The sequence below is a fragment of the Oncorhynchus nerka genome, linkage group LG27 (genome assembly GCF_034236695.1).
Source record: "Oncorhynchus nerka isolate Pitt River linkage group LG27, Oner_Uvic_2.0, whole genome shotgun sequence".
NCBI classification, from domain to species: domain Eukaryota; kingdom Metazoa; phylum Chordata; class Actinopteri; order Salmoniformes; family Salmonidae; genus Oncorhynchus; species Oncorhynchus nerka.
Window position 1 is genome coordinate 72,277,325 of NC_088422.1, and position 288,358 is coordinate 72,565,682.

At 44.2% G+C, this 288,358-nt stretch overlaps 14 protein-coding genes and 1 non-coding gene across 25 annotated transcripts in view; 12 read left to right on the plus strand and 3 right to left on the minus strand.

Annotated features, from left to right (window-relative positions):
* The first annotated feature begins 16,523 nt into the window (after positions 1 to 16,523).
* On the plus strand, positions 16,524 to 109,911 carry LOC115112375 (RNA-binding Raly-like protein). 2 transcript variants are annotated; one of them, XM_029639397.2, is made up of 7 exons: positions 16,527 to 16,807; positions 29,842 to 29,917; positions 97,070 to 97,120; positions 104,379 to 104,548; positions 104,852 to 104,965; positions 105,613 to 105,764; positions 106,362 to 109,910. In XM_029639397.2, exons 1-7 carry the CDS (start codon positions 16,768 to 16,770, stop codon positions 106,398 to 106,400), a joined length of 642 nt encoding a protein of 213 aa, XP_029495257.1. In that variant the 5' UTR covers positions 16,527 to 16,767; the 3' UTR covers positions 106,401 to 109,910. The 2 variants fall into 2 exon arrangements, with proteins under 2 accessions (XP_029495258.1, XP_029495257.1); XM_029639398.2 differs by lacking the exon at positions 97,070 to 97,120 and having other exon boundaries at positions 16,524 to 16,807; positions 106,362 to 109,911.
* A 217-nt stretch (positions 109,912 to 110,128) lies between these two features.
* On the plus strand, positions 110,129 to 111,735 carry LOC115112377 (5-hydroxyisourate hydrolase-like; the record flags this gene model as incomplete). The annotated part of the gene is made up of 3 exons (XM_065011160.1): positions 110,129 to 110,235; positions 110,523 to 110,658; positions 110,890 to 111,735. Coding segments are annotated over 3 exons (333 nt in total), but the record flags the coding sequence as incomplete, so codon positions are not given.
* A 186-nt stretch (positions 111,736 to 111,921) lies between these two features.
* Positions 111,922 to 120,897, plus strand: LOC115112378 (programmed cell death protein 5-like). 2 transcript variants are annotated; one of them, XM_029639399.2, is made up of 7 exons: positions 111,922 to 112,106; positions 118,143 to 118,172; positions 118,934 to 118,977; positions 119,221 to 119,282; positions 119,411 to 119,502; positions 120,259 to 120,330; positions 120,406 to 120,897. In XM_029639399.2, exons 1-7 carry the CDS (start codon positions 112,041 to 112,043, stop codon positions 120,454 to 120,456), a joined length of 417 nt encoding a protein of 138 aa, XP_029495259.1. In that variant the 5' UTR covers positions 111,922 to 112,040; the 3' UTR covers positions 120,457 to 120,897. The 2 variants fall into 2 exon arrangements, with proteins under 2 accessions (XP_029495259.1, XP_029495260.1); XM_029639400.2 differs by lacking the exon at positions 118,143 to 118,172 and having other exon boundaries at positions 111,925 to 112,106.
* LOC135565368 (uncharacterized) lies at positions 120,847 to 133,119 on the minus strand. 4 transcript variants are annotated; one of them, XM_065011976.1, is made up of 3 exons: positions 133,037 to 133,119; positions 127,046 to 131,585; positions 120,847 to 122,382 (listed from the first exon to the last, which is right to left on the minus strand). In XM_065011976.1, the coding sequence occupies exon 2, from the start codon at positions 131,123 to 131,125 to the stop codon at positions 130,217 to 130,219; it is 909 nt and encodes a 302-aa protein (XP_064868048.1). In that variant the 5' UTR covers positions 131,126 to 131,585; positions 133,037 to 133,119; the 3' UTR covers positions 120,847 to 122,382; positions 127,046 to 130,216. The 4 variants fall into 4 exon arrangements, with proteins under 4 accessions (XP_064868048.1, XP_064868047.1, XP_064868045.1 ...); XM_065011975.1 differs by having other exon boundaries at positions 132,145 to 133,089; XM_065011973.1 differs by having other exon boundaries at positions 120,847 to 122,102; positions 122,186 to 122,382; positions 127,046 to 133,089.
* Positions 125,402 to 129,453, plus strand: LOC115112379 (diphosphomevalonate decarboxylase-like). Its single transcript, XM_029639402.2, has 10 exons — positions 125,402 to 125,591; positions 125,888 to 125,958; positions 126,068 to 126,182; positions 126,284 to 126,430; positions 126,585 to 126,784; positions 126,904 to 126,978; positions 127,073 to 127,291; positions 128,145 to 128,260; positions 128,335 to 128,443; positions 128,679 to 129,453. Exons 1-10 carry the CDS (start codon positions 125,516 to 125,518, stop codon positions 128,757 to 128,759), a joined length of 1,209 nt encoding a protein of 402 aa, XP_029495262.1. The 5' UTR covers positions 125,402 to 125,515; the 3' UTR covers positions 128,760 to 129,453.
* On the plus strand, positions 132,230 to 136,297 carry LOC115112380 (cytochrome b-245 light chain-like). Of its 2 annotated transcripts, none has more exons than XM_029639404.2 (6): positions 132,230 to 132,376; positions 133,799 to 133,868; positions 134,125 to 134,199; positions 134,561 to 134,644; positions 134,852 to 134,933; positions 135,328 to 136,297. In XM_029639404.2, exons 1-6 carry the CDS (start codon positions 132,355 to 132,357, stop codon positions 135,523 to 135,525), a joined length of 531 nt encoding a protein of 176 aa, XP_029495264.1. In that variant the 5' UTR covers positions 132,230 to 132,354; the 3' UTR covers positions 135,526 to 136,297. The 2 variants fall into 2 exon arrangements, with proteins under 2 accessions (XP_029495264.1, XP_029495263.1); XM_029639403.2 differs by lacking the exon at positions 132,230 to 132,376 and adding an exon at positions 133,145 to 133,365.
* A 1,266-nt stretch (positions 136,298 to 137,563) lies between these two features.
* Positions 137,564 to 172,497, plus strand: LOC115112381 (ribosome quality control complex subunit TCF25-like). Its single transcript, XM_029639405.1, has 18 exons — positions 137,564 to 137,921; positions 138,330 to 138,479; positions 138,642 to 138,710; positions 140,522 to 140,643; positions 140,786 to 140,851; positions 140,931 to 141,013; positions 146,719 to 146,849; positions 151,000 to 151,099; positions 152,522 to 152,615; positions 152,760 to 152,852; positions 155,810 to 155,915; positions 156,057 to 156,216; positions 156,437 to 156,524; positions 159,245 to 159,403; positions 160,421 to 160,511; positions 161,171 to 161,250; positions 166,696 to 166,771; positions 171,260 to 172,497. The coding sequence occupies exons 1-18, from the start codon at positions 137,700 to 137,702 to the stop codon at positions 171,425 to 171,427; spliced, it is 2,058 nt and encodes a 685-aa protein (XP_029495265.1). The 5' UTR covers positions 137,564 to 137,699; the 3' UTR covers positions 171,428 to 172,497.
* A 9,226-nt stretch (positions 172,498 to 181,723) lies between these two features.
* Positions 181,724 to 182,926, plus strand: LOC135565369 (melanocyte-stimulating hormone receptor-like). Its single transcript, XM_065011979.1, has one exon. It carries the CDS (start codon positions 181,811 to 181,813, stop codon positions 182,825 to 182,827), a length of 1,017 nt encoding a protein of 338 aa, XP_064868051.1. The 5' UTR covers positions 181,724 to 181,810; the 3' UTR covers positions 182,828 to 182,926.
* Positions 182,927 to 191,590: 8,664 nt separating this feature from the next.
* Positions 191,591 to 196,991, plus strand: LOC115112550 (tubulin beta-3 chain-like). Its single transcript, XM_029639634.2, has 4 exons — positions 191,591 to 191,741; positions 194,928 to 195,036; positions 195,252 to 195,362; positions 195,653 to 196,991. The coding sequence occupies exons 1-4, from the start codon at positions 191,685 to 191,687 to the stop codon at positions 196,723 to 196,725; spliced, it is 1,350 nt and encodes a 449-aa protein (XP_029495494.2). The 5' UTR covers positions 191,591 to 191,684; the 3' UTR covers positions 196,726 to 196,991.
* A 5,640-nt stretch (positions 196,992 to 202,631) lies between these two features.
* On the plus strand, positions 202,632 to 221,320 carry LOC115112382 (differentially expressed in FDCP 8 homolog). 5 transcript variants are annotated; one of them, XM_029639406.2, is made up of 12 exons: positions 202,632 to 202,789; positions 205,517 to 205,639; positions 207,616 to 207,713; positions 207,923 to 208,084; positions 210,158 to 210,299; positions 210,646 to 210,810; positions 211,491 to 211,618; positions 212,508 to 212,621; positions 213,128 to 213,208; positions 219,334 to 219,474; positions 219,621 to 219,730; positions 220,022 to 221,320. In XM_029639406.2, the coding sequence occupies exons 2-12, from the start codon at positions 205,531 to 205,533 to the stop codon at positions 220,113 to 220,115; spliced, it is 1,344 nt and encodes a 447-aa protein (XP_029495266.1). In that variant the 5' UTR covers positions 202,632 to 202,789; positions 205,517 to 205,530; the 3' UTR covers positions 220,116 to 221,320. The 5 variants fall into 5 exon arrangements, with proteins under 5 accessions (XP_029495266.1, XP_029495268.1, XP_029495267.1 ...); XM_029639408.2 differs by having other exon boundaries at positions 202,633 to 202,789; positions 207,935 to 208,084; XM_029639407.2 differs by lacking the exon at positions 202,632 to 202,789 and adding an exon at positions 203,621 to 203,755.
* Positions 221,321 to 222,364: 1,044 nt separating this feature from the next.
* LOC115112384 (AFG3-like protein 1) lies at positions 222,365 to 234,459 on the plus strand. The gene is made up of 17 exons (XM_029639412.2): positions 222,365 to 222,627; positions 223,496 to 223,583; positions 223,738 to 223,806; positions 223,925 to 224,046; positions 224,508 to 224,657; positions 224,845 to 224,919; positions 225,155 to 225,279; positions 225,486 to 225,756; positions 226,038 to 226,175; positions 226,433 to 226,586; positions 226,776 to 226,883; positions 228,716 to 228,841; positions 229,213 to 229,323; positions 229,591 to 229,706; positions 230,440 to 230,640; positions 230,734 to 230,928; positions 231,141 to 234,459. The coding sequence occupies exons 1-17, from the start codon at positions 222,499 to 222,501 to the stop codon at positions 231,366 to 231,368; spliced, it is 2,406 nt and encodes an 801-aa protein (XP_029495272.1). The 5' UTR covers positions 222,365 to 222,498; the 3' UTR covers positions 231,369 to 234,459.
* Positions 234,460 to 236,939: 2,480 nt separating this feature from the next.
* On the minus strand, positions 236,940 to 266,615 carry LOC115112385 (dysbindin domain-containing protein 1-like). The gene is made up of 3 exons (XM_065011161.1): positions 266,546 to 266,615; positions 258,028 to 258,165; positions 236,940 to 238,610 (listed from the first exon to the last, which is right to left on the minus strand). Exons 1-3 carry the CDS (start codon positions 266,613 to 266,615, stop codon positions 238,453 to 238,455), a joined length of 366 nt encoding a protein of 121 aa, XP_064867233.1. The 3' UTR covers positions 236,940 to 238,452.
* A 19,087-nt stretch (positions 266,616 to 285,702) lies between these two features.
* Positions 285,703 to 286,337, minus strand: LOC115112387 (calmodulin-1). Its single transcript, XM_029639418.2, has one exon. It carries the CDS (start codon positions 286,238 to 286,240, stop codon positions 285,791 to 285,793), a length of 450 nt encoding a protein of 149 aa, XP_029495278.1. The 5' UTR covers positions 286,241 to 286,337; the 3' UTR covers positions 285,703 to 285,790.
* Positions 286,338 to 287,094: 757 nt separating this feature from the next.
* On the plus strand, positions 287,095 to 287,167 carry trnav-cac (transfer RNA valine (anticodon CAC)). Its single transcript has one exon. It is a non-coding gene; the product is annotated as a tRNA-Val (tRNA).
* Positions 287,168 to 287,378: 211 nt separating this feature from the next.
* Positions 287,379 to 288,358, plus strand: part of LOC115112386 (growth arrest-specific 8) — a 9,861-nt gene continuing 8,881 nt past the window's right edge. The window contains exons 1-2 of the mRNA XM_029639417.2: positions 287,379 to 287,478; positions 287,933 to 288,025. Of these exons, the coding sequence (XP_029495277.1) occupies positions 287,476 to 287,478; positions 287,933 to 288,025 (96 nt within the window). The 5' untranslated portion in view covers positions 287,379 to 287,475. The remainder of the gene's footprint in view (positions 287,479 to 287,932; positions 288,026 to 288,358) is intronic.

Consider the following 288,358-nt stretch of genomic DNA (forward strand, 5'->3'; position numbering starts at 1 on the left):
ACAATGCGGTTTTGGACTTCTGAAGAGGTCCTTAGAACATTGTCGTGTCTTTGGCTATGCCGGATTAAGTGATATGACATGCTATTCTATAAAATAATTTATCTGTAATTAATAGTACCTGATAAAGCTAATCAGGTAAATGTAATTAACTAGAACGTTGGGGCACCACGAAATAATGTTTATAGAGCTGTTATCTTCCGAATAAACTCTTAAAGACCTGGTAATCTTTTACCTCAATAGCAGTCAATATTTAATCATCACCTTATTTAGTCTCATCTGAAAGTTGTAAAGTATTGGTTATCTTCACAAACCCTGGCTAACAAGTTCAATCAGCAATACAACATTTGGTTTAATTATTTATTTACTAAATACCTAAATAATCACACAGAATTACATCTACACAGAATGGATCATACATTGATTACAAATTATGTCATAAAGGGAAACGTCCCTAACGGATGGAACAGTTATGACGGCTGGTTACACAAAGAAAGGGGGTTGGGTTTTGAATGAAAGAGCGGGAAGACTGAGGAACAAAAAAGATTGTGTGTACAGTATCTTATGCATTCTAAATTACCGCCCATTTGAAAAAGGAAAATGCAATAAATATTTACTCTGAGCTGCGCTTCGGTAGCTTGGTCGTAGATAGTAGGCCGGGTTGCTCAGCAGGGATCTCTTGTCCTTTGAAGAATGTCTCTGGTGGTAAACTGGATACTTGGTAGTACCGTCGTCGTGTGGTAGAATAGATACTCTGTCCGTCCTCTCCTAGCCCACTTCTACAGTTGCTGCGCTAACGCAACGGCTAGGAGGTATCACTTCTTTAGTGAATAAGGGTTCAAAGTACATACCAAGTTACCATGCTATATGCTCATGCTATATTCTGGCTGGTATAGTCGAAATTCATCCTTCCAGCGTGTAGGTCGTCACCTTCACGTCGAAATTCGATGCTAATTCAGTTAGGTTCTTGCTGAGGTTGGCTTAGTTCTGTAGGTGGTCTTTGTCCTTTCAACGTGGGGACCACAAGTCCTACGTCCTTGGAACAGGAAGTTACATTTTCGTAACAGGGCTTATATAGTGGTGAAAGATGGGCGTGTTTCATAGTTTACAACCCATGTCTGTTCACTTGGGCGGGGCCTCTGATTGAGCAGAGTGGTGATCTTCTGACAAACCGTTCTCTCATTAAGAAGCTAAAAATTACATTTAATCTTTTCACAAATAGTTTCATATTTAAACATTTAAATTGCACAACAATTCCATGTGAATCTGATAACTAGAATGTGTCAACTTTCCAAGATACACTTTATGTCGTCCTATTATCAGTACGCCAACTGATCTGACATCATATTCATTAAGTACCAACGCATATTTTCAACTGGTTGGAATACCGAAATATGGTTCCGTTTCCCACCTTTTGATGTTCCCAGAATCTCTGTTAACAAAGGGCTTTTCAAAGGTCAACTCTATAGAGTAGTGAGAGAGAGAAACGGTGGAAGGTATTTATGGGGTCATAAACCTCCCCCAACAGGCCAACGTCATGACAACGTCAATATATGCCTTCCTCGCCGCTCACCCCCAAAAATGTAAGCGATTGCCCAGCACTGGGAGCCAACTGGTGATGCTCGGCGCCAGAACACACTGTTTAGACCACCGCGCTATGGCAGTTCACAATGCTCTAGCAAGCCGCAAGAATACTGTGAATACTGATGATACCTGATGGTAATAGTGCATTGTTTTGAATTATTTTGTTTTAAGCCTTCACCAAACCATAGCCCTAACCTTCACCAAACCATAGCCCTAACCTTAACCAAACCATAGCCCTAACCTTAACCAAACCATAGCCCTAACCTTAACCAAACCATAGTCCTAACCGTAACCACTCAGAATGAGAACCTAAACGAAACCCTTTGAGTTGTTTCTGTTTCCATGTAACCACATGGAAATAATGTGTCAAAAATAATACGTCAAATATTGAAGGGAAACTATGAGATATTTTTGCTATATTCACCGTCCTTTACAGTGAGTTCTGGTAAAGGCTCCTCATGCGTAGTGTAGACACACTGCAGCTGACCTTGACAGTGCTGAGATCACTTACAGCAGGGAGAGAAGGAGTGGATCGTTAGGTTGTGGCGAGAGTAGAGACGCGTCAGAGAGGATGACAGTGTAAAACTATTAAACCAGGCAGGTGGAAAAGCTTCGACAGTGGGCAGCTGTAACTGAGCAACCTTCAACTTGATGATCAGACTAAAAGGGAGAGAGAGAGAGAACGAGAAAATGAATGTTATTTTGTGAAAGGTTATCCATCAATGAAAAAGAGTGACACTGGTTTGAGATGATTTCACCTTGTGTGTGTGTGTGTGTGTGTGTGTGTGTGTGGTAAAGGACCATGTGTGTTTTATTGCCGTAGTTGCACTGTCAGGTCAACATAGACCTGGATCTCATTCACATTACATTCCTGTTCAGTTACTCTGCAGGCATTCTTATCCAGAGCAACTAACCGTATGAGTCATGCACAGAACAAGCAGCCAACACAAGCAGAAACACTTGGGACAAACTTGATTAAATAATGGCAAAAATAATGACCAAAAATGTGCAATTCAAACACAAATATATGTAGTTTCCATGTCCTTTCTGTGTGCTTTTACAAGTATGCTCTTCAGAACACACAAAACCCTCCATCCATAAGCATGTTCATTTCCAACATTGTTCGGAGACCGAGAGCCTCTTCCACATAATCAGTGCTTTGATTTCTTTTGCATAGAGAGAGATAATCATTCGTTTGTGATGGTGGCAGCAAATTGGACTTACAAGACACCTAATATCTTCCTCCCACTTAGAAAAAACATTTTCCTGCTTATTATATTAGTGGGCCGCACTTCTCCCCAGCTAATCATCCTTCTCTTCTTCTGCACAGAGAGAGTGAAAAAGAGAGAGAAAAGTGGGAAAGGAGAGATGAGCCGGCAGAATCAGAAAATCACTTCTGCTACGAGGATTAGAGAGATTCTTCTCTTTCAGAGCTGCTGTCTCAGTGGATCAGTGTGTGTGTGTGTGTGTACGTGTGTATGTGTGCCTCTGTGTATGTGTGCATCTGTGTGTGAGTTCCTCAGTGTGTGATTCCCTCTGAGCCACTGTGTAGGGACATATCCCTTACACTGAAAAACAACTCACTAATTGCATTTGGCCTCTAGTTTTCTGTGTGTGCAGATGAAACCCATTAAATATATATTCAATTTGGCTGTATATTGTTTTCCCTTTCTCCCATATAGTGTCTCTTTCTCTCTGTTCCTCTCCTCCTCTCTCCCTCCGTTCTGATTTTCATCAGGCTCTGTGGCCGTGGCGCTGGTTGTTAGAGACGTCTGGTTAGAGTGTTATCGTCCCGGCCGGGAGGGAGAGCCTACCAGGCTCTGGCGTGACAGAGAGAGAGACAGGGCTGCGGAGGATGATAAATGGAGGTGTCAGTGAACGCTACTCTGTTCTAAAGCGTTCTCTGCTGCACTCTCCACTGCCTCTGTCTCATTAGACCCAGCCAGCCCTCTGTCGCGACCAAGAAGGTGCTAATGCAAAGTTAACTGCCTCTCCTTCTCTCAAATCAAGTCAAATCAAATTGTATTGGTCGCATACACATATTTGTAGATGTGTGTTTTTAATACCTAGCAATACAAAATAATACACACAAATCCCATTTTTTTTATTAAGAAATCTCTCCATCTCTCCACCCCAAAACATAGTTTCATCTGCCTGCCTCCCCCTAGCTAACTTGTCATCACATGAAACACTTTTCTTTAAATTATTCTCCACTGAGGAGCCTAGCCGGGCCTGGCTCGGCTGGAGCTTGGCTGGGCCTGTTCTCTATGTTCAGCACATCACAAGTTCGGAAAGTGTTGTTGGACAGTCTGACATATCCCAGGGTGCATCTCCACAATGCCTGCAGGACTCTGATCAATATCACCTTGAACATTCACATGCATCCATCTATTCAGTATACAACCATATATACATCTCATGTGTTTGTAGCATAACTTCAGATGTCAGTCCCGCTGTGCTGCAGTGGGGTTTGTCCATATGCTATACTCTGTAACTCTGTTTATCTTCCTTGAAGTAATCACTGATCTAACACAATTGGATGGGTGAAAGGCATAGTTCCATTACAGGTTTTACAGACCCAGTCTTGTCAGATCAGTGATCAGTCAAAGGAAGGGGGAAGGAATGATGCACTTAGGATGTATTCAAGAAGGGCCATTGTCTTATTAATGACAGTGTAGTAAGTGCTGCAGTATGGAGGGTGAAACTCCATCATAAACAGCCCTACAGGACATCAGTTGATATGCAGTGCAGGTTTGAGTGTACAGTGTAGTGGGCTGTACTGGAGGTACTGTAGTGTGGACTGCAGAGTGAATGGGAGGTTGGGTTGGATCACTTGGTTAGAGCTTTCTAGTGGAATGAAAGCTTGGCAGCAGTCCTTCTCCCATTAGCCCTTCCAACACTCACTGCTGCCACGGTTACACCCCCCCCCCCCATATCTGGGCACTGGCTCTTTGATCAAGTGGCATCAATCTCAAACACGCACAGTCAAACACACATACTCCCTTCTCGCCCAGGCAAGTTTTAACAGATGGCTGGTCATGGCTTAGAGACCCAGAGACCCACTTGAGATGGCACCTCTACACCGGACATAACGAGGCTCTCGCACACAGAACACTCCAGCCAGAGAGGTGATGGAGGGAGACAGACAGAAAGTGGGGGGTTGAGGGAGGGAGAGAGAGAGAGAAAAAGCAGGAGACACAGGCAGACAGAGCAAGATATGTGAGAGAGGGAAAAGTTAGAGGGTGAGGGAGAGAGAGAGAGAGAAGAGAAGGGGGAGTGAAAGAGAGTGAAAGGGGAGGGAAAAGAAAGAGAAAGGCAGTCAATGATAATGTATGAGCTGCCTTTTCTGATCTGTAGCGTCTGGGAGGGGAGTAGTGGTGCATTTAAAGAGAAGATTATTATGTCAAGACTCAGTAATACATCTGTGAACACTCGACATCAGTTGTGTGTGTGTGTGTGTGGGGGGGTGCATATGATTACTTTTTTACTTCTGTGTGCATGTGAGTGTGCGCATGTGAGTGTGTGTGTGTGACTGGCTCTGATTTCCCCTCTGATGAGAATAGATGTGTCCAGACATAGCAAGTACCACTTCCCTCCCTGGCCATATCTCCCTCTCCCCCCTCCCTCTCCTCCCTTCCCCCTCTCTTTGGCCTTGTTCCTCAGTGCTCGCTCTCCTTCCCCCTCACTCCTCTATATTTTTCTCTTTCCCTTGTGCCTCTCTCTTTCTCTCCAATTTCTTTCTCCTCCACACTACCTCTGAGTTATCATGCCAATTATCCTCCTCTCTCCCTATCCTTCACCTTCCTCTTCCTCTATCCCTTAACTCTGTCTCACTGCCTCTCTCCCTCACTAACACTGTCTCACCTTCTCCCAATGCCTGTTCCTTTTTGCCTCTGTTCCTTTGTCTCCTACCCCTCTCTCTTTCTTCTCCCACCATGCCCACCTCTCTCCCCCCTCCCACCTTCTGGATCAGTTTTCTGGGCCGTGTCAGAGAGTTCTACTCCATTGGTTCTCTCTCTCATCCTCCGCCTATCCCACTCTCTCTAATCCTCCCCCTATCCCACTCTCTCTAATCCTCCCCTATCCCACTCTCTCTAATCCTCCCCTATCCCACTCTCTCTAATCCTCCCCTCACCCCACTCTCTCTAATCCTCCCCTATCCCACTCTCTCTAATCCTCCCCTATCCTACTCTCTCTAGTCCTCCCCTATCCCACTCTTTCGAATCCTCCCCCTATCCCATTCTCGCTAATCCTCCCCCTATCCCACTCTCTCTAATCCTCCCCCTATCCCACTCTCTCTAATCCTCCCCTATCCCACTCTCTCTAATCTTCCCCTAATCCTCCCCCTATCCCACTCTCTCTAATCTTCCCCTATCCCACTCTCTCTAATCCTCCCCTATCCCACTCTCTAATCCTCCCCTATCCCACTCTCTCTAATCCTCCCCTATCCCACTCTCTCTAATCCTCCCCTATCCCACTCTCTCTAATCCTCCCCTATCCCCTCTCTCTAATCCTCCCCTATCCCACTCTTTCAAATCCTCCCCTATCCCACTCTCTCTAATCCTCCCCTATCCCACTCTCTCTAATCCTCCCCTATCCCACTCTCTCTAATCCTCCCCTATCCCATTCTCGCTAATCCTCCCTATCCCACTCCTCTAATCCTCCCCCCTATCCCACTCTCTCTAATCCTCCCCTCCCACTCCTCTAATCCTCCCCTATCCCACTCTTTCGAATCCTCCCCTATCCCACTCTCTCTAATCCTCCCCTATCCTACTCTCTCTAGTCCTCCCCCTATCCCACTCTCTCTAATCCTCCCCTATCCCACTCTCTCTAATCCTCCCCTATCCCACTCTCTCTAATCCTCCCCCTATCCTACTCTCTCTAGTCCTCCCCTATCCCACTCTTTCGAATCCTCCCCTATCCTACTCTCTCTAGTCCTCCCCTATCCCACTCTCTCTAATCCTCCCCTATCCCACTCTCTCTAATCCACCCCCTATCCTACTCTCTCTAGTCCTCCCCTATCCCACTCTCTCTAATCCTCCCCTATCCCACTCTCTCTAATCCTCCCCCTATCCCACTCTCTCTAATCCTCCCCCTATCTCACTCTCTCTAATCCTCCCCTATCCCACTCTTTCGAATCCTCCCCTATCCCACTCTCTCTAATCCTCCCCTATCCCACTCTCTCTAATCCTCCCCTATCCCACTCTGTCTAATCCTCCCCCTATCCCACTCTGTCTAATCCTCCCCCTATCCCACTCTCTCTAATCCTCCCCTATCCCACTCTCTCTAATCCTCCCCTATCCCACTCTCTCTAATCCTCCCCCTATCCTACTCTCTCTAGTCCTCCCCCTATCCCACTCTTTCGAATCCTCCCCTATCCTACTCTCTCTAGTCCTCCCCTATCCCACTCTCTCTAATCCTCCCCTATCCCCTCTCTCTAGTCCACCCCTATCCCACTCTCTCTAATCCTCCCCCTATCCCACTCTCTCTAATCCTCCCCTATCCCACTCTTTCGAATCCTCCCCTATCCCACTCTCTCTAATCCTCCCCTATCCTACTCTCTCTAGTCCTCCCCCCTATCCCACTCTCTCTAATCCTCCCCTATCCCACTCTCTCTAATCCTCCCCCTATCCCACTCTCTCTAAACCTCCCCCCTATCCTACTCTCTCTAGTCCTCCCCCTATCCCACTCTTTCGAATCCTCCCCTATCTCACTCTCTCTAATCCTCCCCCTATCCCACTCTTTCGAATCCTCCCCTATCCCACTCTCTCTAATCCTCCCCCTATCCTACTCTCTCTAGTCCTCCCCCTATCCCACTCTCTCTAATCCCCCCCTATCACACTCTCTCTAATCCTCCCCCTATCCCACTCTCTCTAATCCTCCCCCTATCCCACTCTCTCTTAGCCTCCCCTATCCCACTCTCTCTAATCCTCCCCTATCCCACTCTTTCGAATCCACCCCTATCCTACTCTCTCTAGTCCTCCCCTATCCTACTCTCTCTAGTCCTCCCCTATCCCACTCTCTCTAGTCCTCCCCTATCCCACTCTCTCTAATCCTCCCCTATCCCACTCTCTCTAATCCTCCCCTATCCCACTCTCTCTAATCCTCCCCTATCCCACTCTCTCTAATCCTCCCCCTATCCCACTCTCTCTAATCCTCTCCCTATCCCACTCTCTCTAATCCTCCCCTATCCCCTCTCTCTAATCCTCCCCTATCCCACTCTCTCTAATCCTCCCCTATCCTACTCTCTCTAGTCCTCCCCTATCCCACTCTTTCGAATCCTCCCCTATCCTACTCTCTCTAGTCCTCCCCCTATCCCACTCTCTCTAATCCTCCCCTATCCCACTCTCTCTAATCCACCCCCTATCCCACTCTCTCTAATCCTCCCCTATCCCACTCTCTCTAATCCTCCCCTATCCCAGTCTTTCGAATCCTCCCCTATCCCACTCTCTCTAATCCTCCCCTATCCTACTCTCTCTAGTCCTCCCCTATCCCACTCTCTCTAATCCTCCCTCTATCCCACTCTCTCTAATCCTCCCCCTATCCCTCTCTCTAATCCTCCCCCTATCCTACTCTCTCTAGTCCTCCCCTATCCCACTCTTTCGAATCCTCCCCTATCTCACTCTCTCTAATCCTCCCCTATCCCACTCTTTCGAATCCTCCCCCTATCCCACTCTCTCTAATCCTCCCCTATCCTACTCTCTCTAGTCCTCCCGCTATCCCACTCTCTAATCCTCCCCCTATCCCACTCTCTCTAATCCTCCCCCTATCCCACTCTCTCTAATCCTGGCAGGTGCATTACCTTCGTTTAAAAAGTTTGGGAGAAAGTCTGGAGCGATGATCCAAGTCAATGTCACGAACTAGAATGTGTGTAACTGACCAGTGAGGTTCTGAACAATAATTCCTCTAGCTACCCTCACTGAGTCAGTTGTTGGGCTTGTAGGGCCTTGGATTTCACTGTTTGACTGACCCAACTTTGGTCCAGCCCTGTTCACGCTACCGGCCAACTGTCCCCTGCCCGCTTCGCTTTCATTCTTTGAAAATCAATGGAGCTCCGTTGTTTCATCTCCCCCAATGTTCTAGATGGATTTCTGCTGTAACTATTTTAACGTGCCAATGCACACATTTAACTTTGACTGATGCCGAACATTTAACACTGAGGACACAGCAAACAAACGCATTTGATGAAAAAATGTATATCGTGAATGTTCATGTGCACTATAAACATTGAGCCCACTCAGAGGTGAGGAAATTATAAATGAAATGCAACAACATATTGTAGGCCTACCAAACATGAAACAAAAATGTCTACAGTTTTGCAGTAAACGGTATATTAATGTGATGGTGTAACGCTGGCGATTATTGTAATATTATATGGAATATTTAACAAACAGCATAAAACATTTTCAATACGGAAACAAAGCACTTTCAATTGGCGGGAGATCGGAGAGCGCACTAGTGGAGAGACAGGTCTAGTGAAACTTCACCACACTCCAGTGATGCAGTAGGCTATGGTTGTGCCTGTGTATGTGAAGAGAGAGTTTATTGAAGTGTGTGTGTGTGTGTGTGTGTGTGTGTGTGTGTGTGTGTGTGTGTGTGTGTGTGTGATTAGTGATTAGTGTGTCTTTTTTGTTGAAGAGCATTATTTAGTCACCCATGTAAATCCTGATGGGTAATTACATGGATTAGAATGGCTCTTTCAGAGTGCTGGTGGAGATGGGCCTTAAAGGTAAGGTAGCATAAACGTAACCACATGTAGCATATGAATTTGCATCAGAATACTCATCAAAAGTCCCAATGCAAAGTTACACCTCACTTTTCTATTTGTCGAGTTATCTTAGCCAGCAAGCCAACCAGCTAAAGTTAGTTAATTTAGCCTGCTAGCTAGCCCAGCCCGCTAACTAGCCTAGCTAGCCAACCACCACGGTTGGCATTGCTAAGTAGTAAGCCAGAGAACAACCACAGATGGGGTTAGTTATAAATATCTTTGGAACAACTAGTCTAGCACAGGCAGGAACACACAGAACACAACAAAAAATCCAGCAGATATAAAGTACAGTGAGCGGAGACTTACCTATTGTCAAATCAAATCAGATTTGTCACATACACATGGTTAGCAGATGTTATTGCGAGTGTAGCGAAATGCTTGTGCTTCTAGTTCTGACAATGCAGTAATAACCAACGAGTGATCTAACCTAACAATTCCACAACTACTACGTTAAACACACAAGTGTAAAGGGATAAAGAATATGTACATAAAGATATATGAATGAGTGATGGTACAGAACGGCATAGGTAGGATGCAGTAGATGGTATCGAGTACAGTATATACATATGAGATGAGTAATGTAGGGTATATAAACATAAAAGTGGCATAGTTTAAAATGGCTAGTGATACATGTATAACATAAAGATGGCAAGATGCAGTAGATGATATAGAGTACAGTATATACATATACATATGAGATGAGTAATGTAGGGTATGTAAACATTATATTAAGTGGCATTGTTTAAAGTGGCTAGTGATACATTTTTTACATCAATTTCCTATATTAAAGTGGCTGGAGTTGAGTCAGTATGTTGGCAACAGCCACTCAATGGTAGTGGTGGCTGTTTAACAGTCTGATGGCCTTGAGATAGAAGCTGTTTTTCAGTCTCTCGGTCCCTGCTTTGATGCACCTGTACTGACCTCGCCTGGAGGGCAGGTAGTTTGCCCCCGGTGATGCGTTGTGCAGACCTCAGTACCCTCTGGAGAGCCTTACGGTTGTGGGCGGAGCAGTTGCCGTACCAGGCGGTGATACAGCCCGACAGGATGCTCTCGATTGTGCATCTATAGAAGTTTGTGAGTGCTTTTGGTGACAAGCCAAATTTCTTCAGCCTCCTGAGGTGGAAGAGGCGCAGCTTCACAACGCTGTCTGTGTGGGTGGACCAATTCAGTTTGTCCGTGATGTGTACGCCGAGGAACTTAAAACTTACTACCCTCTCCACTACTCTCCTGTCGATGTGGATAGGGGGGTGCTCCCTCTGCTGTTTCCTGAAGTCCACAATCATCTCCTTTGTTTTTTTGACGTTGAGTGTGAGGTTATTTTCCTGACACCACACTCCGAGGGCCCTCACCTCCTCCCTGTAGGACGTCTCGTCGTTGTTGGTAATCAAGCCTACCACTGTAGTGTCGTCCGCAAACTTGATGATTGAGTTGGAGGCGTGCATGGCCACGCAGTCGTGGATGAACAGGGAGTACAGGAGAGGGCTCAGAACGCACCCTTGTGGGGTACCGGTGTTGAGGATCAGCGGGGTGGAGATGTTACCTACCCTCACCACCTGGGGGCGGCCCGTCAGGAAGTCCAGTACCCAGTTGCACAGGGCGGGGTCGAGACCCAGGGTCTCGAGCTTAATGACAACTTTGGATGGTACGATGGTTTTAAATGCTGAGCTGTAGTCGATGAACAGCATTCTCACATAGGTATTCCTCTTGTTCAGATGGGTTAGGGCAGTGTGCAGTGTGGTTGCGATTCCGTCGTCTGTGGCCCTATTGGGGCGGTAAGCAAATTTGAGTGGGTCTAGGGTGTCAGGTAGGGTGGAGGTGATATGGTCCTTGACTAGTCTCTCAAAGCACTTCATAATGACGGAAGTGAGTGCTACGGGGCGGTAGTCGTTTAGCTCAGTTACCTTAGCTTTCTTGGGAACAGGAACAATGGTGTCCCTCTTGAAGCATGTGGGAACAGCAGACTGGGATAGGGATTGATTGAATATGTCCGTAAACACACCAGGCAGCTGGTCTGCGCATGCTCTGAGGACGCGGCTAGGGATGCCGTCTTGGCCTGCAGCCTTGCGAGGGTTAACACGTTTAAATGTTTTACTCACGTCGGCTGCAGTGAAGGAGAGTCTGCAGGTTTTGGTAGCGGGCCGTGTCAGTGGCACTGTATTGTCCTCAATGCGAGCAAAGAAGTTATTTAGTCTGTCTGGGAGCAAGACATCCTGGCCCGCGACGGGGCTGGTTTTCTTTTTGTAATCCGTGATTGACTGTATACCCTGCCACATACCTCTTGTGTCTGAGCCGTTGAATTGCGACTCTACTTTGTGTCTATACTGATGCTTAGCTTGTTTGATTGCCTTGCGGAGGGAATAGCTACACTGTTTGTTAGCTACCAAAATCATAGAAGAGCCAAGGACAGGCCTTCAGAGGGAGCATCAGCTAGCTAATCCAATAGTGATATACTGACATATTGAATTTACCCTGTTTATCGCCATCACTGCTGACACTCGCAATGTACCAGTAGCTCAGTAGGAAATAGAGGTTGCAGGCTTCACATTCATGCTCGGCACAGCACCTGGTTTCAGTCAGAGTCTCATTTCTAAACCTGCCTTTCACTGGTTATACTAAGCCATCGAAAGTCCTCCAGGGTGAAATGAGCATCGCATACAGTAGATGTGTGCATGGTTCCCATACTCCAATCTGCTCGCTTCAACCGGAAAATCCATTCCGACTTCAAAGCTACTCGTTTTTGGGTCACAAATGAGTGGGCCACAAATAAGTTGTAACCCCTTCCTTGTGGGTATTATTGCACTATGTGGGTATTACTGCACTAGTTACAAACAACAGAAAACTACTACAACACTCACTCGCTCAACTTCCACTACCAAACACACAGGAGTTGCAGTTTTCCCGCATGAATTTACGTATATGTTTTCTTCTTTGTGGATGTACATTGTAGCTCACCAGTGTCAACACTTGGTTTGGAATGCAATTACATGCTAGCATGGCAAGTAGTGAACATTAGCCAGCTTGAATTAGCTAGGTAGCAACGGTTCTCCATATGACTTTGAGAATTAGTGCATTGTGGGTAGTTCCAACAATATCCAGAAAAAAGCTAAGAAATATTTAAAAACACTCAAATATAACTATGTTTGTAGTTATAGGTAACTATATAGATTGTGACTAAAACTAAGTTACTAAGTCTTTGACCAAACTGTGTTACTTTGGTGTGTAGAAACTCATGCTTCATACCCTTTAATACCTGTGTGTGTGTGTGTGTGTGTGCGCGCGCGTGTGTGCGCGTGTGTGTGCGTGCGCGCGCGTGTGTGTGCGCGCGTGCGTGTGTGTGTGCGCGTGCGTGTGTGTTTACCACTTCCCTCCCAAACCACAACCCCAAGTCATGAGCAAACAAACCCAACTGTTATCATACGGATCAGTAGAAATCAGAGGTTTTCTTACGGCTTTACAAAGTGTTTATTTAGTGTTGACAACAACAGCCTCTCTGCCTAAAGCCAGTCTACTCTGTGTTGACTTTTTAATAGACTAATTAAATACCTAGATGAAAGCCTCTACCCTGGGACCATCAGCGCTACATTCTACAGGCCTGTATACACAACAGTACACTAAACAAAGGAACAACTATTAACGATGCTGATGGTTACAGATGGATTCAGTTGATTTTGGTGTTAATGGTTATGATGATTGTAAACACAGGCCTAAGTGATATTAATGGTGCAGGGAGCTACAGCAGAAGTATTTATCCTAGGCTCAGCCTTCATGGATTGATTTATACAGTATATGTATGTGCGTGTGTGTGCGTGTGTTTGTGCACGTGTGCAAGATTGCTTGCCTATATCTGCATGGATGCATGTACATACAGTGCCTTCGGAAGGTATTTACACCCCTTGACTATTTCCACATATTGTTGTGTTCCAAATTGGGATTAAAATGGATTTAATTGTTGTTGTTTTTTCAACAATTTACACAAAATACTCTGTAAAGTCAAAGCGGAAGAAATGTTATATATATATATATATTTGAAGATGAATGAAAAAGAAAACACTAATATATCTTGATTAGATAAGTATTCAACCCCCTGAGTCAATATATAAAAAAACTTCCTAGTCCTTGCTGATGACGATGAGATCCATAACATGATGCAGCCACCACCATGCTTGAAATATGAAGAGTGGTACTCAGTGATGTGTTGTGTTAGATTTGCCCTGAACATAATGCTTGCATTCAGGATAAAAGTGTATTTCTTCGACACAGTTTTTGCAGTATTGCTTTACTGCCTTATTGCAAACAGGATGCATGTTTTGTAATATTTTTATTCTGTGGAGTAACTACAATGTTATTGATCCATCCTCAGTTTTCTCCTATCACAGCCATTAAACTCTGTTTTAAAACTGTTTTAAAATCACCATTGGCCTCATGGTGAAATCCCTGAGTGGTTTCCTTCCTCTCCGGAAACTGAGTTAGGAAGGTCACCTGTATGCTCCTTTGTACCCCAGTATTTCTACTTGCACATTCATCTTCTGCACATCTATCACTCCAGTGTTTATTTACTAAATCGTAATTATTTCGCCACTACGGCCTATTTATTGCCTCACCTCCCTAATCTTACTTCATTTGCACACACTGTATATATACTTTTATATTGTGTTATTGACTGTACGTTTGTTTATTCCATGTGCAACTCTGTGTTGTTGTTTGTGTCGCACTGCTTTGCTTTATCTTGGCCAGGTCACAGTTGTAAATGAGAACTTGTTCTCAACTGGCCTACCTGGTTAAATAAAGGTGAAATAAATAAATACAAAATCTTTGTTGTAACTGGATGTATTGATACACCAAGTCTAATTGATAACTTCACCATAGTCAAAGGGATATTCAATGTCTGCTTTTTTATTTTTACCCATCTACCTATAGGTGCCCTTCTTTGTGAGGCATGGGAAGCCTCCCTGGTCTTTGTGCTTGAATATGTGCTTGAAATTCACTACTCAACTGAGGGACCTTGCAGATGTGTGGGGTACAGTGATGGGGTAATCATTCAAAAATCATGTTGCACACAGAGCAGTAGCAGTGTGTGGGTAAAATCACTGGGGAAGCCAAGCCAAGCCAGTAAAAAGCCATATTACACCCTCTGTTGTGATAACTGTGTTGTTTGCTCTATAACCCATTCGTTCATACGCCACTGTGATACACCATAAGGCCGAGACAACAAAAAGACAGTCACACAGAGGAGGAATAAATGTGTTTCTTCACAAAACCGGAGAGCAACATCTGTCTGGGGATGTCCACAAAGCAAATATTGCCTGTAACAAACAGTTACATGACCTACAGCATGGTCAAGCAAGTCAATGTTTTATACAGTTTACTAAACAATTACTACTATGGAACCACTGAGTTACCGCAAGTCAGCACAAAGACAACAGGAGCACTGCCTCCGCTATTCAAGCACCACTTCAACATCATCAAACAACTAGGCTGTGTATGCTTCGTTTAATACAGTGAAGACAAACTTAAAGATAACAAAAACAATGTAGTCCAATCAATGCTCCTAAATATCATGTGGCTGTCCATGGTACTGATTTCTATGTGTGTGTGTGTGTGTGTGTGTGTACGTGCGCAAGTTTAAAAAAAAGAAAGTTAACTCACCCTACTTGTAGACTAGTTAAAAGCCAATGCCATCCTCCTCTCTTTCATTTTGGCAAAACGGTCTATGGCTCTGTCATACAGTACACTTTTAGTTTGTGTTGTCATAGGCTACAGAGCTAACTCCCTTGCATGGGCAACAATGAAACAGCTAAGTTAGGTAGCTAGTTAACTTGAACCTACAAGGCTACATATAGAAATTCAATCGTCTCATAATCTTCGACATCATAATCATTGGCCTGTACAGAGAATTAAGTCAAAACCGCAAGTCCAAATCCCCATCTCCATCCATGGCTTAGGAAAGGGTCTGATTTAGCGAGCTGGCTACTGCCGGACAACAACACAGCCAGACCAGAAACAAATGTTTACTCCTGAATGTACAGTATTTAGGCTTCCTATAACAAAGGGGTTGAATACTTATTGACTCAAAGCATTTCAGATTTACATTGTTATTAACTTGTAATCATTTCAAAAAACAATATTCCACTTTGAAATTGTGGGGTACTGTGTATAGATCAGTGGCACAAAAATCTAAATATAATACATTTTCAATTTGGGCTGTGGAAAATGTGTAAAAAGTCAAGGGGTGTGAATACTTTCTGAAGGCATTGTATGAGTGTTTGAAGGTAGGTGTCCACACTGTGGATTTGTCTGATGGGGTCCACTATGCATTGACGTGTTTCTGTTGTTGAGTAAATGACTGGTTAATCAAGTGCAGGGGAACAAACACCAGAGGTCTGCTATACCTGTCTGTAATATCTATCTCCTCACCCTAATCACATTGCACTCGAGGGACACTGCCTGTGTTTATACTGTATGTGTGTGAGCGTGTGTTCAGCGTTTGATTGCGTGCATGTGTGTGTGTGTCTTAGCCTCAGTAGAATGACTCTGTCTTAGATAAGGCTTAATTAATGTTGCTCTCTCCACAACAGGGAGGTGAGTCTCTCCCCCTCCTCTCTCTTTCTCTCCCACCCCATTCCTCTCTCTCTCTATCGCTCCCCCCACTCTCTCTATCGCTTGCTCTCCCTGCCCACCATCTCTGTCTCCCTCCCCCTTTCCCCTCATCCTCAAGTATCTCCACTGTTAACTCATCCAGTTGTCACCCACAACACCCACATTCTCTGTATGACGTGTGTGTGTTTGGTGCATGTGAGTGCCTGTGTATAATGCCATCCTTGTGTGATATGAGGTCAGTGGTGAGCTCCTCTCGTGTTCTCTGTATGTGGCTCTGCGTTGTCCTCAGATTCATGCTCCTCTCTTAGACCCCTGCCCTCCCCTGCCCCCTTCACTCCCTCAGCCCCCGGCTGTGGTTAGAGTTACACTCACTTCACCACACCCACACACACACACACACACACACACACTTCTTGGCCGCTCTCTCTTTGCCTGGGCAGGCTCTATAAACCCTGAGCCCCAGCCAGGCTCCTCTTGCTGTGAAAAAACAATTTACACACTCACACTAACCCCCCCCTGCCTGCTGGAGCTAATGGGCTAACCCAGTGCTTCCTCTGTCCACCCCCGCTGCAGAGGGACAGATGGTACATACTGTTGGTGCTGCTCTAACTGCTCTGTCATTGATTCAGTAGTAACACAGTCCTCAGTCCACAGCCTGCCTGCCTTCAGAGAGAGAGCCAAAGCAGGAAGAAAGAAAGAGAGGACATAAGGAGAGAAGAAAAGAGAGTGATTGTGAGAGAGAGAAGCAGGGAAAGCATCCAGCCATCTGTCTGTCTCCAGTCTGAAAGCCACAGCCGCCCTCTTTGTTTGGCGTCCCTGATATGACCCTGTTTAAAAGTGAGCACCACCGCAGCCCACGATGTGAGTATGCCAGGCAAAAGATACCACTCTATGTGTCTGTGTCTCTATATTTTAGTGTGTATGTACACATCTCCTACTCTCTCTCTCTGCTTATACCTCCCTTCTACCTTATACCTCCTTCCCTATTTTTGTCTCTCCCTGTCTATCCCTTTTTTCACCCCCCTTTTTCTACTTTTCACTCCCCTTTTTTCACATCTCTTTTCTCCTTCCTCCCTACTTTCTCTTGGTTTCTCTCCCACTGCCTCTCTATTCCCTTCCCTATTTCCCCTCTCCTTACTCTATCCCCCTTTCTCTCTCCCTCTGGTATTTCCTCATGCCGACCCTTACGCCTGGCCAGGGATAACCCTGTCTAATGGAACGAGAGACAGAACGAGAGAAGGAGAGAGAGGAGTGAGTGAGGTAGTGAAAGGATCCCGAGTTGAGGTGACAGGAACTCGACTGTTTACTCTCCGAACACAGCTGTGCTTAACCAAGAACTGGAGAGGTGTGTTTGAGAGGACGTGGGCGTGCTATGTATCTGTCATTCATCTGTGTGTGTGTGTGTACGCGGATGCTTGCGAGAGACAGAGATAGCCAGACAGAGACAGCCAGCCAGAGAGGAAGAAAGAGATCACTTATGCATGTCTACATACATGCTACAGTATGTGTGAGCATGGGTGCATGAGATTGAGCTACGACAGAAGTCTGTAACTGTGATAGTGTGCTGGCCAACAGAATGGTGCTGGTTTTGGACTCTCTGAGGCGTCAGGCTGTGTGCTTGACAGGCTCTCCTGCACTGCTACTGTGTGAATCGATCGTAGACCAAAGCAGCTCAGGAGGAAGAATAAGGGCACAGTGTCAGCTCTCTCTCACTGGAGCAGAGAGGACAGAGAGAGAGTCTTCAGGACCGAGGGCTAGAGCTGAAACTTCTACCCAGCTGAGCCTTCACTGGAGTTGTCAATAACTGTGGAGACTGGGATTACATCGGTTCACAGGGAAGATGCTATTTCTATTGCACATCTTAGCCACTGCATGCGTGTATGTGTGTGCATGTGTATGATTCTGGGCCTTGGGGGATGCCACTGTTTCTGGTTAGTGAGCCAACACAGAATGAGGTTAATTTTCACCTTTGACAGAGTAGTTATTAGATCCTGGTATGTCTGTCTGTCTGTATTGCTGTCTTTAACTAGAGTATCGGACTGTCCTGAAAATAACTAGAATATCAGACGGTCCAGAAAAAGAGAGAAAGGGCGAGAAGACATTTATTAAAGGCCCACTGCAGTCAAAAACATGATTTGACTAAGTTTTATATATATTACCACACTATGAGGTTGGAATAATACTGTGAAATTGTCAAATATTATGATAATGCCCTTTAAAAAAAAAATACTGCATGTGATGACAGTCCACATTAAAGCACTTTTGTACTTAAGGCCTAGATTCAATCAAATCAAGCACTAACCTGCGATAGCAGATGACCGTATAGCGATGTTTTGGCGGTGTTGGCTGTCAAATCAGTGAGCAGCTGCTCTTGCGATCATTGTCACAAAGCCACACCCGCCCCACTCGAATAAGAAGTTCAGAACAAGAAAGCGTAGGCTATATAGAAATAATTACTCTTAAATTGAAAAATCATAAAACTAGATAATAATGACTTTAAACACAGAATTTGAAATGCACTACTCGACTGAGGGACCTTACTGATAATTGTATATGTGCGGTACAGAGATGTCATTCAAAGATCATGTTAAACACTATTATTGCACAAAGTGAGAGTCCATGCAACTTATTATGTGCCTTGTTAAGCACATTTTTACTCCTGAACTTTATTTAGGCTTGCCATAACCAGTGGTATAAAGTACTTAAGTAAAAATACTTTAAAGTACCAATTAAGCAGTTTTTGGGTCGTATCTGTCTGTACTTTACTATTAATATTTTTGACAACTTTTACTTTTATTGCACCACATTCCTAAAGATTTTTAAAAACTTTTTACTCCATACATTTTCCCTGGCAATACTAGTTACAATTTGAATGCTTAGCAGGACAGGATGGTCCAATTCACACACTTATCAAGAGAACATCCCTGGCCATCTCTGCTGCCTCTGATCTGACGGACTCACTAAACACAAATCATGTTTGAGTGTTGGAGTATGCCCCTGGCTATCTGTAAATAAAAATTCATAAAAAATCATGTCATCTGTTTTGCTTAATATAAGGAATTTGATACTTAATGATGTTTTAGCAATTACATTTACTATTGATATTTAAGTATATTTAAAACCAAATACTTTTTACTTTTACTCACGTAGTATTTTACTGGATGACTTTCACTTTTACTTGATTTCATTTTCAATTAAGGTACGGTATCTTTACTTTACTTATGACAATTGGGTACTTTTTACACAATTGGCTATAACAAAGGGGTGGAATGCTTATTGACACAAGACATTTCAGCTTTTAATTTTTAATGAATTAGTAAGAACATGTAAAAACATAATTCGACTGACATTATGGGGTATTGTGTGAAGGCCAGTGACAAAAACAAACCTCAATTGAATCCATTTTAAATTCAGGCTGCAACACAACAAGATGTGGAAAAAGTCAAGGAGTGTGAATACTTTCTGAGGGCTCTATATACTCCTATATTCTTCAAGAATCAATGGGTACATATCATTCATTTATACGTCCAAAAATGTATGTTGCAACTACGGATTGCCCCTTTAACAGGCAGTGACCTTTATATAGCAGAACCATGTCGTCCATTTCAATGTGATCCGTTAACCTGTCCCCAGAAATGTTTTCTGTCCACTGTTCCACAAATGTCAAGCAAAATCTTTCCCTTGTCCCGCATTTGGGTTTTTAAGATTTCGTCACCCTAATTCCAACCGGTGGAAACATTGCTACTGCAAGAATTTAAGTAGAATTTGCAGTTTTATATGTGAAAAACAATCAGGCAGCTTGTATCAGTAACAAAGAGCAGAACTACTGGAGTGGCTGAGTTTCACGTATCTGACTCGTGAAAATTTCACACGTGTCCAAAAATAATGTTTTTTTCCCCACATGATTTTTTCATGTGTTGTTTTGTAAGGGCAATAATGCAACTGTCAGGAATGCTGTGATGTACCTCCTCTACTGTCTTTCTAACCTATTCTCTCTCCCTCCCCGTCATGCTGCTTTGTTAGGCCTATTGTTATGACAGTGATGTTGGTGGTTGCTCAGCTTGTGATATCGTCAGTAAGAACCCTGTCAGCAGACTCTGATCTGAGATCAAATGGACCAGGACTGCTGTCAGAGAAAGCAGATGGGAGTGATCCAGGAAGTCAGATCTGAGAACAGCACGATGGTAGAGACTTTGCATTGTGTGTCAGCATGATGTGAACAGGCAGGTGGGCTGTGCTTTAACAGTCTCGTTTGACAAACTACCCACTCTGCCACTGCAGAATGCCAGCCTCGTGTATGTGTGATAGGCGATGCCACTTGCCAAAAACACACAGGGCTCCACGCTGTGCAGGATCCCCCACAATTCATCTGTTCCTGGAGCGCACAAAACTGCCAAAATGTCACTCCACTCTCTACACAGTTCAGGGCTCTCATTACATCATCTTTTCCACATTGGGGCTTGACTCCCAGTTTAAGAGGTCACAGCATTTGCCTGAGTAAAAAACGAATAAAAAACCAATCCTAATTCCAAGTAGGATGTTTTTGCTTATGCATAGCCTCCCTCTTCCAGGTAATGTGATTAAGCTGGCTTTAGATATGAGCATTTACCATAGCTGGTGGTGAGGCAGAGTAGAGGTCGGTGGGAGAGGCAGGAACCAACAGTCAGTCAGAACACGGCAGTAGGGATTATGGATTTATAATCCTGTGGTTATGATTACAACTCATTTCATGTGACCTTGGTTTTGGTCACACTGACAGACAGTCACTGGCTGCAGCCACTTGTTTGATGACGCATCTCTGTTTCAATTTACTGGTTTCGTGGTTGATGAGATTCTATACCGAGTCCTCCACCCTTTCTGGCCTCTTTGTCATCATGTTCACAGACTTAAACACAGAGATTGTGGAGATAAACTCATGAACAAGGGATAATCAGAATCGAGGTCCATGCATTGTTCATTTTGTCAGATTAGGAACTGAATTAGGATTTGTGTGATTTCCATGTTACATCAATAGTGGGGTTGAAAGAGTGGAGTTAGTGTTTCTTACAATAGTTCATTCCTACCCCTGCTGTTGTACTGTGATCAGAATTAAATAGAAAAATATGCATAGAACATCTTGTCGATGACTGTTTGTTTTTTACTGTAGGCCCGTGTTCATGTTATAAAGTACAATCTGTGTAGGCTTGAAAAATCTCAGGAACTTTCCCCAAATTCCCAGGTTTTTTAGAAATCCTGGGTGGAAGTTTCCGAAATTTCTGCTCATTCTCTCCTGATTTCAGAAATCTTTCAAATGGAATTTCTGAAAACCCCCGGAATTTTGGGAAAGTTAGCGTAATTTTGCAACCCTACACGTGTTTGTGTGTCCATCCCACATCCTGACTCTGGGTTGACTAATCTGCTCAGGGTGCCTGGCCAACTAATGTGTGCACTGGCTGCACTGTGGTGACTGTCCAATAGCCTCATCCATGTACTGTATGTGTATGTGACCACTTTGAGTCTGTTAGTATCCTCCCTGGTTTTTCCTTAATAGACTCTCAATCTGTGTCCGCTGTGCAGGTGGGTTCTCTGTTAACAAACCCCTCAACACAAAATGCTCTTCCACCCCCATAGTGCTAATGCCCCCTCTGGAAGCCTGCCATTTAGACAACAACAACAGAACACGTACCAAAAATGGTCACTCTTGTCACTCTAGTCCTGTTCTATCCCCAGCAGACATTAAAAGCTTTGTGGTAGTGTTTTTAGATGTTGTTAGTGTTGAGAGGCATCCTGGAATGTGTTTGGATTGAGATCACAGTGGGAAAGCTAATTGCATTGTGTTGCTTTTGTTTCCTTTCATCTCTCCGTGATTATTGTTGTTCCTTGAAACCAATTGAGTTTTATTGTCACATTGCATTTGACTCTGTTACAGGCCATTTGTATATAGTACATGTTCTCATCGTAGCATTGGTGAGGGCAAAATTACTCACATTTGACAAGCACACTTTGCATAACACCATCGTAGGTTGCCATCAGCTGAAAACATTGCAATGTCCGTTCTTACAAAATCAATAAAGATACAAAATATCTGAATAGCTAAATGCAGAGCAGGAAGTGAGAAGGCGGTCAGGGGCAACTTTTACCTTCAACAGGAAAAGTAAAAAAATCATTGTAGAATGTATTTTAAGAGATCTGTTTTTTCTACAGTGAAAATATTACAACAGCCACAAGGCTATTGAGAACCAAAGCAGCCATGACCGCAGTTGTTTAACATAGCAGTCAATCTATTTCCTGTAGTCTCAAAATTATGAAACATTTTGTTTTATGTAATACATTTTTACGTAAAAAAAGATTTCTACTTCAAATGGAGCATACTTTGTTAAACTGCAGTGGGTAGTCTTAAACAAATCTACGTTGAAACAAAAGTATACACCTCACACAGATGGTAACACACCTGTACCATGTCAGATAAAACGTTTAAATGAACTACATTTTGAGTTTGCATCCCAATATTAGACTTTATATGCATCACAGAAACCTTTTTGATATAGAAACACAGGATTTTTGGTGTTCTTTTTTATCATGTTTATTAATGATGGATTTATGAAAAATATGAATAATATTCCACCCATGAAGCCGCTAGAGGGCCATTTGGACATTTGACTGCAGGAATGGGAAATAATGTCATTCAAATAAGTTGACTCACCCACATAAGTACACCTGGATGCACATACATTTTAAAGACATCCTCCAGAAATGTAGGAACATTTACTGTTGAAAAGTGATATCCCTAGAATAAAAATAAAGTAAAGTGCAGACACAAAAGGGTAAAACATTATGTTTTGAGTAAAATTGTGTTTTTATAGACACAACTGTAAACTTCAAGTAGAACATTCAATGAGTTGGTCTGATGGGAACCTGTGATGTCATCGGCTTCCCCCTTGCTTGAGCATCTCCAATCCAAAGTTAAATCTAGAATTTACTTCCTATTTTGCATCAAAGCCTCCTTCACTCAGGCTGCCAAACATACCCTCGTAAAACTGACTATCCTACCGATCCTTGACTTCGGCGATGTCACTTACAAAATAGCCTCCAACACTCTACTCAGCAAATTGGATGAATTCTATTTTTGTCTCATCAGACCACATGACCTTCTCCCATTCCTCCTCTGGATCATTCAGATGGTCATTGGCAAACTTCAGACGGGCCTGGACATGCGCTGGCTTGAGCAGGGGGACCTTGCGTGCGCTGCAGGATTTTAATCCATGACGGCGTAGTGTGTTACTAATGATTTTCTTTGAGACTGTGGTCCCAGCTCTCTTCAGGTCATTGACCAGGTTCTGCTGTGTAGTTCTGGGCTAATCCCTCACCTTCCTCATGATCATGATGCCCCACGAGGTGAGATCTTGCATGGAGCCCCAGACCGAGGGTGATTGACCGTCATCTTGAACTTCTTCCATTTTCTAATAATTGCGCCAACAGTTGTTGCCTTCTCACCAAGCTGCTTGCCTATTGTCCTGTAGCCCATCCCAGCCTTGTGCAGGTCTACAATTTTAGCCCGGATGTCCTTACACAGCTCTCTGGTCTTGGCCATTGTGGAGAGGTTGGAGTCTGTTTGATTGAGTGTGTGGGCAGGTGTCTTTTATACAGGTAACGAGTGCAAACAGGTGCAGTTAATACAGGTAATGAGTGGAGAACAGGAGGGCTTCTTAAAGAAAAACTAACAGGTCTGTGAGAGCCGGAATTCTAATTCTAACTGGTTGGTAGGTGATCAAATACTTATGTCATGCAATAAAATGCAAATTAATTACTTAAAAATCATACAATGTGATTTTCTGAATTTTTGTTTTAGATTCCATCTCTCACAGTTGAAGTGCACCTATGATAAAAATTACAGACCTCTACATGCTTTGTAAGTAGGAAAACCTGCAAAATCAGCAGTGTATCAAATACTTGTTCTCCCCACTGTAGAACACTCCAGTGTAAATTGCTAAATTGTAATTACTTCTCCACTATTGGCCTATTTATTGCCTATTGTGTTATTGACTGTACGTTTGTTTATCCCATGTGTAACTCTGTGTTGTTGTTTTTGTCGTTTTTGCTTTGATTTATCTTGACCAGGTCACAGTTGATAATGAGAACTTGTTCTTAACTGGCCAACCTAGTTAAATAAAGGTGAAATAAAATAAATTAAAATAGGAAAAATAGAGGAGCAGAAGAGAACAAAAGAGGAAAGGCCTACCCCACCACTGAAATGTCAATACTTACCTGGACCACCTATTGAGATGTGCCTTTTGTTTTGTAAACAGTGGCGTGTATAAAAAATTACCAAGAAAAAATAAATAAATAATGTATCTTTCATCTCTCTGTGTTTCATCATTTCGTGTAGGCTATCTATCTGATGCTGTCTGGTCCAAACAAATATGACATTGTTTCCCCCCGTAGCATTGAAGGCAGGCATCTGGCCTCCCTTGACAAAAATAGTATACAAGATTTGCCAATCCGCATTGAGCTGTACTGAGTGAGCTTAACTGTGAATGGTCCTGGCGCACCAAAAAAAAAGTGTCAAGGAAAGCCATCCCTCCTATCAAATCCCATTGAAATTAATTGACAGAAAAACTTGAATTGTTGCATCTTGTTGTGTTGTTGTCTTCCGGTGGCTAGCCAGCTAGCTAAAATTGGCCCTTTCCTAAATTAGCCATGGATAGAGATCGGGATTTGGACTTGTGGTTTTAATTAATTCTCCATATTGGGCTAATGATTATAACAGTGATTCTGATCCAACCATTAATTCATACATAGTTGTGCCCCTGGCCTGAGAGAATGGAAGTTCAATATGTAGCTAGATGTAGAAGGCTAAAGTTAACTTTTTTTAAATTTTATTTTACTAGGCAAATCAGTTAAGAACAAATTCTTATTTTCAAATTCTTATTTTCAATGACAGCCTAGGAACAGTGGGTTAACTGCCTGTTCAGGGGAAGAATAACAGATTTGTACCTTGTCAGCTCAGGGGTTTGAACTTGCAACCTTCTGGTTACTAGTCCAACACTCTAACCACTAGGCTACCGCCGCCCCATTGCCCATAAATGGAAGTTAGGCTAGCGAGCAAGCATTGTAGCCAGGTAGCCTAGGACAACAACAAATAAAAGCATGTACTGTATGACAGTCATAGACCGTTTCGTCAACATGAAAGAGAGGAGGATGGCATTGGCGTTTCTCTAGAAGTAGGGTGAGTCAACATGTTTCTCTACTTGCACAAACGCACACACACACGCACAGAAATCAGAACCATGGACAGCCACATCATATTTAGCTTATGCTGATTGGACATAATTATTTTTGGTATCTTTTTGTTGTCACTGTATTAGACTAAGCAGAGGTGATTTGATGATGTTGAAATGTTGAAGTTGAAATGGTGCTGGAATAGTGGAGGCAGTTCCTGTTTTTCTTGCGACCTGCGATAGCTCTCGATTGTTCTAAATCAGTAGTTGTTTAGTGGTCCGAAAACGTCAGAAACATTGACTTGCTTGACCATGCTGTAGCTCTGTTACTGTACATGCAATATGCTTTGTGGACTTCACTGGACAGAGGTTGCTATCCGGTTTTGTGAAAAAAGAAAGGTGTGGTTGAATTTATTCTGCCACTGTGTCTTCTTATTGTCTCGGCCTTTAGGCCTATATATCACAGTCGCAAGGCATATTAATTAACAGGTTATGGGGGTAGGGAGGGGCTTGGCTTCCCTAGTTATTTTACTCAGGCACCGCTACGGGTTGTAATCAGGTGATAAATGAGGTGAAAAGCAGACTGGAGTGCCACTTTAAAACATGGTTTTCATTGTTTAGGCTAATAGCTATGGCTTCTATCTGAGCACATGGCATGTGGTAATTGTCTGTAATTCACACCTCCCGTGTCGATGGCGATTATTAGCACAACACTCCCCCAAACATCCCTTTGTTCAATGAGCAATTTGAAGCCTTTTGCACTTAAGTCGGCAATGTCATTTTTGGTGGACAACTGTAACACCTTTTTTAACCCAGCGTGAACTGGCAGGAATTCACCATTTGTTGATGCAATTTTCCGACTTGGCAGCGGAACGCACCCAGATAGTGCTCCCACTGATTAGCAGCTCTTGATGAGTGACAGTTGGTCTCGCTTGGACGGGGGCGCATGCAGTGTGGTCTGCTGTAGATGGGTCAGGAGTGGGGAAGACTTTTGCTGCATTTACACAGGTAGCCCAATTCTGATCCCCCCCCCCCCTAATTGCTCTCTGGACAAATCAGATCAGCTCTGAAAAAGATCTGATATGAGAATATCTGATGTGACCAATTAGCAGAAAAAAATATCAGAACTGCCTGTGTAAGCACAGCCTTTTTGGTATTTTTGAGATGGCTGAGGAGTGGGTAAGATGGTTTTGTTGTCTGTAGATTGGTCAGGGGTGGGGAATATGGTTTGGTAATCTGTTAATGGTTCAGGAGCTGGGAATATAATAATATATGCCATTTTAACATACACTTTTTTTCAAAGCAACTTACACTTACAGTAAGTCTAGTTATGCGTGCATTCACCCATCTCAGAGCCTGTCTCATTCTCCCAGCTCAGAGCCTGTCTCATTCCCCCAGCTCAGAGTCTGCCTTGTTCACCCATCTTCCCCATTTCGACTACTCTAGGTTTGACTATATGGAACCATGTGGCTTGGGAGCAGTCTTGCCCACTCAAAATGAGAACTTTGAAATGATCAAAAACTATACAGGAGTTTTCTGTAGTGCAGAGTTATGGCGAGATGAGACATTGAGTTGCAACATGTGAAATTGAATGAAAATGTAGCAACATACTGGTGGCTATTTGAACTTATACAACCAGGTTCATGAGGATGATAGGTTTCCTCTTGTCTCCATGTTGGTCTACTGTACTTCAAACCATCTACTCACCAATGGTCAGGTTGCTAATGAGTCGAAAAGTCTCTCAAACAGCCAAACAAAAGAACACATCAACATAAAAGTCAAAATTATTGGCACGCTAATCATGTTGTCCCCTGCAGACATTGAAAGCTTTCTAGTTATGTTTTTTTAGCATTGAGGCATCCTGCTTTGTGTTGAAATGGAGAAGGCAGTAGGGAAATGTAATTGCCTTGAGTTGTAGTGTGTTTACCAAACAGCACATCCCTCCCTCCTGAGGCTGGTCCCCTGTAGAGCAGGATGCATGGGGGGGGGGGGGGGTCTCTCTCTCTCTCTCTCAGCTCAGCTCAGTAAACATAACAAGAGGGACAGTATTCCCCCAACCGTGTTGTAGTCACTACTGAAGCCTGTAGGTTTAACGTTATAGTGATGCAGCTAACCTGCGATATCATCTCAATGCTACTAATGGCTTATTCTAAATTCATTTTGATAGGGTATACAGTGCCTTGCAAAAGTATTCATCCCTCTTGGCATTTTTCCTATTTTGTTGTATTACAACCTGTAATTTAAATGTATTTTTATTTGGATTTCATGTAATGGACATACACAAAATAGTCTAAATTGGTTAAGTGAAATTAATATTTTTTTTCAAACAATTTTTAAAAATAAAACAGAAAAGGGGTGTGTGCATATGTATTCACCCCCTTTGCTATGAAGCCCCTAAATAAGATCTGGTGCAAAGCTCCAAAGCGGAAATTGGAATGTCTGTCCACAGGACCACTTTAAGCTGTAAATTCCACAGAGCTGGGCTTTACGGAACAGTGGCCAGAAAAAAAGCCATTGCTTAAAGAAAAAAATAAGCAAACACATTTGGTGTTCGCCAAAAGGCATGTGGGAGACACCCCAAACATATGGAAGAAGGTACTTTGGTCAGATGAGACTACAATTTAGCTTTTCGGCCATCAAGGAAAACACTATGTCTGGCGCAAACCCAACAATTTGCATCACCCCGAGAACATCATCCACAGTGAAGCATAGTGGTGGCAGCATCATGCTGTGGGGATGTTTTTCATCGGCAGTGACTGGGAAACTTGTCAGAATTGAAGGGATGATGGATGGCGCTAAATACAGGGAAATTCTTGAAGGAAACCTGTTTGTCTTCCAGAGATTTGAGACTGGGACGGAGGTTCACCTTCCAGCAGGACAATGACCCTAAACATACTGCTAAAGCAACACTCAAGTGGTTTAAGGGGAAACATTTAAATGTCTTGGAATGGCTTAGTCAATTCCCAGACCTCAATCCAATTGAGAATCTGTGGTATGACTTAAAGATTGCTGTACACCAGCGGAACCCATCCAACTTGAAGGAGCTGGCTAGATGTGGCTAGATGTGCTGGCTAGATGTGGCTAGATGTGCCAAGCTTATAGAGACATACCCCAAGAGACTTGCTGCTGCAATTTCTGAAAAATGTGGCTCTACAAAGTATTGGCTTTGGGGGGGTGAATAGTTATGCATGCTCAAGTTTTCATTTTCTTGTCTTATTTCCTGGTTGTTTCACAATAAAAAACTTTGAGCATCTTCAAAGTGGTAGGCATGTTGTGTAAATCAATTGATACAACCCCCCCCCAAATCCATTTTAATTCCAGTTTGAAAGGCAATAAAATATGAAAAATGACAAGGGGGTGAATACTTTCGCAAGCCACTGTAGCTGTGGGCTTGGGGGGTGGTTTCAAATGCTCTTCTAAATGTCTCTTCAGAAAACATGAAATTGTTAGAAATTACATTCACTAAGGCATATTCCTACCAGCAGTGTGTATACTTTGCTTGTTTGTGCATACTGTATCTGTCTGTAGGTGGTTGTTGACCCATGTGTGCCACTGGATGTGGACAGGAGGCAGCGGACGGCGGGGTGCGTTGTCAAAACACTGCAGACTGAGAGCCCATACATTTCCCTGTGACAGACGGAGGGCAATTAGGCAGCACAGCTCCGCTTATCAGGCATGCTGTCACTGTGGGAGGCTAGGCTGGCCATGGGCCTGAGCTCCAGAGTACTGCCACTCTGCCAGCCTGACCCACCCTGCCAACCCCAGCAGGGAGAGCCCGAGCCGGGCCATGCTGTGGAGACCTAGGTCACACCCAGACCCTGGAGGACAGGCAAATTAGCTTGGTCAGGATTTAAAAAGGGGAGGGCAAACCTACACAAAGGCACACACATACAGCATATGTTTTACTATCCTTGTGGGGACCTAAAATGTACTTTCATTTAAAATCCTTACCCCAAACCTAACCCTAACTCCTAACCCTAAACCTAACCCCTACCCGTAATTCTAACCCTAATTGTAATCCTAACCCTAAATCTAAAATAGCCTGTGTCCTCATGGGGACCTGAGAATTTTCCTTGTTTTGCTATAATAATACAAGCCCACCACACACACAAAGATGCACACTCCCCCATTACATCTCTCTCTCTGCAGCCGGCTCAGTCACGCTCTAGTCCCCTCTCCCATCTGTCCATGTTAGAATGGCCTCTCTTCTCTGAACCACCATCCCCTCTCACACGCCATGAAGGGAGAGGTGCTCTGGCATGTGCAATAATCAAGATGGCTCCAGTATAATTGAGCCGTGGGGACGGTGTGTGAATGTTGTGTGTGTGTGTGTGTGCGCAAATATGTGTGCAAGTCGGAATGACCAGTGCCATGTGTCTCAACGCCAGTGAGCTAATGTGCTGTGACAAGAGTCTCTTGATGTACAGACATGTGTGTTTCTGATGCTGGTTGGCGCCAACAGAGACACAGTTAGTGTCAGTGTGTAGCTAAACAGCCTGGGTGACAGTATGTTTCTGCCAACCACTGTCGTTTTCATGCCACATGACGACAACAACAAAAGTCAATTGCTAGAGTAGAAACAGAAAATATATGGTTGGTTAAAGCAGAAACAGCCTGGTATTCGTAGTGCTGGAGCGAGTTATGCCATACTGTGCCATGCCTTTTCACACCTGACTATGGTTGTGTTGTTCTTTACAGACATTAGCATGAGTGGAGAGCTGAAGTCCAGCCGTTCCAGGACCAGCAGCAAGAGACCCAGCAGCAATCCATACGGGTGAGTCTCATATCAGTTTATACACGTTCACATCACTTTAAACTGCTAACCTGCGTGTCACACACACACACACTCTTCTCTCTGTTATGTGTGCCCTACAGCAGCACCCCTGTTGCCGTGGCAAATATCCCACCTCGTGATGGGTTGTGGGTATTGAAATAAGGTTGTTGCTGGGTGTGTTTCCCCCTGCTGAGAAATGGGGATAAACCAGAGAAACACACACACACACACACACACATTTTTTATACTATATAATCATTTATACCATGGCATTGTTGAATACTCGTTTCTGATTGGCTTGAAGGACATTCTAGAGCGTGCATTATTTCCATATAAAGCACAGTATATTTGCACGGTAGAATTCAATGGCTTTAGTTCAATCTTATATGTTCTATGTTTGAAAGCAAAAGTCGCATTGAAAACATTATTGGCATTGTTAATTTTGATTTTCCCAATAGCAAGCTAGAACTGATGGTTTTGTTGTAGCAGAATTTGGGGTGAGCTGTTGTAACTTCTCAAGGAACATTTTCTGTTTTGAACTGTGATGTTATGCCTTGCGTAGACTCCCGTTATGTCGACACCCTAACACAAGGCCATTGTGTTCTGGAACAGTTGCTCTTAGAAAAGATCTGTTGCGTAAACAGTATGATTGTATTATGACCTCTCACTATATAAGGGGCATGAAACCATTTATTCTTTGAGTTGTTCCCTGTGGAATCAGAGATAGATCTCCCATGCAGCTACTTGATTGAAGATATTTCTGTTATACAATTAAATGGTCTCTGCCTTAATCTTTGGATCAAATTTTCTACAACAGTTGAGTTAGCTAAACTAGCAAGTCTGTTTGGTTGGTTACCAAGGCAACTACTGTAGCTATCTAGTAAACTTGCTACCTACTGCAGTGGAGGTTGAACACATTTCTACCTGCAAATTAACACATCTTTAGCAGCACATGTGTTAAACTATAGTCATGGTATAAAAGGGATCATCAATGTGGGGCAAGGTGACCAGATTTCTGAAATTAAAACCGGGGACATTTCCAGTTCGGCGGTCAATATATAATTAAAATATCCAATGTTATTATCTATGAAATAAAAAAGGGGGACAATTCCGGTTTCATGTATTTAGTCTAACAGGCACACTGTGATAGAGAAAACAACTGCTACAGAAACACTACAGACAAGACAGAACAGTCAGATCTGAACAGCCATTCAGTGGTCCTGTAGTCTGGGTAGAATAAGTGCAGAAGAGAACATGAGCAAAATTGAAAAAACAGACAATAGTATATGTGAAATACTTAACAACATAATAAAGAAATAAGATGATGATGAGGTTGGTACCTACATTGTATACTTATTCCAACCTAATCTGTATATTTCTCAGAAGAATGTATCTTCTTCAGGATTGCTCTGTCATTGGCCAGCTTCTCCATGAACTCCTGGCAGGGGAGGTTGAAGTTTGTCTTCACAATAAGCATGGCCTTGATGGTAAGAACAGTGAACCTATTTCTTGCTGCTGTCCAGAGATCATTCATTTGGGAGAACACTCTCTCGACTGGTGCATTACTTCCAGGTAAGCACATGACAACAGACGCTAATCTAGCCAGGTTAGTGTGTGGGATGTCGTTCTCTTTGAAGTGGGTAACCACCGTGCTCCATCTCTGACTAAGCGGTGTCTCAGATGTTTTCCATTCTTCAAGCGATCCCCCTTTAGGAACTCTTGCAGGCCAGTAACCTCGTCAAACAATGCATCCTCATTGATGGTCACATTGGGGCATTTTTCCTGCAGTGTGCCTGCTGCCTTCTGGATCTCTTCACGCTGAGGTTGCCTTTTTAAAAGGAGACCATGTAAATATTTTAGATTATCTGTGTGCTTTCCCCATGCTTGCAAGTAGTTCACAGCCGCAGTGAATAATTATTGGGATGTTTTGAGAAAGCTCTCTATAGACATTGCTCCATTTCCCTCTAGCTCTCTCAGAGTCCTCTGACCAAAACTGGAATGAAGTTGCCATCACGTCTTGCAGTCAATTTTGCCTCAATGTTTCTCAGAATTGCAGCTGACTCCACAGCACACAGCGGTCCTGGCCTTCAAGCATCTTCATCGTGTCACTGAATACAGTCAAGTTTCCATGGACAAAGGCCAGCCAAAGTTCAGTCAGTGGGATCTTCGAACATTGTTCGCAGGACAACAGGACATTTGTCTTCAGAAAGAAAAAAGGATTTCAATGGCACATACCTTTTCAGCACTCTTTCTAGAGCAGGGAGCCTGGACAGCCAGCCAACATTGCTGTGTCCTAAAATGTTATGGTACTCCTGGCCAACAAACTCACAAAAGCTCTTCAGTCTTTCTAGAGCAGGGAGCATGACAGCCAGCCAACATTGCTGTGTCCTAAAATGTTATGGTACACCTGGCCAACAAACTCACAAAAGCTCTTCAGTCTTTCTACTCTGACGGTGAAAATATGAAATATCCAAATATCTTTGTGAGCAGGTACTCAACATCAAGGGGAATCATATCCAAAGCTGTTCTGGCTGTGTTATGAATGATGTGGGCAGGACAACCTAAGCCAATCACCTCCCGCTGCAGAGCATTTTTAACTTTGGTATGGACATTAACCCTCCCCAGCCTATTCAGTCCTCCAAAGTTGGTATTTGTGTTGTTGGCAAAGAATGCCACGACTTTGTTTTCCAGGTTACATTTTTGGATGACCGCCAGAACCTCAGCTGCAATTTCCTCTGCTGTTTCTCCTTTCAATTTAACAAAATCAAGCAGTTTTGTTTCCACAGATGTGCTGCCACCATATATCTTACAATATCTGACTACTACTGGCAGCAGCTTTACATGTCCATGATTGGACGCATCAATGGACAGGGACACAAATTCAACCTGGGCTAGGTCCTGTTACCAAAGTAGTTGCCCATGGTGGTAACACGTTACTCACCATGGCGTCACATTTTGTCCTAACACATGGTGCTAACACGTTACTCACTATGGCTTCACATTTTGTCCTAGCACATGGTGCTAACACGTTACTCACTATGGCTTCACATTGTGTCCTAGCACATGGTGCTAACACGTTACTCACTATGGCTTCACATTTTGTCCTAGCACATGGTGCTAACACGTTACTCACTATGGCTTCACATTTTGTCCTAGCACATGGTGCTAACACGTTACTCACTATGGCTTCACATTGTGTCCTAACACATGGTGCTAACACGTTACTCACTATGGCTTCACCCTAGCACATGGTGCTAACACGTTACTCACTATGGCTTCACATTTTGTCCTAGCACATGGTGCTAACACGTTACTCACTATGGCTTCACATTTTGTCCTAGCACATGGTGCTAACACGTTACTCACTATGGCTTCACATTTTGTCCTAGCACATGGTGCTAACACGTTACTCACTATGACTTCACATTTTGTCCTAGCACATGGTGCTAACACGTTACTCACTAGGGCTTCACATTGTGTCCTAGCACATGGTGCTAACACGTTACTCACTATGGCTTCACATTGTGTCCTAGCACATGGTGCTAACACGTTACTCACTATGGCTTCACATTGTGTCCTAGCACATGGTGCTAACACGTTACTCACTATGGCTTCACATTTTGTCCTAGCACATGGTGCTAACACGTTACTCACTAGGGCTTCACATTGTGAGCACATGGTGCTAACACGTTACTCACTATGGCTTCACATTTTGTCCTAGCACATGGTGCTAACACGTTACTCACTATGGCTTCACATTTTGTCCTAGCACATGGTGCTTCACTATGGCTTCACATTGTGTCCTGGCACATGGTGCTAACACGTTACTCACTATGGCTTCACATTTTGTCCTAGCACATGGTGCTAACACGTTACTCACTATGGCTTCACATTGTGTCCTAGCACATGGTGCTAACACGTTACTCACTATGGCTTCACATTTTGTCCTAGCACATGGTGCTAACACGTTACTCACTAGGGCTTCACATTGTGTCCTAGCACATGGTGCTAACACGTTACTCACTATGGCTTCACATTTTGTCCTAACACATGTAAACTTTGGCTCATAAAGCTTCCGTGTCAGTTGTGCTGTGCAGTCCATAGATCTGTAACTATGATTGGGTCACATAGTGTGGTATGCAAAGACACCCTCCTGCACACCCAAATCATATTCTTCTTGGGAAGGCTCTACCTTCTTGAAGAATGTGGTGACAGAGGGCATACCAACATGGGCAATCAGAGAGGCTTTATGCTTTTTGGTCTGTTGATGTTCTACCACTGCCATTCTTCCCCCTCTGCCAATTGAAAAAGAGGAATTACAAAGGGTGCAGCTAACCATTCTATCATCTTGACCTGAGCCTATAAATGGAAATTCTCTCATCATGTTGTCATTAAAATGGCATTTCCGTTTCTTGGAAAGCGCCATTGTACCTCCTCTGTCTGCTCTTCTTCACTCTCCTTGTGTCACTCTTCTTACTCTCTTTTTCTTCTCCTCCAATCTTTCTCCTCTTTTCTTCACTCGTCTTCCTGCTCTTTCTTCCTTTCCTTCTCTTTACCTTTCCACCACACTCTTCCACACTCTCCTCGCTTCACTCTTTTTACTCCCTTAAATGTTCCTTCTCATTCCTCTCCAATCTTGAATAATAAATAGTACACTATTAGATAAAATACTTTGGATTCCCATTGCTTGTCTCATTTTTGTATTTTAACTCAAAAACATTGTTTGGAATAATAAATGGGCAGGCTCTGTAATCATATATGTACCTTCCCTCTATCTCTTTCACTCTTCTTTCTATCCAGTCTTCCTCCTCTACACTCTAACAGAAAACATTATGCTAATGTTATCCATGAACATTTCTACATATATTTTCACACTACTTATAATACCAAACCATTAAAATTGTAATCTACAAATAAATATGATCAGAATTATGCATTAATTTAATATAATCATATTTTCAAAATAGCCCGTCCACTGCATGTTTACATGTGAACGTTTTTTAACCTAGCTACCATGAAAGTAGCTGGCTAACCTAGCTAGATAACGTTAACTTAGTCGACATAGCTAATGTTAGCTAGCATAACCTATGCCTTATAAAGCAGATCTATATAATAAATTGTGATATTATAACATCATTAGCTGGTATCTCAAACAATTGTAACTTACCTGGCTTGAAAAGAGGTGTGTGGTGATGTTATAGATTCACTTGACACTTGCTAGCTTCTGGCAAAGTTTTCCACAGCAGTTTTCTCTAAAACTATCGCGAGCATGTAGTTAGTAGAAGAAGAGTGAATGAAGCTGCTATAGGGAGCAGCCCCCTCTGCTGGACAAAACAAGCACAACGCGATTGAGACGTCAACCGGTAGGCTCTGCTGCCCGGTCTTTCTTGCCATGTAAAATATTATTTCACTTTACAGTCTGTTTTTAACGCACAGTTAACGCACAGTTGGCTGGGACAGCTCCAGCCGGGGACAGGCCACCCTAACCCTAGATTCAAGTCCACATCTCAGGTCAATCCTAGCCTCAACCACCACTCTAACCGTAACCCTAGCTTCATGTCCACATCCTGGTACAACCCTAACCCTCAACCCGCTGTTCCCTCATACCAATGGAACCCCTTTTCTTTCCACACCCACCCCCTCCCACACTACCCCAGTCCCCTCCCTCTGCACCTGTCACCCTCACCTCTCTCCAACAGAGTGGTCTCCACTGATGTAGGACATGTAACACACACCTGAGATAACAGACATAGACATGGCTTTGAACACAGCAAAGGCACACTTCAGTGATGGAATGTAGAAGAGAGTAAGATAACAGAGAGACACCTGACATGCAAGCAGGCAGCATTCCCACCATGACACAGCTCATACATGTAGTCCAGTGTGACTATAAATAGACATCAAACACCTAGCAGAAATATATACACCTGGCAGTTCAGATAAGTAGCAATGGACTTCAAACACCTAGCAACACACCTGACCACACACATCACGTCATATTATAGCTTCTCTCTTCTCTCTCTCTCTCTCTCTCTTCTCTCTCCGGCTCTCTCTGGCTCTCTCTCTCTCCTCTCTCTCCTCTCTCCTCTCTCTGGCTCTCGCTCTTGTCTCTCTCTTCTCTCTCTGGCTCTCTCTCTCTTCTCTCTCTGGCGCTCTCTCTCTCTCTCTCTCTCTCTTATCTCTCTGTCTCTCTCTCTCTCTCTTATCTCTCTGTCTCTCTCTCTCTTCTCTCTCTGGCTCTCTCTGGCTCTCATCTGTCTCACTGAAGACGGTGCTCTTGGATGACCCTGACAGTGGATGGGTTTTGTCATCATTTGTTTCCTCCAGGGCTGCAGGCGGTGACAGGGGCTGTGTGGCTCTGCGTGGCCCAGCTGTGGGATGAGGAATGGGGGCACAGTTTCACACTGTTTGGGGCAGAGATACAGCTGCCATTGCACGTTCGCTCCAGTGCACCGCTACAAAAGCTCACATTACTGTTTGTCCTGTACACAGAGACTCAGGTGCTGTGAAAAGCCAACCGTCTCTCTCACGCTCTACACACATATGCTTGTACACACACACACACTCACACACACACACACACACACACACACACACACACACACACACACACACACACACACACACACACACACACACACACACACACACACACACACACACACACACACACACACGCCACACATGCACGCACATTCCCATGGCACACAAAGCCGGAAGTTTGAGGCAGCGCAGGGAGCATATAAGCAGTAAATTATTGTATGAGCAAACAGCTCTTCTCTCTAATTGTGCTTTTATGGAACAGCAGATGATTTAGTTAGTGAGTTTATAAAGGCTGAGGAATGTGGGGAGTATAATAAGACATCTCTGTAGTTCAGAGCCCTGAATCACTAGGATGAAACAACTGCCCAGGGGAGTGAAGACTAACTACACTCCTTCCGTTTTGCATAAAGCCACAAATGTTGCGTATTACCTCTCCCTACTGGAAATTCACAAAATGAGCACATTGCATTTGCCATTCTAACATGTTCCATGGCATGTAAAATGACTTGATAATCTGTTTCCAATACATTTGTAACATATTTAGGAAACAAAAATGCTCCAAACTATAGCTTTTCATGTGTTTGGGAAAGCAAAGATGAGTGGAATCAGTTTCTATTACAATCACATTTGTTATTGTGTAATTATTGTATATGCTACACGTTTTAACATGGACATTTACAGTAATAATTCCCTGCCTTTTCATCTGAGGGAGTCACTGCAACTCTAAACCCTCAACACTCATCAGCACTGTTCTGTGGCCATGTAAGCATTCACTTGTAAATATAAAGGTCCAGCTTGGACCCTGGAATTACACCGGCCATTACTGTCTGCTCCATTTTCCCTCAGTGGTGAGAATGAGATGAGGCAGGAGAGGAGGGTCTGACTGAACACAGGGCAGTGTGTGCTAGGCATCTGGTCTTGTGTATTTTCACTCTGCTCTCCCTCCATGCACTCCATTCCTCTAATGTGGCATCATCTGTTTTCATTACTGGGGGGCTGGCGATTGGATGGGGAGTAATAATAGATCAGATCCATCTGTCACAGGATCAGAAATGGAAAGGGGGTCAGGGGGGTGGGCGCAAGGATGGAATAGGGGCATGAACTATCTGCAGCTGCTGGGGCCGATGGCACGCACCACACTTCACTTCCCTATTAGACTGGCTGGTTAGGGCCAGAGCCAGAGCCCTAACCAGCCACCAGGGCACGGGGTGGGAGGATACCATGGAGGATTAGCGAGTGTGTTATTTGGGGATGAGGGTGGTCACTCTTGGCAAAAAAGTGCTGTAGAGGGGGCAGAGGAGGGTAGGGGTGTGGTGGGTATAATATAATATCTAGTGTGGTATTTGGGAGGTGAGGGTGGTCACTCCCAGAATGAGAGAGAATAAAACCTTTAGTGTAATGAGGTGTCACATAGCGTTGGGTCCTGTTACTGTTCAGCCCAGGCCGGGCGTCCAGGTGACAGTCTGATTAATAAAGTGGTGACAGGCTCTTATAGAGGCACCCAGGTGTGGAGGCTCCATCTCCCTGCAGGGACTCTGGCTACATGGGCAACCCAGCCAAGGGCACCGCACTGGGCTACGGCTCATGACCTCAGCCCCCTTTCCTGGTGGTCCACAAGCCAGGGGTATAAGGTTAGTCTCTGGGATTTGTTGGCTCACTTCTTCTCTCCCTGTGCTTGTCTAGATAAAGTATGGTCCTGACTGCTAACAGGGTCAGGTCAATAGGTAAATGAGGCCTCTGTGAGGTCAGACAAGTAAACCATAAAAGGTCACCCAAACATTGTACACTCCTCTTCTCAAACACTCGTCTTCCTCCTCCTCTGTTCCATAAATGCAGCCTTCCTGCTGTACAGTGTTCCACATCCTTAGGCTGAGTGTAAAGGTCAGTGCTATCTACAGTAACAGTCCCAGTCAGTGTTGTGGGCTCTAGAGCTGGTGTGGACATAAGGTCAGGGTCCAGATAGAGATAAGGTCAGGGTCTAGTTAGAGATAAGGTCAGGGTCTAGATAGAGATAAGGTCAGGGTCTAGTTGGAGATAAGGGCAGGGTCTAGATAGAGATAAGGTCAGGGTCTAAATAGAGATAAGGTCAGGGTCTAGTTAGAGATAAGGTCAGGGTCTAGTTAGAGATAAGGTCAGGGTCTACATAGAGATAAGGTCAGGGTCTAGTTGGAGATAAGGTCAGGGTCTAGATAGAGATAAGGTCAGGGTCTAAATAGAGATAAGGTCAGGGTCTAGTTAGAGATAAGGTCAGGGTCTAGTTAGAGATAAGGTCAGGGTCTAGTTAGAGATAAGGTCAGGGTCTAGATAGAGATAAGGTCAGGGTCTAAATAGAGATAAGGTCAGGGTCTAGTTAGAGATAAGGTCTAGTTAGAGATAAGGTCAGGGTCCAGATAGAGATATGGTCAGGGTCTAGTTGGAGATAAGGTCAGGGTCTAGATAGAGATAAGGTCAGGGTCTAAATAGAGATAAGGTCAGGGTCTAGTTAGAGATAAGGTCAGGGTCTAGTTAGAGATAAGGTCAGGGTCTAGTTGGAGATAAGGTCAGGGTCTAGATAGAGATAAGGTCAGGGTCTAAATAGAGATAAGGTCAGGGTCTAGTTAGAGATAAGGTCAGGGTCTAGTTAGAGATAAGGTCAGGGTCTAGTTAGAGATAAGGTCAGGGTCTAGATAGAGATAAGTTCAGGGTCTAAATAGAGATAAGGTCAGGGTCTAGTTAGAGATAAGGTCAGGGTCTAGTTAGAGATAAGGTCAGGGTCTAGTTAGAGATAAGGTCTAGTTAGAGATAAGGTCAGGGTCCAGATAGAGATAAGGTCAGGGTCTAGTTAGAGATAAGGTCAGGTCTAGATAGAGATAAGGTCAGGGTCTAGATAGAGATAAGGTCAGGGTCTAGATAGAGATAAGGTCAGGGTCTAGATAGAGATAAGGTCAGGGTCTAGTTAGAGATAAGGTCTAGTTATAGACAATGTCAGTGTATAGTTGGAGATAAGGTCTAGTTAGACATAAGGTCAGGGTCAAGTTAGAGATAAGGTCAGGGTCTAGTTAGAGATAAGGTCTAGTTAGAGATAAGGTCAGCGTCAAGTTAGAGATAAGGTCAGGGTCTAGTTGGAGATAAGGTCATGGTCTATTTAGAGATAAGGCCAGGGTCTAGTTGGAGAAAAGTCAGGGTCTAGTTGGAGATAAGGTCAGGGTCTAGTTGGAGATAAGGTCAGGGTCTAGTTGGAGATAAGGTCAGGGTCTAGTTGGAGATAAGGCCAGGGTCTAGTTGGAGATAAGGCCAGGGTCTAGTTGGAGATAAGGTCAGGGTGTAGTTGGAGATAATGTCAGGGTCTAGTTGGAGATAAGGTCAGGGTCTAGTTGGAGATAAGGTCATGGCCTATTTAGAGATAAGGCCAGGGTCTAGTTGGAGAAAAGTCAGGGTCTAGTTCGAGATAAGGTCAGGGTCTAGTTAGAGATAAGGTCTAGTTATAGACAATGTCAGGGTATAGTTGGAGATAAGGTCTAGTTAGACATAAGGTCAGGGTCAAGTTAGAGATAAGGTCAGGGTCTAGTTAGAGATAAGGTCAGTGTCAAGTTAGAGATAAGGTCAGGGTCTAGTTGGAGATAAGGTCATGGTCTATTTAGAGATAAGGTCAGGGTCTAGTTGGAGAAAAGTCAGGGTCTAGTTGGAGATAAGGTCAGGGTCTAGTTGGAGATAAGGTCAGGGTCTAGTTGGAGATAAGGTCAGGGTCTAGTTGAAGATAAGGTCAGGGTCTAGTTGGAGATAAGGCCAGGGTCTAGTTGGAGACAAATCAGGGTCTAGTTGGAGATAAGGTCAGGGTGTAGTTGGAGATAAGGTCAGGGTCTAGTTGGAGATAGTTGGAGATAAGGTCAGGGTCTAGTTGGAGATAAGGTCAGGGTCTAGTTGGAGATAAGGTCAGGGTAGAGATAGATAGAGGAAGTAGGTTTCCATATGGTAATAACACTGGCCACTGGGCCAGAGAGGAGAGACAAAAGTAAAGGGATGGATGGGGTGAATGGATGGTGGGGTTGTAGGATGCAGAGATGGATGGGATGTATTGGTGGAGGGATGGAGGAGTGCATATGGGGTGGAAGGATAAAGAGATGGAGATGGGTCTGCCCTGGGCCTGATGACTAGAATCGGCTTCCTATTTCGCAACAAAGCCTCCTTCACTCATGCTGCCAAACATACCCTCGTAAAACTGACTATGCTACCGATCCTTGACTTCGGCGATGTCATTTACAAAATAGCCTCCAACACTCTACTCAGCAAATTGGATGCAGTCTATCACAGTGCCCTCCGTTTTGTCATATACTACCCACCACTGAGACCTGTATGCTCTCATTGGCTGGTCCTCGCTACATATTCGCTACCAAACCCACTGGCTCCAGGTCATCTATAAGTCTTTGCTATGTAAAGCTCCGCCTTATCTCAGCTCACTGGTCACCATAGCAGCACCCACCCGTAGCACTTGCTCCAGCAGGTATATTTCACTGGTCACCCCCAAAGACAACATTCCCTTTGTCTGCCTTTCCTTCCAGTTCTCTGCTGCCAATGGCTGGAACGGATTGCAAAAATCACTGAAGCTGGAGACTTATATCTCGCTCACTAACTTTAAGCGTCAGCTGTCAGAGCAGCTTAACGATCGTTGCAGCTGTACACAGCCCATCTGTAAATAGCCCATCCAACCAACTACCTACCTCATCCCATATTTGTTTTTGTTTTTCTGCTCTTTTGCACACCAGTATCTCCACTTGCACATCCTCATCTGCACATCTATCACTCGTGTTAATTGCTAAATTGTAATTACTTCGCCACTATGGCCGATTTATCGTCTTACTTTCTTACTTAATTTTCACACTGTATACAGATTTTTCTATTATGTTATCGACTGTACATTTGTTTATCCCATGTGTAACTCTGTGTTGTGGTTCTGACGCACTACTTTGCTTTATCTTGGCCAGGTCGCAGTTGTAAATGAGAACTTGTTCACATTTGCCATTGTGCATGATGATCTTAGGCTGCTCGGCCATGGCAACCCATTTCAAGAAGCTTCTGACTAAAAGTTATTGTGCTGATGTTGCTTCCAGAGGCAGTTTGGAACTCTGTAGTGAGTGATGCAACCGATGACAGACAATTTTTTTCACTCTTTAGCACTCAGCGGTCCCAGTCTGTGAGCTTGTGTGCGTTGTTGCTCCTAGACATTTCCACTTCACAATAACAGCACATACAGTGGACCAGGGCAGAAATTTGAGGAACATCTGGCCTACCTGGTTCAATCAAAAAATGTCAAAAATAATATGTGGAGATACGTTCAGAATCCATTGGGGGTGACAGGCTAGGAGGTTGGCTGACCATGGTCACTTGGCTGGGGATAATGGAACTGGCCTATGCTATATGTGTGTGTGTGTTTCCTTGTGTGTGTGTGGTTGTGTGTTTGTGAGGCCAGGGGGGTATCCATTCGTATTCTCTGTGGTCTGTGTGTGTGTACATTACCAAGCCAGATGAGTTATCTGTGGTGGCCTAAGGCTTATCACTCCACAGGAGCTGGCCCTGAGCTAATGGAGTCATTCCTACCCCTACTGCTCCTCAGTCTGCCTGACACACACATACACACCCCGGGAGAGGGGGGAGAGGAGAGAAAGGGGAGAGGTAGAGAGTTACAGAGTATGGGAAGTGGAGATGGAAATGAGAGATTCTACTGTCACGAGAGAGAGCGAGAGAGAGAGAGAGAGATGAGAGGGAAGAGCAATGTAGGAAAGGACCTAGAGTGATGGAGGATGAGAAAAAGATAGAGCAGAAGGGAGGGAGAGATGGATGAGGAGAAAGGCGGGAGTGTGACGGGAGGTAAAGAAAGCCAGTAAGGGAGAGGGAGAGAGAGAGCTGTGTGCCGTTTGCCCCCTGGCGTGAACAATCCATCTCAAATTGATCTCCCAGCTCGGCCCAGCAGGGCATTCCGAATCAATCTCAAATTGATCTCTGTGCCAGAGGTCTGGAAAACTAGCAGCGGAGCTTATCAGAAATATAGTGGTGCTGGGAGGATCTGACAGAGAAACTTATCACACTGCACAACGGGAAATGGGCTCTGAAGCCCCAGGGCGGCAAGGGGACCCAACCAGCTCCCTGCTACACACACACACACTTAATTCAACGAGAGCGCACACACACATGATACACGTTGCCAAATGTTTCTTTTTACATACAGATGTATATCTTGCCCTCAAATACAAATGCAAACACACCGACACAGTATAACCCAAAAACACACACCCCAGGTGAAACAGAATCTCTCTCACGCACATTCCCTTTCCAACTACACAAATAAACAGGCACATACACAACCCGGTCATCTGTACACAACCAAAGACTATGTCCTGAAATGTTAGCAGGAGCGCTACATATGGATGCATGATGAGTCAGGCAGGTGTGATTTGAGACCTGCGGGTCTTAGTGTTGCTCTGAGAGAGGCCCGGGTGGAAGATCAATACAGCCATGCATTTAAACAGAGAATCAGCTCCCAGGGAAAATAAATCTCTCTCTCTCTCTTTCTCTCTCAAGGAGAGGAGGACCAAAATGCAGCATGGTTAGAGTTCATGGTTTTTAATATGAGAAACTCAACATGAACACAATTACAAAAACAACAAACATGGCAAAACCCGAAACAGACCTATCTGGTGCAGAGAACACAAAGACAGGAAACAATCACCCACAAAATACCCACATAATATGACTGCCTAAATATGGTTCCCAATCAGAGACAACGATAGACAGCTGCCTCTAATTGAGAACCAATCTAGGCAACCATAGACATGCAATATACCTAGAAAGGAGACAGCCCCATAAACATACAAAACCCCTAGACAAGACAAAAACACATACATCATCCATGTCACACCCTGACCTAACCAAAATAACAAGGAAAACAAAGAATACTAAAGACAAAGACACCGGATAAGACAGGAGAAGTACTCCAGATATAACAGACTGACCCTAGCCCCCCGACACATAAACTACTGCAGCATAAATACTGGAGGCTGAGACAGGAGGGGTCTGGAGACACTGTGGCCCCATCCGATGATACCCCCGGACAGGGCCAAACAGGCAGGATATAACCCCACCCACTTTGCCAAAGCACAGCCCCCACACCACTTGAGGGATATCTTCAACCACCAACACTGTGGCTACAGCACCAGAGGAGGCTGCTGGGAGGAGCTAGAGCTTGTTTTGTATTTGTTGTCCGATGTGCTTAGGTCACCAGAGTGGAGCTGACATGCTTTTTAAGGGTGCATGATCAGAAACAATAACACACTGAAAATAATGTCCAATTCAATCCAGTGACGGATGGACAGAGGGAGAGAGTGATGGAGGAATTGAGTAAAGGGCAATAGAGGGAGAGAGAGAGTGAGACAGAGGGAGTTTGAGTGTCAGCGTTTGAGTGTCCTGTAACAGCTCCCAGTCAGCACTGTGGGGTAATGGGGGAGAATGTATGTATGTGCGTGTGTGTTGTTGTGTGGTGCCGGTGACCCCATCAGAGATGCTTGTACCCAGGACTACAGTACTGACACCAGGGAAAAATCTAACCCTACACGCTCACACACACACACACACACACACACACACACACACACACACACACACACACACACACACACACACACACACACACACACACACACACACACACACACACACACACACACACCTTGCTGAGCTAAAACTCTTAGAGGGAATTCTTAGAGACAGTGGAGAGGTTTGTGTGCATCTGGAAATTAATTCTGCAGGAAAATTAGGTTTGACCCCAGTTGATCTTTGGCCGCCACAAAGGCCACATACACCCACACACACACACACACACACACACACACACACACACACACACACACACACACACACACACACACACACACACACACACACACACACACACCTTGCTGAGCTAAAACTCTTAGAGGGAATTCTTAGAGACAGTGGAGAGGTTTGTGTGCATCTGGAAATTAATTCTGCAGGAAAATTAGGTTTGACCCCAGTTGATCTTTGGCCGCCACAAAGGCCACATACACACACACACACACACACACACACACACACACACACACACACACACACACACACACACACACACACACACACACACACCGTGTCTTCTCAAAGCCCCCCCATCCCCCCGCTCCCCTGCTTCACACTCCATTTATTCCCACTCACAGACCTGAGGTGCCTACCAATGAACACATAGATGTCCTTCAGACAACACACACACACTATGCACGCTATCTGTATACCACTTGTACCCCCGCAAAAATCCAAACAAACACTCATATTTCTTCACAGTACATTTCCATATATAAAGGAAGAGCTGCAGTAGGGGTGGGCCATATCTGTGCCTTTAGTTCTGCTGCATTAGCCCTGAGACACTGTGCAGCTCTCTGTTAATGGCTGTTATTTGTTATCTGGCTCTGATAGCAGCAGGCCTCCTTGCTCATCTCTGTATTCACAGCAGCTCTGTCTTTAAACCCACCCACCCCTTCTCTCTGTTGCTTTTCTCAGTGAAGGTGTGTTAGGACATTTTGGCATTCAGTGGGTTTCCCTTAGCTCTAGGACAGCTTTTTCTCTTAGTTCTAGGACAGACTTGTATGTGTGTGTGTGTGTGTGTGTGTGTGTGTGTGTGTGTGTGTGTGTGTGTGTGTGTGTGTGTGTGTGTGCTGTGAGAAAGTGTGTGTATATGAGAGAGACAGACTTAGAGACATAGAGACACACAGACATAGAGAGAGAGCAAGAGAGAGAGAGAGAGAGGGGATGCAGGTTAAGCCCCACCCTCTTCAACATATATATCAACGAATTGTCGCGGGCACTAGAACAGTCTGCAGCACCCGGCCTCACCCTAATAGAATCTGAAGTCAAATGTCTACTGTTTGCTGATGATCTGGTGCTTCTGTCCCAAGCCAAGGAGGGCCTACAGCAGCACCTAGATCTTCTGCACAGATTTTGTCAGACCTGGGCCCTGACAGTAAATCTCAGTAAGACAAAAATAATGGTGTTCCAAAAAAGGCTCAGTTCCCAGAACGACGAATACAAATTCCATCTAGACACCGTTGCCCTAGAGCACACAAAATAACTATACATACCTCGGCCTGTGAACAATCTGAGAGACAAGGTAAAAAGGGCCTTCTATGCCATCAAAAGGAACATCAAATTCGACATACCAATTAGGATCTGGCTAAAAATACTTGAATCAGTTATAGAACCCATTTCCCTTTATGGTTGTGAGATCTGGAGTCCGCTAACCGGAATTCTGAAAAATGATCGTCCGTGTACAATGTAAAGCACCAAATAATGCATACAGAGCAGAATTAGGCCGATACCCGCTAATTATCAAAATCTAGAAAAGAGACGTTAAATTCTACAACCACCTAAAAGGAAGCGATTCCCAAACCTTCCATAACAAAGCCATCACCTACAGAGAAATAAATAAGGAGAATGGTCCCCAAAGCAAGCTGGTCCTGGGGCTCTGTTCACAAACACAAACAGACCCCACAGAGCCCCAGGACAGCAACACAATTAGACTCAACCAAATCATGAGAAAATACCAAATATCAATGTAAAACGCTAAATATCAACATAAAACACAAAATAATGCATGCAGACCAGAATTAGGCCGATACCCGCTAATTATCCAAATCTAGAAAAGAGACATTAAATTCTTGACACATTGGAAAGAATTTACAAAATAAACAGAGACAACTAGAATGCTATTTGGCCCTACACAGAGAGTATACAGTGGCAGAATACCTGACCACTGTGACTGACCCAAAATGAAGGAAACCTTTGACTCTGTACAGACTCAGTGAGCATAGCCTTGCTATTGAGAAAGGCCAACAAATGCAGACCTGGCTCTCAAGAGAAGACAGGCCATGTGCACACTGCCCACAAAATGAGGTGGAAACTGAGCTGCACTTCCTGACCTCCTGTCCAATGTATGACCATATTAGAGACACATATTTCCCTCGGATTACACAGATCCACAAAGATTTCAAACACAAATCCAATTTTGATAAACTCCTTTATCTATTGGGTGAAATACCACAGTGTGCCATCACAACAGCAAGATGTATGACCTGTTGCCACAAGAAAAGGGCAACCAGGGAAAAGGGCAACCAGTTTATTTATTTTCCCTTTTGTACTTTAACTATTTGCACATAATTCCAACACTATATACATATACATATTATTACATTTGAAATGTCTTTATTCTTTTAGAACTATTGTAAGTGTAATGTTTACTGTTAATCTTTTATTGTTTATTTCACTTATGTTTATTATCTATTTCACTTGCTTTGGCAATGTAAACATATGTTTCCCATGCCAATAAATCCCCTGAAATTAAATTGAATTGAGAGAGAGAGGTGAATTATCGAGAGAATATAGAGGTGAAGTAGAGAGAGAGAGAGAGAGAGAGAGAGAGAGAGAGAGAGAGAGAGAGAGAGAGAGAGAGAGAGAGAGAGAGAGAGAGGTGAAGTAGACAGAGAGAGAGAGAGGTGAAGTAGACAGAGAGAGAGAGGTGAAGTAGACAGAGAGAGAGAGAGAGACTCAGTGAGCATAGCCTTGCTATTGAGAAAGGCCGCCATAGGCAGACATGGCTCTCAAGAGAAGACATGCTATGTGCTCACTGCCCACAAAATGAGGTGGAAACTGAGCTGCACTTCCTAACCTCCTGCCCAATGTATGACCATATTAGAGAGACATATTTCCCTCAGATTACACAGATCCACAAAGAATTCGAAAACAAATCCAATTTTGAAAAACTCCCATATCTACTGGGTGAAATTCCACAGTGTGCCATCACAGCAGCAAGATTTGTGACCTGTTGCCACGAGAAAAGGGCAACCAGTGAAGAACATGCACCATTGTAAATACAACCCATATTTATGCTTATTTGTTTTATCTTGTGTCCTTTATCTTGTTAAAACACTGTATATATATAATATGACATTTGTAATGTCTTTATTGTTTTGAAACTTCTGTATGTGTAATGTTTACTGTAAATTTTTATTGTTTATTTCACTTTATATATTCACTTTATATATTATCTACCTCACTTGCTTTGGCAATGTTAACACATGTTACCCATGCCAATAAAGCCCTTGAATTGAATTGAATTGAGAGTGAGAGAGGTGAAGTAGACAGAGAGAGAAGTGAAGTAGAGAGAGAGAGTGAGAGAGAGAGAGAGAGAGAGAGAGAGAGTTGAAGTAGACAGAGAGAGAGAGAGAGAGAGAGAGAGAGAGAGTTGAAGTAGAGAGAGAGAGAGAGAGAGAGAGAGAGAGAGATGAAGTAGACAGAGAGAGGGGTGAAGTAGAGAGAGAGAGAGAGAGAGAGAAGAGACAGAGAGGGTTGAAGTAGACAGAGAGAAGAGAGAGATGAAGTAGACAAGAGAGAGAGAGAGAAGTGGAGAGAGAGAGAGAGAGGGGGGTGAAGTAGAGAGAGAGAGAGAGTGAGAGAGGTGAAGTAGACAGAGGGGAAGTGAGAGAGGTGAAGTAGAGAGAAAGAGAGAGACAGAGAGAGAGAGAGAGAGAGAGAGAGAGTGAAGTATTGAGAGAGAGGTGAAGTAGACAGAGAGAGAGAGAGAGAGAGTGAGAAGAGAGTGAAGTAGAGAGAGAGAGGTGAAGTAGAGAGAGAGAGAGAGAGAGAGTTAGACAGAGAGAGAGAAGGAGAGAGAGAGAGAGAGAGAGAGAGAGAGAGAGAGAGAGAGAGAGAGAGAGAGAGAGAGAGACAGAGAGAGAGAGAGAGAGAGAGAGAGAGTTGAAGTAGACAGGAGAGAGAAGAGAGAGAAAGAGAGAGAGAGAGAGAGAGAGAGAGAGAGAGAGTTGAAGTAGACAGGGAGAGGTGAAGTAGAGAGAGAGAGAGAGTTGAAGTAGACAGAGAGAGAGAGAGAGAGAGAGAGAGAGAGAGAGAGAGAGAGAGAGAGATGAAGTAGAGAGAGAAAGAGAGAGGTGAGAGAGAGAGAGAGAGAGAGAGAGAGAGAGAGGGTGAAGTAGAGAGAGAGAGAGAGAGTGAGAGAGGTGAAGTAGAGAGAAAGAGAGAGACAGAGAGAGAGAGAGAGAGAGAGAGAGAGAGAGAGAGTGAAGTATAGAGAGAGGTGAAGTAGACAGAGAGAGAGAGAGTGAAAGAGGTGAAGTAGACAGAGAGAGGTGAAGTGGAGAGAGAGAGAGAGAGAGAGAGAGAGAGAGAGGGGTGAAGAGAGAGAGAGAGACAGAGAGAGGTGAAGTAGAGAGAGAGAGAAAGAGAGAGACAGAGAGAGAGAGAGAGAGAGAGAGAGAGAGAGAGAGGGTGAAGTAGAGAGAGAGAGAGAGAGAGAGAGAGAGGTGAAGTAGAAGAGAAAGAGAGAGAGAGAGAGAGAGAGAGAGAGAGAGAGAGAGAGAGTGAAGAGACAAAAAGAGAGAGAGAGGTGAAGTAGACAGAGAGAGAGAGAGAGAGAGAGTTGAAGTAGACAGAGAGAGATGCAGTAGAGAGAAAGAGAGGTGAAGAGACAGAGAGAGAGAGAGAGAGAGAGAGAGAGAGAGTTGAAGTAGACAGAGAGAGAGAGAGTAGAGAGAGAGAGAAGAGAGAGAGAGAGAGAGAGAGAGAGAGAGAGAGAGAGAGAGAGAGTGAAGTGAAGACAAAGAGAGAGAGAGAGAGAGAGAGAGAGAGAGAGAGAGGTAGAGAGAGGTGAAGTAGACAGAGAGAGTGAGAGAGGTGAAGTAGAGAGAAAGAGAGAGACAGAGAGAGAGGGGTGAAGTAGAGAGAGAGGTGAAGTAGACAGAGAGAGAGGTGAAGTAGAGAGAGAGAGAGGTGAAGTAGAGAGAGAGAGAGATGAAGTAGAGAGAGAGAGTGAGAGAGAGAGAGAGAGGTGATGTAGAGAGAGAGGTGAAGTAGAGAGAGAGAGTGAGAGAGAAAGAGAGAGAGAGAGAGAGAGAGAGAGGTGAAGTAGAGAGAAAGAGAGCGACAGAGAGAGAGAGAGAGAGGTGAAGTAGAGAGAGAGGTGAAATAGAGAGGGAGAGAGAGAGAGAGTTGAAGTAGACAGAGAGAGGTGAAGTAGAGAGAGAGAGAGAGAGAGAGAGAGAGAGAGAGAGAGAGAGAGAGAGAGGTGAAGTAGACAGAGAGAGAGAGAGGTGAAGTAGAGAGAGAGACAGACAGACAGAGAGGGAGTGAGGGGGGCAGTAAGTTTTGGGGAGCTCTTGGCCCAGGTGGAAGTCTCCTCCTGTGAGGATCTCAGACTGCAGTGTGGGGTCGACTCAGCAAATGTCCCACCTGTCAATCACAGCTAAACCCCTGACAGCTCCTTGCTCTGATTGACAGCTTATTATTTTCCCTAGATGTTTTTTCCCCCCAGTTTTCTCCTCTACTGATGAGCTGATGCTTTACTGTCCTTCTTAAAGGGTCAGGAACTGAAGGAGCCGGGCTGGTTTCTGTCTTAAATAGGATGTGTCCTGTGTAGAGGGTTCACAGATGGGCTCTCACAGTTTTCATTCTGTGAGTGGTTAGTAAGTCAAGTTAGGAAGAGTTTTTCACTTTTCAAGTAGTGTTTTCATATTTTTGACTTGTAGTTCACTGTGACAGATTTGGACATGGTCATAGACTAGGGTTGCTAGATCATTTCAGAACAACTTACAGGGACATGAAAGAGCTAAACTCTCCTTTATCTGGGTATGGCATATTAAAGGATGCCAGTTTCTGACCAGTTTCTAACCTTTTAATTTAGTGTTTTTACTTTTACAGTGACATTTTAAGGTATCTCTAACAGAGAACATCCTGATCTCCCTGAACAGTATCCTCTCCTAGAGACAGAGATGTGGTGGGGGGAAGGACACACACACACACACACACACACACACACACACACACACACACACACACACACACACACACACACACACACACACACACACACACACACACACACACACACACACACTACATACACCCTCCACTGTTACTCGTCACCTTACTACTGTCCAATGCTCCTAATTAACACTAACCATCCTAATGAATGCTTTTCATATTTGAAATGTCCAATTACTGTTCTGTCCCTTGTTCCTGGGCTCAGACAGACCATAAAGGGACAAAGCTGTGACTGGAACTGGAGAGGAGACTCACACACACGCACTCATAATCTTCGCTGAACATTATGAGGGTCATGTGTCACCATGGTTACAGCGAGGTCATACTGTACCTGATTATTAAACGTCTGAGAAAGTGGGGGTTTGGAGAGAGAGGTGGGTGGGGGGGGGGGGTCTCTCGGGAACAAAGACCTTTAGGATGCCATCTGAGGTACATTGTTTAGGACAGACAAGCAGACAGAGATGTTGTAGACTGTGCTCCTCTTCCAGACATAGGGGGTGTTTTAGTGAGATGAATCTGGGGCTTTATCATTGTCAAATACAGTAATCATTCCACTTTCTCTCTCAGTGTAAGAGGGTACCGAAGCTCTGAGTGGCCTTTTTTGAATAAAGATGTCAACAATGAGACAATAACTGGTCCTTCATTCTCTCTCTAGATAGAACTGTCCCTCTTCTGTGGCAATAAGCAAAACATATCGGATTCTTTGCCAAAGTTAGATGAAAGTTAGCTCAAAGCTAGCCTGAGGACGTTGTGGGATCTGTCCAGATGGTCTCTAGCCATGCAGGCCCATCCCACACCAAACGGCCCTCTGCCTCCAGAAAGATGAATCTAGTCTGTGAAAAACCAAAAGTGGAATGTCTCTGATACAAACAAACACACACACACACACACACACACACACACACACACACACACACACACACACACACACACACACACACACACACACACACACACACACACACACACACCTTAAGATGTACTTCCTTTGTTGCGAGTGTTTAGAGTAAAGCACCCTCTTGTTTGCAGCCTCCTGTCGTTCTCTCCTGTTTCACAAAGAGATCCGTTCAATCTATCATTGAATCTGATTACCTGTAGGTGTTTCCACCAGGAAAAGGCAGGATGGTATATACCCCCCCCCCCTCTCTTTCTCTCTCTCCCCCTCTGTCTCGCTCTCTCTCTCTGCCAGGAGCCTAAGTGAGTAATTATAATAACAGCGTTTGGTTGGTAATCACAGTAAACACCTGTAACCTGGGCTGATTTGAAAGGCAAATGAATGCTAATCTGTTGTTTAACCAGCCAGAGCTTTTGTTGCCCAGAATTTGTTCTCTCTCTCTCTCGCTTTAAAATATACTTTAATACACTGGACCACACTACTGCTTTGATACACACACTATGGAGGGAGTCATTTGGACCTCTTGTTCCCTCTTCTTCTCTCCTTTTTGATTGAATTGTTTCTCTCTTATCTTCTCTTATGTCCTCCTCTCTTCCTCATCTCCTGTTTTCTTTTTCTATTCCCTCCTTCTCTTAATATTTTACCTCTGTAAAAAGCATTTGTTACAATGTTATCTCACAAATCATATTTTATTCTAACACGATTGCTCAGAGAAATAGATTTTGTTTAGCAAGTAATATGTTTTCAAAATGATTGGCACCCCTGTCTCCAATACCTGTCAATACCTCACCTTGCGGGGATAACGATACTGTTGTATGAGATTGGAGAACACATTGGGAGGGATCTTAGACCACCATTCCTCCATACAGAATCTTTCCAAATCCTTGATATCCTTCGTCTGCACTTATGGACTGCCAGTTCAAACCACAAGTTTTCAATGGTGTTCATGTCCGGAGACTGAGATGGCCATTGCAAAATGTTGATTTTACTTGGTAAAGTTCATGATGCCATTTAATTTAAGAAGGGCCCCAGGACCAGTGGAAGCAAAATAGCCCCATAACATCAAAGATCCACCACCCTATTTTACAGTAGGTACTGGTGTACATGGCCAAAGAGATTTATTTTCATGTCATCTGACCATAGCACCGGTTCCAAGTGCCAATCTCGTTTAGCAAACTCCAGGCATTTACATTTGTTTGATTACATGAAAATAAAGCTCTTTGGCCGCGCACACCAGTGGTGGGTTTTACGTGGAAATAAGGATGCAGAAGCAGTAATAGTCCTGCTCCCTCACAACACAGTAGAGCACAGCAGTGAACGGGGAGTGACTGATGAGATAATAGCAGGTGAATGTCAGAGGAGCAGGGGGCAGGGGCTCCCACTGTGGGAAAAGGACAGGGCCCCCCACTGTTGACCATCAATACTCAGACAGAGAGTGGACAGTCTGACTCTCTGCACAAACACAAACCCACACCACACTGGCTGGTCCCTCCCAGTTGGTTTGTCAGCTCATTCTCAGGAAACAGCAATAACCCCCCAGGGAGAGGTGTGTGTGTCGTGCGTGTGTGCGTGTGTGCTTGTTTGCGCATGTGCGCGTGTGTGTGTGCGTGCGCGCGCGTGTGTGTAGGTGCGTCATGTGCCCATGTGTTTGTGCTTGCATACCTGCATTCTATGTTCAAGACCCAAACCCTCCAGACAAACTCCAACTCCTCACAACCTCCTATCCTAAACAATTTCCTGTGTTCCTCTGTGTTCTGTCTGTCCCAGTCTCCTGTGTTCCAGTGCACAGCTGTCTGCTCTATCTGTGCTGCTCCAGGCCCAGCGTTTACTCTAGCTCCAATGCCTTATCAATGCAGCACACTCCAATTCATCTCTATCAACCTCTTTAACTTCTCTTTTAGTTGTGCTCTTCTAGTCAAACTGTGAAGGGGCATCAGTCAGGCCTACTCAGTACAGAGCAGCAGACACAGGGTGCCTTGAGGTTTCATTTCATTCACTCAGTCTGACTCTGAGTAGCTAATGATGAATACAGCATTTATCCTGACTTAATACATCACTTGCCTCTTGTGGTGCACTCGCTTACTCTCTCAGGGACAAATCATCTCGCCAGATCCATATTCGTGTTTCAGACTTTTGCATCAATCATGCACTGATGTAACAGGGAGATTTGCACCATGTACTTGAAGATGCTGCTGTGATCGTCCAGAGCCGATGTTCAGCAGCCAGACCACCCTGTGTCCCTCTGCTTCTGACCAGTGGGTCGGTCAGTAATGGATGTTGGGCACTAGATTACATGGCTCCCAAGTGGCGCAGTGGTCTAAGGCACCGCATCTCAGTGCTAGAGGCATCATTACAGACCCTGGTTCGATTCCAGGCTGTATCACAACCAGCCATGATTGGCAGACCCATAGGGAGGTGCACAATTGGCCCAGTGTCGTCCGGGTTAGGGTTAGACCGGGGTAGACCATCATTGTAAATACGAATTTGTTCTTAACTGACTTGCCTGGTTAAATTAATCAAAATAAAAACATTGTTCTGTGTTATTCATTGTAGAAGGTAACATTTTATTGTATTTAACCTTTATTTAACTAGGCAAGTCTGTTATGAACAAATTCATATTTACAATGACGGCCTACCAAAAGACACATCACAACAAGAGAGACAACACAACACTACATAAAGAGAAACCTAAGACAACAACATAGCAAGGCAGCAACACATGACAACACAGCATGGTAGCAACACAACATAACAACAACATGGTAGCAACACAACATGGTAGCAGCACAAAACATGGTACAAACATTATTGGGCACAGACAACGGCACAAAGGGCAAGAAGGTAGAGACAACAATACATCACACAAAGCAGCCACAGTAAGAGTGTTCATGATTGAGTCTTTGAATGAAGAGATTGAGATAAAACTGTCCAGTTTGAGTGTTTGTTGCAGCTCGTTCCAGTCGCTAGCTGCAGCGAACTGAAAAGAGGAGCGACCCAGGGATGTGTGTGCTTTGAGGACCTTTAACGGAATGTGACTGGCAGAACGTGTGTTGTATGTGGAGGATGAGGGCTGCAGTAGACATCTCCGATAGGGGGAAGTGAGGCCTAAGAGGGTTTTATAAATAAGCATAAACCAGTGGGTCTTGCGACGGGTATACAGAGATGACCAGTTTACAGAGGAGTATAGAGTGCAGTGATGTGTCCTATAAGGAGCATTGGTGGAAAATCTGATGGCCGAATGGTAATGAACATCTAGCCGCTCGAGAGCACCCTAACCTGCCGATCTATAAATTATGTCTCCGTAATCTAGCATGGGTAGGATTGTTATCTGAATCAGGGTTAGTTTGGCAGCTGGGGTGAAAGAGTAGCGATTAAGATAGAGGAAACCAAGTCTAGATTTAACTTTAGCCTGCAGCTTTGATATGTGCTGAGAGAAGGACAGTGTACCGTCTAGCCAAGTACTTGTATGAGGTGACTACCTCAAGCTCTAAACCCTCAGAGGTAGTAATAACACCTTTGGGAAGAGGGGCATTCTTCTTACCAAACCACATGACCTTTGTTTTGGAGGTGTTCAGAACAAGGTTAAGGGTAGAGAGATTGTTGGACACTAAGAAAGCTTTGTTGTGGAGCATTTAACACAAAATCCAGGGAGGGGCCAGCTCAGTATAAGACTGTATCATCTGCATATAAATGGATGAGAGAACTTCCCACTGCCTGAGCTATGTTGTTGATGTAAATTGAGAAGATTGTGGGGCCTAGGATTGAGCCTTGGGGTACTCCCTTGGTGACAGGCAGTGGCTGAGATAGAAGATTTTCTGACTTTATACTCTGTACTCTTTGAAAGAGGTAGTTAGCAAACCAGACCAAAGACCCCTCAGAGACACCTATACTCCTTAGCTGGAGCACAAGAATGGAATTGTCTTCTGTATCAAAAGCTTTGGACAAGTCAATAAAAATAGCAGCACAATATTGCTTAGAATCAAGGGCAATGGTAACATCATTGAGGACCTTTAAGGTTGCAGTGACACATCCATAACCTGAGCGGAAACCAGATTGCATACCCGAGAGAATACTATAGACAATAAGAAAGCCAGTCAGTTGATTATTGACAAGTTTTTCCAACCCATTTTTTATAAACAGGGCAAATAGAAATAGGCCTAACAGTTAGGATCTCCCCCTTTAAATTAAGGACAAACTGTGGCTGCCTTCCAAGCAATGGGAACCACCCCAGAAAGGAGAGACAGGTTAAAAGGTTGGAGATAGGCTTGGCGATGATAGGGGGAGCAACCTTAAAGAAGAAAGGGTCTAAACTATCTGACCCAGATGGTTCTTTCGGGTCAAGTTTAAGGAGCTCCTTTAGCACCTTGAATTCAGTGACTATCTACAGTTAGAAACTTTGTAGCAGGGCAGGGGGAAAAGATGGAGAAGCGTAGAGGATAGTCACATTAGATGGGGTGGGAGATGAGGAAATGTTGGACAGGCAATGACGCATGGCTACGTCAAATGGGAATCCTGACTTAATGAAGTGATGATTAAAGAGCTCAGACATGTGCTTCTTGTCAGTAACAACCACATCATCACATTAAGGGACATGGGCAGCTGTGAGGAGGAGGAGGGTTTATTCTCCAGGTCTTTAACCGTTTTCCAGAACTTCTTGGGGTTAAACCCACAGAGAGAGAACTGCTCCTAAAGTAACTAACTTTGGCCTTCCAGATATCCTGAGTGCACTTATTTCTCATTTGCCTGAACGAGAGCCAGTCAGCCTGAGTATGCATGTGCTGAGCCTTTCACCAAGTGCAATTCTTGAGTGGAGTAACTCTGCAAGATCACGGTCTAACAAGGGGCTGAACCTGTTATTAATTCTAATTTTCTTTATGGGGGCGTGTTTGTTAACAATACCACTGACATTTTTTTTTAAAGAAGGTCCAAGCGTCTTCGACAGAGGGGATCAAGCTGATTCTATACCATTTTACAGAGGCCAGTTCATGAAGGAAGGCTTGCTCATTATTTATTTTTTAGCAAGCATCTATGACAAATCAAGACAGGTCGTTTCACTGAGCAGCCATTACGAACACAGGCTGTAAAACAGTGATCACTAAGGTCATTACAGAAAACACCAGACGGATACCTATCAGGATTATTTGTGAGGATAACATAGAGGAGAGTAGCCTTTTCTGGGTGTTTGGAGTCATACCTTGTGTGATTGGTAATAATCTGAGAAAGATTTAGCTCCCATTGCTTTAGGACTTGGTCAGGTGGTTTAAGCATGTTCCAGTTTAGGTCACCTAGCAGGACAAATTCAGATTTAGTGTAAGGGGCCATTGATGATGCATGATGCTGATAACTGTTTGTTTAAGTATTGCCTCTCACTGGTAGTGGCTCAGACGAGAGATTGAAAGATTTAAGGTTATGTCTCTCTCAGAACCTAATGTCTAGAATTGTAGACGTGCTGTGTCTCTGACTGTTCTTCTCAACATGGGGGGAAATGTGTGTGTGTGTGTGTGTGTCTGTGTTGTGTGTGTGTGTGTGTGTGTGTGTGTGTGTGTGTGTGTGTGTGTGTGTGTGTGTGTGTGTGTGTGTGTGTGTGTGTGTGTGTGTGTGTGTGTGTGTGTGTGGTGTCTGGAGGGGGAGGGGTGAGAGAGAGTAAAGGAGAGAAGACCAGGGAAGATGAGTGCGGATGAGGGAGGGTGATTGAATGAGGGAGAGAGAAGATTAGCCTTGTCCGGAGGATCTCCCTAGGGTGTGTGCTGTTTGAGGAGAACAGGCTGGTCTGAAATCCCATGCCTCACTGCCCTCTCACTCCTCCATTCTCCCTCCTACACCCACGCCTCTCTCCACCTATATCTGGGTCATACTGACCTGTAGCTACCAGTATTTATTTTTCAGTATTTCGTTCTTCTTTCTTTCTTTCTGCATAATGTGGCCTGCTCTGACGTTTAGTTCACGTAATGTACCAGCCTTTCTCCAGCAGCATGTTTAGTTCCATCTCCTTTTACCCATTTCATCCTTAATTCTATTTCATCCTTCATTCTATTTCATCCTTCATTGAAATAAATATCTCATTATTTCCTAAAGAGGGGACATGTATGTTCACTTTGAGCTGGAACATCTCTTGGGTCGTGTCCAAATATCCGTACTTGCATTCTAAATAGTAGGCTGATTCATTGTTTGAAAATATGTTTTATCGTGTCACATTTTTATTGAGTATGCTTTAAATACCAGGATGCCATACTCCTTTCAGGTTTTTATCTAGGATGAATTGCCTGCATGTTATTTAGGAAGAGATCCGTCTTTTCAGACCCACGTGTGTTTTTATGTTGTTTTTTTTTTATTTAATTTTGGAAACATAGAATATACTTGCAGTGAAGCCACTTAACAACTACATCATACCAGTCATCCAACAGACTCCCATTCAGAACAACACACAGAAGCATCCTGGGTCAATGCCCTGCTCAAGGGCATGTTGACAGATCTACCACCAGGCCAAAAAAACGTGAACCTGAACCCTCCAAGACCCCCCCCACAGTTCCCCAATAGCTGTCCCTCAACCACTAGAGACCCCTCCCACCCCTCCCAGGAAGAAGAAAAAATACAATGAATTCCATTGCCCACTCCCAAGAACCCCCCAATGCACCAACAACCAAGAGAATGAACCCCACTCCCAAGAACCCCCAATGCACCAACAACCAAGAGAATGAACCCCACTCCCAAGAACCACCCAATGCACCAACAACCAAGAGAATGAACCCCACTCCCAAGAACCCCCAATGCACCAACAACCAAGAGAATGAACCCCACTTCCAAGAACCCCCAATGCACCAACAACCAAGAGAATGAACCCCACTCCCAAGAACCCCCAATGCACCAACAACCAAGAGAATGAACCCCACTCCCAAGAACCCCCAATGCACCAACAACCTAGAGAATGAACCCCACTCCCAAGAACCCCCAATGCGCCAACAACCTAGAGAGTGAACCCCACTTCCAAGAACCCCCAATGCACCAACAACCTAGAGAATGAACCCCACCCCCAAGAACCCCCAATGCACCAACAACCAAGAGAATGAACCCCACCCCCAGAACCCCCAATGCACCAACAACCTAGAGAATGAACATCCACCCCCAGAACCCCCAATGCACCAACAACCTAGAGAATGAACCCCCACCCCCAAGAACCCCCAATGCACCAACAACCAAGAGAATGAACCCCCACCCCCAGAACCCCCAATGCACCAACAACCTAGAGAATGAACCCCACCCCCAGAACCCCCAATGCACCAACAACCTAGAGAATGAACCCCCACCCCCAAGAACCCCCAATGCACCAACAACCTAGAGAATGAACCCCCACCCCCAGAACCCCCAATGCACCAACAACCTAGAGAATGAACCCCCACCCCCAAGAACCCCCAATGCACCAACAACCAAGAGAATGAACCCCCACCCCCAGAACCCCCAATGCACCAACAACCTAGAGAATGAACCCCACCCTCCAGAACCCCCAATGCACCAACAACCTAGAGAATGAACCCCCACCCCCAGAACCCCCAATGCACCAACAACCTAGAGAATGAACCCCACCCCCAAGAACCCCCAATGCACCAACAACCAAGAGAATGAACCCCACCCCCAGAACCCCCAATGCACCAACAACCTAGAGAATGAACCCCACCCCCAGAACCCCCAATGCACCAACAACCTAGAGAATGAACCCCACCCCCAGAACCCCCAATGCACCAACAACCTAGAGAATGAACCCCACTCCCAAGAACCCCCAATGCGCCAACAACCTAGAGAATGAACCCCACCCCCAAGAACCCCCAATGCACCAACAACCAAGAGAATGAACCCCACTCCCAAGAACCCCCAATGCACCAACAACCTAGAGAATGAACCCCACTCCCAAGAACCCCCAATGCACCAACAACCTAGAGAATGAACCCCACTCCCAAGAACCCCCAATGCACCAACAACCAAGAGAATGAACCCCCACCCCCAGAACCCCCAATGCACCAACAACCTAGAGAATGAACCCCCACCCTCCAGAACCCCTCAATGCACCAACAACCTAGAGAATGAACCCCCACCCCCAGAACCCCCAATGCACCAACAACCTAGAGAATGAACCCCCACCCCCAAGAACCCCCAATGCACCAACAACCAAGAGAATTAACCCCATCCCCCAGAACCCCCAATGCACCAACAACCTAGAGAATGAACCCCCACCCCAAGAACCCCCAATGCACCAACAACCTAGAGAATGAACCCCCACCCCCAAGAACCCCCAATGCACCAACAACCTAGAGAATGAACCCCACTCCCAAGAACCCCCAATGCACCAACAACCTAGAGAATGAACCCCACTCCCAAGAACCCCCAATGCACCAACAACCTAGAGAATGAACCCCACTCCCAAGAACCCCCAATGCACCAACAACCTAGAGAATGAACCCCCACACCCCCAGAACCCCCAATGCACCAACAACCAAGAGAATGAACCCCCACCCCAAGAACCCCCAATGCGCCAACAACCTAGAGAATGAACCCCACCCCCAAGAACCCCCAATGCACCAACAACCAAGAGAATGAACCCCACTCCCAAGAACCCCCAATGCACCAACAACCTAGAGAATGAACCCCACTCCCAAGAACCCCCAATGCACCAACAACCTAGAGAATGAACCCCACCCCCAGAACCCCCAATGCACCAACAACCTAGAGAATGAACCCCCACCCCCAAGAACCCCCAATGCACCAACAACCAAGAGAATGAACCCCCACCCCCAGAACCTCCCAATGCACCAACAACCTAGAGAATGAACCCCCACCCTCCAGAACCCCCAATGCACCAACAACCTAGAGAATGAACCCCACTCCCAAGAACCCCCAATGCACCAACAACCTAGAGAATGAACCCCACCCCCAAGAACCCCCAATGCACCAACAACCAAGAGAATGAACCCCCCCCCCAGAACCCCCAATGCACCAACAACCTAGAGAATGAACCCCCACCCCCAGAACCCCCAATGCACCAACAACCTAGAGAATGAACCCCACTCCCAAGAACCCCCAATGCGCCAACAACCTAGAGAATGAACCCCACCCCCCAGAACCCCCAATGCACCAACAACCTAGAGAATGAACCCCACTCCCAAGAACCCCCAATGCACCAACAACCTAGAGAATGAACCCCCACCCCCAGAACCCCCAATGCACCAACAACCTAGAGAATGAACCCCACTCCCAAGAACCCCCAATGCGCCAACAACCTAGAGAATGAACCCCACCCCCAAGAACCCCCAATGCACCAACAACCAAGAGAATGAACCCCACTCCCAAGAACCCCCAATGCACCAACAACCTAGAGAATGAACCCCACTCCCAAGAACCCCCAATGCACCAACAACCTAGAGAATGAACCCCACTCCCAAGAACCCCCAATGCACCAACAACCTAGAGAATGAACCCCACTCCCAAGAACCCCCAATGCACCAACAACCTAGAGAATGAACCCCACCCTCCAGAACCCCTCAATGCACCAACAACCTAGAGAATGAACCCCACCCCCAGAACCCCCAATGCACCAACAACCTAGAGAATGAACCCCCACCCCCAAGAACCCCCAATGCACCAACAACCAAGAGAATGAACCCCCACCCCCAGAACCCCTAATACACCAACAACCTAGAGAATTAACCCCCACCCCCAGAACCCCCAATGCACCAACAACCTAGAGAATGAACCCCCACCCCCAGAACCCCCAATGCACCAACAACCTAGAGAATGAACCCCACTCCCAAGAACCCCCAATGCGCCAACAACCTAGAGAATGAACCCCACCCCAAGAACCCCCAATGCACCAACAACCAAGAGAATGAACCCCACTCCCAAGAACCCCCAATGCACCAACAACCTAGAGAATGAACCCCACTCCCAAGAACCCCCAATGCACCAACAACCTAGAGAATGAACCCCACTCCCAAGAACCCCCAATGCACCAACAACCTAGAGAATGAACCCCCACCCCCAAGAACCCCCAATGCACCAACAACCAAGAGAATGAACCCCCACCCCCAGAACCCCCAATGCACCAACAACCTAGAGAATGAACCCCCACCCCCAGAACCCCCAATGCACCAACAACCTAGAGAATGAACCCCCACCCCCAGAACCCCCAATGCACCAACAACCTAGAGAATGAACCCCACTCCCAAGAACCCCCAATGCGCCAACAACCTAGAGAATGAACCCCACCCCCAAGAACCCCCAATGCACCAACAACCAAGAGAATGAACCCCACTCCCAAGAACCCCCAATGCACCAACAACCTAGAGAATGAACCCCACTCCCAAGAACCCCCAATGCACCAACAACCTAGAGAATGAACCCCCACCCTCCAGAACCCCTCAATGCACCAACAACCTAGAGAATGAACCCCCACCCCCAAGAACCCCCAATGCACCAACAACCAAGAGAATGAACCCCCACCCCCAGAACCCCCAATGCACCAACAACCTAGAGAATGAACCCCCACCCCCAGAACCCCCAATGCACCAACAACCTAGAGAATGAACCCCACCCCCAGAACCCCCAATGCACCAACAACCTAGAGAATGAACCCCACTCCCAAGAACCCCCAATGCGCCAACAACCTAGAGAATGAACCCCACCCCCAAGAACCCCCAATGCACCAACAACCAAGAGAATGAACCCCACTCCCAAGAACCCCCAATGCACCAACAACCTAGAGAATGAACCCCACTCCCAAGAACCCCCAATGCACCAACAACCTAGAGAATGAACCCCACTCCCAAGAACCCCCAATGCACCAACAACCTAGAGAATGAACCCCCACCCCCAGAACCCCCAATGCACCAACAACCAAGAGAATGAACCCCCACCCCCAAGAACCCCCAATGCACCAACAACCAAGAGAATGAACCCCACCCTCCAGAACCCTCAATGCACCAACAACCTAGAGAATGAACCCCACTCCCAAGAACCCCCAATGCACCAACAACCTAGAGAATGAACCCCACTCCCAAGAACCCCCAATGCACCAACAACCTAGAGAATGAACCCCCACCCTCCAGAACCCCTCAATGCACCAACAACCTAGAGAATGAACCCCACCCCCAGAACCCCCAATGCACCAACAACCTAGAGAATGAACCCCCACCCCCAAGAACCCCCAATGCACCAACAACCAAGAGAATGAACCCCCACCCCCAGAACCCCTAATACACCAACAACCTAGAGAATTAACCCCACCCCCAGAACCCCCAATGCACCAACAACCTAGAGAATGAACCCCCACCCCCAGAACCCCCAATGCACCAACAACCTAGAGAATGAACCCCACTCCCAAGAACCCCCAATGCGCCAACAACCTAGAGAATGAACCCCACCCCCAAGAACCCCCAATGCACCAACAACCAAGAGAATGAACCCCACTCCCAAGAACCCCCAATGCACCAACAACCTAGAGAATGAACCCCACTCCCAAGAACCCCCAATGCACCAACAACCTAGAGAATGAACCCCACTCCCAAGAACCCCCAATGCACCAACAACCTAGAGAATGAACCCCCACCCCCAAGAACCCCCAATGCACCAACAACCAAGAGAATGAACCCCCACCCCCCAGAACCCCCAATGCACCAACAACCTAGAGAATGAACCCCCACCCCCAGAACCCCCAATGCACCAACAACCTAGAGAATGAACCCCCACCCCCAGAACCCCCAATGCACCAACAACCTAGAGAATGAACCCCACTCCCAAGAACCCCCAATGCGCCAACAACCTAGAGAATGAACCCCACCCCCAAGAACCCCCAATGCACCAACAACCAAGAGAATGAACCCCACTCCCAAGAACCCCCAATGCACCAACAACCTAGAGAATGAACCCCACTCCCAAGAACCCCCAATGCACCAACAACCTAGAGAATGAACCCCACCCTCCAGAACCCTCAATGCACCAACAACCTAGAGAATGAACCCCCACCCCCAAGAACCCCCAATGCACCAACAACCAAGAGAATGAACCCCCACCCCCAGAACCCCCAATGCACCAACAACCTAGAGAATGAACCCCCACCCCCAGAACCCCCAATGCACCAACAACCTAGAGAATGAACCCCACCCCCAGAACCCCCAATGCACCAACAACCTAGAGAATGAACCCCACTCCCAAGAACCCCCAATGCGCCAACAACCTAGAGAATGAACCCCACCCCCAAGAACCCCCAATGCACCAACAACCAAGAGAATGAACCCCACTCCCAAGAACCCCCAATGCACCAACAACCTAGAGAATGAACCCCACTCCCAAGAACCCCCAATGCACCAACAACCTAGAGAATGAACCCCACTCCCAAGAACCCCCAATGCACCAACAACCTAGAGAATGAACCCCACCCCCAAGAACCCCCAATGCACCAACAACCAAGAGAATGAACCCCCACCCCCAGAACCCCCAATGCACCAACAACCTAGAGAATGAACCCCCACCCCCAGAACCCCCAATGCACCAACAACCTAGAGAATGAACCCCCACCCCCAGAACCCCCAATGCACCAACAACCTAGAGAATGAACCCCACTCCCAAGAACCCCCAATGCGCCAACAACCTAGAGAATGAACCCCACCCCCAAGAACCCCCAATGCACCAACAACCAAGAGAATGAACCCCACTCCCAAGAACCCCCAATGCACCAACAACCTAGAGAATGAACCCCACTCCCAAGAACCCCCAATGCACCAACAACCTAGAGAATGAACCCCCACCCTCCAGAACCCCTCAATGCACCAACAACCTAGAGAATGAACCCCCACCCCCAAGAACCCCCAATGCACCAACAACCAAGAGAATGAACCCCCACCCCCAGAACCCCCAATGCACCAACAACCTAGAGAATGAACCCCCACCCCCAGAACCCCCAATGCACCAACAACCTAGAGAATGAACCCCCACCCCCAGAACCCCCAATGCACCAACAACCTAGAGAATGAACCCCACTCCCAAGAACCCCCAATGCGCCAACAACCTAGAGAATGAACCCCACCCCCAAGAACCCCCAATGCACCAACAACCAAGAGAATGAACCCCACTCCCAAGAACCCCCAATGCACCAACAACCTAGAGAATGAACCCCACTCCCAAGAACCCCCAATGCACCAACAACCTAGAGAATGAACCCCACTCCCAAGAACCCCCAATGCACCAACAACCTAGAGAATGAACCCCCACCCCCAGAACCCCCAATGCACCAACAACCTAGAGAATGAACCCCACTCCCAAGAACCCCCAATGCACCAACAACCTAGAGAATGAACCCCCACCCCCAGAACCCCCAATGCACCAACAACCTAGAGAATGAACCCCACTCCCAAGAACCCCCAATGCGCCAACAACCTAGAGAATGAACCCCACCCCAAGAACCCCCAATGCACCAACAACCAAGAGAATGAACCCCACTCCCAAGAACCCCCAATGCACCAACAACCTAGAGAATGAACCCCACTCCCAAGAACCCCCAATGCACCAACAACCTAGAGAATGAACCCCACTCCCAAGAACCCCCAATGCACCAACAACCTAGAGAATGAACCCCCACCCCCAAGAACCCCCAATGCACCAACAACCAAGAGAATGAACCCCCACCCCCAGAACCCCCAATGCACCAACAACCTAGAGAATGAACCCCACCCCCCAGAACCCCCAATGCACCAACAACCTAGAGAATGAACCCCCACCCCCAGAACCCCCAATGCACCAACAACCTAGAGAATGAACCCCACTCCCAAGAACCCCCAATGCGCCAACAACCTAGAGAATGAACCCCACCCCCAAGAACCCCCAATGCACCAACAACCAAGAGAATGAACCCCACTCCCAAGAACCCCCAATGCACCAACAACCTAGAGAATGAACCCCACTCCCAAGAACCCCCAATGCACCAACAACCTAGAGAATGAACCCCCACCCTCCAGAACCCCTCAATGCACCAACAACCTAGAGAATGAACCCCCACCCCCAAGAACCCCCAATGCACCAACAACCAAGAGAATGAACCCCCACCCCCAGAACCCCCAATGCACCAACAACCTAGAGAATGAACCCCCACCCCCAGAACCCCCAATGCACCAACAACCTAGAGAATGAACCCCCCCCCAGAACCCCCAATGCACCAACAACCTAGAGAATGAACCCCACTCCCAAGAACCCCCAATGCGCCAACAACCTAGAGAATGAACCCCACCCCCAAGAACCCCCAATGCACCAACAACCAAGAGAATGAACCCCACTCCCAAGAACCCCCAATGCACCAACAACCTAGAGAATGAACCCCACTCCCAAGAACCCCCAATGCACCAACAACCTAGAGAATGAACCCCACTCCCAAGAACCCCCAATGCACCAACAACCTAGAGAATGAACCCCCACCCCCAGAACCCCCAATGCACCAACAACCAAGAGAATGAACCCCCACCCCCAAGAACCCCCAATGCACCAACAACCAAGAGAATGAACCCCCACCCTCCAGAACCCCTCAATGCACCAACAACCTAGAGAATGAACCCCACTCCCAAGAACCCCCAATGCACCAACAACCTAGAGAATGAACCCCACTCCCAAGAACCCCCAATGCACCAACAACCTAGAGAATGAACCCCCACCCCCAGAACCCCCAATGCACCAACAACCTAGAGAATGAACCCCACCCCCAAGAACCCCCAATGCACTAACAACCAAGAGAATGAACCCCCACCCCCAAGAACCCCCAATGCACCAACAACCAAGAGAATGAACCCCCACCCCCAGAACCCCCAATGCACCAACAACCTAGAGAATGAACCCCCACCCTCCAGAACCCCCAATGCACCAACAACCTAGAGAATGAACCCCCACCCCCAGAACCCCCAATGCACCAACAACCTAGAGAATGAACCCCCACCTCCCAAGAACCCCCAATGCACCAACAACCAAGAGAATGAACCCCCACCCTCCAGAACCCCCAATGCACCAACAACCTAGAGAATGAACCCCCACCCCCCAGAACCCCCAATGCACCAACAACCTAGAGAATGAACCCCCACCCCCAGAACCCCCAATGCACCAACAACCTAGAGAATGAACCCCACTCCCAAGAACCCCCAATGCGCCAACAACCTAGAGAATGAACCCCACCCCCAAGAACCCCCAATGCACCAACAACCAAGAGAATGAACCCCACTCCCAAGAACCCCCAATGCACCAACAACCTAGAGAATGAACCCCACTCCCAAGAACCCCCAATGCACCAACAACCTAGAGAATGAACCCCCACCCTCCAGAACCCCTCAATGCACCAACAACCTAGAGAATGAACCCCACCCCCAGAACCCCCAATGCACCAACAACCTAGAGAATGAACCCCCACCCCCAAGAACCCCCAATGCACCAACAACCAAGAGAATGAACCCCCACCCCCAGAACCCCTAATGCACCAACAACCTAGAGAATTAACCCCCACCCCCAGAACCCCCAATGCACCAACAACCTAGAGAATGAACCCCACCCCCAGAACCCCCAATGCACCAACAACCTAGAGAATGAACCCCACTCCCAAGAACCCCCAATGCGCCAACAACCTAGAGAATGAACCCCACCCCCAAGAACCCCCAATGCACCAACAACCAAGAGAATGAACCCCACTCCCAAGAACCCCCAATGCACCAACAACCTAGAGAATGAACCCCACTCCCAAGAACCCCCAATGCACCAACAACCTAGAGAATGAACCCCACTCCCAAGAACCCCCAATGCACCAACAACCTAGAGAATGAACCCCACCCCCAAGAACCCCCAATGCACCAACAACCAAGAGAATGAACCCCCACCCCCAGAACCCCCAATGCACCAACAACCTAGAGAATGAACCCCACCCCCAGAACCCCCAATGCACCAACAACCTAGAGAATGAACCCCCACCCCCAGAACCCCCAATGCACCAACAACCTAGAGAATGAACCCCACTCCCAAGAACCCCCAATGCGCCAACAACCTAGAGAATGAACCCCACCCCCAAGAACCCCCAATGCACCAACAACCAAGAGAATGAACCCCACTCCCAAGAACCCCCAATGCACCAACAACCTAGAGAATGAACCCCACTCCCAAGAACCCCCAATGCACCAACAACCTAGAGAATGAACCCCCACCCTCCAGAACCCCTCAATGCACCAACAACCTAGAGAATGAACCCCCACCCCCAATAACCCCCAATGCACCAACAACCAAGAGAATGAACCCCCACCCCCAGAACCCCCAATGCACCAACAACCTAGAGAATGAACCCCACCCCCAGAACCCCCAATGCACCAACAACCTAGAGAATGAACCCCCACCCCCAGAACCCCCAATGCACCAACAACCTAGAGAATGAACCCCACTCCCAAGAACCCCCAATGCGCCAACAACCTAGAGAATGAACCCCACCCCCAAGAACCCCCAATGCACCAACAACCAAGAGAATGAACCCCACTCCCAAGAACCCCCAATGCACCAACAACCTAGAGAATGAACCCCACTCCCAAGAACCCCCAATGCACCAACAACCTAGAGAATGAACCCCACTCCCAAGAACCCCCAATGCACCAACAACCTAGAGAATGAACCCCACCCCCAAGAACCCCCAATGCACCAACAACCAAGAGAATGAACCCCACCCCCAGAACCCCCAATGCACCAACAACCTAGAGAATGAACCCCACCCCCAGAACCCCCAATGCACCAACAACCTAGAGAATGAACCCCCACCCCCAGAACCCCCAATGCACCAACAACCTAGAGAATGAACCCCACTCCCAAGAACCCCCAATGCGCCAACAACCTAGAGAATGAACCCCACCCCCAAGAACCCCCAATGCACCAACAACCAAGAGAATGAACCCCACTCCCAAGAACCCCCAATGCACCAACAACCTAGAGAATGAACCCCACTCCCAAGAACCCCCAATGCACCAACAACCTAGAGAATGAACCCCCACCCTCCAGAACCCCTCAATGCACCAACAACCTAGAGAATGAACCCCCACCCCCAGAACCCCCAATGCACCAACAACCTAGAGAATGAACCCCCACCCCCAAGAACCCCCAATGCACCAACAACCAAGAGAATGAACCCCCACCCCCAGAACCCCCAATGCACCAACAATCTAGAGAATGAACCCCCACCCCCCAGAACCCCCAATGCACCAACAACCTAGAGAATGAACCCCCACCCCCAGAACCCCCAATGCACCAACAACCTAGAGAATGAACCCCACTCCCAAGAACCCCCAATGCGCCAACAACCTAGAGAATGAACCCCACCCCAAGAACCCCCAATGCACCAACAACCTAGAGAATGAACCCCACTCCCAAGAACCCCCAATGCACCAACAACCTAGAGAATGAACCCCCACCCCCAGAACCCCCAATGCACCAACAACCAAGAGAATGAACCCCCACCCCCAAGAACCCCCAATGCACCAACAACCAAGAGAATGAACCCCCACCCTCCAGAACCCCTCAATGCACCAACAACCTAGAGAATGAACCCCACTCCCAAGAACCCCCCAATGCATTACATTTACATTTACATTTAAGTCATTTAGCAGACGCTCTTATCCAGAGCGACTTACAAATTGGTGCATTCACCTTATGACCTCCAGTGGAACAGTAGTGCATCTTAATCTTTTCAGGGGGGGGGGTGAGAGGGATTACTTTATCCTATCCTAGGTATTCCTTAAAGAGGTGGGGTTTCAGGTGTCTCCGGAAGGTGGTGATTGACTCCGCTGTCCTGGCGTCGTGAGGGAGTTTGTTCCACCATTGGGGGGCCAGAGCAGCGAACAGTTTTGACTGGGCTGAGCGGGAACTGTACTTCCTCAGTGGTAGGGAGGCGAGCAGGCCAGAGGTGGATGAACGCAGTGCCCTTGTTTGGGTGTAGGGCCTGATCAGAGCCTGGAGGTACTGAGGTGCCGTTCCCCTCACAGCTCCGTAGGCAAGCACCATGGTCTTGTAGCGGATGCGAGCTTCAACTGGAAGCCAGTGGAGGGAGCGGAGGAGCGGGGTGACGTGAGAGAACTTGGGAAGGTTGAACACCAGACGGGCTGCGGCGTTCTGGATGAGTTGTAGGGGTTTAATGGCACAGGCAGGGAGCCCAGCCAACAGCGAGTTGCAGTAATCCAGACGGGAGATGACAAGTGCCTGGATTAGGACCTGCGCCGCTTCCTGTGTGAGGCAGGGTCGTACTCTGCGGATGTTGTAGAGCATGAACCTACAGGAACGGGCCACCGCCTTGATGTTAGTTGAGAACGACAGGGTGTTGTCCAGGATCACGCCAAGGTTCTTAGCGCTCTGGGAGGAGGACACAATGGAGTTGTCAACCGTGATGGCGAGATCATGGAACGGGCAGTCCTTCCCGGGAGGAAGAGCAGCTCCGTCTTGCCGAGGTTCAGCTTGAGGTGGTGATCCGTCATCCACACGGATATGTCTGCCAGACATGCAGAGATGCGATTCGCCACCTGGTCATCAGAAGGGGGAAAGGAGAAGATTAATTGTGTGTCGTCTGCATAGCAATGATAGGAGAGACCATGTGAGGTTATGACAGAGCCAAGTGACTTGGTGTATAGCGAGAATAGGAGAGGGCCTAGAACAGAGCCCTGGGGGACACCAGTGGTGAGAGCACGTGGTGTGGAGACGGATTCTCGCCACGCCACCTGGTAGGAGCGACCTGTCAGGTAGGACGCAATCCAAGCGTGGGCCGCGCCGGAGATGCCCAACTCGGAGAGGGTGGAGAGGAGGATCTGATGGTTCACAGTATCGAAGGCAGCCGATAGGTCTAGAAGGATGAGAGCAGAGGAGAGAGAGTTAGCTTTAGCAGTGCGGAGCGCCTCCGTGATACAGAGAAGAGCAGTCTCAGTTGAATGACTAGTCTTGAAACCTGACTGATTTGGATCAAGAAGGTCATTCTGAGAGAGATAGCGGGAGAGCTGGCCAAGGACGGCACGTTCAAGAGTTTTGGAGAGAAAAGAAAGAAGGGATACTGGTCTGTAGTTGTTGACATCGGAGGGATCGAGTGTAGGTTTTTCAGAAGGGGTGCAACTCTCGCTCTCTTGAAGACGGAAGGGACGTAGCCAGCGGTCAGGGATGAGTTGATGAGCGAGGTGAGGTAAGGGAGGAGGTCTCCGGAAATGGTCTGGAGAAGAGAGGAGGGGATAGGGTCAAGCGGGCAGGTTGTAGGGCGGCCGGCCGTCACAAGACGCGAGATTTCATCTGGAGAGAGAGGGGAGAAAGAGGTCAGAGCACAGGGTAGGGCAGTGTGAGCAGAACCAGCGGTGTCGTTTGACTTAGCAAACGAGGATCGGATGTCGTCGACCTTCTTTTCAAAATGGTTGACGAAGTCATCTGCAGAGAGGGAGGAGGGGGAGGGGGAGGAGGATTCAGGAGGGAGGAGAAGGTTGCAAAGAGCTTCCTAGGGTTAGAGGCAGATGCTTGGAATTTAGAGTGGTAGAAAGTGGCTTTAGCAGCAGAGAGAGAAGAGGAAAATGTAGAGAGGAGGGAGTGAAAGATGTCAGGTCCGCAGGGGAGGCGAGTTTTCCTCCATTTCCGCTCGGCTGCCCGGAGCCCTGTTCTGTGAGCTCGCAATGAATCGTCGAGCCACGGAGCGGGAGGGGAGGACCGAGCCGGCCTGGAGGATAGGGGACATAGAGAGTCAAAGGATGCAGAAAGGGAGGAGAGGAGGGTTGAGGAGGCAGAATCAGGAGATAGGTTGGAGAAGGTTTGAGCAGAGGGAAGAGATGATAGGATGGAAGAGGAGAGAGTAGCGGGGGAGAGAGAGCGAAGGTTGGGACGGCGCGATACCATCCGAGTAGGGGCAGTGTGGGAAGTGTTGGATGAGAGCGAGAGGGAAAAGGATACAAGGTAGTGGTCGGAGACTTGGAGGGAGTTGCAACGAGGTTAGTGGAAGAACAGCATCTAGTAAAGATGAGGTCGAGCGTATTTCCTGCCTTGTGAGTAGGGGGAAGGTGAGAGGGTGAGGTCAAAAGAGGAGAGGAGTGGGAAGAAGGAGGCAGAGAGGAATGAGTCAAAGGTAGGCGTGGGGAGGTTAAAGTCGCCCAGAACTGTGAGAGGTGAGCCGTCCTCAGGAAAGGAGCTTATCAAGGCATCAAGCTCATTGATGAACTCTCCGAGGGAACCTGGAGGGCGATAAATGATAAGGATGTTAAGCTTGAAAGGGCTGGTAACTGTGACAGCATGGAATTCAAAGGAGGCGATAGACAGATGGGTAAGGGGAGAAAGAGAGAATGACCACTTGGGAGAGATGAGGATCCCGGTGCCACCACCCCGCTGACCAGAAGCTCTCGGGGTGTGCGAGAACACGTGGGCAGACGAAGAGAGAGCAGTAGGAGTAGCAGTGTTGTCTGTGGTGATCCATGTTTCCGTCAGTGCCAAGAAGTCGAGGGACTGGAGGGAGACGAGGCGGAGATGAACTCTGCCTTGTTGGCCGCAGATCGGCAGTTCCAGAGGCTACCGGAGACCTGGAACTCCACGTGGGTCGTGCGCGCTGGGACCACCAGATTAGGGTGGCGCGGCCACGCGGTGTGGAGCGTTTGTATGGTCTGTGCAGAGAGGAGAGAACAGGGATAGACAGACACATAGTTGACAGGCTACACAAGAGGCTACGCTAATGCAAAGGAGATTGGAATGACAAGTGGACTACACGTCACGAGTGTTCAGAGAGTTAAGCTTACGTAGCAAGAATCTTATTGACTAAAATGATTAAAATGATACAGTACTGCTGAAGTAGGCTAGCTGGCAGAGGCTGCGTTGTTGACTAAGTAGGCTAGTTGGCATTGGCTGCGTTGTTGACACTACACTAATCAAGTCGTTCCGTTGAGTGTAATAGTTTCTACTGTGCTGCTATTCGGGGCTAGCTGGCTAGCTAGCAGTGTTGATTACGTTACGTTGCGTTAAAAGAACGACAATAGCTGGCTAGCTAACCTAGGAAATCGCTCTAGACTACACAATTATCTTTGATACAAAGACGGCTATGTAGCTAGCTATGTAGCTAGCTACGATCAAACAAATCAAGCCGTTGTACTGTAATGAAATGAAATGAAAAATGTGATACTACCTGTGGAGCGAAGCGAAATGCGACCGGATTGTTGAGTGCAGAAGTTCTGTTCGGTAGACGTTGGCTAGCTGTTGGCTAGCTAGCAGAGTCTCCTATGTTAAGGACGACATAAAACTACACACTCTAAACTACACAATTATCTTGGGTACGAAGACAGCAAAGACAACTATGTAGCTAGCTAACACTACACTAATGCACCAACAACCTAGAGAATGAACCCCACTCCCAAGAACCCCCCAATGCACCAACAACCTAGAGAATGAACCCCCACCCTCCAGAACCCCGCAATGCACCAACAACCTAGAGAATGAACCCCCACCCTCCAGAACCCCCCAATGCACCAACAACCTAGAGAATGAACCCCACTCCCAAGAACCCCCCAATGCACCAACAACCTAGAGAATGAACCCCCACCCTCCAGAACCCCCCAATGCACCAACAACCTAGAGAATGAACCCCCACCCTCCAGAACCCCGCAATGCACCAACAACCTAGAGAATGAACCCCCACCCCAAGAACCCCCAATGCACCAACAACCTAGAGAATGAACCCCCACCCTCCAGAACCCCGCAATGCACCAACAACCTAGAGAATGAACCCCCACCCCCAAGAACCCCCAATGCACCAACAACCTAGAGAATGAACCCCACCCTCCAGAACCCCCAATGCACCAACAACCTAGAGGATGAACCCCCACCCTCCAGAACCCCCAATGCACCAACAACCTAGAGAATGAACCCCCACCCTCCAGAACCCCCAATGCACCAACAACCTAGAGAATGAACCCCCACCCTCCAGAACCCCCAATGCACCAACAACCTAGAGAATGAACCCCCACCCTCCAGAACCCCGCAATGCACCAACAACCTAGAGAATGAACTAAAGAGAAAAAAGGAAAAGACAGAAGAAAACAGCAAACAACAATGCAAAAAAATATATACAAATTAAACAAAATAATACATTTTAAACAAAGGACATCAAGGACAACTAAAATGATAACAGCAATGCAACTGTATATGTTTGTGTGCATGTCTGGCACTATTACATGTATGTGTGTGTGTTCTTGTCTGTGTTTATTTGAATGAGAGTGTGTGTATATATGCATATGTACAAACACCTGCATGGCATCAGCCTCAGGCAAACCGGCATTAGTTGTAAAAACACTGCCACTTAGTGTCATTCAAATGTACTTTTTATTATGTTTTATTTGGACTTTTTTAATATATATATTTTTTTACTTTTATCTTCGACCATCATTCTATCTCCCACACAGCAACTCCACTCCCACATGTCTCCAATTACAAATACCTGGGTGTCTGGTTAGACTGTAAACTCTCCTTCCAGACTCACATTAAGCATCTCCAATCCAAAATTAAATCTAGAATTGGCTTCCTATATCTCAACAAAGCATCCTTCACTCATGCTGCCAAACATACCCTCGTAAAACTGACCATCCTACCGATCCTTGACTTGGGTGATGTCATCTATAAAATAGCCTCCAACACTCTACTCAACAAACTGGATGCAGTCTATCACAGTGCCATCCGTTTTGTCACCAAAGCCCCATACACTACCCACCATTGCGACCTGTACGCTCTCGTTGGTTGGCCCTCGCTTCATACTCGTCGCCAAACCCACTGGCTACAGGTTATCTACAAGTCTCTGCTAGGTAAAGCCCCGCCTTATCTCAGCTCACTGGTCAACATAGCAGCACCCACTCGTAGTACGCGCTCCAGTAGGTATATCTCACTGGTCACCCCCAAAGCCAATTCCTCCTTTAGTCGTCTTTCCTTCCAGTTCTCTGCTGCCCATGATTGGAACGAATTGCAAAAATCTCTGAAGCTGGAGACTCACATCTCCCTCACTAGCTTTAAGCACCAGCTGTCAGAGCAGCTTACAGATCACTGCACCTGTACATAGCCCATCTGTAAACAGCTCATCTATCTACCTACCTCATCCCCATACTGGTATTTATTTATTTATTTTGCTCCTTTGCACCCCAGTATCTCTACCTGCACATTTATCTTCTGCCGATCTACCATTCCAGTGTTTAATTGCTATATTGTAATTACTTCGCCACCATGGCCTATTTATTTCCTTAACTACCTCATTTGCACTCACTGTATACAGACTTTTTGTTTTCTTTTGTTCTACTGTATTATTGACTGTATGTTTTGTTTATTCCATGTGTAACTCTGTGTTGTTGTATGTGTCGATGTGCTACGCTTTATCTTGGCCAGGTCGCAGTTGCAAATGAGAACTTGTTCTCAACTAGCCTACCTGGGTAAATAAAGGTGAAATCAAATAAAAGAAATAAAATTACACATACCAACCCTCAGCTTCCCTCAGGCCATCCCATCTACTGTTGAAGTCGGAAGTTTACATACACCTTAGCCAAATACATTTAAACTCAGTTTTTCACAATTCCTGACATTTAATCCTAGTAAAAAATTCACTGTCTTAGGTCAGTTAGGATCACCACTTTATTTTATGAATGTGAAATGTCAGAATAATAGTAGAGAGAATGATTTATTTCAGCTTTTATTTCTTTCATCACATTCCAAGTGGGTCAGAAGTTTACATACGCTCAATAGGTAATTGGTAGCATTGCCTTTAAATTGTTTAACTTGAGACTACCGAGTGGCACAGTGATCTAAGGCCCTGCATTGCAGTGCTAGCGGTGCAACCAGAGATTCTGGGTTCGCGACCGGGAGGCCCATGGGGCGGCGCACAATTGGCACAGCGTTGTCCGGTTTAGGGAGGGTTTGGCCAGCAGGGATATCCTTTTCTCATCGCACACTAGTGACTCCTGTGGCGGGCCAGGCGCTGTGCATGCTGACCAGGTCGCCAGGTGTACGGTGTTTCCTCTGACACATTGGTGGGGCTGGCTTCCGGGTTGGATGTGCATTGTGTCAAGAAGCAGTGTGGCATGGTTGGGATGTGTTTTCTGAGGACTCATGGCTCTCGACCTTTGCCTCTCCTGAGTCCGTATGGGAGTTGCAGCAATGAGACAAGACTGTAACTACTACCAATTTGATACCACAGAATTGGTTGTAAAAAAAATATATATAATTGTTTAACTTGGGTCAAATGTGTCGGGTAGCTACCAAATACTAATTGAGTGTATGTAAACTTCTGACCCACTGGGACTTGATGGCATACAGGTAGAGGTATATCAAGTATTTTTTGATATACTAAAAGCTCCATTGTTATATTGTTTTAATTACTCCTATAGAAATGGTAGTCTGTCAGGTACTAAGTAGGAAGGTCTGATTTCTCTATTATTAAAACAAGACCCAGGTGGATAATATAAAGACCCAGTCTATCTAAAAAAATGGAGGCCCCTTACACTTCAATGTTGTGATGCAAATACACTAGCAAAATTCATAGCGCTCAGAATTAAAAGGGTTTTACCAGGTATTGTTCATCCTGATCAGACAGGTTGTTTACATGGACGATACATTGGAGATAATATACGACAACTACTAGAAATAATAGAACATCATGAAACATTTAAGAAGCCAGGAATGGTATTTAGGATTTTGAAAAAGGCATTTGATAAAGTAAGACTGGATTTTATTTATAAATGCCGGGATTTAATAAATTTAGGTAATTCTCTTATAAAATGGGTACTTCTCAGAGAGTTTTGGATTTTCAAGAGGAGTTAAACAAGGGTGTCCGCTGTCACCATATCTATTCGTTACGGCCATTGAAATGCTAGCTATTAAAATCAGATCCAACAACATTAGAGGATTAGATATCCTATGCTTAAAAACAAAGGTGTCCATGTATGCCGATGACTCAAGTTTTATATTAAGTCCGCGAGCTAGATCCCTGCAATGTCTCATTGAAGATCTAGATAACTTGTCTGTATTCTCTGGACTAAACACTAATTATGATAAGTGTACAATATTATGTATTGGATCCTTAGAAAATACAACTTTTACATTACCCTGCAGTTTACCAATAAAATGGGCTTATGGTGAAGTAGACATACTCGGTATTTATATCACAAAAGACATAAATAACCTCTCCACAATTAATTTAAATAGAAACTTGTAGAAATAGACAAGATCCTGCAACTATTGAGAGGTAAATACCTGTCTATTTATGGAAAAATTGCCCTGACTAACTCCTTAGTCATATCTCAGTTTACTCACTTACTTATGGCGCTGCCTACTCCTGATGATTCATTATTCAAATCATATGAGCAAAAAATATTTAGCTTTATCTGGGACGCTAAACCAGACAAAATAAAACGTGCCTATCTATATAATGAATATGAATTGGGTGGGTTGAGATTAATAAATATAAAAGCACTAACTAAACCTTTCTAAAAGCTTCACTCATTCAAAAGTTTTATTTGAAACCTAAATTGTTCTCAAGTAGATTACTAAAAAAGCTCATCCATTGTTTAAAAATGGCCTTTTTGCCTTCATGCAGATTGCCATGTCTCATTTTCAATTAATTGAAAATTATACATTTTTCGAAGTATCTCTCTTTTTCAAACAAGCATTGCAGAGCTGGCTACAATTTCAATTTCATCCCCTGAAAAGATAAAACAAATATTACAACAAATATTATGGCTGAACTCAAATGTGCTGGTTGATAAAATACCTGTATTTATGGGAAAGATATTTGAAAAGGGTATTTTGTTCTTAAATGATGTTGTAAATTGGAATGGTAGAGTTATGTCCTTCGTGGAGTTATCAGAATTGTATGGAAAGGTTTGCTCAATCCAAGGGTACAAACAATTGTTTACAGCATTACCCCAAAAATGGAGGAGGCAGGTGGCAGCAGGAGGAGGTAGGGAACTGGTCTGTCTGCCCAATATAAAGGATCAAAACTTGCGGAGGAATAAAATAGCATAAATAGGAAAGTATACCAGTTTCATTTGAGGACCAGGATGTTGACAACTGTGCCATACAGATTGCCAAATCATTGGGAAGAGATTTTTGATGTACAGATTCCATGTTGAGTTGATATATAAAACAACACAAGATTCAAAACCTCGTGCTATTCAGCTAAAATTATTATATAGAATTCTTGCCACCAACAAAATGTTGAATATTGAGGGCATAAAATCATCGAAACACTGCAGATTTTGTTGTGAGGATACAGAATCAATAGACCATTTATTTTGATATTGCCCTCGGGTAGCCTGTTTCTGGTCTCAGTGTCACGTCCTGACCTTAGAACTTTGTCCCCCCCCATATTTTATCTAACGGGTGGCATCCCTAAGTCTAAATATTGCTGTTACATTGCACAACCTTCAATGTTATGTCCTAATTATGTACAATTCTGGCAAATTAATTATGGTCTTTGTTTGGAAGAAATGGTCTTCACACAGTTTGCAACGAGCCAGGCGGCCCAAACGGCTGCATATACCCTGACTCTGCTTACACAGAACACAAGAGAGTGACACAATTTTTCTAGTTAAAAGAAATTCATGTTAGCAGGCAATATGAACTAAATATGCAGGTTTAAAAATATACACTTGTGTATTGATTTTAAGAAAGGCGTTGATGTTTATGGTTAGGTACACATTAGTGCAACGACAGTGCTTTTTCACGAATGTGCTTGTTAAATCACCAGTTTGATGAAGTAGGCTGTGATTCAATGATAAATTAACCGCATTGATTATATGCAACGCAGGACAAGCTAGATCAACTACTAATATCATCAACCATGTGTAGTTAACTAGTGATTATGTTAGGATTGATTGTTTTTTATAAGATAAGTTTAATGCTAACTAGCACCTTACCTTGGCTCCTTGCTGCAATCGCATTACAGGTAGTCAGCCTGCCACGCAGTCTCCTCGTGGAGTGCAATGTAATTGGCCATAATCGGTGTCCAAAAATGCAGATTACTGATTGTTATGAATACTTGAAATCGGCCCTAATTAATCGGCCATTCCGATTAATTGGTCGACCTCTAGTCCTAAACGACTTGACATAACTATAGTTTGTTAACAAGAAATTTGTGGAGTGGTTAAAAAACGAGTTTGAAATCAAATTTTATTTGTCACATACACATGGTTAGCAAAGGTTAATGCGAGTGTAGCGAAATGCTTGTGCTTCTAGCTCCGACCATGCAGTAATATCTAACAAGTAATCTAACCTAACAATTTCACAACATCTACCTTATACACACAAGTGTAAAGGAATGAATAAGAATATGTACATAAAAATATATGAATGAGTGATGGCCGAACGGCATAGGCAAGATGCAGTAGATGGTATAGAGTACAGTCTATACATATAAGATGAGTAATGTAGGGTATGTAAACATTTTACAAAGTGGCATTGTTTAAAGTGGCTAGTGATACATTTATAACATCAATTTTTACATTATTAAAGTGGATGGAGTTGAGTCAGTATGTTGGCAGCAGCCTCTCAATGTTAGTGATGGCTGTTTAACAGTCTGATGGCCTTGAGATAGAAGCTGTTTTTCAGTCTCTCGGTCCCGGCTTTGATGCACCTGTACTGACCTCACCTTCTGGATGATAGCGGGGTGAACAGGCAGTGGCTCTGGTGGTTGTTGTCCTTGATGATCTTTTTGGCATTCCTGTGACATCGGGTGGTTTAGGTGTCCTGGAGGGCAGGTAGTTTGCCCCCTGTGATGCGTTGTGCAGACCTCACTACCCTCTGGAGAGCCTTGCGGTTGTGGGTGGAGCAGTTGCCGTACCAGGCAGTGATACAGCCCGACAAGATGCTCTTGATTGTGCATCTGTAAACGTTTGTGAGTGTTTTTGGTGACAAGCCGAATTTCTTCAGCCTCCTGAGGTTGAAGAGGCGCTGCTGCGCCTTCTTCACCACGCTGTCTGTGTGGGTGGACCATTTTAGTTTGTCTGTGATGTGTACGCAGAGGAACTTAAAAATTCCCACCTTCTCCGCTACTGTCCCGTCGATGTGGATAGGGGGCTGCTCTCTCTGCTGTTTCCTGAAGTCCACGATCATCTCCTTTGTTTTGTCGACATTGAGTGTGAGGTTATATTTTCCTGACACCACACTCCGAGGGCCTTCACATTTATTTTATTTATTTTTATTTCACCTTTATTTAACCAGGTAGGCAAGTTGAGAACAAGTTCTCATTTACAATTGCGACCTGGCCAAGATAAAGCAAAACAGTTCGACACATACGACACAGAGTTACCCATGGAGTAAAACAAACATACAGTCAATAATACAGTATAAACAAGTCTATATACGATGTGAGCAAATGAGGTGATATAATGGAGGTAAAGGCAAAAAAAGGCCATGGTGGCAAAGTAAATACAATATAGCAAGTAAAACACCACATTTGCAATGGAAGAATGTGCAAAGTAGAAATAAAAATAATGGGGTGCAAAGGAGCAAAATAAATTAACTATTTAAATACAGTAGGGAAAGAGGGTAGTTGTTTGGGCTAAATTATAGGTGGGCTATGTACAGGTGCAGTAATCTGTGAGCTGAGGGAGATAAGAGGAGAGGCGGACAAAGAAAGAATTGGTTTTGGGGGTGACTAGAGAGATATACCTGCTGGAGCATGTGCTACAGGTGGGAGATGCTATGGTGACCAGCGAGCTGAGATAAGGGGGGACTTTACCTAGCAGGGTCTTGTAGATGACATGGAGCCAGTGGGTTTGGCGACGAGTATGAAGCGAGGGCCAGCCAACGAGAGTGTACAGGTCGCAATGGTGGGTAGTATATGGGGCTTTGGTGACAAAACGGATTGCACCCTCCCTGTAGGCCGTCTCGTCGTTGTTGGTAATCAAGCCTACCACTGTAGTGTCGTCTGCAAACTTGATGATTGAGTTGGAGGCGTGCATGGCCACGCAGTCATGGGTGAACAGGGAGTACAGGAGATGGCTGAGAACACACCATTGTGGGGCCCCAGTGTTGAGGATCAGCAGGGTGGAGATGTTGTTACCTACCCTCACCACCTGGGGCCTGGCCCGTCAGGAAGTCCAGGACCCAGTTGCATAGGGTGGGGTCGAGACCCAGAGTTTGGAGGGTACTATGGTGTTAAATGCTGAGCTGTAGTCGATGAACAGCATTCTCACATAGGTATTCCTCTTGTCCAGATGGGTTAGGGCAGTGTGCAGTGTGGTTGCGATTGCGTCGTCTGTGGACCTATTGGGGCGGTAAGCAAATTGGAGTGGGTCCAGGGTGTCAGGTAGGGTGGAGGTGATATGGTCCTTGACTAGTCTCTCAAAGCACTTCATGATGACGGAAGTGAGTGCTACGGGGCAGTAGTCGTTTAGCTCAGTTACCTTAGCTTTCTTGGGAACAGGAACAATGGTGGCCCTCTTGAAGCATGTGGGAACAGCAGACTGGGATCAGGTTTGATTGAATATGTCCGTAAACACACCAGCCAGCTGGTCTGCGCATGCCCTGAGGACGCGGCTGGGGATGCCGTCTGGGCCTGCAGCCTTGCGAGGGTTAACACGTTTAAATGTTTTACTCGCGTCGGCTGCAGTGAAGGAGAGTCCGCAGGTTTTGGTAGTGGGCCGTATCAGTGGCACTGTATTGTCCTCAAAGCGAGCAAAGAAGTTATTTAGTCTGTCTGGGAGCAAGACATCCTGGTCCGCGACGGGGCTGGTTTTCCTTTTGTTATCCATGATTGACTGTAGACCCTGCCACATACCTCTTGTGTCTGAGCCGTTGAATTATACTGACGCTTAGCTTGTTTGATTGCCTTGCGGAGGGAACCATATCACCTTCACCCTACCTGACATCCTAGACCCACTCCAATTTGCTTACCGCCCCAATAGGTCCACAGACGACGCAATCGCAATCACACTGCACACTGCCCTAACCCATCTTGACGAGTTGTAATGACTCCAACCTAAGCATATGTAAACCTCCGACTTCAACTGTATATTATACTGGAAAAATTCAGTTATAAATGATTTTGTCTTAGTTAAAAATAAGTTGTCCTCCAGTAAACTTTGATTAAATTTCCAATATCCCCGTCCACGTGGAAAATCTATTAGAGTTATGTGAATGCCAATTAGATGATGATCCGGTCTCCTATTAAAACTTTTTTAACCTTTGATGCAAGAGAGAAAGAGACAAGAAAGTAGTCAAGACGACTAGCTTGATTAAGTCTCCTCCATGTATATCTGACTAGGTCAGGGTTATTTAGTCTCCAAATATCCACTATTTATAATGTGTCCATAATATTTGTGATTTCCTTAAGGGTGATGATAGTTTGTAGAGTGATTACCTTTACACTCCATTGAGGTACTTAACACTGTGTTATAGTCTCCTACCATAATGATTAGATCATGTGTTGCCTGTAAGTTCCATAAATTGGTATAAATGTTTTCGAAGAAGTGTGGATCATCCTGATTTGGACCATAAAGATTAATGAGCCAAATCTCTTTTTCATCCCCTTTCATATTTAAAAGGATCCACCTTCCTTGCAAATCATTCCTGACTATTTGCACATTCAGATACATTTTTTCTTAATTAATATCATCACACCCTTTGAGTTCCTTTGTCCATGACAGAAAATAATTTCACCATCCCATTCCTTTTTCCACACAACTTCATCTAAGGATGTAGAGTGAGTTTCCTGTAAACAGTATATGTTACATTCCTTTTCTTTTAGCCATGTAAAGACTGATCTTCTTTTTTATAATCTGCTAAACCGCTACAATTATAACTGGCTATACTTATTTCACCCCTTACCATAACTAGATACTATTCTCTGTCTAAATTGACAGAGGTAACTGAGCTAAAGATCAAAACTAGTGCTTTCAAATGTCTGATATTTAGAATTCAAGAAATAGGTTCTAGCAATATTTGTTTTATTCCCTTGCCTGTTTTCCTGTGAGCCAATGCCACCGATGTTAGAACATTGAGACAAGATATTATATGTGTAGCAAATCTGAGTAGGTTGATGCGTATGATATTGGATGTGATATAGTGAGAGTGTGTACGATGTCTGTATAAGAGTAAGACTATAATGGGTGATGTCCAAATAAATAATAACTCTGCCAATTTGCATGTTTGAGTGTTTGTGTGTAACATGTAGTGCGTGTATTCATGATGATAATTGTAATCCATATCGTATCACCATCATAGTTGCATCATAATTACCTTTAACATAATTGAAAACACATCCCAGCATTTCCATAGTAATTGACGTTTCCCATGATCATGAAAGAGACCTTGCATTACTCTAGAGACGGCTTCACTACAGTACAAATGTATTCCGTACAATATGTTATTATTCCCCAATGCCCCATTCTGATATCTTCCCCTTGATTGTTGTAAATGTATATAAACTTGTAGACAAATACATAAAAAATAGACAAAAAATAAACACATTCAGTTATAAAACAGTTCTCGACAATAGAGAGAGAGGGAGAGAAGAGAAGAGAAAAGAGAGAGAGAGTGAGAGATGAGAGCGAGATCAGGTGTGTGTGTGTGTGTGTGTGTGTAAGTATAAGTCTGTATGTGTAAGCAAGCATGTAATTGAGTACGTGTGTGTTCATATCCACTTCATAATGTTCAGATATTGTTACAGTTCCCATACCTTCTTTTTTTCCCGTAACCTGAAGACCCTGTAGAGTTTAGTACAGCCATGGTGTTATGGAGCTGTCTTGGAATAGCTGTCCATCTATAAAGAGTTTGTCCACAATGATAAAGGCACACTTACCATTCTCCCTTTGCTGTCTTTGTACCGGATACAGTCTCTTAATTAAGACGTTCGTTTATCGCCCTTGGAAACTGGTCATTGAGACCGAATTTGGTCCCTTTAAGCTCCCTTCCCCTGCTTTTGATGAGCTCCTTTTGTTGGTAGTGTTTCAATTTTGCGATGATTGGTCGGGGACCCTTGGTCTTGTCGCTCTGAGCTCCAAGTCTGTGTACTCGGTGGAAAGCCACCTTGTTTACAGTCTCTATAGAAAGTTTCAAGGTGGATTGTATGAATTCTCTGATCGCGCCCTCTGGATTATTGGATGCGTCCTCAGGAATCCCAGAAAAAAAATAGATTTTCACGCATGCTACGACTTTGTATGTCTAGCGACTCCTTCATTAGCCTGTTTTCCCTGAGTAAACAATCCATGTTGGAATCGTGTATTTTTACCTTGACTGTGAGTGTCTTGTTTTCTCTTTGGATTGTGAGAATGTCACTCTGGCTGAACTCCAAACTCCCCCTCAGCCCTGCTTCCTCCTGACACAACTGTTCCAGTGTTGCATGGATTCCAGCCAGAGCACTAGCCTCTACCTCAATGGTAAGTAAATCGTCCATGTCTGTAGATTAATCTGTTTTTCTTTTTTTTGTCAGGTTAAAGTTATTTTGTGAGGTGGTCGGATCTTTCCATGATGGAGTATGTTGTTCCTCCATAGCGTAAAGCTGTTGGTACTGGTCGATTTCCCTCAGGATCTCCTTAGTATCCAGATTGGCTCTTTACTGCAACCAGTTGTTTTACGAAAAAATAGCAATGAGTCTTTCCCACGACGACGACAGGTATCTGTAGTACAGCCAGCTAGCATTCGCGGAATCCACGCAAAAAAAGGAACATAAACTTGCAGTCCCAGCCGACACACGTGTGTTGACAACAGCTGATAATCAGGTAAGGGGACTGGCTGTACCAAAATGAACATGTGGCGATAAAACAATGTAACTGTACATTAGATGACACATTCTCAGTATAGATGAAGCTAGTATGTTGTTGTTGCTTACTACGTACATTTTTACATAACAGTACATTCTAAATACTATTTAGTACGATTAGTACAGTTTTAGTAAGTAGTAGGTAAGACAGAATTTGGACACGGCCTTAGTTGCTCATGCACATCTAAAAACTGAAGTCACCATATGTCACTCTGCAACTCAGACACAGTCAGACAGAAGTGTTGAGGTTAGTGTAATATTTAAGGGGGAATTCTTTATCCCTTAGCATGCACAGTGCACACTGATGTTCCAAAGAGGAACTGTCTGTCTATGTTAGAGAAAGACTCCGTGAGAGAGACTCTGTGAGAGAGACCACAGTGAGAGAGACCTCAGTGAGAGAGACTCAGTGAGAGAGACCTCAGTGAGAGAGACCTCAGTGAGAGAGACTCAGTGAGAGAGACTCAGTGAGAGAGACTCAGTGCATGTTCCTATGATGACAATATGAGATACAAAGCCTCTCTGGGAGGTTTTTCTCTCTTTCCATTATCAGTCTGTCTATGTTAGAGAAAGACTCCGTGAGAGAGACTCTGTGAGAGAGACCTCAGTGAGAGAGACCTCAGTGAGAGAGACTCAGTGAGAGAGACCTCAGTGAGAGAGACTCAGTGAGAGAGACTCAGTGAGACTCAGTGAGAGAGACCTCAGTGAGAGAGACTCAGTGAGAGAGACCTCAGTGAGAGAGACCTCAGTGAGAGAGACTCAGTGAGAGAGACTCAGTGAGAGAGACTCAGTGCATGTTCCTATGATGACAATATGAGATACAAAGCCTCTCTGGGAGGTTTTTCTCTCTTTCCATTATCAGTCCATTTCCCTCGTGGTTTGATGTATGGTGTTGGACGAGATGATGGAGATGGATAGAGGCTGAGGATATGACTGATAGAGAGAGAGAGCCAGGGGCAGATATACCATCTGATAGAAGGCAGGATAAATTGTAAGCTGCGCATGGATTCCTCTATGCTTTATCTCTGAAATGGCAAAATAAGAGAGATATAGAGATAGAACGATGGAAACAGAGATTGGAGGAAAGCCGAGAGAAAGGGGCATATGAGGTGGGGTGGGGGAGAAAGTGGTGGAGTTTAGAGAAAAACATTGAGTTGTAAAGAGGGAGAAAAATGGAGAGCATGACAAAAAAAATTGAGATTTACACAGAGAGCCTAGACACAGAGAGCCTACACCTTGCCTTGTATAGCTCTGCAGCTGCATGCTTAGTTTAGTTGCAGCATGGTACTGGTAATAATAGTGCTGGGCAGGGTGCACAGCCAGCACCACACAGAGCACTACCAGCCTGAGCCGGTCTCTTACCCAGGGCTCACAGTGGGGGATCAGGGGCTTACGAGGGAACATTATTGGGCACATGGTGGAAAGTTGGAAAGGCCACAGCAACAAAACAATAACTATTCCTCTGGCTGTGGCTGATGATGCGGAAATGCCCTCTCCTCCAGGTTTGCTGTATCTCTGCAGCTGTCTGTCTCTTTGTGTAGCTGTCTGTCTGCCTGGAGTCTCTGGCTAGGATCAACAGATTATCAGATGAGTCAGTGTGAAATAGTTTGACTCTATTCAATGTTCTGCTAATCCAACTAGAGTCCAATAGGCCAGTCCCACAGATAGACACACTGCAGGGACCATACTGAGGGAGAGGACAGGAGCAGAGAGGAGAGGGGAGAATGAATGAAAGGGGGATAGGAAAGGGAAAAGTTGGGAGAGAATAGGAAAGGGGAGGAGGGAGAGGAGATCATAGAGAAAGAATAAGAGAGGGAGATTCATGGAGGGGGGGTGGGGGGTTGAAGAGAGGATGGTAGGGAGAAACAAGCAGAGTGGAGAGCTCTTATCTCTGAGCCCAACTCCCTATAGCTCCCACTGTGGTGAATTTGACCTTTATCATACACAGAAAATGTGAGGGTGTTAGAAAATCTTGGTGTTAAAAAAGTGTTAAAAGTGTTACGAATGTTATATATGAGGTTGTTGATTCTAGTGGGGTTAACACACGTGGGATTGAAATTGACACCACCTGCAGTGAATAAATTAAGTGTTATTTGAATCAAGTGGAATCAACACCACGTGGTGTTGTTGTTACTTGAATGTGTTTACTTAATTTCCGTTAACTCTCTCAGAGTGAAAAAGACATTGGAAGGGCCTCATTATCTTAATTCCCAGCATGCTTTGTTGCAGATAGATTTTTGGAATATTTTGTTTTAATATCAATGTTTCTGCATGCACATTGATTGATTCGTTGATATATTACTACACAAACATAAATAATATACATTTTTCTCAACTTTTCCAATCTGTAAGTGGTTGGACTTATTTCACCCGTTATTGAGATGGTTCGTCCAGTTTAGATGGTTTAGGTAGTCTAATTTCAGAATCTTCCCTACCTTGGCAGTCATTCTAATGGGAGATTGTGGGTGATTAAAAGTTCCAATTGTTGGATATCTGAACTGGCTGGATTTCAATAGGAATTACAGTGCCTTCAGAAAGTGTTCATACCCCTTGACATATTCCACATTTTGTTGTGTTACAGTCTTTTTTTATTATCCATCTACACACAATACCCCATAATGACAAAGAGAGAGCAAGTTTTAACTAAATCAAATACAGAAATATCTCATTTACATAAGTATTCACACCCCTGAGTCAATACTTTGTAGAAGCACTTTCTGAAGGCGCTGTATATTACACCTTGCAAGAGAGCATAATATGACTTGCCGATGTGGCCTGCAAACCAGGAGTTTCAGACCACTGTGTTAGGGTAAAACTAGGCTGTCAAAGTATAAAAAAGGTAATTTATTGTAATGAATAATGACATTTCTATGATTTAATATTAACTTCGGCATTCACCTGGTGAAGGCTACAGGACTGAAAGAATAATGTCTCTGTCACTAGCAAACACTGTTATGGTTGGTACAGGTACCTAGAAAATTCATTCAAAAGGCAGCCTGGGAATAAGGTGTAACCACAGGTGTTAGCATCAGCTCTTATAAAGTGTTAATTTAAGTTGGAATTTGCAAGACCCATGGTGTTAGGGACCCTACACCCTAGGGGTGCTAGTTTATCAACACTTTGAAAGGTGTTCATGTAATACTCTTTTGGTGGGTCACATATACACACTAAGAAAGTGTTAAATGGAACACTGTGGGTGTTTAAAATTCTGATCTCAAATGTTCTGTGTAGGAGCCTATAGAATGCACCCACTTGGATTGTGTTCAGTACTAAACTATATACAGTGCAAAAATGTCAGTGTACTGTGCTTCACTGTATGTATACATGTACGTGTTTAACACTGCATGATACTCTGCCCCCCTGCTGTGCACAGAGTGTTCAGCACAGATAGTTGTGCCCCAGCTTGAGAGCAGAGGAGCCCTGCTAAATCCCGCGTTTACCAACGCAGGAGCAGTCAGCACTTTTCTCTAATAGCCCTCTAAACACAGCCCCAGTGGAGAGAGAGAGCATTTCCCCCAACTCTATAACCTAGCCTGCCCGTACAGCACTCGACAAGTCACGGCAGTGAGATTGATGTCTCTTACCTCCACTACGTCCACGTTAGTAGCAATAAGCGGAGATGTCCTGCACGGCCAGCAGGAAAGGCTCAGTTCATCAAAGAGAAGTGTGGAGCTGGCAGAGAGCAGTGAGGAGCTACAAGCTCAGTAAAACACACCTGAGTTAAGGCTTTAGAGTGTTCCATTCCTCTATCACACTCTCCTTTCTGTGTCAGACTAGAGACTTGGACTGGGCTCTCTGGACATTCTCTTGTAAGAGTTGAGTGTGAGCATGCTTGTACGACTCTCTGACCGTTGGCACTCATAACTCAGGGCTGATGCTCCTCCCCTGTGTTTAAGAGGCTAGTTCCATTCCCCTTGCATTAGACTGATATGATTTACACCAGCACAGCACGGCTCAGGTCGGAGTGGGAACTTTATCTGAACATAAATCACCTGCTACCTGCCTACAAGGGCCTCCGGGAGGAGAGGGACGGAGACAGCACTTCACAACTAATACACCAGGGAGGGAGGGAAGATGGAATGAGAGAGGGGGGGGGGATTCGAAGGAGAGAGGTAGGGAGGAGGAGGAGGAAGGTGGGGGGAGGGAGGAGAGATTGAAGGAGGGGGAGGGGGAGGATGTTGAAGGAGAGAGGGAGGTGGAAGGCGGGAGGAAGAGAGCAAACAGTGGAAGGGTTGTTCCACAAAATTAGTCCCTTTTGGGTAGTGTCACTTGGTAGTGTCACTTGGTATTGTCACTTGGTATTGTCACATGGTACTGTCACATGGTGAGGGTAAATTTGTGTCACTTGGTGGGGGGACATTTTTGTTTTTATTTTTTACATTCTGTCATGAAGAGCACATGTTCAACTTAATAAAAAACAGGTTTTCCCATCTCAAGTTCAATTTAAAAAATACTATAGTAAGTGCTTATTAAGTGCCAAATAAAGTAACAGGGTTGATCTTAACAGGGTTAATGATTTCATCTTAAATCAGTCATAAATGGAAGCTTGTGTGCAACAGGGATGGGCAATTGAATGCATGGTTCAAAATATAAATTGTTAAAACATTTCTAGCCTGTCTATAGGTAACAGGGTTGACGTGTTGTGCTCGACCCACTCGGTTTCCCACCACAAAACACCAGACAATGGCCAAAAAGAGTAGAACCACCTGCTTTTACATTAGGATGTGGCTATTAGATGTTCAAGGTTTCTTTAGATAGTTTTTCTAAGGAATAGTTTCACCATATTAAAACAATAAATCATTTCATGCAACGGTAAGGACCAACGCTAGAGATGAGAAGCAGGTACAGGGAGTCAACATTTAACATAGCACAGACATTAAACAGGCCAGGAACAGCGTCAGCCCCGGGTAACATAACGACATACTAACATTAATCCTGAAGCAGGGAACAGAGCTTGGGAACAGACAGATATAGGGGAGGTAGTGACACAGGTGATTGAGTCCAGGTAAGTCCAATAATTGCTGATGCGCGTGATGGGGGAAGGAAGGTGAGCCTAATGATGGTGGCAGGAGTGAGTAACGCTGGGGAGCCTGGTGCCTTCGAGAGCCAGGGAGGGGGAGCGGGGGCATGTGTGACAGCAACAGGGTTGACGTAATTTTTTTTTACCTTAATATGAATCACTAATCACATGAAATGAATAATACTCTTCAGAAATAACTTTGTCAAAGCAACAAAATAACTACGGGTTCTTCCCCACCCCTGTTTCGGTCAGAGGAATAGGGCTGGAGAAATTGAACCCCTCTCAAATTCATAGACAGAGCTATGGAAGTAAGGACTGACCATGATATCAAAATGATAAACTCAGCAAAAAAAGAAACTGCCCTTTTTCAGATCCCTGTCTTTCAAAGATAATTCGTAAAAATCCAAATAACTTCACAGATCTTCATTGTAAAACTTCACAGATCTTCATTGAAACACTGTTTCCCACGCTTGTTCAATGAACCATAAACAGTGAATGAACATGCTCCTGTGGAACGGTCGTTAAGACACTAACAGAGTACAGACGGTAGGCAATTAAGGTCACAGTTATGTAACCATAGAACACTAAAGAGGCCTTTCTACTGACTCTGAAAAACACCAAAAGAAAGATGCCCAGGATCCTTGCTCATCTGTGTGAACGTGACATAGACATGCTGAAAGGAGGCATGAGGACTGCAGATGTGGCCAGGGCAATAAATTGCAATGTCCGTACTGTGAGACGCCCAAGACAGCGCTACAGGGAGACAGGACGGACAGCTAGCTGATTGTCCTCGCAGTGGCAGACCACGTGTAACAACACCTGCACAGGATCATCCGAACATCACACCTGCAGGACAGGTACAGGATGGCAAAAACAACTGCCCGAGTTACACCAGGAACGCACAATCCCTCCAGTGCTCAGACTGTCCGCAATAGGCTGAGAGAAGCTGGACTGAGGGCTTGTAGGCCTGTTGTAAGGAAGGTCCTCACCAGACATCACCGGCAACAACGTCGCCTATGGGCACAAACCCACCGTCGCTGGACCAGACAGGACTGGCAAAAAGTGCTCTTCACTGACGAGTCGCGGTTTTGTCTCACCAGGGGTGATAGTCGGATTTGTGTTTATCGTCGAAGGAATGAGCGTTACACTGAGGCCTGTACTCTGGAGCAGGATCGATTTGGAGGTGGAGGGTCCATCATGGTCTGGGGTGATGTGTCACAGCATCATCGGACTGAGCTTGTTGTCATTGCAGGTAATCTCAACGCTGTGCGATACAGGGAAGTCATCCTCCTCCCTCATGTGGTACCCTTCCTGCAGGCTCATCCTGACATGACCCTCCAGCATCAAATCAAATGACAATGTCACCAGTCATACTGCTCGTTCGGTGCGTGATTTCCTGCTAGACAGGAATGTCAGTGCTCTGCCATGGCCAGCCAAGAGCCCGGATCTCAATCCCATTGAGCACGTCTGGGATCTGTTGGATCGGAGGGTGAGGGCTAGGGCCATTCACCCCAGAAATGTCCGTGAACTTGCAGGTGCCTTGGTGGAAGAGTGGGGTAACATCTCACAGCAAGAACTGTCAAATGTGGTGCAGTCCATGATGAGGAGATGCACTGCAGTACTTAATGCAGCTGGTGGCCACACCAGATACTGACTGTTACTTTATATTTTGACCCCCTTTTGTTCTTGGACACATTATTCCATTTCTGTTAGTCACATGTCTGTGGAACTTGTTCTGTTTATGTCTCAGTTCTTGAATCTTGTTATGTTCATATACATTCTTACACATGTTAAGTTTGCTGAAAATAAACGCAGTTGACAGTGAAAGGACATTTCTTTTTTTGCTGAGTTTAGTTTTAACTATGTTTGAGGCTTCATAGTGTGTGTTTACCTTAATTTGTTTACAACCATTGGAGTGAAAATGCTTATTTTGGGTTCTGATGGGGTATGACATTTGAACTAAGCTCATGAGGCATTTATAAATTATATTCATCAATATGGGAACATTTCATTAATCCAGAAGTCCCAAAATGGATGAAGCAACTACAGATTGCCCCTAAGAGTCTTAAATCTTCCTAGATGTCACAGAGGGTGCACAAAGTGAAATGTCAAATGCTGAATTTTGGCATTTTAGCAATTCTTTATTCATATAAAAAAATCATATTTATTGAATTATCCATGTGGTCTATATTTAAGGGGACTTTATTTAATAACAGTATTTTACAATTCAATATTGGGGCACAATTAGTACTTAAAATATCAAAGTGACGCAAAAGGGTCTCATTTCATGGAACAACCCGGACCAGCAGAACAATTATTACGCTGAAATCACTTCTGTGGCTTCTGACCCATCCCCCCTGCCGTGTGATTGGGCAAAATGCCCTCTGACCCTTCCCCCTGTCGTGTGATTGGGCAGAGGGGGCAGATTGGGCTTGGCGGCTCTCTGGAATAGATAAATATGTGCTCTGTCTGGCCCATTGCCCCACTCCCCAGCCAGATGAGCAATTAACCATCACAGTGAAAACCAGAGAGAGAGAGAATAAGAGGTATGTAACGGCCGTTGTTGGTGGAAGAAGAGGAGGACCAATGCGCAGCGTGGTAGGTGTCCATCTTGATAATTTATTATCACGAGAACGCTAAACAAAATAACAAAGGAGAATGAACGAAACTAAACAGTCCTGTCTGGTGCAGACACAAAACAGAAAACAATCACCCACAACTCAAAAGTGAAACCAGGCTACCTAAGTATGGTTCTCAATCAGGGACAACGATTGACAGCTGCCTCTGATTGAGAACCATACCAGGCCAAACACAGAAATACTAAATCATAGAAAAACGAACATAGACAACCCACCCAACTCACGCCCTGACCATACTAAAACTAAAACAAAGACAATAACAAAACAACTGAGGTCAGAATGTGACAAGGAAAAGGAAAAGGAAGGGGAAAGGGGGAAGAACGTGAGAAAGCATGCATGCATTCGTGTGTGCATTTGTTTTGTGAGCTGCAATCCATCCTGTGGATGACGTGGGACTGTGCTCACTCTTCTCCGGGGCTCGTCAAACACAGATCTATATGAACACTTGACACACACCATTACACTGATGACGACAAACTACTGGGACAGAATGAGAGGGGGGAGGAGGGGAGGATATTTATGAGAGTGTTTGTTTCTGGGGGAGTTTGAGTGAGAGTAAGTAAGGTTGTGTCCTTATGCCATGGGATGACTTGGCTGTTAGTGTGGAGAGAGTAGATGAGGGCGCATGTTCCTCCCTAGGCTAATCCCCTAAGAGCAATGAGCACATACTCATGAGGCCAGTTTCCTGATCAAAGGGATTGATGATCATGGCATCCTGTTTATATCAACATATAGTGTATGTAGGGATGTGTGAGTATACGCTGTGTGTTGACAGGGGGAAGTATCAATGCTTACCACAGACAGCACCTCCACATCTGCGCTCGCACACACACATGCACACACACACGCTATGCGACCAGCAAGGTGAGATGATTTGTAGCCAGCCATGTCTAATGGATTGCCGGGGCACTCGAGAAATTATGAAAATAAATAAATTAGCCTTTAGCGACCCCGCTGTCCATTTGGCTGTCCCTGCACACACACACACACACACACACACACACACACTACCCTTCACTAAGCTACCCCTCTCTCTCTCTCAAATACATGTTTCCACTCACAAACTCAGAGACCATTATGTAATTAAAGAGAACCAGTGTGTGATTGGTTTACTTATTAAGGTGGTTCTGTTGCTGGTTGAGTATTGCTGAGCGATTAACAGAAATGTCAGTTATTTTTTGTTTTATAAACAACTTATTGACCAATGTTGATTCAGTTATTATAAATCCATTTTGTTAGTTTTTTTTCTGTGAGCTCAAAGCTCATTTTCTCTAGAAATAAATCAGATCGAACTGTGCAATGTAGTAGGGAGTTGGAGTTTCCAACAGGCCAATATTCTACTAGTTTGGTGCTGAAAACGTGATAATTAACTACAATGACCACAATCCCTTGCTCGCCTACTTGTCCGATCTATGCGTGAGCGCACAGACACAGAGAGAAGAGACAGAAGAATGCATGGTCGAGAGAGATAGAGAGCAGTTGCTTCACGAGGTATCTCTGAAAATACATGATCTAAGTGATTGATATTTAGTATTCAGCAGTCATAAAATTATGCCTTATTAACTTTGAAGAACTACTAAAATAGTGATTTTGTCGGACAGCATAGGCAGCAGCTCTATAGAGTTATAAATACCTTGCGACAGGGGGAATGGAAGCTTCTTGTGTGCAGGGGCACCTTGCTTTGTATATGCAACAAAGCTTCCATTCCAGAGACCATTATGTCATTAAAGAGACAATCCAGAGTGTGATTGGTTTACTCCAGGTGGTTGTGTTGCTGTATGAGTAGTGCTGAGTAATAAACCAACATTTTACTAGGTATCTCTTTCTGAAAATACATGATATAAGGAATTGATAGTTGGTATTCAGCAGTCGTAAAAGTATGCCTTATTTACTTTGGGAAAAAAATCAAATCCAAAATAGTGATTTTGTCAGACAGCATAGGCAACAGCTCTATAGAGATGAGAGGATGACTTGGAATTAAATAATAAAGTCATCATATAAAACAAATGTAATATACACAACCAAAATATTTTATGAAAGTAAAGTGAATAAATGATAAGTAGTAATTGTCATGTACTACCATCATGGGACTTGTTTTATTATCTGTTGTTACAGCATTCAACCCACATAACGCAGTGTAATTAATTTTAAAATGTCATTTGAAACCGAAATGAAAAAAATGTGATTTTTTTTTAGAATCGAACTGAAACTCAAAAAAGCACTAATCTCTCAACATTATGGTCGAGAGATGTGCTGTGGTTCTAATAGATACTGTTTATGTCTAGTGGTATTCAAACTTTTTCAGAGGTGACCCAATTTTTCCGCCAGAATTTCTGGGGACCCCATTTCTTTCCCCCAAAAAATTATAGTGATCCCACGCCAAATCTAACCTTAAACCTTAAGACCTTAAAATTGGTACATTTCGAATTTTACATCAATAAATAACCTTCAATTCATTGCATTAAAAATATATAAAAAAATTGGCTACCCCATTGAAGTTCCCCCACGACCCCACTAGGGGAATAGCACTGATTTATTGTCTCCCAGCAGTCATTTTGGTCATGGTAACCATTCTGGAGCCGGGAATCAGTCTTTTCACCAGGCAGGTGGTGTTACAATACCCAATGCCTCTCCGAAGTGCTCGGCTAAAAGGATGATGATACTGTAATGCACAGTATGGTCTCCTATGTTTTCAAACTGCAGGAAGGCACTAATACCTGACATGTCTGTCTGCTTGTCTCAGACTTGGTTGAAGAGTTTAGCCACTCTAATAACAGAAGATGGGTTGGATAATAGAAGAGGAAATGGAAATTGTTTTCTGTCTTGACTCTCTCTCTCTTCTCCCAGTGCTAAATGACACAGATTACCAACTAGAACATTGCTGCAGGGAGAGAAAATGATAGAGGAAAAGAGGGAGAAAGAGAGTTAGAGTGAGTCAGTCTGTCTTAGTTTTCCTGCTGTGAGAGTTTGGCAAATAGTTGTTATTTTCTCTGTCTTTCGCTCGAGTTCCCCATTAGGACACAGAGCCCCTCATCTGTGCCGGGGACCGTGGTGCTGTTCTCTCTCTCTCCCGATTGCTCACTTTGTCTTTCCTCCCTGCCTGATCATAGAACTTCTGTTGGCCGCCAGATCTGTTAGCTCATGGTGTTCTGCTGAGCGCAGGGGATCTGTGGGTAGAGGTTGAGAGGTTGTGTTCAGTTGGGTCATATTAGCAGACTGAGTGGAGAGGTTCTGCTTAAGTTCAGTTTCAATGGTGGCTAAGGAGAACGGTTTTGTCAGGGTCTTCAAACTGGCTAAGTAGGGTGGTTTTGTTTTGGTTCAGTAGTACAACGCACATACTGTAAACCCTAATCCACACAGCCAACCCTGCACTGTGCAGACACACATACACATATGGACATGGAAAGAAACCTTCAACCAGAGTGTGCTCCCCTACAGAGGACTAAGTTTCCATCGTGTTAAATAGGGATAGCTGGAAACATAGATGTCTACCATTTCACATGAAAGGCCTACCGTTATTTAGAATAACAGAAGGCTTTCTGCAAATTGATCAGACCTCAAGCTAAATCATAAAACAAAGTTGGGGAAGATCGTGATGAGGCGTAAATGTTTACACTTATTACAGATTATTTGAAGCTGTCAGAATCTGGAGCTCAGAAAAACCAACTGTCTTCTGTGTGTGTGTTCAGACGAGGGGAGAAAACCAGAAACAGTTTGGCTGCGGGTAGCTGGAGGAGAATTCATTAGGAATTTACACACACACCTCAGGTACACAAACACACACTTTTATACCAACACTGCTAGTTATCTCAACACTTCAGAGACAGGGTTGCTACATTCTGAATCACATTTACATACAGAGTGAGCGAGAGAAAGTGTGTGTGTGTGCAGCACATCTGTCTGTGTGTCTGCACTCATGCATGTGTGTACTGTATGTTTTTAGCTGTGAAACAGTGTTACGTTTAGTCTCCTGCTGTACTTCCTGACATGTTTACTGATACATTACTTTCCTCCAGTCAACAGCATGATTACAGCACTGAAACTCAGCCCCCTGCTGAGACAGATAGGACAGAGGGGCTTTAGGTGTGTGTGTGTGTGTGTGTGTGTGTGTGTGTGTGTGTGTGTGTGTGTGTGTGGACGTGATGAGAGTGTGTTATGTGTCTGTCATTCATGTGTGTGGGTGGGTGTGATTTTGTGTGTGTGTGTCATCTGTATGTCGTGTGTGTCTGGTTTGATCCATCTGTTTGAGAGCCTCTGATGAACCCATGTAATGTATGCTACTCACTTTGAGGTGATCATGTATTAGATTCAGTAGAGGCCATCGTGATGGCTCTATTTATACAATGAATAAACATATGTGTAATAAATAGGAATTAGTATGGGTACATGAGTCACCTTTCAGGCACCTATAAATACACTGCTTCTCTATGGTTGAAAGTTTTACAGAAAGCAAAAGTGGAGGGTGTTTGCTGATAATGTCTATGTGTGTATACTTGCGTGTGCGTGCATGTGTGTGTGTGTGCGCGCATGTGTGTGTATGCTTGTGCATGCGTACTTACATGCGTGTGTGTGTAGACTTTAGGGCTGGGGTATCAGTGGCCAGGCAGGGATTAAACACACAGAGAAATGCTGAGCTCTATTTAACTACACACCAGGGTATGAGCTACTTACCATCAGGCTTAGTGTCACTCCTCTCCCTGCCCTGGTCTGCTCTACACACCAAACCGTATAGGGTAATCTATAAACTACAACCTACAGCAAACTCTGCCCATATATTATAGGGAAAGGTGTGAGCAAGTTGAGTCTAATCAAACACACACAGAGATGCACAAACACACACACAGGCACATACACAGATGGGTGCATACACTCCAACACACATACACACACACCTGACAGTCCAACTTCACAGTAAATGAGCTGGAATATGTAGAAGCACATAGTGCGCAGCCTGTGGTCATTGGTGCATAACGCAGGACAATTTCTATGGATTTTTCACCTTGGGTGCTGTGGCACAACAAATCCAATGTCTTTTTCCAGCTGGCTAGAAATCATGAATAGCATATTCCTTCCACTTGCCAGAGCCCTGCTCTAACTATGTACACACTATTCCAGCAGCCTGCTTACAGAGTGAAATATCTCTGATGGCATATTTAGCTCACCTAATGAGGAACAGATCTGAAAGGCTGCTTGTATCCGAGATAGATGTTGTTTGATCTTTCAGTTTTTCATCAGCCTCTGCTTTCACATAGGATGACTTGTTGTGTGTGTGTGTGTGTGTGTGTGTCAGTAACACCTCTGTCAGTCAGCTGTGAAGACAGTTGTGAGCCTTTGTGTCAGGCCACTGTCAACTCACTCTCCCCCCCCCTCTCTCTCTCCCTCTCCCCTCCCCCCTCCTCCTCTCTCTTTGCAGATCTGACTATGACCTGGACTATGAGTGCTATCAGGAGGACCTCTATGACAGGTACTGTCAGCCCGCTCTGCACCGCACCACTCACACAAACCCTGAATGTTCAGAGTCGGACAAAGGAAAAGTCTAAAACACACACTTAACCCTTCTTGTCTCCCCTGTCTCCTGTTGGCCCTCTCCCTCCCTCCCTCCCTGCCTGTCACTGAGCTGTCAGTCATGTGTCTCTGCTAACAGAGCTGCCTGTCACTGCCCACTAATCGTACCTTGGTAAATCTTCACTCCACTCGGCCTGGCAGGTGCTTGAGGCACACACATATGAATGAACAAACACACACACATACTGTACACGAACCCACATCCTGTGCAAGCGTACACACACACACACACACACACACACACATCAACACACAGGGAGCTGATATGTGCTGTGTGGCCTCTATAAGGAATCCAGTCAGGTTGTAAGCCACTCTAACCCTCGCTGAGTCTCTAATAATTATGAGTCAGCTTAAACTGTTCTAAGTGCAGCAGCTTATATTACAAGTTCCATTAAAGCTCAGGTTAGTTTTCTGTGGCTCACAGCAGAGGTTGGGCCATGGGTCAGGGTGGCTACATTACAGTAACTGAAGCATATAGAGAATTAACTGTAGGCTGGAAAACTGCCATAAAGTACCTGTTCACTTTCCAGCGGTACTGTACTGTAGATGGTACTGTGTTTTGACATGGAGCTGTGGAGTGTTTTCGCTACAGCTCCAGCCAAGAGATCATGACCTCAGTTCAGATTCCAAGCCAGAATTTGACAGTCAGTCCGGTTCAACACAATTAATTCAAGTTTAGTACGGCCCTACCCAGGTCACAGTTCAATCCCGTTCAGTCCACTCCAGTCTTGCTCAATGCCTTTCAGTCTGATGATCTCTGATCCCGTTGGATTCCGTCCATATCAGTCCAGTTTAGTCCAGTTCAGCATGGCTTAACCCAGGTCAGTCCTGTTCAGTCTGACTCAGTTGTGCCAAGTCCAGTTAAGTCTGATTCTTTCTCGTTCAGCATGGCTTAACCCAGGTCAGTCCTGTTCAGTCTGATTCAGTTATGCCAAGTCCAGTTGAGTCCGGTTCTGTCTGGTTCGTCACCCAGGTCAGTCACTCAGGTAATTGCTATGGGAGCTCTCCACCTCCATCAGGCACTGAAGGTGACACGGCTCATTCATAAACACAGCACTCAGCACATTTGAATAAAGAGTGCTCTCTCTCTCACACACAACACACAAACATTGAACAACCTTGTTGTCCTCTGTGTGAATGCACTCAGGCAGTCAGATGCTGTAGATGTAGTTATGCACAGAAGAGTTGAGGACGTCCTCTATGTTTATGTTTCTATCTTCAGTTTAAACAAACATGCAGAAAGAAAATAAGAGAGTGTAAGGAGGGTGGTTAAAGAAACAGGCTGTCCAACAGAGATTACAACTCCACCTCCCTTTATCTCTCTCTCTCTCACTCACTCACACACACATACAGTATGGTACAGCTAACCTTGTGGGGACACACAATTCTGTCCCATTCAAAATCCTATTTTCCCTAACCTAACCCGTACTCTTACCCTAACCCGAACCTTAACCCAAAAACCTAACCTTAGTCCTAACCCTAAACCTTAGCTCCTAACCCTAAAACTAACCATAGCTCCTAACCCTTAACATAATTCTAACCCCCTAGAAATAGCATTTGACCTCGCGGGGACTAACAAAATGTCCCCAGTTGGTCAAATTTTTGTTTGTTTACTATTCTTGTGGGGACTAGTTAAACATGTCCATACACGAGTTCCGCACACACACACACACACACACACAGTACTGTAGCTGTGAGTTGACGCTGTCATCTTTTCTTTGCATTTTGTTGTTTTGCCACGCTCTGCATTTTTCTGTCTTCACACAGGAAAAACCCTCACCACTGATTTTCAACTTGCTTCAAACACGGTACATGATTTTGCCCTACGTGGCTGGCTAGCTCCATCGCCAGCTTGTGTGTGTTAGTGTCTGTGTGTGCGTGTGTGTCTGTACATCTGTTTGTGTGCATATGAGAAAATGTCTGCCTCTACACACAGATAACAGCTCTGGCAGAGACAAAGCCTCTTTTATAATCTCTCTTCTAATCCACACACACACACACACACACACACACACACACACACACACGCTCTGTTTTCTCTAATCCTCACACATCTACACTCTCTCGTTGTCTGTTTCGCGAGCTCCTATTCTCTGAAACTACACTTCAAAGTCGTTGTAGCTGTTAAGGTTTTCTTCTTCCTCTGAAGAGGAGGTGTAGCAGGGATCGGACCAAAACGCAGCGTGGTTATCTTGATACATCTTTAATAAAGATAATACCGAACAATACAAAAACGTACCGTGAAAAACCGAAACATCCCTCTCTGGTGCACACAAACACAGAGACCGGAACAATCACCCACGAAACACTCAAAGAATATGGCTGCCTAAATATGGTTCCCAATCAGAGACAACGATAAACACCTGCCTCTGATTGAGAACCACTCTAGGCAACCATAGACTTACCTAGACAACTCTACTATACCACAATCCCAAAACCTACAAAAACCCCAAGACAAAACACACCACATAAATAACCCATGTCACACCCTGGCCTGACCAAAATAATAAAGAAAACACAAAATACTAAGACCAGGGCGTGACAGTAGCAGCACACTGCAAACTCCACTAAAGGACTTTAAACTCCCATAAGTCTTTAGTCTCCCAGCGTCTCTGCTGAAAGGCAACGGTCCCAGCCCTCTCACTACATTGGTGGCCGGTTGATATACATTATGCACAGTGAGGTGGCTGTATCTGATTATATACTGGTAATACATTCTCCTGAGACAAGGGAACTCAAGTGTGAGATATATTTCAATAAAAGGGTAACACACGTTCCTCAACTGAACGCTAAAGTATTGTCTCTCTCTGCGATTTACAGCTCAATCACTGAACCCAAACTGACATCACACCTCAAGGCTTCCCGACTGGCATCCTGTTTGCAGCTGGTTTAAAGTGTGTTTCTCTCTCCTCAGCACTCTGCCTGGAGCCTTACTGCAGAGAGGGTGGCTACCTCCACACAGCCCTGCCTGTGTAAAGGCCACTCAGGCTTACATAGGACATTTAAATAAACAATAACCAATCTGTCCATGAGTCTCTGAGCCCTGCTTTGCTGTAGGCTACACTCAGGGCACTGGATAACAGGGCTATGGTTCCTGGGGTGGGTTTCTGGTGGTGCAGGATCTTCTTGGTGTGTATGGTGGGTGGTGTGTCCTTCTCGCTCTTGCTTTCTGTTTTGCTCCAACCCTCCTTTTCCCCCTCCTCCTCCCTCCTCTCTCTCAGTTTTTAAGAACTAGAGCCAGTGCCCAGGTCTCTGTCTGTCTGGCTCTCAGCCCTAATGGCTCTCTGATGCTGTAAGCAGATACCATATGAAAGGCATTCAGGTTGGAATGTGACTCAGTCTGACTCGCAGGATTTAATTAGGTGGCAGAGCTTAAGTTAGGATGAAAGCCAGCCCTTAGATAATGTAGACTGGAGCCAGGTAGGCAGTCCTGTACTTCATTTTAGAGTGGAAGACTTTCATTAAAGCTGTGGTTATAGGGCCTACAGGTTAACATAGGTCCCAGTCAAGCTGAGACTAAATTGACTTACAGCCTATGGTTGTTATCTGATTGGAGTGCTGACTCCTGTAAAGTGTGTGGTGTGTGTGATTGGCTAGCTCTGACCCCTCGGAGGAATCTGATTGGCTCGCTGTGCTCCTGTGACCCCTTTCTGGGGTTTTATTGGTTCATTTTTAGCCTTTAACAGTAGGTTGACATGTGTCCTTCCCCCTGGCTGAACGCCACCTCTCTCTGTCACAGCCTCTGGCCTCTCCAATCCCACACACACACACACACGCACATGCACACGCACATACAACATACACTCTCTCATGTTTCTGTAACTGCTATATAGTGAGTGTGTGGTACCCTCTCTCCTGTCACCTGCTTCGCTGCACTGCCAGAGAGCATTTGATTGGCTATTGACAGAACCAATTAGATTTAGCTATAGATGGGCATACGGAGCTAGGGGATAGGGGAACGAGTGAGGAAGGGGGACTGACAGTGGAGACTGATCCAAATCTAACTTCTGTCACATAGTAGATCTCTCCCCTTCTCCTCAACTCATCTCCATTCCCATTTTCTCCTTCAATCCCTCCATACCTCGCCTCTCCTTCAGTCCTTCAGTATGTTCAGTCATTAGTAGTCATTACACTCATTAGTCATGTGTAGTTTGTTTGTATTTTGTCACATGATGTGGTGAGACTTCCAAATCCAGTGGCACTGTTTTCCTGTAGAGTAATACTATAATGGTTGTGTGAGGAGTACCAGGGGTATTCAACCTGTAGGGTAATACTATAATGGTTGTGTGAGGAGTACCAGGGGTCTTCAATCTGTAGGGTAATACTATAATGGTTGTGTGAGGAGTACCAGGGATCTTCAACCTGTAGGGTAATACTATAATGGTTGTGTGAGGAGTACCATGGGTCTTCAATCTGTAGGGTAATACTATAATGGTTGTGTGAGGAGTACCAGGGGTCTTCAATCTGTAGGGTAATACTATAATGGTTGTGTGAGGAGTACCAGGGGTATTCAACCTGTAGGGTAATACTATAATGGTTGTGTGAGGAGTACCAGGGGTCTTCAATCTGTAGGATAATACTATAATGGTTGTGTGAGGAGTACCAGGGGTCTTCAACCTGTAGGGTAATCCTATAATGGTTGTGTGAGGAGTACCAGGGGTCTTCAATCTGTAGGGTAATACTATAATGGTTGTGTGAGGAGTACCAGGGTTCTTCAACCTGTAGGGTAATACTATAATGGTTGTGTGAGGAGTACCAGGGGTCTTCAATCTGTAGGGTAATACTATAATGGTTGTGTGAGGAGTACCAGAGGTCTTCAACCTGTAGGGTAATCCTATAATGGTTGTGTGAGGAGTACCAGGGGTCTTCAATCTGTAGGGTAATACTATAATGGTTGTGTGAGGAGTACCAGGGGTCTTCAATCTGTAGGGTAATCCTATAATGGTTGTGTGAGGAGTACCAGGGGTCTTCAACCTGTAGAGTAATACTATAATGGTTGTGTGAGGAGTACCAGGGGTCTTCAACCTGTAGGGTAATACTATAATGGTTGTGTGAGGAGTACCTGGGGTCTTCAATCTGTAGGGTAATACTATAATGGTTGTGTGAGGAGTACCAAGGGTATTCAACCTGTAGGGTAATCCTATAATGGTTCTGTGAGGAGTACCAGGGGTCTTCAACTTGTAGGGTAATACTATACTGGTTGTGTGAGGAGTACCAGGGGTCTTAAACCTGTAGGGTAATACTATAATGGTTGTGTGAGGAGTACCAGGGGTCTTCAACCTGTAGGGTAATACTATAATGGTTGTGTGAGGAGTACCAGGGGTCTTCAACCTGTAGGGTAATACTATAATGGTTGTGTGAGGAGTACCAGGGGTCTTCAACCTGTAGAGTAATACTATAATGGTTGTGTGAGGAGTACCAGGGGTCTTCAACTTGTAGGGTAATACTATAATGGTTGTGTGAGGAGTACCAGGGGTCTTCAATCTGTAGGGTAATACTATAATGGTTGTGTGAGGAGTACCAGGGGTTGTCAATCTGTAGGGTAATACTATAATGGTTGTGTGAGGACTACCATGGGTCTTCAACCTGTAGAGTAATACTATAATGGTTGTGTGAGGAGTACCAGGGGTCTTCAACCTGTAGGGTAATACTATAATGGTTGTGTGAGGAGTACCAGGGGTCTTCAATCTGTAGGGTAATACTATAATGGTTGTGTGAGGAGTACCAGGGGTTGTCAATCTGTAGGGTAATACTATAATGGTTGTGTGAGGAGTACCAGGGGTTGTCAATCTGTAGGGTAATACTATAATGGTTGTGTGAGGACTACCATGGGTCTTCAACCTGTAGAGTAATACTATAATGGTTGTGTGAGGAGTACCAGGGGTCTTCAACCTGTAGTGTAATACTATAATGGTTGTGTGAGGAGTACCAGGGGTCTTCAATCTGTAGGGTAATACTATAATGGTTGTGTGAGGAGTACCAGGGGTTGTCAATCTGTAGGGTAATACTATAATGGTTGTGTGAGGAGTACCAGGGGTATTCAATCTGTAGGGTAATACTATAATGGTTGTGCGAGGAGTACCAGGGGTCTTCAACCTGCCTGTAGGGTAATACTATAATGGCTGTGTGAGGAGTACCAGGGGTCTTCAATCTGTAGGGTAATACTATAATGGTTGTGTGAGGAGTACCAGGGGTATTCAACCTGTAGGGTAATACTATAATGGTTGCGTGAGGAGTACCAGGGGTCTTCAACCTGTAGAGTAATACTATAATGGTTGTGTGAGGAGTACCAGGGGTCTTCAACCTGTAGGGTAATACTATAATGGTTGTGTGAGGAGTACCAGGGGTCTTCAACCTGTAGGGTAATACTATAATGGTTGTGTGAGGAGTACCAGGGGTCTTCAACCTGTAGAGTAATACTATAATGGTTGTGTGAGGAGTACCAGGGGTCTTCAACCTGTAGGGTAATACTATAATGGTTGTGTGAGGAGTACCAGGGGTCTTCAACCTGTAGAGTAATACTATAATGGTTGTGTGAGGAGTACCAGGGGTCTTCAACCTGTAGGGTAATACTATAATGGTTGTGTGAGGAGTACCAGGGGTCTTCAACCTGTAGAGTAATACTATAATGGTTGTGTGAGGAGTACCTGGGGTCTTCAATCTGTAGGGTAATACTATAATGGTTGTGTGAGGAGTACCAGGGGTCTTCAATCTGTAGGGTAATACTATAATGGTTGTGTGAGGAGTATCAAGGGTCTACAACCTGCTCAACTTCATTTCCTCATTCCCTATCTTGGATATCCTCTGCCTCACCTTATCAGATACTATTTCTTATTATTTTCTCACTTGTGTACACATTCTGTATGTGTGTGTATATTCCCTCTGCTTGTCAGATCGTATTACACCATCCTGTCAACCCTCTCCCTCTGTGTCCTTCATCATAGGAGACATACATTCACAAATACACACACATCCATCCAACCACTGTCCATACACGCAAACACACACACATGCTTGCTTGCTCACACACTCACTCACAAACATCCTGTCACTGTACTTTTCTGACATGCGTACACATACACATCTAGTCACACTGACAATACTACACAAAGTACTTGTAGTTGGATGACAGTGTGTATGGATGTTTCCCTCTTCAGGATGTATGACTACCAGCGCGTGCCAGCTTCCCTACCTCCCCTGTCCCAGGGACCTAGCCTGGCCAAACGACCCCGCTCCTCCTCCACTTCCTCTGGGCACAGACGTAGCCGAGACAGGCCCCCCTCCAAGAGCTCCAGAGCCCACTCCACCAGCTCCAACAGGGCCAAGTGTGAGTAATACACACACACACTCACACACACACAGTCACACACTACACTCAAGCTGGTTCTCTCATTACAACACTTCCATAGCAGCCTCTAATGGATCCTAGCCAATCAGGTCGCATTATTAGGCCAAATCAACAGAGCAGAACCAATAGGCAGTGTAAATGTTGTTCTAATACCCACCCTCATCACCTTGATAGTCCATATTACCAACACCCACAGACACTTGCTTTGGATCCTTTTCTTCCTTCTCCCCCTTTCTCATTCTCTATACCCCCCTCCCTCCCTCAACCTCTCCCTCCTTGTAGTGCGGATGGAGGAGCTGCAGGTCATTAAGAGGGAGCTGACCCTGATAAAGACACAGATTGACGGGCTGCTCGACAACCTGGACAGGATGGACACACAGAGGCGGGACCACACAGGTGAGACAACCAATCAGAAAGAGAGACAGGGGAGTGGACAGGGGAAACAGCAGTAAAGCATGATAGGGGAAGCCACAGTGTGTGCTTTCACCTGTACAGTTCTTATGAATCAGTGCAGAGGAATGACAGTGAGAAGTACAGCGATGGCGAAAGAAGGCTTATAGGAGAATAAATACAAAGTACTACAGGGAAGTGTTGTAGCTGCTGCTCTCATGTGGCCACATGGACAAACTGCACCTTTGCCCTTTCAACGACACACATACTGTACCGACAAATAAAGAAAAGTGTGTGTGTCATCTCATCCTTTCGATCTCTTATCTGTGTGCATTGCCTTTGGGTGATTGACTGATCTCATCTTCATATTCATTTATTCCAGCGTAAATTACGATCCTCCTCCACTCAATCCCCCACTCCTTCATCTCTCCTTTCTGTCTCCCTCTCACCTCTCCCATTTCTCACTCTCTCCACATCTCTCCCTAATCCTATCATTCTTGTTCTCTCCTCTCGTCTGTCAAATAGTGTATTGAAGTTGACCATCGATGGTTTAGATTGAAAGTGAGCACAGGCCCACCAACACTTATCTGCCCTATAGAGGGAACTTAGTGAATGTTCACTCCTATTCACTCCCTCTCTCGCCATGTTTTTAGGATCTCCCGTGAGGGAGGGCAGTTTGGCCGGGTCACCGTACCCCCCCTCCGCCAGCAGCGGTGACCGCTCCCCCTCCCCCCTATCCCCCCCACGCCACTGCATCCAGAGAGAGAGCCCCGAACTGGGGGAGGCCAGCGACGATGATCACACGGTAACTGGCTTGATGTCTGTGTGTGGAGAATCTCTGAATGTGAGTGGGAGTGCTTTCTCCTTGTCTCAGAGCGACATGAGGGCCTAAGCATGTCCTATGGATGGCTGTGATTTAGCTGTTGTCTGAGTGATTCGCCATGCAGCAGAAATAAAGTGCTTATCGCCACACACATAAACACAGAAACACACACACACATACACACAAAGAGAACAGTGACAAGAGCAACAAATCCATAGCCATCAGTCATTTTGAGTAATACAGACACATCAATAGCATGAGACTTGAAGATCTCATTCTGGGTTCATCTCACCCACGCACAGTTCACACTCATAACTGACATGCAACTCAAACACACAAAGAACATCTGAGAGTAAAAGCAAGAGAGTGAAAGAAAGAGAGATTGAAAATAGGACAAACGAAAGCAGGACAGGATACTCTTACCCTGACAGATGAGTGGGTGTTTATATAGAAGACTATTATCCTCCAGACCTTCCTCATCACTGTGTATAATCACCCTGGAGAGGGGAGCCTTACCTGAACAAAACACTCTTTGGTGTTTTGACACACTGTTGCTGATTGAGTGTGTGTGTGTTACAGATGAATAACCACAGCTCTGACCCTGAGGACGAGATGTGAGGATGGAAACAGAGAAGAAACGGAGGATCGCCAGACATAGAGGAAGAGAACATCTGTCTTGTCAAGAAGTTACCATGCCAACAACTGATTCAGAGGCCCCACTCCTGTCGAACCAACCAGTTACATTGTATTCTATATCCACATATACATCAACAGCACACATACACAGACACACTGTAATTACAGTTGATCAGAAATCAAGTATTTCCCTTGGATATTCACCACTGAGATCAGCTTAGATTACACACACATTTTATCTGTAGAGTGTAATTCTTAACCAGAACAGGAAAGTGAAATCATTTCTATATTCATAATTTTCTTATGTTCTTTTTAGTCCGTCTTCATATTTTCCAGAAAAACATTCTGATTACCAGTTCGTATAAATTTGACATGCATATTGAGAGAGTGAGGGTATTTGAAATGAGCATACTATAGATGTCGCAATCATAGTTTTTCGGTGACTTGAGTTACTTTGTTTTATGTATATCATATCACTGCCAGAGCATGAGTCCATCAGTTGATACCCCCTTATGTCTGTGTAATGTTATCTCCCTGCTGTATTACTACCTGTCTGTATTAGGTATGAGGAGACAGTAGCCCATCTCTTCCTCTATGTACCTGGCGCTATGAGCTGAGGAAAGGCCCCGGCCCGGTCCATGCGTAATATTGTGTATTACTGTAAAACTTTACTGTATTAGGTCAGCTGTACGATTTTAATCCAGCATTTTATTTTAGTTTTTTTTTATTTGGTCGTGTTTTTTAAAGCGAGAAGAAAACAACAATGATAATTGTTTATTATAATTCCAGTGGTGTTAGATGTTTTGTTAGTTCTGTTTGCATTCATGAAGAAGCCAAGTGGAAACACTACTCACACTGTCACAGTAGTAAAGGTATTTTCATATTGATTAAAAACACCTCTGGGAGGAGTGTTTTTTTAGTGTGTGTGTGTGTGCGTGTGTGTGTGTGTTTGTTTGTTTTGGTTTTACTATCCTTGTGGGGGCCAGAAGGAAGTTTTCGACAAGTGGGGACATTTTGCCAGTCCCCACAAGAAAATAGGTTATTTAAGGCTTAGGGGTTAGGGTTACAATTAGGGTTAGGAGTCAGATTTAGAGTTTGTGGTTAGGGAAAATAGGAATCAGTTGCTTGGTTCCCGTGTCTGTGTGTGTGTAATAAAGGGAAACAGGATGAAAGGCAATGCTGTAGTGTGTGTAATGCTGCCTGGACAACAAACATTGTAAAGCTCAATATCAGACACAGCGGAACGTGTGTAAACTGTGTGTGTACAGTATGTGAGTGTTACAGAGAGGATGGGGAGAGCAAGATGCTTTTTATCTCTCAGAATCACCTTTATTTGCGAAGTACATTTACACATACTCAGAATTTTATTCGGTGATATGTTGTTGCAGTTGCTAGCGATAGACAACATTTAGAGACAGAATACAGACAGTGGAGTTTCAACAACGTTTACATACAGTACATTTGGAAAGTATTCAGACCCCTTAACTTTTTCCACATTTTGTTAAGTTACAGCCTTATTCAAAAATGTATTAAATACATTTTTTCCCTCATCAATCTACACGCAATACCCCATAATAACAAAGCAAAACCTTTTTTTTTTAAATGTTTGCTAATGTATTAAAAAATATATATTTAAAAAATGTTACATAATTATTCAGACCCTCTTTGCTATGAGACTCGAAATTGAGCTCAGGTGCATCCTGTTACCATTGATCATCCTTGAGACTCTTCCTAGAGCTGGCCGCCCAGCCAAGCTGAACAATCAGGGGGGAAGGGCCTTGGTCAGGGAAGTGACCAAGAACCCAATGGTCACTCTGACAGAACTCCAGAGTTCCTCTGTCGAGATGGGAGAACCTTCCAGAAGGACAACCATCTCTGCAGCACTCCACCAATCAGGCCTTTATGGTAGAGTGGCCAGACAGAAGCCACTCCTCAGTAAAAGGCACATGACAGCCTGCTAAGAATTTGACAAAAGGCACCGAAATTACTCTCAGACCATGCATGAGAAACAAGATTTTCTGGTCTGATGAAATCAAGATTGAACTCTTTGGTCTGAATGCCAAGCGTCACGTCTGGAGGAAACCTGGAACCATCCCTACGGTGAATCATGGTGGTGGCAGCATCATGCTGTGGGGATGTTTTTCAGAGGCAGGGACTGGGAGACTAGTCAGGATCGAGTGATAGATGAACGGAGCAAAGTACAGAGAGATCTTTGATGAAAACCTGCTCCAAAGTGCTCAGCACCTCAGCCTGGGGACGAAGGTTCACCTTCCAACAGGACAATGACCCTAAGCACACCGACAAGACAACACTGGAGTGGCTTCGGCACATGTCTCTGAATGTCCTTGAGTGGCCCAGCCAGAGCCTGGACTTGAACCCGATCGAAAATCCCTGGAGAGACCTGAAAATAGCTGTGCAGCGAAGCTCCCCATCCAACCTGGCAGAGTTTGAGAGGATCTGCAGAGAAGAATGGGAGAAACTCCCCAAATACAGGTGTGCCAAGCTTGTAGTGTCATACCCAAGAAGACTCGAAGCTGTAATAACTGCCAAAGGTGCTTCAACAAAGTACTAAGTAAAGGGTCTGAATACTTATGTAAATTAAATGTAATTAAATGTAATTATTTATTTTTATTGCTAACATTTCTAACAAAAACAGTTTTTGCTTTATCATAATGGGCTATTGTGTGTTGAGTGATGAGGGAAAAATATATGTAATCAACTTTAGAATAAGGCTGTAAAGTAACAAAATGTGAAAAGTCAAGGGGTCTGAATACTTTCTGAATGCACAGTTCATTATATACAACTAGCTTCTAAACTGGATTGAAAGGGAAATAAAGCAATTTATAGAGCAGTGCTGGGATGTTTTTAAGCTTGCTCCCCTGTGCAGAGCAGTAGGCGACTGAACCGATGTTAGGCTTCACAATTATGCTAATAATGACATTTAGGCCTAAAATCCTCACTATTATCATTATTAAGGACTTATCTAAAGTGTGCTAAAACGCACTTTGACCCAAGCCTGTTTCCAAAACTGTTAAAGGGCCATTTGTGACTGGGATGTTTGCATACTCTTAACCATTAATAAATGCTGATGTTCCTCCCAACGAGATATGTACATTACAACAGCAAACAGAGCAGCCCTAGTCATATGAATAACCTTGTGAGTTTTGAACTTGTGCTTAAAATCTGTTACAGTTAATTCACTGTAAATGCCATACTTTTCAATAGAGGGGGAAACTGGTTTGGGATGACTTTGAAAGCAGCGCGCATGAGTACCAGCAGATTACAGCACATACAGGATTATTTTGGGGGGGGTGAATACACGGTAGGCTAATATATTGCTTTTGATTTTTAGAAAGTGTTTTTTGTATTACAATATTATAAACCTACATGATTGGCGTGTGACATTCGTTTGTCTGCAGGATTGTTATGAAATGTATGAAAGTAATAAAGCGAAAGTAAAAGATGGTCAATTTAACAAATGTTGGGTTTGTTCTGCTCATAGACACTAAGGGTTCAGCTTGGCCTACCTTCTATTTTAATTCCAAATAATACATAATGTATAGGCTACAGTTAGCCTACAGCTTTCTGTATATATTGTGCAAAGTTACAGTAGCCATATGTCCATAATGCTTACTCACTACTGTCGGTGTATGCGCTGTAGAGTGCAGAGATGGCAGCTCCATACTGCCCCCTGACCACTCACGTCCTGAACACCGGGATGGGCGTCCCTGGAGCCCACGTGGCCCTCAGCCTGCATCGCATGGATCCCTCCACTTCACTCTGGAACCTTCTCACCACAGGGTAACCTCAACACAAGGTAACTTCACCACAGAGGGTGCTGTAGCACCAGTTAACAGACATAGAATGGAAATTAACACAATAATTTCTTAGCAGCTCCATAATAATCCATTTAATTGACAAATACACATTTAGTATTTATTTGAGAAATGTCAGATTCACCCCTACAGCCTCTTTCAGTAGGGCTGCATAATATGATCAAATATGAATATATACCGGTAGTAATGTTAAGGAGCCAAAGCTTATTTCAGGATCACATCAAACCAATGTCGAATGTATTCAGTATTTTATATAATTTAATCTCAGGACTACGAATGATGATGGGCGCTGCCCAGGACTCATCACCAGAGAAAATATCACTCCAGCCGTGTACAAGATGCGCTTTGAGACGGGCCAATACTGGGGGAGTCTGGGAGAGACCTCTTTCTACCCATACGTGGAGGTTAGTTGAAGACAGTCTTCAATGCTTTTATCATAAATAATATGTGTATTTAAATGTATAACTGTCGGACATATAAAGTTAGACATAAATATTTCTTTATATCTACAGAATCAGCTTATGTTTATTTCCTTGTCAGCTATGCGATCGCTAACTGAACGCTAAATGATTCAGTAACTCGTATTGGTTGGCTGAGTGGTTACTAACACATCGGTGGTCTGTGTTTATCTGCAGATAGTCTTCACCATAACGGACCACAATCAGAAGTTCCATGTTCCTCTGCTCTGCAGCCGCTTCTCCTACACTACCTACCGGGGAAGCTAGAGAGTCTGTCACTCACCATCTCTCACCTGGGCCACGTTCAGTTGCCAAACGTTGTCTAATCCCGGGTAACCCAGAACTGATGTCTTGCGTAATTGTCAGATGCTTGATTAAGTTCCGGGTCCATGTGTGTAAAAGGAAGAGATCGGAACCGGAACAAAGAGCTCTACCCTTCTCGCTTTGCAAGTCTGTGGTTCAAATGTCTCCTTCCAAAATTCGATTTGTGATTAATTCAAAGCACCGGAACTAATGCTGCTCATTATCTCACGCACCCCGTTGTAATCATGCCAGATCTACGGAACCATTTATGTTTACGTAGTCTGTCCACGAGAGATTAAACATTGTCGAACGTTGCAGATAGAAATGCCATGACCAGTTGACATGATTCCTTGTTCTACATGTCAGATAGAAATATGTTATGAAGAATACACATCTGAACGTTCCAAAACGTTGTGTCCTGATGAATGCTCCCCGCACCTGTCACCTGGGCCTATTCTGGTGGTTGAAAGTCATCCTTCAGTTACAATGGGTAGAAATGTACCTAAGAAAGCACTCTCTTCTGTAATACTAGTTATACTATTATAGTTATTGAGTACAGAACACAAGAACTCTATCCTTTCTATGTGGTACCTAGAAAGGACAGAGAGTAGACATTCTCTGAGATCCCAGTCATTTGTTTCACCGGCCTTTAGATGACGGCAAACACTTTTAAAAAAGTTTGATCTGATTATTAACAAAATGTATAAGCTTTATTGGACAGTGGGGTTTCAAAATAAACAATTACAATCTTGTGTTTTTGTATGATTACATGAATTATATTTTATGTTGTAAGTGTGACTGGTTGATGGGCTGGCCGAAGGTGTCCAGCCCCTCATCATTTCTACCTAGATCATCCTTTTGTGGCTCGATTGCTTTATTCTGGATGCATATTGGATGATTCTGAAATCGATTACATTATACTGAAACAGGGCCCGGCCCCTAACGAAACAGATCCACAAGACTCGTGAAGTGAGATTTTCTCATTTTACCATTGATAAAGCCTATTCTTTATCAATTCGAACACAATGGCAGACGACGAATTGGAGGCTATCAGGCGGCAACGCATGGCCGAACTGCAGTCAAAACATGGGGTAAGGAGAGAACCTGAGGGGACCAAAAATGCATAGTTCCGACCATATATGGAGATCCACTGTTCAGTCTGTCGCTAGCTAGTGTTAGCTTTATAGGTCAAGTTTATAGTATTTTAACCTAACGAATTATCTATTACTGTTCATTGCATGTTTGCATAGCAGCCAGATAATTAGGTACCTAGTTAACTAGCTAAAGTAGTTATAAGATACTGTAACTAGATAGCTAGCTAACGTTAGCTTGCTAACTCATGCCATAGTGAGAAACGAATTATACTACCAGTAGCTAGTAAGCTATATAATGTAATCAGCATTTATGAATAGACGAAACAAACGTACATTTAAGTAATGAACAGGACAATGATCAGCTAACTAGTTGACTTTGGCGCTTGCGTTGACAATCGCGTGCCCGCCCTACCACTCCCCTGGTGCGAGTGCATGTGCCCAGGTGTTTAGGTGAACATGTGCGAGAGTAGTGTGAATGTCAGTTTTTCAGACCTAGTTTGTAACAATAAACTGAACACCATTGTTAGTAGGCCACCCTTTGTCTGGATTATCTAGCAAGCCTGTTTGCCACTGATTTCTACAGCTCATTAAGCAAAACACTTTACTGAATAGATATACCTAGATTAGCCCAATATTGGACTTAAAGGTGCCTAAAATCACACCTTTTAGTCCAAGGACCTTACATGTTCTGTTTAGAGGTGAGTTGGCTGTGGCAGCCAAAATAGTCACCAGAACTTAAAGCCCTCAACCTTCAAATCACATTTAAATAATTTCACAAATGCAAAATGTACACATTACTGTATTCTGTTTTAACAGTTGCAGCCAATAGTATTTTTCAGTGACAACACGTTTGTGGCGTCCTTCTGTTTACGCACAGGTGTTCAAAGCGCAGAGAGCTAATTAGCACAACAAGTGCTTCTCAGATTTCTATCATCTGAAACAGTCACAGAAGATAAAAATACATGTGTTTACATGGTTCTGCTCATGCTTCATGTGATAAAGTCTGAACACATTACCAGCGCTTTGAAACATTTATGTAATTATACTTTCCTGTGGATATATTGTTTCACATTCCTACTGCTTAACGGACAACCGGTTAAGTACACTATAATATTTTATTCAACATTCTAGCTTGTAGAGGCCGTGAGAGGAAACATTCTTGACTGAACCGCTCATTTCTGCCCAACTTAGAATTCAATGCATTTCAACGTCTGGTTTTCAGGCAACTGCACGACAGAAGTCAATGTATATCTTCTGATGGAGTTCAGTCTAATTTTTTTAACATAACCAAAGGAGTGCCACAAGGCTCAATACTAAGCCCTTTACTGTTCATTATTTACATGAATAATGTTGGTCTGTCCCTGAAGAAGAAGAAGAAGAAGAAGAATAACTGGGGCTTACATCTCTATGCAGATGACAGTTATTTATTTCCGTGCCCCCTCAGTGCAGCAGGTCATTCATGACCTTCAGCTTGGCTTTGATTCAATTCAAGAATTGCTCGCCGGTCTTAAATTAATGCTAAATGTTGATAAAACCACGTTTGTGTTTCTCCAGGTCTCGTAAAATTGATGCATAAGACCTTGAGAGGAGCCCAAAATGAGCTACGTCCCCATTTATAAGTAGCTAGGCATTTGGATTGATGATAAGTTGGCCTTTAAAAATGAAAGAGTTGCAAGTAAAGATTGATTATCTGTATAAAATGGCGATTTTAGCATGTAAATCTTGGTGGGGCAAACTCATTATTATGATGTTTTATGTATGCCAGCAAAGCCACAACACTAAACAATATATTAATTGCACTATAACGGTGACAAACGCTACCCACAAACTGTTAGGCCCTACATAAATCAGTCCCAACTGCAGAGCTTTCTTTTCAGCACCATGGGGTGAATCCTTACCACCGCTACACCTGGCTATCAGCTGAGCCTTGTCTGGCAGCAAAACAGTTAATTTGGCCACATTTACTGCCTTTTTTAAAAACATAGCTTATATGGCTGACTTGCTTAAACAAATGTGGTTTCTACTGACAATTGAGATGTACGAACTATGGCTTAAAGGAATGATGAGCGGATAAGAGGAAATCCGTAATTTCGACTAAGACATTAATGAGCGAGGTAAGATGGATGTAGTCAATATAACTATTTGTTCAGCACTTTTGAAATGTACAGCAACAGATTTCAGAACATGGGCCATTCTTACAGTATTATTCCTGTACACCCAAGTCAGAACCTTAGGATAAATAAGGGGGGTATATAAGCAGACAATGAAAGCTAATACAATATTCAATGATGACATTTCTCTAAAACAGGCTATAGGCTACATGTGCACCACCAAGTCAGAACAGTAGGCTAAGTTATGAAGGGGAAAGGGACCACATTATTAGGGTGAGGCACATGGACTAGTAACGGCTTACTACACAACATACACTCAGTATTTACTTTCGTTGATACATTATGCATAATTTATGCAGCTTAATAAAATACATGTTTGGATTCACCATTGTGCTGTGCTCACATGAACAGGAAGGTGGCGCGGCAGTCCTTCTTGTGGGCAAATTTTGTCATGAAACATTGTCATCAAAGTCTGGATTTATGGTGCTTTTATGACAACTGGGAACTTGGGAAAAAAACAGGGTTGAATCATGACGTCAGTGATCTTCAGGTCGGAGCTTTAGAAAGAGTTCTCGGCTTGGAATTTCGAGTTGGATGACTGTTCAAAAACTTTTTTCCCAGTCAGAGCTAATTTTTTTCCCAAGTTCCCAGTTGTCTTGAACGCAGCAGAACTCATGCTGGATTGATGGTGTGGCCAATGTATTCAACCTTTTCTGGCCCATGGTGTTGCGTGTGAATGTTTCTCCTTTTAAGCTTGGAAAAGATACCCTTAAACTCAGACTTGGACCACACACCCTCTCCACCGAATAGCAGGGGAAGCAACATTGTGATTTATTTGCAACGCTTGCAGTTAGCCACTGATTCCTTCCAAATCACACATTGATGAATTTGCGATTTCCAATTTGTTGTGTAATATTTATGGCCGATGAGCACCAATGCGTTTTATCTATCATTTCTCTTCATATGACAAGGCTTGAAAAGGATTTGCCAGTATACGTGTCGACGTGATTCATGATGATGACTGCTTGTCTAGCTTGCTAGCTAAGATTTTGAAAGTATGATGTTGACATGTTATATCTACCGTAGCTTTGATTGGACGTGATTTGACGTCATTGTATCTGTGGCCAATCACCTTGAGCCTTCTTGTCCCCATGAGTGACAGAACACTGAGCCAATCACACCGCAACTAGTGAAGATTACCAACCCCTACGCTCAGTATTTTCTGCTCTGCCACTCCACCACAAAGCACTGAGCTAAGCTGCACCTGCATTTTGGAGCTGCCTTACTCAAGAAAGCAAAACATGACATTGTTTGCAAACTGATATGTGACATGCAATAATGCAAAAATAACATGTAAAAACAGCCCAAAAAATAAATAATTATATATTTAGAGATATCATGGGTCGCCACTGCCTGTACAGAAATAAAGCTAGCCACAATAGTGGACTTTGCGGTTAGCCTTAAATAAAAGTATGGCATAATTCTATTTGTATTCATTTGTATCACTGTCAATGACATACTTTTATTTTGAAGGCAAACCGCAAATTCCACTATTGTGCCTAATCCTTATTGTGGCTAGCGTCACAACCCGGTCCGGTCGGTCGAGCCTCACTAGCCAGTTGAAGCTAGCTGGCTGCTTATAACGTTAGCTTTGGGCAACAGGGTAAACAAGTATTCGGCCCCCTTGAACTTTGCGACCTTTTGCCACATTTCAGGCTTCAAACATAAAGATATAAAACTGTATTTTTTTGTGAAGAATCAACAACAAGTGGGACACAATCATGAAGTGGAACGACATTTATTGGATATTTCAAACTTTTTTAACAAATCAAAAACTGACAAATTGGGCGTGCAAAATTATTCAGCCCCTTTACTTTCAGTGCAGCAAACTCTCTCCAGAAGTTCAGTGAGGATCTCTGAATGATCCAATGTTGACCTAAATGACTAATGATGATAAATACAATCCACCTGTGTGTAATCAAGTCTCCGTATAAATGCACCTGCACTGTGATAGTCTCAGAGGTCCGTTAAAAGCGCAGAGAGCATCATGAAGAACAAGGAACACACCAGGCAAGTCCAAGATACTGTTGTGAAGAAGTTTAAAGCCGGATTTGGATACATAAAGATTTCCCAAGCTTTAAACATCCCAAGGAGCACTGTGCAAGCGATAATATTGAAATGGAAGGAGTATCAGACCACTGCAAATCTACCAAGACCTGGCCGTCCCTCTAAACTTTCAGCTCATACAAGGAGAAGACTGATCAGAGATGCAGCCAAGAGGCCCATGATCACTCTGGATGAACTGCAGAGATCTACAGCTGAGGTGGGACACTCTGTCCATAGGACAACAATCAGTCGTATATTGCACAAATCTGGCCTTTATGGAAGAGTGGCAAGAAGAAAGCCATTTCTTAAAGATATCCATAAAAAGTGTTTAAAGTTTGCCACAAGCCACCTGGGAGACACACCAAACATGTGGAAGAAGGTGCTCTGGTCAGATGAAACCAAAATTGAACTTTTTGGCAACAATGCAAAACGTTATGTTTGGCGTAAAAGCAACACAGCTCATCACCCTGAACACACCATCCCCACTGTCAAACATGGTGGTGGCAGCATCATGGTTTGGGCCTGCTTTTCTTCAGCAGGGACAGGGAAGATGGTTAAAATTGATGGGAAGATGGATGGAGCCAAATACAGGACCATTCTGGAAGAAAACCTGATGGAGTCTGCAAAAGACCTGAGACTGGGACGGAGATTTATCTTCCAACAAGACAATGATTCAAAACATAAAGCAAAATCTACAATGGAATGGTTCAAAAATAAACATATCCAGGTGTTAGAATGGCCAAGTCAAAGTCCAGACCTGAATCCAATCGAGAATCTGTGGAAAGAACTGAAAACTGCTGTTCACAAATGCTCTCCATCCAACCTCACTGAGCTCGAGCTGTTTAGCAAGGAGGTATGGGAAAAAAATTCTCGATGTGCAAAACTGATAGACATACCCCAAGCGACTTACAGCTGTAATCGCAGCAAAAGGTGGCGCTACAAAGTATTAACTTAAGGGGGCTGAATAATTTTGCACCCCCAATTTTTCAGTTTTTGATTTGTTAAAAAAGTTTGAAATATCCAATAAATGTCATTCCACTTCATGATTGTGTCCCACTTGTTGTTGATTCTTCACAAAAAAATACAGTTTTATATCTTTATGTTTGAAGCCTGAAATGTGGCAAAAGGTCGCAAAGTTCAAGGGGGCCGAATACTTTCGCAAGGCACTGTATGTTGTGAAGCTAATAGCAGTGACGCTATCAATGTGTAACTCTGGTAGGGCAACATCTGACAAATAGCGCACTTGGTAGTGTGTACCGGTGCTCGACCAGTCGGCGAAAGCCAACATCACCCACGACAGAGAACGGTTGATTGTCAAGGGCAATGAATCCCATTATCTTGGCTTTAATGGATTCGCCTTTGAGTTGTCTCGCTGAAATGTTCTTAGTCTATCGAATGACTGCTCAACTTTTTTGACTGCTCGATCCACACCGCAGACATTGTGTAGGCTAGGTTAGGAATGCTGTGTTGCGCGTGTAGCGCAAAATTTTACGTGCCGTTATATAGGTATGCATAGTATCTTTGACATCGGTTTTTAACATCAGTGTTAAACTAGACATCGGCCGATACCGATGTTGGCATTATTTAGCTAATATCATCCGATTCCGATATGTTCACCGATATATCATGCACCCCTACTATCCTCAATAGGCGCTAAAGGTTGTTAGCGTCTATGAATGGGTTATACCTAAATATGAGTGACATGATGACAGAGATTATCAATCAAAAGATTGGGAAGGGGATGGACATAGTCACACTAGGAATCCTTTCATCCAACAGAGATGTTGTCATTGAATTTGAGTTGCTAATTTTTCAGAGTCTGTCTTGGAACCAAATGAATCCGGGGGTAAGCTGCTGTACAGCTACTGTACTGCACATTGTGTGATGGCGGTGACATGGCAAAAGGCTGTATAATTAATGACCTGGACTGAGCAATGCAGCATGTCTGGGAGTTCTGCTTGTGCTCCATGAGAAATGTGACCCAAGTATGTTTGCAATAAAATGTTTGAATGCCAGACTGTGGAGTTTTGTGAATGGTTTGGGACATGGTTATCAAGCTTGTATTATTTTGAAAGCTTTTGTGTAAAAATATTTTCCAGAAACCTGTAAATATTAACTTTCTATTCTACTCTAATACAGTCCAACTCCTCATCCCTGTCCTCGAGGTAGGCTAGATTTGAAGGAACCGGGTAGGTGTAATCAATACAGGGATGGCTCCACCGAGTCTACCAATAGGTTCCTTCAGATCTGCAAGCTCCAAAGGAGTAGGGATAGGGGAGGGGGCAAAGGGTTGTTTTCTGAGCCACGTTTTGGTACAGGTTAAACTGTGTTGTTCAAGGATCTAATCCCATTGTTTTATAACGCTTTGCCATGGGTGTGAAACATGAATATCAATATTAGGATAGGCTACTCTTCAAGAGAGAGCTGATTTGCGCTCTCAGCATGGCTGTGTGATACAGTAGCCTATTGGCTAATGCAAATAAAATACACATTCTCTCAAATAGCCTGTATCCAGTGGCTGGTCTGTTCTCTTGTTGTTGTTTAAAAAATAAACATTTATTTTATGCAATTAAGAACTGACGGTCTCTTTCTCCCCTCGCTTCCCAGGACTCTTCAAATGACCAGCAAGGGCAGCAGGAGGCCAAACAGAGGTTAGTTTTCATGATCTTTCTTTTATTCCTGTCATGCATTCACAACTCAGCGCTGAGTATAGCTACATTTCAGAGACACAGATGTCTCCCTTGATGTTGGTTTATTTCACAGTAGTTTGCTAATGTTGCATGTCTTGACCTGCAGTTTGCAGCTCTGGTTTATGAAGAACTATGTGACAGACTATTTATAAAGCTAGTAAATGTGATAATGCCTATCTAATCTTCTGTTCGGTCTTTTCACAGGGAAACAGAGATGAGGAACTCCATGCTGGCTCAGGTTCTAGACCAGTCCGCCCGCGCCAGATGTAGGTCTTTCATATCCCCCCGGTTTGACCATATCATTGATCTGATATCGGAAGATTCAGTACCTACACATGGTTAGCAATAGGTGGCGCCATTGCCTAAACGTCTGCTATGTGTTGTTGTTTTGCAGTGAGTAACTTGGCTCTGGTGAAGCCAGAGAAGGCCAAAGCAGTGGAGAATTACCTCATACAGATGGCCCGCATGGGCCAGCTGGGAGGAAAGGTGAGAGAACTGGACCTAAAGCAATGCACAAAACATTAGGAACACCTTCTTATTATTGTGTTTGCCCTCAGAACAACCTCCAATCATTGGGTCATGGACTCTACAAGGTGTCAAGTGTTTCACAGGAATGCTGATGTTGGTTACAATGCTTCCCACAGTTGTGTCAAATTGGCTGGATGTCCTTTGGGTGGTGGACCATTCTTGATACACACAGGAAACTGTTGAGTGTGAAAAACCCAGCAGTGTTGCAAAAATCTGGCACCTACTACCAAGCCCTGTTCAAAGGCACTTACATGTTTTGTGTTGTCCATTGATCCTATGAATGGCACACATACACAATCCATGCCTCAATTGTCTCTTGGCTTAAAAATCCTTCTTTAACCGGTCTACTCCCCTTCATCTACACTGATTGACGTGGATTTAAGTAACATCAATAAGGGATCATAGCATTCACCTAGTCAGACTGTCATGGAAAGAGCAGGTATTCCTAATGTTTTGTAAACACTTTATTTCTTTTTTAAACTGTTTGGACAAAAAAAAGGCCTGCCGGTTCTTCCTCTTCACTAGTGACTGCATTGCCCCCTAGCAGTCATACGCAGGACCATACTTTTCCTCGTGAATTCACATAATTTTTTCAGATTTTTTTTCTTATCGTTCAACGGAAAGTTTTAAACGTTAAGAAAAATTCCCTATGAAAAGCACTGACTTGACCCATCTGCTATTGGCTCTTCCTTACATTTGGATTGTCTCTTTCAGATTTCAGAGACTGGTTTGATCGACATCTTAGAAAAAGTTAGTCAGCAAACAGAAAAAAAGACAACTGTCAAGGTGAGTCCACAGATCAAATAGAATTTCACAAGTTCCGACAGGCTTTTAACTGACTGTGTCCCCTCCTACCCACAGTTCAACCGACGAAAGGTGATGGACTCAGATGATGATGAGGAGGATGATTGATGCGTTGAAAGGAGCCCAGGAGCCAGTTAGACGGCTGGCTTAGTGCGGGATTCAGGACATAGGTTAGAGCAGGGCTCTGTTTGTTGGCGGCCATCTTTGACTTGCCAAAGGCCCTGCATTAGTGATGCACCCTGGGATACCACATCAGCCCCTGTGTGCATCTGGAACTCGTTACTATATTCTCTCTTATATTAATTTTCACCACGTTTTACTTTTTCTCCACCACAAGAAGCAGAACAAAATGCAACTTAGGGTATATTCCTGCTGTTGCATTTTTCAAGACTGCTTTGTGAATACTGTCTGTGTGCTGCTACTCAGCAATAGTGAAACCATCAAACTGGACAGAGCACATGGGTATAGTCATTGTTTTTTAATTCATTTTTGCTGACCTGTATCTTCAACAGTTTTACATTTAAAAAATAAAAAAGCCTTACATTTGAATGATTATTCCACAAATAATCAACACAGTTTTATCATGATGATATTTTGTCTTTGAGCTGAGTGCTTGAAGACTCATTGATTGGTCATATGGGTTTGCACTATATTTGCTTTCATTCAAAAAAAAATGCAAGTATAATCACATAAGAGCAATGTTGTAAAGAAAAAAAGTCTCAAATATAGTTTGTATTCAAATGTAGTCAATATTCTTTACAAGGCCTCCTAGGTCGTGTATTAGGCTATACGTTGCATTACATTGAAATGTATAGGCTTGACATAGTTGGTTTGACTCATTAGGTTCAAAGGCTCTTTTCTGAAATGTATGTGCTTTAAGAGGCTGAGATGTATTTGTAGCAGGATTTGTTAAATGATCTCAGTTGTTAGTCTAAGACAGCACTTGAAGTACTTCCTGCTTCACTCTTATTGTACAGGTGTCTGGTGAGACCACAGATATATGAATGGTTGCTTCTATTGTACACCTGCCACAGGTAATACTACATATCTGAGTACATTAATGTTCTTACAAGCAAGATGTAACTGAATATTTGGAGATAGGTTAATGGGAGATTTGGTTTCATGTTCAGTGTTCACTCCAATAAATCAATGCCAGCATTGATAAAGCAGACAAGGAGTCATTCTTCTTCATCATAAAATAAGTGTTCCTGTTATAAAGATACGCTAGATTACTATACTACACAGGCTGTTTTTCCTTCCCTTGTAACCATAATTTCATATAAGATCATTTCACAGACGGTACAAGAAGAATACAACACGAGAGCTGATAATATACAGCATATGGTAAAAATACCCCACACTATTCATATCCAATCACTGTACAGTCGTGGCCAAAAGTTTTATGAATGACACAAATATTAATTTTCACAAAGTCTGCTGCCTCAGTTTGTACGATGGCAATTTGCATATACTCCAGAATGTTATGAAGAGTGATCAGATGAATTGCAAAGTCCCTCTTTGCCATGCAAATGAACTGAATCCCCCAAAAACATTTCCACTGCATTTCAGCCCTGCCACAAAAGGACCAGCTGACATCATGTCAGTGATTCTCTCCTTAACACAGGTGTGAGTGTTGACGAGGACAATGCTGGAGATCACTCTGTCATGCTGATTGAGTTTGAATAACAGACTGGAAGCTTCAAAAGGAGGGTGGTGCTTGGAATCATTGTTCTTCCTCTGTCAACCATGGTTACCTGCAAGGAAACACATGCCGTCATCATTGCTTTACACAAAAAGGGCTTCACAGGCAAGGATATTGCTGCCAGTAAGATTGCACCTTCAAGGAGAGCGGTTCAATTGTTGTGAAGAAGGCTTCAGGGTGCCCAAGAAAGTCCAGCAAGTCTCCTAATGTTGATTCAGCTGCTGGATCGGGGCACCACCAGTACAACGCTTGCTCAGGAATGGCAGCAGGCAGGTGTGAGTGCATCGCTGCAGCTGTACATAGTCCATCGGTAAATAGCTCACCCAATTTACCTACAGTGGGGCAAAAAAGTATTTAGTCAGCCACCAATTGTGCAAGTTCTCCCACTTAAAAATATGAGAGAGGCCTGTAATTTTCATCATAGGTACACTTCAACTATGACAGGCAAAATGAGGGAAAGAAAATCCAGAAAATCACATTGTATGATTTTAATGAATTTATTTGCAAATTATGGTGAAAAATAAGTATTTGGTCACCTACAAACAAGCAAGATTTCTGGCTCTCACAGACCTGTAATTTCTTCTTTAAGAGGCTCCTCTGTCCTCCACTCGTTACCTGTATTAATGGCACCTGTTTGAACTTGTTATCAGCATAAAAGACACCTGTCCACAACCTCAAACAGTCACACTCCAACAAACTCCACTATGGCCAAGACCAAAGAGCTGTCAAAGGACACCAGGAACAAAATTGTAGACCTGCACCGGGCTGGGAAGACTGAATCTGCAATAGGTAAGCAGCTTGGTTTGAAGAAATCAACTGTGGGAGCAATTATTAGGAAATGGAAGACATACAAGACCACTGATAATCTCCCTCGATCTGGGGCTCCACGCAAGATCTCACCCAGTGGGGTCAAAATGATCACAAGAACGGTGAGCAAAAATCCCAGAACCACACGGGGGGACCTAGTGAATGACCTGCAGAGAGCTGGGACCAAAGTAACAAAGCCTACCATCAGTAACACACTACGCCGCCAGGGACTCAAATCCTGCAGTGCCAGACGTGTCCCCCTGCTTAAGCCAGTACATGTCCAGGCCCGTCTGAAGTTTGCTAGAGAGCATTTGGATGATCCAGAAGAAGATTGGGAGAATGTCATATGGTCAGATGAAACCAAAATAGAACTTTTTGGTAAAAACAACTCGTTGTGTTTTGAGGACAAAGAACGCTGAGTTGCATCCAAAGAACACCACATCTACTGTGAAGCATGGGGGTGGAAACATCATGCTTTGGGGCTGTTTTTCTGCAAAAGGGACCAGGACGACTGATCCGTGTAAAGGAAAGAATGAATGGGGCCATGTATCGTGAGATTTTGAGTGAAAACCTCCTATCAGCAAGGGCAATGAAGATGAAACGTGGCTGGTTCTTTCAGCATGACAATGATCCCAAACACACCACCGGGGCAGAGAAGGAGTGGCTTCGTAAGAAGCATTTCAAGGTCCTGGAGTGGCCTATCCAGTCTCCAGATCTCAACCCCATAGAAAATCTTTGGAGGGAGTTGAAAGTCTGTGTTGCCCAGCAACAGCCCCAAAACATCACTGCTCTAGAGGAGATCTGCATGGAGGAATGGGCCAAAATACCAGCAACAGTGTGTGAAAACCTTGTGAAGACTTACAGAAAACGTTTGACCTCTGTCATTGCCAACAAAGGGTATATAACAAAGTATTGAGATAAACTTTTGTTATTGACCAAATACTTATTTTCCACCATAATTTGCAAATAAATACATTACAAATCCTACAATGTGATTTTCTGGATTTTTTTTTTCATTTTGTTTGTCAACGTTGAAGTGTACCTATGATGAAAATTACAGGCCTCGCTCATCTTTTTAAGTGGGAGAACATGCACAATTGGTGGCTGACTAAATACTTTTTTTGCCCCACTGTACCTCATCCCCATACTGTTTTTATTTATTTACTTTTCTGCTCTTTTGCACACCAGTATCTCTACCTGTACATGTTCATCTGATCATTTATCTCTCCAGTGTTAATCTGCTAAATTGTAATTATTCACCTACCTCCTCATGCCTTTTGCACACAATGTATATAGACTTTCTTTCTTTTCTACTGTGTTATTGACTTGTTTATTGTTTACTCCATGTGTAACTCTGTGTTGTTATCTGTTCACACTGCTATGCTTTATCTTGGCCAGGTCGCAGTTGTAAATGAGAACTTGTTCTCAACTAGCCTACCTGGTTAAATAAAGGTGAAATACAATCAAATAAAACGCAGTGAGGCGAAGACTTTTGGAGGATGACCTGGTGTCAAGAATGGCAGCAAAGAAGCCACTTCTCTCCAGGAAAAACATCAGGGACAGACTGATATTCTGCAAAAGGTACAGGGATTGGACTGCTGAGGACTGGGGTAAAGTCATTTTCTCTGATGAATCCCCTTTCCGATTGTTTGGGGCATCTGGAAAAAAGCTTGTCCTGAGAAGACAAGGTGAGCACTACCATCAGTCCTGTGTCATGCCAACAGTAAAGCATCCTGAGACCATTCATGTGTGGGGTTGCTTCTCAGCCAAGGGAGTAGGCTCACTCACAATTTTGTCTTAGAACACAGCCATGGATAAAGAATGGTACCAACACATCTCCCAACCATCCAGGAACAGTTTGGTGACGAACAATACCTTTTCAATCATGATGGAGCACCTTGCCATAAGGCAAAAGTGATAACTACGTGGCTCGGGGAACAAAACATTGATATTTTGGGTCCATGGCCAGGACACTCCCCAGACCTTAATCCCATTGAGAACTCGTGGTCAATCCTCAAGAGGCGGGTGGACAAACAAAAACCCACAAATTCAGACAAACTCTATGCATTGATTATGCAAGAATGGGCTGCCATCAGTCTGGATGTGGCCCAGAAGTTATCTGACAGCATGCCAGGGCGGATTGCAGAGGTCTTGAAAAAGAATGGTCAACACTGCAAATATTGACTCTTTGCATCAACTTCATGTAATTGTCAATAAAAGCCTTTGACACTTATGAAATGCTCGTAATTATACTTCAGTATTCCATAGTAACATCTGACAAAAATATCTAAAGACACTGAAGCAGCAAACTTTGTGGAAATTAATATTTGTGTCATTCTCAAAACCTTTGGCCACGACTGTACTGCATTTATGGATGTGATCATGATACGCCCTCTAAATGTGTCTCTGGCCTCATTTTCAGGTGACCGTGGTCTGATCGAAAGGATTGGCTGCCTCGTTTCAGTTACGGAACATGAGTGGCTCTAATTGGTGGGAGGTTTAGTCATGTGCGCTACCCCGCCAATCAACAGAGACGTTTTGTAAAGCGCTAAAGTTGTGCAGACATTACTTTATCAGTGGATCTCAAAATAGTAGACAGTCTCGCGTTTCTAGTAATTTTTGTTATTTTATTGATACGGGTTTTAATTTTTTATCAAAATGCCCGAGGACAGCGGCAAAGAGCTCACCATGGTAACATGCAGTGCGCCTGTGAATATTGCTGTTATCAAATACTGTGAGTATCGTATGTTCGTATAATCCACTAACGACATCTATCTGATCGTCTGACTCAGTCAACCAAGTGTAGCCTGTCCTTAGATGGCCACATCTAGCTTCATGTAACGTAAATTGTAACATTGACTGAATCTTTAAAGTGCTTGCTCACCACACTGTAGCCAGGCTTTGATGTTTGTGGATTGGTACATGACAAATGTATTGCCACAATGATGTGAAAAGAATGTTCTCTGTACAATCTTTGAAAATAACTATGTATTGAATTGTAAATGCTTTGTTGTTATTGCTGTTTCAAAGGGGGGAAGAGGGATGAAGAGTTGATTCTACCCATAAATTCATCTTTGAGTGTCACATTGCATCAAGACCAGGTAAGACTGTAATACTGTACACCAGACACTCGGCAAGTGGCTAAATATTACTGTTTTGTTAAAACAACAAAAACTAACGATTACTGCCTTGTTTCCTTATTCCTCCCAGCTCAAGACGACCACAACAGTGGCGTGCAGCAGGTTGTTCCAGGAGGATCGTATCTGGCTCAACGGCAAAGAGGAGGACATAACCCAGCCCAGACTACAGTCCTGCCTTAGGGAGAGTCAGTTACTATATGCAATGATATGATAGAGGTAGAGGGGGAAGAGTAAGAGGGCAAAGGACAAGCAATGATGTGTTGTTTTTGGTGGTTTCCTTCCTCAGTTCGGCGCCTGGCCCGTAAGAGACGTAGTGATGGGGAGGCTGATGTAGACACGGCTGGTTTGTCCCATAAAGTCCACATCTGCTCTGTCAACAACTTCCCAACTGCAGCCGGACTTGCCTCTTCTGCTGCCGGCTATGCCTGTCTGGGTAAGAGACTGTGTCCCGTCATAATGGTTTGTACCTAACACAGTATTAAATGGATCAAATGAAGTAAAAGCTTGTGTGAAACTAGTTTTATGCTTACTCCTTCTTTTCCTTTTGTCTCTCCATCTTGTCTCCTCACTCCACTCTCCTGTTCCAGTGTACACCCTGTCCCGGGTGATGGGAGTGGAGGGGGAGTTGTCTGTGGTTTCTAGGCAGGGTTCAGGCAGTGCCTGTAGGAGTATGTATGGGGGCTTCGTCCAGTGGATTATGGGCCAGCAAGGAGATGGCAAGGACAGTCTGTCCCAGCAGGTGGAGCCAGAGACTCACTGGCCTGAGCTCAGGGTCCTTGTACTGGTGGTAGGTCTCTCTGATCATTACTGAAGTTGGCTTTTTCTGTAGCAAATGTTGGCATATACATTTCTCCCATGTCTTTAATAATCTCAACCCCCCATCTCTGTTTCCCTCTCTCTTTTTAGGTCAGTGCCGAGAGGAAACCAGTTGGCAGCACTTCTGGCATGCAAACTAGTGTAGAGACGAGCATTCTCCTGAAGGTATACACACACACACACACACACACACACACACAAACACACAGAGTTATATGTTATTAAACCTTACCCTTAACCTTTGCGCTCTCCCCCTCAGCACCGGGCAGACTCTGTGGTTCCAGCCAGGATGAAGGAGATGATTGAGGCTGTACATAAGAGGGACTTTACTGCATTCGCTGAACTGACCATGAAGGACAGCAATCAGTTCCATGCCACTTGCCTGGACACCTACCCACCCATCTTCTACCTCAACGACGTGTCGCGCCGTGTTATCAACCTTGTGCACCGCTATAACCGTCACTACAGGGAAACAAAGGTGAGCACCATCAGGGAGTTAGTTCTTTCTTTTAGTCATGGAAATGTGCTAGTCATATGGAACATTGACAGTTCTACAAGGGGTCTAAGCTAAGAAGCAGAACAAGGTGCAGTAATTGTTGATATTCAGAGATTATGAAATAGGGATGTGAAACTGGTAGTATTTCTACAGTTCAAGAAGAACAGAAAATGTGTTAACAAGCCCAAGTATAGATGTGGTAAAGAAGTCAATGGAACTTGACCAAAACAATGGAAACGCCATGGAAAGATCCAGAATCCTCCTTATTTCCCCTAAGTGGAATTAGCCTACATTTAGGCTATTGTTTATGTGTATTTCACACTATATTGTGGTAAAAATCGGAGTATAATGCTTGTATTGATGTCAACAATACATGTTCATGTCATCGTCACCAATCAACTGCATTACAGTTAGAAAAAGACTGACTACCACCACTGATTTCTCTATGCTACCAGCTTATACGAACGGGAGTTAGCATTTAGCAGTCACTTCTTCTGAACCTGAAAAGAGACTACTTCTAAATGTTATGCATTGAAAACAGCCAAGTATATCCAAATCGGACTTTGTAAACACATTGTGACGGATTTGACAAATATCCACTTTTGTTAGATCAGTTTGTTGAATGTGCACCAATCCGCCATCCTTCTGCGTTCTATTGACCTCTTTACCGTGTCTATGACCTAGTACTTCTTCATGAGTCTCAGAGGACTAGTGCAGCATCACATCCCTCCTTCTTCTGACACTGTTATAACACTGCTGTAACAAAGCTATAACTTTGGTTCAGAGTTCTTTTCATGAGTATAAGCAGTGACCGATGTTTTCTCTTCTCCACCAGGTGGCATACACATTTGATGCAGGTCCCAATGCAGTGATCTACACTCTTCAGCAGAATGTGGAAGAGTTTGTCCAGGTGGTCAAACACTTCTTCCCACCAGAGACCAATGGAGGACAGTGAGTTTCTCACAAACACACACTCAGACAGTCAGACAACACTCCCTCCTGTGACTTTACCTGTCCCACGTCAGGTTTCTACAGGGTCTTCCGGTTGCCCCAAGAACACTATCTGAGGAGCTGAAGCAGGCCATTGCTATGGAGCCCATGGTGAAGGGAATCTGCTATATAATCAGCACTAAGGTACACACACACATAGGCAGCACCCTCCGGGTCCTTTTCCCGTTTCCTGTGCATCTCTGCGGGTTGGCGTAGTGGAGGGTTTTGGGGAGCGAGCTTGATGCTCTCTCCAACCAGCTTACGGGAAATCACCAGGAATGCAGATCCTATAAACACACACATTATGTTTGGATCTGCTACATTTTGATGTGATATTAAGTTGGTTTGTCTGAGGGATTATTTCTGATTTGTGTATAAGGCTGGACCTGGACCTCGCGTGGTGGAGGACCCTAGTGAGCATCTGCTTGGATCTGACGGGCTGCCCAAGGAGAGTGCTTGATGCAAGCCAGCCTCCCAGCTGGGCAGAGACAGAACTCTTTGATGAAAAGAAAGACCAGACATATTAACAATCAACAATTCCAATTCAATCAATTGGATACATATGCATAGATGTAGTCATAAAAGGGGCAATCTGCAGTTGCTATATCCATTTTTGGACTTATAAATGTATTATATGTAACCATTGAAGAAGATAACTTCTAAATGCTGCATGAGTTTTAGTTCAACTGTCGTACCCCATCAGAACTCCAAATATAAGCTTGTTTTACTACAATGTTTGTAAACAAAGTAAATGTAAACAAACATTTAAAACATGGTTATGACTATAATTTTGATATCATGCATGGTCAGTCCTTGCATCCATAGCGCTGTCTATAATTTTGAGTGGTTACATTTCTCCAGCCCCATCCCTCAGCTTTTTACCAAAACTAAGGATTGCCCCTTTAACTGGAGCGAAACAACCACACACGGCTGAATACCTCTAACACTGTTGACTAGTGCTTCATTCGGACACTTTTCCTATTGCGAGTTTGGATTAAATGTTTTGTAATGTTAAAGATGTAGGGATGCCTTGTGAGAATGATCAGAAATGTTTTAGTACTTTGATAACTGTAAACTGTTGATTTGATTTAAGTAGATTATGTAGATTATGTACATGATTATGTCCATGTTATTAAAATATAATGGTTAAGTCACCTTTAGAGTGAGTGAATCATAAGAATCTAATTGAAATTGTTAACCATTCAAAAGGATTATAAATTACAGTATTGAGAACAATGTCAGTGCTTTAGTATAAGAGCTGGATATATAGCCTACATGTCATCTTCAGAGGTGGCACCACAGGTCCCAGAGGGGTGGGGACATTTTTTTTCTCTCCTGATGGTAACCAGGTAAAACTACAAAAACTCTACAACCTAGTTGTAGCAGGGACCTTAAGGGTTGCTCTATTGCCTGGAGCAAGTGAACTGAGCTTTCAGGCAAGTTGAGTCTGCTTTAAAGTTTCCCCAGCTAAAAATGTTTTACTGAAAACAACAAAACCGTAAGGAATTCCAATAGGCATAGCCTAAAACTGTTCTTTCTGCTTCATCCCCCATTGTTTAAGTCAGGGTGTCACGGCAGATTTCCTTCTCTTCCTCTGAAGAGGTGTAGCAAGGATCGGACCAAAATGCAGCGTGGTAAGTGTCCATGGTTTTTAATGAGAAAAACAAAATAACAAAGTGAAAACCCGAAACAGTCCCATGTGGCACTGACACAGGAAACAATCACCCACAAATCCCAACACAAAACAGGCTACCTAAATATGGTTCCCAATCAGAGACTATGACTAACACCTGCCTCTGATTGAGAACCATATCAGGCCAAACATAGAAATAGACAAACTAGACACACAACATAGAATGCCCACCCAGCTCACATCCTGACCAACACTAAAAGAAGGAAAACACACAAAAACTATGGTCAGAATGTGACAGTACCCCCAACCCCCCGGACCGAGGGGTACCCTAGGACTGAGAGGTAGCTCAGGACTGAGAGGTAGCTCAGGCTGGTTGACGACTCTGGCGGATCCAGGCTGACTGGCGGCTCTGGTGGATCCTGGCTGAATGGTGGCTCTGGCGGATCCTGGCTGACTGGCGGCTCTGGCGGATCCTGGCTGACTGGCGGATCCTGGCTGACTGGCGGCTCTGGCGGATCCTGGCAGACTGGCGGCTCCTTGCAGACTGGCGGCTCTGGCGGCTGCTTGCAGACTGGTGGCTCCTTGCAGACTGGACAGGCGGGAGACTCTAGCAGCTCTGGACAGGCGGGAGACTCTAGCAGCTCTGGACAGGCGGGAGACTCTAGCAGCTCTGGACAGGCGGGAGACTCTAGCAGCTCTGGACAGGCGGGAGACTCTAGCAGCTCTGGACAGGCGGGAGACTCTAGCAGCTCTGGACAGGCGGGAGACTCTAGCAGCTCTGGACAGGCGGGAGACTCTAGCAGCTCTGGACAGGCGAGGCGCACTCTAGGCCTGGTGCGTGGTACTGGGCCGAGAACACGCACCTCAGGGCGAGTGCGGGGAGGAGGAACAGGGAGTACTGGGCTCTGGACACGCACAGGAAGCCTGGTACGGGGAGCTGTCACCGGAGGGCTGGTGCGTGGAGGTGGCACTGGATAGACCGGACCATGCAGGCGCACTGGAGCTCTTGAGGACCGAGCCTGCCCAATGCTCCCGGTCGGTTGAATGCTCCCGGTCGCCCTGCCAGTGCGGCGAGGTGGAATAGCCCGCACTGGGTTCTGCAGGCGAACCGGGGACACCATGCGTAAGGCTGGTGCCATGTACGCCGGCCCAAGGAGACGCACTGGAGACCAGATGCGTAGAGCCGGCTTCATGGCACTTGGCTCGATGCCCACTCTAGCCCGGCCGATACGAGGATGTACCGCACCGGGCTATGCACCCGCACAGGGGACACCGTGCGCTCCACAGCATAACACGGTGCCTGCCCGGTCTCTCTCGCTCTCCGGTAAGCACAGGAAGTTGGCGCAGGTCTCCTACCTGGCTTCGCCATACTTCCTGTGTGACCCCCCAAGACATTTTTGGGGCTGACTCTAAGGCTTCCTTACCCGCCAGGATCTCCTCCCATGTGTAGCAACCCTTGCCGTCCAAAACGTCTTCCCATGTCCATTCCTCCTTGCGCTGCTCCTGCTGCCGCTGCCTGTCACCACGCCGCTTGGTCCTGTTGTGGTGGGTGATTCTGTCACGGCAGATTTCCTCCTTTTCCTCTGAAGAGGTGCAGCAAGGATCGGACCAAAATGCAGCGTGGTAAGTGTCCATGGTTTTTAATGAGAAAAACTGACCATGAACACAAACAAAATAACAAAGTGAAAACCCGAAACAGTCCCATGTGGCACAAACACTGACACAGGAAACAATCACCCACAAATCCCAACACAAAACAGGCTACCTAAATATGGTTCCCAATCAGAGGCTATGACTAACAACTGCCTCTGATTGAGAACCATATCAGGCCAAACATAGAAATAGACAAACTAGACACATAACATAGAATGCCTACCCAGGGACCAACACTAAAACAAGGAAAACACACAAAAACTATGGTCAGAACGTGACACAGGGTTCCCAAACATGGTCCCGTGCCCCTCTCCCAAAAAACCCAAATATGCACCCAATGGGGGGCCCAGGACTAAGTTTGGGAAACCCTGGTTTAAGTGCAAGTTGGACAATTTATGTCTGCTGGGCAAGTTGAGCCTGCTCTATATTACAACAGGTAAACGTTTCCCCCTATGACCAAATCATGTCAGGCAGCAAAGTTAGTTAAGGCAAAGATTATGTATAGAATGACAAGGGTTTACGGTCCAAACGCTTAAAGGACGCACCCTCGTCCACTTACCCTCGCCTTGTGCCCTTGGGGGAATCCCAGTTGCTTTAGTGTGGCGGTCCAAAGAAAGGGAGGATTTGCAACGTAAGCACCTTAGCCCTCGTTTTTAGTCGGCTTTGCGAGTGTATAATTATGTTCACTCCGGGGCCTGAAACTCCCCAATTCAATTCACGACGATTGTACGTCCGCTAAGAAAAGTCAGAGAACTCAAAAACAACATCAATGGAGAAGTCAACATACACGTGTAAGTAAAAACAAATGCAAATAAGTTAGAAATTGTGCTACTAATGCACAAACAAGTCAAATAAAAAGTAAATAAGTTTTTGTTTGGTTATCTTTTGGAAATTGTAGAAATAAAACACGTCATCAGAAGTGTCCACTTAATTTGAGGGTATAGGGTGTGTCTTTTAAGTGTTCGGGGCGCAATTACTTGTCTCTACCCTAACAATGAAGTCGTTGTCCACAAAACGGAACAGGTTAATAAGTATAGCTGGTTGTCTAGCTTCTGCCTATCCTCTTTTTTATTTGGTGGATACATCTCATGATGTTTTACCATTTTTGAATATTCGTTGAGTGTTGTTGATGTCAACCGCCTTTATTCAATGGAAAGAGATATGCTGCTAGCTTCATGCATAGCCACCTCGAGAGAAAAAACATGTATTTCACCTTTATTTAACCAGGTAGGTCAGTTGAGAACAAGTTCTCATTTACAACTGCGACCTGGCCAAGATAAAGCAAAGCAGTGCGACACAAACAACAACACGGAATAAACAAACATACAGTCAATAACACAATAGAAAAACAAGTCTATATACAGTGTGTGCAAATTAGGTAAGATAAGGGAGGTAAAGGCAATAAATAGGCCATAGAGGTGAAATAAGCGATAGAAACGAAACAACGTCACCTGCTTGTATCATACAGATTTTTGGCCGAGTAGGCGCTCTCGCCTCGCCTCTTCCTCTCTGCTTAAGGTTTACTCCACCCAAGTCACATCCCCAACCCTTTTACCTATTGCTCAGAAATTACGAGACCGAGGGCCGGACAAGGCGGCTGCTACCACCCACCTTTCTTCCTCCAAAATGTATACATTTTCACTTTCCATAATAATCGAACGTGACAACCGCGATCAGTTGGATAACTGCGGAGGGGGTTCTGTTGATCCGAACGGAGACAGAATGGGGAAAATAGAATGGGCTATGTGGGCCAATGAACAGGCTCTGGCGGCGGGGCTCAGTGAGTAGAGAACTTTTGCCAAGTTTAGACATCTGAGTTTGGCATTTGTATAATGGTATCAACTGTTAAAGGAATGTATAATCCCATTACGTGTGAGTTATTACTGTATAAGAATATGTTTTTTCCAGTAGGGTACGAGTAACAAACATTGGTCATTAAAACCGACCAAAAACAAAATGTATAAAATTTTCCAGACAAAAATATTATAAATCATGAAATTATATTGGTAGTGAGAATATTGGAAAAGTAAAAAAATATCTGTATAAAACACCAAATCAAATCAAATTGGGGAAAAAGTATACAAATTATTTGGTTCTTGGCACATTTTGATTTGAAAGTTACAGTATATATATAAAAAAGTGTCTTCATCTGTGACTTGCAGGAACTGTTTTGATAAACCAAAACATTTCTTCTTCCTACTTCCTCATTTCAGTTCTCCTTACTGGTGGCATAGTGGGGGTGGCCGGCCAGTTCAGGGACTGGGAGTTTGCTGCTTATTCTATGTATCCTTTCACTGGTGCAAAGCTGTCTCTCACAGTATAATTCCATGTACAAAAATGTATCTATTGTTGTGATTAAATGCTGAGATACCATTGACACGTCACAAGGACATGTTTGTAGATCCATTATAGACATCTACACCATCATTTATCTTCTTTGTGCATTTATGTCAAGATGAGACCCAAATGTATATTTGCATTGTATAGTGAGGTCCAGGTGTACCTGTTGTTGTTGAGTAACCTTGACTGGTGTGCCCAGAGCTGCAGGGGTGTTTGTCTGTCTACTAGAGTACCCAAGGGGCAAGAGAAACAAGGGCACCAGTGTAGAAAGGACGTGAGTACCCACATATGTAACAGTATTGCTTCCGTCCTTCTCCTCACCTCTACCTGGGCTCGAACCAGGGACCCTCTGCACACAGACAACAGGCACCCTCGAAGCATCGTTACCCATCGCTCCACAAAAGCTGCGGGGGGAACAACTACTTCAAGGTCTCAGAGCGAGTGACTTCACCGATTGAAACGCTACTAGCGTGCACCCCGCTAACTAGCTAGCCATTTCACATCGGTTACACTCTGTGAAGTCACTCTGACAGTGATGCAACAGATATGAGTCCACCAGTTGAAAGCAAGTCATAAGCAAGTCTTCATTACTGAAAGTTCACGATAAATAACTCTTAATATTGTGATTCTTCCAGGGGTCAGCACTGCTTCACTGTCTGTGTGAAGTCATTCGGCCCACTGACCAGGAACTACTATGTCAGAGCATTTCTACATGCAGCGTGAGTACATTCTGTGTCAGTCTAGTCAGAACTCTGGGCTGAGACAACATTCTTTCCCTTCACTGTCTCCTTCCAGCTGTAGCAGAGACAGGTTGTGTCATTGTGCACAGTCATTCTCGACACCATCTTCATTGTTTAAATATCACATTGCATGTTATCAGTGCCTTGCCTTTGTAACACTCTTTCTCTGTGTGTGGGTGTTTATAGGATCTGCGTTCCTGGTGGTTTCATCCTTGCAGCTGTTCTTGGCTGTGTCTGCCTCGGCATAGCTAGCCTCATCTACCTTGCGGTTAGTATTTCAAGTATTTGACCCAAGTTAGGTGGTCAGACAACAACAAGGTAGTGTTGTTGTCTGACCGCCATATAGAGGCAGTGTGATAAATCTAATGGGTGCAATATCTGCTGATGCTATCAGTTGATGCAACACTCAGGTTTCCTGTATGAACCTACTGTACTTGATTTACAAGGAAGCGTTTGTTTTCCCTCTGGTATTTTTATTGAGACATTATTAGCTAGTTAAGAAACCTAGCCTGTCAGGGGAGTAACTTGGCTGTTATCACCTATTGTTGTTGGGAATCCAGTGCATGCATGTTTCTAGAGAGCAGCACCAGAGCAACCCATTTATCTATGTTATTGAGGGAGCCTGAATTATCTTTTGTCTATTGTGTCTGTATGTCTTCCAGGCGGCCATCCGAGGGGAGCAGTGGGAGCCCATCCTGCCCTGGAAGGAGAGTGCCCGTAAGCCGGTGGGAGAGAGCATCAAGCTCCCTCCCCAGAACCCTCCACCACGCCCACCCGCAGAGATGCGCAGGAAACGGGCAGAGGACCTGGAGGCGGCTGCCTATGTCAACCCCATCGCTGTCACTGCCAATGATGACTAGATCCCCTTACTGTTCCTCCTTCAGGCTTGTTGGGCTAAGCTCACTCAGGTTAGTTTATGGTTCCACTGAGCCCCAACCAAAACAGATCTACAGTGGAGCCCCACCCAGGCCATGCTCAGTCCCGACTGCCTTTGGCTGAGGGCCGAATCCTAAATTGAGATGGATAAGCTTGCATAACTTAGGTGTTCTGTAAATTGGGAATTGGCGTCAATGGGAATTTTTTATGGACTGGGATCAAGTTTGGAATCAGGCCTCGGAGAGTAGAGGGTTGTGGAGAGGACACAGTGCTGCTGATGTTTGATGATGTATAAGGGATTGTATTGAACTGAGATGTTGCTGTGCCTTAGTTACTGCAAAAGGGGTGTGTCCTATATCTCTGCACCACCTGCCTCATCTCTTTCAGTTATCATTTTGGTCCCCAAAAGGCTTTGGAATGTAAATGGAAAAGTTTGTATTCTTGTTGCGACAGTAAGTTATTTTGAGAGCAATTGAACAAATGGATGTGGATGAGAATCAACCACATTAACTGGCACAGACCTAATGAAATTATTTTAATATACTGTATTATTTTACACTGGAATGTTAATTGTTTATAAGCAAGCGCTGTTTTGCGTTATCTATTTCTCTTTTTGGTCGGTTTACTATGTCAGTGGTCAACTAGCTGTATTATGGACAGTTGTGTATTCACCTCTCTACAAAATAATGTATGTCTATGTTTTATGCTTGTTATGCTTTTGATACAATCTGAAAATAAACATAGTTATTCTAGTTATTTAAAATGTGCATGTTTACCATATAACAATCCATGTTTCTGTCTGTTTCATCATTGATGAACTGTGGGTTTGGAATGACAATTACGTGTCATGTCTCAAGTTGTACATTTCCTCTTTTCTAATAGTTCCTATGAACCCTATGCATTTAACGGGTTCCTTCTCACAGCGCAACACACAAAGACGCTCACACACTTTATTACGACACATTGGAAGTTCGTGCACTATTCAGATCATACACAGCCACAGAGATGTCATACATTAGTTATAACAGATTATACAGATTTTGTTTATATACCCTAATGACATTTCCAGAGGTTGTGACATACACACACATTTATTTTCTCCATAGGAAGCACCTTCTTCATTCCTATGTTCACAGTTGACCTTTACCTCAAGAATGAGGAATATAATGTGTGTTTTCTTGAGTGCTCTGAGTTTGGCAACCATTACATCATAACAGGAACAGGTGAAACTTCCTCATTGGTTTATCTGTGTTAAACTCCGTCTAATGTATTAGTTATAACGCCCATTTCTTGACACCATGACACACTGCACCTGTACATAGCCCATCTGTTAACAGCCCATCTATCTACCTCATCCCCATACTGTATTTATTTATTTTGCTCCTTTGCACCCCAGTATCTCTACTTGCACATTCATCTTCTGCACATCTACCATTCCAGTGTTTAATTGCTATATTGTCATTACTTCACCACCATGGCCTATGTACTGCCTTAACTCCCTTATCTTACCTAATTTGCATTCACTGTATATATACTTTTTTGTTTTATTTTTTTCTACTGTATTATTGACTGTATGTTTGTTTATTCCATGTGTAACTCTGTGTTGTTGTATGTGTCGAATTGCTATGCTTTATCTTGGCCAGGTCACAGTTGCAAATGAGAACTTGTTCTCAACTAGCCTACCTTGTTAAATAAAGGTGAAATAAATTTAAAAAAATAAAAGGTATTGATACACCCATGGCAACTCTTGTTTACAACAAAAATATGCATTGGTCATAGGATTTGAAACCATTAACTGACTTTACACCAACAACCTTGGCAGTGGTTGCCACTCATCCAGCATGCAAATAATCGTCTTATTTCCCATCGTCTTATTTCCCAATAATCGTCTTTAGTTCCCATTTGTGTTAACGAATTTCAGGAATTTTCAGAGCCTTTGTCCTTACGCACTACTGCCGCCTAGTGGTACAAAGGTAAACGGCAGCGAACTGTGATAATCAAAACGAAAATAGTTGGCATGCACCAAGATTGTCTACATGGAGCACCCGTAGAATAAACTCTTTGGCATGCGTATTTTGCTCATGTTGTTCATGGCTGAAGCTGGGTCAAATCCCAGCTGAACCATAACCCATCTTCGTGACAACTCTGTCCCGGGAAGATGTCGAGCCGTGCTCTGAGGAGGTTGAAGGGGAAACAGCGGGGGCAGGAGGCCCTGGACCTCGGTGATCTTGTCCCAGGTGAAGGGCCAGAGCCAGAGGAGCAGGCTGCGGATGTTGAGGAAGAAGAATTGGAACCGGATGAAGCTGTTCTCCAGTCTGTTAAGAGCAGCATCAGAAAAGCTAAAAAGAATAAGAAAAACTTGAGCAACATTTACGAACTGGTGGAGTGTTTCTCCTTTTCTAACACACATTGCAAAATGTTTACGAAATGTCTCGCTAACTGCCACGTAGCTCCACCCCCTAGGCTACATAACTGTGACATAGCTAGCTTGTTATGCTAGTCAATGAAAAAAGCAGCAGGACACAGTGACATATGCAGACTGTCAACAAATCAAACCAGCATTATACTGACTAACCGATTTTGCCTGGCCAGACAGGAGTCATACAGTACACCCCCTTGCCTTGACCATATGAATGTCACGATGATGGGTTGGAATCCCAATAGCAGGAAATCAAGGCAGATACTGACCAGAGATGAATTAAAACTGTGCAATGTAGAGATTTAAACTCTGATATACAACCTTAACCTGAGCCTTTCTGTCCTTCTTGCTGGAACCACATCACTGCAGATATGTGACACAGAGAATGAAGCAGAGAAAGCCACGACGGATGAAGACACAGTGAAGCCAGAAGAACAGAATGGTGATGAAAGCAAGGAGAAGAGTGACAGCGGGGAAACAGAGAAGAGAGATGCACAGCCTGAGACGGGTGCTGCGAAGGTGAGGAGAGAGGCGGACACCCCTGATACACTGTAGCCTCCACAGTACTATGGGGTATTGTGAGCCCCATTCCTCCTCAATCTTGTTGTTATTATGGATGATCGATCTAGTCGAAATGTTTTGAAGAGTTGTCTAATAGTTTTTATTTTCTTATGATGTCAGTCCGGAGATAAAACAAGCAAGAAAAAGAAGAAAAAGAAGAAGAAAAAGAACACTACAGGAGATAAACAGGTATAAAGCATCAGTCCATCTTGACAAATCACTTCCACATATGTCCCCCAATGTGAGGGCACTGTTGTGCACATTGCCATATCACCACTGTTGTGCACATTGCCATATCACCACTGTTGTGCACATTGCCATATTAACCACTGTTGTGCACATTGCCATATTAACCACTGTTGTGCACATTGCCATATCACCACTGTTGTGGCAACTCTTTGTAAGTCGCTCTGGATAAGAGCGTCTGCTAAATGACTTAAATGTAATGTAAATGTTGTGCACATTGCCATATCACCACTGTTGTGCACATTGCCATATTAACCACTGTTGTGCACATTGCCATATTAACCACTGTTGTGCACATTGCCATATTAACCACTGTTGTGCACATTGCCATATTAACCACTGTTGTGCACATTGCCATATCACCACTGTTGTGCACATTGCCATATTAACCACTGTTGTGCACATTGCCATATTAACCACTGTTGTGCACATTGCCATATTAACCACTGTTGTGCACATTGCCATATTAACCACTGTTGTGCACATTGCCATATCACCACTGTTGTGCACATTGCCATATCACCACTGTTGTGCACATTGCCATATTAACCACTGTTGTGCACATTGCCATATCACCACTGTTGTGCACATTGCCATATTAACCACTGTTGTGCACATTGCCATATCACCACTGTTGTGCACATTGCCATATTAACCACTGTTGTGCACATTGCCATATCACCACTGTTGTGCACATTGCCATATTAACCACTGTTGTGCACATTGCCATATTAACCACTGTTGTGCACATTGCCATATTAACCACTGTTGTGCACATTGCCATATTAACCACTGTTGTGCACATTGCCATATCACCACTGTTGTGCACATTGCCATATTAACCACTGTTGTGCACATTGCCATATTAACCACTGTTGTGCACATTGCCATATCACCACTGTTGTGCACATTGCCATATTAACCACTGTTGTGCACATTGCCATATCACCACTGTTGTGCACATTGCCATATTAACCACTGTTGTGCACATTGCCATATTAACCACTGTTGTGCACATTGCTATATTAACCACTGTTGTGCACATTGCCATATTAACCACTGTTGTGCACATTGCCATATTAACCACTGTTGTGCACATTGCCATATTAACCACTGTTGTGCACATTGCCATATTAACCACTGTTGTGCACATTGCCATATTAACCACTGTTGTGCACATTGCCATATTAACCACTGTTGTGCACATTGCCATATTAACCACTGTTGTGCACATTGCCATATCACCACTGTTGTGCACATTGCCATATTAACCACTGTTGTGCACATTGCCATATTAACCACTGTTGTGCACATTGCCATATTAACCACTGTTGTGCACATTGCCATATCACCACTGTTGTGCACATTGCCATATTAACCACTGTTGTGCACATTGCCATATTAACCACTGTTGTGCACATTGCCATATTAACCACTGTTGTGCACATTGCCATATCACCACTGTTGTGCACATTGCCATATTAACCACTGTTGTGCACATTGCCATATTAACCACTGTTGTGCACATTGCCATATTAACCACTGTTGTGCACATTGCCATATTAACCACTGTTGTGCACATTGCCATATTAACCACTGTTGTGCACATTGCCATATTAACCACTGTTGTGCACATTGCCATATTAACCACTTGCTTTAGCAGCATTTTATTGTGTATTGAGGCTATGGGGGTGCTGCCCTGACGCCGTCTCACTCCGTCACATTGGCTGCTCTGTCTTATGTGTGGTTGTCAGGAGGGAGCTGGGGATGACATTGACGCGTTGCTGGAGACCATAGAGCAGTCTAATGGACTCACCCTGCAGAGTGAGGGCTGTGGAGGCTCAGACAACAGGCCTGTGCTCTATGTGGAACACAGGTGAGTAGGTTAACAGCACAGCAGCCAATCAGACATCAGGTCTCTTAGTGGGGTAATGTCATACAATCATAATATACTTAATTTATGGCAGTCATTTACCAGTGATACATTTGATTGGGACATACCCTATGTTGTTTGTTAGGAACCTGAATCCTGAGACGGAGTTGAAGAGATACTTTGGAGCTCGAGCAGTTCTTGGAGATCAAAGGTAAGATCTTCAAAGAACTCCTACTAACTACTACTATTAAAGGTTACAGTGTAAGGCCATCTCTTCATTCTTTCCTCAGACCTCGTCAGAGACAGAGACAGTTCCATCGCAGCACCTGGATGACCATCCCTAAAAACACCTGGCCACGCTTCAGTCGCCCAGGTCAGAACTACACTCAACTTCTCACACTCGGCATCGCTCAGAACGCTGAAAGCCTTGTGAATAAATACTATTTATGCAACATTTAACATAAATGTTTTTGTGGATGCAAATGTATTTAAGTATATCCCATGACAAAGTCACAAAACAAAAGATAATGCCCTCATACTAGGGCTGTCCCCAACCCCAAAAATGATCAGTCAACCAAGAGTCGTCTGTTCTTTCGAGCAATTGATTGGTCTAAATTTTTAAACGTGCATTTTTCCATATATTTTGGGCTCCCGAGTGGCGCAGCTGTCTAAGGCACTGCATCTCAGTGCTAGAGGCGTCACTACAGACACCCTGGTTTGAGTCCAGTCCCAATCACAACCAGCCGTGATTGGGAGTCCCATAGGGCGGCGCACAATTGGTCCGGGTTTGGCTGGTGTAGGCGTCATTGTAAATAAGAATTTATTCTTAATTGGCTTGCCTAGTTAAATAAAGGTTAAATAAATAAAAAATATAATAATATATATATATGACATGTGCTATCTGTTTTAATCAAATCAACTATATGCACTGAGCTTGTCTGATGCTTTAAGCGAACTGTTTGATTAAATATTTAAGACACACAAAAGACACACATCAACAGTGTATAGCACTGTCCATGTTGCAGAAGCCATTTCTGACTGAAAAGTTATGTTACCGAAATCCCTCATTTGTTTAGGAAAAACATTCCCTATTCCCTCAACCCTTGCTCTCTCTACGTGACACATGTATGCTTTGCATGCACGTGACCAATAGGGCCTGACATATAGCATATCATAATCACATCAATAAATTGGTTATAACAGTCTCTGAACACCGTAAGACAAATACCGTAACACAAACACTCAAACAGGCAACAGAAGCAGGAACTGCCTTATTTCTGTAGATATATATGGATGATTTATAAAGCCAGGCATGTTTAACAGTTAGACTATTGATTATAGACCTAATTAAGTTGACGTTTCCTCTCTCCTCACTTAGTCAATTAAGGCAAGGGCTGTTTTCTCATCTCCTAACTCTGCTGCTGCCTCTGTTGCATTGTTATCAACACCAATATGCCGGTGAACTTTGCTATTAGCAACATGGTCTAAGCAAAGGCAACAATTCAACAGCGCACTGATGTTTCAGAACCGCAGACAGCGACCACTGTCCAACGCAGGAGAAAGCACATTACTTATAAAATAATATAATTGTATTTTTGTTGCACCATTGTTCTTACGTAGTATAAGCATATACAATTCCAGTATCACGTCTTAGACTGATGGGCGGTTCCATCCGCACGGCCTTCACAATGGATCAGTCCACTCAGACAGGCGCAAATCAGACAGGTGTCATGTACAGCATGATTGTTATTATAATTTAATTTTTTTGCTTCTGCTCAACTAAAGAAATCTTGGTCGACCAAACAATCAACCAGTCGACTAAATGAGGTTAGCCCTACCTCATACAGTATTTTAGTGTAACTATGATGGCATAAATTAAGTTCATGTAAACAATCGAGAGGCATGACAGGATCCGCATTAGCTGCTGCCAAGGCAGCCGGTATTCTTCCTGGGGTCCAAACAGGAACAGACAAATAAGCTTGGGCGATACCCCGGTATGCAGTATAAATGGTTTATTTCAAAATATCGACTGTATGATTTTCAATACCGTTCAGAAATGAATAATAAAAAATAATTTTTGGGGTTAAGGGCACCCCTGCCTCGTGAGGTTGCATACTACTTCACTGCTTATAAATATAATTTAAGTATTACTATAAGAAATCTAAGATGTGTCAAATAAATTATATCCAGCTCATGGCTCCAGCTATGCATTTGGTTTCCTAACTTGCTAGCTAAGTGGCTAGATGTCAAGATCAAGGTTCTTGGTTACAGAAGAGACATTCAATCCCCTCCTGGATCAAGATCCATGTTGCCTAAATGGTTTTGTGTGTAAATAAAACAAAATATTTTATTTATTTATTTATATTCATTATTATTTGAAATAGGGCCCCTTATGTGCATTTTGGGTAATACCATATACCCCGATATGTTACAGAAACGGTATGATGGTAAGAAAATCTGGATACTGCCCAACCCTACAAAACAACACATCAAAACAATAGTCTACATCATAAATAAGTCAATACATTACAACAAACATTGTTTACTATACAAATTCACACTGCTCCACCATTACAAATGTACAGTCTAAAATTTACAACAATACAATATTACAATGTGTGTATCTCTTCGCACTCCACGTTGTGAGGTGTTGTTTTATATTTTTAAAATCTGATTTTATTGCTAGTTTGGGTTACTTGATGTGGGAGAGAGTTCCATGTAGTCTTGGCTCTATGAAGTACTGTGCGTTTCCCAACCTCTGTTCTGGCCTTAAGGCAGGCCTCTACAACACTGTTCCCGGAGATCTACCATCCTGCAGGTCTTCACTCCAACCCTGATCTAGCACACCGGATTCTAATAATTAGCTGGTTGGTAAACTGAACCATCTTATTTACAACTGGGGTTGGAGCGGAAACCTACAGGAAGGTAGCTCTCCAGGAACAGGGTTGGAGCGGAAACCTACAGGAAGGTAGCTCTCCAGGAACAGGGTTGGAGCGGAAACCTACAGGAAGGTAGCTCTCCAGGAACAGGGTTGGAGCGGAAACCTACAGGAAGGTAGCTCTCCAGGAACAGGGTTGGAGCGGAAACCTACAGGAAGGTAGCTCTCCAGGAACAGGGTTGGAGCGGAAACCTACAGGAAGGTAGCTCTCCAGGAACAGGGTTGGAGCGGAAACCTACAGGAAGGTAGCTCTCCAGGAACAGGGTTGGAGCGGAAACCTACAGGAAGGTAGCTCTCCAGGAACAGGGTTGGAGACCCCTGCCTTAGGAACTGTGATGAGACCCTTGGTGGCATGTCTTGTAGGGTATGTATGGGTGTCTGAGCTGTGTGTTAGCTGTTTGAACAGATTGTTTGGTGCTTTCAACACATCAATACCTCTCACAAAGACAAGTAGTGATGCAGTCAGTCTCTCCTCTAATTTGAGCCAGGAGAGATTTACATGCATGTTTTTGAAATGAGCTCTCTGTGTAGTGTACATTTAAGGGCCAGCCACGCTATAGCTCCAGACTCCACTATACTGTAGCTCCAGTTCTCTGAAATACATGTTGATATGCCAGTTTCTATTTATTAGGATTCAATCAATTATGCTTATTTGAATCCCCATCTCCTCGTGCTAACGCTCTGTGTTGAGCAACAAGGCGACATTATCACATTCAGAATTGTCATCTGTGGGACTCTAAGACTCCTGGTTCAGTTTGGGTAGCGTATAACCAATCAAGAGTAGCAGCAGAAGAAAGTACATGTTAACAGCAGTGGGCACCTGAAGCCTTGTTGACAGAGACAGCTTTTCTGGGTAGGATCACACTAAAGGCTGTGTTCTGTGGCTTTAAACGTTGCCCTATGACGTCTTGTTAAAAAACAGTCCAATCACCACATATCGTTAATCAAATGCTGCCTAGCTCTCGACCTCAAAGACTCTATTGATGTTTGGGAAAGACTCCATTGATGTTTGGGTCCATAGTGCCCCTGGTGTTGTGGGATACTGAGCTGTTTAACCCAGAGCTGAAGTTGGAGAAGAATCAGAGTCTCTGTTATGTCAGTGTTAGCTACTCCTCAGGGTGTTAAAGCTCCCCCAAACTCAAGGCTTATGCAATCACCTGACTGGAGATTTGGTCTGGGAAATATCATTTCCCTCCCAAAATATAGATGGGTGATTTTATCTTTTACCTCTCACTTTTTGAGTGGTCTCAGTGCCTTGGCTTGAATGTGGTACACCAGGACTGCTGTGTCACTGTGAAATGCTTCCCTCTCCTTAGCCCAAAGTGTGTTCATTCAAATCCTAGGGTGCTATACTATACATGGGCATGGAATGAATGGGACAGATTGCAATTTTTATTCCACTTAAATATCTACGGCGCATTCGGAAAGTATTCAGACCCCTTGACTTTTTCCACATTTTGTTACGTTACAGCCTTATTCTAAAATTGATTAAATATTTTTTTTCTCATCAATTGACACACAATACCATAATGACAAAGCGAAAATAGATTTATAGAAATGTATTCAAAATAAAAACAGAAATGCCTTATTCACATAAGTATTCAGACCCTTTGCTATGAGACCCGGAATTGAGCTCAGGTACATCCTGTTTCCATTGATCATCCTTAAGATGTTTCTACAACTTGATTGGAGTCCACCTGTGGTAATTTCAATTGATTAGACATGATTTGGAAAGGCACACACCTGTCTATATAAAGGTTCCACAGTTGACAGTGCATGTCAGAGCAAAAACCAAGCCATGATGTCAAAGGAATTGTCCGTAGAGCTCCGAGACAGGATTAGGTCGAGGCACAGATCTGGGGAATGATACCAAAACATTTCTACAATTAGGCCTTTATGGTAGAGTGTCCAAATAGAAGCCACTCCTCAGTAAAAGGCACATGACAGCCCATTTGGAGTTTGCCACAAGGCAACTAAAGACTCTCAGACCATGAGAAACAAGATTCTCAGGTCTGATGAAACCAAGATTGGCCTGAATGCCAAGCGTCATGTCTCGAGGCTACCTGGCACCATCCCTACCGTGAAGCATGCTGGTGGCAGCATTATGATGTGGGGATGTTTTTCAGTGGCAGGGACTGGAAGGCTAGTCACGGTCAAGGGAAAGATGAACAGAGTAAAGTACAGAGTGATCCTTGATGAAACCTGCTCCAGAGCACTCAGGACCTCAGACTGGGGCGAAGGTTCAGCTTCCAACAGGACAACGACCATAAGCACACAGACACAGATCTGCAGAGAAGAATGGGAGAATCTCCCCAAGTACAGGTGCACCTTAGAAGACTTGAGGCTGTAATAACTGCCAAAGGTGCTACAACAAAGTACTAAGTAAAGGGTCTGAATACTTATGTAAATGTGATATTTCAAATTTCTAAAAACCTGTTTTTGCTTTGTCATTATGAGGTATTGTTTGTAGATTGAGGGGGAAAAAACAATGTATTCCATTTTAGAATAAGGCTGTAATGTAACAAAATTTGGAAAAAGTCAAGGGGTCTGAATACTTTCCAATGCACTGTGTAGCTATATATCGAATTGTCTTATCATTATCTTTATTCCACATACACATCTATATCAAATTGATGCAATTTCAACATACTGCAACTGTACACACATTTAACCAATAATGTGTATAAATCCTGGATGACTGATGGGGCGCTGTATTGAAGCTACCGCGCAGCCATCTTGGTACTCCTCCTCAATTGTAAAAATATATTTTTTTTAAAAGCCCTCACCTCCCTGTAGACTGTCTCGTCATTGTTGGTAATCAAGCCTATTACTGTTGTGTCGTCTGCAAACTTTATGATTGAGTTGGAGGCGTGCATGGACATGCAGTCATGGGTGAACAGGGAGTACAGGAAGGGGCTGAGCACACACCCTTGTGGGGCCTAAGTGTTGAGGATTAGCGAAGTGGAGGTGTTGTTTCCTACATTCCCCAACTGGGGGCGGCCCGCCAGGAAGTCCAGGACCCAGTTGTAGAAACTTAGCCTCTGAATGGGCAATACATAGCATCAGCAATCCAGGGTTTATATACGTCATTGCATGTAACTCACATAGAATAATACTGTTCGTAATATTTCCTCCTTCAGGTATCTCAATGACCCTACTGGAGTCCAGGGATGGTCTACAGTACTTCACCTTCGAGCACAGCCGGGACTACCAGCAGATTCAGTTCAAATTCCTGGACTCAGTGGAGTCCATGGATCCCAACAACATTGTGGTAAGGCTACACCCACGGTCTCAGGGAGATTGATCAGCAAAGCCGTGATGCGCGTCTCAAATATCTAGGACAACTGATATGCATGAATTTAGATTCTAGATAAATCCCGACTAAGATTAGGTCACGACATGAGAAACTAGAGGTGAATTCATTTGAAATTTCAGGTTGAGGACATACAGTAGCAAGAATAAGTATGTGAACCCTTTGGAATTACCTGGATTTCTGCATAAATTGGTCATCAAATTTGAACTGATCTTCATCTAAGTCACAACAATAGACAAACATAGTGCGCTTAAACTTATAACACACAAATGATTGTCTTTTTGTTGTATATATTGAATACATTATTTAAACATTCACAGTGTAGGTTGGAAAAAGTATTTGAACACCCTAGGTTAATGACTTCTCCAAAAGCTAATTGGAGGCAGGAGTCAGCTAACCTGGAGTCCAATCAATGAGACGAGATTAGAGATGTTGATTAGAGCTGCCTTGCCCTATAAGAAACACTCACAACATTTGAGTTTGCTAGTTCACAAGAAGCATTGCCTGATGTGAACCATGCCTTTAACAAAGAGATCTCAGAAGACCTAAGATAAAGAATTGTTGACTTGCATAAAGCTGGAAAGGGTTTCAAAAGTATCTCTGAAAGCCTTGATGTTCATCCATCCACGGCAAGACAAAGTGTCTATAAATGGAGAAAGTTCCGCACTGTTGCTACTCTCCCTAGGAGTGGCCGTCCTGCAAAGATGACTGCAAGAGCACAGTGCAGAATGCTCAATGAGGTTAAGAAGAATCCTACAGTATCAGCTAAAGACTTACAGAAATCTCTGGAACATGCTAACATCTCTGTTGACAAGTCTATGATATGTAAAACACTAAACAAGAATTTATTTATTTTTTATTTTATTTTATTTCACCTTTATTTAACCAGGTAGGCTAGTTGAGAACAAGTTCTCATTTGCAACTGCCACCTGGCCAAGATAAAGCATAGCAATGTGAACAGACAACAACACAGAGTTACACATGGAGTAAACAATAAACAAGTCAATAACATAGTAGGAAAAAAATAATCTATATACATTGTGTGCAAAAGGCATGAGGAGGTAGGCAATAAATAGGCCATAGGAGTGAATAATTACAATTTAGCAGATTAACACTGGAGTGATAAATGATCAGATGAACATGTACAGGTAGAGATACTGGTGTGCAAAAGAGCAGAAAAGTAAATAAATAAAAACAGTATGGGGATGAGGTAGGTAAATTGGGTGGGCTATATACCGATGGACTATGTACAGCTGCAGCGTTCGGTTAGCTGCTCAGATAGCAGATTTTTAAAGTAGGTGAGGGAGATAAAAGTATCCAACTTCAGAGATTTTTGCAATTCGTTCCAGTCGCAGGCAGCAGAGAACTGGAAGGAAAGGCGGCTAAATTAGGTTTTTGCTTTAGGGATGATCAGTGAGATAAACCTGCTGGAGCGCGTGCTACGGGTGGGTGTTGCCATCGTGACCAGTGAACTGAGATAAGGCGGAGCTTTACCTAGCATGGACTTGTAGATGACCTGGAGCCAGTGGGTCTGGCGACGGACATGTAGCGAGGGCCAGCCGGCTAGAGCATACAGGTCGCAGTAGTGGGTGGTATAAGGTGCTTTAGTAACAAAACGGATGGCACTGTGATAAACTGCATCCAGTTTGCTGAGTAGAGTATTGGAAGCTATTTTGTAGATGACATCGCCGAAGTCGAGGATCGGTTTTGCGGCGTGAGTGAAGGAGGCTTTGTTGCAAAATAGAAAGCCGACTCTAGATTTGATTTTGGATTGGAGATGTTTGATATGAGTCTGGAAGAAGAGTTTGCAGTCTAGCCAGACACATAGGTACTTATAGATGTCCACATATTCTAGGTCGGAACCATCCAGGGTGGTGATGCTAGTCGGGCGTGCGGGTGCAAGCAGCGAACGGTTGAAAAGCATGCATTTGGTTTTACTAGCGTTTAAGAGCAGTTGGAGGCCACGGAAGGAGTGTTGTTTGGCATTGAAGCTCGTTTGGAGGTTAGATAGCACAGTGTCCAAGGAAGGGCCAGAAGTATACAGAATGGTGTCGTCTGCGTAGAGGTGGATCAGGGAATCGCCCGCAGCAAGAGCAACATCATTGATATATACAGAGAAAAGAGTCGGCCCGAGAATTGAACCCTGTGGTACCCCCATAGAGACTCCCAGAGGACCGGACAACATGCCCTCCGATTTGACACACTGAACTATGTCTGCAAAGTAGTTGGTGAACCAGGCAAGGCAGTCATTAGAAAAACCGAGGCTACTGAGTCTGCCGATAAGAATATGGTGATTGACAGAGTCGAAAGCCTTGGCCAGGTCGACGAAGACGGGTGCACAGTACTGTCTTTTATCGATGGCGGTTATGATATTGTTTAGTACCTTGAGTGTGGCTGAGGTGCACCAGTGACCGGCTCGGAAACCGGATTGCACAGCGGATTCGAAATGGTCAGTGATCTGTTTGTTGACTTGGCTTTCGAAGACCTTAGATAGGCAGGGCAGGATGGAGATAGGTCTATAACAGTTTGGGTCCAGGGTGTCTCCCCCTTTGAAGAGGGGGATGACCGCGGCAGCTTTCCAATCCTTGGGGATCTCAGATGATACGAAGGAGAGGTTGAACAGGCTGGTAATAGGGGTTGAGACAACGGCAGCGGACAGTTTCAGACATAGAGGGTCCAGATTGTCAAGCCCAGCTGATTTGTATGGGTCCAGGTTTTGCGGCTCTTTCAGAACATCTGCTATCTGGATTTGGGTAAAGGAGAAGCTGGGGAGGCGTGGGCGAGTAGCTGCGGGGGGGGGGGGGATTTATCGGTGGTGACCGTGTTACCTAGCCTCAGTGCAGTGGGCAGCTGGGAGGAGGTGCTCTTGTTGAATGGTGTTCATGGGAGGACACCACAGAATAAGCCACTGCTGTCCAAAAAAAACATTGCTGCACGTCTGAAGTTTGCAAAAGTGCACCTGGATGTTCCACAGCGCTACTGGCAAAATATTCTGTGGGCAGATGAAACTACAGTTGAGTTGTTTGGAAGGAACACACAACACTATTTCTGGAGAAGAAAAGGCACAACACACCAACATCAAAGCCTCATCCCAACTGTAAAGTATGGTGGAGGGAGCGTCGTGGTTTGGGGCTGCTTCAGGGCCTGGACAGCTTGTTATCATCAACGGAAAAATGAATTCCCAAGTTTATCAAGTTGTTTTGCAGGAGAATGTTAGCCTATCTGTCCGCCAATTGAAGCTCAACAGGAGTTGGGTGATGCAACAGGACAATGACCCAAAACACAGAAGTAAATCAACAACAGAATGGCTTCAACAGAAGAAAATATGCCTTCTCAAGTGGCCCAGTCAGAGTCCTGACCTCAACCCGATTGAGATGCTGTGGCATGACCTCAAGAGAGCAGTTCACACCACACATCCCAAGAATTTTGCTGAACTGAAACAGTTTTGTAAAGAGGAATGGTCCAAAATTCCTGACCGTTGTGCAGGTCTGATCCGCAACTACAGAAAAATGTTTGGTTGAGGTTATTGCTGCCAAAGGAAGGTCCAGCAGTTATTAAATCCAAGGATTCACATACATTTCCATCCTGAATGTTTACACAGGTCACAACAATTTATGGGTTCACATACTTTTTCTTGCCACTGAACATGGTTTCTAATGTTTAGACAAACGGTGATCAAACGGTGATCCTTCCCCCTGTCCCCCCCCACAACTCCCCGTCTCCCCCTCTCCCTCACCCTGCCCGTCCACCCTACCCTCTCCCTCCCTCCCCCACCCTCTACTCTTCTCTCCCCTGTCCCCCTGCCCTCCCCCATCTCTCTCACCCTGTCCACCCCAACCTCCCTGTTTCCCCCACCTTCTTCCTGTTTCCCCCACCCTCTTTCTGTTTCCTCCCCTGTCACCCCCGCCCTCTTCCTGTTTCTCCCACCCTCTTCCTGTTTCCCCACTCTCTTCCTGTTTCCCCACCCTCTCCTTGTCTCCCTGTCCCCCCCGCCCTCTTCCTGTTTCCCCCACCCTCTTACTGTCTCCCAAACCTCTCCCTGTCTCCCCAACCTCTCCCTGTCCACTCCACGCTCCCCCTGTCCTCCCCCATCCTACGCTCTCCCCAGGCCCTGTTACAGATGAACCCCTACCACATTGACTCCCTGCTGCAGCTCTCTGATGTCTGCCGCATACAGGAGGATCAGGAAATGGCCAGGGACCTAATCGGTGAGTATCAGGGACCTGATTGGTGAGTGGGACTCCAGTCTTTGCTCTGGTTGGCAAGAAGGGTCATACTCAAAGCTCTGATTGGTGAGTTGAGGATCCTCTCTGCTGTATCCTCTTGCTCAAGGTTTGTAAATGTGTCATGAGACCCCTTTGGTATGTTTCCTTGGACTCTTATACAATTTAATCTTGGTCCCAGATAAATAGTTGGAATACGTTTATGCAACATTATTCTTGATAAACATTGGTGTACTTTGGGCAGTACATGTTACACCTATACCACACATTGCTCTAGTATGTCAGATATTACCTGATGCCAGGGTTTCTTCAACTATGGTTTGGGACCCAAAGTAGGCCCTGAGCATGTGAGTGGTGGGTTGCGAGTTAGGAGTAAACATTTATAAACACACACTATTTCTTCTTAATTTGGGTGGTTTGAGGACAGTAAATTTCTCATTTGGGTCTCGAGCTGAAAAAGCTTAAGAACCTCTGTCTTATGCAATTGATCTAGATAAGGTTTAATAGTTCATTTGAGTCCGCTGTATCCACCGCATGTTTATTCTCTGAAAGACTCTAAATTGGGGGGGGGGGGGGAGAACAACAAGGGGCCAGCATGCAATGTAGCGTATTTGAGATTCCTCAGGTAATGCATTTAGGCAGGAAATCTTACCATACTGTTACTCCAAGTCTGTCGCTACTAGCCTGCTAACATCGTCTATGAATGAGTTGATAAATACAGTTAAGGTTTGAGCAGAGCTTTGGTCAGGGCTAAATCACATCAACACAGAGCAAGCAAAAGCAGCTTCCATTTACAGTGACTTCTCTCTGACCTCCAAGGTGAAAGTACATTTTCAACCACACGTAACTGAATTGAACCCATCTAAAGTATTTATTGGTTATCTAGCCACGTGTTTGCACTGTACGCAATACATTCAAACAACCCACTGATTGTTCCGATATAGCGACTGAAAGTGCATGTCAAGATTCTTGATGTGTGGGTGTGGCCCCTCTCATCCTGTCAGCTGCTCCTGATCATGCTAATGAGGTCCTACTCAAATCAACTCATTACAGCAGCTCTGGAATTTTTTTATACAGTTGTATAATCTTATTTTGCAGGGGCTTATTACATTGGGATCCTACCAGTGCTGCTACCTCTAGGTAGCTAGTCTTGTTGATGTAGTTGTTGACACCGGAACTTGCAAGGGAGAAGGTGAGGGGTTTCACTTAAAGCTGTTTTCATGCCTTCCAGCAGAGGGAGACATTTATGTTTTTACAAAAGACAAACACAGACAGATGGAAGGTATGGGTATGGTGATCTACCAATTGAGAATCACTGAGACTGTTGAGCAGCCAGGTAGTGCTGGTTAAAGTTATATATTTTCACTTGTCTTTGATAGATGACTGTGTGGTGTGTGTGTGTTTCAGAGCGCGCCCTGTACAGCTTTGAGTGTGCATTCCACCCTGTGTGCAGCCTGACGTCAGGAACCAGCAGACTGGACTACCTGCGACCAGAAAACAGGTTAGATAATACATCTCTGCTATACAGGTCATTCCACAAACACTGTTATGAAGGGCCTTTTTCTTAAATTTCCATTGAATATTTAAATTTACAAGGTTTATAATATAAGTATATTCTTTGTCTGTATATTTATCCTCTCTGCAGGGCATTCTACTTGGCTGGTTATAAGCACATGATGTTCCTGGAGAGGAGGGGATGCCCCCGGACAGCCCTGGAGTACTGCAGACTCATCCTGAGGTACGTGTGTGTGTGTGTGTGTGTGTATGTGCAGTGTGCACCCCAGGTGTCAGGTGTAGAGGGAAGGTGAGAATCGCATAATGGAAGAAGTACACCGACGGTCTAAGACAAACAGTGCAGATAAAGACTAAATGTGTGTTATTTATTCGGACAAAAAGAGCCAATTGAAAGACAAACAGTGCAGATAAAGACTAAATGTGTGTTATTTATTCGGACAAAAAGAGCCAATTGAAAGACAAACAGTGCAGATAAAGACTAAATGTGTGTTATTTATTCGGACAAAAAGAGCCAATTGAAAGACAAAACAGTGCAGATAAAGACTAAATGTGTGCATTTAAAAGATTAGGGTCTAATACATGTTTATCAATTAACTGATTTCCTTATATGAACTGTAACTCAGTAAAATCTTTGAAATTGTTGCATGTTGCAACAGGTGTATAAAACCGAGCACACAGCCATGCAATCTCCATAGACCAACATTGGCAGTAGAATGGCCTTACTGAAAGAGCTCAGTGACTTTCAACATGGCACCGTCATAGGATGCCACCTTTCCAACAAGTCAGTTCATAACATTTCTGCCCTGCTAGAGCTGCCCTGGTCAACTGTAAGTGCTGTTATTGTGAAGTGGAAACGTCTAGGAGCAGCAAACGGCTCAGCCTCAAAGTAGTAGGCCACACAAGCTCACAGAACAGGTTCGCGAAGTGCTGAAGCAGAGCAGCCGCACACAAGCCTAAGATCTGATCTCACTAATGTTCTTGTGGCTGATTGGAAGCAAGTCCCTGCAGCAATGATCCAACATCTATTGGAAAGCCTTCCCAGAAGAGTGGAGGCTGTTATAGCAGTAAAGGGGGGACCAACTCCATATTAATGCCCATAATTTTGGAATGAGATGTTTGACGAGCAGGTATCCACATACTTTTGGTCATGTAGTGGATATAAAAAACAGATTGTTCAAACAATTTAAATAAAAGATATTAATGATGTGATATTTGTAGTTTATTAAATGGCACAAAGGCTGCGCTTTGCTAATCTGCGCTCGATCCCAATTGTTAACTAAAATGTCCTCTTATAAAGATTCCTTCTCATATATTATCATAATAAAGGTCTTACCACACTTCATATCAACTAAACAAACATAAACCCAAGTCAGATTTCTATATATTACCCAGGAATGACTCCTCTATAAGGATCCATTACTGGTCATAAAACCTGGCTAAGCGGTATGACAGTACAACACCCATGGGACAGTCCAGACACTATGGAAGGGCTATTACTACACATCTGCCTCGGCCCTGTGTTTTAGGCCTTTAGCCTTTATCTTATCTAGGATGTGGTGGTCATGGTGTATTAAACATTATGAACCCCTGCTCTTTCCATGACATAGACCGACCAGGTGAATCCAGGTGAAAGCTATGATCCCTTATTGATGTCATTTATTGAAGGGAAGTAGACAGGTTAAAGAAGGATTTTTAAGCCTTGAGACAATTGAGACATGGAGTTTGTATCTGTGCCATTCAGGGGATGAATGGGCAAGACAAAATATTGAAGTACCTTTGAATGGGGTATGGTCGTAGGTGCCTGGGTTTTTCACACTCAACAGTTCGTTTCCTGTGTTTATCAAGAATGGTCCACCACACAAAGGACATCCAGCCAGCTTGACACAACTGTGGGAAGCATTGGAGTCAACATGGGCCAGCATCCCTGTGGAACACTTTCAACACCTTGTGGAGTCCATACCCAGACGAATTGAGGCTCTTCAGAGGGCAAAAGCGGGTGCAACTCAATATTAGGAAGGCGTTCCTAATGTTTTGTACACTCAGTGTTTATCTATGATTTCCGTCAAACACTGGCTTCCTCCCCTCACGGTGGTGTGTGTCTGCTCTGTATAAGCATCCACGGTGGAATGCGTTGTGACGGCTGTCCCTCTCAGGCCTGCTGTGTTATGATCTTATCTCTGCTTCAGTAGATGACTGATAGGAATACCAGATGAACGGCCCTGCCGCCCGCAGCAGCTCTGTTATATACCACATAGAGGGCCCTGCTTTTTGTTGTGGAAATGGAGGCACTGCTTTTACCGGTATTTCCAGCATTATCCAATAGTGTTGGAGGTAGAAAACCATAGTAAATGTTGTTTAATTGACACAAGCTGTCTCCAATCAATATCTGACCGTGACTCGAACCCAGGTCCAGCGACTGCCAAGCCCTTAACTTGTTACTCCAAGAGGTCCGAACCTCTTGACGAGCTCGCTAGGTGTTGGATTATGGTTGCTTCACTACCCCCTTCCTTCGGGAGAGCGTGTCCCCAAGCTATGCCTAGTCCCTCACGAGTACATGCCGCTCGGATGGCCTAATGTGCACCAATCCCACTTCTGACACCAATGTAGCAAATTTGGAGGGTAGCCCCGACCGGGACTCAAACGCGGATCCACAAACCCAGATCCAGTGACTGTCAAGCCAACAGGTGTTGATTTTATAGTTGCTGGATCCGGGTTTGAATCTGTTGGGGCTACTACCCCCCGAATTACATACAGTGTATTTCAATGGTTGGTTTCATTGAATGTCCCCTTTAACTGACCCCAATTTACGAATTTTTAGCTACAACTTCCAAGTCTGTTGGAGAGGATCAGCTTGAGCAAAATAAGGTGTAGAATCACAGATTTACAAATAGTATTCCCTGCCAAATGATAGTAAATAATTATATCACACGCACCACAGACATTGATTGATTGGAGACCTTGTCAATTCAATTACATTTCCTCAATTACATTTCCAATGGCACAGATTCTGGTCACGGGTTGTCATGGGTCCACTTTTAATAAAGAAACCATTTATTTTATTTCTGTAATGTTTATTTATGTAGTAGTTATGTGGTCTTAGTTATGTAGGCGAAACTGAATGAAGTATTCATTGAAGAAGAGGAGCTGTGTTTTATTCCGTCATCTCCTTTCTCTCCCAAGTCTGGACCCTGACAGCGATCCCCTCTGTATGCTACTGCTCATTGACTTCCTCTCCCTGCGCTCACGAGAGTACAACTTCCTCCTCCGGCTATACCAGGATTGGGAGGTGAGACGAGTGTGTGTGCAAGATTTTCCCTGTGTGTGTGACCTCATAACAGTGTGTCTGATTTCTGTGTGTGGTGTGTGTATTGTCTGATTACTGTGTAGTGTGTGTATTGTCTGATTCCTGTGTGTGTGTGTTTCCCAGGTGCACAGAAACCTGTCCCAGTTGCCAAACTTTGCCTTCTCTGTGGCTCTGAGCCACTTCCACCTGAGTCAGGAGGATCAGACTGAGTCAGAGGAGAGGGAACGGCTCAAACACAAGGCTGACCTGCTGCTGCAGGACGCTCTCATCATGTTCCCTGGAGGTTAAAGTCACACACACACATACACACATGGCCTGAGAGGGACAGCTGTCAGAATGTGTTCTACCATGGATGCTTATATAGAACATACACACATGGCCTGAGAGGGACAGCTGTCAGAATGTGTTCTACCATGGATGCTTATATAGAACACACACACACAGACAGACACACACACAGAAAAGAGACCTATGCCTGATATCTGTTTGTTTGTGTTCCCCAGTGTTGATGCCTCTGTTGGACCTGTGCACAGTGCAGCCAGACGCTGCTGTATCGTCACATGACTTCTTTGGACCCAGAAGCCAGTTGGGGTAAAACATCTGCTTCAACCGAGGCATCATGTCTCCCTGTTTTTCATGTCTTTCCTATATCAAATCAAAGTTTATTTGTCACGTGCGCCGAATACAACAGGTGTAGACCTTACAATGAAATGCTTACTTACTTACAGGCCCTAACCAACAGTGCAATTTTTAAGTAGAAAATAGGTATTAGGTGAGCAGTAGATAAGTAAAACTATTTTTTAAAACAACAGTAAAAAGACAGTGAAAAATAACAGTAGCGAGGCTACATACAGTAGCAAGGCTATATACAGTAGCGCGGCTATATACAGTAGCGAGGCTATATACAGTAGCGAGGCTATATACAGGCACTGGTTAGTCTGGCTAATTGAGCTAGTATGTACATGTAGGTATGGTTAAAGTGACTATGCATATATGATAAACAGAGAGTAGCAGCAGCGTAAAAGAGGGGTTGGGGGGGACACAATGCAAATAGTCCAGGTAGCCATTTGATTACCTGTTCAGGAGTCTTATGGCTTGGGGTTAAAAGCTGTTTAGAAGCCTTTTGGTCCTAGACTTGGCACTCCGGTACCACCTGCCATGCGGTAGTAGAGAGAACAGTCTATGGTGGTCTTATTAAAACATGTTGGTATTACAGACTCAATCTGGGACAAGTTGAAAATGTCAGTGAAGACACCTGCCAGTAGCACACATTCTGCTAATCCGTCTGGCCCCGCAGCCTTGTGAATGTTGACCTGTTTAAAGGTCTTACTCACGTCGGCTACGGAAAGCGTGATCACACAGTCGTCCGGAACAGATGATGCTCTCATGAATGCCTCAGTGTTGCTTCCCTCAAAGCGAGCATAGAAGTGATTTAGCTCGTCTGGTAGGCTCGTGTCACTGGGCAGCTCGCGTCTGTGCTTCCCTTTGTAGTCTGTAATAGTTTGAATGCCCTGCCACATAAGACGAGCGTCGGAGCCGGTGTGGTACGATTCAATCTTAACCCTGTATTAGTGCTTTGCCTGTTTGATGGTTCGTCTGAAGGGCATAGCAGGATGTCTTATAAGCTTCCGGCTTAGAGTCATGTACCTTGAAAGCGGCAGCTCTACCCTTTAGCTCAGTGCAAATTTTGCCTGTAATCCATGGCTTCTGGGGTATGTAAGTACAGTCACGGTGGGGACGACGTCCTCGATGCAATTGGAAGAATATCCTGCTAGTTGAATATCCATGTCATCATTCAGCCACGATTCCGTGAAACATAAGATGTTACAGTTTTGTCCCATTGGTAAGGTATTCGTGGTCGTACCTCGTCTAATTTATTGTCCAATGATTGTACATTGACGAGTAATATTGAAGGTAACGGCAGCTTTCACACTCGCCTTCTGCGGATCCTTACAAAGCACCCCGCCCTGTGTCCTCTGTACCTGCGTCTCTTTCTCTTGCCCATAACGGGGATGTTGTCCTTGTCGGGTGTTCGCATAGTAGTATATCCTGTGCTTATATCCCGCTTGTTGAAGAAAAATCTTTGTCTAATCCGAGGCGAGTGATCGCTGTCCTGATATCCAGAAGCTCTATTTTGCCGTAAGATACGGTGGCAGAAACATTATGTACAAAATAAGTTACAAATAACGCAAAAAACCCACATAATAGAACAATTGGTTAGACGCCCGTAAAACTGCTGCCATTTCTTCTGCTGCCATTTTACTATGTGCACCTCTTCTGTGTCAGTCAGCCTAATGGAATCATGTCTCCCTGTCTGTCATGTCTTCCCTATATGCACCTCTTCTGTGTCAGTCAGCCTAATGGAATCATGTCTCCCTGTCTGTCATGTCTTCCCTATATGCACCTCTTCTGTGTCAGTCAGCCTAATGGAATCATGTCTCCCTGTCTGTCATGTCTTCCCTATATGCACCTCTTCTGTGTCAGTCAGCCTAATGGAATCATGTCTCCCTGTCTGTCATGTCTTCCCTATATGCACCTCTTCTGTGTCAGTCAGCCTAATGGAATCATGTCTCCCTGTCTGTCATGTCTTCCCTATATGCACCTCTTCTGTGTCAGTCAGCCTAATGGAATCATGTCTCCCTGTCTGTCATATCTTCCCTATATGCACCTCTTCTGTGTCAGTCAGCCTAATGGAATCATGTCTCCCTGTCTGTCATGTCTTCCCTATATGCACATCTACTGTGTCAGTCAGCCTAATGGAATCATGTCTCCCTGTCTGTCATGTCTTCCCTATATGCACCTCTTCTGTGTCAGTCAGCCTAATGGAATCATGTCTCCCTGTCTGTCATGTCTTCCCTATATGCACCTCTTCTGTGTCAGTCAGCCTAATGGAATTATGTCTCCCTGTCTGTCATGTCTTCCCTATATGCACCTCTTCTGTGTCAGTCAGCCTAATGGAATCATGTCTCCCTGTCTGTCATGTCTTCCCTATATGCACCTCTTCTTCTGTGTCAGTCAGCCTAATGGAATCATGTCTCCCTGTCTGTCATGTCTTCCCTATATGCACCTCTTCTGTGTCAGTCAGCCTAATGGAATCATGTCTCCCTGTCTGTCATGTCTTCCCTATATGCACCTCTTCTGTGTCAGTCAGCCTAATGGAATCATGTCTCCCTGTCTGTCATGTCTTCCCTATATGCACCTCTTCTGTGTCAGTCAGCCTAATGGAATTGAATCATCATTTATTGTCATGAAATTGTATTAGAGTGACAAATTGAATTGTTCCTTTTTCCCATCTCTTTCCCTCTTTCTAGGCAGACTCCTGCCCTGGCTGAACTGGTGTCTCTGTACGTGGGGCGGACGCACACCCTGTGGAGGGAGGGAGGGGTCCTGCTGTGGCTGGAGGAGTGTGTGAGGGAGGTGTTACGACGAGTCGACGCTAAAGACCCTCTGGTGGAGGACTGCCAAAACAAGTAAGAGCCCCTTGGACTCTAGACCACTGGCATTATTACCTTTCCAACCGGGCAAACTGTTCCTCGTTACCCCATTCACCTTTATCCTCAAATTCACACTGAGTTTTTCTGTTCAATAAGTAATATTCATTGATTCAGTGGAGCAATGTTCAGTGTGGATTCCAAGCTTGCTGCCTTAAAATTAAATACAAAAATAGATCGTTTTTCTACCATTGTTCCACTCCACATTTCCAATGTGAAAGAAAAATTATAGAACATTTTCCAAATTAATAAAATATAATTAAGATGTCTGGATGTCTTCACACCCCAGGGTTAATACTTAGTGGAAGCACATTTGGCAGCCATTACAGCTGTAAAACATTTGGAATAAGAATCTACATACTTTGCACAAATGTTAGGGCAACACATATCCATTTTTTGATTCATATTTTTTATTTCTCAAGCTCAGTCAATTTGATTGGAAGTCATTGATGGACAGCAATATTCAAACCTTGTCTCTGATTTTCAAGCAGATTTAAATTAGGACTGAGACTGGACCATTCAGGAACACTGAACACCTCTTGGCATTACAATTACGGCATTACAATTTGTGTAATTGTCCTGCTGAAATATAAAACTATACCAGGGTTATATGTTCAGATGACTGAGACAGGGTTTCCTCTAACTTTTTATCTGGGCTTTGCTCCTGTCATATTTATTTTGATCCTGACAAACTCCCGAGTCCCTGCAGGTGACAAGCATGAACATAACATGATGCTGCAAGCACATAACTTGAAAATACAGAGGATAAACCACATTGCATTCACTCCACATATCTGGCATGTATGGCATTGTGAAAAGAATGAAGCCTGTGTTAAACAGTCCACTTCATCCATTCTGTTTGCAACAAGGCCGTTCAGTAATACTGCTCGACAACACGGCAAAGAAATGTGCTTTAGACCGCTACACCACTCAAGAGGCCCCGACCTATGTGTCTCTGACTTCGGTTTCCTCTCCTGTCTCCTCCACCCCCCCTAGGAGGAAGCAGAGGTACCAGAGTGCCCCTCTGAACATCCATCGCCACGTCATCCTGTCTGAAATCAAAGAGGCCACCTCCACTCTACCGCTGGTGAGAGACTCAGGCAACAGCCACTCTACTATAACCTGGTCACCAGTTCTGTTTCTGATTTAGCCCAGTCATTCATTGTCATGTTGTTTGTTAAATCAGAAACAGATTTGGCAACCAGCTTTACTCTATTATTATGTCTGTGTCTCATATAGCACCCTATCCCCTTCTATTGCATGACTTTTGACCAACCATAACACTGGTCAATAGTAGCACACAGTATATAGGGGAATAGAGTGACTTATCTAATCATAGTATAATTTCCTTACCGCTTTATCACATGATCATGAATGGTTGTATTCATTCATTCTGTACAATGTATATCCTGTATGTTTATAACATGAAATGTCCCACAGAGTCAATGTGGTTTGCATGAGCACATACACAACCGCTACAGTACAGAGCATGCCAAATTATGCTGAGAATGTAGTTCTCTAGTTGAAAGAGGGAATTAACCACTGGCATACGGCTTCCTTATTGGTTGCATGAAGAACGCAATCCAATATAATGATTGGACATCCTCATCGAGAGGTCCTCATAACACAAACAAGATCAACGTTGATGTGTTGGATGCATGACAATTACATCAGTAACAGAGTGTTAGTGAGGATAGGCCTTCAATATGTTTACTGTAATGGTGAATTGTGTGTGTTCTCTCCCAGGAGGTGACCACTCAGTCGGTGATGGGGTTCGATCCTCTCCCCCCGCTGGACTCAGTGGTCTCATACACCCGGCCTGAGAGGTAACCCTCCAAACATGTCCTAACTTGTGTCATTATACATATCTTGTGCAAGGTAAGGTATGTACCAGTGCAGGTTTTTATATAGTACACACAATACAGTTGAAGTCGGAAGTTTACATACACTTAGATTGGAGTCATTAAAACTCATTTTTCAACCACTCCACAAATTTCTTGTTAACAAACTATAGTTTTGGAAAGTCGGTTAGGACATCTACTTTGTGCATGACACAAGTCATTTTTCCAACAATTGTTTACAGACAGATTATTTCACTTATAATTCACTGCATCACAATTCCAATGGGTCAGACGTTTACAATAACCTAAACTGACTGCCTTTAAACAGCTTGGAAAATTCCAGAAAATGATGTCACGGCTTTAGAAGCTTCTGATAGGCTAATTGGCATAATATGAGTCAATTGGAGGTGTACCTGTAAATGTATTTCAAGGCTTACCTTCAAACTCAATGCCTCGTTGCTTGACATCATGGGAAAATCAAAAGAAATCAGCCAAGACCAGCCAAGGTCTCCTAGAGATGAACGTACTTTGGTCCGAAAAGTGCAAATCAAACCCAGAACAACAGCAAAGGACCTTGGGAAGATGCTGGAGGAAACGGGTACAAAAGTATCTATATCCACAGTTAAACAAGTCCCATATCAACATAACCTGAAAGGCTGCTCAGCAAGAAAGAAGCCACTGCTCCAAAACCGCCATAAAGAATCCAGACTACGGTTTGCAACTGCACATGGGGACAAGATCCTACTTATTGGAGAAATGTCCTCTGGTCTGATGAAACAAAAAATAGAACTGTGTGTCCATAATTACCATCGTTATGTTTGGAGGAAAAAGGGGGAGGCTTGCAAGCCGAAGAACACCATCCCAACCGTGAAGCACGGGGGTGGCAGCATCATGTTGTGGGGGTGCTTTGCTGCAGGAGGGACTGGTGCACATCACAAAATAGATGGCGTCACGAGGCAGGAAAATTATGTGGATATATTGAAGCAACATCTCAAGGCATCAATCAGGAAGTTAAAGCTTGGTCGCAAATGGGTCTTCCAATTGGACAATGACCCCAAGCATACTTCCAAAGTTGTGGCAAAATGGCTTAAGGACAACAAAGTCAAGGTATTGGAGTGGCCATCACAAAGCCCTGACCTCAATCCTATAGAAAATGTGTGGGCAGAACTGAAAAGGCGTGTGCGAGCAAGGAGGCCTACAAACCTGACTCACTTACACCATCTCTGTCAGGAGGAATGGGCCAAAATTCACCCAACTTATTGTGGGAAGCTTGTGGAAGGCTACCTGAAACGTTTGACTCAAATTAAACAATTTAAAGGCAATGCTACCAAATACTAATTGAGTGTATGTAAACTTCTGACCCACTGGGGATGAAATAAATAAAAGCTGAAATAAATCATTCTCTCTACTATTATTCTGACATTTCACATTCTTAAAATAAAGTGGTGATCCTAACTGACCTAAGACAGAGAATATTTAATGTCAGGAATTGTGAAAAGCTGAGTTTAAATGTATTTGGCTAAGGTGTATGTAAACTTCCGACTTCAACTGTATATACATACACCATATATACAGTACATTCGGAAAGTATTCAGACCCCTTTACTTTTTCCACATTTTGTTACGTTAGTCTTATTCTAAAATTTATTAAATCTATTTTTTCCCTCATCAATCTACACACAATACCTCATGACAAAGCAAAAACGGTTGTTTTTTTGCATTTTTGCAAATGTATTCAAAATATTAAACTAAAATAATCCATTTACATAGGTATTCAGAACCTTTACTTAGTACTTTGTTGAAGCACCTTTGGCAGTTATTACAGCTTCGAGTCTTCTTGGGTATGACGATACAAGCTTGGCACACCTGTATTTGGGGAGTTTCTCCCATTCTTCTCTGCTCCTCTCAAGCTTTGTCAGGTTGGATGGGGAGCGTTGCTGCAAAGCTATTTTCAGGTTTCTCCAGAGATTTTCGATCGGGTTCAAGTCCAGGCTCTGGCTGGGCCACTCAAGGACATTCAGAAAATTGCCCCGAAGCCACTCCAGTGTTGTGTTGTCATTGTCCTGTTGGAAGGTGAACCTTCGCCCCCAGTCAGAGGTCCCGAGCGCTCTGGAGCAGGTTTTCATTAAGTAGCTCTCTGTACTTTGCTCCGTTCATCTTTCCCTCGATCCTGACTAGTCTCCTAGTCCCTGCCGCTGAAAAACATCCCCACAGCATGATGCTGCCACCACCATGCTCTGCCGTAGGGATGGTGCCAGGTTACCTCCAGACATGACACTTGGCATTCAGGCCAGAGAGTTCAATCTTGGTTTCATCAGACCAGATAATCTAGTTTCTCATGGTCTGAGAGTCTTTAGGTACCTTTTGGCAAACTCCAAGTGGGCTGTCATGTGCCTTTACTGAGGAGTGGCTTCTGTCTGGCCACTACCATAAAGGCCTGATTGGTGGAGTGCTGCAGAGATGGTTGTCCTTCTGGAAGGTTCTTCCATCTCCACAGAGGAATTCTGGAGCTCTGTCAGAGTGACCATCGAGTTCTTGGTCACCTCCCAAACCAAGGCCCTTCTCCGATTGCTTAGTTTGGCCGGTCGGCTAGCTCCAGGAAGAGTCTTGGTGGTTCCAAACTTCTTTCATTTAAGAATGAGGGAGGCCACTGTGTTCTTGGGGACCATCAATGCTGCAGAAATGTTGTGGTACCTTTCCTCAGATCTGTGCCTCGACACAATCCTGTTAGGGTTGTCCTCTCTAGGTGGCTCCTGAAACTGGATGTTGGCCAGCATGTCCCTCATGGCCACCATCAGACGATTTACTTCCTGGTTCAGCTCCCGACCCGCTTGAGCTACTTCCAGGTCATCCTGTGGCATCGGCTCACCCTGCAGAGACAGTGACTAGAGAGTGAGCAGTAATTATAATCATCACTGAACATGACAATATGGAAGTGTGTGTGTGTGTGAATACAGTACCTTCGGAAAGTATTCAGATCCCTAGACTTTTTACACATTTTGTTACGTTACAGCCTTATTCTAAAATGGTATACATTGTTTTTCCCCTCATCAATCAACACACAATACCTCGTAATGACAAAGCTATCTTTTAATTTTTTTTGTGTGTAAAGAATAATGAGAATGATGGAGGCCACTGTGTTCTTGGGGACCTTCAATGCTGCAGAAAATAGTTTTGTACCCTTCCCCAGATCTGTGCCTCGACACAATCCTGTCTCGGAGCTCTAAGGCCAATTCCTTTGACATTACGGCTTGGTTTTTGCACTGACGTACACTGTCAACTGTGGGATGTTACAGACAGGTGTTTGCCTTTCCAAATCATGTCCAATCAATTGAATTTACCACAGGTGGACTCCAATCAAGTTGCTGAAACATCTCTAGGTTGATAAATGGAAACAGGATGCACCTGAGCTCAATTTCGAGTCTCATAGCAAAGGGTCTGAATACTTGTGTAAAGAAGGTTTACATGTTTATGTCTAAACCTGTTTTTGCTTTGTCATTATGGGGTATAGTATCTTGGTGGTTATTGATGAGGAAAACAATTCATTTCATAAATTTGTGGGAAAAGTCAAGGGGTCGAAATACTTTCCGAATGCACTGTAGTTATTGAATGTGGCTCCTTCAGATCACTAGGTTCTTCTCTATGTCTACTTGGATCAGCAATCCTGTTGGTGCCTCTGGACTGAAAACCAAGAGTCAGGACAGTATCTGCTTGTGTTTTCCTAAGCAGAACCAATAAGGCTGGGTTTGTTTCAGTCTACCTAAGGCTGACTGGCCCACTGGCCACTGACTCCATTGAGGATCTCTAATGAAGGTATATTAGAGTACAGTGTAAGGGGATGGTGGTGATGCATTTGTAATGTTCAGGAGTGTGGACATTGGAAGGCACACGGTTATGTAGACCGGGGGAGGTGAGTTAACCCTCTCTCTGTCTTTGCCAATGGTGGCAAACGCCATTGATGTAAGTTTGGCATAAAGAGTAGCCTTGATTTCACCAGCTTGCACCTCTCCTCTCGGTGGTCTATCCCTGACACACCCTTCCTTCTCTGCCTCCCTTTCTTTCTCTCCCTCTCTTCAATCTCTCTCTTCTCCCCTCTCGCTGTCATCAGTTTCTCTGAAATAGCATGTGGTTATAGGAGTGTTGTGGGCTCCTGACTGAGGCCTCTTTCCTCCCATCTGGTGATAGCTCTTAACCAGCAGAGTCAGTGGTGGATGGTAGGGAGGCATCAAACCATCAGAGAGGTGAATACGGTGATAATTAAAAACATGACAAATTGACTCCTAGTCAAGAGAAAGTGTAGTATTTGTTTTAAGTGGGGAAGACCTCCTAATGTTCTGAGGGCTGTTGTGTGGAGCATACTGTACCCTGTCCTGAGGATCTCTGGTGAGAACTACTTAGAATGACAGCCCACCCATGTCTGAGGACAGCCCACCCATGTCTGAGGACAGCCCATCCATGTCTGAGGACAGCCCATCCATGTCTGAGGACAGCCCACCCATGTCTGAGGACAGCCCACCCATGTCTGAGGACAGCCCACCCATGTCTGAGGACAGCCCACCCATGTCTGAGGACAGCCCACCCATGTCTGAGGACAGCCCACCCATGTCTGAGGACAGCCCACCCATGTCTGAGGACAGCCCACCCATGTCTGAGGACAGCCCACCCATGTCTGAGGACAGCCCACCCATGTCTGAGGACAGCCCACCCATGTCTGAGGACAGCCCACCCATGTCTGAGGACAGCCCATCCATGTCTGAGGACAGCCCACCCATGTCTGAGGACAGCCCACCCATGTCTGAGGACAGCCCTACTATTTCTGCCTGATGGTTGCTTTTTCCATACAAGCTTTACAAACATGGCCACTGAGAAGTGTTTTGATTTATAAAGAACTGGGGGTGTATAAGTGGTTGAAGTAATGACTTTTATTAACATAAAAGAAGAGCATTCTTTGGGTTCAGAAAAACGATTGGACCTACTTATAATGATCTACAGTGAGGTCCAAAAGTACTTGAAAAGTGACACATTTTTGGAATGGTTAATAATACATGATTTATAATTTATTTCTGTTGGGCACACAATCTGAAACAACCAAAACTAACTGCAAATGCATTCAACAATTTTGTAGTATTGCGTATTAATTTTGTAGTATTGCGTGTTATGAATATGGGGCCAAATATGACATTTTTCACTATTTTAATACACATATAAGTACATTTGCCCAATACGTTTGGTTCTCTAAAATGCGTGGTCTATGTACACATTCCAAAGTGCAGGAGTACAGAGCGAAAACAACAAAACATGGACCTCACTGTATATGATGGTTGATATCATTTATGGTCATGGGAGAATCCTTATCAGCAGAAGAGTGTCAGAAACGTATTGTATGCTTGTGTTATCCTGTTAGCTTTCTCACTTGTCTCTGTGTTTGCAGGCAGAGTGTGGGAGCCTCCAATGAGAGCACCCTGTCACTGTTCTTCCGCTCTCTGCTGCCAAACTTCAACCTGCAGGTAAGTGAGTGAGCTAGGCCAAGGGGGAGCTACAGTAGACCAGGGGTCCTCAGGAGCTGCAGTGTCAGGCAGATGGCTTGGGTTCTTTCGTTCAAGTCCGTGCCTGATTATTTAGATCTGGAAAACTCTGATTCCAATCAGTGACATTAATGGATATGGATTTGACAAAGAAGTAGCAGAGGAAGAGGACATCAGCAGACACTGTGGTCCCTGAGGACAGAGCTGCATGCCCCCAAGCGTGGCAAATCTAAGAAAAGGTCCTCTGCATCATAGAACATTATGATTGCTTGTTCTTTGACCCCAATATCCCATCTTCCGTTAATGACCTCATAAAAACCCACTAATATGTGTGTGTGTGTGTGTGTGTCTGTCTGTTTTTTTAACATAGGGCAGGGACCTTGAATAAGATGGCATGGGAAACACAGCCTTATAATGATAATATAGCTAGCATCTCCACCGTGCCTTTCCCAATGGGAGACCAATAGGGAACATCAGCTGTTGAGGCATATGACCTCCCTCACACGGAAGAGTGTAAAAAGAGATTAGAAAGATCACAGGATCCTTCAATTGGCACGTTGCTGCAGCAGACAATGAAAACATTCATAAAGTGAACCGAGAGTCAGAGAACCTGGTCTGTCTCCTCCTCAGAGCTCCCAGATTCCTCACGTACACGAGCCCAGTTTGTTGCAAGGCCATGGTCAGCGGGATGAGACATCATCATAATCCTCTCTAAACGTTTTTGTTTACATTTCTGGGAGTGCTGAGCTAATGGAGACATCCTGGGCTACTGTTAGATCATAGGGTTCTGACAGGATGGAAGGGAACATTGATTAGTTGGAGTTTGGGTAGCTATTCCCTAACACTCTGGAGGTTTCTGAATGGATCAACCATACAACTAATTTCATGCCTATTTGTGCTGTGGCCAAGCCTGAGAAAGTGCTTCTAAGTAGCTTCCTACTCCACTAGATCTACTGCAGTTTATCCACATTAAGTCTACAGTAGCGTAACTTTGCCACAGAACAACGGGTTTCTCTGTTGGAACTAACCAATATGACCCATGAAGAACATGCTCTTGTCTTGAAATAGTGTTTGCTGGCGCGTTTTGGACATGTCCGAACGATGTTGACTCATTGATGATGTTATGTAGTGTCTGACTCTGACCTCTATCTGATTTCTGATGACACAATCTGATCACAATCTACAACCGACACTTTGTGACGAGACATCGGAGGCCGAACAAAGTTTGGCTCTATCATTTGATACAGCACAGATCGTGAAGACAGGATGACGAGGCAAACTTGGCTTTTGGTACAAGAACTCTTGATTGACTCTGTGTTTTGTATGGTCAAGCTTGATTTGAAACAGTTTACTGCTAGTTTACTGCAGTTTACTGCTATAACATAGCCTCTCTTTGATGCACTGTTTTTAATGGTGCGTTACTTGAGTCCTGTTGAAGCAGAACCGAAAACTGTTGTATTTCAAGAGAGAGTCTTGATTCCTCTGACTCAGTGTTGTCCATGGCAACCAACGAGGAGGGAATGTACTGTCCGCCCCATTGCCCCCTGCTTCTCAGGCAGAGTGGAGAGGAGGTAAAGAGTGGGCAGTGTCACACAGGGTGACATATACAAGAGACAGACGGTGACAAACACCCCTGGAGAGGAGAGGATAAGCACTCAGCAGCCTGGCACCAGCAACCAGAGGATAGCCTATATTTACACATCACATTGTCTCTCGTCATGTTGACCTACTTCAGAACATTCCTTTGTCTATAAAAAAAAGATCCACATGATCAAAAGATCAATGGACAGTATACATGTGTGGGAGTGATTTTTAAAACATTTGATAAGGTGTCCTACACTGACTGGCAGTGTGTTGCCATGTAACGTTGTGCAGTGGGATGCAACGTGATGTGAAGGAAGCAAACATCGTGTCCCATTTTACTCACTCCAATGCCCATGCTAGTTCGGTGTGTAGCTATCCATGCTAGTGATTAGAGGACATGTGGCTAATTGTAAAGATAATCACTAATGTGGACCACCAACCTGGGCGCTCCAGTGTCCTCAGGTCCTCCTGTGCCACAACTGACCATGCAAGTTCCAGAAACACCCACTGACCGACAGAAGCACACATGCCCAGCTTTTTAACCAATGCCCAGCGTTTTAACCAATGCCCAGCGTTTTAACCAATGCCCAGCTTTTTAACCAATGCCCAGCTTTTTAACCAATGCCCAGCGTTTTAACCAATGCCCAGCTTTTTAACCAATGCCCAGCGTTTTAACCAGTGCCCAGCTTTTTAACCAATGCCCAGCTTTTTAACCAATGCCCAGCGTTTTAACCAATGCCCAGCGTTTTAACCAATGCCCAGCTTTTTAACCAATGCCCAGCGTTTTAACCAATGCCCAGCTTTTTAACCAATGCCCAGCGTTTTAACCAATGCCCAGCGTTTTAACCAGTGCCCAGCTTTTTAACCAATGCCCAGCTTTTTAACCAATGCCCAGCGTTTTAACCAATGCCCAGCGTTTTAACCAGTGCCCAGCTTTTTAACCAATGCCCAGCTTTTTAACCAATGCCCAGCGTTTTAACCAATGCCCAGCTTTTTAACCAATGCCCAGCTTTTTAACCAATGTCCAGCGTTTTAACCAATGCCCAGCGTTTTAACCAATGCCCAGCTTTTTAACCAATGCCCAGCGTTTTAACCAATGCCCAGCTTTTTAACCAATGCCCAGCGTTTTAACCAGTGCCCAGCTTTTTAACCAATGCCCAGCTTTTTAACCAATGCCCAGCGTTTTAACCAATGCCCAGCTTTTTAACCAATGCCCAGCGTTTTTATGCAGCTAGTTTTAAAGCATCTTGAGACTTATCTGATTAGGAAGAGGAAGAGATGCAATTAGGATAAGAATGAGACTGTTTAGGAGGAAGAGATGCCGTCTGCTTGCAGTTGTTTTATTGCACTAGAATAGCTACAGTGTTGTCCAACAGGTCTGAAATCACAATTTAGGTGTGGAAAATGAAGTCAGCCCATGATCACAGAGGACCTGCGTGTTGGAAAGGAAATGAATCTAATAAATGGATGTTCTGTGTGAAAATCCTGAAACACTTAGACACAAAACCTTGACATGCTGTATGTCACCAAGGCTCGTACAAAGGTCCTGTTTGTCTCTTAAAATGAATTTGAAACATTTTGAACCTGAGAGAGAAAGGAGAGAATAATGTGGTGTTCTTTAGAAATGGCATTGTGCTTTTCCTGGTGAATTTCAGCAACACATACACAGTGTATTCGGGAAGTATTCAGACCCTTGACTTTTTCCACATTTTGTTACATTACAGCCTTATTCTAAAATTGATTAAATACATTTTCTACACACAATATCAAATAATAAATAAATAAATTGTTCCAAATTTATAAAAAAATAAGAACAAATACCTTATTTACATAAGTATTCAGACCCTTTGCTATGAGATTTGAAATTGATCTCAGGTGCATCGTGTTTCCATTGATCACCCTTTTTTATTTATTTGTATTTTTTTACCCCTTTTTTCTCCCCAATTTCGTGGTATCCAATTGGTAGTTACAGTCTTGTCTCATCGCTGCAACTCCCGTACGGACTCGGGAGAGGCGAAGGTCGAGAGCCGTGCATCCTCCGAAACGCAACCCAACCAAGCCACACTGCTTCTTGACACCATGCCCACTTAACACTGAACCCAGCCGCATCAATGTGTCGGAGGAAACAACATACACCTAGCGACCTTGTCAGCGTGCATTGCGCCCTGCCCGCCACAGGAGTCGCTAGTGCGTGATGGGACAAGGACATCCCTGCCCGGCCAAACCCTCCCCTAACCCGGGCAATGCTGGGCCAATTGTGCGCTGCCCCATGGGTCTCCCGGTCACTGCCGGCTGCAACAGAGCCTGGACTCGAACTCAGAATCTCTAGTGGCCTTAGACCACTGCGCCACTCGGGAGGCCCCTCCATTGATCATCCTTGAGATGTTTCAACAACTTGATTGGAGTCCACCTGTGGTAAATTCAATTGATTGGACATGATTTGGAAAGGCACACACCTGTCTGTAACATCCCACAGTTGACAGTGTACGTCAGTGCAAAAACCAAGCCATGATGTCAAAGGACTTGTCCGTAGACCTCTGAGACAGGATTGTGTCGAGGCACAGATCTGAGGAAGGGTGCAAAACATTTTCTGCAGCATTGAAGGTTCCCAAGAACACAGTGGCCTCCATCATTCTCATTATATTTTGTACACAAAAAATATATAACTTTTTTGCTTTGTCATTTTGAGGTATTGTGTGTAGATTGATGAGGGGAAAAAACCATTTATTCCATTTTAGAATAAGGCTGTAACGTAACAAAATGTGGAATATATCTAGGGATCTGAATACTTTCCGAAGGTACTTTATACACACACACACACTTCCGTATTATCATGTTCAGTGATGATTATAATTACTGCTCACTCTCTAGTCACTGTCTCTGCAGGGTGAGCCGATGCCACAGGATGACCTGGAAGTAGCTCAAGCGGGTCGGGAGCTGAACCAGGAAGTAAATCGTCTGATGGTGGCCATGAGGGACATGCTGGCCAACATCCAGTTTCAGGAGCCACCTAGAGAGGACAACCCTGACAGAGACGAGGGGGAGTGGGACTGAGATGAGGAGGATACAGAGAGAGGTGGAGTGAGACTTGAGGGAGGGGTACATAGAGATGGGAATGGATAGAAGAAAATAAAAGGTTGATTAAGATGAATGGAGATGGAGTACAGCAGGGTGGTAGGAGGATGAAGAGTGAGGGAATAGATTCAGTGAGGGTAGCAATAACATGTACTGTAACCTTAAAGAAAGAAATGGCAGGTCATCTATATGACCCAAACATCAAACCAACTCTCCCTTTCTGATATAGGCACAGTAGTATCACCTCTTCCTCATGTCATAGTCAGTCAGTCCATCAGCCCTCTCTCCTTCCTCATGTTGTCCCATTCTCTTTCCTCAGGACAGTTGTTCTTAATGATCTAGAAGATCAGGAGGCTGCGTTCATTAAGAAATAAACTTGTTCAGTTGTTCTTTAAATCTTTTTTAAAGGAACATTGCTTATCAAAAAAATGAATATTGTGTTTCATCAGAAGGATAATTATGCCCTACTGCTACAGTATATTTGAAGTGGAATCATTTATGATTGAATAAATCCCTATGGTGTTGTCTTAGCAACCTAATGTCGTACACGCATTGACAGTCTACTGCCATATGGGTTGATGAGAGTCAGGTTAAAGGTTAATGAGTGTCTGATAAAAGTCAGAATTATACAGTAATTCACCTTATGAGTGAAACAAATGGACTTCTTATTCCATTTTTAATATTGGCCATAACTTTCATTTTTAACTTTGACTCCCAATTAACCCTGTTCATTATTGCTAAAACAACAGCATTTTAAATTCTATCTGATTTTGAGGATTAAATTCAAACTGATCAGGATATTTTTCTGTTGTGATTCTCTATAAAGAGGTATTTTGACCTTACCTGAAATCAATTCTAGGCTGTTTCTTAACTAGGGCCCGAAGTTGGTCCCAATGAGATCACGTTGGCAGGAAAGACTCCTGGCCCAAGTCATCTGTTAATATCAGGAAGGGATTGCATCCAACCCACTACTGTAAATACTCTGCTTAGAAATCATTTATTACACAAGCTAATGTAAAGACAATAAACTTGCTGTGCATATGGTTCTATATTGACTTGAGTAAAAATACATTATATTTCATAATTAATCTCTTTCCAGGCCAATAGGGGGTTCATTCTGTGTCTTAGCCTCCCAAACCGCCTGATCATGAGTGTTTGCTGCACGGTGAGTGGTAATCAGTCTAGAAATAGCAAGGCTATCTGTGTCTACCATCCCAAAATATCTGTCCTTACACTTCTCTTGAAGTCTTTGATGCTGAGAAGATTAACTGGTAAGTGTTATCTGATATGCAGTCAGTCAGTTGTTACTAATGCATCTGCTACTACTCAATCTGAGGACACTGCTTCTCAGGTTCCCGTTACAATAGAGCAGTGTTACCCAAACTTGGTCCTCGGCACCCCAAGGGGTGCACGTTGTGGTTTTTGCCCTAACACTACACAGCTGATTCAAATGATCAAAGCCTGATTAGTTGATTATTTGAATCAGCTGTGTAGTGTTAGGGGGGGAAACTAAATGGACACTCCTTGGGGTCTCGAGGACCGAGTATCGGAAGCCCTGCAATAAAGAGTCTTACGTATGTTCTATTGGAGCTTGTTCCAATATCAGTTTACTAGGGAAATGACTGAGTCTATCCCTAGTGTCCTTTAATGACCCTGGAATGAGCAGAATATTTATTAGTCATATTTTGCCAGCCTGCATTCATGAGCACTCCTCTCTGTCTGGTCTCATGGGTGTCAAAAGTTGTTTTGTTCTTCTTGTTGGTGACCTTAGATAACCTGTTTCTAACGGAATATCTGTCCACCGAAGCTTTATGATATTCACTATTAAGTTAATTAGTTGAAACGTGGTGTGTTGTATTCAGTCATTTCTCATGAATTCAAGATGCCATGTGTCCTCTAGCTGGCTTCGCTCCCCATTTTGGAGGGAATATTCTATCTTATTTTCAACCAAACTTTCTGTCTCCCAGTCGTGGAAAAAGTACTCCGTTTCATACTTGAGTTAAAGTAAAGATACCTTAAAAGAAAATTACTCAAGTAAAAGTGAAAGTCACAGAGTAAAATACTACTAGAGTAAAAGTTTAAAGTATTTTGTTTTAAAAAAACTTAAGTATCAAAAGTAAATGGAATTGCTCAAATGTACTCAAGTATCAAAAGTAAAAGTATAAATCAATTCAAGTTCCTTATTTTAAGCAAACCAGACGGCACAATTGGCACAAAAAAAAAGTTGTATTGACGGACAGCCAGGGGCACACTGATCTGGCGGACTCACTAAACACATGCTTTGTTTGTAAATTGTCCGAGGTAGTAGGGATGATCAGGGATGTTCTCTTGTTAAGTGTGTGAATTGGACCATTTTCCTGTCAAAATGTAACGAGTACTTTTGGGTGTCAGGGAAAATGTATGGAGTAAAAAGTACATTATTTTCTTTTGGAATGTAGTAAAGTAAAAGTGGGATGGTCTCTTACTTTTGCCAGATAGTCTTTCAAGGACAATAACTTGGACTCTTTTAATCCCCCGGAGAACACTTCACTTATCAAATTACTTGGCAGAATCAGCAACACACAACCAAAAGATGGAGGAAATAAATCATCAAAAGTAATCTGGAACAGTGGTGGAAAAAGTACCCAATTATCATACTTGAGGAAAAGTAAAGATACCTTAATAGAAAATGACCCGAGTGAAAGTCACCCAGTATAAAGCATTTCACATTCCTTATATTAAGAAACCAGACAGGAGCATTTTTTTGTTTTTATTTATTTATTTAAGGCTAGTATTTTTAGTTAAGTACTTTACACCACTGCCTTCTCCATAGCAATGGTGTAAAATACTTACGTAAAAATACTTTAAAGTACTACTTTAGTAGTTTTGTGGGGTATCTGTACTTTTAAAAGTTGTATAAAATATAAATAGTAAAGTACCGATATCCCCAAAAAACAACTTAAGTAATACTTAAGTATTTTTTACTTAAGTACTTTTTACACCCAAAAGTATTCCTTACATTTTGAATGCTTAGCAGGACAGGAAAATGATCTAATTCACACACTTATCAAGACAACATCCCTGGTCATCCCTACTGCCTCTGATCTGGCGGACTCACTAAACACATGCTTTGTTTGTAAATGTAAATAATAAACTTTTTTTAATGGTGCCGTCTGGTTTGCTTAATATAAGCAATGTGAAATGATTTATACTTATACTTTTGATACTTAAGTATATTTAAAACCAAATACTTTTGACTTTTACTAAAGTAGTATTTTACTGGGTGACTTTTGCTTTTACTTTGAATCATTTTCTATTAAGGTATCTTTACTTTTCCTCAAGTATGACAATTGGGTACTTTTTCCACCACTGTTCCATATTACTTTTGATGATTTATTTCCTCCATCTTTTGGTTGTGTGTCGCTGATTCTTCCAAGTAATTTGATAAGTGAGATGTTTCCTGGGGATTTAAAAGAGTCCAAGTTATTGTCCTTGAAAGACCATCTGGCAAAAGGAAGAGACCATCCCATGATACTCATTTGCATAATTGCCTAGTTTTCATTCCCTTGAAATAGTCCAGAAATATGCTGTTTCCTATCAGAGGATGTATAAATGAAAGCAGAGTCAAAGGGTACACCGCCGCTCACACACACACTCAAAAACCATACTCGCTTGAAAGACACCCACATCAACAACACACATACATCCTCTCTGTACTGTTTTGAAAAGAACCACATGGTGTAATGCTGTGGGTGCAGTTGGTAGACTGCTGTTCAAACGAGGGCCTTGTTCCAGAGTTTACCTGGAGCTACTGCAGTGCCTGGGTCACGAGGGGTGTTCATGTGAGGTCTACCCTCTTCCCTGCTAAGACATGTCCCCACGAGCAAATGGTTGGTAATGTTCACTGTGACATTAAGTACATTCCCAGCTCTATGTGAGCCTCGGGGTCAGAGGAGGATGGGACTATTAGAGACATATCTATAATTTGTAAAATCTCCCTCTGGGGCAAGACAAAGGTTCTTAACATTCAGAATTAACTGAAGTCCTACATCACAGTACATCGATAAATCTAGAGAATTCTATAATGTGGGTAAATCTTTCTCTATTGGATTAGAGAAACTACTGAACATTCAGAACTGTAAATAACTAAATCCAGGGAAATCGATAAATTCAGTACATCTATTCAGTTTCTCCTTGTAACATTCTCCATATTGCTTTCTTCTATCAACTGTGGGTAGAAAAGTTTAAATGATTCATACATATTTTCCATTTCACCTACCGTTATGTAGAAAGGTGTTAATTAGTATGTTTTACTAATGGTTTATTATAAGCATGGTTGGAATTTTGGGAATACTCTAGAAAGTTTCCATGTAAAACTGTGGGGGGGGGGGGGTTACGTAGAAGATTTACAATGATGAGTTCCCAGACTTCTTCCATCTCCACCCCTGATTGTAAGTGTTTATCATTTTAAAGTTAAAGCTGGTACAGTTTTGCCTGCTGGGATGTAATATTCCATGGTTAGTTCAAGGCCACTGTAAAATAACTATATTTGGTTATGAGACGTTGTTCTAAGAAACACCCTGTGAAACAGCAGGAGCATTGATCAGCACTTGTAATAGACCTTTAACGGTGTACTGAGGTTGAACTGGGGTTAACCTACACTACCGGTCAAAAGTTTTAGAACACCTACTCATTCAAGGGTTTTTCTTTTCTTTTTACTATTTTCTTCAAATAGCCACCCTTTGCCTTGATGACAGCTTTGCACACGCTTGGCATTCTCTCTGTGCTGTGCTCACTTGAACAGAAAGGTGGCACGGCTGTCCTTCGTGGGCAAATTTTGTCATCAAAGTCTGGCATTCTCTGGAATATTGGTGCTTTCAATACAACTGGGAACTTGGGGGGGTTGAATCATGATGACATCCGTGATCTTCAGGTCGGAGCTCGAGAAAGGAGCCCGAGTTCCCCTACTCGTTGGGAACTTGTTTAAATCGTATTTTCCGAGTCTGAGCTAATTTCTTTCAGAGTTCACAGGTGTCTTGAACTCACTGAAGTCTGAGATTTTCCAAGTTTCCAGTTTTGAGCGCGGCTGAAGTCATTCTGGATTGACAGCATGGCCAATGTTGAATGTTTATCCTTTTAAGCTTGGAAAATAGACCCTTGAATGCAGACTTGGACAACACACCCACTCCACTGAATAGCAGGCTAGTGATTGCTTTGCAATGCTTGCAGTTAACCACAAAAAAAATGTATCTTCATTATTTCTCTTCCTACAACAAGGATGGAAAAGGATTTGCCAGATTGTCGACTTGATTCATGATGATGACGGCTTGATTCATGATGATGACGGCTATCTTGCTAGCTAAGATTTTGAAAGTATGATGTTGACATGATCAGTCCAATCAGAGTTACTGTAGATATAATGTGATTTGACAAATTTATCTGTGACTAATGACCTTGAGCTTTCTTGTTGCTTGAATTCCCAAGTGTCCCCATGAGTGACAGAACACTGAGCCAATCACAGCGCAGGGTGCGGCAGGGTAGCCTAGTGGTTAGAGCGTTGGACTAGTAACCGGAAGGTTGCAAGTTCAAACCCCCGAGCTGACAAGGTACATGTGGCTTTGTTAAGTAAAAAAAAAATGTTTTTACATTGTTACATCGTATTAATGCCAAAATTACATTCAAAACACTTGGGGCTAAACAAGTGGGGCTAAAAGCAGGTGGGGCTCTGCCACATCATTTATCATCTGTCCTATTGGGTCCCCCCTACCCCATCCAACCCCTCTTGTCTCTCTCTTGGACAGACAGAGTGACAGTCCAGACACACATATGGGAGTTGGATGCCTCTTTTGCAGAGTGTGTGTGATAGTCTGGTCTGAAGTTGTAGGATTGGTGCTCCTCAGCTAGAGGCTGATACAGATATGTGTCTGGCTCTGAGTGAATGGAGGATCTCCCACTGACTATGGACAGTCTGGCTGCTTACAGTTGACACTGCTGCTCTCCACAGGTGAGAGAATGCTGCCTATTGCACAAACTGCAGTTTGCGTGTGTGTAACGGATGTGAAACGGCTAGCTTAGTTAGCGGTGGTGCGCGCAAAATAGCGTTTCAATCGGTGACGTCGCTTGCTCTGAGACTTTGAAGTAGTAGTTCCCCTTGCTCTGCAAGAGCCGCGGCTTTTGTGGAGCGATTGGTAACGATGCTTCGTTACTGTTGTTGATGTGTGCAGAGGGTCCCTGGTTCGCGCCCAGGTATGCGCGAGGGGACGGTATAAAGTTATATTGTTACATGTGTTATACAGTGCCTTGCGAAAGTATTCGGCCCCCTTGAACTTTGCGACCTTTTGCCACATTTCAGGCTTCAAAGATAAAGATATAAAACTGTATTTTTTTGTGAAGAATCAACAACAAGTGTGACACAATCATGAAGTGGAACGACATTTATTGGATATTTCAAACTTTTTTAACAAATCAAAAACTGAAAAATTGGGCGTGCAAAATTATTCAGCCCCTTTACTTTCAGTGCAGCAAACTCTCTCCAGAAGTTCAGTGAGGATCTCTGAATGATCCAATGTTGACCTAAATGACTAATGATGATAAATACAATCCACCTGTGTGTAATCAAGTCTCCGTATAAATGCACCTGCACTGTGATAGTCTGAGGTCCGTTAAAAGCGCAGAGAGCATCATGAAGAACAAGGAACACACCAGGCAGGTCCGAAATACTGTTGTGAAGAAGTTTAAAGCCGGATTAGGATACAAAAAGATTTCCCAAGCTTTAAACATCCCAAGGAGCACTGTGCAAGCGATAATATTGAAATGGAAGGAGTATCAGACCACTGCAAATCTACCAAGACCTGGCCGTCCCTCTAAACTTTCAGCTCATACAAGGAGAAGACTGATCAGAGATGCAGCCAAGAGGCCCATGATCACTCTGGATGAACTGTAGAGATCTACAGCTGAGGTGGGAGACTCTGTCCATAGGACAACAATCAGTCGTATATTGCACAAATCTGGCCTTTATGGAAGAGTGGCAAGAAGAAAGCCATTTCTTAAAGATATCCATAAAAAGTGTTGTTTAAAGTTTGCCACAAGCCACCTGGGAGACACACCAAATATGTGGAAGAAAGTGCTCTGGTCAGATGAAACCAAAATTGAACTTTTTGGCAACAATGCAAAACGTTATGTTTGGCGTAAAAGCAACACAGCTCATCACCCTGAACACACCATCCCCACTGTCAAACATGGTGGTGGCAGCATCATGGTTTGGGCCTGCTTTTCTTCAGCAGGGACAGGGAAGATGGTTAAAATTGATGGGAAGATGGATGGAGCCAAATACAGGACCATTCTGGAAGAAAACCTGATGGAGTCTGCAAAAGACCTGAGACTGGGACGGAGATTTGTCTTCCAACAAGACAATGATCCAAAACATAAAGCAAAATCTACAATGGAATGGTTCAAAAATAAACATATCCAGGTGTTAGAATGGCCAAGTCAAAGTCCAGATCTGAATCCAATTGAGAATCTGTGGAAAGAACTGAAAACTGCTGTTCACAAATGCTCTCCATCCAACCTCACTGAGCTCGAGCTGTTTTGCAAGGAGGAATGGGAAAAAATGTCAGTCTCTCGATGTGCAAAACTGATAGCAAAAGGTGGCGCTACAAAGTATTAACTTAAGGGGGCTGAATAATTTTGCACGCACAATGTTTCAGTTTTTGATTTGTTAAAAAAGTTTGAAATATCCAATAAATGTCGTTCCACTTCATGATTGTGTCCCACTTGTTGTTGATTCTTCACAAAAAAATACAGTTTTATATATTTATGTTTGAAGCCTGAAATGTGGCAAAAGGTCGCAAAGTTCAAGGGGGCCGAATACTTTCGCAAGGCACTGTATCTCCCATGAAATCGCTAGAGGAAGAGGCTGGTTATGCAAACACTGAGAAGGATTGTTTCAAAGGCTGGAGCCATAACACTTGGCACTTTGTTCAGAACTCTTTATATGGTTTCCTCCAGCAGTGAGTATTCTCAGCTGTCACACGTTTTAACAAAATATATATTGTTTTGGACATATTTTATGAACATTGTCAACTAAAATGATATATTTCATGTTATGGTTTAGGTTTTGTTTAAAGTGATGTTTGCTTCATGAGTCAGAACTCTCTCCTGAATGGATCACTGTGTGTTGTTATTGGGGGGTTGGGATGAGGTTCAACACACGAACTCAATTTGTCCATGTGTAGGCAGGCTACTGTAGCCTACGTGTTCCCTGAAGGGCAGCTTCTTGCGTCATCATTAACCTGAGGCTCCGCTTGTAGTGTGGCGAAGGGTTTCTGAAGTTGGAAAACGCTTTCTTCATTGCTCTACAACACGGTATAAAAACATTTACTCAAATAGTGATTGTAAGGAAGATATTAAAAAAAACTTCAGATTCAATGCAGCGGAGAAAAGAGCCCGCCCTTCTGTCATAATTGGCTCCGTACACAGGACAGGTAGTCCCCCACACACATACACACACAAAACCTGTCAAAATGCCTAATGGCTCTGCTGCAACTAGGTCACTACAAAAACCCTCGTGCCTAATGAACCAACCCATTCAATCAGGTTTGTCTATCCAAATCCCCTACCATTTGTTTTGGGTAATAGCGCGCGTTACCGTTGATCTGGCAGAGAACAAACATCTTGTTTGCGAGCCTTTACAACATTTATTCTTAAAACTTTATTGTAATTACACATGTATTTCGCAATTATATCAGAGAAGAAAAAGACTGCAACAGTTTGAGACATAATCATGAATGCATTTGCAATTGCGCACGGTGCATAAAGTTCCCATCCAAATACAGAAAAAGGCCAGGGGAATGAGCGCAGCGTGTCATTTTTTAAATTAACTGATTATTGTTGCCATTAAGAATCCCTTTCCTAATATTGAGTTGCACCCCCTTTTGCCATCAGAACAGCCTCAATTCATAGGGGCGTGGCCTTTTCAAGGTGTCGAAAGCGTCCCACAGGGATACTGGCCCATGTTGACTTCAATGCTTATTACCACAGTTGTGTCAAGTTAGCTGGGTGTCCTTTGGGTGGTGGACCATTCTTGAAACACAAGGGAAACTGTTGAGCGTGGAAAAACCCAGCAGCGTTGCAGTTCTAGACACACTCAACCCGGTGCGCCTGGCCCCGTGTTGCCCATTCACCCTCTGAATGGCACACATACACAATCCATGTCTCTATTGTCTCAAGGTTTAAAAATCCTTCATTAACCTGTCTTCTCCCCTTCATCTACATTGATTGAAGAGGATTTAACAGGTGACATCAATAAGGGATCATAGTTTTCACTTGGTAAGTCTATGTCATGGAAAGAGCACGTGTTCCTAATGTTTTGTACACGCAGTGTATACCATGACCATCACATCCTAGATAAGATAAAGGCTAAAGGCCTAAAACACAGGGCTGAGGCAGATGTAGTAATAGCCCTTCCATAGTGTCTGGAGTGTCCCATGGGTATTCCTAATGTTTTTTTAGTGTATTTGATGCAAGTGAAGTATGCTTTGTCTAAATCAATTGGCCACATCCACATCAGTTGTGCACAGTGCGCGGTAAATAATATTTTAGTGCTGGGGGACATGTTCTCAATTACGTCTTTGAATTACTTAATTATGCTCAGGAGATTAGTAAGTACATCCATACTACACACTCTCCATCCATTTTACTCCCTAATCTTGTTAAATATTTCCATGCCGGATCACGCGTTCATTAGAGTTTGTGTCAGTCTGAGAATCATGCGGTTGGCTTTCGCTATGAGAAAGGAGGAGTTAGAGAGGCGGTGGACCCTTTTAAGAACACACTGTCACTTTGTGCGCCTGAGAGCTCAGTTGGATAGGCCTCAATTCACACATTAAGATTGCTTGGAGCCTACTTGGACGTCCAAATGGTAGAGGATTTTCTCTCATGCGATCCAGCACCAAGTAGCTGTATTCAGACTCAGACTAGGATTCTCATCATTTGGAAGTACCATATATGGGCTATGTGCAAAATACAGTTGGATAAACCTTTGAATCTAAACAGTTACTTGGGAAAGAGACGATTTCAAATGGATGATTCTCCACTGTGAGCATCTGGGCTCTTCACTCTGTGTTAAAGTTCGTTCTGGAGACCTCCGTTTGTGGGAAAATATCACTCCAATTTCAGGGTTGCGACATAAACGTGACCTAAACTACTTTCACCTCACATATTCTGTGCTCTTTTTTTCCTGCGGTCACAGTCCAGTTGAATAGGATATGATGTCTATAGAATAACTTGTTAATTCTGTTACACTATAGAGACCACAAAGAAAATATTTCAAGGCATTTTATTTCCACCTCATTCAGCAGCCTATTACAGCAAAGAGTAGCAGACATGGCGGACAACACGTCTCAACATAACTTCATCATGCACCACCACATGGAGCTGAGCACCCTCACCGTGTACAGTGAGAACCGCACCAACAACACCAGCGCCAGGGAGCAGAACTCTACGACCTGCTCGCTCCGCATTCCACAGGAGCTGTTCCTGACGCTGGGCCTCATTAGTCTGGTAGAGAACATTTTCGTGGTGCTGGCCATCATCAAGAACCGCAATCTGCACTCGCCCATGTACTACTTCATATGCTGCCTGGCCGTCTCCGACATGCTGGTCAGCGTCGCCAACGTGGTGGAGACCATAGTCATGTTGCTCACCGAACACGGGCTGCTAGTTGTCACACCTGAAATGCTGCGGCACCTGGACAACGTCATCGACATCATGAACTGCAGCTCGGTGGTGTCGTCGCTGTCCTTCCTATGCACCATCGCCGCCGATCGATACATCACCATATTTTACGCGCTGCGTTACCACAGCATTATGACCACGCAGCGCGCCGTGACCATCATCGCGATGGTGTGGCTGACCAGCATCACGGCCAGCATACTTTTTATTGTCTACCACTCTCACACCGCCGTCATTGTATGCCTCGTCACCTTCTTCTGCATCACTCTTGTCTTCACCGCTGTGCTCTACATGCACATGTTCATCCTGGCGCACGTGCACTCGCGGCGCATCATGGCCATCTACAAGTCTCGCCGCCAGGGCACGAGCATGAAGGGCGCCATCACGCTCACTATCCTGCTAGGGGTCTTCATCCTCTGCTGGGGACCCTTCTTCCTCCACCTTATTCTCATCCTCACCTGCCCCACGACCCCATTCTGCACCTGCTTTTTCAGCTACTTCAACCTCTTTCTCATCCTCATCATCTGTAACTCGCTCATCGACCCTCTCATCTACGCCTATAGGAGCCAGGAGCTGCGCAAGACACTCAAGGAGCTGCTCTTCTGCTCCTGCGTCACCTTTCGATGCGATTCCATACTTGAGTGTCTATTTCCATGGAAGTTCACGTGACTGCAGGATTTGTTCAGGAATAAAAGATTATTTGATATTTGCGGCACTATTAGGCTTATGCCTGCCGTTGTTGTTGAATTAACTGAAATACATGGTGAATGAGACCTCAGGTTGGATTGCGCACAACGGCACAGCCACGAATGGGACCTTTTACCAACCCCTGGCCTCTTCCATGTTGCAGGCCAAGCCATGCATATGTGCTATTCTTGCGTGTCGAATAAATACTTGAATCATAATCTGAAGCATTTATATCTAATTATACACAGCAAATGTGTGATCGGAATTGTAACACCCACAGTGTTAAATGTATCACTTTCTTGGAAATCATATGTTACCATCTCAAATAGCCTAGTGTTAAACTAACACTTTTAAATGTGTTGATAAATCAACATCCCTGGCACAATGGGTGTTGCAAATTCCCACTTAAATTAACACTTTATAAGAGCTGATGCTGTTACACTTTCTCAGTGTTAGCGAATTAACACCTGTGGTGTTACAGTAACTCATTTTGGAGTGTTATTTTAACACTTTAGGGTGTAAAGACTGCACATTTATTTCCCAGTGTTACTATTTTGTCTGTGTATTTGTTAGTGACAGAGAAATTATTGTTGCATTCGATGGCTTTTAGTTTTCTAGCCTTCACCTAGTGAGTGACTAAGTTAATATTTGATCATAAAAATGTAATTATTTATGTTAATACATATACATTACTTTTTAAAAATTATGTTGAACCAACATGGAGTAAACATTGATTTGAAGTCTGTGCCCAGGACAGGCCACATTAACAAGTCACATTATTCTGTCTTTCAAAGTGTTGTATAATTCCTATTGGAATCTAGTCCGTTTGCATATCCAACACCCACAACTGCAGTTATAATGACTGCCAAGGTAGGGAAGATTGATAAATGAGACTTCCTTAACCATCTAAATTGGAACAACCATCTCAATAACGGGTAAAATAAGGCCAACTACTTTCAAATTGGATTAGTTAGATGTTTTATTTATTTATCTTTGTTTAGTATAAGATCAATGAATCAATCAAGGTGCATGCATAAACATAGGTCTAGATATTAAAACAAACTATTCTAAAAAGCAACCGACAACAAAGCATGCTGGGAAATATGATAATGAGGACCCTCCCATGTCTTCAATCTGAGAGAGTTAACGGAAATTAACTCAACACAGCCGAGTAACAACAACACCACACAGTGTTGATTCCACTGTGATTCAAGTAACTTCATTTATTCACTGCAGGTTTTTTTTTTTCAATCCCACTGGTGTTATTCCCACCAGAATCAACACTCCGATATAACACTCACAACACTTTTTACCTCAACACTGAGATTTTAACACCCTCAAATTTGCTGTGTAGTTATCATCTCCATACAACAGCAACTGACAGAACTTTTTCAAAGATGCCAATGTCTGTAAAAGCTGCGGGTCCAGTTTTCTCAGGCACCAAGAAACTTAGGTTTAACAGTACATTACTGTAAACTTTATAGTAATGCTCTACAGTAATGTACTGTTAAACCAAAGTTGCTTTGGAATTTACGGTAACATACTGTAAAAATTGTTAAAGTAATTTACAGGTAACTGGCTGCCAGTAAGTTAGCATAAAAACAACATGATTATTTTACAGTGTACTATGTAGGACAAATAGTAATTTGTGCTTTAATCATATAGCCAACACTGGAAATATACTTTAAATAAGATATAGCAAGTGTTCTATTTAAAATGGGAAAGAATTTCCCGGAATGTTGTTGGGAATAGGATGTTGTTTGAAAGACGCTATTGTTGAGAGAAAATCCATGGGCCTAATGATATACACTAGCCCTGATGCTTTGTATGGAGTCAAATAAGGATGCACAAAATTAGTCATGAAGTTGTTTTGTACAAGAGGACAATTCTGTCACGTTTTGATTAAATAAAATTAGTGCATTGCAAGTCCAATAATAGCCTAATTGGTCTATATAGATAGTTGTATTTTTATTTATTCAGTCATTATTTGTAAACATCCCATTTCCAAGTATGTACAAAGAAGTTTCACAGTATGATTTAGGCCTTTGACGAAAATTGCCTATAAATTGAAATAAATCTTTGGGGATTTTGTGTAAAAAGTTTTACTGTAATCTTAAAACAGATCAGACATTTTAAGATTATCCTCACCATTTTAATGCAAATAATAATGTATGCATAGACAGAAACAAAATGTTTATTTCAATGTTTATTTCACAAGTAGCCCATGTAATGTAGGCTAGGCATGTTTTTTAATTGTGTTATGGATGTACTGAATACTTTGAATGTTTCAACATATGTATAACATTTTCAAAAGCCTCGAGGGTATCAATATTCATCTCCTTAAACAATCCATGCTATTTTATGGCTATGTGTAAAAACCAAGGCTCAAACTTATCTCATTGTAAATGTGTACATTTGATTACTTTTTACCTTATTTCAACATATGGTCTTGCTATGGTCAAATTGTACTGATATGTACTGAACAAAAATATAAACACAACATGCAACAATTTCTAAGATTTTACTGAGTTACAGTTTGTATAAGGAAATCAGTCATTTGAAGTAAATTCATTAGGCCCTAATCTATGAATTTCACATGACTTGGCAGGGGTGCAGCCATAGGTGGGCTTTGGAGAGCATAGGCCCACCCACTTGCCAGCCAGGCCCACCCACTTGGGAGCCAGGCCCAGCCAATCAGGGGTGCAGCCATAGTTGAGCCTTGTAGAGCATAGGCCCAACCACTTGTCAGCCAGGCCCACCCACCACCCAGGCCAGATGTGGAGGGGCTGGCGTGGTTACACGGGGTCTGCAGTTGTGAGGCCAGTTGGACATACTGCCAAATTCTCTAAAGCAACGTTAGTGGCAGCTTATGGTAAAGAAATTGACATTAAATTCTCTGGCAGCAGCTCTGGTGGACATTCCTGTAGTGAGCATGCCAATTGCATGCTCCCTCAAAACTTGAGACATCTATGGCATTGTGTTGTGCGACAAAACTACACATTTTAAAGTGGTATTTTATTGTCCCCGGCACAAGGTGCACCTGTGTAATGATCCCGCTGTTTAATCAGCTTCTTGATATGTCACACCTGTTAGGTGGATAGATTATATTGGTAAAGGAGAAATGCTCACTTACAGGGATGTAAACAAATTTGTGCACAACATTTGAGAGAAATGAGCTATTTGTGTGTATGGAACATTTCTGGGATTTTTTATTTTTTATTTTTTATTTCATGATGGTGTGTTATTTAATAACAGCATCAGTAATGAGGACAGTGATAGTACGCATGATAACAATATAATTATAACATTATTGTTGTCATATCATTTGTTGCTATAAAATTGTTGTAATATTGATAATTAATAATTACTATTATTATTTCAATACTAATAATAACATCATTAATAAAAAAAGATGTATTGCTCTTGTTATTGTATGTACAGTGTACATATTGCATGTCATACATTTCTTAATCGTGTAATGTTTGTTGGTGTCAACCCTCATTTCTTTTAGTCAGCATGTGATCGTGTGGATAAAAAAAACATTTTCATAAAAAAATATTTTGGTCCAGAAGTGTAATTTCAACCTTTTCTCAAGCCACAAGTGATGTTATGTGAGAATTAATTTAGTTCCCTCTGAAATACTGTATGTGTCTCTCTTGTCCATATAAAGGTCCTCAGTGTAACCTGGGCTGACCGTCTGTCTAACTGCCTCCTCTCTCAGACAAGAGGAGAGGTCTCTATCGAGGCCTACAGTCCACTGCTCTTTTCAGTCCTCCAAAGAAAGCTTCAATCACTTTTAATATATTATTAAATCATTTTGAAATATAATAATGACTTCCTTTTTCTATTTCAGGTATCAATATATTTGGAGACACTATTTTTAATATAAGAATACAATTATATACAGCTGTATTAGCCTGGCTGATACAAGACCAGGAAGAGAGGAGGGCAGTTTGTTTTGAGCCAGGCTATACAGCTGTATACTTGCTATCATGGGATTGACAAATAATTTTTCAATGTTTTTCAATTTTTCAATGTATTTTAAAATGCATTTATTTTTAGTTAGGCTGCCCTCTGATACACAAGGTCCATTCAACTAGCTGACCCCGGGGTGCTTTTTAATGGAAGGAGACATTTTTAAACTGATGGTGAAAATTAAAAGCTGCTTATGGGCGTCTTAATTAAGTTGGATAATTTTCTGATCCCCGTTTTAAAATCAAAGCCTTTGAACCATAACCTTCACAAATCACCTAGTTCCTTTCCTTTGGGGTGAAATGAAAAGCGTGTTTGTCTGTGAGCTTTCTAGTTTTCCTTTGCACTATTGTTTGTTGAATGACTTCAATTGGCAACCAAAGGCAACCAAAGTCAACCAAATCAACCAAAGTCAACCAAATCAACCAAATCAACCAAAGTCAACCAAATCAACCAAATCAACCAAATCAACCAAAGTCAACCAAATCAACCAAATCAACCAAAGTCAACCAAATCAACCAAATCAACCAAAGGCAACCAAAGGCAACCAAATCAACCAAAGTCAACCAAATCAACCAAATCAACCAAAGTCAACCAAAATCAACCAAAGTCAACCAAATCAACCAAAGTCAACCAAATCAACCAAAGTCAACCAAAGTCAACCAAATCAACCAAAGTCAACCAAATCAACCAAAGTCAACCAAATCAACCAAAGTCAACCAAATCAACCAAAGTCAACCAAAGTCAACCAAATCAACCAAATCAACCAAAGTCAACCAAAGTCAACCAAATCAACCAAAGTCAACCAAATCAACAAAATCAACCAAAGTCAACCAAAGTCAACCAAATCAACCAAATCAACCAAAGTCAACCAAAGTCAACCAAATCAACCAAAGTCAACCAAATCAACCAAAGTCAACCAAAGTCAACCAAAGTCAACCAAAGTCAACCAAATCAACCAAAGTCAACCAAATCAACCAAAGTCAACCAAAGTCAACCAAATCAACCAAAGTCAACCAAAGTCAACCAAATCAACCAAAGTCAACCAAATCAACCAAAGTCAACCAAAGTCAACCAAATCAACCAAAGTCAACCAAATCAACCAAAGTCAACCAAATCAACCAAAGTCAACCAAAGTCAACCAAATCAACCAAAGTCAACCAAAGTCAACCAAATCAACCAAAGCCATATGCTGTAGGCAAAGATGTGTCAGGAGCCTTCTACCAAATAAACAGAAAAGTGGTTGAGCAGCATCTGAGATTGAGAGTGTGCTGATGATACTGTAACCTTTGGAACTTTGTGGACCCTCTCCACGTGTTAGCCAGTCGTTGTGGGCCCTGGGGTAGGCTGTGTATTTTGGGAGGACTGAGCGCCTGGAATGCACTGTAATAACAGAGGGCTTTCATATCAAATTTTTTTTGCGGGGGCCCTTTATTAGGCATCAAATAGGAATTCTTGTCACTTCACTGAATAGGGGGGCTGACGCTCAACTGGTGTCTTCTTCATTAGCTCTGCTACACAAAGCCGCTCTGTTCACATCTTCCACTGCTTTGGCTTGAAGAACCAACATTCTTGCCCTCATTGTTGCAACCTATGGAGGAAGCTTAAACCCCTTCCTGACAAATGAGTCCTATAAATGAAGAATATTTCCTCTTCAAACTCAAATTCATCATAGTGCTTTATAATAGTTTCGGTTTTAGTGTAGTACATGATGAAGTCAATGTGGACATAGTGTAACCTCAGTCATGCCCCTTTTGACCTTGGGTGCACTCCAAGTACAGGGATTCTATGCAGGTCTGTGCAGATAAATCAGTACAATGACAGTAGAAGTGCAACATCTCAGGAACCATGTAAAAATGATGGAAGGGTCTACGCAGAAAACTGCTCAGAAAATGTGTATCTGGAACACACCCCTTATGTACGTGTGTCTCTGCATGCACACAGTCCCCCTGCCTTGCCTCTGAGGTCACCACATCCAATCAGAGAACATCGATAGAGGCGATTAGACATGTAGGGGTTATGGATGGATGACTGAGGTTGGGGTGAGATGGGTGCAGTAATCATTTAGTGGCTGGCATCCAAATGAGAGCTTGAAATCCTGACAATGACCTGATTGTACAGGCTCCATTGTACGGCTCCATACTGTACGTGTTTTCCCCAAGAAAGTCTGGTCTGAGCCCAATGTCTCCTAGTTACACTGGAATCAAATTAAGTAACCAACATTCTTACTTGCCTGTTGATGCCTTCTGCCTAACCCTGTATAGGTTATATTTTCAACAATGGTCTATACAATCAACTGTACGTAGTATGAAACTGTAAACTGTATGATACGACCCCAATCAAAAAAATAGCACAAGTATTTGTTTGAGTTCTGTGCATGGAAGCTTCCATGAAAATCTAACCACAGTATTCTCGTCAGCAACAGGTTCATTTGAAAGTGAGACATTACTGGGAAATGCTGAAATGAGCTGGTATGCTCATTTTTAAAGAGAGGTTAGATAAAGGACAGTTTGAAACTCTTAGGGAGACAAAATGTTAGGTATGGGGTCATACCAAGTGCCCAGTTTAATTGTGTTTGTGTGAGTTTCGAAAACTCCACATTCAATCCCTTTCTGAGGTGAGAGGTTATACAGAGGTTATTTCAGACGTATTGGTTTACAATTTATTTCCTACCGGACATTCAAAATACATCTCAATAGTGGTTTTGTCATGAATAAGAGAGGTCCTCAGAATCAACCAAAAATTAAGTGAGTCTTAAACTCACTTAAGGCATTTCAAATATGGATACTGTCTCATCAACAGTGCTTCATGATGTGAACTGCCATTTTATAACTGTTGACCAGATAACCCTGTCATCAAGTCCACTGGTGCTGTGTGACTCATCATGGCAATCCTCCTCTCTAACCTTACTGGCATGATGCAGAGTCAGAGAAGGATAGATAAGTTATGAGATGCATGATTTAATCATTTTGAAGGAGGGTTATATGACAGTAGCATCAATTTGATCAGCTTCACCACACTCTGTGCCACTATTGGGGCCCTTTATATCACATGTGAGAGAGGCTCTGGCAGTTTTTGACCACTAGATGGCCATATTGGCTTTGAGACGTGGGAGGGGTGGACAAGCAACTCTTGACCAGTGCTGGCAAAACATTTAGCCTCAGTTTTTCTCACTACCCCCAGAATTGTCAGTGCATGGGCCAGTGTTCTACAGACGTGGTCTTGGAGACCCACAGGATGTGGATACTTTTGGGATTAAAGAACAGTAAACATAGTCCATGATTCAACTTTCAGCTCTCAAACCCAGTCGGATTCCATACATAATCCCTCTGATCTAGTTTTCCACTCCCTTGTCTATGGCAGTGTGGTCAGTAATGTAATCATTGGTGTTAGTGTGATCTTTAGAGGGACACTATGGTTTATTGATTTTCTAACAGATGAACGCCCCTCTGCTAAAGCAGTTAGCTCAGCTGTATTAGCAGACGAACAGGAAATCAACAGCTATCCCACACTGTGTGGCTGATTAGCGACAGAGGCTCGCTCACATTGTGTGGATCTAGTTGCTAAGCAGCAGTGGTTGGCAGACACTGAGGGGGCAGAGAGGAGGGGGCTGTGGTGGCTGCCTCATACTGGTCTCTGTGCTCAAGAGCAGAGGTTCCTCAGCTGTTGGTTTCACGGCTGTTGGCTTGTCATCCTCTCCACGGGCTCTGTGTGAAGACAAAGCAGGCCCAGACGTCCAAAGAGACTAATGGCCCATCACAATCGTGTTTCTGGAAATCAGAACACACGGCTACTGGAACAGACACAACTTACAGTGTGAGATGTACTGTATGCATGTACTGTAGATGTCTCATACACACACGTGCACACACACACAAACAAGTACACAAACAGGACCTGCTTCATAGGCAGACCATCTGTCCATGAGGAGCGCCACTGGAGTCTTCCTCAGAGCACTTAACCACAACTGCTACCTGACTCAGCAATCAATACATATCTCAGCGGGCAGAGACTGCAGAGAGTTGAGGCATAGATAAAACATCCTTGGACCAGACTATTCACTGTATAATGATTGCAGTGTTCATGCTAATAAGGGCCACAGCAAGGTTGTGGTCATCAGTGTTCACTGTGCTCCACTCTTCTTCCTCCCTGAATCTGCCGATACTGAATCTTAATGTTTCTGAGATTGCAGTTAAGGGACTGACTTTGGGAAAATATATATTTTTCTGTAAGAAGTTGTTAATCTCTGTCATTAAGGATATGCAGGTGTGAGTGATCTCCTAGTCTATAGAAAAAATGCACCATGCCACAAGACTATGTGCACACAGAGCAAGAATCAGTAACACTGTTCAGTGTTTAAGATCATTTTCTCTCCTCTCTCATCACCCTGACATCTAACTAAGCTGTGTTGTTGCTTCCACCATGACTCTGGGATTTTTCAAATGTTGGTGGTCGTGTTTGTAGTGGTGGTGGTGTGTGTGTGTGTACATGTGTGTTTCTGACCAGCATCCCTTTGACAGCCACGACTAGCCAAAATCTATTACTGACCCTTACCTTAACCAAATGTTAACCAATTCGAAAATTAAATATCGGTTTGCAAGTTTGCAAGTCACTGGGATGCTCTGTCGCAGGTGTCTGCCATTGGTCAGCGACCGTCTCTCTCCAGGACATAGATGACGTCAGCAATTGGTGGAACATACTACCCGTTTCGCCACACAGCAGACCTGCGCAAGATAAAACCTCTACTCAGCACATAACACTCCCTTTGCTTCCGTGTGCGACTGGGATCAGCGCCCTCTCCGACTCGCCCACAACAGTCAACTCGCCCACATCCACAAGAAGACGAACATAACACACAGAGGACAGGATGAGGGAAATCGTTCACCTTCAAGCCGGCCAGTGTGGCAACCAGATCGGAGCCAAGGTATAAACAAAATAATCTTCCCAACAGCTGACTAGTTTAACCGTTATAATATTTTTACGCAAGTGCCGTTGTGCCATTTTAAAGCATTGTGATAATCTTTTTTTTTAAATGTAATGCATTCGTATATATGTAGTTATACCGAAGTTGTGGGACAGCGGGTTTACTCAGTAACGTTAGGTTAGTTGAATAGTTTGGGATCCCCGCCTGTGTCGCAGATTGCAATAGATGCGTAGTTCGGGTAGATGGAACTAAACTCAGAGACGGGAAAGGAAATGAGGCATTTCACTCGCTCCTTTTTTCTGGGTCATACACAGTCAATAGAGTAAACAGACGTGACCCAGATGTTGTCGCATTGGTGCCTATGGGAGAGCCCACACCTTAACCAGACCGGAACTGTGACCATTTGTTTTAATGGTAAACGGCCAGAGATCCACCATCTTTGGTAAACTGCGAGTGTTGATGCACAGAAAGGCGTGGTGAGGCACTGTTGAAAACCACCACGCCCTCGGGTGGACTGCAGGGGGGCCAGACAAAGGCTCGGACTGTTGGGGCTGGTCCCGCTGCGCAAACACTCCACTGAGGGCCGAGCACAGTTTACAGGCCACTGTCACAATGACAAGTATAGCTCTCTTTCTCTAAGCAACATGCCAGCCCCCAGTAGATGTTGTAGTTGATCGCCTATATAGATAGACATATATGACATGTTTGACTTCGCAGCAAACTGAATGGATCAGTTAATCCAAGTTTTGTTAACGGAGGATCAAATTATGATAACTGGTCCTAAATTACCACTGCAGATAGCCTACAATCACACTGACTAGTGGTTTGGGTTGCTTTCAGGTTTGATGGTCTATTAGACAGTGAGTCTTCAGGAAGGGTATTGCCTAAATGCTGAAAGCGTTTCTGTCTAAACTGTAATGCATTTTTTTATGGTCCGTGACTGTGAGGCTGTTTTTTAACCTACAGTTGACAGCTTCTTATTTTGTTGTTGCTCTGTTTTGGATGACATCACCTGCACTTACAGCCAGCCAATCAGGTGATGTTGTATGTGACCATCTAAAACTAAACCGGTCTACAGTTCTTCTTCTCTTTTGTTGTGTTTTGACCATCTGGGGATAGCCTACATTAGTTCACTATGATCTGTGAGTCTCTACTGGAGCTGGAGATGATTTATCATGGATTTGTTCAACATGGTGGATCATAAATGGAAATCATTTCAGAGTGAAAGACAGGGGTGGGGCTAATGATACTGTCTCGTCAACCTGATGAGGACATTTATTATTCATAACATGTAAGGCAGCCTTTCCTGAGCCCCAGGTGCCTCCGTAGTGATTTTGGACAGCTACGTAACCTCCCCCTCATCATAATCAGCCTCATCACCATAATCATCATTACCCAGAACCAAATCTACAACTACAGCATCAGCTGAAACATACTTGTTTGACCACAGCTGAACAAGTGAACATGTGCCCACTTTTCTTCACTCCCCTCTGGAGTATTTCACTAGTGACTCTGCTCTTTTGCTGATTCTGACCACCGTTTCTCTAATGGGGCAGTTGTTGGGAAAATGACTTGTCCATAATGCTCAGGTTACTCCCAACAAAGAGAAACCCAGAGAGCTGGGGAGGGGGAGAGAATGTGTTGGGAGTGGGACTTTTTGTCATCTGATATACTGCAATGGTGACCTCATTTTGATGCTCAACTATGATATGGCAGTCTGTCTACTAGCACCACACATCTGCCATTGCTAATGCAGTACATGATGAAGTCAGATAACAACGGAAGAAATCTACACTTTTGCCAGTGTAGCGATCGTAACAGAATGAGAGAGCAGAAATTCCCTACATGGTCTTTAGTCATCTAACTCTGTATTTCTCTATCGCTGTCTAGCGGTTTCCCTTTAATCTCTCTGTCTCTCCCTTTTGGATTTATTGTCTGTTTCTTTGTTTGTCCCCTAGAAGAAACATTGCCAGATTAAGTTACAGAGCCATAATTAAGGAACAAGAGGAACTCCTAATTACTGATTTAGATGGCAGGGGACATCTGTTTGGGACAGGATAGATAATTAGAGAACTATGGAGTATCTTCTGCAGAGTAGAGGGAGGGAGTACTTCACCTGGGGAGAGGAAGAGGGACACCATTGTCGGAACTCAGACCTAAAATAGTCTTCATACTGGGTGTGGTGCCCTTGGTCACAGCAGTCTAGACAGCCGGATAGAGGAAAGGTCATTTGTGTCAACACACTGACACCATATGGGATTAATGTCACTCCATCTGGCAGGCTGTTGAGTGACACAGATATGGGATTAACACACTGATACCAATATGGGATTGATATGGGGCTTTTGAGTGACCATTGTTATTGTGCACAGTATCGTTTTGGTGTTTGTCTGCTTTTAGTGAATGCCCAGATGGTGTTTTTTTGCTTAAAGGAGAACAGCACTTTGCAGATAAGGACCTTCTATTGCATAGTAATGAGAAACTGAGATTAGCACAGTAAAATTGACAGCATCTAATCTATGATTTGATATGGCCATTTGGCATCCTCCTTCCAAGTACGTGTCCTGTGTTTGCCCTTGATAGTGATGACTGTGTGGGCCTGCGGGGGTCTGTCTGTGTTCTATTTTAGACTTTCATGGGTCTCTGTCTGTCTCCCTTTGTCTGTATCTTTGTCTGATAAACACACACACACACACACTGGGCTATATACTCAGTGACAGTATACATATTTGAAGTGATCAAGGGGACTACATTAGGCAGTGTCCTCTTGTCTTTTAACCTAGCAACACACTTTCTGTACGTGTGTGGAGACATATTTATGTATGTATATGTGTGTGTTGAAGCAGAGAGAGCCTCTCCAGATGGAGTCTGTCCCCTCTGAGAGGGCCTCTACCTCAGTATGATTCTTGTGGCCCTGGGGGAGGGTGGAGACAGCTGGACTAACTGTTAGCTTAAATGGGGTCATGGAGCAGAACCCAGGATGGATGGCAGACAAAGCCTAGATGCCCACTATCCCAACTTACATTGGCCCACAGTTTTTACTAGAGCCCCCCATTAATTCACCTCCAAGTACCCCAGTGATAGTTCAATATGGTCCCGACTATAAATCTGCTGAGAAGTTTCCATCCACTTTGCTTGTATAGAACTATGTTTTACTGGTAATGTTTGTGTCTTTGTGTTGTGCAGTTCTGGGAGGTGATCAGTGATGAACATGGCATCAGCCCTACAGGGAACTATGAGGGCGACTCCCCACTGCAGCTGGAGAGGATCAGTGTCTACTACAATGAGGCCTCATGTGAGTCTGATACTGGAACTAAATACACATCTACACAAGCCCAGAAACAACACAAGCCCAGAAACAACACAACACTAAAAGCCTGGTTGCTCAATACTTGTAATGACCTAGACTTGAGAATATCCACTTTAATCCTATTGTACTGAACTTGACTGTGATATACAGTAGTATTTATTAGGGCGTTGCAGGTAACATCATCTGCTGTCTCTCCCCAGCCTCTAAGTACGTCCCCAGGGCCATCCTAGTAGACCTGGAGCCAGGAACTATGGACAGTGTTCGCTCTGGGACCTACGGACAACTCTTCAGACCAGACAATTTCATCTTCGGTCAGTATCTGTCCAACGTGGGTTAAATATGGCTGCAGTGCTCAGTGATAGCATTAGAAGAGTGGCTGTTACGGCCTTACCACAATCTTCCATTTACAGTCTCTTCTGTCATTATCACTAACAACATAAATAGTTTGATGTAATATTTCCATTAAAGACATTTGCTTTTATTTACTTACAGTAAATGCTCCCAAATGTCATTAAAACATTATGTAAATGTGTAGCTCCTGTACAAATGCAGTGTTGATAACTGCTGAAGCTCTATCTTGAAGTGTGTTGTTGCCCTATAGGTCAGAGTGGAGCTGGTAACAACTGGGCCAAGGGCCACTACACAGAGGGAGCAGAGCTGGTGGACTCAGTACTGGACGTAGTCAGGAAGGAATGTGAGAACTGTGACTGTCTTCAGGGCTTCCAGCTCACCCACTCCCTCGGAGGGGGCACAGGCTCTGGCATGGGGACCCTGCTCATCAGCAAGATCCGGGAAGAGTACCCTGACCGCATCATGAACACCTTCAGCGTGGTGCCCTCCCCTAAAGTATCAGACACAGTGGTGGAGCCCTACAATGCCACCCTGTCCATCCATCAGCTGCTGGAGAACACAGACGAAACCTACTGCATTGACAACGAGGCGCTTTATGACATCTGCTTCCGCACGCTCAAGCTCCCCACACCCACCTACGGCGACCTCAACCACCTGGTGTCGGCCACCATGAGCGGTGTTACTACCTCCTTCCGCTTCCCCGGCCAGCTCAATGCTGACCTCCGCAAACTGGCTGTCAACATGGTGCCCTTCCCCCGTCTGCACTTCTTCATGCCTGGCTTCGCCCCCCTCACGGCGCGTGGCAGTGCGTGCTACAATGCACTGTCTGTGCCCGAGCTCACCCAGCAGTTGTTTGACGCCAAGAACATGATGGCCGCTTGCGACCCGCGTCACGGACGCTACCTGACCGTGGCCATGGTGTTCCGTGGTCAGATGTCCATGAAGGAGGTGGACGAACAGATGTTGGCCATCCAGAGTAAGAACAGCAGCTACTTTGTTGAATGGATCCCCAACAACGTCAAAGTGGCCGTCTGTAACATCCCGCCCCGCGGTCTCAAGATGTCCGCCACCTTCATCGGGAACAACACGGCCATCCAGGAGCTATTCAAACGCATCTCTGAGCAGTTCACCGCCATGTTTCGCCGCAAGGCGTTCCTGCACTGGTACACCGGAGAGGGCATGGACGAGATGGAGTTCACCGAGGCAGAGAGCAACATGAACGACCTGGTGTCAGAGTACCAGCAGTACCAGGACGCTACCACCGAGGAGGAGGGAGAGATGTATGAAGAAGACGAGGAAGAGTCAGAGAGCCAAGCCCGGTGAACACCTTGGAAGAAGAGCCAAGCTTGTGTAAACCCAGCTGACAAGAGCTTTGTCTATGTGTAGCAGGGTTATTATCTGCCTCATGTACACTGTACTGTATAACCCTCCCTCCTATACCCCTCCCTGCTCTCACTGTCTTTGCTAACTGTTAGCCCCACCTCCCTTAGCCCTCTGACCAACTCATGGCCTACTGTTGATTTATCCTGTTGATAAAAACCTCCAGACCACTAAGTTGAATGGGTGAAATAAAGTGTCTCAAAAACTGATGACGAATAGCCCTTAATTTCTTATAATAAACATGTTCAAGCCTACTTTGTAATTAGCTTTTTCTGACTTGTTTTGGGATATTAAACATGAATAATATTATACACCATCTTGTTTTGCTACACTGTGTTCAGGGTTTCTGCGGTTGTTTTTAGTGGAAACCTGAACAGTGTATTGCAGTACAATGACTAGGGGTCTTTCTTCTAGAAAAATAGGATAAAGCAGAGCCTTGTTGAACTTGGACTCCACTGCATGACAGTCCCATGTGGAGGTGACCTAGATGCTGGATAAAAATACTGGATCTCAGTCCCCTGGAGGTTGAGGCACACCTTGGGCAGCATGGGTTGAGTCTGGATAGAACAGGCTGTGAGGAGCTAAGATGGTGGATGATCTACAAGTGTCAAACTGATTCCACAGAGGGGTTGCGTGTCTGAATTTTTTTTCTCCTCCCTTGGACTTAAGGTCACTGACAAGTAAGGATCTCCCCTCACCTGGTTGTCTAGGTCTTAATTGAAAGGAAAAAACAGCAGATACTAGGGCTAGGCCCTAATGGAATGAGTGTGACACCACTGATCTACAAGATAGTCTGCTGAAGGCCTTCCAATTACATACTTATCTGCATGGTCTAAAACATGTAGGCAACCCTGGTCCTGGAGTGTCACAGGCACTTCATGTTTTGGATTTAACCGACCTGGAAGACCAGGTGTGTTGAGTTTAGGCAATCACTGAACTGATCAATTAGTTTAGATGGTCAGGTGTGGTGCCTTGTTGGAACAAAATCGAGTCGCTTACCCCTGTTCTAAAAGGAGGCAGACACTAGTGCATACGGTTAGAGCCCATTGATTTGAAGGACAAGGAGGAACAGGTGAAATGTGGAGAGTGCAAAAGGTAGTGAAAAAGGGTAGTGTTTTTGTGGACATTACTGTAGTATTTACTACAGGTTTTTTTCTGATAATACTGTAGTATTTACTATAGTATTCTACAGTATACTACAACGTTCTATGGGAAGTACTACACATGATCAAGGGACACGTGTGTAGTATATTATTATACAGTTTACTATAGAATTCTATGTAGTATTCTATAGTAAACTAGTATTTTCTCATGTGGGAAGCATAGAGATGAGGAAGGCCTGTTGACTGTAGGGAGAGGCCTAGTGAGTCAGTGTCTCACTTGCAGCCAAACTGTAGAGGAAAGCGACATATACAGCTCACAGCACAGACCAGCTAGGCTGATGCACTGGATCACGACACACAGAACGTATGGAGGGGCCAATCAAATCAAAGTTTATTTGTCACGTGCGCCGAATACAACAGGTTTAGACCTTACAGTGAAATGCTTACTTACACGCCCTTAAACAACAGTGCAGTTAAGTAAAAATAGGTATTAGGTAAACAGTAGATAAATAAAAAATAACAGTAGCGAGGCTATATACAGTTGAATTTGGAAGTTTACATACACTTAGGTTGGAGTCATTAAAACTTGTTTTTCAACCACTCCACAAATGTCTTGTTATCAAACTATAGTTTTGGCAAGTCGGCTAGGACATCTACTTTGTGCATGACACAAGTAATTTTTCCAACAATTGTTTACAGACAGATTATTTCACTTATAATTTACTGTATCACAATTCCAGTGGGTCAGAAGTTTATATACACTAAGTTGACTGTGCCTTTTAACAGTTTGGAAAATTCCAAAAAATTATGTCATGGCTTTAGAAGCTTCTGATAGGCTAATTGACATCATTTGAGTCAATGTACCTGTGGATGTATTTCAAGGCCTACCTTCAAACTCAGTGCCTCTTTGCTTGACATCATGGGAAAATCAAAAGAAATCAGCCAAGACCCAAGGTTCTTCTTGGGAGCAATTTCCAAACGCCTGAAGGTACCACGTTCCTCTGTACAAACAATAGTACGCAAGTATAAACACCATGGGACCACACAGCCGTCATAGCGCTCAGGAAGGAGACGCGTTCTGTCTCCTAGAGATGAACGTACTTTGGTGCGAAAAGTGCAAATCAATCCCAGAACAACAGCAAAGGACCGTGTGAAGATGCTGGAGGAAACAGATACAAAAGTATCTATATCCACAGTAAAACGAGTCCTATATCGACATAACCTGAAAGGCCGCTCAGCAAGGAAGAAGCCACTGCTCCAAAACCGCCATAACAGAGCCAGACTATGATTTGCAACTGCACATGGGTACAAAGATCGTACTTTTTGGAGAAATGTCCTCTAGTCTGATGAAACAAAAATAGAATTGTTTGACCATAATGACCATCGTTATGTTTGGAGGAAAAAGGAGGAGGCTTGCAAGCCGGAGAACACCATCCCAACCGTGAAGCACGGGGGTGGCAGCATCATGTTGTGGGGGTGCTTTACTGCAGAAGGGACTGGTGCACTTCACAAAATAGATGGCATCATGAGATAGGAAAATTATGAGAATATATTGAAGCAACATCTCAAGACATCAGTCAGGAAGTTAAAGCTTGGTCGCAAATGGGTCTTCCAAATGGACAATGACCCCAAGCATACTTCCAGAGTTGTGGCAAAATGGCTTAAGGACAACAAAGTCAAGGTATTGGAGTGGCCATCACAGAGCCCTGACCTCAATCCTATAGAAAATGTGTGGGCAGAACTGAAAAAGCGTGTGCGAGCAAGGAGGCCTACAAACCTGACTCAGTTACACCATCTCTGTCAGGAGGAATGGGCCAAAATTCACCAAACTTATTGTGGGAAGCCTGTGGAAGGCTACCCAAAACACTTGACCCAAGTTAAACAATTTAAAGGCAATGCTACCAAATATGAATTGAGTGTATGTAAACTTCTGACCCACTGGGAATGTGATGAAAGATGAAAAAAATAAAAGCTGAAATACATAATTTTCTCTACTATTATTCTGACATTTCACATTCTTAAAATAAAGTGGTGATCCTAACTGACCAAATACAAGGAATTGTTACTAGGACTAAATGTCAGGAATTGTGAACAACTGAGTTTAAATGTATTTGGCTATGGTGTATTTAAACTTCGGACTTCAACTGTACAGGTGGTACCGGTGCAGAGTCAGTGTGCGGGTGCACCAGTTAGTCTGGCTATTTGAGGTAATATGTACATGTAGGATTAGTTAAAGTGACTATGAATAGATGATAAACAAAGAGGGGGTTGTGGGGCACAATGCATAGTCTGGGTAGCCATTTGATTGGCTGTTTGTTCAGTCTTATAGCTTGGGGGTAAAAGCTGTTGAGAAGCCTTTTGGTGCAAGACCTGGTGCTCCGGTACCGCTTGCCATGCAGTTGCAGAGAGAACAGTCTATGACTGGGGTGGCTGGAGTCGGAGGCTGAGCAGTTGCCGTACCAGGCAATGATGCAACCAGTCAGGATGCTCTCGATGTTGCAGCTGTAGAACCTTTTGAGGAACCATGCCAAATCTTTTTCATTTCCTGAGGGGGAATAGGCTTTGTCGTGCCCTCTTCACGACTGTCTTGGTGTGTTTGGATCAAAATAGTTTGTTGGTGATGTGGACACCAAGGAACTTGATGCTCTCAACCTGCTCCACTACAGCCCCGTCGATGAGAATGGGGACGTACTCTGTGCTCTTATTCCTGTAGTCCGCAACCATCTCCTTTGTCTTGATTACGTTGAGGGATAGGTTGTTATTCTGGCACCACCCGGGCCAGGTCTCTGACCTCCTCCCTATCGGCTGTCTCGTCGTTGTCAGTGATCAGGCCTACCACTGTTGTGTCGGCTGAAAACTTAATGATGGTGTTGGAGTCATGCCTGGCTATGCAGTCGTGGGTGAACAGGGAGTACAGGAGGGGACTGAGCACGCACCCCTGAGGGGCTCCAGTGTTGAGGATCAGCGTAGCAGATGTGTTGCACCTACCCCTACCACCCGGGGGTGGCCCGTCAGGAAGTCCAGGATCCAGTTACAGAAGGAGGTGTTTAGTCCCAGGATCCTTAGTTTAGTGATGAGCTTTGAGGGCACTATGGTGTTGAACGTTGAGCTGTAGTCAATGAATAGCATTCTCACGTTGGTGTTCCTTTTGTCCAGGTGGGAAAGGGCGGTGTGGAGTGCAATAGAGATTGCAAACATCTGTGGATCTGTTTGAGCGGTATGCAAATTGGAGTGTGTCTAGGGTTTCTGGGATAATGGTGTGAATGTGAGCCATGACCAGCCTTTCAAAGCACTTCATGGCTATGGACGTGAGTGCTACGGGTCTGTAGTCATTTAGGCAGGTTGCCTTAGTGTCCTTGGGCACAGGGACTATGGTGGTCTGCTTGAAACATGTTGGTATTACAGACTCAATCAGGAACATATTGAACATTTCAGTTGGTCAGGACATGCCCGGAGCACCCGTCCTGGTAATCCGTCTGGCCCAGCGGCCTTGTGAATGTTGACCTTTTTAAAGATCTTACTCACGTTGGCTGTGGAGAGTGTGATCACACAGTCTCCCTGAACAGCTGATGCGCTCATGCATGCCTCAGTGTTGCTTCCCTCGAAGCGAGCACAGAAGTGATTTAGCTCGTCTGGTAGGCTCGTGTCACTGGGCAGCTCGCGGCTGTGCTTCCCTTTGTAGTCTGTAATAATTTGCATGCCCTGCCACATTCGGCGAGCGTTAGAGCCGGTGTAGTACGATTCAATCTTAGTCCTGTGTTGGCGCTTTGCCTGTTTGATGGTTCGTCTGAGGGCGTAGTGGGATTTCATATAAGTGTCCATGTTAGAGTCCCGCTCCTTGACGCCGGCAGCTCTACCCTTTAGCTCAGTGCGGATGTTGCCTGTAATCCATGGCTTCTGGTTGGGGTATGTACGTACAGTCACTGTGGGGACGACATCGACGATGCACTTGTTGATGAAGCCAGTGACTGATGTGGTGTACTCCTCAATGCCATCGGAGGAATCCCGGAACATATTCCAGTCTGTGCTAGCAAAACAGTCCTGTAGCTTAGCATCTGCGTCATCTGACCACTTCTTTATTGAACGAGTCACTGGTGCTTCCTGCTTTAGATAATCCAGCAGCAAGATCCAGCAGCAATTGGGAGACTTCAGTGCAACAGTTGCAATAATTAGATAGTACCATTGAGGAAGATCTATCTATTTGTTCTCTCCTGCCAAAGGAAACAAGGAGGAAGGATGATAATAGAGGGGCACAGTAAGGAAGCTATACCCAGACAACACTGCCAAAAATGGTAGAGGAAAAGTATTTGACACTGCTAGCAAAGTAAAGGCCATATCTAGTTATGTTAACACATTATAGAGGAGAGATGAGAAGAAGAGCTACTTGAGAGGTGGCTCTATAATGACCCCAACACAAAAGCAATATTTTCCTTTCTTGCTCTGGCATTCATGAGCTGACGATGACCCTGTTGGTTTTAAACAAGCAGACAATGAACAAAAAAACACTGTCTCTAAAGCAATCTTCACCAAACGCTACTCAGATTTTGTGTAGCTCTTTTTTTTAGGCGTTGAGACAGAGCTAGTGATTCAATAAACAAAATGCCACGATATCCAGGTTGATTTATGAATGTTGTATCATGTACGCATGCATCAAGTGCATACCACTATTGCCAGCAAAACACCAGTCATGGTTGTTGTTACATAAATTTCCCGCGAGGTATCGCTGCAAAGAAGTATTCCTGCGCTGACAGAGAAAAACATTGGAATCATTCTGTGTGATGGTGATGACAGAGAACCAAAGGATACAGGATATATTTGCGAAGAAAACTGATTGCACAGCGTTCAAAGTGTCCAACATCAATAATATACGGATGAAATCTTGTTGTTTGAAGGTGGACAATGGGGTAAGTAAACTGTCTAGGGAATGTTAGCCAGCAAGTAGGCTAGCTAGCTAAGCTAACGACTGTTTTACTAGCAAGCTGGCTATTAATATTTACAGTGATTTTAGTTTTCACAGCTAACATTGTTGATAACATTGCCGTTTATAGTTACTGGCTACTTGGCTCATGCAAGTCTCCCAATGTTTTAAAACTCGGAACCTTCTTACGTGCTACCCTTTCGTTTTGTAGGTAACGTTATCTAACTAGCTAGTTGAGATACTATTAAATTACTAGATAGAGGGCTAATGTCAGAAACCATTGACGTTCCAGAATGGAGTGATATGGCAGCCATATTGGCCAGGGAGATATCCAAAACAGTCTAAATTGAATACATGGCAGTAGAGGCATACTCCGGATTTTAGTTATGCAGCAAAATAAAAGTATGGCATGTGATATCAAATAGTTTAATATAATTATTGTCAACCTAAAATATTGTAATGGGATTATACAGGTTGTATACCATTTTTTTTTGTATAAAGCAGAGTTGTGGACTCCAGTCACATGACTTGATAGAAAAAGAAAATGACTTGGAGCATCAGCACTCGATTTTGACATGAGATTTATGAATTAAAATGATCTGGCCAGGTTTGTAATATTTTGTGGCACAGATTATACTATGGATTGATTTCTACACGTAGCCAGAGACAGTAGCCGCAGCATCACCCTTGCAAAAAAACCTGCAACAGATTGGCTAATGAAACGCACACTCGGCACTCTGATCGGACCAGCAAACTGTCAATCAACACAGGTCGGGTGAGCTAGCGAAGCGATTGATGATTTGCTGTACCACTATAAGATCGAGTGTATCGCAAAAGAGACGATAAATATGCAGCTCCAAAAAAATGTGGTGATCAAGAATATTAACGGTTTACTTTGTAAACTCACCAGCAATTGGGCAACACGTATCATCATATGCCTACTGGTGTTTTGGTATGTAACAATTGCTTGAAATTGGTCATTTACTTATGAAGCTGGCATTTGGAATTTGTTGTTAAAATGAATTATTACTGTGGCGAAGACGCACCATAGCCTCCTGCGCGGCTCTAGCCTCCGCTTTTTTCCTGTTAAAATGTTTGCTGTTGCTTTCACACGTTTAAATGCATATTCCTTATGAGGTAAATCTATATTCCATCAAATACTACAATAATTGCTCAAGTTCCATCATTCTATATTCATACCGTTTATTGCAATACGTAGAGATTTATGTTTCTGGTTTGATAAACATACGATTGATACCATTTAATTTAGCCAACCATTTCTTACTCTGAGTTGGCGCGATGTGTATAGTGCACATTAACGTTCGTAAGACTCATGAAGTAGAAGTTCTGTTTATTAAATTCAATGTATGGTTTCCTTTGTTCATATTCCCTGGGTTATGTCGGGGTTCTGTGTGTCTGTGTCCTATGACTCCGTCATGTTTGTTGTGTGTGAACATATTGTTCCATGTATGCATGGGGTTGAAATATCATAAATAATCATTAAGTCTGATTAAGACAAATGTACCAATGGATGTGGAAATTTCCGTTTACATTGTAGAACCAGTTTATTGGTTGTAATTGCCAATTTGGTAATTGTATGGTCTTGGGGGCCAAGCGCTTATATTATGTAGGCCTACCTGTTTGAGCTCCTGGTAGATTTGGTTTCTCAGGGGGGAGGGTGTACAGTCTTGCCCTCGACCTGTGTCCATTCAGATAGAACAGGTTAAGCCTGATACAGATGCTATTTCTTTTGGGCTATTGCCTGTGCATATTTGGTAAATCTACTCATATATTTTGTGTGATCTGGCTTTCACCATTGGATTACCAAGACGTGTAAATAAGTCTACATTCTGAGCACATTGACGTGTCTTCTGCTGATGTCTTGACTGCTACAAGTCCCTATTTTACTATTACATAGGCTAGTCAAAATGTGTTGTAGCAAAATAATGGAAAGGGCTGTCTGGTAGCCTCAATAGATAGAAAAGATTTGTAGTTGGACAAGGCGTTTGCATGTATAGTTCTTTTTTTAAACTTGAGACTTGACTTGCTCTTAGAATGCACGACTTGGACTTGGCTCGAGTCTTGAACTGTTCTACTTGGGACTCGACTTGAGGCTCATCTTGTGACTTGACGCTCGAATAATAGTGACTTGGTCCACCTCTGGTAAAATAGCTTCTAAATGCATGTAAAATAATAAAATATAGTATTTGAGGACATGTTTAGGCTATAAGTCAAAGCAAAAACAGTGACAACCCTCTAAACTATTACTTTTAATGGGAGTCTTGCTTGTTTTCAGACAGTGCAGTCGCTCATCTGAGCTGATCCTGCAGTTCTGATGACTGCTAAGGTTATGTGTCTATGATAATGCATATTAGATGTGTCTATCTGATCCCTACAAGACATCATAACATGGCATATCAACCATGCCTGAGTACCAAATCTCTGTACCCATTTCCTCATGCTTATGGTAGCTCACCTTCATCTATAAAACATGGAAGGTCAACACTCACAGGATCAAATTACAAAGCAATAAATGGCAGTACAGCCATATTGACTGGATAGAAAATAACCACTCTGTCCTTGAGGGAGTGTCAAGGTAGAGCGAGTTTGACCCCCCCCCCCCTTGAGGCTTGGCTTGGTGGAACGTAGCCTAGTCCATATGTCTCTCGTCCTTCTGGTTCATGACTGACCATGTGTTGTGTGTCTTCCACAGATGTAGCCGGTGAGATGGAATATCATGAGAGACCTGCTTCTTTTCGCCAAGCCCGCCTCAACCCCTTTGATCGGGGGGAGGAGGAGGGCGGCCCCCCAGGGGGTAAAAACCCCTCTCGAGATGGTGAGTGTGACTGGCGGGTTGAATAGTAGCCTAGTTCATTGATGGGTCCCAATATACATGTGTGAATGTGAAATGAATTAACACCAGTGCTGAATGTGATTGCCATGTGATGAAAAGAGAATGCAGAGGCAGCTTCTGTGTGTTTTACTCATCTCAGCAAAGGCCTGGAGAATGGATGAGCCGGCAACCTGATGACACTGCAGCAGTCTCTTATGGAAGATGGAGTAGTGCAGTAGCCTGGTGGGAAGTCAGTTCATGTTGTCTGTGCAGCCAGTCTGCATCTGCAAGTTTAGTGCTGCAACCGGTACCAGAGCAAGCTTTGTCTGCAGAACTATAGTCTGCAAGAGATGGAACAATCTATACATTTTGAAATGAAGTGACTGACTGTACAGCTAAACAACAGCATAGACTGAAAGAGGAAGAAGGCTGCTGTCCTTGTCTCTGTTGCTTAATATCTGATTTAGTACCACTCTTGCAACAGCGCCCTAACCATTATGAGCTCATCAACTGATCGTGGATCTGTAGTTATGGGCCAAAAGTAATGAGAGGAACTGAGACGGGTGCATTAGGTGGTAATGTGGTTCAGAACGATTCCTGTAATCATATGCCTACACTTAGCTCAATTCACTAGAACACTGTCTAGGCTTCAGCTGCATCTGTCAGCCTCTCCAGCACTTTCTGGCAGCCAGCGACTCAGGATGTCTTGTCTCTCGCTACCATGATGTCATCTGAGGTGTATGCAGGTACAAACAGTATGCAGGCCTAGATAGTGAGATTAGCTATGGGTTTACTTGATACAGGCTACCTTGAGACTACTACCTGCTGAATGTTGTTTGTAATGATATGTTCTGGCTCTAGGTCCATCTGTTGAACTAGTCAGTTGTTAGACATCCAAAATGCTTATTGCCGAGGGTCCAGGCTAACTGCTAATGTAATAGCACATGTCATGTAGCATCTCTGTATTTTCATAATATATATATATTTTTTATGATGATAGGAGGGGAATCTTGTCCCTCGTGATCTTTAGGCCTAATTGATCCATTTCTTACTGTGTTGAGGCGTCTGTTACAGCCAAAAATAAAAGCTTTTTATCAGGAAGTGGTCTTTGGAGATGTAGAAGCTTAGAGTTTCAAAGAGGCTAGCCCTCAGCCAATGTCTGGTACCCTGGCACAAAACCACACAAAATGGCTTAAAGCCTCCCTCTGGTTCCTCTAAGGCTTTAAATATTTGATCAGTTTACATGCCCCCCAGGCCTACTAGCACTCCCTTTGATTTAAAGACTGGAGAGCTGAACTGTGTATGCTCTGGTGCTGAAGTTGGGAGCCGAGCTAAACCGAGGAGAACTTTCTTCATCAGATTGTCAGATTGCTTTGATCTGTGTGATTAGTCTGATAATACAGCAACCCACATTTGAGTTGGTGTCAGAGAATAAAGCTCCTATCTGCCATGACTTGCCTTTGTACTATAATTCTAAATTCTTTGTTGTCAAACCCTTTAATGAAGTAACATAAACGTGCCCCAAATAATTTTACGAAGAATAATAAGATTATTGCAAATCAGGGACAATAGCCTTTGTTAAATCCAATAGGTGAGGTGTAAATTGTGGGAGCGTAAGCTGATGTCTGGCCCACATCCATACCCACATCTGTACAGTGGGACTGTTAGATGAATCATATCTGCCTGCTAATCTTGAGGCTGTATAGGCTTAAGTCTGTTACCTAGTGACCTTTAGCACTTCAAAGGCAGTTTCCCTTTGGTTTTAAACAGAGCACATATTTGTATAAAACAGTATATTGTGACTGCTTTATCCACTCAGAGGGTGAAACTCCTTTTAGACAAATATGTGTTCTGTAAAAGGTTGTGTGTAGTCATGTGTGAGGTTTAAGTGGGCGTGCGTGAGCTTTACTGTGTGTGTGTGTGTGTGTGAGAGAGAGTGAGAACAATGCTTACAGTACTTCTTGTCTGTCTTTCCTCAGAGCTGAGACCTGAGCTCTTCTCCTCTAAGAGCAGAAACCAGAGTTTGGACCGAGCCATGGACCTGGGACTGGCAGAGGACCACTTCTCTCGACCTGTCGTAAGAACAATCCTTATACGTCCATTTTGGATGTTGGTGAACCACTGACTAGTCGGTGAGGTTGCATGAAAAGTAATTCTTAGTGAAAACACAACTGTGATGGATACACTTGTCTATGTGCAGTTTAAATGTCAATCTGTATGTGTTAATGTGAGATTTGGTGTCTGCTCATGCATGGACTTATGTGTGTTTGTGTGTTTTTACTGTATGTCCCCGTGCAGGGCTCGTTTGTAGCGTCGGACATTGAGCAGCTGAAGATGGCCATAGAGGAGTGTAAGAGATTAATCCTGGAGCTGCCTGAGCATTCAGAGAGACAGAAGGACACTGTGGTCAAACTTGTCCACCTACGCCTCAAACTACAGGAGCTCAATGTAAGACCAGGGGAGAGGGGAGGCTAGAGGGAAGTATTGAACTGCCCAGAGGCCATGAGTTAAGGGGGTAAGGAATTAGTCATGGGAGGTAGATGGCAGTAGTCATATCTATGTAGAAGAGTCGACCAACGTAGAAGAGTCAGAGCACTTACTTGTGAACATGAACTGTGTATGCACTGTGTATGCATGAAAGCCATTCACAAATCATTCACTACCTCTGGAAATGTCAATACAATATTACTGTGTAACATACAGTGCCTTCAGAAAGTAGTCACCCCTTGACTTTTTCCACATTTTGTTGTTTTCCAGCCTAAATTTAAAATGTATTAAATTGAGATTTTGTGTCACTGGCCTACACACAATAACCCATAATGTCAAAGTGGAATTATGTTTTTAGAAATGTTTACAAATTAAATAAAAATGAAAAGCTGAAATGTCTTGAGTCAAGAATTCAACCCCTTTGTTATGGTAAGCCTAAATAAGTTCAGGAGTAAACATTTGCTTAACAAGTCACATAAGTTGCATGGACTCAATAATAGTCTGCAATAATAGTGTTTAACATTATTTTTGAATGACTACCTCAGCTCTGTATCCCACACTGACAATTAACTGTAAGGTCCCTCAGTCGAGCAATGAATTTCAAACACAGATTCAAACACAAAGACCAGTAAGGTTTTCCAAAGCCTCGCAAACAAGGGCACCTAATTGAGTAAAAAAAAGCAGACATTGAAATATATCTTTGAGCATGGTAAACGTATTAATTACACTTTGAATGGCATATCAATAAACTCAGCCACTCTGTTGCCGGAGAAGAAGGAAACTGCTCAGGGATTCCATCATGAGGCCCATGGTGACTTTAAAACAGTTAGAGTTTAAAGGCTGTGACAGGAGTAAACTGAAGATGGATCAACAACATTGTAGCTACTCTACAATACTAACCTAAATGCCAGAGTGCATCCTGTTTGCAATAAGGCACTAAAGTAAAACTGCAAAAAATGTGGCTAAGAAATTAACTTCATGCACTGAATACAAAGTGTTATGTTTGGGGCAAACACATCACTGAATACCACTCTATATTTTTTCAATCATGGTGGTGGCTGCATCATGTTATGGGTATGCTTGTCATCGGCAAAGACTGAGTTTTTTTAAATTTATTTTTTAGGATAAAAATAAATGGTATTGAGCTAAGCACAGGCAAAATCCTAGAGGAAAACCTGGTTCAGTCTGCTTTCCAACAGACAATGGGAGACAAATTCACCTTTCAGCAGGACAATAACCTAACACAGGCCAAATATACACTGGAGTTGTTTACCAAGATGACATTGAATATTCTATCGTGGCCAAGTTAGTTTTGACTTAAATCAGCTTGAAAATCTATGGCAAAACTTGAAAATGGCTGTCTAGCGATGATCAACAACCAACATTATTGAGCTTGAAGAATTTAAAAAAAGAATAATGGGGCAAATAATGTACAAGCCAAGTGTGCAAGGTGCTTAGACTTACTCAGAAAGACTCACAGCTGTAATTGCTGCAAAAGGTGATTCTAACATGTATTGACTCGGGAGTCTGAATACCTATGTAAATGAGAGAATTCTGTATTTTATTTTCAATACATTTGCAAAACTTTCTAAAACATGTTTTCACTTTGTCATTATGGGGTATTGTCTTTTAGATGGGTGAGAGGGGAAAAAATCAATTTAATCCATTTTTAATTCAGACTGTAACCACAAAATGTGGAATAAGTCGAAGGGGTGTGAATACTTTCTGAAGGCAATGTACTTGTTTTGGTCTTCGTGTCCATGTTATGTGAGTCTCTCACTGTGGTTGTCACATTTGAACTTTAAAAAAACCATTTGAAACCACCCCGTATAGCCCTTGCAGTGTCTGGATTCTGCTGGGATTGCCTGAATTGTTTAAAATATGGGTTGTTTTGGTGTCATTCACACACTGTGAGAATGAGTGGGTTGAAAGTGCTGCAGTGAACTCGTCCAGTTGATTAATAACAGAGACTATAGTGTAGGTCTCTGACACAATGCTGTGTTCTGATTGACTCTGCTCCTTGTCACTCAACAGGACCCTGAAGAGGATGAGCCAAACCTTAGGGTACTATTGGAGCATCGTTTCTCCAAGGAGAAGAGCAAGAGTGTGAAACAGACGTGTGATAAGTGCAGTACTATCATCTGGGGCCTCATCCAGACCTGGTACACCTGCACAGGTAAGAGTGCATTAAAACTAAGTCAAAATGTTCTCAGTGGTAAAACCTCATGGACACTGAACGGTTACAGCTGTATGGCTGAACTTGGGTAAACTATAAAAGAGGGAACATTGCTAAGCAACCAAAACTGAATAGCGTTAGTTGCTAGGCAACACTGCCCTCCTGAGACCTTCTATTCTCCTCTATTGGTCGACGTTGGTCCTGGTGAATTAATTGAGTTGGAGAGAGAAATTGAATTGGTGTACCGTATGGCCAACTTTCTCTCCAGAATCTTAAGTCACATATTGAATTTTAAAACGGTAGTTACCCGTTGACTAATATCTCTGTCCCCCTGTTCCTCTCGCAGGATGTTACTACCGTTGCCATAGCAAGTGCTTGAACCTCATCAACAAGTCCTGTGTGAGGTCAAAGGTCAGCCACCAGTCAGAGTACGAGCTAAGCATCTGCCCAGAGATCGGGCTGGACCGGCAGGACTACCGCTGTGCCGAGTGCCGCACGCCTGTGTCACTAAGTGAGTGTTCAGCCTTTATGAGACCGACTTGATAGCCAATTAGCAGTCAGCACAAATTGAAATATATGGGCATGATGTCTATGGACCCTTGTTTTAACACAATCACAGTTATAAACGCAATGCCTAACCTCTGGTTCAATGGGCTGTGTGGACATTTCTTCTCCTCTCACAGACTAATGTGACTAAACCTACTGTACTGTACAAGGTAAACCTAGGGCCCAGTAAGTGTTTCTCTGTGGGGATCTAAAGAGATTTAGCTAGAGCACAGTCACTCATCCACTCTCTATGCTAATAGAACAGATGGTGCTTAACTCAGCCTGCTAATCTAATGCACTCACATCGAGCTTGGAGAGTTAAATCAGCTTTGATAGTGTAATGTGATCATTAAAAGTTACAGCAATAGTTACTTGCCAGGATTCTCCTCCCTGGGAGATGTTGAATGTATGGTAAATCAAAAGATATGCTGAGTTGTAGTATCTCATTAAGAGTTTAATTATGTTGTGTTTAGGAAAATATTTGTTCCGGAATGTGTCAGTGAGTGTTGTGTGACAGTGTTAGTTGCAAGATCAGTGAGTTGTCTCTGAGACAGTTATGTCAGTGAGAGTTGTGTGGCATGGTGTCATAATCACTCACTGAGCCCCATGCTGCACTGCACTTCACTGTGTTGTGTTGTCCTGTAGGGGGCGTGCCCAGCGAGGCCAGGCAGTGTGACTACACGGGCCAGTACTACTGCAGCACCTGCCACTGGAATGACACCGCTGTCATCCCTGCACGCGTCATCCACAACTGGGAGTTTGAGCCACGCAAGGTACCAAAGAGAGATGTTAATAGCACACTGTTTTTCCTTTATCAATATAGATTTTTTTTACACAAGCAGGAACTTCAACAAACTCTACCTTTATATTACATGATGCTTACACAAGCAGGAACTTCAACTAACTCTACCTTTATATTACATGATGTTTACACAAGCAGGAACTTCAACTAACTCTACCTTTATATTACATGATGTTTACACAAGCAGGAACTTAAACTAACTCTACCTTTATATTACATGATGTTTACACAAGCAGGAACTTCAACTAACTCTACCTTTTATATTACATGATGTTTACACAAGCAGGAACTTCAACTAACTCTACCTTATATTACATGATGTTTACACAAGCAGGAACTTCAACTAACTCTACCTTTATATTACATGATGTTTACACAAGCAGGAACTTCAACTAACTCTACCTTTATATTACATGATGTTTACACAAGCAGGAACTTCAACAAACTCTACCTTTATATTACATGATGTTTACACAAGCAGGAACTTCAACTAACTCTACCTTTATATTACATGATGTTTACACAAGCAGGAACTTCAACTAACTCTACCTTTATATTACATGATGTTTACACAAGCAGGAACTTCAACTAACTCTACCTTATATTACATGATGAGCAGCTGGTAAGAGAAGGCACCGCTGTTTCCTTTGGTGACCGTGTAATGGATACAAATCACTGAAGAACCAGGCCTGAAGCAGGGAATAATAATGATCCTATGATGTTGAGAGCATATAACCCCATCACAGTGTATCACATGGAGACAGAACACATTAAAACACTGTTTTCTTAGCGTCTGTGTTTGACTATTTTCATTCTGTGCAGTTCTATCTCTAACAGTGTGTCCCCTGCTCTCTGGTCAGGTATGTCGTTCCTCCATGCGTTACCTGGCCCTGATGATACCCCGGCCTGTACTGAAACTGAGGGAGGTCAACCCACTGCTCTTCAACTTTGTGGAGGAACTAGTGGAGATCAGGGTAGGTGACATATCAGCAACAGGGACTCTGCATGAATAGTGTGTACTGAAAGTTTGTGACATAAATTCATTAAAATGTGGTTTTGTCTTTTTGTACAGTTTTTGGTTTTGTCTTGCACTCCATATAAACTTGGATTAAGTCTGGGTTTGCTATAGAACTTGTTTTGGGAGCTCTTCCTTGTCTGTACTATCACACAGTAGGCCAGGCTTTTGTTTTCAGGACATTCTCACCAGTCAGCGGTTCTATTTGTGCCAGTGTGTTTTGTGGTGAGGGATTAGAATACTGAGGGAGATAGACAGCCGTTTCTGTCATTGGGGAGATTGTCGGGCCAGAGAAGAAAGACACTTGTTTATGGTATATAAAAGAACTAGCTTCATCAGATAGTTTCATGAAATTAGAAATATTCACATTCAAAAGCGATTTCCCATAGAACATGTTGTCTGACATTGGCCCATGGAATCAGGGTGTGACTGATGGCTTGTGTGTGAATGTGTTCCTCCCTGCAGAAGCTCCGTCAGGACATCCTACTGATGAAGCCCTACTTCATCACCTGTAAGGAGGCCATGGAGGCACGGCTGCTACTGCAGGTCAGCAACATCCCCGCAATATCAACGCATCATCATCCCAACACCTCCACGACATCTTCACCACAGCCATAGCATCACATAAATATTGCATTCCAATCTCTGTATAAAGGACATTGCATTTGCGTCCAGTGCCTTGCATAAGGGTCTTGCAGCAGTATTGTTAAACAACCCAGAGGAACCCATTTTTGCTGATGTCATGGCTCAGTATGTGCTGCAACAGCGCCACTCTCTGGCCTTTTATTAATAACATGCTGATATAAGAATCATATCAAGTTTAAAATGTGACATGCTTTGTAAACAACAGATGTAGACTAAGTAAAATGTTTACTTACGGGCCCTTCCCAACAATGCAGAATACAATAAAGAAAATAAATATACACTACTCATTCAAGGGTTTTTCTTTATTTTTACCATTTTCTACATTGTAGAATAATAGTGAAGACATAAACTATGAAATAACACATATGAAATCATGTAGTAATCAAAAAAGTGTTTAACAAATCAACATTTATTTGAGATTCTTCATATAGCCACCCTTTGCCTTGATGACAGCGTCGCACACTCTTGGCATTCTCTCCACCAGCTTCACCTGGAATGCTTTTCCAATAGTCTTGAAGGAGTTCCCACATATGTTGAGGACTTGTTGGTTGCTTTTCCATTCACTCTGCGGTCCGACTCATCCCAAACCATCTCAATTGGGTTGATTTCGGGTGATTGTGGAGGCCAGGTCATCTGATGCAGCACTCCATCACTCTAATTATTGGTAAAATAGCCCTTACACAGCCTGAGGTGTGTTGGATCAATGTCCTGTTGAAAAACAAATGACAGTCCCACTAAGCCCAAACCAGATGGGATGGCTTATCGCTGCAGGATGCTGTGGTAGCCATGCTGATTAAGTGTGCCTTGAATTCTAAATAAATCACAGACCGTGTCACCAGAAAATAACCTCCTCCTCCATGCTTTACGGTGGGAAATACACATGCGGAGATCATCAGTTCACCCACACCCGGTTGGGACCAAAAATCTCAAATTTGGACTCCAGGCCCAAGCAAGTCTCTTCTTATTGGTGTCCTTTAGTAGTGGTTTCTTTGTAACAATTTGACCATGAAGGCCTGATTCACAGTCTCCTCTGAACAGTTGATGTTGAGATGTGTCCGTTACTTGAACTCTGTGAAGCATTTATTTGGACTGCAATTCCTGAGGCTGATAACTCTAATGAACTTATGCTCTGCAGCAGAGGTAACTCTGGGTCTTCCATTCCTGTGGCAGTCCTCATTAGAGCCGTTTTCATCATAGCGCTTGATGGTTTTCACGACTGCACTTGAAGAAACTTTCAAAGTTCTTTAAATGTTCCGTATTGACTGACCTTAATGTCTTAAAGTAATGATGAACTGTAATTTCTCTTTGCTTATTTGAGCTGTACTTGCCATAATATGGACTTGGTTTTTTACCAAATAGGGCTTTCTTCTGTATACCCCCCCTACCTTGTCACAACTGATTGGCTCAAAGAAGGAAAGAAATTCCATAAATTAACTTTTAACAAGGCGCACCTTGTTAATTGAAATACATTCCAGGTGACTACCTCATGAAGCTGGTTGACGGCTTTGCACACTTGGCATTCTCTCAAGGCAAAGGGTGGCTATTTGAAGAATCTCAAATATAAAATATATTTTGATTTGTTTAGCACTTTTTTTTTCTTTTTCTACATGATTCCATGTGTGTTATTTCATAGTTTTGATGTATTCACTATTATTCTACAATGTAGAAAATAGTACAAATAAAAACCCTTGAAAAGGTAATTGTGTCCAAACTTTTGACCGGTATATTTAATAATAGAAAAAACTAACACAAGGAATAAATACACAATGAGCAATGATAGCTTGCCTGTAAATACTGAACAAAAACATAAACGCAACATGTAAAGTGTTGGTCCCATGTTTCATGAACTGAAATAAAAGATCTTAGAAATTGTCCATATGCACATATCCATATGTATGATATCCATATGCGTATTTCTCTCAAATGCTGTGCATGAATGTGTTAGGAAGTATTTCTCTTTCGCCAACTTAATCCATCCACCTGACCAGTGTGGCATATCAAGAAGCTGATTAAACAGCATTAATATTACACAGGTGTGCCTTGTGCTGGGGATAATAAAAGGCCACTCTAAAATGTGCAGTTTTGTTACACAACACAATGCCAGAGATGTCTCAAGTTTTGAGGGAGTGTGCAATTGGCATGCTGACAGCAGGAATGTCACCTCAGAGCTGTTGCCAGAGAATGTAATGTTAATTTCTCTACCATAAGTTGTTGTTTTAGAGAATTTGGCAGTATGTCCAACTGGCCTCACAACCGCAGACCACATGTAACTACGCCAGCCCAGGACCTCTACGTTCATCTGCAATCATCTGAGACTAGCCACCCGGACAAACCGATGAAACTGTGGGTTTGCACAACAGAAGAATTGCTGCATAAACTCTCAAACCGTCTCAGGGAAGCTCAACTGCATGCTCAACGTCCTCACCATGGTCTTGACCTGATTGCAGTTTGGCATTGTAACCGATTTCAATAGCCACTGGCACGCGGGACAAGTGTGCTCTTCACAGATGAATCCCGGTTTCAGTTGTACCAGGCAGATGGCAGACAGTGTAGTGTGTGGTGTCGATTGGGTGAGTGGTTTGCTGGTGGGGTTATGGTATGGGAAGGCATAAGCTACAGACAATGAGCACAATTGCATTTTATCTATGGCAGTTTGAATGCACAGAGCTACCATGACGAGAGCCTGAGGCCCATTGTCGTGCCATTCATCCACTGCCATCACCTCATGGTTCAGCATAATGCACAGCCCCATGTTGCAGGGATCTGTACACAATTCCTGGAGGCTGAAAATGTTCCAGTCCATGGCCTTCATACTCACCAGACATGTCACCTGTTGAGCATATTTGGGTTGCTCTGGATCGACGTGTACAACAGTATTTTACAGTTCCCGCCAATATCCAGCGTTTTTCGCACAGCCATTGACTGATTTCCTTATGAACTGTAACTCAGTAAAACATTTGAAATTATTGCAATTTGCTTTTTATTTTTGTTCAGTGTACATGAATCCACAGTACTGAGTCGATGTTCAAGGGTACGGGGAAATGGAAGTAGATATGCACAGTTGAAGTCGGAAGTTTATATACACATTAGCCAAATACATTTAAACTCAGTTTTTTCACAATGCCTGACATTTAGTCCTAGTAAAAATGCACTGTCTTAGGTCAGTTAGGATCACCACTTTATTTTTAATGTCAGGATAATAGTAGAGAGTGATTTATTTCAGCTTTTATTTATTTCATCACATTCTCAGTGGGTCAGAAGTTAACATACACTCAATACGTATTTGGTAGCATTGCCTTTAAATTGTTTAACTTGGGTCAAACGTTTCGGGTAGCCTTCTACAAGCTTCCCACAATTAGTTGGGTGAATTTTGGTCCATTCCTCCTGACAGAGCTGGTGTAACTGAGTCAGGTTTGTAGTCCTCCTTGCTCGCACATGCTTTTTCAGTTCTGCCCACAAATTTTCTATGGGATTGAGGTCAGGGCTTTGTGATGGCCACTCCAATACCTTGACTTTGTTGTCCTTAAGCCATTTTGCCACAACTTTGGAAGAACGTTTGGAGTCATTGTCCGTTTGGAAGACCCATTTGCGACCAAGCTTTAACTTCCTGACTGATGTCCTGAGATGTTGCTTTAATATATCCACATAATTTTCCTATCTCATGATGCCATCTATTTTGTGAAGTGCACCAGTCCCACCTGCAGCAAAGCACCCCCACAACATGATGCTGCCACCCCCGTGCTTCACGGTTGGGATGGTGTTCTTGGGCTTGCAAGCCTCCCCTTTTTCCTCCAAACATAACGATGGTTATTATGGCCAAACAGTTCCATTTGTGTTTCATCAGACCAGAGGACATTTCTCCAAAAAGTACGATCTTTGTCCCCATGTGCAGTCGCAAACCGTAGTCTGGCTTTTTTTATGGCGGTCTTCCTTGCTGAGCGGCCTTTCAGGTTATGTCGATATGGGACTTGTTTTTACTGTGGATATAGATACTTTTGTACCTGTTTCCTCCAGCATCTTCACAAGGTCCTTTGCTGCTGTTCTGGGATTGATTTTCACTTTTCGCACCAAAGTATGTTCATCTTTAGGAGACAGAACACGTCTCCTTCCTGAGCGGTATGACGGCTGCGTGGTCCCATGGTGTTTATACTTGTGTACTATTGTTTGTACAGATGAACGTGGTACCTTCAGGCGTTTGAAAATTGCTCCCAAGGATGAACCAGACTTGTGGAGGTCTACAATTTTTTTCTGAGGTCTTGGCTGATTTCTTTTGATTTTCCAATGATGTCAAGCAAAGAGGCACTGAGTTTTAAGGTAGGCCTTAAAATACATCCACAGGTACACCACCATTTGAGTCAAATTATGTCAATTAGCCTATCAGAAGCTTCTTATGCCATGACATAGTTTTCTGGAATTTTCCAAGTTGTTTAAAGGCACAGTCAACTTTGTGTTTTGTAAACTTCTGACCCACTAGAATTGTGATACAGTGAAATAATCTGTGTTACTTGTGTCATGCACAAAGTAGATGTCCGGACCGACTTGCCAAAACTATAGTTTGCTAACAAGAAATTTGTGGAGTGGCTGAAAAATTAGTTTTAATGACTCCAACGTGTGTGTGTGTGTGTCTGCTTAGTTGTGAGCAGTTATGGTATATGATACATACAGCACAAGAGGGGATTGTTCTAGTTTGAATGCAAATGAAAAATGCATATGAAAATATTGTCCCAAGTAAGGGTTTGTTTTTCCAGGGAAAGGTGCTCAAATTTCAGGCAATGCTTTTAGTTATTACATTATGTGAATTAACATTCAGTTGGTTTAAAGTCAGTTAACCTAATTTAATGGATATGGAAATGTGTCAGTTCCCTCTCTCTCTATATACAGTGGGGCAAAAAAAGTATTTAGTCAGCCACCAATTGTGCAAGTTCTCCCACTTTAAAAGATGAGAGGCCTGTAATTTTCATCATAGGTACACTTCAACTATGACAGACCAAATGAGAGAGAAAAAATCCATAAAATCACATTGTAGGATTTTTAATCAATTTATTTGCAAATTATGGTGGAAAATAAACCTTTGTTATTGACAATACTTATCTCAATACTTTGTTATATACCCTTTGTTGTTAATGACAGAGGTCAAACGTTTTCTGTAAGTCTTCACAAGGTTTTCACACACTGTTGCTGGTATTTTGGCCCATTCCTCAATGCAGATCTCCTCTAGAGCAGTGATGTTTTGGGGCTGTTGCCGGGCAACACGGACTTTCAACTCCCTCCAAAGATTTTCTATGGGGTTGAGATCTGGAGACTGGCTAGGCCACTCCAGGACCTTGAAATGCTTCTTACGAAGCCACTCCTTCGTTGCCCGGGTGGTGTGTTTGGGATCATTGTCATGCTGAAAGACCCAGCCACGTTTCATCTTCAATGCCCTTGCTGATGGAAGGTTTTCACTCAAAATCTCACGATACATGGTCCCATTCATTATTTCCTTTACACGGATCAGTCATCCTGGTCCCTTTGCAGGAAAACAGCCCCAAAGCATGATGTTTCCACCCCCATGCTTCACAGTAGGTATGGTGTTCTTTGGCTGCAACTCAGCATTCTTTGTCCTCCAAACACGACAAGTTGAGTTTTTACCCAAAAAGTTCTGTTTTGGTTTCATTTGACCATATGACATTCTCCCAATCTTCTTCTGGATCATCCAAATGCTCTCTAGAAAACTTCAGACGGGCCTGGACATGTAATGGCTTAAGCAGGGGGATACGTCTGGCACTGCAGGATTTGAGTCCCTGGCGGCGTAGTGTGTTACTGATGGTAGGCTTTGTTACTTTGGTCCCAGCTCTCTGCAGGTCATTCACTAGGTCCCCCCCGTGTGATTTTCTGGATTTTTTTTCTCATTTTGTCATAGTTGAAGTGTACCTATGATGAAAATTACAGACCTCTCATCTTTTTAAGTGGGAGAACTTGCACAATTGGTGGCTGACTAAATACTTTTTTGCCCCACTGTATTTGAATCTCCCGTCCTCTCTTAGCTCCATGATCGCCAGCACTTTGTGGAGAACAATGACATGTACTCGCTGCAGGATTTGATAGGCATCTCCAGTGGCAGACTCAGCTGCTCTCTCACAGAGATCCACACTACCTTTGCCAAGCACATCAAACTGGACTGTGACGTGAGTTTTATACTCTACTTGTCTATCACAAAGGTGAGGAAGAACAGGAATCATTCTGGGGAGAAAACCAGTTGAGCAGGCAGATGTTTTACTGAGCTGTAGAGACCTGTGATACTGAGCTGTGCCCTGTCTTTTGCCCTCTCTAGCGGTGCCAAGCCAAAGGCTTTGTTTGTGAGCTGTGTAAGGAAGGAGACATCCTGTTCCCGTTTGACAGCCACACCTCAGTGTGTCACGACTGCTCTGCTGTCTTCCACAGGTCAGTCCCCTATCTGTAGACACCAGGTGAGGTTGATGAGAGGAGCTATAGGAAGATGAGCTCATTGATACTGGTCCATTCCATCCATTACAAACACATCATGCATATGGAAACCACATGTTTGACTCTTGCATTTATTCCATTCCAGCCATTACATTGAGTCAGTCCTCCTATAGCTCCTTCCACCAGCCTCCACTGGCAGACACGTTTATCAGACATATGTAGTGTTCATGTATAATATCAGTGATTGGTTGACACTTGCCCTTTTCCCTGTGTGCTGTTTCTCTTTAGGGACTGTTTCTATGACAATTCCACAACTTGCCCGAAATGTGCCCGGATGACCGAACGCAAGCACGACGATCCACCGGATCCGAAAGACAAGTAGCCCTGGCGATCTAACCCTGTCACTGTGACTGACAACCTGTGGGAGTGGCCATGGCACTTTTTCTTATGTTGAGGACCATCAAGACATTTTTATGACACAAACATGACTAGCTTTCCCTCTTGCTCTCTCTCTCTCTGTTGTTTTGTGGGGATGTTAAGTTACTTTGTTCAAGTTCAGTGGACTACGGAAGATGGTAGCAGGATACTAGAGTTTTATATGATCCGGTAATGAAGTGTGATACTCTGAGACTGGCTGCACTGTATAGCCCACAGTAACGCATCCCTGAGCACTTAACCAATGTTGTACAGTTTGTGTGTTACTGTGAGAGAGTACTGTATGGGCATCATGTTGCAGGCATGAATTGCAATGTTGGTCACATAATTGTCTTTACCTCTTAACAATCAAATATCTTTAACTACCTTGAAGTAGGTGTTAAATTCCAAATTAATCTTAACAAATCAATTTAACAAAACTACCATTCACCTCCAGGCCTTAACTGACATCGATAACGAGACCGGTATTTTAATGAGGTTAGGTCGTAGCTCTTCAAGACTTCCTCCCTATGGGCATGAGGTATTTCACCCCACTGTTGTGAAACAATGCTTTACATGATGGACAATGACACTAAAATGTTTTTTTTATTGTTTATTTGAACACCACAGAATTATCTGCCTGAAACACTTAAGAGAACATGTGGTTTGTATGTTATGTCTTAGGGAACTTTAATGTAGTACCTTTTTTTACAGTAGAATTATTGGGCAGCCATGTAAACAATGTCAAGAGACTAAAGTGAAGGAGAGCTCATTATGATGTGCTGATTAACTATATCTTAAGTTGACACACTGTGTGCTGACATATTTGGAACTCCAATTGAACACTGTGTGCATTTACCCATTGATCAAGTGATCTATTTACAGTATTTTTGTGAGGGGTTTTGCAGCCCGCATCAAGGTATGGCACATTCTTTTCAGAGATGAGAAAGCTGACGAATGATACTTCTGGGGACATGAGCATGATGATGTTGACAAATTATTTGTTTTAAAATAATGAGTATTTGGTTGTGTTATGTTTTTCCTCTATATAATGATCTTCATAACATGCAAGTGTAATGTTCCATGTGTTAGTGAAAATCCAGATATTAACATGAATTGTAAGATCATGTGAAGTTGCGTATGAATAATGTATTAATAAATTCTATGTTGTGAGGAGTGTTTTAGCTGACATTGTGGCAGTCTTTGCCAATGTAGCCCTATGCTCCAGGCCTGTGGCAGAGGCTAATGCATATGTTACTGTGTACCTTGGCCATACTGAATGCTGTTTTGAACAGTGTACCAACAAACTGTATTTAAAAAGGATTGAGAGGGATTGTTTCTATCTGATCGTCGTGGAAAATGTGACCAGTGAATGAGGGGATTCAATTATCTGGCCCGGTGGGAGGAGTTTGTTTAGGTGTGCGTTCGACTCCCGGGGGTGAGCCAGTTGCCCCCAACCTCAGTGGTTCAAAGCCCACGGCTCCAAAGAAAAGTGACAAAGCCTAGGCTAGATCAAACACGTGGGGTAAAGAGTAGGGTTCGGTATTTTCACATGCAGAAGTTATTTTTTTTTAGATAAAAACGCTTTAGCTGCATTCCCATCCCAGGGTAGCCTAGTGGTTAGAGCATTCGACTAGTAAACGGAAGGTTGCAAGTTCAAACCCCCGAGCTGACAAGGTACAAATCTGTCGTTCTGCCACTGAACAGGCAGTTAACCCACTGTTCCTAGGCCGTAATTGAAAATAAGATTTTGTTCTTAACTGACTTGCCTAGTTAAATAAATGTAAAATAAAAATAAAAAACTAGTTAGAAAATTCGAACATATATTTTATGGACAGGATATGTAAATGTATAGACCTTGCTGCCTTGTTGGCAACCTTGCAGAATACTGTAAGGTTTGAGAAGGGCGCTCCTTCGCCGCTTTGCTCGTTACGTCACGGGCCATTGACATGTGCACCGCGGCTCAGGTTAATAGAACTCCCTCATTTTCATAAACGTCACTTGTTGTTATCGTTCCACGCATATTGACCAATCGCAAAGCAGCAGTCCGGTCTTTCGAAGGACCCGATGAGGTCGTGGGTATGCACGAACATAAATATAATAAAATGTGAATACTTTAACTTAAATTCATTGAATGTCCTTATTGTACAAATCACAAAACCAATGATTGACAGCAGTGATACATGCATAGATACATATTTGTGAATGTTATTTTTTGTTTAAATTATTTTACGTCAGGCTGTTGACTTGGTTTATCTCACTCGGCGTAATCGTAGCTAGTTTTAAACTGTTGAGGCTCGGGAGTCGATCGACCCCAACAGCGGGGACACTCTGCCTGCTCCAACCGAAGTATGGTTCACATGATGGGGCTGCTTTCAGTGAGTGTTGTGCCCCTGCGGAACGGGGTGCAGGCTTGGGGCAGAGGCTGCGCCACCATCCACGCAGCTTTTCGCTACAGTAACTTTAGCTCATTATCGAAGGTAGGGTGCAATTTATTTAAATAATGCCGTCCGTCGTCAACTTGCAAAAGAACCATGTCATGCTATCACCCAACATTGATTACAGATATGCAATATATTTAAAAATGCATGATTATGCCTTGTTTGCCTATGCTTGATGAACTTTGTCAAAAAGAGTTTATTGCACAAAGATCCCGTCCTTGCTTATGAAACATTTCCCCCCTCATTCACTTCATAACATATAGAGTTGCTGCGTCCTGTGGGGAAGGGGGCGTCTCAGCTGCAGCAAATTGTGGGTCATGGCTAGAAGCGATCACTTCAGTTTTGATCAAATTATCGTCAGATTGAATTTTTCGTATCATTTTAGGATAATTGGGTTAAGGTGAGGACAATCTGTTACTGTTAGATAAAATGCAAAAAACTTTTTCAAATCTACTTTTGACGTAAATTTGACAAACTGCATCCTGTCGCAACGGTCTCTGAGCTTTTCGTATTATTCTAGCCTTGACCCAAATTGTGTGAAACATTCAAAGGCCTTTTGCCAAATCTAATGTTTTTATAGCCTAACATAAATTCAATGAGTTAATCTGTTTATTAAGGACTTAAATATTATTTACTGTAATAATCAGTTTGCCTGGTTCAGTTATTATGTCTGGATGTGTTTTATATTCAATGAATAGTCAGGGGTAAAAATGATGCACACCCAAAAATGTTTTGTAGTGGGGCTGACTAACAGAGTCAACTATAAAAAGAAAGTCGGTTGCTATACTCATTTAAATGTTTGGGATCATAATTAGAATATTCAGTGAATAACATCTGAATAGACTTCAACTGTGTATTGTTGAATATCAAGGTAGGCTGTGTTAATCCAATCCTGCTCTCTCCTCAGTGTTCTGCATTAAAACGAATCAATCCCATGGGATTAAATCAATGCACTTTCGCATTGGCTCGATTGCTCAGTTCCAAACCCCCACGAGGTAAATCACTCCAACACCAGGAATATGTTGATGTTATCATCTATGCATGTAATGACCATGGCAATTACAGATGACTGCAATTCATCTTTGTTGTTGTTTGATTGTGTCCTACATCTTCAATCCCTATGCTAATTAGATGTTTTAATTGCTTCAGGATTTGAGAAGTTCTTCCCAAAGAGTGAGGACACTCCTGGAGTGAACAAATCATCTGAAGAGACCGGTGGTATTACTGAAAGCCTATATCCTGTCTCTCTACTAGCACACTGTTCAAACACTGGGATGTCAATGATGGACAGCCAGTTGTCTGTGATTTCATTTCTTGTGTCATTTTGCTTGTTTAGATGAGAAGACCAAAGAGACAGAATCTCAGAGCGGAGGAGAAGAGGGACAAAATGAAAGTGGCGAGAGCGAGAGGAGGAGAGGCGGAAGGAAGGATGAATCAGACTGGTGGACACGCTTCCAGGTCTGTTTCAAAACCTCCGCTTTCTACAGAGCAGACATGTAAACAAACAAGATGTGCCTGTTTTCTCCACAACAACAGCACTCTGTCATCACTCATGTTTGATTTTCCACCCCTTTAATCTACTTGATCTGAACCAGAGACGCTACATAAACATGTCAGTCAATAATGGCTCGTTTGGCAGCCTGTTATGTAATGGAAGAGAGAGGAAAGTCAAAAAAGGTTGAGTTTCTATTTCTAAAGGGCTGCTGTGTAAGAGGATAAAGGGTCACCTTTTATCATACTGATAATGGGGGGGGTTGACAGTTTGCATGAGAGGGAGGCAGACGCTGGCAAGAGCACCACTCTGCTTGCTTCCACTCAGACACCGTGTCTGTGTGTTTTCGCTTATGTGTGTGTGTTGATGAGACTAATGTATACATTTCCACCCTGTTTCCCCTCATTGTTTTCTCTGAATCTGACAGAATGATTTCCCCTTGGATGAGAAGACCATGCGCAATGTCGCGATCGGATTCGCCGGCATGGCCTCTGCGTTCCTGTATTTCTACTTCCGAGAGACTGGGAAGGAGGTCTCCTGGAAGGACTTTGTAAATAACTACCTGGCTAGAGGACTGGTGAGAGACAGGGGCTATGTTTACTTTTCTTCACTAGTTACTATATAATTACTATGTATTTTATAAGACACATAAGTAAAGTATTATTGCTTGTGTTTTCATTGGAGCTGTTATGTCATTGTTTGTGTGTGGAACAGTGAGTCTGAGGTCTTCATTATTTGATGTGTCTGATGTGTTCTCTGTACAGGTGGACCGTCTGGAGGTAGTCAACAAACAGTATGTCAGAGTCATCCCAGTGCATGGAGTCAACACGTCAGAGGTGGTATGTACCAAATAATCACAGGGGAGACATTTGGGAGCCTTGTTTTTTTACACTGTCCATAGGTCCCCTTTCTTTAGACTTCAAGAAATGTACAGAGTTTACAAGTTAGTATGATATGCATTTGGATTTAGCTGTCTTATGTGGATGTGTTCCATAATGTTTTGCTTGGTATTTAACCAGTGAGGAATGCCAGCAGTTGTGTGTTCACATCCCCTTGTCTCTCTGTGTGTCACAGAGCTACCTCTGGTTCAACATCGGCAGCGTGGAGACGTTTGAACGCAATCTGGTGCTGGCCCAGCAGGAGATGGGCCTGGACTCTACACACAGAGTACCGGTGATCTATGGAAGCCAGAGCGACGGGTGAGACATCATGAGGTCTAGGCCATGGGATGGGTGGAGAGCTGTGGGAACAGGAAGACTTTATTTGAATGTTGTTCAGATTAGGAGCTGTGTGGTTGGAACTCATTTGAAGGTCCTCTCTAATCATGCACTCACTGACCCTGGAGATGTTGATAGATTGATTGGCCCCTTAATGCTAATCTCTCCTCTCTTTTATTTATATATAGTACTTTCCTGATGAGCATTCTTCCAACCCTCTTGCTGGTTGGCTTCCTGCTCTTCACCATGCGCCAGGGACCAATGGCAGGAGGCCGTGGCGGGGGGCGGGGCAACCCCTTCAGCATGGGGGAATCCAAGGCCAAGGTCATGAAGGACAACATTGATGTGAGATTTAAGGATGTGGCGGGCTGCGAAGAGGCCAAGATGGAGATCCTAGAGTTTGTCAACTTCCTGAAGAACCCCCGGCAGTACCAGGACCTAGGGGCCAAGATTCCCAAGGTAACTCTTTCCTTCGATACCATACCAGCATCTGAAATACTACTCAGAATAACCATGTTGTTCAAGATGATGCTCACCAAGAAAAAAAATAGCAGTGTGTTGGATTTCATGGCCATGTCAGGAAAACACTGCTGTTGTGTATGCGGTATGACGAGCTGAGATTATAGTTAATTGGCTGTTTGTTTGCATAGACATTTCCATTGCATCTGTCACCACTGCACTCTAACCTCCAAGTACTCACGAGTGTCCACTTATACCAGCTATGACCATGTGCTTCCCAGGGTGCAGTGTTGTCGGGTCCCCCCGGCACAGGGAAGACCCTGCTAGCCAAGGCCACAGCCGGAGAGGCCAATGTCCCCTTCATCACCGTCAACGGATCTGAGTTCCAGGAGATGTTTGTTGGCGTGGGTCCAGCCAGGGTGAGTACTACCCCAGGGGAGAGGGGAGGAAGAGGGACAGTTGGATAACAGGGTGGATTTCTGTTAGCTTTTCCTCTTTTTGTCTAAATATTTGCTTTGAGGTCACGCACTTGTTTCACTCCTCCATGGGAATAAATACATGTATCACTGTATTGACATCAGTTTTATAGACAAAGCATGATAAACTTTGCTAAAGTGTTGATTTGTTGTGCTGTGGACCTACCCAGTAATGTAACCCATTCCTTTCCCTTTTCCAGGTGAGGGATATGTTTGCCATGGCCCGTAAGAACGCTCCCTGCATCCTGTTCATCGATGAGATAGATGCCGTGGGCAGGAAGAGAGGCAGAGGGAACTTTGGGGGACAGAGGGAGCAGGAGAACACACTCAACCAGCTGCTAGTGGAGATGGATGGTAGGTCTGGTTTGGTCGTCTTACACTGGTTAAATGAAGGTTAAATTAAGCAAAAAAAGGAAATGATTCCCAAAGACACTCAATGAATGTGCCATGTTTAATTAACCATAGTTATGTGTCCTGTTTATTATGTGACCCTTCTATACAATCTTAACTGTTTTTTTCATCACTTCTCTGTTGGTTCTGTAGGGTTCAACACCAGCACTAACGTGGTCGTCTTGGCTGGAACCAACCGACCAGACATCCTGGACCCAGCACTGATGAGACCTGGGCGCTTCGACAGACAGATTTACATAGGTACAGTCAGTCCACTCCATAAATAACATCTGTGTGGCCTGGAACTGTTTATTTCTGTCATGGCTCTCTGTTCTGTCATGGCTCTCTGTTCTGTCAATGATCTAAATACTGTAGTAGGTACAGATAGTCTGTGACAATGGCTGTGCTGATATGTGGTGACAGGTAGAGAAAGATTAGGTCCTGCTAAAGTTAGACTATCAGACAATTAATTGGCCCCTCTTTCAGAGTCCAGCTCTATCAGTACCTCACATATACAGGGTTGCAGGTAGCCTAGTGGAGCGTTGGAAGGTTGCAAGATAGGAATCCCGAGCTGACAAGGTAAAAATCTATTCTGCCCCTGAACAAGGCAATTAACCCACTGTTCCTAGGCCGTCATTGAAAATAAGAATTTGTCCTTAACTGACTTGCCTTGTTAAATAAAGGTAAAAAATATATATATATTCTAGATATAAGCCACAGTATGTGGATGCTGCTACCTAGGTGCTGTACGGTATACACAATGCTGTCTATTTCTACAGTAAAAGGTACTTTAACAGTGCTTTATCAGTGTGTTCAGTACTGTGACTCAAAGCTCAAAGCTTACTTGCATTAAACCGTTTACCTGGATCGAACATGGTTACCTGGATTAGAGTTCCCAGGATTAACGTGGCATTAGTGTTTATTTCTTTGCTCTGGCGTTGTTCTGGCTCTGCTCTCTGACAACTCTTCCTCTCTGGTCAACAGCCCACAAACAGAATGAGCTTTTCTGCCCTGTCGTCAGATTAGCATCTTCAGCGCAGTCTATTGGGGGATTACCCAGCCTGAGCCGGCCGGCATATCTCATGACATTAGCACGCCATGCCTGTCCAGTTCCGCCTCTCCTGACCTGACCCCCATTACCATAGTAACGCGCTAGCCTGGCCCTGTGAGGTTTGGGAAAGGAATTTGACCTGAAAAGGAAAAAATCAGTGGTATAAATTTAAACTAGGGCCCAGAGTTTTTCGCTGTTGGGTCCTATGGTCATTGAGAACTCCTGGTCCATATTCTATTCCCAGACAGTCCTGGCTGAAATGAATGTGGATTAATATACAGAGGCTTCTTTTCTGTCACCTTTCCCTGGGTAGTGAAACCACTCCCTACAGCCCTTGCCGACATAATTAGAATTTGACATGACCCCATTTCAGCAATGCAGTAAAAGCTTGCCTGGTTTTTGTCCTTGTTATCAAGCCATTTTAGAAGTGACAACTTGAAGTGCACAGAGATGGAAAAAAAAAAAATATATATATTTTTGGTCACATTCTTGGCAAAAGTACAGGTGCAGAAGCACTGACTGTGCAAAATGTTTTTGCCATCAGTACTATCATAACTTGCCTAATTGCCTTGTGTTGATAGCGCCCAACATTGCAGTGCCCAACATTGCATTAACATGTTATGTCAGCTGTGTGGATGTGGTTGTACCCTTTGTGAGTGAGGTGAGATTTCTTACGGCTGGGATCCATTTTCCCCCAAGTCCAGTCCAGCTGTACAATGGTAGACAGCTCTGGCCTGGCCTCACTAGCCTGCATTCTTCTGTCTGCCATGGAAACTAACTGCAGCGTGATTGAGAGCTTCTATAAACCGAAGGGTTATGTAACCGGGGGATAGTAACCGTTAGGGATAGGAAGCGAGGCAAGCTGCTCCCCTGGGCCCTGTGACTAGGGTGTCAATATTTTCCCTCTTCCTCCAGCCTGAACCAGTGATCCGTCTCCATAAATATGTTACACTTCCTCCCTGTCAAACCTGATCCCCCTCTCTTTCCCTTTCTATCCCTACTCTAATTCAAATTGTCTTTCTCTCTCTTCTTCTCCTCTCAGGTCCACCAGACATAAAAGGTAGAGCATCCATCTTTAAGGTCCATCTGAGGCCTCTGAAGCTGGACTCCAGTATAGACTCTGAAGCTTTGGCCAGGAAACTAGCTGCCCTCACACCTGGCTTCACTGGTGAGTGCAGGGCCAGGCGTGTTTGTCTGTGTGCACGTTGACAGCTAGCTGTGTACGGGATGGTTCGGATTTTGGAAATTAAGCCCTTTATCTACTTCCATAGAGTCAGATGAACTCATGGATACCATTTGTATGTCTCTGTGTCCAGTATGAAGGAAGTTAAGAAGTGGCTTTGCAGGCCAATGCTAACTAGCATTAGCGAGACTTTGACTTTGCGCTAGCTTTACCCACATACTTCCGTTCTTTGTGATAATCTAGTTAGAATTTGCTCGTGAGGGAAGTAGATAAAGGGATTCATTGCCAAAATCCCAAACTATCCCTTTAAAAGTAATGATGAAATTAACACAGTACATGGTTCTGTCAACATACAGGAGCTGATATTGCCAACGTGTGTAATGAGGCGGCCCTGATAGCAGCACGCTACCTTAACAAGTCTATCATCGTCAAGCACTTTGAGCAGGCCATCGAGAGGGTCGTCGGAGGTAAGCTACTGTCACTGACTGGGGGATGGTGGGGAGAGTGGATGTCAGGGGTCAGGGCTCAAACAGGGAGTTAAGCTTTGGAATGTAACTGTCAGACTGACTGGTGTTGACATGACCTTTCTGCCCTGTCTGTCGGCGCCAGTGAGGCCACTCTTTTACTCCTGAACAAGTAACCAAGCCCCCTCCCCTAACACACACAAGTGCAGCCTTGAGATATGAAACTCACACACACTTTGTGGTTGTAAACATGCCCTCCTTTCCCCCCAGGTCTGGAGAAGAAGACCCAGGTACTACAGCCATTAGAGAAGACCACTGTAGCATACCACGAGGCTGGCCATGCTGTGGTGGGCTGGTACCTGGAACATGCTGACCCTCTGCTCAAGGTGTGTGGCCATCTCTTCCCCTCTCCCTCCCCCTCAATAACATTCTCTTCTCCCCTCTTCTATTGTCTTTTATCCCCACCCACTGTCTCTTCTGTCCTTACTGTCCCTGTTCTACCTACCCTACTGTTAGAGGAATTGATTTCCTATATGTTCAATTAAAACACTCTGTCCGTTTCTAAGAATTTGTAAGATACTTATTTGCATAGAATGGACAGAGACCAGTCTCATAATTAATCAGTAGCGTTTATTTCCGAGAGCTCTGGTCATAATACAATGTACATTGGTTTATATACATCACATTTCGTCATAAATGTCTCTCCTCCTCTCAGATACAATGGCAATATAGTTCACAAGCCTTCTCACATTGTCTGCCACCTGTTAAACAATCTACTACAAGGTCTCTCCCCTCCCTGGGTAGGGACAGAATGTCCTGTAAGGAACACAGTATTCCAGCCGGTCTGACGATAGCTCCATTCGTTTCTAACAAGGAACAGAAAGTCCTTGTTCTAATTCTTGACGAAAACTACACACATTACATTCAGTATTATGATTATAATAAGATTCATACATCCATAAAGTAACATAGTAGGATTCTGTTTAGTTATAGTTCTGATTTTAAATGTATACATAATTTAGTCATTATTCATAAAAATCCCTTAACACCTACCTATCCCTCAATTTCACCCTGAGCAGAATGTAGGATTTTACCTGTTTGTTTCCTCTCCTGTCCCAGGTGTCAATCATCCCCCGGGGGAAGGGTTTGGGGTATGCTCAGTACCTCCCTAAGGAGCAGTACCTGTTCACGCGGGAGCAGCTGTTTGACAGGATGTGTATGATGCTGGGGGGACGTGTGGCAGAGCAGGTCTTTTTTGGGAAGATCACCACAGGGGCACAGGATGACCTCCGGAAGGTCACGCAGTCTGCCTACGCACAGGTAAACGCATGCGCGTTTAAACCAGCAGTGATGTATATTCACACACACACACACTCTAATTAACCTCTCTCTCCCCCTCGATCCCTCTCTCAGGTGGTTCAGTTTGGGATGAGTGAGGTGGTGGGCCAGGTGTCTTTTGAGCTCCCCAGGCAGGGAGAGATGGTGATGGAGAAGCCTTACAGCGAGCCCACGGCCCAGCTCATAGACCAGGAGGTCCGCTCTCTCATAGACGCTGCCTTCCAACGCACACAGCAGCTCATCACTGAGAAGAGAGATGTGGTAGAGAAGGTGAGGGGGATAGAGAGGGGTATGTAGGAGAGAGATGGTGACAGAGGAGGGACATATGGAGAGGGCTAGAGAGAGGAGGTCCAAATCTCTTAACCCTAAGAGGGGGAGAAATAGGATGGCAATCGCATCGATAACCTATCAGAAAGGTATATAGAAGAACATGGTTGAAAAGTGGTCTAACCTCCATCCCCTCCCGTGTGTCTCCCCTCCAGGTGGGGAGGCGTCTCCTGGAGAAGGAGGTTCTGGACAAGGCTGATATGCTGGAGCTGCTGGGTCCTCGCCCCTACAAGGAGAAGTCTACGTATGAGGAGTTTGTGGAGGGGACGGGGCCCATGAAGGAGGACACCTCCCTTCCAGAGGGCCTCAAGAACTGGAACAAGGACCGGGGGACGGAAGAGCCCCCCCAGGAGCAGCAACGCAAACAGGCTCTTTACCTGTAGACTGACACCACGTCTGACCTGGCCCCCACCCAACCAGGCCACTGGAGGAACATGTTGAGACTTAATTTGGTGAGGGGAGGGCACTTGACATGACCCAGACAGACTGATATCAGGAGAGGGTGTCAGGTTTAAGAAGGCACCCCTGCATCGTGTCCCTGATGGCTACAGATTGAGGGTTGTGGGGTGCAGCAGGGGATCTGTTCCAACAGCCTAGATTGTGCCAATTCTCATGTAGACTTTTTGCAAAAAGGTGTTCCTGTATTTTGGTTTTGCAGGGCATGAGATTGATCAATCTGTGAAGGATATCCACTCCTCCACCATGCTGTTCCTTTCCTTCCCTGGAGATGCCCTGCTGTACTAGGTTCCTCCTTTATCCTGATCATAGTGCATTCCAGGGCTGGTGTGGTCATTCTAAGGCCCTAGAGACCATGGTCGTCACAGGGAAAGTATATTGTTTCAATAGTTGTGTAGTATTCATTATTTGACCTTTTTCATTGTGTGTTGGATGAGTTTGTCTGACATGCAACATTTTTATGACTATATGATCATGTACATCAGGGATGGGTGACTGTCTGTGGCCATTTTGAAGGCCCTTGGATAAATCCCCCCCAACTTACTGTTGTGAGTTAAAATACACAAGGTGCAATTTCTACATTTGGTTGCACATCCGTTTTTCTTTTATGTTTTAGTCAATTAGCAATTTTATTGATGTATTTTTATGATGTAGGTATGCAGATCTGTGAGCAACTGCGGCCCCTCATGATGAGTTCAGTTTTTTTGTGGCCCCCACCCCCATCAATACTACCCATCCCTAATTTGAAGTGAGATGTTTTCTTTTAGATTTCATATTGGAACATGAAGGGCTATGTGAGTGTGTGTGTGTGTGTTGCACCATTGTAATAATTTGGTTGGTGCTAATTTGTCCTCTTTCACATATGTACAAGTGTATATTAATACCGTGTGTGATTTGGACAGCCAGGGTCTGCCATTGTCAACGGTGACCCTGGAGGTAAGTGCCTTGCTCAAGGGCACATTGACAGATTTGGTTTTCACCTGGTTGGCTCCGGGTTCTAGCAACCTTTAAGTTACTGTCCCAACGCTCTATCCGCTAGGCTACCTGCCGTGCGACGTCTAATCCTCAACGTTTGTGCTACCTTCTGACCTTGTTGAATTTCAGCGACGTGTTCATGTTCCCAGGTCTCTCTTCAGTCATTGACACTTGTTAACTAAACAGCCATGTGACTGCAGAGGGTTTTCAGAAAGCTCAGCAGAAATCCAGTCCATGTAGATCAGACTGTAACAGTGGGACAGTATGACATTTACATGGTATTTTATCCTCTTTCTGGTTGAGGTTCAAACTGTTAGTAGGCCTAATTGAAGAAAAACATGTCTTCTGAATGTCACTTTTCAGTCTTTTGCGAAAAACAACTGCCACTCCTCTACCTGCCCACTTTTCCCCACAAGTTTTATTTCTGAGTACAACTAGTGTACACTACCTCACCTCTTATGCTCTCTCAATGTTGCTATAAGTCAACTGACAACAGATGAACTTCACACATCTTTTGTGAAGTATTGAGATACATACACTACTGTTCAAACATTTAGTATCACTTAGAAAAGTCCTTGTTTTTTTTAACATTTATGTCCATTTAAATTAACATAAAATTTATCAGAAATACAGTGTAGACATTGTTAATGTTGTAAATTACTATTGTAGCTGGAACCAGCAGATAAAAAAAAAAATGGAATGTCTACATAGGCGTACAGAGGCCCATTATCAGCAACCATCACTCCTGTGTTTCAATGGCACATTGTGTTAGCTAATCCAAGTTTATAATTTTTAAAGGCTAATTGATCATTAGACCTTTTGCAATTATGTTAGCACAGCTGAAAATTGTTGTTCTGATTTAAAGAAGCAATAAAACTGGCCTTTAGACTAGTTGAGCATCTGGAGCATCAGCATTTGTGGGTCTGATTATGGCCAGAAACAAATAATTTCTTCTGAATCTGGTCAGTCTATTCTTGTCCTGAGAAATGAAGGCTTTTCCATTAGAGAAACTGAAACTCTCGTACAATGCTGTGTACTACTCCCGTCACAGAACAGCGCAAACTGCCCCTAACCAGAATAGAAAGGAGTGGGAGGCCCCGGTGCACAACTGAGCAAGAGGACAAGTACATTAGAGTGTCTAGTTTGAGAAACCGACGCCTCACAAGTCCTCAAATGGCAGCTTCATTAAATAGTACCCGCAAAACACCAGTCTCAACAACAGAGACTGGTGTTTTGCGGGTACAACTTAATGAAGCTGCCAGTTGAGGTCTTGTGAGGTGTCTGTTTTTCAAACTAGACACTCTAATGTACTTGTCCTCTTGATATATTCACTATTATTCCACAATGTAGAAAATAGTTTAAAAAAATAATTTCAAACTCTTCAATGAGTTCGTATGTACGAACTTTTGACTGGTACTATATATCTCCATAGCAACGCCAGCCGAGCCATGCTTACTCCCACGCCCCTGGAGAAACCCTGTAGAGGGGTTTTGGTTTCCACTTCTCAGAATAGAGGGTATTGGGGTTTTTGGAGAAGTAATGAGATGCTGTCATACCGATCTGCATTGCACTTTCTGAAGTTTTTTTTTTTACCTTTTACTGCTGAAAATAAAGGTGTCACTACCTCACTCAATCTCAGTATTTCTGACAGTTTTTGGAACTCCGCAATTACCTACATGGATTTATATTGAAAATGAGAATTGTTACACTCCGGACCATATGTATAAAACAATATGTTTCTACTTCTATGCCTAGTTGTGTGGGTCAGCGTCAACAAAAACGACAATGTTTTTACAGTACATTCCAGATGTCTTGGTGTAGCCTAAACTGTGTTTAAATTCCAATCCTGCTTTTCTGCCTGATTGACTAACTGCTGGTTCTTGTGGCTCAGTTTATCTAGTGATCTTACTTAAAGTACTATAAGGAATGTGTATATGACTGTTTCAATGCAACAAAAAAATACTAAAAAACATCCAGAAATGTTTAGTTTGCTATGTGATATATTGTCAACATCTGACATTCACCAATAAATTCTTGATTTTATGTCCCAGTGTGAATGCTGTAAGGATGACTTAAATCAGGAGTATTTGTACTACATTGGATGTGAAATCCCATTCCATAGGAACAGGGGGCACATATTGTGTTGCTTTATATACAGTAGTGTACAGGTAACTGCCAAAATGAAGGAAACACCAACATAGTAACTTAGTAGAGTGCTTGGCCACCACAAGCCAGAACAGCTTCAGTGCACCTTCGCACAGATTCTACAAGTGTCTGGAACTCTACTGGAGGGATTTGACACCATTCTTCCATGAGAAATTCCATCATTTGGAATTGTTTGGTTGATAGTGGTGGAAAATGCTGTCTCAGGTGCTGCTTCAGAATCTCCCATAAGTGTTCAGTTAGGTTGAGATCTGGTTACTGAGATGGTCATGGCATATGGTTTACATCGTTGTAATGCTCGTCAAACCATTCAGTGAGCACTCCTGCCCTGTGGATGGTAGCCAAAAAGAATGGCTTTCCCAGCAATATTATACATGAACCTACGCATGATAGGATTTTAATTGCTTTATGAACTCTGGAAGGACACCTGTGTGGAAGCACCTGCTTTCTATATACTTTGTATTACTCATTTCTCACGTTTCCTTTATTTTGGCAGTTACATGTACACAGTCCATGCCTCTGTGTGTTGGTGGTTGGTGGCACCTTAATTGGGGAGGATGGGCTCATAGTAATGGCTGCAACTGAATAAATTAAATGTTATTTGTATTTCTTATGGATCCCCATTATCTGCTGCCAAGGATACCATTCCATTCACTCCATTTCAGCCATTAGTATGAGCTGTCCTCCCCTCAGCAGCCTCCTGTGGTTCCTATATACATGGTTCATATAAATGTGGCTACTTTTCTGTTATTCTGGCTGCATTTTTTTGATGTGACTGTAAATTAGCCGTAGTTGGCTAGCTAGCAAGCAAGGGATAAGACGTTGCCAGCCAGTATGGCAACGGAACATTTAGAACGACTGGGTTGTGTCTCTGTCAACAGAACCAATAGAACGAACGACCAGCCGGCTTGGGTAGCAACCCTAGATTTGTGTTGGGACTGTATCTTGTGGAAGTATGAAATAGTATGAATAAATTAATAAAAATAAGGTTTTTAATGAAATTGTCAATCATTATTTGAATATCAAATAAAATGGTATTGGTCACATACACATGGTTAGCAGATGTTATTGCGAGTGTAGCGAAATGCTTGTGCTTCTAGTTCCGACAGTGCAGCAATATCTAACAAGTAATATCTAACAATTCCACAACAACTACCTAATACACACAAATCTAAGTAAAGGGATGGAATGAGAATATGTACATATAAATATATGGATGAGCAATGACTGAGTGGCATAGGCAAGATGGTGTAAAATACAGTATATACATATGAGATGAGTAATGCAAGATATTTAAACATCATTATTAAAGTGGCATTAATAAAGTGACTAGTGATCCATTTATTAGAGTGGCCAATGATTTCAAGTCTGTATGTAGGCAGCAGCCTGTCTGTGTTAGTGATGGCTGTTTAACAGTCTGATGGCCTTGAGATAGAAGCTGTTTTTCAGTCTCTCGGTCCCTGCTTTGATGCACCTGTACTGACCTCGCCTTCTGGATGATATTGGGGTGACCAGGCAGTGGCTCGGGTGGCTGTTGTCCTTAATGATCTTTTTGGCCTTCCTGTGACGTCGGGTGCTGTAGGTGTTCTGGAGGGCAGGTAGTTTGCCCCTAGTGATGCGTTGTGCAGACCATACCACCCTCTGGAGAGCCCATAATATGTTGGTGACCTGTTGTATACAAGTGATAATGCCCAAGAAGCCGGTATTTAGAGGATATATTGGCACGGTTTGCCGGCCCTCCACTTCGTCTCGGGCACCTGTACCAATATATCCTCCAAACACCAGCTTCTTGGGCATTATCACTTAAACAATGCACGCTCTAGAATGTACTTCAAGCCAATCAGAAACGAGTATTCAACAATGCCATGGTATAAAGCTGTTTATGGATATGTGTATGACTGTATACTGTAAGTCCATCTGCATTCCCCACTTTATTCTGTTCTGCCCCCTATCTGCTCAGTTAGGAACCTGCAGTCACCATTTAAAAAGCAGACATTTTAAACCTCTACAGAGCTGCCAGAGCCCATTGATTTTGGCCAAGCTGACGAGAGTAAATTAAAGTTATTCCTTTGAACATTTAAACATTTTGGCTATTCAATACTTCTCTGTCCACTGTGTGATTAAGTGTGTACTCTAAAGTATTTCAATGTGGTTTCAATTGAACTGTTTTCATGTTGCTGATGCTGTTTTTTTTCCACAGTGTTCCTGGCAGGAATTCGAGTGAGTTTGTTTGTTTGGTCTGTTGAGCATAAATAATGAAAGGCTCAGACTGCTGCTCATAATACCCTATCAGACAACCTACAGCTGCACAATGTTTGGTTAGTGCTCTAATGCAAAAATCCCCCACAGAGAAAATTCACTTTGTTTGCAAGAAATTCTTTATTTTTCTCACCACCCATCCCAACATCACTTGGTTTGGCAAAGGACAAGATTCAGAGTGTTGAATGTAATGTTGGTGAGAAGGGCTGCTGTCGTGTCTCATATCATATCTGCAAATACATTTAGTTTACTGTGGCCACACTGGTTTCCTCTCAGGTAGAGAGAGGTAGAAGGGAGAGGATGGGAAGAAAAGAGAGCGATGGAGAGTGGCCCCACTGAAACACAGCTCATTGCCTCCTGTTAGTTACAACCTACAGAAAGTCATTCAGAGAGCGATGGAGAGTGGCCCCACTGAAACACTACACATTGCCTCCTGTTAGTTACAACCTACAGAAAGTCATTCAGAGAGCGATGGAGAGTGGCCCCACTGAAACACTACACATTGCCTCCTGTTAGTTACAACCTACAGAAAGTCATTCAGAGAGCGATGGAGAGTGGCCCCACTGAAACACTGCTCATTGCCTCCTGTTAGTTACAACCTACAGAAAGTCATTCAGAGAGCGATGGAGAGTGGCCCCACTGAAACACTGCTCATTGCCTCCTGTTAGTTACAACCTACAGAAAGTCATTCAGAGAGCGATGGAGAGTGGCCCCACTGAAACACTGCCCATTGCCTCCTGTTAGTTACAACCTACAGAAAGTCATTCAGAGAGCGATGGAGAGTGGCCCCACTGAAACACTGCTCATTGCCTCCTGTTAGTTACAACCTACAGAAAGTCATTCAGAGAGCGATGGAGAGTGGCCCCACTGAAACACTACACATTGCCTCCTGTTAGTTACAACCTACAGAAAGCCTGCAGAAAGTCATTCAGAGAGCAGATGGCCCTGGCACTTTAAGCAAGAACATTGTGCAATAGATTCAGGTTGGACTCTTATTCTAATTACAAAGAAGACTTCCAGATTGCCTGCTGTACTATCGCATAATGACATCCATATTCCAGTCATTTATTTGACTGGAGTGGGTATTCTCGTTAACTTCACCACATGATATTTTGTAGCCAAGGTTGTCACAGATTTCAGGGTCCGTCCCACCCCTCCAAGCCCACTCTCCCACCCCTAAGATGCTGCAGGGATGGGGAGACTTTTAGCCAAGCATTCTCCCCACACTGGGACAGCATTATACCCTGTTGTTCATCCCAAACAAAGCCTCAAAAAGCACACTGGCCCTCCAGTGTTTGTGCCAGTGGAACCCCTTGCATGGAAAACACAATAAATAGCATGTGTGTACGTGTGTGTGATTTTGCAGATATCCGTGTGTCATTTTGTGTGTGTTTGCATGTGTGTGTGTGTCTGTGTGTATTTCACTCACAGACATCGTTTCATGTTAAGTTTATAATACAGTGCACAGCGTCGAGAGCTCATTCTGTCTGTAGTGTCTTCAGCACCATGGGTGTCTCAGTGCCCGGACCAGGGGTTGGGGCAGTTGGTGTGGTCTCGGTGTCCGTTCCCGGTGTTTCCGCTCTGGGCCTCTCTCTTTCCGAGACCCACAGGCTCTCAGGGCTGCTTAGGCCTCTCCAGCTTCATTAAGGGCCCTGCGGTGGTGTCGGAGTCACTGTGGTGCTTCCTCTCCCTGGGGTGCTCAGCCTTGCTGCAACGGGTCCACGATGGGGAGCGCATGTAACCTCCTCTGGGCAAGGGTGGCTGGTGGTGGCCTGAGGATGATAATGAGGAGAAGGGTCAAGCTATGCACATGACAAACATTTTTTTATTTTTTTTATTTTTTTTATTTCACCTTTATTTAACCAGGTAGGCAAGTTGAGAACAAGTTCTCATTTACACCTGGCCAAGATAAAGCAAAGCAGTTCGACAGATACAACGACACAGAGTTACACATGGAGTAAAACAAACATACAGTCAATAATACAGTATAAACAAGTCTATATACAATGTGAGCAAATGAGGTGAGAAGGGAGGTAAAGGCAAAAAAGGCCATGGTGGCAAAGTAAATATAATAATATTAATATTAATAATATTATTAAACCCCTACAACTCATCCAGAACGCCGCAGCCCGTCTGGTGTTCAACCTTCCCAAGTTCTCTCACGTCACCCCGCTCCTCCGCTCTCTCCACTGGCTTCCAGTTGAAGCTCGCATCCGCTACAAGACCATGGTGCTTGCCTACGGAGCTGTGAGGGGAACGGCACCTCAGTACCTCCAGGCTCTGATCAGGCCCTACACCCAAACAAGGGCACTGCGTTCATCCACCTCTGGCCTGCTCGCCTCCCTACCACTGAGGAAGTACAGTTCCCGCGCAGCCCAGTCAAAACTGTTCGCTGCTCTGGCCCCCCAATGGTGGAACAAACTCCCTCACGACGCCAGGACAGCGGAGTCAATCACCACCTTCCGGAGACACCTGAAACCCCACCTCTTTCAGGAATACCTAGGATAGGATAAAGTAATCCTTCTCACCCCCCCCTTAAAAGATTTAGATGCACTATTGTAAAGTGGCTGTTCCACTGGATGTCTTAAGGTGAACGCACCAATTTGTAAGTCGCTCTGGATAAGAGCGTCTGCTAAATGACTTAAATGTAAATGTAAATAATATAGCAAGTAAAAGACTGGAATGGTAGTTTTGCAATGGAAGAATGTGCAAAGTAGAAATAAAAATAATGGGGTGCAAAGGAGCAAAATAAATAAATAAATAAAATACAGTTGGGAAAGAGGTAGTTGTTTGGGCTAAATTATAGGTGGGCTATGTACATGTGATGAGAGGGTGAGTAAGTTATGGATCACACACATACAGACATGCACGTCTCTTAACCACACACATAAAGTTCATGTACAGGCAAGGTGAGGTCAAGGTGCACGCCTCTCACGTATCCTGATATTTTTATGGAAAGAAAACAGACTAGGGGACATGTATGTTGTGAACCGCTCTATACAGCTCAAACATGCTGACCACGTAACCCAGAGGCCCTGGATTAAGTTTCCGCACCTTCCTGTCTGTCACTTATATCATATACACTGAGTGGACAAAACATTAGGAACATTTCCATGACAAAGACTGACCAGGTAAAATCTATGATCTCTTATTGTTATCCCTTGTTAAATCCACTTCAATCTGTGTAGGTGAGGGGGAGGAGACAGGTTAAAGAAATATTACATATTTTTAAGCCAACTTGTCCCAACTGGGGGAAGCATTGGAATCAACATGGGCCAGCATCCCTGTGGAACGCTCTTAACCACTAGTCTACCTGCTATCTCCCCCAATGGTCACCATACTGTAACTCATTTAACAAAGTAAATCAAGTCAGCAGGGGCTGTCAACTCCCTGAAGTCACCTAATGCCTCTAAAAGCTTCCTTTCTCTATGCCACTTCAGTCAACTATGTTTTCCCAAGGTTCTCCAAAAATAGTTTACAACAGTACGCAGTGGTATAGTGAGTGCAGTTTATTTCCCTACTGTAAAATAGATCAATTGGCTGTGGTTGAAAGTCATCCCGATCGCAAACACAGTAATGAACAGAATAGTTCATGCTAGTTCATGCAGCTCCACATGACCTATTCCTCTGGGATTCTTACAGCATGAGAGTTGCTCTGAATATAGAGGCAGATGAAACTATGAAGTACTCTGTCAGAGAGGCAGTGTGCAGTGAACTGAGTATCCGTTAGTGTATGTTAATGTGAATCCTATACATGTATGTGTCTCAAAGACACCGAATCCCAAGAGAAATGGAGGAGTTTAGAAAAGTAGGAGCGCTGTGTGCATGCGTGTGTGTGTGTGCATGTGCTTACGTGTGTAGTAGATGATAGATCATTTTAGTTTGATCTCTCTCTCTGCTTCTCATATCCTCTCCGGTCATTGTTATTGCTCTAAAACAGTCACATGGTCACCTCTCCTCCAATCATCAGCTCCATTTAGCCTGCTGGCTGGTTATTCCAGTTCATTATGCTCACAATGGCTGCTTGTTTTAGCCGTCACAGACATTTGTCTCACACTTATTTTTCAGTGTCTTGAGGCAACAGAACTCCACCATAGAACCACTACACAGCTCTCCGGTGTCTCTTTGGTCTATAGCCATCAGCATGCTAGATAGAGATTCTACCACTTCAGTTTTGTAGAGTGGTGATATCATGGATAGAGAATATGATTGGTTCACTAACTACTAAGGGGAGTAGAAATGAGAGCTGATTAGTGTTTAGGTGATGAGGTGATGACATCAGAGGAATGCGTTTGTGAAATGTTTTGGCAAATAGGATGTCTCTCTCTCTCTCTCTCTCTCCCCTACTACACCCTTTCTTTCTCTGTCTCTCTCCCCGAGTACCTATCTCTTTCTCTCTCTCCCGCTCCCACCCCCTCTCGTTCCACTACTACACCCTTTCTTTCCACTACTACACTTTTTCTTTCTCTGTCTCTCTCCTACGGTACCTCTTTTTCTTTGTGTCTATCTCCCCGCTCTCTTTAATCTTGAATCAACCCCCTCCCCTCATATGTGTTAATCTGCACGTCCTTGAGTGCACAAAAGGGACCGGTGTCAAGCAAGTTCACACGAATATTGGTCATACGAAGGGGCATATGAAATAAGGAAGCACTGCATCTTTACACCACTTGGTGGTGCTGTTCCTTGTTACAGAGATCACAGGATTAATAGGTGTAACTTTTTAACCCTCTACTGCACACAGATCAATGCAATTACTGTCTAATCATAAGGCACGTCCCAGCTCTCACTCTCTATGTTAAATGCTGTAACTATAGATAAACCAGCAGTGATGTATGTTCGCACACACACACACACACACACACACACGGTATTGATCCCTGAAGATTGATGGTGTCTCCATTGGATTTTAATGGGAGGGACAAGAGCCTCCTCAGCATCCTGAAAGGCTCTGTTTGCCTGAGTGCTTGTTAATTAAACTTTGTATCTGCCACCGCTGGTCCTTGTGTGTATACATCCTTACTTTCATGATGTGTCTCTGCATCTCTACCAGTATGTCTCTATCTGTGTCCTTGTCTATGTCTGTGTGTGATTAGAATGCTATAGTCTCTGTATGAGTCAGCCCATCCCTGGTCAGGGTTTTGTGATTGACAGCTCTATGAATATGGATGCAGGAGAAGCCTCATCTTCTCCCTGCAGGGTGCTGACAGAGACAGATCAGAGGATGAGACTCTCACCCCACAAACACACACCTCTATCTATCTCTCATTTAACATCCCTTACCCTCAGACCTTCATATCAGGACCCCAACCACCCCTTTCCCTATTGCTCAGGACCTACTCATAACCAACTCCCTTGAGAGTCCTCCCATTTAGTTCAGAATAGAATTTAGTTCATGAACTTCACTCAGTTGTTTGCACAATTCAAATCCAATTTTCTTAACTCAATCCCCCATCAGCGCAAAGGCACCCCCCTCTTCTCTCTCCCTCTCTCCCTCTCTGCCTCCCTCCCTCCCTCCCTGCCTCCCAGCCACCATGTCTGCAGTGTCTCGCTGTACTAAACCCCTCTGTCTAATAAGCCCTTCTGTGCTGTTGGCTCCATCAGATTCCACAACCTGTGAGTTGCTGTGAGAACAAAGTCCACAGAAAACACCAGCCTGTGCTCTACAAAGGCTCTTAAACCACAGGGAAGCACAATGCTAGTATGGCGCCAACACGCTGTGTGTACCGTGTATGTTACACCTGGTTACTGTGTGTGTGTGTGTGTGTGTGTGTGTGTGTGTGTGTGTGTGTGTATGTTACACCTGGTTCCTGTGTGTGTGTGTGTGTGTGTGTGTACCGTGTATGTTACACCTGGTTACTGTGTGTGTGTGTGTTACACCTGGTTACTGTGTGTGTGTGTGTGTGTGTGTGTGTGTGTGTGTGTGTGTGTGTGTGTGTGTGTGTGTGTGTGTGTGTGTGTGTGTGTGTGTGTGTGTGTGTGTGTGTGTGTGTGTACCGTGTATGTTACACCTGGTTACTGTGTGTGTGTGTGTACCGTGTATGTTACACCTGGTTACTGTGTGTGTGTGTGTGTATGTGTGTGTGTGTGTGTGTGTGTGTGTGTGTGTGTGTGTTACACCTGGTTACTGTGTGTGCATGCGTGCATTACATTTACATTGACATTTAAGTCATTTAGCAGACGCTCTTATCCAGAGCGACTTACAAATTGGTGCGTTCACGTGCATGCGTGCGAATGTGTGTGTGCGTTTCATGTTGGGACTGGGACGTCAGTTATGGTGGCCCTCTTTGTGCCGTCCTTTCAGAGGCCCCAGTGGACTCTGATTTATGAGCAAGACTACTACGGTTACCCTGAATGGAAATGTTTTCCCCCAGTCTTGCCCACAGCTGCTGCTACAGTATAGTGGGTGGTTGTGTTATTTTTGTCTGCTTGGAAAGCTTCAACCTGCCTTGTTAACACTGAGGAACCACAGCATCAAAACGCACAGATTGGATCGATCTGGAAACATCACCATGCGTTGCCCATCCCCCTTCGATGGTAGTAGATTTGAAGGCAGCAGAAGGGTATATTCTACTGTATATGGTAATGAGATCACCTAGCCAGTGACTATCTCTGGTAAAGTGGTGACAGTAAGAGCTGCAGTGTCCTCTCTCTATCATCCTGTGTCATCACAGGGTGTGACTGTCAGAGCCTGGGCTCTCCCGGAGACACTGTAGAGGAGATGACTCACTTCCACACAGATCTGGGATCAGCTTTCCCTCCCCCTATACTAATCTTAACCATTGGGGGGGGACACAAAATTGACCATAGATCAGTGTCTAGGGGCAACTCTATTCTACTGCCTCACTCAGATGAGTTTTAAGGTGGTCAAAGTGATCCTGGGGTGTGTAGTTTAAAAAGGATCGTTGAGGTGATAATGGTCATAATGGGCATTGTAGTCTCTGTAAAGATCTGGTATGTCATCTCTTGTTATATATCTATTTCACATACACAGAGAAGATGCAGATACTGACTGTACAGAGGGGTGGGGGCCTACCAATGCAGCTGTACACATTTAGCTTATCTAATTTGTTGTCCTCCCTTTTTCCTCTGGTCTTCCCTCACTTCTCTAACTCTCTCTGGCCTTGATCCCTCCATCCCCTCCTCATCCCTCCATCCCCTCCTCATCCCTTCATCCCCTCCTCATCCCCCCAGCCCCTCCCTTTCTTCTGACCATCTCATCTGCCAACTCTGATCCCTGGGCTGTCCTGACTGGCAGGTGTCCAAAACACAAGTGCCCACACAGCTTCCATTACCCCTGTCTGTCCACTGGTTGCGTGGTGCAGTATCATCTTGCAAAATGACAATGTCATTAATCCTTGCGTTTCTTCTGTCTTTACTCCATTTCTGTCTGTGTTGGAGGTTGAGGTACTCTTTCTTCTACCTTGTCCAGAATTCATTGGCTAAGAATTGTACTCTGCGCCATCTCTTGCGGAGATAAAGATCTTCCTTGATGAACTGTCCAGGTGGCGGTAAGATATCTGTGGACTTCATTGTTAAGATGTGATTTGGCGTGAGAGGTTCTGGACCCAATGGATCATTCAGATATTCCGTAGTTAGGGGCCTACTATTTAAAATCGCCATGACTTCATAGAGAAAGGTACGCAGAGAAGCGGTGTCGAGTCTTCCGTCTGACTGATCAAGAGTGGATGTTAAGACACTTCGTATCGTGCAGATTTGCCTTTCCCAAACACCACCCATGTGACTTGAAGATGGGGTGTTCATGATAAACTCGCATCCAAGTTCCTTCAGTCGTGTTTGATCCATTTCTTTCAGGGCGTCCACAAACTCGCGTCTTGCGCCAATGAAGTTGCTGCCTTGATCACATCTGATTTGACGAACATTACCACGTATGGCAATGAATGAACGCAGGGAATTGATAAAAGCGTCGGTGGTTAAGTCGTCAAGCATTTCAATGTGAACTGCTCGGGAGCCCATGCAAGTGAGTAGGAGCCCATAACGTTTTAACTCTCTTCTTCCGTCCTTGGCATAGAAAGGTCCAAAGCAGTCCATCCCGCAGTATGTGAAGGGAGGCGCGGTCTCCATGCGTTCCTTCGGAAGATCTGCCATCCTTTGCCCTTCTGAATTTCCTGCATTTCACACATTTGTAGATGTGAGAGGAAACTGCATTGCTGCATCCTAGGATCCATATACCGTTGGATCACAGCTCATTGATCGTCATTCCACGTCCTTGGTATCGTACTCTTTCATGATAGTGCTTGACGAGCAGGATTGCGGGATCTCTTGGCAGGATTGCGGGATGCTTCACATGGGAATGAAGAGTTCCAAGCGACCTCCCACCCTGAGGATACCTTGCTCATCCAGAAATGGACTCAATTTATGCAACTTGCAATTTTAAGCCTATGGCTTCCTTGACACGTCATTTGAGCCTGGCAATAGCTTTTACCACTCTTGCCCAGTCTGAGAACTTATGAAGGTGATCTAGTAATGATCTTTCTTCCTTTGCTTGGGTATCATGGACCAGGGATTTCAGCTCTGGATCATTGTCTGAGAACTCTTCCCCCTTGACTTGTCCTTTGGGAAGTTCTTCATGCCAAAGAATGTCTGGACCTGTGAACCAGTTGGAAGCCATGAGCTGTTCTGATGTGAGACCTCTGGAAGCATGATCCGCAGGATTCTCTTCAGAGGTCACATATCTCCATTGTTAGGGATCTGTGCTTTGCTTAATGCATTGAATACGGTTAGCTACAAAGACGTGGAATCTTCTGGCTTCATTGTTGATGTAGCCAAGAACTACCTTCGAGTCTGTCCAGAAGTATTCCTGTAGACCTTGTATCTCTAGCTCCTTTTTGAGCATGTCACTTCTTCGAACAGCTACCACCGCTGCTGAAAGTTCCAGTCGTGGTATGGTCGTAACCTTGGAGGGGGCGACTCTCGACTTCCCCATAACTAGGGAGCAATGAACTTCTCCTGCGGTGGTGATTGTTCTGAGGTATGAGCACTCTCCATAACCTGCGGTACTAGCGTCGGAGAAGTGATGGAGCTCATAACTCTGCACCTCCTTGAAACTTGATGGCAAGTAGCTTTGTTGGATCCTTACTTCAGACAAGTTTTGTAGACCTTGGAGCCAGAATTCCCACTGGGAACGTAGGTCATCTGGAAGGGGGTCATCCCAGTCGATTTTCTCACGACACATCCGCTGCAAGATCTGCTTCCCCGCCAGGACAAAGGGTGCCACAAACCCAAGCGGATCATATACAGAGGCTACTGTAGACAACACTCCTCTTCTTGTGAGTGGGCGTTCCTTGACAACTACTCTAAACTGGAACTTGTCTGATGCGACACACCACAGTACACCAAGCGCTCTCTCCATGTGTGGTTCACCCAGAGCCATATCCAGGTCTTTGGCACCCTTGGCACGTTCTTCCTTGGGAATTGTGGCTATAACGTCCTTGCTGTTAGAGATAAACTTGTGCAACCGAAGTTTGCCGATGCTGCAAAGCTCTCTTGCTTCTTTCACCAGCTGGGCCGCTTCAGCTTCAGACGATACGCTCGTCAACCCATCATCAACATAAAAGTTCCTTTCTATGAACTGGATAGACTTCTCGCTGAAGCTTCCTCGTCCTTCGGCATCAAGATGTTTGAGACCATAGTTGGCGCAACCAGGAGATGAAGCTGCGCCGAACAAGTGGACCTTCATACGATACACTGAGGGTTGAGACTCTAGATCTCCGTTCTCCCACCAAAGGAACCGTAGATAATCTTGGTCTTCTGCTTTCACATGAAACTGGTGGAACATGCGCTCTACGTCACACATGATTGCAACTGGACCCTTACGAAAACGACAAAGGACGCCCAGCAATGTGTTTGTCAACTCTGGACCGGTAAGGAGATGATCATTCAAGGACGTCTCTCGAAACTTAGCTGAGCAGTCAAAGACAACTCGTATCTTCCCAGGCTTTTGTGGGTGATAAACCCCATGGTGCGGGATGTACCATTCTGGATGCTTGTTAATTTCCTCTTTAGAGACCTTCTCAGCATCTCCACAAGCTATAGTCTCTTCCATGAATGCTGTGTAGTCCTTGTAGTACTGCTCGTCTCTCCTTAGCCTCCTTTCCAGGCACTTGAGTCGGTGAACTGCACATGTTTTATTGTTCGGCAGATTGGGTCTTTCTTCCTTAAACGGCAGCGGCATCTCATAATGTCCATTGTCCTTACGTCTGATGCCCTCTTTCATTTTCTTCAGGAACCGGATATCCTCTTGAGATATGAGGTCCTCTTCTGCAGCTCTCTCGTTGAAGTCAGATTCAAGCGTCTTGATAATGTCCAGTGTTGTGATTACCTCTCTTACACGTGTTCTACAAACATAGTGTACTTGATTTGTGAGGTTGGAAGAAGATTGAAGGTTTGGCATCACCTGTCTAACGATAACCCGATGACTCACTCCAATAGGGTCGCCATAGTCGATACATGGATTTCCATAGCCGACTATGCTCCAGCCAAGATCTGTTCTCTGAGCAAAAGGCTGATTTCCCTTACCAGACACAATTTCTCTTGGAAGGAGAGCCTGGGAGCAGTTGTAGCCAATTAAGAGACCGACATCACAGCTCTGTTGAGGAGCAATCTCCTCTGCAATGTGTTCAAGATGAGACCATGCTCTTGCAGTCTCTGGAGTAGGAATATGATCTCTGTTTGCAGGAATAAACTCTCTCGAATAGGTCGTTGGCAGAGGGATTTTCTTCTCCAAGTAAAGCCCTCTAACCTGCAAACCAGACAGCTTCTGGCAGGGCACAATGGTATTCCTTGAAGCCATTGTAGAGAGTTTCAGTTGGACTGGCTCCTTCCTTGTATTGAGAGCCTTTGTTGTCTCTTCAAGGATAAAAGTGGTGTCGCTCTGGGTGTGCATACACAAGAACTTCACGATCTGGCTCACTTGTGGTTGACACCCATACTGGAATGATTGTGGAGGTGTGAGTGTTGTTAATGTCCCTTACGACTCTGTTAGATATGGCCTCAATTGACGCTCTTGTCCCCTTATCTTGTGGGGTCTTTCTATCCCTTAACCTTTCTTTAGTACGATCTTCGTGCAGGCAGGATGGATGCCTCCTCTGACACGTGTCGCAGGTGTTCCTGTTATCACAATCTTTCGAGCGATGCCCAGGCCTTAAACAGCCAAAGCACAATTTATTCTCTTGAACAAACTTCTGTCGCTCTGCGGTGGGCTTATCCATGAACTTCCAGCATTTGTGGAGACTGTGGCCTGACTTCTCACAGAAGACACAACTAGTAACAGTATCTTTCTCATCAGAGTTAGTTGCTAATACCCTTGCTCCGGGGCTTTGAATCCTTGGCGTCTTAGGTTTTCCATCTTCGCTTGGTTTCAAAGCATGAAGGGATGTCACAGGATTGCAAGAGATCTTTGCTTCTCTCGTGAGAAACTTCACAAACTGACTGGAAAGATCTCAGTTTCCTCTAAGATGTCTATGACCTTTCTATTCCATCTTGAAGTTAGCCAATCTGGAAGTTTAGTGAGGATCTTTTGGTTTTCATTACAGTCATTAAGCACCTCCAGGCCCCTATTCTGAGACATAGCAGCCTCACAGCTGCGAAGAAAGTCTACAAGGTCTCTAACTGTCCTTGGATCCTATCTTAGGCCATGCATTGAGCTTATCTCTGAAGGACTTGGCGATTAGGAATTTGTTTCCGTACCTTTCTTCAAGAATGGTCCATGCAGCATAGTAGGCTGACTCTGTTCCTAACATAAAGTAACTTTCGATGGCTTTCTTGGCAGGCCTACCAATATATTTTCTCAAGTAATATATCTTCTCAGTTGCTGGTATGTTCTTCCTGTCTATCAGAGTCTGAAAAGAGACCTTCCAGTCAGTGAACGAGAGTGGTTCTCCATTGAATGTTACTGGTTCTGGTATGGGGAGGCGGCTTTCACTGATTGATTCCGCTAGTAACCTGAACATGGTCTTGGTGCCATCTTCTTGCTGTGTGCTTGTCACAACATGTGGTGAGAGACTGTGAAATGAGCCACTTCTGTGCATGACTTCTTTCACAGATTTGCAGTTAGAGAGTAGTTCTCTCTTCTCGTCCTCTGAGTTTTCATCTTGCTCATACACTTGCATTCGCGCCTTGGCAGCATTTAGTTTCTTGAGCACTTCTAGGCGCTCTAACTCTCTACGCTTGTCTTCTAGTGTCCTTCCTCTGGCAGCATTTTCTACCTCTAACTTGACTCACAGCCTAGCTTCTTCTAAGCTGCGTTTCACAGCCTCAGCTTCTTGCTCCGCTGTCCTCTTCTTATCTTCATCTTCGAGTCGCTGAAGCTCTTCTAGTTGGCGTTCTTGCTTAACCATTACTTCTAAAGCTGCTTGGTTAGCAGCAACTTCCGCCGCAGCCTCTTGTCTCTTGACAGATGACACGCTTGAGCATCTGGAGTTGACCTTTGAGTTGCTTTGAGACTGGGAGGAAGCACTTGAGGGCTGATAGTTGAGACTTGACTTATGTGAGAGTTCGGACATGCACAAGGAATTGCTGTCCTTCCAGTGCAACCCTATCTGGTTACTTTGTCCTTCTTCCCTGCCTTTTAAATGACACCTTACAGTCTTGATAATAGACATTGTAACTGCTTCACAAGTATCAACTCTGCGTCGTATATCGTTGTCGGGAATGTCGATTTGACGCAAATTTACATAGACAAGGTTTAGCTCTGTAGAGGTATGGCTAATCTTGTTTAAGAGGTCTTCTAGTAGGTCTTCAGAGCAACAGCCTGTCAGTGACAGTTTTGCTTCCTTTACCAGAGCATTCCACTTCTCATAGCTGACCCTGAAACGATGTTCGAGCTGTCTCCACCTTTCGTCGCGCAGTTCTCTGCCCTTTTCAGTTAACCTGCGGACCCTCTCACCTTTTCGTGGCTCTTGTTGTGCTATCTCATTAGCAGCCTCTGTATCATCATTCACTGGCCAAAGTGACTCCACACCAGTCTGGGCCTCTTCCTGCTGTTCTGTTTGTTCTGATGAAGGCTCGAAGTTTGCGAGGTGTTGCTGCAGCTGCTCAACTTGACAAATCAATTCTAGCTAAGGTTTGGATAAGTGAGTAGGTAATTTATACTCTAATTCACTGTAATTTAAACCTCAGTACGTGGTATAAACATGTATAATGCTTGTAACAAAGGCTTGAACAAACACCTTACCAAACAATTACACTATTAACTTACAGGTGAAAATAGAATTAATAGGTGTACGCTGACCCTTAATGTTTGTGACTATATATATTTTTTTAGTAAGTATCAAATAATATTTTTAATTAATACACATACCAGCGATACATTAAGATAGAAAGAGCAAATGCATAATACCAGAGTCTTTATGAAATAGACAACTATCTCCAGTCCTTACGAATTGTAATCTTAAAGTCTCTTATTAGCTGTTCACAAGGCTAGGACCACCTTCAAACACCTTGACTTGTACTTGCGTGTCTGACTTTCCTGTTAGTCTTGACCTTATGTTGCCTCACGATGCTTCCTTATGTGGAGATTTTCTTCTTAGTTTCCAGGTAGGTGCAAAACTCTTATCTGGCAGATGACAGGGTCTACCAGGATTTGGGACTCTTGTAGACGTTTTACAGCTGGATGAGATTCTTCTTTCTCTCTTGCTCGTGAAGAGCATTGAGTTCTCACTGTCGCTCTGTTCAGTAACCACGAGCACAACCGTTCCTTGATTTTAACTGGCGGCTTTATTCTGTAGTTTTAGTCAGAATTATCACCTTCCGTGAGAACTATAAAGTAAATGAAAAATACAGTTAAGCACACTCTTACAACCTTATCTTACGAGTGACTTATTAGCTTGGTATAACTCTGAAGTGCTTACATACATAAGTTTAACCGGCGTTATAACGGGTTCAGATTAAACACATGAATAAAGGAAAAAATACCTCATTGTCTGCTTATTACAGAAGGGAGGAAATCAAACTTCACACTTATTATTCCTGGCATGAATTCACACTTCATCCTAACATACACTCTTCAACCTTTATGAACTACACCCGATGACATGAAAACTTAGCTAACGCAGCGCAGGATTGCCTTCCCTCCAAAAGTGTGTTGCTACAATAAGGATCCCCGTTACAACAGTATTAGCTACGTAGTTCCGCTTGTATTATCATTTCCCCGCACAGCGGACACGTAAACAATTCAAACAAAAGACAACGACATAACCTGTAAGTCTAACTGTCAGTTACACCAATGCAGCTGTACACATTTAGCTTATCTAATTTGTTGTCCTCCCTTTTTCCTCTGGTCTTCCCTCACTTCTCTAACTCTCTCTGGCCTTGATCCCTCCATCCCCTCCTCATCCCTCCATCCCCTCCTCATCCCTTCATCCCTCCATTCCCTCCTCATCCCCCCATCCCCCCAGCCCCTCCATTTCTTCTGACCATCTCATCTGCCAACTCTGATCCCTGGGCTGTCCTGACTGGCAGGTGTCCAAAACACAAGTGCCCACACAGCTTCCATTACTCCTGTCTGTCTAGTATACAGTTAAAGAGGAGAGGAGAGAAATTAAAATAAAATAAAGGAAAGTGATGGAAAAGAGTAAAAACAGAAGAAAATAAGAGGGATACATAAATCATGTGTAAGTGTACAGTCATTTTGTTTAAGGCCTGATGATGATAACAGTATCTACAGCTCAGGAGAGTCCTGGCCTTGTATCCAGCTGAGAACAGTAAATAATTCAGGACTGCATTCAGAGTGAACTCCCTCAGCCTCCCCTATCTTCCTTTCCTCCTCCCCTTCAGTTTCCCACACAAACCAATCTCACTATCCCACTCTCCCCCTGGCCTTCCCCTCCTCTTCCTCCCCTCTCTTCTTTTACCTTTGACTAACCCTCCATTCACCCTCTTCCCCAACAGCCTCTCTCACATTCTCCTCCACCCGCTTTTCCCCAGCCAATCTACTCTTACCCCCCCCCCCCCCCGCCCCCAACTCACCCTCTCCTTTTCCCCACGGCTTTACACTGACTGAAATGACTTCCTCCTGCCTACTGACCTAGGTTCACAACACACTCCTATGGAATACCCAGCCACTCTACCTTTAAAGACTACAGTCTACATATTATGCACATTATCCACCCATACATTCCCTTCATGTAGCCATGTCAAGGTCTTTAGATCCTTTCACCTTGATAAGCAGTTAGACAATCCATTTACTGTACAAGCAAGCCACCTTACTCCTTCACTGTAATACACTCTATACCTCTGGCTACAGAGCTTGTTATTTATCATTAGAGCAGGTGGTGATACTGAAGGAGCCTTAAGGGAACACAGATATAACAAGGAAGTAACAGAACAGCTGGATCTCACAGCTGAGATGTGTCCTGTCCTCCCTGGGTAAGGTAATACCAACCCCTGATAAACAAGTCCCTCTTTCTCACACACACACACACACACACACACACACACACACACACACACACACACACACACACACACACACACACACACACACACACACACACACACACACACACACACACACACACACACACACACACACACACACACACACACACACACACACACACACAGGCCTGGACACTGGGGAGCAGCTGTACAGTCTGGCCTGGACACTGGGGAGCAGCTGTACAGTCTGGCCTGGACACTGGGGAGCAGCTGTACAATCTAGATAGTTTTGGCCTGGACACTGGGCAGCAGCTGTACAGTCTGGATAGTCTGGCATGGACACTGGGGAGCAGCTGTACAGTCTGGATAGTATGGCCTGGACACTGGGAAGCAGCTGGACAGTCTGGCCTGGACACTGGGGAGCAGCTGTACAGTCTGGATAGTCTGGCCTGGACACTGGGGAGCAGCTGTACAGTCTGGATAGTCTGGACTGGACACTAGAGAGCAGCTGTAGTCGTTAGTCATGCATGTGTGTATGAGTGTGTGTGTTTGAAAGGGTATGTGTATCTCTGTATCCCTTCTTGATTCCGCACGCAAAACACACTCATATCTGAGCACATTGTACCACTGCTGGAGTGAGTCAGAGTGTCACTGTCTGATCTATGAGTGGGAAATAGAGAAAACACCAGCCAATGACAAAGCACTTTGAGCTACTTGGCAATGAAGATAGGATGCAAACCAGCATACATCTACTGAATGCAGATACAGTGAGGGAAAAAAGTATTTGATCCCCTGCTGATTTTGTACGTTTGCCCACTGACAAAGAATTGATCAGTCTATAAATTTAATGGTAGGTTTATTTGAACAGTGAGAGACAGAATAACAACAAAAAAATCCAGAAAAAACACATGTCAAAAATGTTATAAATTGATTTGCATTTTAATGAGGGAAATAAGTATTTCACTGTAGATCGCAGTGGAGGAAGACCAACTTTATCCAATTCAACATAATGTAAAGGGCATACGTACGGTTACATACAGTGCATTCGGAAAGTATTCAGACCCCTTGACCTTTTACACATTTTGTTATGTTACAGCCTTCTAAAATTGATCAAATTGTTGTTTTCCTTCGTCAATCTACACACAATACCCCATAATGACAAAGCAAAAACAGATTTGAGACATTTTTGTAAATGTATTAAATATAAAAAACTGAAATATCACATTTACATAAGTATACAGACCCTTTACTCAGTACTTTGTTGAAGCACCTTTGGCAGCGATTACAGCCTTGAGTCTTCTTGAGTATGACGCTTCAAGCTTGGCACACCTGTATTTGGGGAGTTTTTCCCATTCTTCTCTGCAGATCATCTCAAGCTCTGTCAGGTTGGATGGGGAGTGTTGCTGTACAGCTATTTTCAGGTCTCTCCAGAGATGTTCGATCAGGTTCAAGTCCGGGCTCTGGCTGGGCCACTCATGGATATTCAGAGACTTGTCCCGAAGCGACTCCTGCATTGTCTTGGCTGTGTGCTTAGGATCGTTGTTCTGCTGGAAGGTGAACCTTCGGCCCAGTCAGAGGTCCTGGGCGCTATGTAGCAGGTTTTCATCAAGGATCTCTCTGTACTTGTCTCCATTCATCCTTCCCTCAATCCTGACTAGTCTCCCAGTCCCTGCCGTTGAAAAACATCCCCACAGCATGATGCTGCCACCACCATGCTTCATCGTAGGGATGGTACCAGGTTTCCTCCAGACATAACGCTTGGCATTCAGGCCAAATAGTTCAATCTTGGTTTCATCAGACCAGAGAATCTTGTTTCTCATCATCTGAGAGTCCTTTAGGTGTCTTTTGGCAAACTCCAAGTGGGCTGTCATGTGCCTTTTACTGAGGAGTGGTTTCCGTCTTGCTACTCTACCCTAAAAGCCTGATTGTTGGAGTGCTGCAGTGATGGTTGTCCTTCTGGAAGGTTATTCTGTCTCCACAGAGGAACTCTGGAGCTTTGTCAGAGTGACCATCAGGTTCTTGGTCACCTCCCTGACCAAGCCCTTCTCCGCCGATTGCTCAGTTTGGCCAGGCGGCCAGCTCTAGGAAGAGTCTCGCTTCTTCCATTTAAGAATGATGGAGGCCACTGTGTTCTTGGGGACTTTCAATTCTGCATAATTTTTGGGTACCCTTCTCTCGATCTGTGCCTCGACACAATCCTGTCTCGGAGCTCTATGGAAAATTCCTTCAACCTCATGCCGTGGTTTTTGCTCTGACATGCATTGCCAACTGTGGGACCTTATATAGACAGGTGTGCCTTTCCAAATCATGTCCAATCAAATGAATTTACTACAAGTGGACTCCAATCAAGTTGTGGAAACATCTCAAGAATGATCAATGGAATCAGGATGCACCTGAGCTCAATTTCGGAATCTCATAGCAAAGGGTCTGAATACATATGTAAAAGGTATCTGTTTTTTATTTTTTATACTTTTGCAAAAAAAGAAAATGTTTTAACTTTTTCATTATGGAATATTGTGTGTAGATTGAGGAGGTAAAAAAATAGTTTAATCAATTTTAGAGTAAGGCTGTAACGTAAACAAATATGGAAAAAGTCTCGGGGTCTGAATACTTTCTGAATGCACTGTATGGATGTGAAAATAAACACTTTTATCAGGGTCTGTATTACACATTGAGACAATATTATTGGTGTTTTGATCCCATTTACCACCACTCTGCTATCTTAGTACACTAGTCCTGACTCCCATTCACTAGCCATAGGTCTTAATACAACACCTAAAATCTCCGCACGGTCCCTGACCTCCTCGACAGTATCACCCCACTGAGTGAGATTATGGCCATCACACGACGCTGATTATTCCTCCTGCTGGGCTTTTTATTGTCCGATTCGTCAGTAAAACTGCTGCACTATATCAGAGGCTATAGCTGGATGGCTGGGGATATACTGTTGTTCTTCCTGTGAGTTTTATGGCTGTGGTGCTCACCGCACAAGCCCTGTGGTGAGGTCCTGCCGTCAGGATCAGGATATCTGGCATATTCACTGGAGCTCAGGGAGCCATCAGTCTCTTGTGGAGAAATGGGAAACCTTGCTGTGGTGGAGAGGGAATCACCACCTCTCATGTATTTCTCTTTCATGTTTCTCCCTTTCTCCCCCCCGCTCCCCTTTTTTAATGCTCCCTCTCCCTCTCCCCTCTCTGCCTCTCTCTGTCACTAGGGGTCCCCAGCACACTGATCTACCTAGTCAGGTGCCTCCTCCTCCCCTCAGCGGGATTATTCTAGGAGGAGGTTTTGGGGTACAGCACAATGCAGTGATTAAAGCAGCCTGAGAGTTGTAGGTGTGTGTGTGTGTGTGTGTGTGTGTGTGTGTGTGTGTGTGTGTGTGTGTGTGTGTGTGTGTGTGTGTGTGTGTGTGTGTGTGTGTGTGTGTGTGTGTGTGTGTGTGTGTGTGTGTGTGTGTGTGTGCGTGCGTGAAAAAACAGACTTGGTTGACTTTCTGTGTAATGAAAAGAAAATGTGTCTCCTTGCCTGTGACAGACGTGTTTGGGAAACTGAACGAACTGAACGCAGGCATGCAGAGGAAATTCAAAAACCTTCTACAGATGAGTGACCGAATCAGTGGATTCAGAGGAAAGGATTCTTATTGAAGAGAGTCATTCAAAAGTGAACCATGCCCCCTTCCTTTTCTAACAGAAAACAGCATCAGTAAGTGTCCCACACAAGTGAAGACTACTCACCTCTTTGCACTTTGGCACCTACTTCTCAATCCATTTGACTGTGATCCTTGCTCAATTGACATGCTGGTAAGGGAAATTGAATGGCTGATTAAGCTGTCATTCACAGATCACTACAGAGGAGTTTTGGTTCCTGACTCAAAGGGAATACTCTGACATCTCTGACACTGACATCATCTGACATTGATGCTGCATTCAAAACAACTGGGAATTCCGACTTCAGTGCGATCAAGTGAACTGGGAACTGAAAAAATGAGCTCCGACTGGAAAAAGATTGTTTTGAATTGTCATCCAACTCGGAATTCCAACTCTGGAACTCTGGCCTCTTAGAGCTCTGACTTTCCGACCTGAAGATCACTGACATCATTATTTGACCTTGTTTTTTTCTGAGTTCCCAGTTGTCTTAAAAGCACCATTAAACTCATGGTACCCTTTGCCAACTTATATATGTATGAAGCTGGATTCTGTGCTCACGTCTGCATTATAACCAAATATCGGTCCAGGTTGGATGTGACAGCAGAAATGAGGTGCGCACTGTCGAACGTGTCCCCGGACTTTGAGATACTCCGACCCCACATGCATCAAGTACACCCATCTCGTTATTGGTAGTGAGAAAAGATACATTTTGTCAGACTAATTTGCAGATGACTGTCATAGCCCCACATAAAATGTATGTGATGGTGAGTTGAGAAGACAATCAAAAATACTGTTAGAATGTTTTTCAATTGACTGCCATAACTTTTTTACTTGGGGCTAACATTGGCTGTTATTTACATATTTATTTTCACATGGTTGGGGTCGTGAGAATTTTCCACTATCAAAATGTGGTTGTGGGCCAAAAAAGTTTCGGAACCCCTGACTTACGGGCTAAGGTCAGACAAGGGAGAAACACAATACCTTTTTATGGGGAGTAATGTGATAAATTGGCATGGGTCAATCCTGGGGGTAAGGAGAAGGAGTGTGGGTGATGTCTAAGCAAGATTGCTGTATTTCTTAAAGTGCACCTTTGTGAGGTCATTTTAATATCCCGCACATAGAGCTGAACATAGCTCTCCATGTGGTCCCCCTGCTGAGAACATACATAAGTTTAGAACAGGTGTATTGTAAAGTGAACATCTGAGTACTGTTCCCAAGTCAGCTCCTGAGAGTGCACACATATCTCTTCTTAAGAGAGATGAGGTGAGAGTGTGAGCTCTATGAGGATCGTTCTCCCTCTCAGCAGGAAACATGGGGCTATGGATCATAAGTAATACATTGGATGGATTTCCTGCTTCCTCTGATTGTGAGGAGGGCGGTTTGCTGGGCCTAAACGCGTCCCTGATCACAGGTTAATCAGACTCCCCTCTAACTAATGCTAATTAGCACTATGCTACAGTAGTCTATTGTGCCCAACCTGGGATCTGGTGCCAATAACTATCAACATTGACATGGGCATAAACTGAAATGAGAATCTCCCAGAGACGCATAACAGGAATATACTGTATCTTGGTCAATATCACAAAATATAGAGAACTGCTTGAATTGCAGTAAGAATTCAGAGGAAGGTTCAATCCAATGTGCTGCTGAAGTTGTATTGGGTTCTCCCATGTGTCCCTTTCCCTGCAGCCAAAGAGAACACAATTGTAAGCTTTTTATTAGAGTGCTCTATAGACCCGGCGCACACACACACACACACACACACACACACACACACACACACACACACACACACACACACACACACACACACACACACACACACACACACACACACACACACACACACACACACACACACACACACACACACACACACTTGCTATCAGCTAAACCTTTTAGATTTTGATGTAATGGGGTCGTATACTACAGAATGGGGTGATATGTGAATGAGTCTCTCTAGTGGACAGAGTTTTTAGGTCATTTGGGGAATGGTTCCCTCAAAGCGAACAAAGACAATGTTTTAGCCAGTCCATCACACTAGGGTCGTCTTGGTTAGAGAACACAGGGGTTGTCAAATCCACCATTCAATGGTTAATGAAATGAGTAGATTGATTGGTTAATTGGTTGATTAAAATGGTCTAACCTGCTGGGGACTCGTTGTGGTTCTCCTCATCAGAGTCAGCGAACACCTCAGCCAGCTCCTGGTCAGACATGTCGGTTAGCTCTGTCAGGTCCAGGAGGTCAAAGTGCACCTCCAGGGAGGACACGCTGCTCAGAGGCTCTGCAGGGTCAGAGAGAGAGGAAATTAGTGAGGTCATAGTTATGGACTGATATGGAGTAGCTGGTGGGTTTTATGATAAACTGAATAACAACCCAGTAGATGTGTAATATCACATCTACAACTCAATGCTGTCTACACAACTTACCCAGAACACCCCCTCCGCCACACACACATACTCAACCCCCACACCCCCCTGACCCTCCCTCACATTCTCAGCGCCCCCTGGTGTGGAACTTATCTCTTGTGTTGTTTTGATGCTCTGAGCCATACTGTAATAGAAAGATAAAAACAAGTCCTCTCTTTTATCTGCTTCACAGAGAGACAGCTGGGCTTTGTGTGCTGAGCTGTCCTGTGGAAGAGATATGGGTCTCTGTGTCAGAATGATACCATTCTTAACAGCCAATGTTTGACTGGAGCATCAGGACAAGGGCCAGAGATGCCAGAAATAGAGGTTATTAAAACAACATGGTTAGACTGTTCCTTCTCCTCACCCTCTGTCCTGAGTGTATGGCACCTGTTCTTGATTCCAAAAGTCCCCAATACCCCAGACCCTGCTCCAATGTCTATTGATACCCCAGATCCTGCTCCAATGTCTATTGATACCCCAGACCCTGCTCCAATGTCTATTGATACCCCAGACCCTGCTCCAATGTCTATTGATACCCCAGACCCTGCTCCAATGTCTATTGATACCCCAGACCCTGCTCCAATGTCTATTGATACCCCAGACCCTGCTCCAATGTTTATTGATACCCCAGACCCTGCTCCAAGGTCTATTGATACACCAGACCCTGCTCCAATGTCTATTGATACCCGAGACCCTGCTCCAATGTCTATTGATACCCCAGACCCTGCTCCAATGTTTATTGATACCCCAGACCCTGCTCCAATGTCTATTGATACACCAGACCCTGCTCCAACGTCTATTGATACACCAGACCCTGCTCCAACGTCTATTGATACACCAGACCCTGCTCCAATGTCTATTGATACCCCAGACCCTGCTCCAATGTCTATTGATACCCCAGACCCTGCTCCAATGTCTATTGATACACCAGACCCTGCTCCAACGTCTATTGATACACCAGACCCTGCTCCAATGTCTATTGATACACCAGACCCTGCTCCAATGTCTATTGATACACCATACCCTGCTCCAATGTCTATTGATACACCAGACCCTGCTCCAATGTCTATTGATACACCAGACCCTGCTCCAACGTCTATTGATACACCAGACCCTGCTCCAACGTCTATTGATACACCAGACCCTGCTCCAATGTCTATTGATACCCCAGACCCTGCTCCAATGTCTATTGATACACCAGACCCTGCTCCAATGTCTATTGATACACCAGACCCTGCTCCAACGTCTATTGATACACCAGACCCTGCTCCAATGTCTATTGATACACCAGACCCTGCTCCAACGTCTATTGATACACCAGACCCTGCTCCAATGTCTATTGATACACCAGACCCTGCTCCAACGTCTATTGATACACCAGACCCTGCTCCAATGTCTATTGATACACCAGACCCTGCTCCAATGTCTATTGATACACCAGACCCTGCTCCAACGTCTATTGATACCCCAGACCCTGCTCCAACGTCTATTGATACACCAGAGCAGCACGACTGTGCCGTTAACATGTACTGTTTTTATTCACGTTAAAATAAGAGCATGACAGTCCCAACATTCCACACTGGCAGCATTCATGCAGTATGGCAATTAAATGTATATGCTTTGCTAAGCATCTATGGAGTGTTACAGTCCCATGCTTGTCTGACACAATGCTTTGGGCTGGGTGGAGCTGGCATTCTTTAGCAATCATGGGTGAGGCATAACGGCTGACCGTGTGCTCTATGTGGTGTTAATAGTAAGAGACTGTATGTACTTCATGTGTGTGTGTGTGTTTATGTATGTGTGTGTGTTTATGTATGTGTGTGTGTGTGTGTGTTTATGTATGTGTGTGTGTTTATGTATGTGTGTGTGTGTGTGTGTGTTTATGTATGTGTGTGTGTTTATGTATGTGTGTGTGTGTGTTTATGTATGTGTGTGTGTTTATGTATGTGTGTGTGTGTGTGTTTATGTATGTGTGTGTGTTTATGTATGTGCTGTGGAGGCGTATCTCTGTGAACACTTTTCCAGTATTTTTGGCTTGTGAATGGATGTATATAGCTGTGTGTCTGAGTGTAGAGAGAGAGCGGGGGTGGATGGTTTTTAAGGATACCGTTTCCCAGCTAATTTCTCTCTACCAGCCAGGCAGTATACTGCCACAGGGTGGATCACAGCCCTCTCGTCAACACTCCTTTGTTCCGCAGCTGCACAGCCCCATTCTCTCACTGCTCTCTCACTCTCCTGATAAATATAGCGCAGACATTGATTTAAGAAGATAAAAACCTTTAACCATATTATTATAAGTCAGAGAGAGTTGATAATCATGCTAAATCATAATCCTGCTGGTGGCTCTGCTGTCTTTCACACATTGTGAGGAGACATGGGCAGAGTTACACTGACGATTTGAGATGGACAATTTCATTGGGTGCCAGTAGTTCCCAGACAATTGAATTCTACAATATAAATTGTCCTCAACAATGGATTAAAGTGAGCTCAAATATATCCATCTCTGCTCCAACTCCTTTCCACCTGGAATTTGGAAGTTCTTCCTGGTAAGCCCTTCTGTGGATTACAGTATTATTGTCACTGAATGATTGGTGCCAACATGAATGATGGTTTGCCAAACTCTGTATACCTTTGGCTCTTACAGTCAGTGGTGGCCTTGCTTTGCCTGGGATACCCTGCTACTCACAACAACACATGTCTACAACAAGAGACATTTTGTACAGTACTTGATGAAAATTACAATATAAAATCCTCCAACAATCTCTATTGTCTTGTTCCTCTGTACCAGACCTGTCCACAGACAGTATAAATACTGATTACATCTGCCTGTGTGTTCCAGACACTAGCTCCAATGAGAGGAGATGTGAGGGGACAAGTGGAACGAGAGAGGAGAGGAGAAGGAGTGGGAGACAGTAGAGATGAGAGGAACGCCAGTGAGGAGAGAGATGAGAGGAGAGGAAGGTAAAGATATTGTGGGTTGACATTCCGCTGTCGTTTGAAGTCTTCTAATGAGACAACTGCAGCCGTAGAGGATCAGAGACAGAGAAGCAGACACTCCTGTTTCACCTTCACTTAATGAGCCACTACTTGCACTACTCCTCCTTCACAGGATGGGAGGAAGTTGACACTAGACACTGATCGGAGATTAGTTTTACATTATCCAACCTTAATGGTGAAGGCCAGGATTTGGGGAGGTTAAGCTGATCCTCAATCTTTGGTTAAGGGCAACCTCTACCTCCCTAGGGCTTTGGGCTAGCCTGCTGTACAGATCTAGGATCATCTTACATGGAAAAGCACACAACTGACCTTAGATCCGTATAGATGGAGAGACTACGGGTCAGTCAGTGTGTGTCTGAGGGGTTAACTGAACTCCACAGCATCAGCTGAACCATATGCAGTGATAAAGGCCTGATTAGCATTATGGGATGTCAAGAGCTCTGTCTCCATGGTGTGCTAACTGTTTCCTCAGAGTAAATCTCTACAGGCCTGCTTGGTTCACTTGGCTAATCTAAATTTGAACGATTCACCGACTGTTTGTTCCACCTGCCCCGGTTTCTGGGAGGATGTAGACTGTGGTGTGAGGGGATGACAGAGGCTCGCCTCATAGGAGGCTGTTGCTGATTACTGCTGAGGTGTGGTGGTTACTCAGGTGCTTACATCCAGGTGAGTGCTACACTTTTTGGTGGTGGATCTGTTCCAGCCTACCTACAGAGGAGGAGTAGCTGTGAACTTCAGAGACAGATGCTGCCTGATGAAGCGCTCCGGACCTGCCTGTCTGACCAATGTTTCTCGCTCCCCGCTGAACCATCCACTCAAGCTACTCCTGTACTTACTGTATCATCATCCAGCTGTGGAAGACCATCTCTCATGAACTGCCAGCTCCCTGAATGATTTTTGTATGTTTGTTTAAAGCGAGATTCTGTATGAAAAGCGCTATATAAAAGAAAGGATTATATTATTAATCAACTGAATCCATTTACCATGCTTCAGATGCACTGCATCAAAAAAAAGCCCATCTCTGTAAACAATCTTTAGTATTTAGCTGGTTGTGACATGCAAGAACGTAGCAATATTTACCAGCGTGGATGGCATGGGCTTATAAGGTCAATTAGATATAATGGTGTGAAATGGTTGGAGTAGCCGAGCACAAACACGCTACACAGGGAATTGAATTGGACATGACTGTATTAAGCAGAGCCATTATATCTGTGCAGGCCAGGCTCTTCAACTACCTGATCAGATATAAAGCTGGTCTGCTCACCCACGTTACGGCTTTAATAAAATGCATTACCGAAGCCTGTCAGGCGTAACAGCATGACATTAGCATCGCTCAGACTCTGAGGCTGAGATAACACAAGGCTAAAAAGGTCATGATAGCCATAGCAACGCACCTGAAAGAAGCAACACCTGCCCCATATTGGTTTTGATGGGGGAAATGAAAGAGCCGGTGTCCACAGCTGTCAGCAGTCTCACCACAGCAGCAGAGCAGCTCTGATTCTGAATGAAGCCCTGGTATGTAGCATGGTTTAGGCTATATTCTAGCCATTAGACTAGATTCTGAGCAAGCTGGATAATGAAATGTGCCCATGCATATTTTAATAAGTCTACAAAATCTATTATATGGAGGGTGCTGTCGTACTCTAATAACCCCATACTATATTCTACTTCATCAGTACTCTAAGCCGACACACCCTCAGGGCATATCAGGTGCAACCCCTCCCTGAGAAAATTATTTGGGTTTAAGAATATATTGAGGGATGGAGGGGAAGTGTGAATATGGAAGAGGAATGTAGGGTACAATGTTTGTGTGTGTGTGTGGTAGGGAGGGAGGGAGGGAGGGGAGGGAGGGAGGGAGGGACTAAAATCAGACTTTGAGAATAGCTTCTACTGGATGAGTTCTCCCCAGAGGCCCGGAATAGGCTTGTCCATGGCTGTCTGTCTCTTTGAATCTCCCAGCAAGAGCAGGAGAGAGGAAGGGAGAGAAAGGGAGAGAAAGAGGGAGGGAAGAGAAGTAGTTCAAATGAGTTAGGAGAGAGAGGGAGAGAGGGGAGATGAAGACAGAAAGGGGTTATAAAGAAATGCCACCTCCACTTTATCTCTCTTTTTCTGTCTCTCTCTAAATTAGTTAGTCATCCCAGTCCCCTTTGTTAATTTCTTTCCTCTACCACTCCTCTACTTGCCTCTACCCCCTCCTCTCTTCTTTCCTGTCTTCTCCCAACCACATTTCTCCATGAATAATTGATCAGTAACACATTTTCTCTCCCAGCAAGGTTGGTGAGAGAGATGGAGAGAACGGTTGCTGCTCTCTCTCAACTCATTAAGTGTCTCTCTGGGAGCCCATTGGCGGGACTAGACCCATAATACATTCACATTGAGAAGGAAAGGTGTCAGTCATACAGTAGACTAGTATGGCAGCTGTTTAAAGGATGCTAAGCGATAGCCCACTTGTGAAGAACACACACACACACCCAAACCAACCACTTGTCCTTCTTGTCCTGCTATTTTTGGCTGACAGTTACAAATTGAAAATGAGAAAAAAATAAAGAGGACATAGAAATGACTTGCTGTTTCTTTGGCTTTTGGCCCCTACTTAAATTCTTCTCTTCGCTCTGCCTTCTCTCACTCCCCTCCACTCTCTGTCCTCTCTGTGGTTGTACTCAGGGATCTCTCTGTCTCTGTCTCTGCCTTCTCTCACTCCCCTCCACTCTCTGTCCTCTCTGTGGTTGTACTCAGGGATCGCTCTGTCTCTGTCTCTGCCTTCTCTCACTCCCCTCCACTCTCTGTCCTCTCTGTGGTTGTACTCAGGGATCTCTCTGTCTCTGTCTCTGCCTTCTCTCACTCCCCTCCACTCTCTGTCCTCTCTGTGGTTGTACTCAGGGATCTCTCTGTCTCTGTCTCTGCCTTCTCTCACTCCCCTCCACTCTCTGTCCTCTCTGTGGTTGTACTCAGGGATCTCTCTGTCTCTGTCTCTGTCTCTGCCTTCTCTCACTCCCCTCCACTCTCTGTCCTCTCTGTGGTTGTACTCAGGGATCTCTCTGTCTCTGTCTCTGCCTTCTCTCACTCCCCTCCACTCTCTGTCCTCTCTGTGGTTGTACTCAGGGATCTCTCTGTCTCTGGCTCTGCCTTCTCTCACTCCCCTCCACTCTCTGTCCTCTCTGTGGTTGTACTCAGGGATCTCTCTGTCTCTCCTTTCTGCCAGGATGTACTGTATATTGAAAATGTAATAGAATGTAAGATAAGGGGAGAGGGAAGAGTATACATGTAATGGAAAAGAGGAACGGACAAACTCAATTGGAAAGACAAATTGAGAGGGAGTGAGAGATAAGAAAGAGTTTGGGAAAACAAATCTGGGGAGAGAAAGATGAGGGAGAAGAGGGCTAATCTGCCTTAGTGAAGACTGAGATAATTGCCTGGTAGGCATGGCTGTCAATAGCAGTAGCCTGGCTGAGGGGAGTGGTGGAGAGACTATGGGCTCCATCAAAAAGTAGAATGCCTCTGTATCTCACCCCCCCAAGGCCCCCCAGCCTCCCCATGGCTCACTGATCATTAGCCTAGCCAGAGCAGCCTATAATGAGGATCGAGGGGGGAGACGGGGTAAGCTAGAGAGATGGTTGTAAGGGTCTCCCCCTTTAGCAAAACGATGAGCACAGTATAGAACTGCCAGTCTCAACAACAGCCTGTAATGAGGCTGTAATGATTCCCAAACACTCTCATACACTCAGGCTTTAACAGGGGCTTTCACTGTGTCTCAGTAGGATTGGTTAAAGTGCACAGTGTGATGCTTGGCTCAGGGCCAGTAAACTGGACTTGGCCTTATCTAGAGGTAACAAAGTCATTGGGTCCAGCCAAACTCAGCAAGAGGGCTATTAACAACTTTATCCAATTGTTATTCGCTCCCCACAATTCATGGGGAGCGAATAAATGTACTAGTTTTATGATGTAACTAAAGGTTTTTTTGTAAAGGAACACACATGGGATTTGACAGAGTACCACATTTCACCCTCCCTCCCTCTCTGTCTGTAGGGTAACTGTGCCCCAGGTGTCTCATTAAGGCAGAAGGACACAGATACTGGGCTGTAGTGGCCGTCTCCCTGAATGGGTGTTTAGTCGTTGTGTAGATAAAGGCCTCCTTGTGAGGCTTGTGTCTGTCTCTGTGTCTGTCTGCCTCTGGCTCAGCCCTGGGCCTGGTGCAGATAGGCACAGTGACACATGGTTCCCTCTGTGGGGGGACAGACACACAATGATGCCTTTTAGCGCGGGGATTGGAAGTGGGGATGGGTACAGGACAGGGTGGAAGTCAGGTCAGGGGAACTGGACAGATGGGTGCAATATATTCCAATTTAACCCCAGAGGAAGTGACGAACTGACCACAGTGTGTACCTGTGCCCCAACGCCTAACAAAAAAAATGACCTACCTCTTACACACACAAAAATGAAGGTTTCTCCAGGGTTCTTTGGGAAGGGGGATGGTTCTTTATGGAACAATCCTGACCCAAAGAACCCTTTGAGCCCTTCAAGGGTTCTTTGCAGCTCAATTTTATTTTACTTTAGTGATAATTCAAATGTAGCTGCGGCGGCTCATTCAAATATTTTGGGGCGTGGCTCTTTTTGTGCAACCGTGAGTGAGGGTGTAATTCCAGTTGATGTAATCTGTTGTCTCATGCTGTCACATATTATAAGTGACAAAGGCCAGTGATGTGTTATTGTGACAGATTCACATATGGCCTTGTGTCAAATTAGAATGATGGACTAAGTCAGTAGTTATCAATAATCTCCTCAGGGACCCACAGCCATTCCAGAGCTGGCACACTTGATTTAACTTGTTAATAAAACACAATAATAACTGCAATGGAATTTTAACAATATAAAATGGCTAGTAAACCAGAATAAAAACCATGCTACGGTTCTACAAAGAACCTTTGAGATTGAGAAAGGCCCTTTTTTGGTGCTACTGTATATAGAATATTTTTTCATGGTTCTTTATAAAACCTTTTTTTTTAAGTGTCCATATAGCAATAAAAAGGGTCCCGCTATTGTTACAACCCTTGGTTGGTTCTATAAATAACTTTTCTCAATCTAAAGGTTTGTAGAACCGTACAGGTTTTTAAAAATGTTGGCTTACTAGCCATATTATATTGTTAAAATTCCATCCAACTACCATCCCTTAGTCATCCCTTAATTACTATCCTCCCCATCCTCCCCCACTCCTTTTTTCTATCCATCTATCCACCACTCCTCCATCGCTCCCCTTACCCCGGTACTCACGTCTCCTCTCGGTGACGTGCAGCAGGCCAGCGGTGTGTCCTGGGAGCCCTCCCTCCATCCATCCATCCATCCATCCATCCATCCATCCATCCATCCATCCATCCATCCATCCATCCATCCATCCATCCATCCATCCATCCACCACTCCTCCATCGCTCCCCTTACCCCGGTACTCACGTCTCCTCTCGGTGACGTGCAGCAGGCCAGCGGTGTGTCCTGGGAGCCCTCCCTCCATCCATCCATCCATCCATCCATCCATCCATCCATCCATCCATCCATCCATCCATCCATCCATCCATCCATCCATCCACCACTCCTCCATCGCTCCCCTTACCCCGGTACTCACGTCTCCTCTCGGTGACTTGCAGCAGGCCAGCGGTGTGTCCTGGGAGCCCTCCCTCCATCCATCCATCCATCCATCCACCACTCCTCCATCGCTCCCCTTACCCCGGTACTCACGTCTCCTCTCGGTGACGTGCAGCAGGCCAGCGGTGTGTCCTGGGAGCCCTCCCTCCATCCATCCATCCATCCATCCACCACTCCTCCATCGCTCCCCTTACCCCGGTACTCACGTCTCCTCTCGGTGACGTGCAGCAGGCCAGCGGTGTGTCCTGGGAGCCCTCCCTCCATCCATCCATCCATCCATCCACCACTCCTCCATCGCTCCCCTTACCCCGGTACTCACGTCTCCTCTCGGTGACTTGCAGCAGGCCAGCGGTGTGTCCTGGGAGCCCTCCCTCCATCCCTCCATCCATCCATCCATCCATCCACCACTCCTCCATCGCTCCCCTTACCCCGGTACTCACGTCTCCTCTCGGTGACGTGCAGCAGGCCAGCAGTGTGTCCTGGGAGCCCTCCCTCCATCCATCCATCCATCCATCCATCCACCACTCCTCCATCGCTCCCCTTACCCCGGTACTCACGTCTCCTCTCGGTGACGTGCAGCAGGCCAGCGGTGTGTCCTGGGAGCCCTCCCTCCATCCATCCATCCATCCATCCATCCATCCACCACTCCTCCATCGCTCCCCTTACCCCGGTACTCACGTCTCCTCTCGTTGACTTGCAGCAGGCCAGCGGTGTGTCCTGGGAGCCCTCCCTCCATCCATCCATCCATCCATCCATCCACCACTCCTCCATCGCTCCCCTTACCCCGGTACTCACGTCTCCTCTCGTTGACTTGCAGCAGGCCAGCGGTGTGTCCTGGGAGCCCTCCCTCCATCCATCCATCCATCCATCCATCCATCCATCCATCCATCCACCACTCCTCCATCGCTCCCCTTACCCCGGTACTCACGTCTCCTCTCGGTGACGTGCAGCAGGCCAGCGGTGTGTCCTGGGAGCCCTCCCTCCATCCATCCATCCATCCATCCACCACTCCTCCATTGCTCCCCTTACCCCGGTACTCACGTCTCCTCTCGGTGACTTGCAGCAGGCCAGCGGTGTGTCCTGGGAGCCCTCCCTCCCTCCATCCATCCATCCATCCATCCATCCACCACTCCTCCATCGCTCCCCTTACCCCGGTACTCACGTCTCCTCTCGGTGACTTGCAGCAGGCCAGCGGTGTGTCCTGGGAGCCCTCCCTCCCTCCATCCATCCATCCATCCATCCATCCACCACTCCTCCATCGCTCCCCTTACCCCGGTACTCACGTCTCCTCTCGGTGACGTGCAGCAGGCCAGCGGTGTGTCCTGGGAGCCCTCCCTCCTCTTCCCCCACTGGGTGATGGTACAACTCCTTGGAAAGGTCCCCTGAGCTGGAGGGCTTCAGCAACTTCTGAATGTCTTTATTGGGCTCTGTGGTGGCAAACACACACACACACACGTAAGTAAGTAAGTAAGTAAGTAAGTAAGTGAGTGAGTGAGTGAGTGAGTGAGTGAGTGAGTGAGTGAGTGAGTGAGTGAGTGAGTGAGTGAGTGAGTGAGTGAGTGAGTGAGTGAGTGAGTAAGTGAGTAAGTGAGTAAGTAAGTAAGTAAGTAAGTACACACGTACGCACACATACAGAAACAGTGGGAGAGAGCAAATGAGACAAGTAAGAGTGAGTGTTCGTTATCACAGTCTAGCCCTTCCTGCATCCATGATCTCCTTTTGTTCATGTTTGGCATGTGTGTTTTATGCTGTGTGCTGGTAATCATATTTAGCCGCTGTGCGTCTCGCCTCAGGAAGCAGTGCGTGACTAACAGGCTATTCTGGGTGACCATGCCTATCCATCTTCTCCTGAGGATGTCTTATGTGACATTTGTTTATGGACCCACCTTGCTGTGCACAATGCTGTATAACACAGACACACACACTTGCACACATGCGTGCACACATACGTGGATAAACACACGCACATGCACACACACACACACACAGAGTAAATAAACACTTCATAAAATACCAGTATTGGCATTTGGGTTGCAACAGAAAGAATACAACCACCAATCTAGAATCTCAAAATCTGTTGAAAAATCTATAATTATTACGTTTCTGCAATATAACCCCACGGTGTCCATTTCAAAGTGGAAAATTCAGTTTTTATAGCATTTCAATTGTCAGATGAGAAAGCGTTTGTCTTACTTGTTCTATTTCCAGATATCTTGGTGCTCCTGTCTTTCTACAGAGCCTGTTTCACTGTCCTGTCCTGTGCTGTCCTGTCCTGTCCTGTGCTGTCCTGTGCTGTGCTGTGCTGTCCTGTCCTGTGCTGTCCTGTGCTGTCCTGTCCTGTCCTGTGCTGTCCTGTCCTGTGCTGTGCTGTGCTGTCCTGTCCTGTGCTGTCCTGTGCTGTGCTGTGCTGTCCTGTGCTGTGCTGTCCTGTGATGTCCTGTCCTGTGCTGTCCTGTCCTGTCCTGTCCTGTGCTGTCCTGTCCTGTGCTGTCCTGTGCTGTCCTGTCCTGTCCTGTGCTGTCCTGTCCTGTGCTGTCCTGTCCTGTGCTGTCCTGTCCTGTCCTGTGCTGTGCTGTGCTGTCCTGTCCTATGCTGTGCTGTGCTGTGCTGTGCTGTCCTGTGCTGTCATGTGCTGTGCTTTGCTCGCAGGGAAAAGACAATGTGTGTTGTATGTAGTGACGGTAGCTCTACTGTTTCACTGTCCTGTGCTGTCCTGTCCTGTGCTGTCCTGTCCTGTCCTGTCCTGTCCTGTCCTGTCCTGTGCTGTGCTGTGCTGTGCTTTGCTGTCCTGTCCTGTGCTGTCCTGTCCTGTCCTGTGCTGTCCTGTGCTGTGCTGTCCTGTGCTGTGCTGTGCTGTGCTGTCCTGTCCTGTCCTGTGCTGTCCTGTGCTGTCCTGTCCTGTGCTGTCCTGTCCTGTCCTGTGCTGTGCTGTCCTGTGCTGTCCTGTGCTGTCCTGTCCTGTGCTGTCCTGTCCTGTCCTGAGCTGTGCTGTCCTGTGCTGTGCTGTCCTGTCCTGTGCTGTGCTGTGCTGTCCTGTCCTGTGCTGTCCTGTGCTGTGCTGTGCTGTCCTATGCTGTGCTGTGCTGTGCTGTGCTGTCCTGTGCTGTCCTGTGCTGTGCTGTCCTATGCTGTGCTGTGCTGTGCTGTGCTGTCCTGTGCTGTCCTGTGCTGTGCTGTCCTGTGCTGTGCTGTCCTGTGCTGTCCTGTCCTGTCCTGTGCTGTCCTGTCCTGTGCTGTCCTGTCCTGTGCTGTCCTGTCCTGTCCTGTGCTGTCCTGTCCTGTGCTGTCCTGTCCTGTGCTGTGCTGTCCTGTCCTGTGCTGTGCTGTGCTGTCCTGTCCTATGCTGTGCTGTGCTGTCCTGTGCTGTCCTGTGCTGTCCTGTGCTGTGCTTTGCTCGCAGGGAAAAGACAATGTGTGTTGTATGTAGTGACGGTAGCTCTACTGTTTCACTGTCCTGTGCTGTCCTGTCCTGTGCTGTCCTGTCCTGTCCTGTCCTGTGCTGTGCTGTGCTTTGCTGTCCTGTCCTGTGCTGTGCTGTCCTGTCCTGTGCTGTGCTGTCCTGTGCTGTGCTGTGCTGTCCTGTCCTGTGCTGTGCTTTGCTCACAGGGAAAAGACAATGTGTGTTGTTATGTAGTGACGGTAGCTCTACTGTTTCACTGTCCTGTGCTGTGCTGTGCTGTCCTGTCCTGTGCTGTCCTGTGCTGTGCTGTCCTGTGTTGTGCTGTGCTGTGCTGTGCTGTCCTGTCCTGTCCTGTGCTGTGCTGTGCTGTGCTTTGCTGTCCTGTCCTGTCCTGTGCTGTCCTGTCCTGTGCTGTCCTGTCCTGTGCTGTCCTGTCCTGTCCTGTGCTGTCCTGTCCTGTCCTGTCCTGTGCTGTGCTGTCCTGTGCTGTGCTGTGCTGTCCTGTCCTATGCTGTGCTTTGCTGTGCTGTCCTGTGCTGTCCTGTGCTGTGCTGTCCTGTGCTGTGCTGTGCTGTCCTGTGCTGTGCTGTGCTGTCCTATGCTGTGCTGTCCTGTGCTGTGCTGTCCTGTGCTGTCCTGTGCTGTCCTGTGCTGTGCTTTGCTTGCAGGGAAAAGACAATGTGTGTTGTATGTAGTGACGGTAGCTCTACTGTTTCACTGTCCTGTGCTGTCCTGTCCTGTGCTGTGCTGTGCTGTGCTTTGTCCTGTCCTGTCCTGTCCTGTCCTGTCCTGTCCTGTGCTGTGCTGTGCTGTCCTGTGCTGTGCTGTCCTGTGCTGTGCTGTGCTGTGCTGTCCTGTGCTGTCCTGTCCTGTCCTGTGCTGTGCTGTCCTGTCCTGTGCTGTGCTGTGCTGTGCTGTGCTGTCCTGTGCTGTGCTTTGCTCACAGGGAAAAGACAATGTGTGTTGTTATGTAGTGACGGTAGCTCTACTGTTTCACTGTCCTGTGCTGTGCTGTGCTGTCCTGTCCTGTGCTGTCCTGTGCTGTGCTGTCCTGTCCTGTCCTGTCCTGTCCTGTCCTGTCCTGTGCTGTCCTGTCCTGTGCTGTGCTGTCCTGTCCTGTCCTGTCCTGTGCTGTGCTGTCCTGTCCTGTCCTGTCCTGTGCTGTCCTGTCCTGTGCTGTGCTGTGCTTTGCTGTCCTGTCCTGTCCTGTGCTGTGCTGTGCTGTGCTGTCCTGTCCTGTGCTGTGCTGTGCTTTGCTGTCCTGTCCTGTCCTGTGCTGTGCTGTGCTGTGCTGTGCTGTGCTGTCCTGTCCTGACTTGTGCTTTGCTCACAGGGAAAAGGCAATGTGTGTTGTTTGTAGTGACGGTAGCTCTACTGTTTCACTGTCCTGTGCTGTCCTGTCCTGTGCTGTGCTGTGCTGTGCTTTGCTGTCCTGTCCTGTGCTGTCCTGTCCTGTGCTGTGCTGTGCTGTGCTGTGCTGTCCTGTGCTGTGCTGTGCTGTCCTGTGCTGTGCTGTCCTGTGCTGTCCTGTCCTGTGCTGTGCTGTGCTGTGCTGTGCTGTGCTGTCCTGTGCTGTGCTGTGCTGTGCTGTCCTGTCCTGTGCTGTGCTTTGCTCACAGGGAAAAGACAATGTGTGTTGCTATGTAGTGACGGTAGCTCTACTGTTTCACTGTCCTGTGCTGTGCTGTGCTGTCCTGTCCTGTGCTGTCCTGTGCTGTGCTGTCCTGTCCTGTCCTGTCCTGTCCTGTCCTGTCCTGTCCTGTCCTGTCCTGTGCTGTCCTGTCCTGTGCTGTGCTGTCCTGTCCTGTGCTGTGCTGTCCTGTGCTGTGCTGTGCTGTCCTGTCCTGTGCTGTGCTGTCCTGTCCTGTCCTGTGCTGTCCTGTCCTGTGCTGTGCTGTGCTGTGCTTTGCTGTCCTGTCCTGTGCTGTGCTGTGCTGTGCTGTCCTGTCCTGTGCTGTGCTTTGCTGTCCTGTCCTGTCCTGTGCTGTGCTGTGCTGTGCTGTCCTGTCCTGACCTGTGCTTTGCTCACAGGGAAAAGGCAATGTGTGTTGTTATGTAAAAGGTTGTCTAGTGACAGTAGCTCTACTGTTTCAGTTTCACTACCTCCGTTTCAATGAACCACCGCCTCAGAGCCTCCCTATACTCACTCACATGTTTTATTTAAAGAGTTAAAACTCTGAAACTCTCATTTCATCCACTTCACTAAACCTTTTTACTGTGGTTCTCTATCCCTTTATTTCCCCTCTCATTTCAGAGTTCAAGTTTTTATCCCTTTGGACTGCAATTACCACAGGGCTGTCATTCTGTGTAGCTTTTCAAAGAGGCTAAGGGGATGAAATGGCACCAAAATGAGATTTTTATCAAAGTTCATATTACATTTCTACCAGGCTCACACAGTTAAATGATCCACTTTCTATTGAACAACTCCCTCAAATCTAGTGTAATATTTAGTGTAATAGGAGGGGTTGAACAGAAGGTTAACCACGAGTACTGATGATAATCTACAGTAACATTCATCCCCAGGTTATTACATCACCTACTGTATCCACATGAACCCCTGAATAGCTGTGTTCCTTTTCCTTAACACTGCATGCTGTGGGCTTGACCATAGACAGGTTTACACATGCACTCCCTGTCTTATCTAGAAATACATGTAGTATGCACAGTATCTATGTTCTGTGTGTGTGAATGTATGAAGTTGTGTGTAAAGGTCATTTAGATCTCCTCCAGTGTGTGTGTGTGTGTGTGTGTGTGTGTGTGTGTGTGTGTGTGTGTGTGTGTGTGTGTGTGTGTGTGTGTGTGTGTGAATGTATGAAGTTGTGTGTAAAGGTCATTTAGATCTCCTCCAGTGTGTGTGAGTCACGTACAGACAGCGATGGAAAGAGACTGATGTGGATGTGCTTGTGTACTACGCCGAGTTGGACATTTAATTAGGTTTAAATTGAAAACGGCTGTCTCATCTGATGTTCTGAGACAACACATTCCTTGGAGGAAGACTACATTCCACCAGGCTCTGACTCACATTATCCAGGGAACTGAGGTGTATCTTAGAAGACTCACAAACCAACACACAGCCTCTAGTCTCTCACAGATGCCGAGATACACCTGAACATTCAGTAAACTCATATGCACAGTCATCTACAGAGCACACTCCCCGCTCTAGTAGAAATCCATACACACTTGATCAAACTGTCACACATTCACACACACATTTTCACACATATAAGCTTCAATGATCTTCATGTACATCTGGATCTGTTTCCCCATGTCATCGAAGGCTCTGGGTCTTTCCTCAGACTCCATGTACCTCTCCTGGATAGGCTGGCCCAGTTTCTTCAGCGCACCCACCCACCCACATACACACACACATCCACACACACACACGTCTCAGGGTGGTGTCCTGTACTAACTCTAGCCCACCCAAAAGGCTCCTTCACAGCTTCTACTCCCAAGCCGTAAAACCCCTGAACAGCTAATCAAATGGCTCCCCAGACTATTTGCATTGTCCCACCCCTCCCTCTTTTACTTTGCTGCTACTCTCTGTTTATTATCTATGCATCATCACTTTACCCCTACCTACATGGACATATTACCTCAATTACCTCAACTAACATGTGCCCCTGCACATTGACTCTGTACCGGTACCCCCTGTATATAGCCTCCACATTGACTCTGTACCGGTACCCCCTGTATATAGCCTCCACATTGACTCTGTAACGGTACCCCCTGTATATAGCCTCCACATTGACTCTGTACCGGTACCCCCTGTATATAGCCTCCACATTGACTCTGCACCAGTACCTCCTGTATATAGCCTCCACATTGACTCTGTACCAGTACCTCCTGTATATAGCCTCCACATTGACTCTGTACCGGTACCCCCTGTATATAGCCTCCACATTGACTCTGTACCGGTACCCCCTGTATATAGCCTCCACATTGACCAAATACCGGTACCCCCTGTAAATAGCCTCCACATTGACTCTGTACCGGTACCCCCTGTATATAGCCTCCACGCTGACTCTGTACCGGTACCCCCTGTATATAGCCTCCACATTGACTCTGTACCGGTACCCCCTGTATATAGCCTCCACGTTGACTCTTTACCGGTACCCCCTGTATATAGCCTCCACGTTGACTCTGTACCGGTACCCCCTGTATATAGCCTCCACATTGACTCTGTACCGGTACTCCCTGTATATAGCCTCCACATTGACTCTGTACCGGTACCCCCTGTATATAGCCTCCACATTGACTCTGTACCGGTACCCCCTGTATATAGCCTCCACATTGACTCTTTACCGGTATTCCCTGTATATAGCCTCCACATTGACACTATACCGATACCCCCTAGATATAGCCTCCACATTGACTCTTTACCGGTACCCCCTGTATATAGACTCCACATTGACTCTTGTACCGGTACCCCCTGTATATAGCCTCCACATTGACTCTGTACCGGTACCCCCTGTATATAGCCTCCACATTGACTCTGTACCGGTACTCCCTGTATATAGCCTCCACATTGACTCTGTACCGGTACCCCCTGTATACAGCCTCCACATTGACTCTTTACCGGTACCCCCTGTATATAGCCTCCACGTTGACTCTGTACTGGTACCCCCTGTATATAGCCTCCACGTTGACTCTGTACCGGTACCCCCTGTATATAGCCTCCACGTTGACTCTTTACCGGTACCCCCTGTATATAGCCTCCACGTTGACTCTGTACCGGTACCCCCTGTATATAGCCTCCACATTGACTCTGTACCGGTACTCCCTGTATATTGCCTCCACATTGACTCTGTACCGGTACCCCCTGTATATAGCCTCCACATTGACTCTGTACCGATACCCCCTGTATATAGCCTCCACATTGACTCTGTACCGGTACTCCCTGTATATAGCCTCCACATTGACTCTGTACCGGTACTCCCTGTATATAGCCTCCACATTGACTCTGTACCGGTACCCCCTGTATATAGCCTCCACATTGACTCTGTACCGGTACTCCCTGTATATAGCCTCCACATTGACTCTGTACCGGTACCCCCTGTATATAGTCTCCACATTGACCAAATACCGGTACCCCCTGTAAATAGCCTCCACATTGACTCTGTACCGGTACCCCCTGTATATAGCCTCCACGCTGACTCTGTACCGGTACCCCCTGTATATAGCCTCCACATTGACTCTGTACCGGTACCCCCTGTATATAGCCTCCACGTTGACTCTTTACCGGTACCCCCTGTATATAGCCTCCACGTTGACTCTGTACCGGTACTCCCTGTATATAGCCTCCACATTGACTCTGTACCGGTACCCCCTGTATATAGCCTCCACATTGACTCTGTACCGATACCCCCTGTATATAGTCTCCACATTGACTATGTATATAGTCTCCACATTGACTCTGTATATAGTCTCCACATTGACTCTGTATATAGTCTCCACATTGACTCTGTATATAGTCTCCACATTGACTCTGTATATAGCATCGCTATTGTTATTTTAATGCTGCTCTTTAATTACTATTATTCATTTTTTTTGTCATTTTTTAAATGTATCTATTTTTTACTTAACAACTATTTTTCTTAAATCTGCATTGTTGGTTACTTACAAGGGCTTGTAAGTAAGCATTGCACTGTAAGGTCTACACCTGTTATATTCGGCTCATGTGACAAATACAATTTGATTTGATCTCCAAATTCCTCTGAGTCATGCGGCACATTGCCACCTCACTGACTCTGCAGCAACAAGCGTTAGCGCAGAACACAGCAGACAGGGAAGAGAGGGGGATGGAGATAGGTGAGAAAGAAGAGAGGGAGAGCGGGATGAAGGTGTGGGTGAAAAGAGGAAAGAGATAGATGGGGAAAGTAGCAGCAGGAGCGTTCTAGAGGTTAACATCCTAACTCCCTGCTGGGCCCAAGCCTCTGTTAGACATCATCATCATGTTGTCCCTCAGACTGCACAATCACTGTGGAAACATCCACTTCCTTAGGAATGGAGAAGAGCATCTTTGGCACAGAGAAGGGTGTGTGTGTTTGTGTGTGTGTGTGTGTCACACAGAGAAGGGTGTGTGTGTGTGTGTGTGTGTGTGTGTGTGTGTGTGTGTGTGTGTGTGTGTCACACAGAGAAGGGTGTGTGTGTGTCACACAGAGAAGGGTGTGGCATTTCAAAGGGTTGGCAAAGCAAGTCACAGACTAAACATGATGGATTCCCATTTCACCCTGGATACAAGGCTTGCTGTTTGTTGGCTATCGGTTTATTTTTTGCAGCGAGGGTCCAAACAAGCTGAGAGAATACAGCTCCACTTTCCCTTCTCTATAATGAGGTGGTGATACTATTTACCGTTTGCTGCTTCATTCCCCATATCTGTTACCCCCCTCTGTCTGTCACTCTGCCTCATAGTCACACAATGAATGTTTACGCCAGTGGAGGCTGCTGAGGGGAGGATGGCTCACAATAATGGATGGAATGTAGCGAATGGAAGCTATGTCTTTGATGTATTTGATACCATTCCACTCCAGCTATTACAACAGACCCATCCTCCCCAATTAAGGTGCCACCAACCTCCTGTGGTTTACGCCTCATATCAATTGCCAAGTGTAGTCGTGTACATGCTTTACATGCATCGACACACACATAGTATTCAATCAAAGTGTAGTAGGGATTTTCAAGGGGAATAAAAAAAGAAAAGCAGTCACACATGAAGTGAATCAAAATCAATCTGGTTTAACACAACTCCTCCAGAACAGAAGCAGAGAGCATATTCTAATCTCACAGCACCAATGTTCTGTCAACACCCACTGAGAGGCCTGTAGGAAGTCACAGAATCAGCTTCTACAGGATCACAGTGTCACAGAATACGATAACAGTCCGTGTCCTCTGTCCGTGTACCTCCAGTCTGGCGTCAATCACTATCTACAGATATGAGAACAATCCATAACATTCCGTATCAGGTCTAGTGACCATCAACCCATACAGAAATTTGTGTCTGAAGTAGAACACTGGAAATCTTGTGTATTAGCCAGCATAAAAGGAAAACATATAAATATGCTAAGCACTGTGTAAAATGAACTTTATTGCGGTGGTAGGTGACATATGAGGAGACTCATTGGATTCATTGACTAAACCAGCTACAGTACCAATGTGGCTCTGGGAACTGAGGTTGTATGTGTCTTTATCCTTAGTGGGTCAGACATACATCCTAGATGAATGAGTGTCAGTCCTACATGGTCTAGGGTAAATGTGTCAATGAGTCAGGTAGCTAGCCTAGCCACCTAACGTGCCCCCAACCTGAGACACTTTTCAAAAGAGAGGACTGTTAATCTGTTTCTCAATGCTCTGGAATGGTTTATTGTACAATCCTACTGAACATATGAAAGTAATAAACTTAACCTATCCGTCTGCAGAGATCTCTGGTATAACCAAGACATATCAAATGAGTAATTGGATGGGGTCTTATTCACTAGGACAGTCTCTAATAGGTCAGTCAACGTGATGAATGAGCTGACACTACCTCAGGCTCCTCTTAACCCAGTGTGTCCTACTATAAATGCCTACTGACTGAGCACCATCCGTACACAGTATGTTTAATGGGACATGGTGAACACACCACCAGCCGACATTGAAAGGCCTGGAGTGTGCTGTTTGAAAGGCCACTCTTTCAGGCTTCGGCTTACACTGCTCCTAGCAATCACGCATGACTTCCTCTGAATCAGGTTCTCTCTCACACACACTGATTGCATTCGCCACAATAGTTTAATCAAACTCAACATATCGGTTCAATAAAATCAATCTTCTTTCAACAGTAAAGGCAACAGGAAGTAAGTCTCTCCACGCCCTTCTCCCACCACACTGTTATTTCTCTCTTCTACATCCATCCTTTTTTCATTTATCACAGATAACAATCCATCCTACAGGAAATGATGTTGCTATGATCCGTTGTATCAATGTCATTAAGGTATTGTGTCTAATTGATACCATACAAATCATATCTTGTTTACCACATCTTATTAACTACATACAGTGTCAAAACAGGTCACTGAAATAGCTCTACACACAACAACATCCTTCATATCTGAAAACAGCAACATGAACATGTGTTCATCTTCCTTCCGTTCCCAACCATGTCATTACATGTAAGCATTCAACACATATTTCATCTGCATTTAGTCTAAACATACTAAGAATAGTATGGATTCATTAACACGTTATATATTCTCCAATTCAGACCTGTAGAAACATCCACCACTATCTTATTTCCATCCTTAATGTTGGCTACTGTTTCCTCTACTCTACAGTATCATCTGCAGTCCACTGATGTGCACTGCAGGTGGGCTAATAGATTAACAGAACACACTGATAAGAGAATGAACTACAATAATATACAGTAATATACAAGCTGGCAGAGTACATGATTTAACTAACATAACCATCTAGGCTACTAGAGTATATGTCTGGGGTAAAACAGAGCACCTATTCTCAGAAACCAAGTCTGGGCTAACAGAGAATTTAAATGTGACAATAGAGTGAAAGAGGCTGGTATGATAGACTACCATGAATAGACATAACATAACATAACATAGAGTCAGTCTGGAAAGACATGGTGATGGACAGTCTGGTCTAGGCTGATGGATTCTATGCTAACAGTGAATAACGTAAAGCTGCACCTACCTGGGCTCCCTGCCCCTCCCTGTGCCTCCATGCAGCCGAGCCGAGAGTGCCGTGCTGTCTATCACAACAGCATGGGAGTGGGGGAGACAGACTGAGTGAGATGGAGGGAGAGAGAGAGGTATGCCAGCTCTTGTTCACCACAGCATCCGAATCCAGCTGCACTCCTTTTTTGTACTCCTCTGTCGTTCTCTTCCTCACTGTCTGGTGCTCATCCCTGCTCAGTGCTCTCTCACACACTCACCAGCCTGCCCAATACAGATGTGAGAACACACTGAGTTCACCGCTCTGCTGCCCTGCCTGCCTCACAGAGAGAGAGAGAGAGAGAGAGAGAGAGAGAGAGAGAGAGAGAACACAGCAATGTTCTATAAGCACACTGTGAAAGAGCTCGGTGAATGCAGAATACAGAGAGATCTAGAGAGAGAGAGGGAGAAAAAGAGGGGGGATAGTGAGAAAATGAGAGAGAGCAGGATGGGCAGACTGGCAGACTGCCCAGATTGAGAGAGGGGGGGGGGGGCTGTAGGAAGGGTGTTGGTGGGGCTTTGGATAAAGGGAAGGAGGGGAGAGTTGGATACACCACATGGGTGGTGGAGAAGTATCACAGTCACTATGAGTGTGAGCGTGTGTGTCTGTGTGTGCCAATGACTGCATATATGAATGGACAAAGTCACTGATCACATGACACCATGCAATCCTATGTGAAGACTCAATAGCCAAATGAAGTCAGTTAAGACGGCATATCATGGAGACATAACATGCACAGTTTGAGCTACTCCAGGAAGTGGAGCTACTCCAGCTTGCTCAGTGCTGTCCCCTCTAAATGGGCTCCTGAGTGGTGCAGCGGTCTGAGGCACTGCATCTCACTGCTAGAGGTGTCACTACAGACCCTGGTTTGAATCTAGGTTGTCTCACAACTGGCTGTGATTGGGTGGCACACAATTGGCCCAGCATTGTCCGGGTTTGGCTGGTATAGGCCGTCATTGTAAATAAGAATTTGTTCCTAACCGACTTGCCTAGTTAAATTTGAAAAAGGAGAAACTCAAGTTGAAGGCTGACTATGGTAGAGCAGGCCGCAATTAAATGATCCTTTTACCTTCTTATCTGTGTGGTTTTAAAGTAATTGGTTCAAGGACATACTGCACATCTGGTGTATTAAAGGCAACTATTGATCAGGATTATTTACACAAAGATTCCCATTTTTCTGCAAACAATGCCTGCAGTTGGCCTTAAACATCTCTCATCAATGAGAGCGGGCAGTCGTTCTCCACTGATGTATGCGAATGTGCATACACCTTATTATTTGAACATCTTAACACTCCAGTTTTAAGCCTTGTCCCACAGAAGCATAAAAATAAGAAGATAAGCACAGGACAACAGTACTAAAAATGATTTACTCTAGTAGAGGGACGGGGCAGAGAGAGAGATGGCATAATACCCATTTGCCTTTGGAAATGTGGATACAGATGTAAGATCTTAATTTGATCACCCAGTTGCAGGACAACTTCCCTGCAATGTAGGAATTATAGTTAAGGTTTGAATTATATTTATTATAATTATAATTATATTTAAGGTTTGAAAAGGCTTCTGAAGTTTGTAATTTACACTTTGAAATTTCAGACTTGATTTTCCCTTACGAAAACTGTATTAACCCCTACAAAAAGGTACATTTATTATAATCCACATAATAATTCACATTTCCTTTTGTTGCAGGATTATTTTCCTGCTGTAGCTAACTGGCTCAAATTAATATTCTACAACAGTACATCACTCTCTAACATACAGTACCTTTCAAAAGTTTGGACACACCTACTCATTACTCATCCCATCTGGGATGAGCTCCAGGCTGAGTAAGGGCTATTTGACCAAGAAGGTGAGTAATGGAGTGCTGCATCAGATGACCTGGTCTCCACAAATCACCCGAAGTCAAGCCAAATTAGATGGTCTGGGATGAGTTGGACCGCAGAGTGAAGGAAAAGCAGCCAACAAGTGCTCATTATATGTGGGAACTCCTTCAAGACAGTTGGAAAAGCATTCCAGGTGAAGCTGGTTGAGAGAATGCCAAGACTGTGCAAAGCTGTCATCAAGGCAAATGGTGGCTACTTTGAAAAATCTCAAATGTAACACTTTTTGGGTTACTGCATGATTCCATGTGTTATTTCATAGTTTTGATATCTTCACTACTATTCTACAATGTAGAAAATAGTCAAATTAAAGGACAATCCTTGTATGAGTAGGTGTGTCCAAACTTTTGACTAGTACTGTAGGTGCAGGAGACAAAACATGGATGGATGGACACACGAGTTTGGTCTGTGTGTAAGTGTCAAATCAAATCAAATCGTATTTGTCACATGCTTCGTAAAAACAGGTGTAGACTAACAGTGATATGCTTATTTCCCAACAGAAAAATATAACAATTCTAGAAAAATGATGGATTAAAAACTAGGAAAATGAGGAATAAATACACAATGAGTAACGATATCTTGGCTATATACACAGCGTATCAGTACCAAGCCATTGTGCAGGGGTACGAGGTAATTGAGGTAGATACAGTATATACATATAGGTAAGGGTAAAGTTACTAGGCAACAGGATAAATAATAAGCAGTAGCAGCAGAGTATGTGAGTCAAAACCGTTAGTGCAAAAGGGTGTCAATGCAGATAGTTCAGATAGCCATTTAGGTAACTATTTTTTTCTTATGGTTTGGGGGTAGAAGCTTTTAAGGGTTCCGTTGGTTCCAGATTTTGCACCAGTAACTATTGCCATGCTGTAGCAGAGAGAACAGTTTATGACTTGGGTGGCGTGTCTTTGACCATTTTTAGTGCCTTCCTCTGACACCGCCTGGTATACTGGCCCTGGATGGCAGGGAGTTCAGCCTCAGTGATGTACTGGACTATAGGCACTACCCTTTGTAGCGCCCTTTGGTTGGATTCCAAGCAATTACCATACCAAGCGATGCAACCAGACAACAGGCTCTCAATTGTGCTGTAGAACCTTTTGAGGATCTGAGGGCCAATGCCAAATATTTTCAGCCTCTTGAGGGTGCCTTCTTCACGACTGTGTTGGTGTGTGTGGACCATGTTAATTTCTTAGTGATGTGGACACCGAGGAACTTGAAGCTCTCAAACCGCTCTACTACAGCCCCGTCGATGTGGCTTAGGGTGTGCTCACCCCTCCATTTCCTGTAGTCCACAATCAGCTCCTTTGTCTTGCTGATGTTGAGGGAGAGGTTTTTCTCCTGGCACCACACCACCAGGTCACTGACCTCCTCCCTATAGGCTTTTTCATCGTCTGTGATCAGGCCTACCACCACCATGTCATCAGCAAACGTAATAATAATTGTGTTGGAGTCGTGTGAACAGGAAGTACAGGAGGGGTATAAGCACGCACCCCTGAGGGGCCCCGTGTTCAAGGTCAGTGTGGTAGATGTGTTGTTACCTAACCTCACTACCTGGGGGAGCACGTCAGAAAATCCAAGATCCAGTTGCAGAGGGAGGTGTTCAGTCCCAGGGTACTGAGCTTAGTGATGAGTTTGGGGGGCACTATGAAGTTGAATGGAATGAACAGCATTCTCACATAGATTGAAGTTGCCAGGGATAATAGAATGGTGCCAGAGGAGATTGCTGATGTTTTTACAGGTGGCTCCTAACCAACTGTGCTATTTTGTGTGTTTTTTCGCATTGTTTGTAACTTATTTTGTACATAATGTTTCTGCTACCGTTTCTTATGACCGAAAAGAGCTTCTGGACATCAGAACAGCGATTACTCACCTCGAACTGGACAAAGATTTTCTCTTTAACGCAGGTCTGGGTGCCTTGTGAGAATTTGTCGGTGAGTGGGTAATAGTGGTGGTATGTAATAGTGGTATATAGGTAGAGGGATAGTTGGTGGTGCAATTTTTTCCTTTTCACCTCTTCCTTTTTATTTTTGTATAAATAATGTAATGCGATTGACCACACACAACACATGCACAAACTAAATGTGCGAATGCCATGACACCAAAGAAGAAGAAGAAAGCGAGGTAGGTGAATGCAATGAGTAGCTTTAATGCTTCTATAGGAAGTATTCAAATAAAACGAGTTTGCTTCAAATGAAGATGTTTATAACAGATGACGCTATTGTCAGAGAGTTTTGCTTTTTAATGTTACCTATTATGGTTTGTAAGCGAATGGGTGATTAACTAGAACAAAAAAATACCATACTTTTGGGGATCTTCACAAAATGTAATCCATAGAAGGGTCCTTTGGAGGAAGGATTGTTGACATATATTTGACAATTGTATTTTAAAGCATAATTGAGGAATAAATGATTGAAGTTGGAACATTTGTGACATTGGCTGCATTTACACAGGAAGCCCAATTCTGATATTTTTTCCACTAATTGGTCTTTTGACATATCACATCAGATCTTTTCACATATCTTTTTAAGGGCTGATATGATTGGTTAAAATACCAATTACAGAAAAAAAGCATATTGGGATGCCTGTGTAACTGCAGTCATTTTGGCCCAGGCCTCCTTTAAGACCATAATGTTTCATCTGTAGGTCCCACAAAGCAAAATGCTACTCATATGAAGCTTTACCACTTGCTCTGTAATGAGTAGTATTTAGACTTCTATAAAAAAAATGTTTCAATTAATTGAGGAATATAGTCAAATAAAAACAAATATTGTAAATATAACATTTTAATTATGTCTGTCTGTAATAGAGCCCTTTTGTGGGGGGAAAGTGATTGGCTGGGCCTGGCTCCACAATGGGTGGGACTGACTGCCAAGTGGGTGGGCCTATGAGTGATTTCCTTATATTTTTCTAAACATTTCCATTTTATTAATCGTTTTTCAACTAACGGAAGGAAGATTAATCAGAGTCCAAATCTCATCATCAGGTCCCCCTTCCTCTTCCGCAACAGGAGCAACGCCAGCTGCAGCAGACCCAGCAGCAACAGGGGCTGCCACAGCGCCACCTGCTGGCACGGAGGACACTTTAGAAACCAGAGTTCATGACTTCTTTTGCATTCAATTCATTGACGAGCTTGCCTAGGCGCTCATCTTCGGCCTCGATTCCTACACTCCCCCAAATAGTCTTGGAGGAGGGGCTGGTGTTGCCACCCAGCACAGGCAGAAGGTAAGCGGACACGTAACGCATTTTTAAGTCTTAACAGACACGAAACGTCGGTCACGCTGAATTTTCCGGAAGAGAAAGAGCCCTTGCATGAACTGTAACTCACCAAAATCTTTGACATTGTTGCGTTTATATTTTTGTTTAGTATAATATACCCTCCTTTTACATGTATCATTGCACGTCCTGCAAACCACCAGCAGAGGGCAATCATTTTGAATCCATTATTTTTTTATTATTTTTTTTAATTTTTTTATAGAAACACTGGTCAAAGAGTTTAATTAGCAAGAAAAACTGACATGAGTTCAGCAATGGAATGCATAATCTCATTCTCCCAAAACAACTTACAACTTTAAAGGGCAGGGGAAAGAGAACATGACAGCTAAACTGGCAAAGCATTCAAAAATTAAACAAAAAGATCACGAACAGAAAGAAAATAACATTCATGACAGTAAAAAAGTATGGGAGGGGAAAACTGAAAATGGATGCAAACATGAAAGGTGGTAGAGCTGAATATGTTGTGGTCGGACGCATAGTGCAGCTCCAACACAGACAGTGACTTCAATCACATACACACAAGTTCGGTACAAAATCACAACCAGCAGACTCTCAAAAAACTTGGATTCACCCTTCCACAAGCGACATTGAAAAACAGGACAGGTGGGGGAAATGTATTTTCTTATACAGGGGTTCCTTTAAAACCCACAATAAATCAGTGACATTTGCTTGGGGAATGAATATCCTAATAGTACATGACGTTGACAGCAGGGTTCAAGTCCATGGTCACTTTTGACCCACTCCGTACTTGTCGAAACGGTTATGCCTTAAATCTTTACCCATAAGTAAAAAGTACATATCAAATTAATTGATTGTTAAAAAAGGCATAGTTTGTCATGTCAAACAAGACTGGTGGTGCTAAACAGAAAAGCCTGCTCTAGTAAAAGAAACATGTTAAAGAACCGTTGAATCAATTTTATGTCTGGACAAAACATACAGCACAGTGGGGTCTTTGTACAACTATGTTTACTACACCCAAACAGTCATCTTTGCAGCCAACTAATCATGAGTTTGTAAGCATGCATTTAAGTCAGGTCATATGTTAAAATACACATTTACATAATGTCACAACTTCAAAGAAACATAATATTGTTAAACACACATACACCAAACATGCGCATGGAAATACATTAGGGTTTGTTTTGTTAAAATCCTGTCAACTCCCATCCTGGTTATTCTGCGCACTCCTAAAAGATAAATATCTACAACCTTAAGTTGCAGGAGAATAGGCCATATAATAAAAGGGATGCAAGCAGAGAAGCACAAAAACGGTGACAAAGAAATAAAGCATGCACTTCTTTCCACATACATTTTAGCTTAAAAATTTAAAACACTTGTTCAGACACCATTAGTATATGTACCTGTATATGCAACAAAAAAAAAATGGGGGAAAACCATAACATTTAAAAAGCAGTGTAAGAGGAATAATCAAAGAAAACAGCTTAGGGGAGCCTGAATCAAGAAAAATGGACAGGGGGGGGGGGGGGGGGGGGGACAACCAAAAGCAAAGTAAAAAAAAAAACAAAGTAAGAGGATGGTTGTGAATGCTTGTTGAGTGTTGACAGAGTGCTGCCCACTGTTTGGTCTTGTTTGGTGAAGGGGTCCTTTGGGTTTCACATTTTATTTTGCAGTCATCATTTGCACAAATTCTTCGTAGTTGACCTGTCCATCTCCATCGATATCAGCCTCCCGGATCATCTCGTCCACCTCCTCGTCTGTCAGTTTCTCACCGAGGTTTGTCATAACATGACGCAGCTCTGCAGCACTGATATAGCCGTTACCATCCTTGTCGAAGACTCTGAAGGCTTCTCTGATCTCCTCCTCACTGTCGGTGTCCTTCATCTTCCTCGCCATCATGGTCAGGAACTCGGGGAAGTCAATGGTTCCATTTCCATCAGCATCCACCTCATTGATCATGTCCTGCAGCTCTGCCTCTGTGGGGTTCTGTCCCAGTGAGCGCATCACGGTGCCCAGCTCTTTGGTGGTGATGGTGCCATCTCCATCCTTATCAAACAGCGAGAACGCCTCTTTGAACTCAGCGATTTGTTCCTCTGTCAGTTGATCTGCCATGTTGATTTGATATTGCTAACAATTTCGCGTTGGAGATATGATAATCAAATTTTCCACACAGTCATCCGCGCCTTGCGCTCTTTGTCGCTTCAAGGTAAGTATCCTTTTGAATCCATTATCACATTTTCTCTGCTTACAAATTGGATCATAACTCTAAAAAGTAGCTGAGATCCCACCCTGGAACTTTGATACGCCCGACAATATATTGACACAAATTTTGTAGTTTCTATATTCACGATTATATATTTTCAATATTCAATCGATTAAATCAAAATAGTACTCATAATTACTGAGATGAAACTTAATGACACCAATTGTTGCTTTGCAGCACCTACACATTAAATATGATGGAGCCTTAAAGGAGGCCTGGGTAAAGCCTAAATGTTACAAATATTCCAACATATTTCTCAACACACATTGCGAATTCGAAGATATAGCTAAAGTTCAAACATTTGTCATGTTGATTAAAAATAGTGATATCTTAGCTCTCATCATCATGCCAATGAAAACCTAATCTGTTAGAATTATTTTAGTTAGAATTTACATTGAAAACTGAATTTACTATAGTAAATAGAATACCTTGAGAAGAAGAGGTGAAGCGAGAGAGTTAGCTATCTCTCGAAAAAATCTGTGCAAAATAAACCCAAAGCGTTGTTTGACTCGCATTATCAAGGCGGATAACATGAGCACGTCGTCATTATATACAGATTTCTGATATACTTCAATCAGTCCATGGGTGAATCTCACATTATATTTTATTGATTCCTCACCTCCTCTCTCCATGCCACTTTCTATATTAGATGAGAAGACAGGAGGAACCATGAAAATAGAATTGATCTGCAAGCAATACAACGGTTTCCGTAGTGTAGTGGTTATCACGTTCGCCTCACACGCGAAAGGTCCCCGGTTCGAAACCGGGCGGAAACATATATTTTTGTTCTAATGCATATCGGTACACAAAGGTTGTTTTCATTTCTTCGGCAAACGTTACATTAAATGATAATCTAAAACATAGTGAAAATGCAATGTTGAGAGATATTACAAAAGTGGCCAAACGAAAAGTTATGTTTACAGAGCAGTCTCGCGAGATATTCATCAACGTTGCCATGACGACACGTTGTTGTCGTTCGAGCTATCACAGATGGATGTGTTTAGCTAGGCGGCGTGCTAGCTGTTTACTTTTTCAAAGATAGTCCCCTTTCAGCTATATCTGTGCGTGGTAGCAGTATTTCAGAATGGTAAGTACGTGTATTGTCTTTTCAACAATATAATAAAGCGTTATAGTTAGATTCACTGTAGTGTGGTAACGTTAGCGTTTAGCTTACTAACGTTAGCTAGCTACTAGTACTGTAATATTCATCTAGCTTCAATGAATACACGAATACATGTCTGCATTATAGCTAGCTAACGTAAACGGACTAAACTCCACGCAATGGTAAAGGAAGTCTAGAATTAACTTAACCGCGGAGTGGAGCCGAGACCAGTCGGTGGTTGTATATGATTAAGTTTTATTGAAAAAAGTATGTATTTCAGCAAACAAAGGCACGAAACCTCTTGAGGAAAAACAAAGGTGGGCGTTTAATTTTTGAACTGGGCGAATCGATGTAACGTTAGCTAGCTAAGAGTTAAACCGCTACCTTTTATCTAGCTCGGTAGTTAGAAGTAACATTTTTAGATTTCGTTGCATTACAGCCACCCAAAAAGAAGGCCGCAGCCAAGTCTGCCAAAGGGAAGACGCCCACAGTAGTAGATGGCCTTTCCACGGAGGAGATGTCGAAGGAGCAGGTAGGTGTTATTTCATGCACCTCTACACATTAGCTATACTCTGATGCTCCATTACTAGGTCAGTGATAGCTAACTGTGCAAACATACACGGTGCAAACAAGTACTGTACTAGCTACTGAGCTGAACTATAGCAAATCAATATTATTTGTCACATGCGCCGAATACAACAGGTGTAGACCTTACAGTGAAACGCTTACTTACAAGCTCTTAACCAACAATGCAGTTTAAGAAAAAAATTAAGAGATAAGAATAACAAACGATTAAAGAGAGGCAGTAAATAACAATAGCGGAGTTATATACAGAGGGTACCCGTACAGAGTCAATGTGCGGGGG

Bases quoted from the DNA above. Each gene is read 5' to 3' on its own strand.
- LOC115112375 (XM_029639397.2), top strand. From the start codon at position 16,768: ATGACCCTGTTTAAAAGTGAGCACCACCGCAGCCCACGAT. The intron at 16,808-29,841 runs GTGAGTATGCCA...TGTTCTTTACAG, and splicing joins GCACCACCGCAGCCCACGAT to ACATTAGCATGAGTGGAGAG. The intron at 97,121-104,378 runs GTACTGTCAGCC...TTCCCTCTTCAG, and splicing joins CAGGAGGACCTCTATGACAG to GATGTATGACTACCAGCGCG.
- LOC115112378 (XM_029639399.2), top strand. From the start codon at position 112,041: ATGGCAGACGACGAATTGGAGGCTATCAGGCGGCAACGCATGGCCGAA. The intron at 118,173-118,933 runs GTAAGCTGCTGT...CTCGCTTCCCAG, and splicing joins GGAACCAAATGAATCCGGGG to GACTCTTCAAATGACCAGCA. The intron at 119,503-120,258 runs GTGAGAGAACTG...TGTCTCTTTCAG, and splicing joins TGGGCCAGCTGGGAGGAAAG to ATTTCAGAGACTGGTTTGAT.
- LOC115112379 (XM_029639402.2), top strand. From the start codon at position 125,516: ATGCCCGAGGACAGCGGCAAAGAGCTCACCATGGTAACATGCAGTGCG. The intron at 125,592-125,887 runs GTGAGTATCGTA...GCTGTTTCAAAG, and splicing joins TATTGCTGTTATCAAATACT to GGGGGAAGAGGGATGAAGAG. The intron at 126,183-126,283 runs GTCAGTTACTAT...TTCCTTCCTCAG, and splicing joins ACAGTCCTGCCTTAGGGAGA to TTCGGCGCCTGGCCCGTAAG.
- LOC135565368 (XM_065011976.1), bottom strand. From the start codon at position 131,125: ATGAAGCCGGCTCTACGCATCTGGTCTCCAGTGCGTCTCCTTGGGCCG.
- LOC115112380 (XM_029639403.2), top strand. From the start codon at position 133,212: ATGTATACATTTTCACTTTCCATAATAATCGAACGTGACAACCGCGAT. The intron at 133,869-134,124 runs GTATCCTTTCAC...TGGTGTGCCCAG, and splicing joins GAGTTTGCTGCTTATTCTAT to AGCTGCAGGGGTGTTTGTCT. The intron at 134,934-135,327 runs GTTAGTATTTCA...TATGTCTTCCAG, and splicing joins CTAGCCTCATCTACCTTGCG to GCGGCCATCCGAGGGGAGCA.
- LOC115112381 (XM_029639405.1), top strand. From the start codon at position 137,700: ATGTCGAGCCGTGCTCTGAGGAGGTTGAAGGGGAAACAGCGGGGGCAG. The intron at 140,644-140,785 runs GTGAGTAGGTTA...GTTGTTTGTTAG, and splicing joins GTGCTCTATGTGGAACACAG to GAACCTGAATCCTGAGACGG. The intron at 152,616-152,759 runs GTTAGATAATAC...TCCTCTCTGCAG, and splicing joins TACCTGCGACCAGAAAACAG to GGCATTCTACTTGGCTGGTT.
- LOC135565369 (XM_065011979.1), top strand. From the start codon at position 181,811: ATGGCGGACAACACGTCTCAACATAACTTCATCATGCACCACCACATG.
- LOC115112550 (XM_029639634.2), top strand. From the start codon at position 191,685: ATGAGGGAAATCGTTCACCTTCAAGCCGGCCAGTGTGGCAACCAGATC. The intron at 195,037-195,251 runs GTGAGTCTGATA...GTCTCTCCCCAG, and splicing joins CTACTACAATGAGGCCTCAT to CCTCTAAGTACGTCCCCAGG. The intron at 195,363-195,652 runs GTCAGTATCTGT...GTTGCCCTATAG, and splicing joins ACCAGACAATTTCATCTTCG to GTCAGAGTGGAGCTGGTAAC.
- LOC115112382 (XM_029639406.2), top strand. From the start codon at position 205,531: ATGGAATATCATGAGAGACCTGCTTCTTTTCGCCAAGCCCGCCTCAAC. The intron at 211,619-212,507 runs GTACCAAAGAGA...CTCTCTGGTCAG, and splicing joins GGGAGTTTGAGCCACGCAAG to GTATGTCGTTCCTCCATGCG. The intron at 212,622-213,127 runs GTAGGTGACATA...TCCTCCCTGCAG, and splicing joins AGGAACTAGTGGAGATCAGG to AAGCTCCGTCAGGACATCCT.
- LOC115112384 (XM_029639412.2), top strand. From the start codon at position 222,499: ATGGTTCACATGATGGGGCTGCTTTCAGTGAGTGTTGTGCCCCTGCGG. The intron at 223,584-223,737 runs GTAAATCACTCC...TAATTGCTTCAG, and splicing joins CAGTTCCAAACCCCCACGAG to GATTTGAGAAGTTCTTCCCA. The intron at 226,884-228,715 runs GTACAGTCAGTC...TTCTCCTCTCAG, and splicing joins CGACAGACAGATTTACATAG to GTCCACCAGACATAAAAGGT.
- LOC115112385 (XM_065011161.1), bottom strand. From the start codon at position 266,615: ATGGAGGGAGGGCTCCCAGGACACACCGCTGGCCTGCTGCACGTCACC. The intron at 258,166-266,545 runs GTAAGGGGAGCG...CTGACCCTGCAG, and splicing joins GAGGAGACGTGAGTACCGGG to AGCCTCTGAGCAGCGTGTCC. The intron at 238,611-258,027 runs GTTAGACCATTT...TATCATCCTCAG, and splicing joins CCACAACGAGTCCCCAGCAG to GCCACCACCAGCCACCCTTG.
- LOC115112387 (XM_029639418.2), bottom strand. From the start codon at position 286,240: ATGGCAGATCAACTGACAGAGGAACAAATCGCTGAGTTCAAAGAGGCG.